The sequence below is a fragment of the Pelodiscus sinensis genome, chromosome 1 (genome assembly GCF_049634645.1).
Source record: "Pelodiscus sinensis isolate JC-2024 chromosome 1, ASM4963464v1, whole genome shotgun sequence".
In the NCBI taxonomy this organism is placed as follows: domain Eukaryota; kingdom Metazoa; phylum Chordata; order Testudines; family Trionychidae; genus Pelodiscus; species Pelodiscus sinensis.
The window spans coordinates 156,216,198-156,479,708 of NC_134711.1; the positions used below are offsets into that span (position 1 = coordinate 156,216,198).

The 263,511-nt window shown below is 42.5% G+C and overlaps 1 protein-coding gene across 2 annotated transcripts; it reads left to right on the top strand.

The window, feature by feature from the left end:
- Positions 1-5,974: 5,974 nt before the first annotated feature.
- On the top strand, positions 5,975-138,709 carry NECTIN3 (nectin cell adhesion molecule 3). Of its 2 annotated transcripts, XM_075908478.1 has the most exons (9): positions 5,975-6,233; positions 44,130-44,468; positions 65,231-65,527; positions 67,771-67,888; positions 78,301-78,452; positions 99,849-99,987; positions 102,335-102,419; positions 131,822-131,884; positions 132,397-138,709. In XM_075908478.1, the coding sequence occupies exons 1-9, from the start codon at positions 6,077-6,079 to the stop codon at positions 132,571-132,573; spliced, it is 1,527 nt and encodes a 508-aa protein (XP_075764593.1). In that variant the 5' UTR covers positions 5,975-6,076; the 3' UTR covers positions 132,574-138,709. The 2 variants fall into 2 exon arrangements, with proteins under 2 accessions (XP_075764593.1, XP_075764587.1); XM_075908472.1 differs by lacking the exons at positions 99,849-99,987; positions 102,335-102,419; positions 131,822-131,884; positions 132,397-138,709 and adding an exon at positions 92,776-95,711 and having other exon boundaries at positions 5,979-6,233.
- The last annotated feature ends 124,802 nt before the right edge of the window (positions 138,710-263,511 follow it).

A 263,511-nucleotide genomic window follows, 5' to 3' on the forward strand; every position in this document is an offset into this window, starting at 1 on the left:
CAATCGGCTTTCCCCCATCTCTCAGTTTAAAAACTGCTCTACGGCCTTTTTAATGTTTAGTGCCAGCAGTCTGGTTCCATCCTGGTTTAGGTGGAGCCCATCCTTCCTGTATAGGCTCCCCCTCTCCCAAAAGTGTTCCCAGTTCCTAATAAAGCCAAACCCCTCTTCCCTATACCATCATCTCATCCACGCATGGAGTATTGTGTCCAGTTCTGGGCACTGCATTTCAAGAAAGATATGGAGAGGGTCCAGAGAAGAACAACAAGAATGATTAAAGGTCTAGAGAACATGATCTATGAAGGAAGGCTGAAAAAATTGGGTTTGTTTAGTTTAGAAAAGAGAAGATTGAGGGGGGACATGATAGCTGTTTTCAGGTATCTAAAAGGGTGTCATAAGGAGGAGGGAGAAAACGTGTTCATCTTGGCCTCTGGGGATAGAACAAGAAGCAATGGGCTTAAACTGCAGCAAGGGAGGTTTAGGTTGGACATTAGGAAAAAGTTCCTAACTGTCAGAGTAGTCAAACACTGGAATAAATTGCCCAGGGAGGTTGTGGAATCCCCATCTGTGGAGATATTTAAGAGTAGGTTAGATAAATGTCTATCAGGGATGGTCTAGACAGTATTTGGTCCTGCCATGAGGGCAGGGGACTGGACTCGATGATCTCTCAAGGTCCCTTCCAGTCCTAGTATTCTATGATCCTATGATTCATAGCTAGTAAGTATGGAAAACATTCATATACAAATAATAGTGCTGTCCTGTATAACAAATTAGTACTTCTTTAATGTGAATTATATATTAACATCAATAATGACTGATGTTTATAACACATCTTTTATTCAAATATTCCAAAGTGTACCAAAAAAAATGCTATACCACAAACGGACACAGTTTCATTCCCTGTGGTGAGTGGCCTAATCTCTCCTAAACAGGCTCATGGATGAGCTGACAGTAGGGACCAGTGCTATGTCAGAAGACATATGCATATAAATCTACAGACCGTGTTATTTAATCTTTGGCCTAGCTGGAATTGTTGTCCACTACTCGTGTCAGAGAAAGCCCACATGTAGTCTTTTCTGTGGGTTTCCTTTCCTAGAAAAGATTTTGGGCAGAATTTTTTACATCATGCAGTACAGAAAATGTTTAGCTATCTGTGCAGTTTGCCAGGTGCATGTATGTGTACGGATAGCCTGCTATTGGCTCTAGAAATAAAATAGTGATTAGTTCACCCATCACAAAAATGAAACTAATTGTTTACAAAGCACAGAAACGTTATACAACAGAAAGCAAAGAATATGTTCTCCATTTGAAACTATATGGAAAGCATTTTGTTGCTTTTTTAAAAAGACTGTTTTATGATGATGCATGAACATTGCCAAGGTGCTACCCTCACATCCATTAGAATGGGAGCTAGAATTTTCAAAAAAGCACATTGTGTTGTCACAAATCTGTTTACAAATTCCCCTTGAAGTGAATAGCTCTTCATTCCAACTGGAATTTGTACTGTCACATCAATGTTATGCATATAAGCTAATTTCACACTGTTTCAGACTATGTTTTCAAATAACCAAAAGGGTTAAAGTCTAAGGACAAAACACCTGCCAGAAACCCTCAATCCTAATCAAGGTTTTTTTAAAAGAAAATATAGGAGGGAAGATGGGGGGTGGGGGTGGGGGGGAAGAAAGAGACGAGAAACAGTGAAAGAGACGAGAAACAGTAAATAAATATTGTACTGTAAATTATTTTTGAAATAAAGTACAGTATTCTGAATAGTTAGAGCTCAAAGAAAGTTTTAAACTGGAAAACCTGTAACTTTCTTTAAACAATATATTTTAACAATATGTCAAGATCAACCCAAGTACACAGATGGAGACAGTAGACCTTACAGATATAATCAACTACTGTGTAAAAGGAATTATTCTGGACAATTTTCACCGTTAATGATGTTCTAAAAATGTAAGGACTAAGTTAAGTCCTGTGGTATTTGATTACAACAGAGATTAATTTGGCACTAGAAAATATGGTTAGCTCCATTTCTATTTAAAAGTACAACAACATTTATCTGTTTCCTTGGACAGTACAGACACATTGACATGACCTTAAAATGGGTGTAAATGTAATCACTAAATGTACTTAAAATCCCTTTTACACTGACTAAAGTGTATGAGTAAATATAGTAGAGTGGAAAATAACATTATAAAATTATACAAGAATAAATTGTAAAATGGGAAATGCCAGTGTTAGCCTATTGGGATCCTTAAGCAAGAATATTTTTCCCTTCCCACCACACATACTAATAATTAATAGGGGCCACTACAGCCACTTGGAGCCCTAAGCAATTGCTTAATCTGCTTACGCCTAGTGCCAGCTCTGAAAATGTGGAGTTATACAAAGTTATAGCAGTACAATAATTCTTCTGTAGCTATTCCAGTCAATTTCCTCGTGTAGAAGAGCCCTTAGTGTAAATAAGAATCAGACCATGTGTGCCTAATTCACAACTGGCATTACTCCAATTTTACTACAGTAATAGATTACACTGATTTCAGTTAAATTACAGTAGCAAAAGCCTCCAGTAACACAATGAAGAATCAGCCACTAAAGTTTAGAATAAAGCTAGGCTAACTGATTTTTTTTTAAATATTCATTTTATGTTTAATGAAATAGACTTCAATCTTGTTTGCACGTGTTTGGGCTAGATTCTTCCACTGTGCCTGAGCTCTCCTGATTTCCATCCTTTCAGTTTTGGAGTAAAATAAAACAATATGGGTACAGTTTTACATCAGCTGATGATCCATCCTAGAGAAGTAAAATGATGTAGCAAAACTTTTAAAGATTAACAATGACCCCCGTAAGTTATGTAAATTTACACACAAAAATATAGTTGAATGTAGAACGTCCATTGCTGCTAATAATTTGCTACTAGCAACTCTTTGCCTGATCTTTGTTCTATTTTTTTCAGTTACAAATTAGGGAGGCTTGTTAATTAGTGAGCATTCAATGTAGCTGAAGACTGGATGAACACAGTTTTCTAGAGTGTGCGATGAACTTAACCCATGAGTACGTTTTAGAGAAACACGAGGGGGCATTTCCACTATTTGACTAATGTTACACTGTATTGTACATGATGTAGAGAGCCTATATCTAACCTATACTAGAAAATTAAATGATAGACATATTTTCACCAGAATTCTCAACTGTGTAGGTGCTTATATGTTTATGATAATCATGTTGTATTTTCCATGGAGCGTTTTAATGGCAATCCACCAGAAACAGTTGAAAAAAAACAAATGCAGACCTCACAGAAACTGGACTTTCAAGCTGTGTGTCATAAATGCATGTATTTTTGTTTGAACCTTACCTGTATACATAAGTTACATTCAGATCAATGGGACAATTCTGTACCAAGGCATAGAAGGTGCAGCCTTTGCACTACCACCTTTGCACAGTCTGGATTCTAGGTTGCATGGCAGACTGCTCTAATTTATGACAGTCTTAGTCAGATAACCTATGAGCTATGCCATTACCAAGAATCTGAGCAGTGCTTAGTGCTACAGATATTCTGGTTCCTGCCCCTAGCACCTTCCTTCTTGCCCCTTGCCCCAAAGTGGATTCTACCTGAGGGCTATGAGGAGTTGCAGGGGGTTGCATTGTGGTCTGGACTGACTTCTGTGCAGGGAATTTTTCCGCAAGTGGTTACAGTCCCTATGACTCCTGTGCATTGCCAGAATCAGTCCCAATGTGTTCTGTGTGTATTGCTTGCAGGCTTAAGACCACAACTATATTTTTTCTCTGTTTGTGCCTGTTTCTAAAGTTTTTGAGGCAAACACATGTATGGGATAGCAGCACAGCAAACATGTGTAGGTATAACAGATATAGATATAGTAAAATGTATACCTGATGCTCAAATATATATATAATATATAACATTCAACAATTGGGAAAGCTATATTATTTAAGTCTGAAGAGAAAATTGGTGATTAACTTACAGTTAGTAAAAATAACTAGCCGAATAAGAAGTTGTTGACAGGATATATATACTTTCATTAAACTAATCATTGAATATTACTTTGACACCATACAGATGTCTGAAGAAGGGACCTTAATGATCTGCAATATAATCATTATTTAGCTTTGTGAACTTTTACTTACATGTTATAATAAATACATGCAGAAAAGTTGCATATGGTGCTCCTCTAATGCTTGAATCATCAATCATTAAGTTCATTCTTAAACTATTCTGTACCTCATATGTAAAGACTATGATAATTCTCTATTGTTAGTACTTTTTCTCAAAGGGTCCAAATATAAGAGGCAATGAGCCCTTTAGATTCCACTGAAGTCAACAGAACTACTAGCAGGAGGTAACCAAAAACATAGCAGGATCATGCTCCTGAAAGCAAATAATATGGCCAAAATTTTAAAAGTAGTTATAGTATCCATATGAGGAACATAAGAGTTCTTTATATATTATACTTTATAAATATCATTACTTCATCTTTAAGCCACAGGCATCTCTGCAAAGGCATTATTTGTTAAGTGAGCTGGATGGCTAAGGGGATTGGAAACATGATACAATGCCTTTCACTGATGCCAGTTCTAATCTGTTTCCCCAGACAAGCAATGAATGAAACTTGTTATCATTTGATGTCTTTGATGGACTGTGTGAAATGAGTTTAGTCTCAGACCACTTTGTGGAGGACAGGTGCATCACAAAACAACACTTACAGCTGGCACAAATTTGTACCCTAGTTGGTATTCCCAGCAGAGATGCCAACTAAAGAATGGAGAAGGAGAATAAATTATCTTCACCTCTACAAGCGTTGCCCCCCATAAAAGTTTAGACACATTGAAGAAGATGCATATGAAAAGCTTGCACTGCTGCCAGCCATTGTGAATCTTTGTGTAAATAGACCATAAAGCAGTAAAAAAAAAAAAGGCATCATAATACAGTGATATCCCTCAAAAATAAGTATTTGGTGATCTGGTAAGAATCTATCACCTGACTTTATTATACTGACTGCATCCTTTTGTTCTTTGCTCTTTATCTTTCCTCCCCCAAAATAATTGAAAACACTGTATTTCCATAGTTTTGTTATGCCAGCTTCTAGCAGCATTTCCAAGGAGAAAACACATTTATTAGCAGTAATGGTCACTTGCTGGCTGCATGGTTGTGCTGCTGCTGACCTCAGGTGGATTACTTAGAGCCATGTCACGACTTGGGAATAACGAAGAGCCGTGGTCACACAGCTGATCCGTGGAAGAAGCGCTGTACAGTACACTTTTTCTCTCTTGCCGTGTTTCTGGATGTACGCGCGTGTCTGTCAGCGCCTCACCTAGGGAATCCCCTCGCTCTCCCAGGGGACACACGGCCGTCACTCAGCTGGCCCAAGAGTCCTCCTGAGTGTGTGTGTGTGGGGGGGGGGGGGGGTTTAGCAAGGAGTGATCGCCCTCCTACCCCCTAACGTGAGAGGCTCACCAAGCCGCAGAATAAGTTGGGGGAAGTAAAGGGACCAAGTAGGAGGAAAGAGGAGGCGACCCGGGGGCAGCAGGGGTCGGAGGAGCACAGAGAGAGGGGCAGCGGGGGCCGGGCGGGCGGGCGGGCAGGAGCGAAGCACAGGGAGGGACAGCTCTAGCCCGCGGGCGAGTGAGCCGCACTGATTTCCCCCAGCCCTCCTCCAGCGGCTGCAAGTGGGGAGGGGGAGGAGTGGGGAGGGGCGGGACGTACCAATAAGCCCCGGGGAGGGAGGACACCGCGACACCCCTCCCCTGCTCCCGGGGCTAGTCCATTGGCCGGCGGGGGCTGCGCCGCCACTGGTGAGGGCGAGCGCATTGCAGGGCGGGCTGGGGGGTGGGCGAGGCGGTTTGCCCAGGGGGGGAGAAGAGGGCGGTGGGAGCGAGCAGCTGCCTTCCCCCCCCCCCCCGGCGAGGTGGTGCGGCCCGTTCCGAGGAGGGCGCAGCGCCTCCCCGCTCAGTGACACACAGACCCGGCGCGGGGAGGCGGCGGCGGCGGCGGCGGCTGGTCGGGAGAGCGGGGCGGGCTGGGATCGTAGCGGCGGCGGCCGGGAGCCGAGTCCGGAGCATGGCGGGGACCGCGGCGGCCGCTCCCCCGCCGGCTCCTCCCGCCCGCGGGGAACTTTCCGCTGCCGCGGGCGGCGCCTCCTCCCCTGGCCGGCGGCGGCCCCCGACTCTGCCCGGCCCGGGGCGGCTGCTGGGGCTGGGGCTGCTCCTCTGCTGCGGTGAGTGAAACTTTTCCGCGGGCGGCGGGGCAGGGCCGGGCCGGGCGGCGGTTGCCGGAGTTCGACGAAAAGTTTGTGCAGCGGGGCCCGCGGCGGGTGGGGGCTCGTGGCCGGGAGGGGAGGGGAGGTGACGGGCACGGTCCGGCCAGGAAACCGCCCCCGGGCGCGCTGGGGGAGGGAGACACCCGGCTCTGTGGGGCGGGGAGTGACCCTGCCCCGCGCCCTGCTGGGCTTGGGGGGGGGGGGGGGGCGGTTGCCGGGCGCGGGGTTTGTGTTTGGATTCCACTTGTCGCGGCGGCGGCGGGACCGTTACTGCGGGCGGGCGGGGCGCAGCCGAGGTGGCTCCCTGGGGCTGGAACCCGGCGCGGCGGCAGCTGCCGAGAGGCCAGTCTCGCCCCCCCCCCCCCCAGTGGGGAGCAGCTGGTCACTGGAGCCGAGTGGACTCTGTGGGGCGCGGGGTAACTGCAGTCGCCTGCCTCAGCACGTGGGGCTGTAAATCATAGCTTCCCCCCCCCCCTCCGTTCCTCCAGGGCTGGGCGCTATTTTGGAGCCGCCCCCCCCCTTTTTCCCTCGGCTTTGCGAGTTACTAGTGACCAGCTTGTGTGGAGGCGGGACCCTGGTCTCTTCCCGATCCTCTCTCCACTTACAGCCTGGTGCGTTGGGGGTGGGTCTGCACGTGTGTGTGTCCGTGTCCCTTCCGAGGTGTAGAGATGTTGCTTGGTTTCCGATGCTCTCGCTAAACGTTTCCTCCCCCCCCCCTTTACCTTTTTGCTAGCTGTGTGTGTTTCTGGGGGGGGGGTGGACTCGTTCAACTCTCCTCCGTCTTGGGGGAAGCGCTTTTTTGCTCCCTCCAAAGCAGTCACACGCACTCTTCGCATCAATCTCCGTCCCAGCAGCAGCAGCAGAGTTGGGGTTTAAAGCACCGAGTCCCACCTGTGGTTTGATGTGACCCTGTGTGGAAGATTGATAGTCTTTTCCCCATTGCCGACTCTGCTCTTGCGGAGAGTAGCCGAGTCGGCGGCAGCTTGGTTGTCTTGTTGGAAAAGAAAGAGTACGGCCTGTTTTCATTTGGGAGTTATGCGGGGATACAGGAGGAAAGCGGACATGATATCGGTGAGTCGCAAGAAAGAAATGAACGCAGCAGTAGTTACGTTACTTTCCAGCGCAGGACCAAGTACCTAACGAAGCCTCTGCTGCTAATCCGCGCTTGCTGTGCACCCTCTTGGAATTGGGCTTGGTGCACAGACCGGGAGTAGAGTGCCGCGAGAGTGCTTTGCGGCAGCCTTTCTGTATTCAGCGAGATGCCCTTGCAGGGAGGGAAGGAGAGCGCTGCTGCTGGAAGTGCGAACTGCTGCATCATTGCCTGAGGGGGCAGACTATCACAAAGCGTGCTTCACAAGGGTGGGGTAAAAACAATTGGAATCGCAGAGAACGTGGACGCTCTCAGGCGAGCTCTGGATAATCTTACACCCGGTAACTGCTTTCTGTGCTTTGCAAGATGAGGTTTTATTGGGCTTGGTCACGCTGATTGTGAGCAGAGTTTTGTTTTGCTTCCAGTTGGGAGGAGAGAGCCTTTCTCACACGCATGTCTTCTTGCCCTAGCGGACTTAACTTCATCTATTCAAGGGGAAAGTTATTTTTGTAGTTTAGTGCAGAAGTTAAATGAGCAGCATAGGATTGCACAACTTGGGTTGTGCAAAATTAAGTAACTTGGGTTAAGTCCCCCTGATATGTGATCTTGTTGGCATAGATATTAAGTACTAGTGCAGAATTAAAGGAGTTACAAGTGGTTAAGCAGAGTCTTCACTTGTGTATTGTGTGGCATGTACAAATCATTTCTGTAGTGCAGCATCAACTCTTTGTGGACTTTTTTTCTACCCTTTTGAGTTGGTGGTGGTTATACAACTAAAATTCAGTTGACCTACTGTAATTACTACCCTGAATAGATTTACAAAGTAGATGTCAAAACAACAGTTAAGTACATACAAGCAGTTTTACAGATATGTCTTTCTTAAAATTAGTAAATAGGTACTGATTATCAGGCAAACTAGCTCTACTGTTACCATGTTCTATACTTGGCTGAAGGGGCTCTCAAGGCAACTATATTTTACTAATTTATTAAAAGATGTGTATTAAAAATATAAAACTTTATTCTCTGTGTGCTGTATGCTGACAACCTGTTTTTCTCTAGGTTGAAACAAAGGAATAAGTAAGTATCTAAGGCACCGTAGGGTGGGGTTGGGGAAGCATGTAAGTTTCTTCCAAATTCGTGTTTAAATAAAAAATAACTAGCGTATAACCTGTTCTTGAAACCATGTTTGTTCCAGGATATTAGGAAAACAAGATGGATGAGTCTAGGGATGTAAGTGAGTATTCCAGTGGTCAACAGCCTGCGCTTATTGGTTAGTTGAGTCAACTACTTGCACTCTCCTCCCCCTTGCTGCCTCTGTCTCTACAGTGTTACCTGCCCATTAGAGGCAGCAGTGCAGCAGGAAGGGAAGCTGCTCCACATTCTGCAGAGCAGCCTCTGTCTGCAGTGACCCTGGACATCAAAGCAGCCTTTGCGTGGGCAGAGGCTGCTCCAATAGCAGTCCCTGTCCACGGGTGAGGAGGCAGCTCCTCACTGGGACCCCCGGCGGACAGGGGCTGTTGGACCTGTTGCAAGCCTGGCTCAGTCCGGGCTTATTGGCTAGTCAAGTAGTGACTTGACTAATTGTTTCCCCCCACTTGCTGCCTCTATCAGAGAAAGGCAGCATGGGTGGGGGGGAGGGGAGCAGGAGCCAGTGCTGGGGGGGAGCTGGCTGAAAAGCTGGTACCCCAGCACCCTCTTGATGGGGGGCAGGGAAGGCAGAAGCACAGCGGGGGAATGGTGTGAGAGCTCTTGTACGTTTCAAAGATTGCAGCAGCAGCAGCAGGAAAGGGAATGGGGAGGCAAGATGACTGCTTGAGTCCCCCATTTGCCCCTGCTCCCTGCTGCACTTCTGTTTTTGAAATGTAATGAGCTCCATGCGGTTCTTGCTATGTTTCAAAGGCTGAAGCGCTGCAGTTCCCCCTCTGTTCTACATTTAGTTCCCCTCTTATTACATTTAGTAGACTGAGGCATGGCTCGCCCTTACCAACTAATGGAGTAGTTGATAATCATTCCATTGACTACTTAATTAGCTGATTAATCGAAATTGAACATCCCTAGCGCTGCATCCGGGAGCTGCACCTGCTACAGCACTGCATTTAAAAAATTGTAGGAGCTGGGCAGCCTGCCTGCTTGGCTCTTACTACATTTAAACTGCAGAGCCACAGCGAGTGAGTGCCTTCCCTTACTAATTGTTTAGTCGATAAAAATTCTGTAGACTACATGATTGGTGAAATAGTACCATGTCTAGGGATGTTAAAAAGTGTCTATCTTTTTATGGAACCCAGAAAGGATTTCTTGTGCTGCCAAAAGCAGGTAGTTGGGAAGTCTCACCCCAGAAAGTGTCACAGAAGTGTGTCTTATAAAAGATATTACTTAAGCCATGTTGTGTCTCTAATATCAACCTTGCAGAATTGTTTCCCTGAAACTGATGAGTTGAATCAAATGGGATTTGGAGTTTAACAGCACTACTTAGATATGAGAGGCAGCTCTAAATACTGCTGTTTATAATGAATGCATGTTAGAGTAAAAGGAATGCAAAACCTATGGAGAGTGAGTGAGTGAGTGTGTGTGTGTGTGTGTGTGTGTGTGTTTGATGAATTAAAAAGTTAATTGGGGGTGTGTGTGGAGGGACAGTTCAAGAAGTGGCGTCTCCATTGCTCCATGTCAGAAGGGGCTTCTGAAGAGGAAACTAATAGACTTGTGGAAGATGTGGAAATGTTCATAGAATCATAAAATACTAGAACTGGAAAGGGCCTCCTTAGGTCATCAAGTCCAGTCCCCTGCCCTCAAGGCAGGACCAAGCACCCCATCTCCCAGATAGGTGTCTATGTGACCTGCTTTTAAATATCCCCAGTGATGGAGATTCCACAGCCTCCCTAGACAATTTATTCCAGTGTTTAACCACTGTGACAGTTACGAAGTTTTTCCTAGTGTCCAACCTAAACCTCCCTTGCTGAAACTTAAGCTCATTGCTTCTCATTCTATCAGAGGCCAAAGAACAATTTTTCTCCCTCCTTCTTGTAACCTTTTAGATAGCAGATTTCAACTATCATTTACCAATATGATAAATGATTAGTACCAAGTTGACACAATAGCGGACAGAATCAATGTTAAACTGATGATCCAGCTTCTAATGATCAAGACTAGCAATGCATTTGTTGGCTATAGCTACAATTTTCATATTGCATGTGATAAAAAGCATGCTTTACGAGCCTTGACAAACTGGATGGCTAAAATCTTGATGTTACTGGTTTTGTATCACATTTGATCTACGTAAATTACACTGAATTTCATTATTCACTCAAAAGCGACGAGGAGTCCTGTGGTACCTTATAGACTAACTGAAGTGTAGGAGCATAAGCTTTCATGGGCAAAGACCCACTTCGTCAGATGCATGTCAAGTGGGTCTTTGCCCACGAAAGCTTATGCTCCTACTCTTCGGTTAGTCTATAAGATGCCACAGGACTCCTCGTCGCTTTTGCAGATTCAGACTAACACGGCTACCCCTCTGATTATTCACTCAAGTACACTTAGATTACACAAGGCTTGTCAGAAAGTAGGAATGCCTGCTTTATGTAGTATGTTTTCAGCCTGATAAAAATTTGTATTAGTTACCCAAGTGTCTTGTACAGAGGCAAGTAGAAGCCTGAAGTACAAGACAAATACTTAGTGATTCTTCAACATCATTTTTCTCTCTCTCTCTCAGACCATTCTAAAACTGTACTAAGCCTTTTACTAAAATTGCCCACTTGTATAATTCCTTTTCTTCCTCCAGTGTTACCACCACAATGTTTAGGTGCTGCTGGACACTAGTTTGATACTCTCTGGGTGAAAGAGTTTTGTGCCCACCAAAGGTATTCTTTCCCTAGTACTGGTTACTGGCAATGCAAGTGTACTACTTTGGGGTCTACAACCCTTATATTTTTTTCTCAGTGCAGGCTAGCAATTTACATCTCCATCCCCTCACTTTGGTACACTTGAGTGCCCACTCGTTTGTGCTGCAGAGGTCCAGAATTGCTGTCTCGGAGAAGGCAGTACATGCCAGCTCATGCTTTCCTCAGCACAAGGAGCTTAGATGTTTTTACAGGCAGTCCCCGGGTTACGTACAAGATAGGGACTGTAGGTTTGTTCTTAAGTTGAATTTGTATGTAAGTCGGAACTGGTACATATTGTAGGGGAAACTCTAGCCAAAGATTTCTCCAGAGCTCAGTTTTATTCTCTCACACCTCACTTCCCTCAGTCCTTTATTCTCAAGCTCAGGTGTCTGCTGAGAAAAGCCTCTCTGTGTCTCCCAGGTCTGCTGGGGGGGAGGGGGGGACTAGCTTCGTGTCTCCCTGGTCTGCTGGGGGGAAGCAGCTAGTGCGGGGTTGCCTCACCCCGTTTGTAAGTAGGGATCCGATGTAAGTCGGATTCATGTAACCCGGGGACTGCCTGTATAATAAACAGGAAAGCTTATCGGAGAGAGAGTGATAAAAAGCAAGTATTTGTAAACATGAGGCTAAGGTAATGGGAGAATATAACATACAATCTATAGTTTATACTTACTTTTTGGTCTTACAAGATAACTTGCTAGTATCTCGCCCACAAGTCATTCCTTGTAGCACTTGTCTGTTTCTAAAAACCAGGATTCAGTTTTCATGAGACCCGTGCTGGCAGAGGGTCTTTTCTCGTGTAATGGATCATCACTTGTGTCCTTTCATTTTCATTTTTTTAAATATGGTAACAGATAACTTTCCTTTGCTCCAAGAAATCCCAAATTCTGACAACTATTTTAGGTATGCTTGTCTGAGTGTGTTCAAGATTTCATTTTCAGACTGTAAACAAAACTGTGTTCAGTTGAAGGATAGCTCTTGCTCTTATGTGCATCAGGTCTTATCTTTTGATAGAAATCACATGACCCTCTAAATGGGGCACTATGCCAACATAATAGTTCCAACTCCATATGAGGAGTAGGGCTTGTCAATGTAGTCAGGGTGGCAGTGTCCCTGTAGACACTGTGGATTACTTGGATCTGCTCTTGGCTGTCATATTTGTCAGTTTCATGGTTACATTTATTTAATGCTGCTTTTCTAGCTATATAGTAGAACCTAAGTAATTGATGCTTATTGATTCATAATTTGCCTGAACATGCAAAGCTGTTGCACCACTTACTAACTTCAGTAGCAGTAGTGTGGTGAAATTCTGAAGACACTTTTCCACTACGGGAGCTACAGCTGTACTTGTAACCCTGAAGTTCCCATATTGTAAAGCAGTGATACTCATATTGAGGCTTCTGGCTCTTTGCCCCCACATACTTAAAACACTAGTTTAATTATTATCCAGTCAGGTTACTTTTGCTATGTTAACTAGGGATGTTAACAGTTAACAGTAGCCTAGCTGGGCTGGAGCAGTTGCCCTCCCAACCCTGCCTGAGGTTCTAGAGTCACAGTCTAAGGCCACATCTACACTACAAAATAATGTGGAATTTATTGGGTTGATGTCTGGTCACCCAGTTTAGTACAGCTGAAGGTCCGTGAACCCCTGCTGTACTCAAGAATTCACTGTAGTTAGAAGTAGCATGATCCCATGAGGGAGACTGATGTTGACTTTGACAGCGATGCACTGTGGGTAGCTATCAGTTAATTTCCTTTACTGGTCTCTATCTGATAGACAGCAAAGGGGGAGGAGGGAAGTGACTAGATGACTTGACTAGTCCTTAACATTCTTAGCGGGAACCTTTTTCCTCAACCAGACTATCTGAGAGGTGGATGTGATGCAACCTACCCCTTGCTCCTGTGGCTCATGAAGCCCTTCACAGATAACCTGGACCTGGCCCTCAGGAAGGAGGAATGTGCATTTAGACATTTAAAAGGGGTTTTTTAGAAGTCTCCTGATCCGCTTAGACTTTAGCAAATGCAATATGCTCTTTGTGTGGTGGCCTGTTGTGAGCTCCATAACCTGTGCAAGAGCAAGGGAGAAACTTAGGATGGGGGGCTGAGGCAGCATGCCTGGCCCCAGAGTTTTATATTACATAGATACTCAACCCCTGATTATCCAAAGGCTTCACATGATTTGGAAGGAGTGAGATCTTAAGTGGCTACAACATGTGACAATACTGAGTAAAAATACCTAGTGCAGTTGATGAAGGACCAACTATAGCCTATTTTAAGGCATGATTGGGGAGTGTGTGTTGGAAATTGACCTTTGGCTTCTTAGTAAGAGTTGCCCATAACTTCTCTGAGAAGCACAGTGCAACCTTTAATCACAAATGAGGCAGTTCATCTGATTGTGGATTAGGAGCACAGATGCCCATCTTCAGATTTTTCTGCAGTTTTCCCAATTTTTACACACAATTATGGGATTATCTTTAAAGCTATGAATTTTGAGAGCACACTTCATCACTCATCACTACTTTGGTGGAATGAAAACATCAGTTAGCACTTTGGCCATGAAGGGCATTTGTAACACATGGCTGGAAAGAGTTAAGCGTTCCTCAGGATGAAAGACCCAGATTCACCCTTTGGGGGCCAATTGGTAGGTGTTAATGTTTTTGTGTTGGGTCAGCAGTGTGTGTGTGTGTGTGTGTGTGTGTGTGTGTGTGTGTGTGTGTTGACCAATGTTCTATGCCATCCAATGCCAGCAATGCCTTTTCTGCCATATATATTGGCCAAACTGGACAGTCTCTATGACAAAGGAGTAATGAACACAGATCAGATATTTGTAAAGGTAAAAACAGAAACCTGTTGGGGGAAACATTTTAACTTGCCCAGTCACTCAGTGGATCTGAAAGTCTGTATTATTACAAACCAGTTTCAAATACCAGCTTGAAAGGGAAGCTGCAGAACTTAATTTCATTTAAAAGTTAGATTGTTTAAGCCTTAACTGGATTACCCCCTACATTCTGCAACCTAATGACATAAAAAGCCAAACACGAGATACTTAGAGTACTTAGAACCTACTCCATTACTCCTTTACTTTCCTTCCCCGACACCTCTTTCTCTGCTATTTATCTGGAACCTGGACCCCTTAAACTCCATTCATCTGAAGAAGTGGGTTGTTCCTATGAAAACTCATGATACCATCTACATTTTGTTAGTCTAAGTTGCTTCAGGACTATTCATTAAGTTCTTATGTACATATTGTGAGTTTAACGGTATAACCAAATGGTTCCTGTCTGTGCTGTATCATTAATTCAGAGATCAGAAGGAAATATTAACATTTAAATGAACTGCAAATATAGCGGTAAGTGTCTTGATCTTTAAATGTATAACAATTATCTGCTAATGGTGGAAAATGGGCATTTGCCTTATGTTAACCCTTATGTGATACTTAGGAAATAGGTCTGCTAAGTCTTCATGATTACCTATTGTTCACCTAAGGATTCTGTTCTGTCAAGAGAAGGCCTGGAACTGTCTAAAAAAACCCCCATGAATCCTGATCCTTTTTATTGCAAATCTGCTTGATGCTTTATTTATGCATGCACACGTGCATGCAGAGGATGCTTGAGTCACAAGACTGAGATTTCCAGTCCTAGTTGGATCACACTGAATTTGAACACTGTAATGTAACCTTTGGATTGAATCTGAAAATGATTTGAAGGGGTTGGGGTTCTGCTGGATTGACTGTTGAAACCACAGGCTGCATGTTGTGTATTAAGTGTCCTGTATGGATCCTGTGGGACTACAGTTAGGTTCTTAGAGTGCTCCTGTAAGGTTTGCAAAGGGCAGTTAGTGTGCAACATGTGGCTTATGGCTTTGGCAGTTAATCCCACTGACAATCAGTGTAGCTGTCTCATACTCAGATCCTCGCTGCACAGTCAGAGGAAGGGAGGGGAGAAGTAGCTGAAGGGGAGGGAGGAGGATAATCCTGGGAAACAGGCCTGTCTTGAGACGATCACATGTAATTAAGGGCCCTTCGCAGCATAGACAGGCATTTTTCCTAGGGCTAGTCCTTTGCCTTGCTCTTTTGGGGATGGGTTTCTGGGGTACAATGCTGGGTAGGGATGTGAAGGACCCCTTGCTGTCTATCAGATGCAGCAAGAGGGAAGAAAGGGAGGGTTACTTTAAAGTGGCAGCGCTGCACATAGCCCGGGGTCAGCTACTCCGTGTGATGCTGCAGCTTGGAATGCTACAGGGAGCCGGGCATCAGGCGCCTCACGGCATTTCAAAATGGCAGCGCTGTGTGGAGCCTGGGATCAGCTGGGGACTCGCCCACTGACCCTGGGCTCCATGCAGTGCTGCTGTTTAGAATGCCTCAGGGAGCCTGGTGCTGGGCTGCTGATGGCATTTCAAAGCAGCATCACCGGGTGGAGCCCTGGATCCACTGGCAACTCCCCAGCTGACCCCAGGTTCTGCGTGGTGCTGTCTCTTCGAAATGCTGGGTGGAGCCCAGGATCAGCTGTGGATTCCCCAGCTGACTCTGGGCTCCAGGCTGCATGCCAGCTTTGAAATGTACAAGAGTCCCCAGCGGAGGCTCTTGTGAATTTCAAAGAGGAAGCGCAACATGGTGCCTTTGGTCAGTGGGACTTGTCAATGGCTTTGGGCTCCATGCTGCATTCTAACTTTGAAATGCACAAGAGTCCCTATTGGGGCTCTTGTACATTTCAAAGGCGGAAGTGCTTATTCCATCAACTAGTCTGACGTAGTGAGGATTCTGTCCGCTCTTGTGGCCCTGGATCCACTCTGGTTTTGCATTCTCTGGTTGCTTTATTGTGCTGGGCGTAATCCCTACTTCCTTATGCTGGTCTGCAGTGACTGTGTGTGTGCAGTGACCAGCGAACGATGGGTCGCTGAGGGAGGACTACTATGAATGTAGGCAATGGCCCAGCTGGCCTGACGTGGGCTAGGTGGAGGAATCTGAATGGTGTGGGAGGCAGGGCTTCCTGGGGACTGAGTGACCAGTTGCTAGGAGTGTGAGTTAGTCTGGGCTGGGGGAAGATGAGAGGAGATTTAGAGCAGGAAAGGGGGGTGTAAGGCCTGTGATCCACTTCCCTCAAAGAGGAATAAGGCTCTCTGCTCTTGGAGCTTATGCTAACATCAATCCTATCCTACGCTGTGTCCCTGAAAACCACCTACTCTGCTGGCTGAGAGTTACATATGTCTGCAGTTGGGGACCCCCTGATGCGCCATCACAACTAGTCGACTAGAAAATAAATCACTACTGAACATCCTTAATATGGAGGTGTTAGTGGAAGGGATAGTAGAAAGCGGTTAGGTCCGTGGTGTCCAGCATGCTAGCTGCTAGCCACATGTGGCTATTTAGCTGGTTGAGTGTGGCTAGGTTGCTGTAGCAGTAGCTACAATAGCGGCTACTGCTTCAGAACTGTTGTCCGCTACAAGTTAGGTGAATGTGAGTACTATTGTAGCCTAAGATGGATAGCCTTAGGGAAGGTGGAATGTACGCTTCAGAATTTGTGCCTCTTGGAGCTGAGGATAATTGTGTTGGAGGGATTAACTGTGTCAGCGGAGGGGTCTTGGAGGCTTACTTGGTGGCAATAAGCAAGCTGTCGGTCAAGTCAGTTCTCAGATGTCTTCAAGCATAAATCTCAGGTCTGGGTTTCCTTTTCTGGTGAGTCTTGGCTGATGTTGCTTTATGAAGAAACGAGGGTTTATAATTTTTGCTTATGTTGCCTAATTAAGGGAGTGTGGCTTCTTAACTTTATTCTCTGAGATGCAGCTACTTCTGAGAGATGTAAAGTCATAATATTTCCTTCCTGATTTACATCTGATTAAGTTCTGGCAGCTAAAATATGACACTGCTAGTAGCCTTGCAGATTTACTCTAAAATGTAGCTGAACAAATCCAAGTAAGCAAAACACCAGAATAAATCAAATATGGGGCTGGGTTCTGTGACAGTGAATAAAAATGCAGAGCCTTACCATGTGAGTTGTTGTCTTTGATCAACTGCAGGAGTGAATAAATTTGGCCTAAAAAAACCCCACACTAATAGAAAGGGAAACAAGTGAAAAGATAAAGCAAAAATGAGACTAAGAGTATTGCAAATCTGATGCTAACCTTTTATTGGAAAAATCACAGGAATGTGTGTTTGGATGTGCTGAGGTAAGAATATAGTGGGGATGTCCACTAGGTACAATACTTCAACATAGATGTGTTCCTTCTATCAAATGTCAGCCTCATGGCCACTTAAAAATGACAATGAACTTGAAGGAGATGCCTAATCTATAGTGCTGCAGCATCTAGTCCAGAGTCTGGCTCTGTACCAGCTTTTTTTCAGAGAGATAAAGAACCAGTCATGGAATAAACGGACTATGAAGGATAAGCTGCTTTGTAACCCCAATTAGAGGGCCAGCACATGCATGGAGGAACGCAAGTATGGAGCCCTGTTGATGCTCAGTTACAGCATTTATTACATCTCAGTTGATTTATGTAGTTAGTCTTGCTATTGAAACATCAGTCATTCTAGTCATTGTATAAATATTAACTGCTGACTTGGCTCTGAAATAACTTGTCTCAGTGTTTTGGGGCAATGAGTTGAACAAGTGAGTTTATTTGTACCAGTTATAAATGTATTGATTAAAAACACCATGAAAGTCCACTATCCATAATATGCATAATAGCATTAAGTGTACCTGGCATACTTTGTATATTACTGTAAATATTTAATGTTTCTCATATTTCTGCTATCACCTCACAGATTAAAAAAAATTTAACAAACCCTGTACTGTATATGGAAGTGGTTTCATGCCTTTAATTTTCATAACAATTTCTGAATCATTTGGATTTCTGCTACCTTCTGCCTTAGAGGGTAATCAGGAATTACTTGAGTGCATGTGATCACATATTCCATATCTTTGCATCTTAACACTTGAGATTTTTAGACTGGGGCTGCACATTAACAGAGATTGATTGAGCTAATGACAAAGACTCTTGACTGAAATGAATTGAACTGCTTTTAGTACAGAACATGGCAAGGCACATAAAAAGCTTTAATATGCTTTTTCATTTGTCAGAGGAGAAGTTTATTTGTGATAAGTTCAGTCACTCTTTTGAGTTCTTTGGTCATCACCGTGTCAACTTTGTTTAGTATATAGTTAATAAATATACTAACCACTGACCCTAGTGAAGAATCTTGCAATTTCCTGTTGATAGCTTTTTGCTATAACAAAAATTGACTCTTTTCTGATGGTTAACAATAGTTCATGCTTCTCCTGTAATGCCTTTGTTTACTGTTTTTTTGAGGGGCTTTTTCAGATGCTTGAGTCAAGTCTTTTCTTTATCTACTACTTGAAAAAATAAGTTAGGCCTAAAAGAAGGCAAGTCAAGTTTAAAAGGGGAATGAATACAAAGAGTAAGAGTAATAAAACTCAATTTATGCAGTGTTTATCACTAATTCAGTATAGGTAAACCATGGAGGCATAGCACAGAAGAGGAAAACAAGGAAAATATATCCTCAAATATACTTTTTTGAAATGATTTGAACACAGAAGACTTAGAAAAAATGAGATGTGAAATACATGCATCTTTTTCAGCTGAAATTGCCTCTGAAACTATTCAAGAAATAAGTAGTGACAAAAAATGTGCACTGTAGTTGGTGAAAAGGTAGAAGTCAAGTATGAGTCTCCATCTCAATAAATATCCTTCAACATATCAGAATGACACTTAAAAAACCCAAGAACGTTAAAAACATGGACAAACTATAGTCTTCTGTCTTTTATTTGGACAACTAGATAAGTGGTAGTAGGCTAAATCATCTGATAGAGGTACTTCAGTTGGCCTCCAACCCATATGTTTAGGTATTTAAGGTAGATGTGAATTAAGATTTCCATATAGCCTGACAAGATAATACGTCAGTTGTTGTTCGCTGAGTTGTATATCCTATGATTTCATAATTACACTTGTTAAAACACAATTCAAGACTTGGATGAATTATATTAAACTTCTTGTGGGATGAGTGTAGAGAAGTAGAGCTCATTTGTCTCATTTTCTTAAAGCAAGAAAGCCAAATGAAAAAATAACCAATGTCCTTTTCCCCTACTGATGACAAAAGTTACTTTTTAAAAATATATCTAAAGGTATACATCTTCGTCTTCATTAGTTTTTAGTTCAGAGGTCTGTATGTATTGAGCAGGAAGAGAGGCCAGGGAGGGACTCTGTGTCTAACTCCTGTTCATGGGCGTTGAAGCAAGATGGAGGCTGGGGAGAAAGATAAAATAGTGAGAGGGTCCTCACTAAGAAGTTGGGCAACAAAATGGCAAACAGATTTTAATGCTGATGAATGCAAAATGGGAGAAAAAAATCCCAACTATACGTTCAAAATTATGGGGACTAAATAGCTATTAGGACACTAGAGAGAACTAGAAATCATTGTGGATTGTTCTTTGAAAACATCCACTCAATGTGCAGCAGCAGTCAAAAAAGCAAACCATGTTAGGAATAGGGATGTTAAATTGTGTTTAATCAGATAATCGAGTAGTCAATACAGTTAGTTGATAATGGGGGAGGGGAACTGCAGAGCAGCAATGGGGTTAGCTCCTGTCCCTGGGAGCTAACCCTGCTACGCCTCTGCTTTCCCTACCCCTCTGTGGAGACAATAAGCATATGCTTATCAGCAGGGCTTGCCAAGACCCGCTCACCAGCTGCGCAGTTCAGCACACTGCGCTGCAGCGCAGTGCCGGGCTATAATCTACTCACCTATGGCGAGTAGATTACTTAAATTGTCGAGCCGTGCTTATCAGGTAGTTGACTAGTGGCTTAAATGCCTAGTTAGGAATCATTAAAAAGGGATAGACAATAAGACACAGAATGACTTATTGCCTTTGTATAAATCCATGGTATGCCCACATCTTGAATACTGCATACAGATGTATTCGCCTCATCTCAAAAAAGGTACTGTAGCTTGGGAAAAAGTTCAGAAAAGGGCAACAAAAATGATTAGGGGTTTGGAACAGCTGCCATATGAAGAGGGGGGGAAAAGACTGAGACTTCTCAGCTTAGAAAAGAGGAGACTAAGGGAGGTTAAGAGAGTCTATAAAATCGTGACTAGTGTGGAGAAAGTGAATGAGTTATTTACTCATGCACATAACATAAGAACTGGGGGTCACCAAATGAAATAGGTAACTGGTATAAAACAAAAGGAAGTACTACTTCATGCAACACAGTCTACTTGTGGAATTCCTTACCAGAGGATTTTGTGAAGGCCAGGACTTCAACTGGGTTCAAAAGAGAAATTCATGGAGGTTAGGTACATTAATGGCTATTAGCCAGGATAGGTAGAAATGGTGTCCCTAGCCTCTGTCGACAGCTGGGAATGGGCAACAGGAGTGGGATCACTTGATTAACTGTTCTGTTGGTTCCCTCTGTTGGGGCACCTAATACAGTAAACTTCCGATCATCTGGCACCTTTAGGACCCAGGGGATGCCGGATTATCAGATATGCTGGACTATCAGAAGGGGGGGCTATGAGGAGTCTGGGGTGGGGTGGGGGGATGCCACCCCAGACACCTCATAGCCCCCCCCCCCCTTCCGATAGTCCGGCTCTGCCCCAGGCGTCCCTGACTGAGCTGCTGCTGGTCAGTTTCAGCAGCGGCTGAATCGGGGACGCCTGGGGCAGAGCAGCTGGAGTGCTGCCAGCTTGGTCGGGTAGCGCCGACCCTTGGTGCGGCGAGACCAACCCAGCAGCACCCAGCTGCTCTTGGGGATGCCTAGGGCAGAGCAGCTGGGTGCTGCTGGGTTGGTCCCGCAGCACCGCTCCTCGGCACTACTGGACCAACCCTGCAGCCCCCCAGCTGCTCTGCCCCAGGTGTCCCCAAGTCAGCCGCAGCTGATACTGATCAGCAGCTGACTCCAGGAAGCCTGAGGCAGAGCTGCTCTGCCTCGGGCTTCCTGGAGTCAGCTGCTGGTCAGTTTCAGCAGGGAGTGAATCAGGGACAGCTGGGATTCTGCCGGGTTGGTCCTGCAGCCCCAAGGGGCAGTTTTAGTAGCAGCTGAATCGGGGAAGCTGGGGGCAGAGCAGCTCTAATGGTCCAGATGCGTGGAGCACTTCCGGGTTCCTGATGGTGCCAGACCATCAGATGCTGGACCATCGGAGTTTTACTGTATTGGCTACTGTTGGAAGACAGCATACTGAGCTAGATGAAGTTTTGGTCTGACCCAATATGGCTGTAATTATGTAGTGTCCAGCCAGGGAAAACAATAGAGAATAATAGAGTAGGAATTACAAGAAAATAATAGAAAACAGGTATATTAGCTGCAGGTTAAACAAGTCTGGTTAAGACACCTGGAGGCAATCTAGAACCTGCTAGAGCCAGTTGAAAGAGGTTTTATTGGGACACCTGTAGCCATCTGGAAATGGTTAAAAGCCTGCCCTGTAATGGGAGGAGGACATGCTGCAGGAGAGCAAGAGCTATAGAGATGCTGTCAGGTATTAAGAGGGAACTTTGCAAGTAGAGGTGAGGAGTAGGGAGATGTCCTGGGAACATGCCCTTTGGCCCCACAAATCCTAAGAAGGCGCAAACCCCTGCTAGAAGGGGAGAAACTAACTTAAGCAATGTAGTCTGTTGCCTCCATATCCAGAAAGACCACTACAGACTAAGATTTCCACACCTCCCCCCTTTCTCCTTTGCTATACCGATGATGAGTGACTAAATCAGACTACATCTAGCCCCTGAAATAAAGGAATTAGAGTGAGAGCTGTAGAGAGCCACTGAGATAAGCAATATGACTGGAAGTTGACATTGTCCCCAGATGGGCAGAGAACACTCAGTCTACTTAGAAGTGAGAGACTCACACTGTGTGAAATTAGGAGCATCACAATAGTTACTTGAGTAACAAGACTGCAAAGTTAATCAAGCCTCACTGAATAAGCCAATCTGTAGCCTACTCTGTGCTACGTTGGAGGATTTATTTAAGTTAAACAACTTCAGTTGCGTGAATAACGTAGCTAAAGTTGACATACTTAGAACCACTTACTGCAATACGTCAAGATAGCTGATGCTCTCCCATTGACTCCCCTGTGCTGCTTGTTCTAATGGAGTACCGGAATTGATGGGAGAGCATTCAGCAGTCGACTTACACAACTATACTAGATGGTATAAATCAACCCCCTCTGGATTGATTGCTGTCTAATGAAGCCAAGTTCTGTAAGTTCTGTTGAGTGTGATAAGATGTAATATAAGGGATTGATTATTCTGTGTCTGACTTCTGTGTGGTGGTTCCATTTTTTTTGTCTATAATGCCAGTGTCAGAAATGAGATACTAAAAAAAGATGATCATCTGGTCTGATTCAGAATGGTAACTGACTTGTTTTTCTTAAGTCACACTTGGACCAAGAGGCAGGTATTATGCCCTTATATTAAGAACCTGTAAACTGAATGCTTTATGTGACTATTTAATTTTAAAAACGGGGGACAGAGAGGGAGTCCCAGCTACCCGTTACCCAGCTCTGCTGCGAGCCTGCTGATCCCCTATGGGAAATGTGCTTCATCTTTCTGTGCCTTCATTTCCTCATCTCTGAAATAGGAGACAGTGATACTGATCTCACATAAAATGCTTTGAGACTTACTGATATATGCTATGCAGGATCTAGGTATTGAATGCCTATATATATATATATATATATATATATATATATATATATATATATATATATATATATATATATATGTTAAGGCGCAGAAAACAAAGACTTTAGTCTGTATTGAGTAACTCTTTACTATTATAAAGTAGCCTTCTATCTAGTTTGGGAGGAACCTTCATTTACATTTGTCAGAAAACTAGTTGCCTTGACATGTCAGACATTTCTTATGTGAAATGGAGTTATATAAATATTAAAAATGCTAAGGGTGTTGCAAAGTGAGGTGCTTACAGGTTGAATACTGAATTAAGGCTGCCTTTTGAACATAACTTGGACAACTTTTGTATGTTGATTATAGTAGTGTACAGTTAGATTACGTTTTTCCGCGGGATCCCTGTGTCTTTCAATTGCAGAATGAACAACTGTTGAATATTCATTTTATGTTTGTGCGACTTCTGCCTTATTTTACTGTATATTACTCAAGCGTATTCTGAATAAAGAATCTTCTCATAAGCTCGTCTGTGGGCTCATCACTGAATCTGAGTGCTTGACAAGCATCAATGAAATTCTTCACATAAGGTGATGTGAAATTACTCTTGAAGATCTGAAGCACAAATCAAGGCAAAAATTGTCATAAGTTTCCACTTGCTATCCGTGTCCAATTCGAGGTGTGTAATACCTGTTATTTGTGTGTCATGTTGAATTTTATAGCACATTTTGTGTCCAGTTTGTAATTGTGATTGCTAAGCCCTTCTAAAAATCAGTACCTAGGATCTTGTGTTAAGGCACTTAGAAATGAGATGCTCACCATTAGTGACCATGCAAAAAATTGGTGAAAATGACTTGTCTGGCATCACTTAGGAACTTGGTAGCACACTAAGAGACTTCTCTAGGGCTGTGTAAAACTGCCCAAATCATGACAGGCCATTACATTCCTGTAGTTCCCTGCCCTGCAGTGCCTCCAGTTTTGGTAGCAAATGAAGAATGGGCACTCCAAACAATACTGTCAGTACACAGCTCTGTCTTCCTCTTCTAGTGATTGTCCCTATTCAGGAAATTCTTCAAACTGTGTCCATTGGTCTGTGCATATGTGGTAGCTCTCCTTATGCTCAAGATTAAGGATATATGAGGTGGATGTTTTTCTGATTATTTACCACCATATGACCTGTGTTGGAATTTATTATCCTTCACTTCATTATATAGCCTGATTTCTTAGGAGTTAATACTTTTTACGGTATTTCTTTTCAGGGTGGATTTATTTAAATACCTTCCTCCCCTCCCCCCCCCCAATCATGGATTTAAATGGTTACCAAAAAAGCTAAGACTGACTGTGCTTAGAGTGCACTTAATTTTGGAGAAAAGCTCTCTGTTCTGTTTTTTTGAGAAAACAGATGTAGAATGGGGTTCCCTTGGAAAAGCTGAATTACACTGAAGTAAAATAGGAAATAGACTTAATGCATCACCATTATGGTCTGTGGCCGTGATGCCCCACAATAAGTGGCATGTATTACGTAATATAAGAAACATTGCCAGTTGCCACTGAATATCTTTCTCTTATTGCAGCTTTCTATATTATATACTTGTGATAGATTCAAAACCTAGTTAACTAATAAAACAAGCCATAAGGATTAGCTAAACGAAATGTTTTTTTTTCTAGCAACTTCCAACACAGCAAACAGCTTGGGAATTTACTTGTGAAATCACACTTGTACTAAAGGGCATAGAGAGAGTCTTGAAGAATGAGGCGTTGCGGAGTGAATTATTTAAGTTGATCCACTCGGCCGTATTGATAACTTCATCTACATCGGGGCGGGCAAGATCAGCCTACCAAGCTTGTCCTTGCAGCACGGAGCAGCAGTACCAGGGCAGCTAGCTACTCTCTCTACTGTGCATGGGTGGGGGGAAAGCTTCGTGTGCTGCTCCAGTAAAATCTCTCAGCTTCTATTGGCTGGAAACCAACGGGAGCTGAGAGAGTATGCTGAGTGCGGGGACAAGGAAGTAGGGATGTTAGATAGCGATTAATTGAATAGTTGTGTAACTGCGCAAAATATTATTGGTTACATAATTATTTGATAGTCCCCAGAGGTGGGGCTGGCAGCCAGTGTGCTTGTGGCCTCACTCCTGGGGAGTCCCCTGCCACCTGCACTTCTGCCTCTGATACAAAGCTAGCAGTGCAAGGCGGCTGCAGCCCCTGTCTGCAGGGGGCCTGAGCTCCCTGTGGACAGAAGCTGAGCTGGCATTCCATGGAGCAACCTCCATTCCCCTCCCACCCCGCTGCTTCTGATAGAGGCAGTAGTGTGGGGGTAAGTTGCTCTGTGTGAACCTATACACATGAGGAGCCAGCTTGAAAACCAGCTTCCTGCAAGTACCAGCTACCACGTGCCCCCCTCACCCTCCTCATTGCTGCACCTCTATCAGGAGCAGCAGCGGTAGGGTGAGAGGGGCAGGTGGCTCTGTGGATCCAGTGTTTATGGGGAATTGGCTCCCTGCTGGCTCTTGGTCCCTACCCCTTTTGCTGCTTCTGAATCAAAGGCAGCAAGGGGGGAGGAATGTGTGAAGTTAAGATTAACTGTTAAGCCCAGGCTTATTGGTTAATTGTGTACTTGACTACATGTTGACATCTATAGTGTAACCTTAGGCTATGATAGGGCACATGAGAGGCTGGTGATACCACTTATGGGGCAGCATTTTCCTTCTTCCTGATCTAATTGCTCCCAATGAGGTGGTCTTGAGATACAGGAGGCCACGGAATAAAAAGGGCCCATTAAACCTTTTAAGAACCTCATTAACATCCCCAGGGCTCGACAAACAATGCAGTCTACTCGCCCATGGTGAGTAGATTGCAATCTGGAAGAGCCAGGTTCGGTCAAGCCCTGAACCATCCTCACAGGTTTCCTGAATGAAACCTTCAAAGCTGTTCAAGAATTTATGGGGAAACGGAGAAGTAAGACTTTAACTGTGAGAGGGAAGTACTGTAGATAAATCATTGAAGTTGAAGAGGACATGCAGAGTATGAAATGTCATGGTGAAACTGTATTAACCATGGAATCAAAGTTTTCTAATACCTTTCCTTATTTATGCATAGAGAATTGTTTTGTTTAACATTTTTAATACTTAACCAGCTCAATATATATTGTTAGAGAAGCCAAAGACAGGCTTCTCTAAACCAGAGCAACTACATTGACCAGGGATCTGTTTGTTCTATCTTCTGGACTGTAAACAGTGATGGTCATTGCATTTCTTTGAAGAGGAAAATCTCTTCTTGAGACTACCTGGCTACGTCTACACTGGCCCCTTTTCTGGAAGGGGCATGTTAATTTCACGAGTCGCAATAGGGAAATGCGCGGGGGATTTAAATATCCCCTATGGCATTTAAATAAAAATGTCCGCCGCTTTTTTCCGGCTTTTAGAAAAGCCGGAAAAGAGCATCTACACTGGCCCCGATCCTCTGGAAAAAGCGCCCTTTTCCAGAGGATCTTATTCCTACTTCAAAGTCAAGTCAAGTTGCATGGAAATTCAAAGTAGGAATAAGATCCTCTGGAAAAAGGCGCTTTTTCTGGAGGATCGGGGCCACTGTAGATGCTCTTTTCCGGCTTTTCTAAAAGCCGGAAAAAAGCGGCGGACATTTTTATTTAAATGCCGCGGGGGATATTTAAATCCCCCGCGCATTTCCCTATTGCGACTCGTGAAATTAACATGCTCCTTCCGGAAAAGGGGCCAGTGTAGATGTAGCCTCTCAGTCTAACTCAGCTACCCCTCTGAAGCTTCAGGAAAGAAAGGTAGTTGGTTCACCTCTGTCTCCAGAAAGAATGGGTGCTGTGAATCAGCCCTGTTTTTTTTCAATTTTGGCAGGTGGCAGCTTAGAAGCTTGATGACTATCTTCAATAAAAGAGAGCAGTGCTGCAAGTGCCAGTCTGCTGCTAGCACCTCTGCTCTTGGCATTGGGTCAGTTCTCTTAGCTGCCTGCTTCATTAGCTTGATCTGTAGTAGGTCAGTTACAGCCCTCTACAGGGCTGAATTGCTCAGTGCAGGGATTAGAAAAGCTGCTGTTCTGTGCCTATATCTGGAGCCTGCTGGTGCTTGTAATGTATCAGCTCTGGCTCTTCCAGTTCTAGTGCTGCTAGTGCCAGTATTAATATTGATAGCTTATGGAGCGGCACCACTTGATGCTGATATGAACAGCATAGTCATTTGACAATTTCCATGCAACTCCACTGGCTTTGTTACGAGTTCATCAGGAAATGCTTTTTGGATCACCTGTTGTTGTTGTAGTGAGCCTCGTTCAGTGGATTATTCAAGCCTTCAAAAAACCACTTTAGAAAGGAGAGTTATATTTCTCTTAAACCTCCTTTGATAGTTGGAATGTTTCACTGTCTTACCCTTCAGCATGTCTTTCTATGACCCTAGATGAGTTCAGACAGGAGTGAAAACATGTTACCGTAAAATCTCTAGTATAATGCGCATCTGCCTTTTAAAGGTCAAAATTCTTGAATAAACTAAGCTCTTTATCTATAATGCGCACCCCCATTATACTCGATTTTAAGGTATGCATAGGAAGGAAGAGCCCAGCTGAGCTTACGCCTGCCGCGGGGTCCCTCTGCCCAGCTGAGCTCATGCATGCTGAGCTCTCGCCTGCCAGTGGGAGGGGGAAGCCTCCCCTGCTCAGCTGTCTGCGCGCTGAGCTCATGCCTGCCAGGGGAGCCTTCCCCGCTCAGCTGTCCGCGCCCCAAGCTCGCGCCTGCTGGCCCCCTCGCCCCAGCCTATCCAGTGCCTGACCCCCTCCCCACCCAGCTTGTGCCTGCTGAGGGCGAATTTAAAACTTTTTAAAAAACCTCCTATGGATAATGCGCACCCCGACTTTTGATGTTGAAAAAAAGTGTGTACTATACTCGCAACTTTACGGTAGTTCAGAAATGTTGCACCTCCCCGCCCACCCTTCAAGCCACACATCTTTTTTTTTTTTTCTATCAGTGGTTCTCAAAGTTCACCAACTATGTTGCCTTCTCCTCTGTCCTTTCGTCTTCCCCTCCCCCCGCCCCCACTGGCTTTCTGCTGCAGGTGGGAAGCCCTGAGTCTCTAAGGCCAGATCTAGCTCTCAGCTTCATGGGTGGCTCGCTGGTGGTACGCAGAAAGGTTTGCTTTGAGCAGAGTGGGGCGCTGACCTAAAAGGCTGAGAACCATTGATCTATAATGAACAAACTGACCTTTACTCATTCCTAAATCAAAACTCCCATCAGCTTTGGTTTCTAGGGTTAGATCTATGTGACAGGAATAGGGATGTAAGCGAGTAGTTGACTACCCGATAAGCAAATGCTTATCAGATAGTCTTGTACGAACTGGACTAGTCACTTCCTCCCCCTCCATCATCCTTGCTGACTGTCAGAAAGGGGCAGCGAGAGGAGCTGGAGCTGGAGGGAGCCAGCTTAAAAGTCAGTTTCTCCCAGAACCGTCGGGGGGGAGGGCAGGAGAGAGAGGCCCACCAGGAAAACAGCATGAATGGGGATTGAAACAGTCTGGCGTGCACTGGTCCAACTGTTGCTCCTCTCCCTTTGAAATGTGTAAGAGTGGTCGGCAGCTTTCTGATTCAGCCGCCCTATGCAGGGAAGGGACAGAGAAGCTGGCCCTGCTGTGGCCTCCCCTTCCTCCTAAAGAGTGTCCCATGCAGGGGAGGGACTTGGGAGCTACCCTTCCCTCCCACTTAGGGGTTGGGTTTCCCCCTCTTCCTTCCTTCTCTCCCAGTCCCGCACACCACCTCACTGGCAGGAGTTGTCGCTGGCAGTGTCTACAGCCACCTGAGGTTGGGAAGCTGCTCCAGCCTCTTCTTTGCTGCTGCCTGGCCACCCAGTGAGGGCAAGGGTGGCAAGCACAGAAAAGACAGAGGCTCCAGCACATTGAGCTTCCCGTCCCCCTCGACAAGTCTCCTGAGTGAACCTCTCCTATGTGCAGAAGAAGAGCCAGCACACACTGCAGGGGAAGTTGGGGAGAAAAGCAGCACCCAGGACCCCTCCCTCTCCCCTGCAGGATTTCATGGCCACTGGACTCCCCCATTCCCATCATCCCCCCCCCCCCCCCCCCCCCCCCGGGAGCCAGACGAAAATGTTTGGCGGGCTGGATTGGGCCTGCAGGCCAGGGCCTGCGGTCCAGTGTTTCTCTCTGCTCTGCGCCTTTCTATGAGCCTTATCAAAGAACATCAGATCTCTATAAGAGGAAACAAAATATACATGGAGTTCTGCATCAAGTACAGATGCTGTTAAGGCTGGCTCAAAATCATTTTGATGTGTATGTTTTAAGCTGCTGGCCAACTTTTGATGAGCTTTATCTTCTTTTACTGTTCTGGGGGATACTTGAATTATTTCCAGGAAGTGAACAGCAGTATCCTGAGTGATCAATGGGGGTCACATTCAATTCAGAAAGTTACTCTGATCTACTTGATTAAACTTTTGTTGGTGACCCTATTGAACTTTAAAAACAACAACAACAAAACACACCCCATGAACTCCCTGTTATAAAATTGCAAAGCTACTTTATTTTCTGCCCCCCATCTTGGGGCCTGGAACCCTGGGCTTCAGCCCTTTTCAGAACACAGGGCTCAAAGTTTCAGCTTTCTGCCCTGGCAACTCCACTGAAATGGACTGTGACCCACTGTTAGGACTCAGTTTGAGAACCAGTACTCCAATCAATTCCAAGGCATGTATCTTTTCAGGAAAATGTCTTGATAGTCTGTTTTAACAAGATATTGTGTTCCCAAACCTATTTCTTTCTATTGGCAAAAGATTCAAGGGTCATCCAGTTTTGACTCAGATCTTTCTAAGGGATGTGGTGTTGTACAAAGTGTGGTAGAGGAAACCAATTTAGAACTCCCAGGTTATATTTAGAGCTAATTCTGCCAGGACACAGCTGTGTGCAGCCTTTTGGGGAATCATCCATTAGTGATCTATGTAGGGCTTGTATTTAGAGTAGTATTTTCACTAACCATTGCTCTTGGTTTTAGCATCATATTTAGATATCTGATTGGGGAAGGGGCAGTGTTGCCATCTTAAATTCTGTAGACCTCTCAGTACCTTTCTCCATTTATTATATACTGCATAGTTATCACCAGAAGAGAAACATATGTAAAGGACTCAAAGAAAAATAAAGACTAGTATCTAGATCAGGGCTACTCCACTTGAGAAGCCCTGGGGGTCACAGTGATACTCTCAGCACATGCCAAGGGCTACAACGTGTGTGTGTGTGTGTGTGTGTGTGTGTGTGTATATATATATATAATATATATATGCACAAATAGCTTATTGACTGTCATGAATACAAAGATTAAGCCTTAGGCAGCGGCACTGGACCCAAATGTGATGAGTATGAGCCAGTCAGCGCCTCTCAGGGTCTGCCCACAAGGCTAAGCAGCCAGCACTTCCCCTAATGCCCCAGCGCTCCTGCCACCACCTCCCTGAGGGCTAGAAACACTGACATCCTGTACCCATCTGTTCCAGCCCATCCATTCTCTTGTGTCTTTCAGTGCTCACCCAGCCAGGGAGATGCCTTGATGTGAAGCATGTTCCCAGTGGAGGCTATGTTCAAAGGGTCCCACCCGCAGGCCACATGTTGAGCCCTGCGTGAACCCAAACTGCACTGCAGGCGGCAAACAAATGGGCAGCAGGCCGCATGCAGCCCATGAACCATGTGTTGAGTAGCCCTGATCTAGAGGTTTTTTGCTATGGGGCATTTCCATGTGTTCCGTGATTCACCCTCCTTGCCTTTGTACTAGTAAGTTTAGCAGCGGTACAGGAACTGAGGGGTCAGTTGATCACTCAACTCTCTTTATGCTCTTGAAGTGAGAAGGGATTGAGGTCATCAGGAGAGCAGGTGTAATTAATGGACTGTGCTGACTAAGTGTGGGATCCCAATGGATGGGATGCAAGAACATTAGTATGGGTAAAACAACATCAATTAGAAGAAAATACAGTGCAACGCTGACCCAAAAAATCTTTTAATACTTTGTACTTAATTTCTTAAACTTTACTACAGTAGTACTTTCATGTTACTTGAACTCAAAAGTCCTAGTCCAGTGGTCCCCAACGTGGCGCCTGTGGGCGCCATGGCGCCCGCCGGGGCATTTGTGTGCGCCCGCTGACAACCTGGGCCGCCCCGGCGTGTGGCACAATGGAGGTGCTGGCCCCAGGTGTGTGACACACACCGGCGCCTAGTGCGCGGCGCTCAGGCGGCCCCAGTCCCGGGACACGTGGGCGCGCGGCGCCGGCCCCAGGTGCGCGGCTCGGGTGGTGGCCCTGGCCCCACCCCTCGGGCGCCCGGCGCGTGAGTGGCCCCACCCCTCGGGCGCCTGGGAGCCTCTAAAGGTTGGGGACCACTGTCCTAGTCAGTGTGGTTATAGTGAGACATCTTCTACTGTCAAGAACATCTACTTTCACAGAGCTACATCTGCATTACCCTAAAGTTGACCATGCAAGATTGAATTTACTGTTAATCCTTGTGAAAAGCAGGGATACCAAAATTTATTTTAATAGCCCTTAAAGTCAACAGAATGGGTTTGGTGGTTTGGACTTGTTCAAAAACTTGATCAAATGAAGTACAATTTGATCTAAACTCCTAGTGTAGATCAGGCCGAAGTGCTTAGACACAAGAAAACTATCTCCAGTGCACATTGAGGCTCCTTTAAAGGTGGATCTATGGAATACATATTTTTGTAAAAGCATTTTGTTTCGTCTGTCACATAAATGAATTTATTCTGGAGAACAACATTTGTCTTAAGCTACTAGAAGAAACCACCAGAGATGTCTGCTGGCGGTACAGCATTTGACATGATAAATAATCCTGAGGCACCAGGAATTGTAATAAAAGGCTTGATTATATTTTTCAATCAAAGAATACAGTGTCATACTGGAACAAAACTGCTGACTACATGCAGTGATGTACTGTCTCAGTATGTTCAGTGGTGAGAAGATTATGTGCTATAGAAATAATTGCTAATCAGGGCTTGGTATACATTTAGTATACATTACTGGAGTCAACTGAAGCCAGTCGGTGTACATTAGGTTTTGTATTTCTATGGTCTGCATTACAGCACCATGTAAATAAGCCCATCAGTATTTGGTTTGGTTTGAGGGGACATAGCTGAATCGTAGGAATAAACTTTGTGTTAATAGGTGTGTAAACTTTAACTCCAATACTAATTTCTTATTCAGGATAAGATTTCCTGCAGGATTATCTGACACTTTTTTGAAAAATTTAAAGTTAGTGATTCAGACATGTCATCTATATAAAAAGATATTGATGCTCTAGACTCGTGTAGGCTAGCTTTATTAGTTATGCAGCTTTTTTTCTTTCACAGAGTCAGAGTTTTTAAACACCTTAATATCTGCAGGAAAATGTTTTTACTTGGCTATTTAACTTTTAATAGCACTGTTCTAGACAATGAAGTATGAAGCTGAATTTTTCAGAAGCAGCTGACAAATATTACTCTGCACTGTCCAAGCGATTGGCATCTTAAATACAGCAGGCCCTTCAGGGTAGGGATTCTCTGTCCCACTTCAGTGCAGCCTCCACCACAGTGACCCCAACACTGATAGAACATTACAAATAAGTCCATGAAAACACCTTTCATCCAAAAGACGACCACTTCCAGCTGCTTTAACAGCAGGAGCAAAGCCAAATTAGACTTAAGGAATTTAAGGGTCTGGTATAACTGTTAAGGATAACATCAGGAATCTTTTTTTTTTTTTTTTTTTTTTTTTTTTTTTTAGTATAAGCTGAGGTTTATAACTACTGTCGAGCATTAAAGGTAATTATTACTTCGTATCACTACAGAGCAGAAAATCGATTAAAATACCTTATCTTAATATTTGATACTTGGACGTTAAACCATGACTGTGGATGTTCTCAGTTTGTAACAACTGGTTTCATTGCAGTTAGAAATTCACTTGACCTAAGTTACTGATGGGTGTTGAGGATTCTAACTCCATTTCAGTGTAGTTTATTGTCTGGAAATGTACAAATATCCTGACTTGAGAGATGTTAAGGACTGTTTTTACCAAAGTTGGGAGGCTCACACTTTGAAATCCTGTTCAGCTTAGCTGTCAAATGTCTCATGTAAAGGGCAAAATTAGTCTTTTAGTTATGGACACTGACAAATGCATTGCTATAGTCTCCTCAGTAGTGAAAGAAACAGATAAGCCCCCCGTCATGTCAGCAGAAGGCTTTCACATACTATGCATCAAGGCACTATTTTCTGCCCAGAAAAGGTAAGTCTTAAGCTCTTATTGCCTTAGTATAGCATTCAGCATCACTTCATGGGGGAAAATATACTGTTGTTCAGGACCACTCGTGGTGTGTGTGTGTGTGTGTGTGTGTGTGTGTGTTGTGTTGTTTTTTCCATTTCCCCATTCTTTGTCTTGCAAGAACTCTCATTCCTACCCTTTTTTATTTATTCCATTCGCTAAAATGATCAGTTAAATAATTGAGACTCTGCAGTGATTTGATCCTGAGAGTTGGGGCTGAAACTCAATCCAATAAATGTAACCTAGATTTATGCTATGTACAACAATAGTGTTGTGTGATCTACAGACTTAAGACACCACTACATCCATGCTAATAGAAATCATATTTGTAATGCTATTTTCAGTACCGGAAAGGCTAGTAATTTATCACAGACAGGGCCAGCCTTAGGGAAAACGGCACCCGGAGCGAACTTGTATTTTGGCACCCCTGACTCCCTCACCACCTGGGAATGGTGCTCCCTATTTCCCTTGGCTATCATGGGCTCCCTCACCCCCGAACCTCCATCTTGTGCCCCATTGTAGGAGCGGCAGAGTTGATGGCACTGTGCCCCTAATGCCAACATTTTTCCTCCTTCACCCAGCCTCTGCACAGTACCATCTTCACCCTGACCCCTCTACTTCCTTCTCACCTGAACCCCCAACCCCAGCCCTGCCTTGCTAGCGTGCCTACCCTACTGCCTCCTTGCCCAGTAGTGACCTCACTCAGATCACCACAAATCCCTATGTCCAGTGTCCTCCCATTCACAGACCCTCTACACTGCATGGCACCCCACATTCCTGAGGTCATTTGGCACCAAAAATACATAGTCTGTGTACAATGTTTTAAAGTTATGCACATTTTATTTTCAGTAAGTAAATGTGAGGTTCCAGCATGGGAATGGCAAGTATAGGCCACTGGCTGCATAAAGGTAAGAAACAACACTGCATTCCCCCCCCCCCCCCCCTTAGGATAGGTACATGGCAGTGAGATACCTCTGGGTGCCTGGCAAAAGGCCATAGGGAAGCATTTTACATGATGGTTGAGAGATCCGTGACCCAAAATCCATTTGAATTACAAAAAAGAAATAGCTAATAGTAATGAGTGAACCCAGCCCTCAATCTAGGCCCTTGCCTGCCATGGCTCTGGGCCATCATCTCCCAAATGGCCTTTTCATTTCCTTCTGAGCCTGAAATGCAAAGAGGTGTTTGGATTGTGCAGTGTACTTAAAGGGAATTCTACTCAGGCATCATCCACAAGGAAAAGAGATGTCTCTTTTCCCTAAATAAAAGTTTTCAAAAGTAAGTCCATCCTCCATGCCTAGATTGATACCCTCCCTTGAATTCTGCAATACTGATGGCTGCTTTTCTGCTCCAGGTACACAACCTCCCTTTTAGTGTCTCTTTCTTGTTGACACAGGCATATTGTTAACCACCGGCAGGAGCAGTCACCCTTTTTTCCCCCCCCTTTAATTTGCACACTCCGCCTAGGTACTGAGGAGAGTACCTCCCACCCCCACCTCAAGTCTGCTGCTGATTCGTGCTGGGGAAGGGAGGAAAGGGGATGCTTGGCATTTGAGCTTACATTTCAGAACACAGTGACAGTGAAAAGGGGAGAAAAAAAAAGTGTTGCCGGCACAAAGTGCTCGAGGGAGGCAACAGCTGGGTTTGGTGCCTGGTGTGCGCGCGCTCCAATAAACACACCGGTGTGGAGAAGCAAAAGTTTATTTGAACACTCAAATAGGTGCCAGGAGACTAGGCATCTCAGATCAAGCACATCAACGTAAGCAGTTTTCCCTCCTTACTTACAGGAAAATAGTGAACTGTAGCAAGATTCCCACGCTGGGACATGTTGCCAGCCCTATCCTCCTTCTCCCCTCTACAGAGAGGCATCTGAATTCTTCTTCTGTACCACTGATAGTAACTAGGCAACCTCAAGATCTGTCTTGCCGTTCCCAGCTATTAGCGAGCCAGAGAAAAGTTATGTCTGGGGAGGGGGGGGGAAGAGGCGGAAGGGGGGGTGCTTTTAGGGTGCTTGGGCCTAGAGTGGGGGTGCTTCATCTATTCTTTTGATCTTCCACTCCTCCAAGTTACCTAGGATCATGCTCAGTGACCCAACAGCTCCCTCCTTTGAGAATACTCAACAAACTTTTGTCTGAGTCTTCTCATATTCTGAGGACAAGCTGATTAAGTGCTAAGGAACTGGGGTCATTTATGAGAGGGTATAGTGGGGTTTCCAGGGAACGGGAAGTACAGATTTTATGTAGGAGCGCTTTACAGCAAGTGATCAAGAGGGGAGTGATGAGACATAATACAAGACCTGTAAGCAGGAGGTGAACAATGCCTCCCCCCAGTCCTCCCAGGCTAGATAGCCAGTTCCAGAGGGAATCAAAAATTGTAGGGTCTTGCTCCTGGGCTTTCCACTGATTAAAAGCCTGTTCAGCCGACAGGATGTGTTTGTTAATATCCTGCGAATTTTCTGAGATATAGGTACAGCATTCATTGCCTATGATGGCACACACCCCACCCTGTGAAGCCAGAACATAATCTAAGGCTTGGCGGTTCTGGAGGGACAGTAACCGCAGTTGGTAAAGCTCCGAGTTAAGGCTTTTCTCTGTGGCCAAGGTGTCATTGGCGAACTTAGTGAGGAACACAGAGAGTTGCCGATAAAGCTGGGCCAGTCGTGCCACCCCATAGGATGGGAGCAGGATCATTCCAAGCCTGTCCCCTTCACCAATGGGCTCAGGAGTGGCGTGTAGAGACCTGGTACGCCTGGGGCAACCAGGCGGAAGTTGGGCTAAAACACGAAGAGGAGGGGTAAGGTATCCTATATAGCAGCTTCTGTACCATCGATGGGGCAGCCACTTATAAGCATAAGTTCCACATATATAAAAGGACTGGCCATTTGCCCCCATGCCATTATAGCCCTGTAAGTCACGCAGAGCAGTGCGGCGTGAGTAAAATTTCAAGCCCTCACCGGAATCTTGACCTGACGCATTGAACAAAGGGATAGAGGTGTTAGCTATAGGGGACAAATAATACTGGAAAGTGCTATTACCAGAAAACCAGGTGTGTGTTTCTGTGGCAGATTGCTGGCAACAGAGGAGCCCTGGGGGAAGGGAGTGTAGTCTAATGGGCGATGGGAGATGTGTGCTGTTCCAATAGGGATGCCAGGACTCATTACTTAAAACATATTTTTGCTCCTGGGTACAATTTCGGGTTAAGGGAGGGACAGGTTAGCAAGGTCACTTCAGGGTTCTCTAAAAGCTTAGCCTGATACCGAGCTACCCGAGCCTGGGTGAGCCAAAGACCTCAAGGTCTGTTTTGCTGTTCCCAGCTATTAGCGAGCCAGAGAAAAGTTATGCCGGGGGGGAGGGGGGGGCGGAAGGGAGGGGTGCTTTTAGGGTGCTTGGGCCTAGGGCGGGTGCGCTTCATCAATTCTTTTGATCTTCCACTCCTCCAAGTTACCTAGGATCATGCCCAGTGACCCCAACAACAGGACTGTGTAGCACTTTAAAAACTAACAAGATGGTTTAATAGGTGATGAGCTATTAAATAGCTGAAAAGGAGATTGGTGAGAGTTGCAGGCAGGGAAGGGGCAAGGCATGTGGGCAGAAGGGAGAGGGGCAGATGCAGTGCATGGAGCAAGTTGGAACAGCTGGTGTCCCTCGGGAGAACTAGACTACTGAGCCAGGCAATGCCCCTCCTCTTCCCCTTCCCAGTCCCACTCCTGTTGCAGCCATCCCCAGCCTAGTTCTCCCTTCTCCAGACACACTGTTCCCTGAAGTCTGTTGCCTGGCTCTATTCCCTGAGCTCTGCTCCCCCTCTCCCAAGCCTTGCCCAGTCCCCACAGGCTCCCTCACATGCTGCAACTTTTTCTCCTTGCAGAGCGGGACCCTGTGCCACTCTGGGCTTTCCAGAAGGGGAGGGTCTGCATGCAATTGAAGCCCTTAGCAAACCAGAAGGGAGGGGCAGAGAAGCCTGCTGACCATCATGGAAAAGGGGCGGGAAGAGAGATGGCTGAGACGCTTGCTAGCCAGGATGAAGGGACCCGAGCGGGAGGTTGCTGGATGGTAGGGGGCAGAGAAAAGCCTGTCAGGTAAGAGGAAGCAGAGGGGAGGGTAAGAGAAAAGCCTGCCAGCTGGCAGGAAAAAAAGGCCAAAGGAGAGGGGTCCTAGCCGTTTGCAGCGCCCTGGGCCCGGGCCCAGATTGTCCAAAACTTGCCTGATTAGACATGGGCAGAATCTAGCATCTCAAACTGTTTGGACACAATCTCAAACAAGCTAGGGGCTAAAAATACAATACAATGAAAACTTACTCATCAGTGTTTGTGAAACTAGCCATGCAGTCATAATTAGTTAGGATATTTAGTTTAGGATATGGTAGTCAAGGCAGTGACTGTTCCAGCCCCAGTTCTTGGCAGTCTTGTCTGGTGAACAGGCCCTGAGAACGTTGGGGCAGAAGGGCCATTCTGAGCCCTCCCCACTCCATTGCACTGGTATTGATTGCATTGGATCTGGGCTGGGGCTCCCATATTGGCTGTCTCTGAACCAAGGGTACTTGGTCCATGCAGGAGGTGCATCTCCACATAAATGTCCAGGAGTTATGGACGGTTTGAAGGTAGTTCCTCCTTCACCTATCTGCCCGAGTGGTCTGGATTTTCATAGAGAACACTGCCACAATGTTCTCCGTAAATCACTGATGGAGGCTCGCTCCAGCACAGTGTCAGGAAGCTGTCCATCTTTTGGACTTCTGCATCTAGCACACCATTCACTTGGAGGCTTGTCAGTTCACAGGAATGGGGACTGTTAGCTGACCAGCTGAGCAGGAAGTTCTCTCACTGTGAGTGGGCTCTCCATCTTCAGGTTGCTGCCATGCTCTTCTAGAAGTATGGCACTTACCAGGTTGACCTCTTCACCACAGTGAAGAACATACAATGCTAAACCTTCTATTCCACATAATGTGGGAGCCGGGGGTGCCATTTCAAATTTTGGCAGGGGAGGGGTAATCTGCATGTTGTGATGAGAGGCAGAAGGGGGGGGGGGGGAGAGAGACTGAGGACAGTGGGTCCAGCAGTGTTACTGAGCATGCTCAGTACAAGCCAAGCAGTAAATTGGGGTGGGTGATGTGATTAGCTCTTCTTCCCCCCCCCACACATCAACTCTTACCAGGGCTACGACGGCACTAGAAAACCTGGAGCATGGTATCTAATTCATATATAAAAGAATGAAAATTAAATATTAAACCCACTCAGTTCTAATATTAACATAGCTGACATCTTGTGGCAAGTGACTTAAGGGACACTGAGTCTTAAAATTTTACATATATATTCTTACTTTTGTACTAGTTTTGCAGAGACACTATCAGAACTCTTGGGTTCTGTCTGAGCTCTGGAAGGGTAATAGAGTCTAGTGGGTTACAACAAGGGGCAGATAAACTTGGGCTCTATATAAGAGCATCAGAATGGCCATACTGGGTCAGAGCAATGGTCTATCTATTACAAAAGTATCTTGTCTTCAACAGTGGCCAATGCCAAGTGCTTCAGAAGGCATGAACAGAAGAGGCAATCATCAAATGATCCACCTTCTGTTGCCTATTTCCAGCTTCTGCCAAAGAGAAGCTAGGTACACCATCCCTGCCCATTCTGGCTTGTAGCCATTGATGGACCTATCTTCCTTTATCGGGGTTGGCAACCATTTCAAACCAAAGAGCCAAACTAAATCAAAATTCAGAACAAGTGGTCAACAGAGAGCCAGTATAAGAATGCCAATTTGCATGAATAAACATATATAATTTGATAATTGACATGATTAATAATAGCATAAATGAAACATTGTACTCAGACTTTATTCAATGGGACTTAAGCTGCTGCTGGGGGTGCAGGAGTCAGGATAGGGGTGCATGAAGGGCTCAGGGCCGGGGATTGAGGGGTGTGGGAGATGCAGAAGGCAGGACCGGGTGCTGGTGGTGAAAAGTAGAATCTGTTGAGGGTGGGGGGGTGGAGTCCTGGGGCTAGATTACCTTATGTGTCCAGGACTGGGCTGTTGCATCCAGGAAGCAGTAGCTGGCCAAGGGGCTGGGCCAGGATCACAGCAGCTGGATCGTGGCCTCCCCTCCTACCTGTGCCACAGCAGGAGGGGGTGCTCTGCCAGCTCTTCCTGCAGCTAGATGGGGGCCAGGCTACAGGGCCTGCATGAGGATTGGGGCCAGGGCCAGGACACTGCAGCCAGAGGGGGGCTGATCCCAGATTTGGGCCTTGTTGGCCAGGGCTGTTGGAAAAGTCATGGAATCTGCGGGGTCTGCCCCAGGAACACAGTGGGTGGGGACCGACCACGTCAGTCAGATGGAGGCTGAAGCCAGACAGAGGTATCTGCTGCTGCCAGCCCCCCTCACTATCTCGGCTGGGAGTACACACTCATCCCCTACAGCGTGCCCTCAACTGACCCTTTAAATGAGTGGAGTGCTTCAGCCAGCTCTTGTTAGAGCACAGCCGGCTCTTACCAGGGTGTACCGCTTTACTTTTGCCTTTGGTTAAATGTGAAATAGACCAAAAAAGGCCCTCTGAACATGAGTAATTACATGGTTTTTAAAATTCTGAATTAATTTTTCATTTTAATTTTAAAAAGTTGCATGTCTCTGGGAATGACAAAAGAGCTATATTTGGTTCCGTATTGAGCCGTAGGTTGCTGACCCCTGTTTTGTCACAGTTTGAGCCTTTTAACTATCTCCTGGCAGAGTTCCACAGGTTGATCGTGAAGAAATTGTTTGTTTTTTTATGTGCTGCTTATAAATGTCATTGATTGAGCTTCTTGTGGTGTTGATGAATGAATATCTGTTTGCATACCATTCATTATTTTCTAGCTCTCTAACATATCCTCCTACCTTTTTAAATCATTTATTTTCAAAGCTAAAAAGTCCCAGGCTTGTTAATCTTCCCCTATATGGAAGCTGTTTCTTACCCCTAATTATTTGTTGCCCTTTAGGTACCTTTTCCAAATCCAATGTATCTTTTTCAGATGGGGTGATTAGATCTGCATGCAGTATTCAAGCTGTGGGCATACCATGACTTTATATAGAGGCAATATTATATTTTCTGTCTTATCTATTCTTTTCCTAGTGATTCCCAATATTTTATTAGCTTTTTAGACTGTCGCTGTATATGGAGCAGATGCTTTCAGAGAACTATCCACAATGATTCCAAGATCTCTCTTGAGTGGAATAGCTATTTTAGACCCCATTATTTTTTTTATATGTAGTTGGAATTAAATTTTTCCATGTTCATTAGTTTGCATTATCAACAATGAATTCCACCTACCCTTGTTACCCAATCACCCAGTTCTGTGATAACATTGCTCATATTTGGACTTAACTATTTTGAGTAATTTTGTATATCTGTACCAGCCCACTTAACCTCATTAGCACCAGGACTGGATCATGAAAACTCATGATATTCTGTGTGTGTCAGAGAGATTTAAATGTTAGTCTTTAAGGGTACGTCTACACAGCAGTGTTATTTCTGAATAAATGACTTTATTCTGAAATAACATAGTTTGTGTTTACACTACAAACAGTTATTTCAACCTAATGTCGAGCTGGAGGACTTGTTACTGACTCCTGTAACCCTCATTTACAAGGAGGGAAGTGGGAAGAAGAGTGCTCTTTCTCAGACTTCTTGCTGTGTAGACAGTGCCAAAAGGCAAAATAAACTATTTCAACTTAAGCTATGCAATTGACGTATCTTAAGTTGTGTAGCTTATATCAGCGTTCGCCCTGCTATGTAGACGTGCCCTAAGGTGCCATAGGACTACTTGTTGTTTTTAAATTACAGATTAACAAGGCTGCCTCTCTGAGGGTACGTCTAGACTACATGCCTCTGGCGACAGAGGCATGTAGATTAGACTACCTGGCATAGGAAAATGAAGCGGCAATTTAAATAATCACCGCTTCATTTAAATTTAAATGGCGATCAGTTGTTTGTCGGCTCAGCACAGTAGTCTTGACACAGTAGTCTGGAGGTTCCGCAGTCAACATTAAAGGCATTTGTCAACCTCCTAGGTAAGCCTCCTGGGATGAGGCGTACCTGGGAGGTCGACAAATGCTTTTGATGTCGACCACGGAGTGTCCAGACTACCGTGCTGAGCTGACAAACAGCTGATCGGCTCAGCGCAGAGCCATTTAAATGAAGCGGCGATTATTTAAATCGCTGCTTCATTTTCCTATGCCGGGTAGTCTAATCTACATGCCTCTGTCGCCAGAGGCATGTAGTCTAGATGTACCCCGAGACTTTGGTATCATCTGCAAATTTTGCCATCTCACTGCTTAACCCTTTTTTCAAGAACATTTATGGGACATGTAACTGCACTGGTCCAAATGCAGGGATCTTTTTCCTGTGTTATATGTGGATTAACTGACAATGTTTTCGTGGTGCCCTTGGGATCCTTCATTACTTGAATAGTGCCTTTTGTTATCTTAATCACCCTGCCTCTTTCAAAGGCAAAACTGGGAGCAGCACGAACTCCATTGCAGTAAAGAACTACCTCTGCAGTTAAGGGATAGGTTTTAAGCAGACCTCAAATATGAAATCCAGGGATTCAAACTTCAAGGGGGCTACTGAGCCCTCCAACCTCCCACAAGTGGCGGCATTGACATGAGCACGTGGTCTCTGGCAAATGCCTTCTTCAGCCCATGTCATGCCTGTTAGATGCGTTTCAGCAGATTCCCCGCATTGTCAGAGTGGTAGTGAAGGCCCAAGAGGACAAGGACAAGGTTATTCTAGTTGATTCTACATTATTCTGTCAGTTAGTCTACAGGTGTGGCCCCGCCAACACCCACACTATGTATGCTCTTGTATCTGGGGGGGGGGAGGAACCCCATTGGTGGCTCCATTTTCTTGCCACTGTTTCACAATTTAGCATGGCCCTTAAGGATAAACTACACCTAATTTCTAAAAGAACAAATAGACTCGGTCTTGAACACTTGATAAAGTTGTAAGTATTGTAGATTTTCTTTTTTTTTAAAGCAGTAAGCTTTCTGGCCCACCCAAAGAAGCTAATTTGTAAAACAGTGTTTTGGGACTAACTGCTTATGGGAATGGTAGAGTCAAAACTAAGAGTGTAGAACAGTGGTCCCCAACCATTTGGGGTTGCCGGGCGCCAGGGGCCGTGCCCGTTCGCCCGTTGGGCGCCCGCGGGGCGGGGCTCCTGAGCGGGGGGGGCCCCCCATAGCCGCATTCCCGGGGCCGGTGTTCTCTCCCCCCCCCTCCCCCTTCCCCAAGCGCCGCGGGGCCGCCGCTGGCGCTCTCTTCCCCCCCCTCCCCTATGCGCCGCGGGGGGTCAATCCGCGGCGCCCCCAGGGCCGGCGCTCACCGTGCGCCACGCGCCCAGGGCCGGCTCCAGCACCGCGCATGCGCCACGTGCCCGGGGCCAGGCCAGCCCTGAGCACTTGGCGGGCGCAGACAAATGCCCCCGCGGGCGCCATGGCGCCCGCGGGCACCGTGTTGGGGACCACGGGTGTAGAAGAATATTAAGCAGAAGAAAGAAAAGGAGGAAAAGCAGGACAGACTTGAGCTGAGATAAGACATGAATAGTTCTTACTGGCTATAGCCTGTTGAGCATCCCTAAACTAGGGATATTAAATATCGGTTAATTGAACACTTGAGTAACCTCATGAATACTTATTGGTTAGGCGGCTATTCTATAGTCCCTCTGTTGGCTGGGCCAGCAGCCACTGTATCAGAGGCAGCAGCATGGGGCGCTAGGCGGGAACTGGTCCGCAGCAGCCCCTGGCTGGGATTGTGGGGTGTGTCAGCTCCCAGACACAGCACAAGCCAGAACAGAGCTGGGCTGCCTGCCTGCCTGACTCCTAATACACTTTAAATGCAGAGCTGCAATAGGGATAGGTTCTGGACCTGATGTGAGCCAGGACTGAGCTGGGTTGCTGGTCAGCCTGCTTAAAAAATGTACTGGCAAGGGAGTGGGGAGGGAAATGCGTGAAGTCTATAGCATTAACCTATAAGCTTTTGCTTTCAGTTAATCAACTACACTATTACATCTTTACCCTAAACACCAAGACAACATAGGAGTTGGAGGGAAGAGTCTTGTGGCTGAAGACAAAGGTTCAGTGCCTGGCTTGTTCAGACTTCATGGCGTGGCATTAAGTGTTTCACTTAAACTTAATCAGCAAACGTTGGTCAACATTGATTTCGCTATACATTTATAAGCTGGCAAAAATATGCCTATTGATGGTCAAAATGTATGGATTGGTAAAGTAAGCAAAATGCTGCTTAAGAACTTACTAGAGTTTGATTTAAGGACATTTACTGTTTATTCTGACAAGTGAATTTACTAGTGTCTATATAATGGTTACAAAGCATCAACTGTTTGAATTTCAACATCTGTTCCATTATATCATTGCCTGACACCTCTATAATTTTATGCAAATCATAAAATTGCTCTTGAATATTTTAAAAACATCATTATTCAATAATAAACCCCCCCACAAAAATCAGTGTCTTCCAAAGGAAGTTACTTGTATTAGTACTGAATTGCATTCCTTAGATTGGGAAACCAAGAACTGGTTTTACTCTTCTGTGCACTAGTCCCAAAATGCTGCCTCTAGGGAATTACACTGCAATAGAGCAGGGGTGGGCAAATACTAGTTCACGTGCTGGATCTGGTCCACCAGGGTTAGCCTTTGGCAAGCCCTACACAGCCATATTTACCTGCCCCTCTGTAGGTATGGGGGACTTGCAGCACCTTGGCTGCAGATAGCTGTTCCCAGCCAATGGGAGCTGCAATTGCTTGTGCCTGTGGAGGTGCAGGTAAAGATAGCAGCGGCCCACTAGCTAACCCTGGTTGAACTGCTGCTGTTTTATTGCTCGTCCTTGCAGTAGAGTAGTAAACTGAAGTTTTAAATGAAATGCAAAAACTACAGTCTCTATTTGATTCATATATTTGATTAAATTGAATTAACACAGAATTTTTTTTTTTTTAGGTGTCTTGGCTGGACCAGTTGTTGATCCACATGTAACAGCAGTTTGGGGGAAGAATGTCACACTGAAATGCATAATTGAAATAAATGAAACAATAACACAAATCTCATGGGAGAAGATACATGGTAAAAGTACACGGACCATTGCTGTTCATCATCCTGAATATGGGTTTTCTGTTCAAGGAGAATACCAAGGAAGAGTGTCATTTAAGAACTACTCACTTACTGATGCAACTATCATCCTAAACAATATAAGCTTCTCTGATTCCGGAGAATATGTATGCAAAGCAGTTACATTCCCACTAGGAAATGCTCAGTCATCAACAACTGTAACAGTATTAGGTATGTTTATGTCTTAATTTTATTTTTCATCCTCCCCCCCCCCCCCCCCCCCCCCAGGAAAAAAAAGGAAAACAAATTTTATAGGACTTGGCAATAGGCATACTTAACGTGCTGTAGATTCACACCCAAGTTTGCCACACACTATCTTGCCACATACGGCTTGGCTGTGTTTACCTTCCTATAGTACTTTGAAAATTCAGTAGTGGGGTTTGACAGATGGCTGTTTGAAATATTGGTAGTAGGTTCCAGCTTCTTAAGCAAGTGTTGAAGCATCTTAGAGCCTTTTGTGAATATTAACTTAGTCTGCAAACTCAAGTTTATTTGATGAATCCTTTTGGCTGACATGGAATTAATCTACACTATGCAGCTTCTAGCGACACATGGGTATCACATAGCCTTGTTGCTGAAAGCCAGGCAGCATATCCACTGTTTGCTGGCTCTTTTGCTGACAAAATACACCCCCTCTTCTTCTACCCATCCCAACAAGCAGTGTTTGCTTTTATTGGCAGAAGAGGGCTCCTGCCAACAAAGCACTATTTATGGTGGCACTTTCTGAGGCAAAACAATTTTTTAAATAGGTGGAAAGGAATTGGCATAGCTGATTGTTAAAAATAGTCATTCTGTTGACTGTGTGGATGTATCCTTAGAAGACCACACCACGCAGCAGTATTCGTTAATCCATTAGAAGCTGCTTGCTTGCCCTCCCCCTCCTTTTTTTTCCCCTAGAAGTAGCCATATCGTCGAGGACTACAAGCTTTTTATTTCCTAGTCTTTCTTAGTGATTTGGGGTGGATTTATGTATTTTAAATAAAATCAAATTTCTGTCCACTACTCAAACGTAAAAAGGGTATTTGGACTTCAAAAAATTAAAACCAAAAAGGTAATATAGTTTGGCTTAAGGTGCAAGATGGAGAAAGTAGACATTGACTGACTGAATTAATATATTGGGCATTGCTTACTGAATGAAGAGATTCTCTGATGGCTTATGATATGCTAACATGAAATTGCTGTACTTCAGATGTATGAGAAATATGTACTAAAATAGTGCAATTTAATTAAACTTTCACATACTAGTACAGTTTGAACCTCTGTAATCCGGGACTCCCTGGTCCGGCAACGTGTGTCTGGCAGGACCATAAATACTCCAGGACTAGCAAATCCCATCGGAGGGCTGGCGGCTGGTCTCGCTTCTGCTGGGCTGCCTGGTGTGCTACAACTAGGCAGACAGGCAAAACCATTGAAGATGACCAGCATGGCCAGGGGCCCATTGTGCTGGAAGTGGGGCTGCCCAGTGGGGCCAGGAAGAAGGTGGGGGGGATGGGCAGGGCAGTGAATCTGGCAGCAAGGGAAAGATGGCCAGGAGGCTGGTGGCTGGTCCAGAGCTGGGGTGAGCTGGTACCAGGGGAGCCAGATATGACCTCCCCTGGTCTGACAAAATTCCTCATTTGGGACATGTCAGATCCTGAGTGTGCCAGACCAGCAGTGTCCAACCTGTCTGTTTAAAATGAACTGTTTCCACTGGATGGGAGAAATGTCATTTATACGCTTGAAGTTTCAGAAATTCAGAATTAAGCTAAAGGAAGACAACAATTTAACAAAGATTGTCCTGAAATATTGAATAAATATTATACATAGCTGTTGATTTCAACAGAAAAATCAGTATGCAATTTAAAGGAATGCTGTTAAGGATATTTAGGTGTCTTGATATGATGAGATACCAAATGTCTGTCTAAGAATGTTTTGATGGATAAATAAGTAAATTGCTGTCTGCTATTTTTTTTTAAAAGATCCTTAATGGTTCATTAAAGGATTAGGGAGGGAAGTCTAACAACTATGAAGTAATTATTTGTTTTCAAAAAATGACTGCAGGTTGAACTTTTCTAGTTCAGCAGCCTTGGGAGCTAACCAGTGCCGAACCAGATGATTTGCTGAACCATAGGAGGTCAATGTTGTCTAGCAGCATGACCAATACTTGAACTGCTTACTGGGCTCTTGGAATACATTTAGGAGTAAATTAGAACTAAACAGCACAGAACACTGAGAGCCAGGACTAGTAGCTGTATACAAACTTTATGGTACCGTGGGAAAATGCGGCCATACCTATGGTAAGTGAATATCTGGCTCACTAAAATCATGCTGGACCATAGATGTTGCTGGACTAGAGTGCTGGGTTAGAGAGGTTCAATCTATATTGATACTTGTACTAAAAACTTAATTGGGCCTTTGTATTACTAATTAATACTTATGTTTTCCTACTTGTTGGATGTTAATGACATCCAAAATGGTTAAAATGAGCGTAGTTGACAAATTACTAACTTTAACTAAAATGCTGACTAGAGATACCTTAATGGGGGAAAAATAAGGATAGAAAACTGTCACCGTCTGAAGTGAGGCAATTCATTGTTTCCATTCTGTAATAAATTTTGCCTTCGCCTATAGCAGTGGTCTCCAACCTTTTTACACCCAAGATCACTTTTTAAATGACACAACAAGCCAAGATCTACTGCCCCATCCTTCCCCCAAGACCCCACCCCTTCCTTGAAGCCCCGCCCTCTCTATTCTCCTCTCCATTACTTGCTATCCCCAACCCTTACACTGTTGCCTCCCCCCCCCCCCCCATTCTTCTGTAGGAAGAGGTTTTTCCAACATTTGGCCTGTCTAGACTGAACCAAATGTCAGAAAAAAACCCTTCTTTTGGAAGCCCCCTTATTCCTCGTGGAAAGATGAATACAGGGGTTACTAAAGGAACATGTTTGCTCTTCTGCTAAAAAAAAAAAAAAAGCGGAAGAACGAACACATCCCTGAATGCAGAAGAGTTTTTCTGGGATATCTCTGGAATTGATAACCTGGGTTGAGACAGGATGTGTAGGCTCTGGGGTGGGAATGAGGGATTTGGGTGTGGGTAGGGGTGAGAGGTGCAAGCTCTGGGAGGAAATCAGGATGCAGGAAGAGGTGGAGACGGGGACGCTGGCTCGGGGGAGAGGGCTCCAGGCCGGGCAGTGTTGAGGTCAGATGGAGGGTTGGGGTACTAAGCAAGCCACACACTTGTGGATGTGATGGTGTAGGAATTTGGGTTGGGGTATGTGAGGGGCTCAGGGCAAGGGGTTCCAGTGTATGATAGGCTCAGATCTAAAGTCTGGGAGAAAAGGGGGTGCGGAGTGTTATGCTGTGGCTAGATGGGGGCTTGTTGGCTAGGCTTCGTTTTTAAATAAAATACTGTGTCAAACACAAAGTTTCTGCATTGTCTTTCTTTATGAGAAAAGTGGGGAACCTGTTTTGAGTCAGGGGTCACTAACCCACAGAAAAGTCAGTTGGGGGCCGCACAAGTGAGATGCAAAAAAAAACCTCCTCCAACCCCCCCCAAGCCTCCGTAATGTGTCCCCAACTGAGCAGGGGACACGGTACTGGGGAAGGGTGCTAGTGGGTGCTGGGGCAAGGGACAGGGTGCCAGTGGGGGGCAGGGTTCTATGGCTTGGGGCAGGGGAGAGGGAACAGGGTGCCTGGAGAGCAGGGGACAGGGTTCTGCAACAGGATGCAGGGGACAGAGTGCCACCCCCTGGCCCCAGGATCTCCTTCCCCGCCCCCCCTGTGGAAGAGGGAAGCCCTGTCGTGACCCCCCTCCACCCCCCCGGACCTAACTTCCCCCTCCTCCCTCCGGCCTGACTCACGGGGAGCAGGGAAGCCTGTGCATGTGCCCCCTCTGGGTGGGGTTTGACCCCCTTCCTCCCCTTGCGGAGGATGGGAGTCCCGTTCCGTGCTTCCTCCAGGGCTGGCGTGAGCCTCGTGCGGAGCAGGGAAGCCACTGTGCATGCCCCCTCCAGGGCCGACTCCCCCGTCCCGCGGAGCAGGAAGCCTGCGTATGCTCCCCTCCTCCCACAGAGAAGGCAAGTCCCAGCGCATGCCTCTGTGGACTCCCCTGGTAAGCTCCTGACATGCCACAGACCTGGGGCAAGGAAGCAGCCAGTGCATTTCCAGAACCCCTGGAAATGATGCACAGCTCAGGACTTTGGTCCACCCACTGGGAAGCCGCCACTACCTCCATTATCGCTGGAGGTAGGTAGTGGGGCTTCTTGGGGCTGGGGGGAAATTGGGAGCCCGGAACTCCTCACGATCGACTGGTTGAGGCCTCGCAATCGACGGGTTGGTGACCATGGGCCTATAGCAACTTAAAAAAAAAAAACCTTCAGCTGTACTTAAGCAAAACAAAACTATTTGAAACCTCTATTGAGAAGTTCTTGAAAATAGCTGGCTCATTTCTTTAAACGTTTTAAGCAATGGTGTGTTTCATTACCCACAGATATATCATAACAATGACTGTAACACTGCTCATGAATTAAATTTGAGTTGGTATTTGTCTGCTAGCTACTCCACAAGCACGGAAAGTCCTAGAACTGCTTCTGTGAAATATGAACTATTGTGTTGTCTTTTAAGCATGAAAGTTCAAATCCAAGCTGGAGAAAATAGCAACATGTGGGGTTTTTTTAAGTTAAAGAATTACTTTAAAAGTGTGAATGGGTAAAGTATTTCACTGTAAGGCATGACAGAGGTGCTTGTCGGCTGCAGATACCTATAAAATGAGGAATGAGACTCGCTTGAAAAAATGGTTGGATATGAATTAACTGTTGGTAGTGAGGGCAATCAGGAGGGCCTTGGCCTTCAAACTGTCACTGTAAGGACCAGACAAGTAGTTTATAGATGGTTGTGTGGCTGGAATAGAAAATTTCCAGGGCTACAATATCAGGAAGAATGATGCATCTTTTGAGTTTAGACCTGACACAGGCCATGCTACATTTGGACTATAACCTGTGGGCAGCTTTGAGAGGCGTGTGTACGTGGAATAATATATTGTGTAAACCTTAAATTACAGTGCTTTGTTGCTATTTGTTAGGTGAGTTAGTTACATTGCACTGTAAGCACCTCAAGCCTGTCTCTCAGTTATGATCTAGTTGGTATCAGAGACCTGGTGGGATAATACACGATTGAAATATTGGCATTGCAGGGTACAACCTACTCAGGAGGGATAGGCGGGGGAAAAAGTGGGAAGGTGTTGCCGTATCTATTAAAAATGTATACACTTGGACAGAGGTTGAGATGGACATAGGAGACAGACAGGTTGAGCATCTCGTGGGTAGGTTAAAAGGGGTAAAAACCCAAGGGTGACGTCCTGCTAGGGGTCTACTACAGACCATGTACTGAGGTAGAAGACATAAGTTGGGAAACTAACACAGCATAGCACATAAGATCGAATAAGTTCTTGAACTGCATTAGAGACCATTTTTTTTGACAGTTGAGAAATCTACGAGGGGGGAAGCTGTTCTAGATTAGATTTTAACAAATAGGGAGGAACTGGTTGGAAATTGGAAGGCAACTTGGGTGAAAGTGATCACTAATTCATAGAGTTCATTGTAATAAGGAATGGTAGATGGAAGAAGAGCAAAATAGACAATAGATTTCAGGAGGGCGGACTTCAGTAAACTCAGAGCTGGTAGGTAAGGTCCCATGGGAAGCAAAACTAAAAGGAAAAACAACTGAAGAGTTGGCAGTTTTTCAGAGGGACACTATTAAAGGCCCAAAAGCAAACTATTCCACTGCGGAGGAAGGATAGAGAAAATATGGCAAAAGACCACCTTGCTTAACCAGGAGAACTTGCATGATCTAAGAATAGAGAAGGAGTCATAAAAAGTGGAAACTAGGTCAAATTCCAAAGGATGAATGTAAGCAAACACAAGTATGTAGGGGCAAGATTAGAAAGGCAAAGGCACAAAAAGAGCTCAGTCTAGCTAGAGACACAAAGGGTAACAAGACACTCTACAAATACATGAGAAGCAAGAGGAAGACCAAGGACAGGGCAGGCCCGGTGCTCAGTGAGAAGGGAGAAACAATAACAGGAAACTTGGAAATGGCAGAGATGCTTAACGACTTCTTTGTTTCGGTCTTCACCAAGAAGTTTGGTTAAGGGATGCTTAACATAATGAATGCTAGTGGAAGTGTGGTAGGTCTAGAAGTTTAAAATAAAGAATGAGTTAAAAATTACTTAGAAAAGTTAGATGTCTGCAAGTCACCAGGTCCTGATTAAATGCTTCCTAAAATATTCAAGGAGCTGATTGTGGAGGTATCTGTGCCTTTAGCTATATTTGAAAAATCATGGAAGTCGGAGAGTTGCCAGAAGACTGGAAAAGGGCAAATGTAGTGCCCGTCTCTAAAAAGGGAAACAAGAAGAACCCAGGAAACTACAGACGACTCAGTTTAACTTCTATGTCAGAAAAGATAACGGAACAGGTAATTAAGAAATTCATCTGGAAGAAAATAAGGTGATAAGTAAAAGCCAGCATGGATGTGTAAAGAACAAATCATGCCAAACCAATCTGATAGCTTTCTTTGGTAGTGTGAAAGGGTGGGGTAACATTTCACTCTGCCGAGGCCAAGCTCAGACCCCTGACTTTCCCCTGCTTGGGGGTCTCCAGTTTATTCTTCCCCCTCAAGCAGTTCGTGCAACCCTTGGGTTGTCCAATAGTCTTTTCTGCTCGTACCCACTCTCGGCAGGAGGGGTAGGGGGACCCGGATCTGCTGTCTCTCACTGGTCGCAGCCCAGGGAGACAGGTTTAATCGGGTTCCTGTCTGGGTGACTGGGACTCCTGCTGTAACTCGTCAGCCCACGGGCCCTGACAGGGGAACCCCACCCTGAGCTACTTCCTACCCTGGCTCCACCCAGAGAATGCTGAGCATCCTCCCAGTAGTCGTCTCTGCATGCGTTGGCTGTACGTGGAGGTCACCAAAACCCCTCCCGATTGGAGGATCCAACCTCCCCGTTTGCCCGCTCATTTCTCTTTTGTATCTCCCACTCTGCTCCTGCTGCCTGCTCCTTCCTGTGACACCCCATCGGTGTGCTCCTAGGCTCTGCCTCCCCCTCCATTATGTCATCCGTGTCGGGGCTATATCATGGCTGCTGTGCCCTGCCCTGGGGGCTGTGGTGCCATGCCGCGCTGCTCAGCTGAGCCATGGCCTTTGAGCAAGCAGCGCAAGTGGTGGGCTATGCCCCACACTCCCCGTACAGTGTGGGCGCCAGGGCGTCCTGAGTGCAGGGTGGCAGTGCCCCATCCTAGGTAGGACAAGGGATAAGGGAGGAGCGGTGGACGTGGTATACCTAGACTTTAGTAAGGCATTTGATATGGTTTTGCATGACCTTTTTATCAATAAACTAGGCAAATAGAACTTAGATGGGGCTATTATAAGGTGGTTATCCAGCCAGTTATGAACCCATTCTCAGAGTAGTTATTAATGGTTCAGAGTCATGCTGGAAGGACATAACAAGTGGGGTTCCGCAGAGGTCTGTTTTGGGACCAGTTCTGTTCAGTAGCTTCCTCAATTATTTAGATGATGGCATAGAGGGTGCAATTATTAAGTTGGAAGATGGTGCTAAGCCGGGAGAGGTTGCAAGAGTGGAGGATAGTCAAAATGATCTGGATAAACTGGAGGAATGGCCTGAGGCAAATAGAATGAAGCTTAATAAGGACAAGCAAAGTATTACACTTAGAAAGGAACAATCCGTTTCACACGTACAGAATGGAAGTGTCTGTCTAGGAAGGCATACTGCAGAAAGGGATCTAGGGATTATAGTGGAGCACAAGCTAAATATGAGTCAAGTGTGACACTGTTGCAAGAAAAGCAAACATGGTTCTGGGATGCATTAACAGGTGTGTTGTGAGCAAGACACAAGAAGTCATTCTTCTGCTCTACTCTGTGTGGATTAGGCCTCAGTCGGAGTATTGTGTCGAGTTCTGGGTACCACATTTCAAGAAAGATGTGGAAAAATTGGAGGTGGTCCAGAGAAGAACAAAAAATGTGATTAAAGGTCTAGAAAACATGAGCTGTGAGGCAAGGCTGAAGGAACTGGGCTTGTTTAGTTTGCAAAAGAGAAGACTGAGCGGGGACAGGATAGCATTTTTCAGGTATTTAAAAGGATGTCACAGGGCGGAAGGGGGGAAATTGTTTTCCTTGGCCTCTGATCGGACAAGAAGCAATGGGCTTAACCTGCAGTAAGGGAGGTTTAGTTTGGACATAAGGAAAAACTTCCTGTCAGGGTGGTGAAACACTGAAATTGCATAGGGAGTTTGTGGTATTTCCCTCACTGGAGAGATTCAAGAGCCGGTTAGACAGACATCTATCAGGGATGATCTAGACAGTGCTGGGTCCTGCAGTGAAGGCAGGGGACGACTTGATTTCTCGAGTTCCCTTCCAGTTCTGTGATTCAAGAATAAGTGCCACTTAAGTCTTGCTTATGTTTCCTTTTCTTCCTTGCGTTTCCTGTAGACTTCATATTGAGAAGGGTAGTTCCTAGCTTTAATCTTGATGGTTTCCTTGAGGATGAATGTTTTGCCTACCTGAAATGTTAGAAGGGTCTTCACACTTGGTAATATCCAGTTCATTTTAATTTCCGCTGTTTAGTTAAGAAAAAATCTCACTCAACTATCAGTAGTAGACAGATGAGAAAGTTTAGGAAGATGCTAAAAATATAAGTGATTTTTTTTAGAAAATAAGTGATAAGTATAAAAGGGAATAGTTTGTTCTTGGGCTGGCTATGCCTCTATGAAGATACATGCACTCCTACACCCACATATATAAATGGTCGTTGTCTGATCTCAATGAACAACAAATTCCAAATAAATTTTGTGTATATTTACTGCTTCAAGGGTTGTGTTGTCTTGTAGCATTTCTTCACCTCTTAAATGTGTATTATGGAAAGTACGGCTGTTAAGATTGAAGCAGACAGAAGCTGGGGAAACATATTAGCACATGGCCAAATAAGAACACCTTTGATATTTCAGATCTAGGAAGCAATAGTTATTTGAGTGGTATTCCACATGTGGGTTCACATGCAAGCTATATACAACATGTTCCTGAGTCTGCAATTTTTTCCCCTGCTGTATTAGACCTTCAAACCAATGGTAAAAGGGGTGGTGCAGGTCAAGACTACTCCACTTCCTCCTTATCTCCACAAGACCTCAGCCATATTCCTCCTTTGTTTCCCGAATTTATTTGTGTGTGTGTGTATATGTATATGTATATGTATATGTATATGTATATGTATATGTATTCATAGTTTAATGTAGTGTAGTGTGTCCCCTGACCAGGGAGGACACTAATCCCTTGTCACCTGGGAGCTATACCAAGGATCCCAGGCTTCAAGAACTGTCTCCTGTTCTTATTCCTTTTGAGTCAGTGACAAGCATCAGTAGTATCTCTATTGTCTGGGTGAGGTGCACGTTTTGATGAAATGCGGCATCTGTAAGGCCTTTCTACTCCAGGGCTAGAGAAGACTGAACTTCATCTCTGCAAGTTCCTGATGGAAGTAATGAACCCTCTAATGCACTTATTTCCTGGCTAAGAATACTGACCTGTTCAGTGGCCACCACTTACTTGTATTGTCCCTCTAAGTGCAAACTATTTGTCTGGAGCTGCCTGCACTGAAACCAGAGGACAATCGTCACCAAGAGAATAAGAAATACTCTCAAGGGTATAAGAGCAGACCAAGGTCCCTTCGGAATCTCAGTGGGCAACCTGCGGACTCTGGGACATACAGGAGATATTCCTATTGTGTACACTCCTCATAGGCCCATCCGTTCTTTTAGATGTTCCCATACCTGAGGATGAACTGCCTCCTGATTCAGGAGAAATCCCTTTCCCAACCATTGGACTGGGGCACTCTGGTACTGACAATTCTGGCGTTAGAACTGACATCTGACTCAGGTCATAGCCCCATCAACATCTTTATGGCTATGTACCAGCCTCGACATACAGCTGAGACACCCTTGGCTATGGAAACCCCTCCTGTCAAGAAGCTTGGTACTGTTTCCTTATGGGCCTTCCCAGACATATGGTCTCCTGTAGGGCCATGGGACCTCTACCAGAGCCAGCTGGTGCTGTAGCAAGGATCTTATTGCTTTTCAGCTTGCCAACAACCTCTGTTTGGTATACAGGGAAGAAGACCCAGAATTAGTACCACCAGTTGCAATTGAAGCCACCTCTTCACCAGATGAGGTGTTTATCCCTATACATTCCACTGGAGGAATTCCAGGACCCCCAACACAGTCTCTTAGACATCCTTCAACCACAGGGGGAGAGTCCATGTGGTCCTTCCTATAAATGATGTCTTGCTAGAATGGGCTCACATGGTTTGGCACACACTAGTGTATACCCCTATCATGAGAAGAGCCAAGATACACTACTTCATGAAGACCGGACGGATCAATTTTCCATTCACGCCCCTAGCCTTGAATGAATTGGTCATTCAGGTGGCTGTGGAATGGGTGCATCAGCCCTTGCAGAAGAATACCCCACACCAGATACGGGATCAAAAATTAGATTTCCTTGATACAAAGGTCATTTTCTAGACTCTTCTAGGGCTAAAATTCCACTTAGTCAGCAGAATCTGGTAATTAGCCAAGTACAATTTCATCCTGTTCAGTGGATTGGCAGAATTTAAGGACAAGTAGCCTGCAGATGACCAGCCTTGGTTCTAGGCCTTGGTGGATGAAGGGAAATGTGGCCCTCTAGGACATATTGGATACAGCTGACATTGCATCCAGTTCCTTGGCCACTGGACTCATGATGCACAGGGACTTGTGGCTACAGTCTCCTGGCTTTCCGAGGAAGGTCCAAAACACCATGAAGGATCTCCCTTGCAAAAAAGCCCGTCTTTTCAGTGATTAAATAACTGTATTTGCATTCTCTGGGATCCCTGTCAACCAACAATTTTCAAGAACTCCTTGCCTTTCCCATAGGGATCACCCTATATGCTTTCCCATTCCATCCTTTTTGCTTCAAGCACAGGAAGTGCCTTTCAAGGGCAAAAGCAGACAGAGGTCACCCTACTTAACTAATGAGCTCCTTTATTGTCACCAGATGAAGCTGTGATGCCTTTTCAACTTCTGGCAGTCTATGCCAAACAGTTTGAAGAGCTAATTAAACAAATTACCAACCAAGTCATTCAGGATGCATTTAGAATAGGTTGAGGAGTCCCCTCATAAGCTGTTAGACTTTATACCTGTAACATGACAGTCTTCTGTCAAGTGACATTGCCAGTAAATGAGACACACGGCACAGAGAAAATGGTGTGTCCAGTACTCGTCTCAACATCAACTTCCTGGATTGAAAAGCAGTGAGGAATGCTTGTACACACCTTATTCCCTTCCTCAGGGACCAGTCTGTCATGGTTATGAGACACAGTGCAGTCTTGGTGTTCCTACATAAATAGTGAACTGCAGGGTGAGGGCTGACATGGTGTGCTGAGCAGCCCTCTGTGATGAATCAGTAAAGTTATGTAATTGGTATAGAACCGTGGTGTCGAACATGCTAGCCACGTATGGCTATTTGGCTAGCTCTCTTGAGGACCTATAGTGGCTTCTGCTTCAGAACTGGTTGGACGCCATGGGTGTAGAATTAATCACGTTTCTTTTTTACATTCCAGGGAATGCATTTCTCACATGTTGGACAAATGTCTTCTGTATCTGTATAGACACCACTGCCCCTGAAGTTGCTGAAATGAGATCATACAGGTTAAAGTGTGGGTTCTTTGAGTAGTGTCCCCGAGGGTGCGCAACTCGAGGTGCTGGGCTCGTCCCGGCACTGCAAACTGAGAATCTACCATAGCAGTAGCCCTGTCAGCCTGTGCATGCGCTCCTGCTGTCTTGCGCTATTACAGCTGAGTGCGGGCTGGCTTGTCAGTTTCCTTCAACCATCCGTGACTGCTGACAGAGCTTAGGCACCCTCCCACTCCTAGCTGAGGAGAAAGGGAGATTAGTATTAGCAAATACTTGTTTTATAGTTCATTAGTGTTAGTGTAGTAGTTCTTAGAAGTTATAGTTGCGTTTATTTTAAAATAAACACCTTTTCTTTCTTGTATCTAGTTCAGTAGCCTTAACAAGCAGTTATGCCGGGATCTCCCGGTTTTAAGAAATGTGCTGAGTGCCAAGATGCCATGCCAGCTTTGGAGGGGCACTCATGTTGCATTAAATGTCTCTGGGATGGACATGTCCCCTTGAAGTGCGTCCACTGCACAAAGTTGACTGCGTACACCAGGCGCAACCGAGAGCTGAGGCTGAGGGTCTGATTATTTTACAAAGCCCTCCAGATCTCCGACATGTCTGCGCCGCTCTCTGGATTTCTTGTTTACTCACCCTCTTCCCAATTCCCTTGTCATGGACGCAGCACAACAGGTCCAAAACAGCATAGTCTAAGAATACCACAAATGACAAGGAGGCCAAACACCTAGATATTCTAGGCAGGAAAGGGTACTCTTCCACCACTTCAGCTTTAAAAATGTGTAATTATGCGGCTCTCCTGGCAAATCACGGTTTTGATAATTATTCAAAATTAATACCGCTTTTGGAACATTGACTGGACTCTAAATGCCAAATTCTAAAGGTGGTAATACAGGAGGGCTATACAACAGCCCGAACAGCATTGCAGATTGCTTTGGACACTGCCGATGCAGCGGCTTCTGCCACGGTGAATGCTGTAGTAATGCGTTGTGCGTCCTGGTTACATCAGCCTGCTGCCCCGAAGGATTTACTGAATAAAGTAGAGGACTTACCCTTCGATAGTCAGTTGTTCTTCTCTCAATCCACCAATCAGGTGTTCCACTCAGGTAAAGACTCCCATAAGATGTTGAGAACGGTGGGGATGTACATGCCTCCCTATAATAAGCAGAGACCTTTCTCTTACACCACATTCTGTACCAAACCATACGAGCAGCAGAGACCAAGGCAATGCCAACAGAAACTAAGACGACAACCTAACAAGGCACCTGGCCACCAGCAGGGGCGGCAGCAAGTTTGATGTGTCAATTGAGGGACTGCGTATCACCCCTTTGACAGGCTCTACACAGTCCGCAAGCTTTATTCCATCATTGGCTGAGGCCTTATTAACACCGTTGGTCTCTGATTTCCACTGAACGCTGGGTCAACAACATAGTTGCTACAGGATATTCCATCCCTTTCAACTCAATCCCTCCCCACTCTTCCTGTCCCTCTTCAGGGACTCCTCTCACAAGACTGTTCTACAGCAAGAGGTTTCTCGGCTACTTACCATAGGGGCAGTGGAGAGGGTACCCATTCAGTTCCGGGGGAAAGGTTTTTCCTCTTGGTACTTCCTCACCCAGAAGAAGTCAGGTTGGAGACCTATCCTGGACCTGTCAACTCAATCGTCACCTGCGGAAACCAATTCAAAATAGTTACATTAGCCTTTATAATCCCAGTTCTTGACAAAGGGGATTGGTTCGCATCTCTTGACTTGTAGGATGCCTATTTCCATATAACAATTCATCCGGCCCACAGGTGATTGCTTTGTTTTGTAGTAGGCGCGGAACATTACCAGTATTAGGTGTTACCCTTTGGTCTTTCATTGGTGCCAGGAGTGTTTACCTTCGACGTCTTTATCTCGATCTTCCTGTATCTCGACTACTGCCTATTAAAGGCCCCTACTTTCGATGAGGCTGCATGGGCAGTTGCTGCCACCACAGCGGTGTTTGAGGCTTTGGGGCTCATAATCAACTTCGACAAGTCGTCCCTGACGCCGAGTCACGATCTGGAATTTATTGGCGTGAGACTTGATGCATTGGGCGCAAGGGTATACCTGCCCACAGAGATTCGAGCTGATTCGAGATTTGGTCCAGAGTGTGTCAACTGCTCCCAAATCCCTCATTCTTACCTGCCTACAGCTGCTCAGGCATATGGCCGCCCTCACATATGTAGTGTCACATGCAAGTCTCCACCTATGCAGCCTCCAGCATTGGCTTTTCACTGTTTAGACACCAGGTGTACACAGCACGAACAGAACAGTCTATTCCCCCACATGTCAGGGCTTCGCTAACATGGTATGTCAAAAATTTATCAGGGGTCCCCTTTCACAGACAGCGACTTGTGACTTGCACATGCTCATGATGAAGATGTCATTCCTGCTGGCAATCACTTGAGCACACCGAATTAGTGAATTAGCAGCTCTAGCTGTCGACCCACCGTACACATTATTCTGAGCATGGGGCAGTGCTCAGTGTCCTCCCCCCACCCTTCCTTCCAAAGGTGAATTCTCCTTTTCATATAAACGTGCCCATAAACCTGCCAACATTTTACCCAAAACCACATTCTTCACCAGAAGACTCACTTCTACATATGCTCAAAGTCAGACAAGTGCTTGCCTTCTACCTGGACAGAATGCGTGCTTCCAGGAAGTCTCGGCGTCTTTTTATAGCCACCGCTGAGCGTTCGAAAGGCCAACAGCTCTCTGCACAGTGTATTTCCATCTTAATCGTCTCTTGCATCACAAGTTGTTACGCCCTATGGCATGAACCTTTACCAAGACGGCCTCTCATCCACTCCACCAGAGGCATGGCTGCATCCATTGCTTACTTTAGAGGTGTACCCTTGCAGGACGTACGCCATGCAGCAACTTGGTCATCTGCTCTTACCTTCGCCAGACACTTTGCTCTCGTGAAAATATTGAACGATTCAGTGGTGGCGCAAGCGGTTCTGGCCACAGTGCAGAGGCCATAAGTCCGAAGCACAAAGATAGCATTGGATCACTCCTGTGTACTCACCTCGAGTGGAGCATCCTCGGGGACACTACTCGACGAAGAGAGTTACTCAGCTTGTGCAGTAACATCTGTTCTTCAAGATGTCTCCCCCCGCCTCCCTCTCATGGGTGTTACACAACCCATCCTGCTCCCTGCTTCGGAGTTGTTTTATCTTTCAGACACTTCCAGTTGGGAAGAAACTGACAAGCCAGCCCGCGCTCAGCTGTAATGGCGCAAGACAGCAGGAGCGCATGCGCAGGCCGGCAGGGCTACTGCTATGGAAGATTCTCCATTTGTGGCGCCGGGACAAGCCCAGCACCTCTAGTGGAGCACCTACGGGGGGACACATCTTGAAGAACAGATGTTACAGTACAAGGTGAGTAACTCTCTGTTGTCCTAATTTCACCAACTTGGCCAAGGCCTTCCTTAAATTTTTTGTTTCACTTCTTGTCAGCTGTCATGCCTCCCCATCATTTCCCACTTGTTACCGCACAGTTCTGGGGACTCTTCCTCTTTGAGGTTGGCTCCTTGATGGTTCTTGGGGGAATAGGTGTTTATTACTGAACAGAGGTACAACAGCTCCTGTTAAACAAAGAAAGATATATCTAGCCGAGCTACCTTAAAGATAGAGGAAACTTAATCACTTTTGTTTGAACAGGTAGTTTTTATACCAATTCCCCTTTCTGCTGTTCTTGGAATTAATGAAGTCAGACCTTCTTTTGAGTTCTGTCAGAGTGCTGGTTGCAATTACAACTTTCCATTTACCAGTGGAGGGCTTTTCAGTACTTGACTACCCAAAAGTGGCAGGATTCATTTTAAAGAACTGATTGATTTATTTTCACAATTAAGAGCACCTACTCTAGTGTGAGGCTTGAACTTGGTACTTAACTGCTTCATGAAACTTGCATTTCATCCTCTAGCTAGTTTTCTGCTCCACTTACCTATTTAAATGGCATTACTTTTGCTCATGAATCAGATGGGGCAATAATGGTGGACCCCCTCCCTTCACAGTACTAAGGAAGAAGTTTCATTATAGCCTCATTCCAAATATTAGCCTAAAATGTTCGTTGATTTCTATGCTAATTACCGTACCCTCCTCTGTACATGTTGCTCCCTCTACCCATTCCCACTTCGTCCCCAAATTTCCCAGTAACACGAGTATAAGGAACAATCTGCGTTCCATACTATAAATGCTAGAAGGTTGTTAGCTTTGTACCAGGACAGAACCACATCATTTAGAAACCCCCTTTTTTTTTTTTTTTGGTGGATTGATCAGAATGATCTACATTTTTGCATCTAAAGACTTCAAGATCCTTTCTTGGGTATAGTCTAACCTGTTGGGACCAGAACATTAATGATCTCCTTTCTAGAGTAATTGTACACTCAGCTAGATTTCAGTCCGTTTCTATGGCACACTTGTCACCTAAATTTGCAAAGTCACAACTTGACCAACAGGCCAGTTTTTCCCAGGCATGCCTTGGTACATGCTTCCAGGTCAGATGGTGCTGTTTTTATCAGCACTCTTAGATCTGACTCTGAAATAGCTCCTTCGTCCTATGTGTACTGGTTGGCAATCACTTGAAGTGGAGTACCTATCAGGACACTGCTTCAGAGAGGAGAGGTTATTTTACTTTTACAGGAGTTCTTAGAGATGTCTTTATGTGCTCCACTGCTTGCCCTCTTTTCCCTCAGCTTTACAGTCTTGTCGTTTGGGACTTCGTGATAGGGAAGGAACTCAGAGCCATTTGCCTGTGCTGTTTGATGTATCCTTGGTACAGGACACGAGAGAGTCTGAAGCACATAAATGTCTTGAGCAGGTCCTATTACTGAAAATACCGAAGGCCGTAGACTTGTTTTCACTTTAGAAAAGATATGCAAATTTGGGTCAAATTTGCATATCTTCCAATTGCTTTTTTCGAAACTTACGTTTGAAAAAGTAGTTTAGACGCGGTTCTTTCGAGGGAAAAAAAACTCTTTTTCGAAAGAACCGTGTAAACCTGAATGGTTCTAAAGAAAAAGGGTCTTTTTCTCGAAAGAACCATGTCTAGACTTTCTTTTTTGAACTGAAGGTTTCAAAAAAAGCAATTGGAAGAAGATATGAAAATTCGAGATGTGCCTTAAGATGAACCTGAAGTGGAGTGCACGTAGTTGGATGCATTATTTAAGATACAGACAAAACTTTGGTTGTGGGTGACTTTATTCGCTAGGCAGATGTGTAACTGCACCTTACTTATATTACTAATATTTTAGATGTGTGCATCTGTCTGAGTCTTTGTTGAAGAACTTGTAAATGGGAAGAAGTAGGACCACCACACTTGGGATGCAGCTTCCTCTTATAACTCAAATCAAGGTCAGGATTTGGTTGTGCCAGGATAATGTGATGTGCCTGGAATTCGGTTGTTGCTCATTAAGAGGGATCTGGTAGGAGAGAGTTATACTCCAGAATGACCACAGGGGAGCAGCAAGAGGCTAGAGATGGGGACCAAGACAGCTATAATAATCCCATTGGGCAGCTATTCTACTCTATATGTTTCAAAGTTGATCTCTGTCTCTGTCCCTGCATCTGGATGAAATGAACCCTTCCCTCTGCTGTGTCTACTGTTGTTGCAGAGGCCATGGACGGGTGCATCTCATGTGGCCCCAAGCTGTTGCAGTGAGAGAGGGCAGAGGTTGTCTTCTCTCCCTGGGGCAGCCTGCATAATGAACCCCTCATCCCCAACCCCACCTCAGAACAACGATTTAAACTAAGGAAAACAAAACTTATTTAAGGATTCAAATGGTGTTGGGTAAATTTTCCAGTAAATAAAATAAATTGTGATACTTAAAAATTATCACTTTAAAATTAATACTAATTACAGTAAGATTTATTTTCTTTTAAATATACACTATGCAATAGAGATGCAATAGAGATGCTTCTGGACACCCAAGTTCGCAAAGTTGTGGGCTGTTGGATACTCTTCATTAATACCTTGCAGCATGGGAGTGAATTCAATCTCTTAATTGTAACTGGCTTAACATTCATAAGTCGTAATTTCCTTTTACTTTAAAAGTCTGATACATTGAAGAGAAGCCACTGAAGGTATGTGAGTTCAGCCTTCCTGAATGTCTTTGATTCGTAGGCATCTCTCAGGTCTTTCCTGATGATGTTTTTGCATGTTGATTCTTTGATAGCTATATTTAAAAGAGAGAGCTTAGTTCTGACTAGTAAAAATAATCTTTTAATGACTGGAGTATAATGTTGGAAGCCACACTGTTAACTAACAAAGAAAGCTGACTAAAGGACTTGTGTTCTGATTTAATAGCTTGTGGAGCAAGAATCTTCTTTAAATTCTTTGCTGTTTGAACGAAAAAAAACCCCAAAAACAAATAAAGCTAACCCCAAAAATCCTCCTGTGTACCTATGAAACGAGCTAGGTGACAGCACTTCAGGTACAGAACAGAGATCTTCGTTCTAAAAAGACACTGGTGCAGGAGACAGGTAGTTGTTCTCAGAGTCTATATGAATTGAAAATGAATAGCATGGGTGGGAAAACTGTGCAGCTGCTAGCCATACATGGCAATTGACAGGTACTATATATGCTGCTCCTGTTCATCTAAACTGGGTTTAACCCACCAAAGCTCGTGTTCCTGTATATTTACGTTAGTCTCTAGGGGTGTGTCTAGACCAGTGTTTCTCAATCTTCTTTTGCTCATGGCTCCCTTCTGAGCCTCATTTATCATATACCTAGCAGTTAAGTTTGGGTGGCCCCCTCAAACGTACTGTGCCCCCATATGTTCTGTCTTTTCTATGTGGCCCCCTTGAAGTAAGGCATGGCCCCCTGCGGAGCCATATGCCCCATGTTGAGAACCACTTCTAGATTACAGGGTTTTTTCAAAAAGTGGCCTTTTTTCGAAAAAACTTCACCTGCATCTAGACTGCTGGCCACGTTCTTTCGAAAGTAAATCGAAATAATGCAGCAGTTTTTTTTTCGACCGCAGAAAACCTCATTTTATGAGGAAGAATGCCTTTTTTTGAAAGTGCTCTTTTGAAAAAAGGTGCTATGTTAATGCAAACTGTTCTTTTGGAAGTACTGGTTGTAGTCTAGACACTTTTTCAGTGTCTCTTTTTGAAAGAGGCTTGCAGTCTAGATGTAGCCTAGGGGTACATCTAGACTACATCCTTTTTTCGAAAGGAGAGACAAAAATTACTACTGAATTTGCATATCTTCCGATTGCTTTTTCGAAAGCTCTTTTTTCCAAAAAGAAAGCAGTTTAGATACAGTTCTTCTTTTAAACAAAAACCCTTTTTCGAAAGAACCCTGCACACCACATTTTTTGAGGAAGCAAGGTTCTTTCGAGAGGTTTTTTTTTTTTTTTTTTTTTTTTCCAAAAGAACCACATCTAAACACCTTTCTTTTTTTGGAAAAAAGCTTTCGAAAAAGCAATGGGAAGATATGCAAACTAGCACCAAATTTGCATGTCTCCTTTCAAAAAAAGAATGTAGTCTAGATGTATCCTAGGGTGCCACAGGATCACTTGTTGGTTGGTTTGTCACTCTTTCCTTCAGAGACTTAAGATAACAATTGCAGTATTTGGGCAGTGCAGAACCCTTGACTTTTAAAAAATAAGCTGTACTAAATTCAAGGTTGCTTGAGTCCCTCATCGTATTCTGTACTGTTTGTGGACCCCTCTCCACCCACACCCATAAGTCCATGGTACATAATATGTACCTTGTGCCAGCTAGAAATTGTTGACACATCTGCACCAGATGGAGTCCTCTGTCAGGACAGACATGCCTAAAGTTGTAAAGATTGTTTTAGGGGGAACAAAAGGGAAAATGTACTCTTTCCAAGTAGATTAAGGCTGAAATACAAGCTCTGAAACTACAACCTGGAATTCGCCTAACTAGGTGCTTGAATTCACTTGTTGAGAAATGTTAAACTTGGGCTGACTTCAGAAGGTCTTGTAAACTGAACATCGCTGAAAATACATCCATGGAAGACGAAAGCTTAGAATAGTATGGTTTTCGTACGAGAAGGGCAATTGAAATGCTGAAGAAGTCAGGCCTTTACACTACACGATTGGAACTTTAAACATGAAGATAGGCATTGATTTTTTTTTTTTTGTTATCTTGGAGTACATTAATGCTATCCTATATTACCGTCATGGACTAGTCTGATATATTAAAGGAAGCGCTAAAATTGTCTATACACAAATGCCATTGTATGCAAAGCTTAAAAATTATTTCCTAAAGCTTATCAATTCAAATATTTTAGCTTTAGTACAACAGGGAGGACAATCAAACTTCGATTTGAAGTTGAGCGAATTGGTGAAAGTGCAAATGGCCAAGGTTTATGTTCAATTGATTTTTAGCAATAAAGGAAGACTGTGGTCTAGGGGACAGGCCAAATATTGGAAAAACCTCTTCCTAAAGAAGAATTGAAAAAGAAGCAGCAGTGTAGCCATACTCTGAGACTGTATATAGGCTGGGGATAGCAAGTGATGGAGAGGAGGAGAGAACAGAGGGTGGGGCTTCAAGGAAGGGGTGGGGTCTTGAGGAAAGGATGGGGGAGTAGATCTTGGCTTGTTCTGACATTTAAAAAGTAAAATGCTTTTAAAAGCTGCAGTAGAGCTTTACACAAATCACACTTACATTCAGTTTTGTATCGTACTTTATGGTTAAAGTATTTTAAAAATCTGAATAATATGAACTACAGAATTAAGTAAACGTGTTTAAAAAAATATAGAATATTCTTCCAGTTCAAAAAAAATCACACCCAATGTAAACCCACTAAATGTAGTGTAAAGGTAAATATTTAGTTGAAGTTCACATGTATTTAATGGCTAGCAACCAATGAACATCAGCCTTTCCTTTAGGGGAAAATAGCATATACTAATGCAAAGTAATATGAAAACAAATTATTTAAACTAAGGTTTCCTGCCTGTGGATTAAAATTCAAATTGTATCACTTGATTTTTTTTTTTTTTAATAAATCCATATCGGCAGTGTGCAGGACTGGGATACCAGAGATTTCAATTGTCTAAATTAGTTTTAGGTATCTGTTGTTGTCAACTTTACCTGATGACTAACATATTGCCTTTGAGAATGTGTTAGTAGATGTAAACTATTGAGATAGAATGTAGAAAATGAGGTTAAATGAAACTTTCCTGTCTTGACTGAAAACTTACTTACTTCAACTTTTTGTTTCAATAGTTGAACCCATTGTGAGCCTAACAAAGGGACCAAACTCTTTAATAGATGGTGAAAATCAGACAGTAGCAGCCATTTGTACAGCAGCCACTGGAAAACCTGCTGCAGTTATTGATTGGGAAGGAGATCTTGGAGAAATGGAATCCAGTTCTACTTCATTTCTAAATGAAACTGTAACAGTTGTCAGTCAGTACAAACTGAAACCCACCAAATTTGCCAGAGGAAGACGCATAACCTGTGTTGTGAGGCATCCAGCTTTGGAAAAGGAGATGAGATATCCTTACTTGTTGGACATACAATGTAAGTATATAGCAAGTTAGCTACTGCTTTCACAACTGTTCTGTCATATTACAACTAGTCCATGAAGAGTTGAAGTGAGTTGACCAAGGACACTCAGCAGGCCATTGGCCAACCAGGGAGTAGGCCCCAAAGTTTGTAGCTTGCAGCTATTGATACATTCTTTTGTTCTCTCACACTGAATATTAGGCCTCATGCAGTAATCGGTTCTATCAAAAATATTTACCATCAGTTAGTAGATCATGACATAAACACTTAACCTAAATAGAATTTTCAGTAAATGTAAAGAACTGCTTCTTTTAATGCTTTCCCACTTTTAATCAATTTGGTGTATTTTGGGCTTGCAGGAAGTAACATTTAAACTTAATTACTGATTTTGCCATCAGCCATCTTGAGAAATACTTGAATAAATAAGCTTAAGGTCTGAGAGAACAATATTACTGTCAATGGCAAACTTGGAATCAGGACATTTTTGAAATATTAAAGGACTAAATTTATGATCAACTACTCTAATCAATACACAATTTCCCATCAGATAAACCCTCTCTTTAAAGAACTCTTAAAAATCTTGTTTACAAATACCTTCTATTGAATTGATGAACTTTTAACAATTTCAGAGCAGTCTATATTAGAGGATTGGCTGATTAGCATGTGTTTAATTGTATTGGGGAAAAATAGAATGTTAAATCTTTTCACTAATACTAGTTAGAAATAAGTTAACTTTGACGTCTTCCAGAAAAAATTTATAAAAAAGGTATGGACTTCATACTCATGACCAACTTGCTTAGTATTCTTATAAAATTGTTCAGAGTATGAATAGAAAAGCAGTTTTGCTTAGTTCTTTGTTTTTAATAACCATCTTAAACTGAGTCCTAGATTTCTACACTTGAATCTGATTAGATTATTTTAATGGATTATTCATAAATACAAGAAAAAGAAGCAAGTTGTGAGAACTGTAAATACTCCATCCAGACCCTGTGCCCCGATATACAAATAATGATCTAAACTATCATGACTTTAAAAAAAAAAAATTACAAATAGTATTCAGTTCATCTTGACTTTATAAGGCAATCCTGTTGAGAGAAACCACAAGTTTTTTTACACTGCTGCTACCTATATATCATTTGCACTAGTGCACAGTCTGGAGAGGGGTGAAAAAAGGTTCATCCTAACAATTGATAGTGCTGAAGAGAGATGGGCATAACAAGAAAATTGCCAGTCTCTCTGTTGCATAACCTTTTTGGGCTAGCCCAGTAGCAATAATAAATATCCATTATATGACTCAAATAAATTAACACTAAATTATGTAAGAGTGGGAAAGATTTGGCTTCTGTGAGAAGAGGGATGTATTTAAAGTTTTGCTCTTGTTTCCTCCCCCCTCCCTTCCCCCCCCCCCCCCCCCCCTTGCTTCCCAACTTTTGCTGCCTGTTTGGAGGAAGTAGTTGAACCTGATGTCCTGGACTCAGTAACTGTCCTACTTTGATTTTGACTCTGCTAGACATTTACTTTTTACTGTAGGAGACCTTTTTCTATTGGTGTGTCGTTTATATTTCAGCATTCACATTTTGTAATATACTGTGAATTTGCCCCTAACACATCCGTAGAAGAATTATAATTGTATTTTTAAAACTCGAAGACTTTCTGCAGCTGGCTAAAATGAGATTCTGGGGGTAAGAATACTGAAGGGTTGAAAAGTTGGGAAGATGGGATTCCAATTGGTACCATTATCATTAATTCTTTTGGGTCCTTTGAAAAGAAATTAAAAACAAATAAGAAGAAACTTAAGTTTCTTGTTTAAAAGTATTACATAAGCACAGTGCATATACTCACTACAGCATAAATCATTAGCCAAAAGTTTCTCATATCATACGTGCAATTCATCCCTTACACTGTATAATGATTTTTTGAATTTACTGAATTTAATATATTTGGACAACTGAAGTTAAAATTGCATTGTACTAAAAACTGGCATTTTTGGTGCCAAGGCTATATAATTATCTCAGTTTGTATCAGTTAAGAAACTAAAAATTAATGGAGCCTACTGATTTGCATTGTTAAAACTCTGACACCAGTGTACATGTCATTTACTAAGCTTTCCAGGTAGAATTACCACTACTCGTTGGATATTAAGTAGTGCTATACTATTAGTTAAATACAGCATATAAACGTATCATTCTAAACAATGCACATCTCTTTTTAAAGACTGTACGTGAGTATCTGCATGTGAAATTGCACATATTTTGTAGATGCCCCTGAAGTTTCAGTAACCGGGTATGATGGAAATTGGTTTATTGGAAGAGAGCATGTTCAGCTCCGCTGCAATGCTGATGCAAATCCGCTGCCCATGGAATTTACGTGGACCAGGTAAGTGTATATGAAAACTGAAGATGAATTGTTCCGGTTAGGTACACAATTATTTCAGTAATGCAGAGCTTTGAAGAGTGTTACAGGGTTAAGACAAAGTTGAAACAAAGCCCTTGTATTTCTGTTAGCTTTTCTGGTTTCAACACGTGACTAGTGATCACTAGATGTGGTTAGAAATGATTGCTATTGATATGTCCCAAGTTAATGAATCAGACACATGGATTTATATTTCTGGAAGTTTAAAAGAAAAATATTGGCCTTCTATGATTTTTCCTCCTAAGGAAAGGGGAACCAGTAGCAAGTGGAGTAGGAAAGTACAAATAATTTTTACTCTTGAAGTCTGAACAATTGCCAGCTCTTTAGGATAAATCCGTTTTCATAAATGGAACAATTTCTTTGGCAAGTGATTGTGATATTTGAATTTCTTGAGCTTAGTGTAAGACATTGGAAGCATCTATTGTCTGTCCTTCCTCCTCTCTCTGAGTTGGGAGTATATTTAAAGTAAAGATGCAAAAAGACTGGATATTTGTTGAATAAAATATGAAGTATCATTTCAGTAATCAAATTTACCATGCCCTAAAGATAAGGCACTGGGACATCTGGTATTGGCCATTGTCAAAAGACAGGATACTGGGCTAAATGGACATTTGGTCTGATGCAGTATGGTCATTGTTATGTTTTTACGTTAGGCACTGTATTTACTTGGAAATAAGAGGCATAAGATGACATGTCATGACTCAGTTTGTCAGTCTGTATTGCAATCTGGTATTTTGTATAGCATTCTGTTGTGTGGTTAAAACTTGCATTTTGTGAATGCCATATGAAATGGGTGGCTTTACTGAGTCCTGCCTTCCTGCCATGTGCAGTCTTGCATGTTAAGTATGTTCCCTCGAAGGAGATACCTGAAGCAAATATATGGCCCAATGCATAACTTGCCTTTTTTCCTCTTAAAGAAAAACTTAGACTGGCCATGTGAAGTTACTTTATTTGAAACAAAGAAAATAACTATATTAAAGTGTTTAATCATCTACAATAAACCATAATAGTGTTGTGAAAATCATTGGCATACAAGGTGGTAATCATTACAGATCAGTTTTAGTATCCTCAAGTTGCTTCTTGGATCACTAGGAAGGGGAAAAAAAAAAAGGCCAGTAGTTCAATCTTTAAAATTGTTTGTTTGAAATGTATGGTGGTTAATGACAAAATAAATAAGAACTCCAAAATTTCTTCAGTGGGATCTTCTAAACTCAAAATAAAATATGCTACACAATTATTAAATTTGATTTGTTTCTTAATTTTAAGTAGGCTGAATTTAATCAACCTGGCTTATGTGATATCTCCCACCCCCCCACTCCCACACACAGCCCCCCACACACCCACACCCCATATTGTAACATCTAATGGAGTGACTATCAGTTAATCCCCAGTTAAATTTCATTAAATCCATTACATTCACTTTTAGCTTGACTAAACTGCTCAACATGGTAACGATATAAAAGCATAATTACAAAGAAAATGCAAGCTGCTTTTCAAAATTATACATATAAGGTGGCTCATTGTCTCTTCTTCAGTATGTTATGTTGCAGATTAAAAATGACAAGTAATTTAATGATCTAATTTCAAAAGTATCTTAACTTCAGTAGTAGGTGGCTTTTGGTAATCCTTGACCAATTCCCAGATTTAATTTAATCCCTTATGTGGTACATACAAGTCTGATACTTTGTAGAAGGAGAGAACTTAATTTCAAGAAATTGTAGAGGAATTTGTATACACATTTCTTGCGGTTAACTCTTTGGCAGAAATGTAATCCGTTATAAGAATGCCAATTTGTAAGAAGTTGAGGTAGTGGTTTATTGGCAGAATACTGTACTGGGCTATAATGCAGAGGGTCAGACCACTATTATGAGACTGAAAACTGCAAGGCTGGGATAGCTGGATAATGGGTGGGGTATTTACTTGTAGCTAAGGATGCTAGATGGCAGTAGGTGGGGGAGGCAGATGTTTCTGTGAGAGCGGTCTTAAAAGCTGGATCACCGTGCCTGTCGGCTCCCCTCTCCCATCCTGCTGCCTCTGGTACAGATAAGCAAGGGGAGGAGTGCATGTAGTTGTGTGGATTAATTGATAAGCCTGGGCTGCTAGTTATACCTGACTGTTTTTTGATCATTTAAGGTATTTTTGTTCATTTAAGGTTCTTTCAGTAATAGTATAGCACAGGGCTACTGCACATGCAGCCCACAGTGTGGGTTGGGTTTAGGCGGGGCTCCACACACAGTCCACGGGTGGGGTCCTTTGAGCATGGCCTCCATTAGGCACACTCTCCACAATGGCAAGACAATATAATGGTCTTCTGTTAATATGCATTTTAGTAGTTAAATCCTGGACTGTCATTGCTCATTAAAAGTGCTGTCATATGGGTAGAAATCAATAAAAATGTGATAGTCCTGCTGATATTGCATAAATAACTTAAAAGGGGCCTGGGTGTTGTGTAGTCTTGCCTTAATCTTTGTATTCATGCCCATCAGTGTGAAAAACTATTTGCATGTATATGCAACCCCACTTAAGTTGTGGCCCCCAGCATGTGCTGTGAGTACATTGTGGCCCCTGGGGCTTCAGAAGTCGAGTAGCCCTGGAATATAGCACATGCTGAGCAACCTTAATAACCTGGAAATGGACAAATCTGTATACACTAAAGTTAATATTGAATCCTTATTTGGCTGAGGAGATGAACAAACAAGTCCTTATTGCAGCAGTGTATAATATTCATGCAATGAGCACATGCATTCACAGTACAGGTACTCCCCAAGTTACAAACATTGACTTGAGAATGTCTGCTTGTAGAAACAAAAGTTCACCTACATCATCAGGCAGTGACATCCTTAGGATTTATGGGGCACTGCATAGCACTATTAAACTGGTGCCTTTGTGCCCAGTCATTCAGGGGACTTGATTTTTTTTGGATGTTTTTTTATAATCTTTAGAAATACACCAATAAAAGAATTTTAAAGCAAATTTTAAACTAAAGTCTTGTGGACTAACAGTAAATGAAAAAACTGACAATATATATCTGGGGTTGGCAAATGGCTTTATTACCACTTGAATGGCTCTTTCATGGGTTCAATATTCTGCTAATAGGTCTAGGAGATGTTTTCACTTGTGAGGCTTTCTCTATACGGTCACATTTTTGTTGCCAAAAACTGTGATGGTGACAACTGTGAGCGTGTTTACACTACAATGCAACTTTGGTCAAGAGAAACACCCAGTTTTTATGACACACAAATTTGAGCCCTGCAAAAGATTTGTCTTTTCTCCTCCCTTTATTGTTAACAATAGAGCCAGTGTGGACTCTGCTACCTTGTTGAGAGAACTGGCTTCTTGCAGAATCCCACAATGCCTGTCCTGATGGTGCTACTCATTGTTTTATGATCTCTGCTGCCCTGCAGTCATGCATCTCTCCTCTTTCAAAGCTCCTGGATGTACCTGACAACTGAGTGGGTTGCTCCATTTGGGGAACAAAGGAAGAGCAAATAATTGGAATGCTCCCATTCTGCCCTGCTAGAAGAGGGAGGGTTGGAGAGACAGCTGTGCTTCTTTGACATTCCTCAGCACAGAGAGCTCACAGAGCTATTTGTGATGCCACTCCCAGCAGCTAAGTGCGCCATGGGAGAATTGAGGGAATCCCAAGAAATGCAGGGATCAGCTCTGCCTGCCCACAACACTGCACTGTGGGATGCTTACCCAAATGGCTTTGATCTGTTTGTCAAGGGAGCTAGCAATGTGGCCATGAAATGTTGACCATGAGAGACCAAAAAACAGTTTGACTGGTTTTCACTTTTTTCAAACTTTTGCACATCAACAGCATTTTTGTTGCCAAACCTTCCCAGTATAGAGATAGCTCTAAATTAACTAGATCCTCTTTGGAGAAAGCACAGCCACATTGATTGGAAGAGATGGGTAAAAATTAAGACCCATTAGTGTCCCAAATTTTCCAGATTACCTATGTATTCTGTGTAAGGGTGGCCCTGGTGTCGGAGACCTCAGTGGGAGGGGGTGATGGCTGCAGGATGCCTGGAAGTGTCTTTCAAAATTCCCTACCTCCTCCTCCTCCAATTAACCTCTCCTCAAGCACCAGTAGTCAAGATTAAATAAAAAAAGTTTCTCCTATTTTTCGTTGCAAATGTACAGTATTTCATCCACACTGTGGGTTAGGTAGATTCTCAGATTAGCCCACAAAAGCTTAATTGCCATTTATAATATTTCTATGCGAAAATGCATTCTGAGTTCTAAACAGCTGACCTACGAATGAACACTTGGAACACAACCCCTTTGTGAGGAGAATTGGGAGGCAGTGCTCCCCCATCTCCACTTCCTACAAACACACGTGTGTGCGCACCAAGACCTCAGCCAGCTCTTGCACAACCTCTTTGTAACTTGGGGACTTCCTGTACATGTTGAATTTTAGGGTATTGATTAAAAATAGACACAATGTATGACATTGCATGGCATACTATGTGGAAGCTTATAGAAATAAAACATACACACATTCTTCTAAGTAGTTTCCCTGCGGTTACTCTGCATCAAAATATGTTGACTACCCTTGCACTCTTGATCATATATTTTTGCCATCAGTGTCTGCAGGTTGTACTTAGATCTTGAAAAGATATATAGGCAAGGAAGGACCCTCTGCCATTGCATTTTTCTGAACCACCTGTGGCTTGCAAATTGCACGATCAGCATCTTCTACCAGAATTGTTCAGTTCTCTATACCTTGTTTTTATACCATTTATTCAATTTAGTATTTTGAGGGTTTTTTTTCCCTGAGAGCACAAGTTCACAAAGAGAGAGTCCACTCTTCTCTCCATAGGGATTTTTTTTCTTCTAGCCTCACCCACAGCCCCAAGTGTGAGTTGTGCTCAAAACCTTAGGCTTCAAAACTTTCTAGATGTGCCACAACTCCTTTTCCTGCAGTGATGAGCATTAAAGCTGCTTAGCTACTGCTTGGGAGAAATCCTCATTCCCTCTAAATGTAAAGTATAATTCAGATTTAAAAACATTTAAAAATGAACTGGGAAAAATTTGAATTCCTAGTTATGGAGTATTCTGAGAACCTATGCAATGAGTGCCCTCTCCCCAATACATTGATTCCACTGACCAGCTTTGCTTCCATGGTAACGAGAGGCCCCAGACTTTCCAAGATAAGATCCCATTCTCCAGAATGAGATAAAGGGAAAATCACCTCCCAGGAGACCTCATGTTCCAAAATAGGTATTGCTGCTGATCTTTCTTGCAGCACTGTGACCATGATAGCATACTTAGAAGCCACCTAGACAGATTTCTGATATTGGCACTTGACTCAGTGCCTTTGAATGTCAAAATGAGAGTAAGTCCTTATTGATACAGTTTTCCATAGCTAGAAGTGAAAAGTGTACCAGCCAGTCTGGTGTGGTGTCTGGTACCACCCAATGTGCTTGCTCCTGGGAGAACACATCCAGGGGTTCTGGTACTGTCCGGGTCCCTATTTCACAAAGACATCCGAATCCCCAAAGAGCACCAGTCACCATTTTTGAAAGGTACTGAGAGGCACTTCTCATTTCTCTGAGCCTGCTTACCCTCCCTTCTTTTCTTTGATGGCGACTCAGCCTCTGCTGCTGACAGTCCCCATGCATGTTCTTTCGAGACACTCTTCCAGCTGGTACTGTTACATTCTCTGGAACTGCCTCACCAGCCTCTTTCTAACTAAGGAATTTATACAAATGCAGGTCTTTTTCTGGGGCCCAGTACTAGTCTGACCAATGGTATCTCCACCATTTCCCTCCATTGCATAACGTCCTCTGGCTCAAGTGTCTGTATGAGGTTCCTCCACCTTGCAACCCTTCTTTAGAGATGAACATTGAAGGAGGAGTTCATAGCAAAAATATATGGGTTGTTATAGGAAGGATGACAAAGGAATAGTGCAAGATTCCAAAGTTATGTCACAATGAGCTTTCTAAAACCTGTGGGCTTCTTATGGCACATACTGCTGTGTAGGGTGCTATCTCAAGAATTCTCTGAAAGTACATGAACCAGAACACACAGGTTGCACTCTACAGACACATCCTCTAGAGCAGGAGCCAGTGGAAAAGAAAAACTTCACCTTCCTGTAAATTGTTGTCATCAGATGGTGTCATGCCTACTTCCATATCCTATTCTAATGACTGGAACACTTGTCAGAAATCCTTAATCAAACATTCATTGTTGGTTATCCTACATTCACTTCGGGACTAGATTGTCTTGCGCATATGTAAAGCTTTGCTTTTTCTAACTGCATGATGTATCGAATTCCATCTGCTGTTGCACCTTTGTTTAGATGAGTCCACGAAAAATATTATATCCCTAATAGAGGCTCATTTAATACTGTCTGCTTTCTGGAGCTCGAAACTGCTTAAGAATGGAATAAACAACCTTAGCACTGTTCAGCACAATCCGGCAAGGAGCTAAAATGACTGGATCTGCTGGGTCGTTAGATCTGATGCTTGGCCTTCTAACAGTTTAGCAGCTATTTATCAAGCCCTGTTGGTTAAATGTGACTTAATTCTATTCTAGAATTTCATTTCACTCAATATTTCTCTCATTACAGAGGGCCAGACAGTTGAATTGGTAAGGCATCTCTCTAGGCCAAGCTTCCTGGCTCTGGTTCAGACTTCCCCTACAAAATATTAGAGGACCTTCATTTTGAAGGTCTCCCAAGTTAAATGACAACCTGGATGGGCCCCTCAATTATCAAGATTTCCTGAGTGCCACTAAGCTTTTCTATATATCTGTATACCTGCAAATAAAGAAAATACAGTAGTTTATATACAGCTCAATTTTGACGAGTCCACTACTAGCCCATGAGAAGGACTGAACCCAAATTTCCTAATGAAGGGGCAGCTGCTTCTTCAGCAACTTCCCAGCCAGTGACTTCTTTAAAATGCCTGTCTTGACTCATTGGTTGAAGGTGGTAAAATACTTTTTCCTTTGTTCCTGGGAACTAAGTGGGGACAGATTGTCCTAAAAGCATCTTCCATAAGTTTCTCCATCATGCCATCTCCTTAACACTGCTGTTGTTTTTTAGGGACTTTCACAGGGTAGACTCCCCACTGCACTGCTTCCTGCCATTAGCCCTGGGAATTAGCTTGTGTCTCTCCATGTCAGTTCTGGACCCACATTGCTCCTGGACCATGGCATCCTATTCAGGACACTGCCCTCAAGCAGTGCCCACTCTAAGGATTCTTGGCTGCCCCTTTGGGGGGTGGTTTATCAATCTCTGCTCTCTGGGGTCCTCCCCTCCCAGGGAATCCCAATTGCCTTATACCCACCTTGTCTCAGTGGCCCACTGCTAGTCTGCATTTAGCCCCTTACCTAGGGGCCAACGGCAGTCTGAAATGGCCACTCATCATTGGCAAGGAGTGTGGTGTGGGCCTGCTGCCTTTTCCTGTCGGAGCTGCCCCCCTGCAACCTTAGTACTCTCAGGCCTTGCTTCAGGCCCTGCAGCCTGGGAGTGAAGCCAGGCCAGAACTCCCCAGCCCTGCTTGCCTGCTTTTTCCCAGCACTGCCCTGTCCCAGGAAGCCCCCCCAGCTTCCTTAGCAGCCAGGTCCCTCCTGCTCCCCAGCCAGAACAAGAGGCTCCCTCCTGTAGTCTTTATTTATACAGTCCACAGCTGGGCCCTAATTGACTACAGTACTATCTGCCACAGCTGTCAGCTTTGCACTCAGCCCTCTCCCAAGGCCGGGTTTTACCCTTACAGGGTCAGTGTGGGCCAGGTGCCTCATCGCAGGGATCCTTCTCATGAAGGCTTCTTAGAGCAACCCATCCCATTGGACATTTATTGAGAAAAGGTTCTGTTTCATAGGGAAGTAATTCTGTTCCTGGCTGCTTTCTTGTCCAACAAAAATGGTGGGTGGATTGGTGGGGGAAGACAAATTCTGAAACTCAGGATTTAAAACATCTGTCTGGTCCATCTGATGGTTCAAAATATGATCCTAGGAGGAAGAATTCCCTTTATCAGAGAGACTATTCCTTTAACCTTCAGGATTCTTGTTTCCATGTCACTGTTCATCCCTCTAACAAGCAATTTCTATGCTTTGTGGTAGTCAAAGATCACCATCCCACACAAAGGTTCTGCAGTGAAAATTGATCAAGAACCTATTCATCCTACTTCCCTCTTTCTCTCCCCCGCCTCCCACCCCCCCCCCCCAATCTAGGAACAAACTGTGGCTTGGGACCTCACTTTAGTTCTCATTGCTTTGAAAAAACTTCCACTTTGAGCCTACAGGGATTTGTTCCTTCTTTCATTTTGCTATTAAGATTTTGTAACCATTGCTTTGGCAAGGACAGTAAGAGCTTGCATACTTGATAGTTGACCCACCAGATAGTGTTCTACTGAGATAAGCATGTGGATATACCAAAAAAAAATCATCTTGGTTTTCTTCCTCGGTCTCTTTTGAATTCCTTATCGAGCAGGATATTCCTGCCAGTATTTTATCCCAAGCCTCATTCTTCTATAGAATAAGTGAGCTACTAGACACGGGATGTTAAGAGAACTTGGCTTGACAGCAGTGGGCTCTTATTTTAATTTCTCATAGGCTTTTCATCTCGGCAAGAGTGAAAGGGGACCCAGATCTGCACCCAGAGTCTGTCAAATTGGGTTGCAGGTTACATTTCTCATGTTGTAAAGTCTTTTTTTTTTTTTTTTTTTTTTTTTTTAAATCACGTCATCCCTTTGTGAGTTACTGGTCCCATTCTGTCAGGATTCAATTCAGCGCCTTTCAAAAATACACACATTTGAGACATTTGCAGGGTAGCCACCTGGTCTTTGTCACCCATGTTTTTACCAGCATTACACTCTTTCATGCCTGCCTCCAGGACTGACATGGCCTTTGATGTTGTCTTGCGATGCATACTGAATCCACTTCTTCATCACCCTGTTTCATGATGGGAGCCTGCTGACATGGAGCACCCATAGGGACACTATTCAGGTAATCTCTCTGTTCACCTTATACAACTTCCAGAGGTATGCCCCTTAAGGCGTGCTAGCATTCACCCTCCTTCCCTTCTGCCTCAGAGCCTTATTTGAAACACGAGTAGTTGAGGAAAAGTTGCCCTGGCATTGGGTCTGCCCCTTCCTGCATATTTTTAAATCAAGGCACAAGAGTGTTCAGGGTTCAGATGCGTATTCAAAGACACTGCCAACTGAAATCTGTTATCAAGACAGCAGGTGCATATATCGCTGTCAACCACCCACTGGGCGTGGGTAGGTAGGATGTAGGTGTTTTAACTCCATTGACTATATGAGAGAGGAAATCTCTCCTATTGATTAGTAGTTGGAGTCTCTCTATGCCCTGAAACATCTGCTTTCTTAACAATAAAGGGTCATTGTAAAGGTTTCCCTAAATGAGTCATTCAGCATATTAACAAAAAACAGCTAACAAAGGCAATATATATATGTGAAATCTTATAGATACAAATGAATGTAAGTGTTAGGCACAGAATTAAATGCTAGAAATATACAGGCCCTTAGTAATATTCTCTGTCTCTTCCTTTATAAACTTAATAAACAAATAGTCTAGCAGCACCTTGAAGATGAACAAAATACTCAGATGGTATCATGAGCTTTCATGGATACAACCCACTTCTTCAGATAACACAAGACAGGCATTTCCACTTGCATCAACCTGGCATGTACTAACAAAATAAGGCACTTTAGGTGATCCTTTGGGAATTGTATCTTTGTTTTTACAGTCATCTTTTAAAAAAAAAAAAAAAAAAAAAAATTGCTCCGTAGTTTAAACTTTTCAGATAAATTGAGAGGCAAATACAAGTCTTTTAAAGCCCGAATATGTTGTCCTGACTGTCCCTCTCAGACATCCAGTAACAGTGAATTGAAGGATTAAATTAGTTAAATAGTGCTATTACCAGTAAAACTGCGATATTAGATTTAAAATCTTATTACAAATTTGACAGAACTGTGCTGTAGTTTCAGGCCACATTATTCTTTAACTTAATCCCAATGACATGATTTGGAGCTAAACTAGTGATTACGTTGGTCTGTTTTAAGATTGCTCATTCTTCTAATAGTTTTGGGGCTTTTAGAAAACATGTCCATTAATCCTTACTTCAGAAGGGTGAAGATTTACTTGTAGCCTATAAACCTGCTGAAGAGCACAAGACTCAATATGCCAACATTCTTGTAGAAGAACCCAACAAATTGACTTACATTGATATTGCTGCTTATCTGAAAGAGCTTTAATCATATAACATAACAGCTGCATTCAGCAAAGTAAGTTATTGTAAATATAAGATAATTTAACTTTTTTCAGGTAATATAGTTTGCATTTAAATCTTAATATGTAAATTCTGAGTGCTTAAACTGCCTCAAAATATTGTCTTAATTTAGGTTGGATGGGCAATGGCCTGAAGGTTTAATGTCTTTAAACAATACTCTGCATTTCAACAGTCCACTGACTTACAATTATACTGGGACTTACATGTGTAAGGTGACCAATTCCCTTGGACAAAAAAGTGATCAAAAGACGATCTACATATTGGGTGAGTTGTTTCGCCCTACCTCTCAAGAATGCTTTGTTAAAATACTGTATCAGAAATTGTACTAGGTGTCTAATTGAATGTTGCTTTTTTTAGCCATGGTATAGAATGGGTTATTTAAAACCCAGTCTTTGATTAAATTTAACATAAAACTTGGAAGGACAAATGGAAGTAAACATTACCTTAATAGTACTGATGCCATTTCAAAGAGCTAGTGTCAATCATAGTACTTAAAAGACCACAGTGTCAGATTTTATACCAGCTCTATGTGATCATAATAAAGATGAAGTAAACAGTACCATCAGAGCAAGTGTTTGCCTTCCTCTGTGCTGAAGACAGCAGTATTGACAACTTCATGCTACCTAATTTGACATCAGTTGACAAACAGAAGATATTTTCGCTGGTAAAGAGTACAATAAAATTGCTGAGTTTGGGGAGTTCCGGTTGTGTGGTGGTCTCTTGTGGATGGGGTATTGCCACAACTGTTGGTAGACTTTCAGTTAGTAATTAAATCAGAAAAGCACTTACTGTTATAGTTCTTGCTGTGGTAAAGAATCTAAGTAGCAAAGGAAGTGCCATGTAATCATAGTACATTTGCCTTTGAATATTGCAGCAAAGTGGAAGGGTACCATGGTTTAATGACTATCACATGTAGCAGCATTCACAGTAGAGCTGAGACCTAACATATTGCCGTATTGTTGGGTGTAGGCCAAATGGAGTTTACATATTTCTTCAATACATGCAAATGTCTCAGTTAATGTGTAGGAACAGTATTCAGAACAATAACCGTAAATTCATTATATTCTTCCTACATTTTTGAGGGCCAGCCTTCATGGTAAGGTCTGAATTCTCTCTCGTTTCAGCGGTTACCATGCTGATGCCATTGTAGCTAGAGTAAGCTACCGATTGAGCCTGTGGGCCTCTGATAGTAATGAAGTGTCTCTTGGGCTATTGGGGCAGAAAAATTGTTCCCTTTTTTTTGAGGCTGTGAATGCATAGTGAATTTGACTAAGATTGCACAAAACAATGTACATATAAAACATCTGAAGTCACAGCTTCTAAATGCTAATTAATACTTGAGCAGGTTTAACTACTTCATAACCACAGGTTTCTGGTGGTAATCTCAGAGCAGGTTTACTATAATCCAGTGGGGAGAGGAAAGGTGAGCAATATTGGACTCAATATACACAAGTCTAGTCTGTCTTGGGGAGAACTGAAACAATGCTGTCAGAGATGGAATTTTAATACTTCATACATTTTAATAAATGCTATTTAAAATATTGAAATGGAAAAAATCCATATAAATAACATGGAAAGAAGGTAAGAATACATTCACAATAAACATAATACATTTATCCTAAGTAGCAATATCGTCATACAGATATGACCTATACATTGCTCTAGGACACAGCTTTTTTGTCTATTTATTTGAACTGTTATTCAACACAGCTAATACTTAATGTTTAATTAGAAATATGGACTAAGAAGCTCTGGAAAAACTGTACAAGGCCTATTTAGGTTTTTGAAGATTATGTTTTTAAAATGAGATAAACCATTTCAACAGCAGAATTTATTAAAATGGTAGTTCAGAACTATTTTAGTCCTGCAGTAGTTGACCAGAAAACCTAACACACATGAACGGGAACTGTAACTTTTAAAACTCTTCAGTTGCTTGTTAACATCTACTGCCGAAGAAACCAGCTGAAATTAGCTATTGAAGGTATATATGAGATTTTTAACGTAATTAAAAGCATTAATGTTTTAGTTAGGTGCTTTCTGTTCACAATTTTCACAGTAACATACTTTAAGCTTTTCTGTTAACCTACCTTAATGACATAAAGAACATTTTTAAAATGTATTTGTAGCACTAAGTTTCTGAAGATGAAAACTTCTGAATTGAAAAACTGAAATGGTTTTGTACTAAGGTGAATCTTTGTGCATGATCAATAACACAAACAGAAGTAGTTCGGATACTGGTTTCTCCTCCTCCCCCCCCCCCCCCCCCCCATTGGCAGCATTGCAGAAAAGTAATAAAGTTCACATTTTAAAACAATATTAAAATAAGCTTGTTGCAATATCTTCAACAGCTCAATAATCTCCATTTAAATGTGAGTCAATTTGATTCCTACATAGAATTGCACAAAACTCTCATGACAAGATATGTGCAATGACGCTTGAAATAAAACCATTTCAGCAGTATCTCTTGGCTAGATAAGCTGTTTTAAACTTAACCAGTGTTGCCTTTTTGAGCTCAGATATCACCAGATAACAATGGATATCATAGGAAAGAAGCCATATGTGAACTACCTTTTTAATCTAGTTGTCAGTTGTATAGTAAAAGTTTAAAACCAAAACTTTATAATAGACCATTAACCGTCTCTTGGCATACATATTGGAAGAGTAGCTAAATTCAGATAGAATAAATGGATTCAGAAGTGCAACATAAAAACAAATTAATCCCAACCTGAAAGCATGGCTTGATTTACCATTCTTAAAACAAGACACAAAATATCCTTTTGGTCTCTGAATTTACTGGCTCTTGTAAACATAACACAGAAGGCTCAAGAGTAAATCTTGCAGTAGATTTTCTGGTTTGATGTAAGCAAGAAACAACCAGAAGTGTCCATTTAAACTGTGCTGTTATAAAGGGGGGGGAAAACATAGATACCTACTGTTTCATAATACAGGCAGTCCCCGGGTTATGTACAAGATAGGGACTGTAGGTTTGTTCTTAAGTTGAATTTGTTTGTAAGTCGGAACTGGTACATATTGTAGGGGAAACTCTAGCCAAACATTTCTCCAGAGCTCAGTTTTATTCTCCCACACCTCACTTCCCTCAGTTCTTTATTCTCAGCTGAGGTGTCTGCTGAGAAAAGCCGCTCCGCGTCTCCTTGGTCTGCTGGGGGGGGGGCGCTAGCTTCGCGTCTCCCTGGTCTGCTGGGGGGAAGCAGCTAGTGCGGGGTTGCCTCACCCCGTTTGTAAGTAGGGATCCGATGTAAGTCAGATCCATGTAACCCGGGGACTGCCTGTATCTGTAAATTCTAAAGAGATTGTATTTGCTGTTAGAAATTATAATACAATTTGAATATTTAAATATAGTTGAGCTTGAAAAACTCTTAGTAGTGGCTTTTACTGGATAGATTGCATCTGTATACAAAGACTGCAGCAACATTAACATCTCTAAAGTGAAATAACCACAAAATTATAAAATTGTTGCTCCTTCCCCTCTGCCCCTTTTTTGTTTCCCAAGAGAATAAGAGTTCTTAAATTTCCAAATGCAATTGTTTCCAGTAAAAGTCAAAAGGTATTTATATCTAAAACTATTTCAGTCATCTTAACACATCTGTTCAAATTTTCCAACTGATGATTTAAAAAAAAAACAACCCTTGAAACCTTAACATACCAGTCTGGAAGAACGGTCAGAAAAACTTGCTAGCCAGTCATTAATCTTTACTTAAACATTGATAATGGTAGTGACTAAGGAAAAGCACACCTTACTCACTAGTGAAGGGGCGGGGGAAGTAGCCATATATAAACTGAAATTTGTACGGCTATTGCGCTATACAGTGAGTACAAAAGAAGTTGGGTGTTAATGTATATGATTGCAAATATGCATTCTAATATTATTGACAATTGTATCTCCCTTAATTTATATTATGAAGTCTTACTTGTCAACTTCCGTAGGCTAAGAATTTCATTTAAAAATAAACTTCATAAACAAGAAAAGTAAAAACCAGACTGAACACACAGTTAATATGTTTCTCGTCACTTTCCTAAATTGAAAGATAAAAAGTATTTGGAACTGAGCTTAAACTTGATGAGGATTCTTGCCTGATCATATATCTGACATTAAAATGCCAAAATATTTTTGTGTGTTTGGTGTGGGGGTTTTTGCCTTTTGTATACAACCACCCAAAAAAAAAAAATAGAGGTCATAGCAGAAACAATGTTTATTACAGCACAACTCCTCCTTCACAAGAAATGAGTAATGTCTTTCAGCTGGAATTCAGAAGCAGTCCGCTGTTGCTGAAGACTCCAGAACTTAGAACCCAGGCTCCCAGGAGTTATGGAACTCATTTTCTCCCATCCACTTGGTTGACATTTTTACTCGTATTTATCTTGACTTTGTCAATCTCTTGGAGTGTTCTGCCTCTCCTCAGATCAGAGATGACTAGAGCACCAAGAGTGTAGCTTTCTAGTACAGGAAACCCCTGACATACGACCGTCCGAGTTCCGACCCCCATACTTAAAAATATTTTTATAAGTGCAGAAAGGGCTGCAAATCCCCGACTTACGTCCTTGGTCCACATTTACGGTGGCACAGAGCGCCTATCATAAATGGGGGTTCAAGTTATGATGCCCCCGTCTTGTGATGCTTCCCCAGGAACCAATCGTGTCACAAGTCGGGGGCCGTCTGTACCTCCGGCATAGCACCTTTCTAGCAAGTTGCCTCTGTTCCCACTACACTTACAGGAATAGCTCTTCAAGTCTGGAAAAAATTCAGAGGTGCAGCTTTTCTGAAACATAAGAGGGCTGCTGAAAGACACCAACACTCTTACTAGTAGGCCATGAAGCTTGGAATTAGCCACTCATACTAGTAGGCTATGGCGGGGAGGGGGGGACTTAACTCCTGCCTGAAGCCACAGCTCTGCCACAGCAAGGTTTTCTCAGGGGCTTTAAGTGTCTCAGCCTGCTCACAGAGGTGTCATGCAAATCTGAGTGGCTGTGGTTTGCAAAAATACAGAAGTACAAGGCAGTAAATGGAAAACTTTGAACATGCAGATAGGAAATAGCAGGTGTAGGCAACAGGATGAGAGTGATGTTTCCAGTGCCTGGGCTTGAGGTCCAAGTTGCCCAGGAAATACAGAATAAACTTGGCCGACGATCCAAGAATAGGATTCTAAGAAACTAATTTATCAGAAAAAGTATATTCCTCAGCGTCTCTAATGTCAACTTGTTAGCTACTGTGTACTCCTGGAAAAGTGTAAGTCCATTATGGGATTAACAGACTAAGACTCCAATGAATATCAGGAGCAGCAGAAATCCTCCACTACTGAAGGGCAGCTCACTGCTACAGTGGTGCTCTAGGCAGCATTATATGCAATGGACTTGCCAGCTAGGACCATCTGTAGTGACAATGAGACGATGGTGCTGGCTACAGATGGTAGACATCCTTTCTGAAGACTGAGTGACCATAGAGGAACTGTCATTTCAAGGAAATAAGCTGTCAAGCATGATCAGATGAGGCAATGCACTATAAAAGATTGGAGAGAGACTGGGGCTATATGTATGTCCCAGCTTCTATACACAAGCCTTGAATGCCTCAGTCCTCTTTCAGAAAATAGTCCCTGACTGTGGCCTATATTCCCTACAGAGCCATTTTGGAAGCCCCAGTAACTTAATCTGAGATGCTCATTTACCATCATTTTGACAGACGTGCAGGTGGTACAAGTGATCAGGAAACTGTTTTGATAGCACAGTTAAGATCCTGGCTGGACTACTTGTTCATCCATGCCCTTTTCTGTTTGGTGGTTTTTTCTGTTAGTTTAAAGAAACTTGGACTGGGGTAACATTGAAATAGTAGGACCTCAAGATAGCAAATGAATATCATAGCTACTTGAATTTCACTCTGACCCCTACCACCTTATCCCCATCTTTCTTCGAGGATTCTTCATGAAATGGTTCTAGAATAGGAAGTAGCCTCCTTTTCAAAATTGGTAGTGGTAGAGAAGGTTACTCAGAGGGGAAAGCATCTTCTCCAGTTACTAATGGTTTCCAAACAAAAGGTGGGTAGACAAATATCCTAGGCGTATGGTGCTTAAATAACTTAATTTGTCATTCCATGGTCTGAATGGCTATCCTATATTTCTCCCTCCTCTCACTGGATCCTAAGGATTGGTTTATGGTGTTCTACCTGCAGTACACTTTTATATCTAAACTTTCATCCTCCCATCACTTTTTCTCTGATTGCAGGGAGTTTCAGTATCAGTACAAGGTTCTACCATTCAATCTGTCTTTGGCCCCCACAAGCACCAGTGTGTAGTGGTACCTAGGGTGTCTGTACTTTGAAACTCGCTGACATAGGGTGCTTTTCCACAGTTTATCAAACACTCAAAAGACTTTAAACCTCTTAGCCTGCCTTGACTTCCAAGTCAACCAACACAAATGCATGCTGACTGACACACAGTATCAAAAGGTGTGTTGTGAGCAAGACATGAGAAGTCATTCTTCTGCTCTACTCTGTGCTGGTTAGGCCTCAGTTGGAGTATTGTGTCCAGTTCTGGGCACCGCATTTCAAGAAAGATGTGGAGAGAGTCCAGAGAAGAGCAACGAGAATGATTAAAGGTCTAGAGAACACGAACTGTGAGGGAAGACTGAAGGAATTGGGTTTGTTTAGTTTAGAAAAGAGAAGATTGAGGGGGGACATGATAGCAGTTTTCAGATACCTAAAAGGGTGTCATAAGGAGGAGGGAGAAAACTTGTTCATCTTGGCCTCTGAGGGTAGAACAAGAAGCAATGGGTTTAAACTGCAGCAAGGGAGGTTTAGGTTGGACATTAGGAAAAAGTTCCTAACTGTCAGGGTAGTCAAACACTGGAATAAATTGCCCAGGGAGGTTGTGGAATCTCCATCTCTGGAGATATTTAAGAGTAGGTTAGATAAATGTCTATCAGGGATGATCTAGACAGTATTTGGTCTTGCCATGGGGGCAGGGGACTAGACTCGATCTCTCGATGTCCCTTCCACTCCTAATTTTCTATGAAACTCCAAGGAACTGTTAGATTCCAAGTTACTGAAGACATGTCTGCTGAAGTTAAGGAGTTCTTATTGACAAAGGAGCTGTGAGCAGTAGAAATTGCATGGGGAAGACGGTCACAAGGGCTCCTATGGTTCTGCATCGGCCACAACAGAACAGTGCTATCAATAATAAAACTTCTCATGTGGGACATGTGTACCAGGAGCAGAAATAGTGAGCAATATAGCTAGGAGAATTAAGGTTACTATTGGTTGAGTAACCATACTACTTTTGGGATGTTAATATCCATGTGGGTCCCATGATACATTCTTCACCCATTTCTTAAAGCCTGTTATCGTTGGCTTAGAATAATATGGGACCTGAGGGAAGATCATGCTGATTCCACTCCTTATGCCCTTGCAGAAGAGTATAAGGGAAGCACAAGGTACACGTTGAGCCCTCATGGATGTTGTTACTAAAAAGAAAAGTGCATTCACAGTGGTACCTATACTGACCTGTTCCCCTTCACCCTCCAAAAATGTAACCGTTATTGCAGGAGAAGTAAGTTACTTACTTTCAGAAATTTTTCTGTCAAAGGCAGATGTTTCCAACAGATTCTGCTAAATGGCTTTCCTATTTTGTCCCAGTCTTGAAAAGTAGTGCTTAAGAGGCAGCCGCATAGGCATTCTTAGAACTCTAAAGATCTCAAGCATACATACCATAATTGTACAGTAGACTTCCGATAATCCGGCACCTTTGGGACCCAGGTGGTGCCGGATTATCAGAAATGCTGGACTATCAGGAGGTACTCTGGCAGGGGTGGGTCTCGTCGGAGGGGAACAGCGCCGCAAGGGCCGAACCCTCCGCCATTTCAGAAGAAGGCAAAGCCTGCGAGCCACGGAAGCAGAGAGGAGGAGAGAGTCAGGCAGCTGCTTCAAGAAGTTCTAGTCAATTACACTGCCGCTGCTGGATCAACAGGCTCTCAATCTACCTTTCCCCTCTACTGCCTGGGGCAGAGGGGAGGGGGTAGGTAGGCGGGTGGGGGGGGGGGGGGTGCTGAACCCTCCCTCCTGTTGCAGGGAGGCAAAGCATGCGAGCGGAGGAAGGGGAGAGGTGGCGAGAGGCAGTCAGCTGCATTCAGGAAGTTCTAGTCAGTTGCACTTACTCCGGCTGGATCCACAGCCGACAGGCTCTCAGTCTACCTTTCCTCTCTACTGCCAGGAGGGGGGGCCAGGAGAGGGTAGGGGTTGGCGGGGGGGGGGGGGCGGTGCTGAACCCTCCCTCCTCTTGCAGGGAGGCAAAGCCTGCAAGGGGCAGAACCGGAGAGTGGGCAAGAGGCAGGCAGCCGTATTCGGGAAGTTCTAGTCAATTTCACTGCCCCAGGCTAGATCCACAGCTGACAGGCTCTCGATCTACCTTTCTTCTCTACTGCCTGGAGGAGGGGGGGTAGAGGTCGGCGGGGGAGGCGGTGGCCGTGTGCCAAACCCTCCCTCCTGCTGCAGGGAGGCAAAGCCTGCAAGCGGCAGAACCAGAGAGGGAGGGAGAGGCAGGCAGCTGTTTCAAGAAGTTCTAATCAATTACACTGCCCCGGCAACAGGCTCGCAATCTACCTTTCCTCTCTACTGCCTAAGGGGGAGGGGGACGGTGGGAACGGGTAGATCCGCAGGTGACAGGCTGCTGCTGAAACTCACAAGAGATCATCTCCCCTCCCTTGTGGATCTACCCGTTCCCACCGCCCCCTCCCCCTTAGGCAGTAGAGAGGAAAGGTAGATTGAGCCTGTTGCCGGGCAGTGTAATTGATTCGAACTTCTTGAAACAGCTACCTGCCTCTCCCTCCCTCTCTGGTTCTGCCGCTTGCAGGCTTTGCCTCCCTGCAGCAGGAGGGAGGGTTTGGCACACGGCCACCCCCTCCCCCGCCGACCTCTACCTTCCTCTGCCCCCCCCTCCTCGAGGCAGTAGAGAAGAAAGGTAGATAGAGAGCCTGTCAGCTGTGGATCTAGCCTGGGGCAGTGAAATTGACTAGAACTTCCCGAATGCAGCTGCCTGCCTCTTGCCCACTCTCCGGTTCTGCCGCTTGCAGGCTTTGCCTCCCTGCAGCAGGAGGGAGGGTTTGGCACACCGCTGACCCCTCCCCCGCCGACCCCTACCTTCCTCTGCCCCCCCCCCCCCCCCCCCCAGACTGAGAGCCTGTTGGATGTGGATCCAGCCCCGGGGCAGTGTAATTGACTAGAAATTCCTGAAGCAGCTGCCTGCCTCTTGCCCCCTCTCGACCACCCTGCAACATGACGGAGAGTTTGGCGCCCCTGCCCCTGCCGCTGTCCCTTTCCCTTCCCTCTCCCCTTCCCCTCCCGCCCCCCAGAGGCAATAGATAGAGCAAAGATAAATTGCAAGCCTGTCGCCTGCAGATCCAGCCGCAGTTAGTGTAATTGACTAACAACTTGAAGCAGCTGCCGGAGCACTTCCGGGTTGCAGTTGGTGCCGGACCATCAGACGTACTGGACCACTGGATGCCGGACCACCGCAGTTTTACTGTACTGTGAAGCTGGAAGACCCTAGTATTTTGATTTGAAGAGTTGCTTTAGGAAAAAATGATAAAAATGTGCATGTCGGGTGTCTGGGAAATGATTCATGGAATGAAACCAGACTTTCTGTACAAAGGACCCAGGTGACATTTTGTGAAGTGACTGTCAGCTTTAGATGTGGAACATCTATAAAGTAGATGACTACTTTAGACACGTCCTTTGATAGGAAAATACTATTGGATTGGCTCCTAGATAATTCCTTAAAATATAACGTAAGTGCTTAATATCATGAGTAGGAGGGACTTATGGTTCTTCCTATTCTACTGTAATTTAAAATTGTTTTGCTTCTCACCTGCCACCCCATTTCTTTAAATGACTTACTACCCTTCTTTTTGCTATGAGGAGAAAAGTTATGCAGCAGAATGCAGAAATGAGTGTTTCATGATTTTCATTCTGTTAGCAGCTTGTCTCCTTATTCAGCCCACCCTGATAGTGTAGTAAGAAGTGGATATTTTTTTCCTGAGAGACTTAACCTTAACTGCCTTAAGGTTACCATCTGATTGCTGTTAACTGGTTGCTGGAGTGTTCCTACAACTCTAGAAGAAATCTTCTAGTTAGTGGCTTGAGTTGAATGGTCAGCTTAATCACGAAGTCTAAAGCAACAACTCGGGATCATTTCAGAATTCCAAAGGTGAGAGCCATTACCTGTTTGTTCGACGAGGTCAGAAGCTGCTAACAGAAAATTACCAGGTCAGAAATTTCTCACTCTTGAAAGACAAAATACATATTGAACAGAAAAGATAATAAAAAGCAGCCAGTTGAAGGTGCTTGGGGTTTTAGACTAAACAAAGGAAAGCACAAGTAAGTGGATTGAAGCATATCATTAATTTTTATACAAACCTAACCATATTTAATTAATTAGCTTGTGCTGAAACAAATATGAGTTCTTAGGCCAAGGGTTTTCTCAGTTAGGGGTACCTATATACCCCAGGGTACATGGAGGCCTTGCGAGGGGAAATCAACTAAACTAGACATTACCCTAATACTATAATAGGTTACGTAAAAAGCATAATGAAGTCAGTATGGACTAAAATTTCATACATACGGTGAGTTGTTTATGCTGCTCTAGCTACCATATATTTTAAAGAGTCTCTTTGTTTAAGAACTCTTAAACATTAAGAGGTAGGATCACCAAATGTGCTATATAGTTTACTTTACTGTAAGCTATGATAAGAGTAAAGGTTTGGTTATGACAGGATTACTTGTTCTGTTGCCTCCCTCTGGGGCATCTGGTATTGGCCACAGTCAGCAGACAAAATACTGGGCTAGATGGAACTTTGATCTGACCCAATATGGCTGTTCTTATGTTCTTAGGACAATGGGATGTTCCTGGAATGGGATAGCTTCTCATGAAATCATACAGAAAAGAGACAGTCACCAGGCAAGTGAAAGGGGCTGGCTAAAGGCATTTGTCCCCCTCGTTCACCTTCCCAGGCACCTTTTTTGGAGGAGGTGCTGAATGTTCCTCCCCTTCCCCTGATTGATAGAGACATTTCAGTCTGTTCCCCTTCATCAGGAAGCAAGGGGAAAGTGTACAGTTTGTGCCATTCCTCACTCTGGCTGGGAAGCACAAGGGGTAAGACAAACCTGGACCTGCCCCAGCTAGGCAACATGCACCCATCACCCAGCTGTGACAGCTGATGATGTAGCAGCCATGGGAAGGTGCTTCTCTCCTTGTTCCAAGTTGCTGTTAGTCAGTTTTCTCCCAGGGAAGCCTGCATACTGAACCCTTCATCTCCAGCCCCAACCCAAAGCAACAATTCAATTGAAGCATGTACATTTTAATTGCATTTTCCAAAAATAAAAACTGAGTGAAGCACGTGAGTAACTCTGGGTAAATCTTATAGTATACACTGAAATGTAAGTATAATATTTGTATTCAAACTGTCTCTTTTGTAATTAATGGTAAAAGTGAGGAATTCATTGTGTTCTCTGTAATAGGGTGCTATGGCACTTAAAAACAAAGATACGAGTAATTTTCAGTTGTGATGAAATTTGGGGTATGCAAGACAAATCAACCCCCTGAAAGGCCTACGGTAGTCTGGAAAGAGTGAGAGTCACTGTCTTAAACCAAATTTGTCAAAACGATGAATTATTTTGTGTGCCTCTATTTTCAGGTGTCCAATGTGAAACACTATTTCAGTGGGTTTGCTTTGAGATGTCTGAAGCTTGCTAAAATATAATATACACGCGCGCACGCACACTCACTCACACACTTATTTCTGGAAGTTTGGGTCTTGAACTGTTACTACAGCAATAGTGGAAATTCTGACTGAAATTTGGTAGTTGAGGGAAGAGGATGGGGGACACTGTACTTGACTTTATTTTAGAAAAAGTTAAATTAAAAAACATTTAAGACATTAGTTTAGTTCTGGAAAATACTAGAGAAGCATTTAAGAGCTGTTGCTTGTTAGGAGTATGAATTGTCAGGTCTCCAAATAAATGACTTAGGTGAAAGTAGGCACAAAGTAAGTGTCGTTGGTTATATTTTCTACAGATGTGAACATATGATACTGGGGCAATAATCCTACTTCAGTTTATTGATACTTTAAGATAGCTTCTACTTGCAATCTTTTTAGTTATTCTGGTTGTAGAGTATAACAAACTTTTCTACCATATTACGTTTTCAAGTTCATTTTCAACTATGAAGATTTTATAGAACCCTTAACACTGTATACATTAAGAGAAATCTATATTGACGTAGGTTTTACTTCATAGTAATTAGAACATGCTTTCAAGGAAGCAAGCATTGCTTACTTTTTAACACAAACAGAAGAAGTTAAAGGATGAAACTTCATTAAACGGTTCTCACTAGTGATGAGAAATAAAGGATGATAGCACTGACTTGGATTTCTTAAATATTTGAATTTTCCCACATTACCTAGTTCTGACGCCATCTGAATAGCTGTAGCTATGCATTATACCTTTATTTATTAATAGAACAAACAATTGTGAGCCTTGATTTTGGCAAAAAAAAATTGATTTCAGTCTCTGCCCTTAAATCTGAGAGAGGATAATTCTGGTAAATGGAGGTTGTTAAAACCTCTATCCTTTTTCTTTTATAGGCAGAAGCAAGGGGTGTTCTTTTTGTTTTTGTTTTTTTTAAACTTCAGGCTGGACTTTGGGACCACTAAAATCATAATCTGTACTCACTTTTTTCATTACTTAAGTGTATCTTTTCTTCTTTCTTACCTTAAATTCACTTAGTGTGTGTGTGTGTGTGTGTGTATTATGTAGATATAGTTGTGTTAACAAATCCTCATGGAACTTAGTGGGCCACGGTTTGTTGCTTTCCAAAGCTTTTTACAAAACTAGGAGTAAATACATTGAACGGAACTTGGCTACACAAGTAAATTGTTACATTACACAATACATGAAAAACAGAAGAAGAATCCATTGCAGTAAGTCATGTGCATTGAAAAGAGATTCTTCAGTGTAGTAAAGTAATTTTATAACGGATTCTACACAATTATTAGAATAACCTATTTTTTAAAAACTGAAAAACATTGCTCAGGATGAGCCTGAAAATACTGCTTCTGTAAGAGGCACTGAAGTTTTTTTGGATCTTTCTTCTAGTTTTGTTTTGTTTGGTTACTACCATTTCAGGCTATTTAGCTTAAATGCTACTTTAACCATTCCCATCAGTTTCACTATTGGAGTTTGGTTGCCTTATTAGTAACAAACTGTTAAAAATGAGTTAAAGGTAGATGGATACTTGGGTATCTATTGTGTACGCAGTTTTTTTAATATTCTCTCTAAAATATAAACCAATGTCAGAGTCAATTGATACAAGAGTTCTTACAACTGAAAATTTTTAAGTTAAGAGTGCAGCTGGTAAGAAGCTACTAATTAATGCAGCACTTAAGAAAACATACTTAGTGTATTGTTTGTAATTTTGCCATTTGAGATCAGGAAATCACTTCATTTTAAACCATTTGCAGATATTAGACAGTCTTATGACCTCAGATGTGTCTCTTTCTATATTTAACTGCATATATTGCCAGTTGACTTAAAAAAATCAGAAGGGAAAAAAAGGTCTAATATGACCCAAGCAGCAGATTACATGTTATGCTTCTGTGCATACCTTTCAGAGAGCAAGATAAAACTCATTATATATTGCATTAGGAAGGGGAGAAGGAACTTAAACTTTTTTTAAAACCACTTAAACAGAGGAAAATCAAATTGCTTTCTGAAAATTCAGTATTTATGACATTCTGTAGAAAATGATTTTTAGTTACTATGTGTTCCATTGTTTTTCTAAAGTAGTGGTTTAAAATTTAAAGTCGCATTATTACACTGACATCATTGTCTTGAAAATTCATAACTAGAGAACTGCATAACATGATTTGAGTTCCTTCATTGTTCCCCACTTAGGCTTTTGAGATTCTGTTGAAGTAGCCAACATTTGAGGGAGAATAGTTAAAATCAGTAGTTTAACTTTCTGTTAACTTAGCACACAATGTTTTTCATTCTTGAAGAGTTTTTGGCATGTTGAACAACTTCAAAATTTAATGTTTAATATAAGTTAAAATATAAGTTAAGTTAAAATCAAGGATGCTATTTGTCCTTTCGCCAGTATTAATTTTTCAACCAGAATTTCTTTGCTCTAGATATCTTCCATGGGTGAGAGAAAACTGGTTGTAGATAGTGAAAATCTACATGAACTGAAAAAACTTCTCCATTCTTTCATGAGAATTAATGGTTATTTTAAAATTTTGACAGTGATTGCTTTTGTGCTATAAAAGCATTTACCTATACCGGTTATCCCAAAGCCTAACATAAATAGAAACCAGTTCAGAATTATTGAAAAACTATTATGTATTTTTTAAAAAAAACTTTAATTGCTCAAACTTCTTAGATTATTAAGAATGAAAAACTATTGTCTGTTAGTAGAAAACATATTTACATATTCATCAACTTGGCTTTCTTATAAACCCTCTACTGATTTAGCTTGCATTGACATTCTTTGCCTTTTCTGTGTCTTGTCTACCCCATTTCTCTTTCCGTTAGATCCTCCTACTACTACTACACGACCACCTACGGTTCCATGGCATCCTTCAACTGATGGCATCACAGGTTTAGCAACAGAACCAAAACTAATGCATTTTCCAACATCAACTTTGCCAGCAATGCAGGAAGAAAACTGGGGTACCATCATCGGTAGTGCAGTGGGTGGGGCTCTCTTTCTGATACTTGTAAGTGTTTTGGTTGGAATTATCTGCTATAGGAGAAGACGGACGTTCCGTGGTGACTACTTTGCTAAGAACTACATTCCACCATCAGATATGCAAAAAGAGTCTCAAATAGATGTTCTCCAATCAGATGATGTGGATTCTTACCCTGACAGTATAAAAAAAGAAATAAAACATCCAGTGAACAGTTTAATATCAAAAGATTATTTAGAAGACCCAGACAAACCACAATGGAACAATGCAGACAATATTAACAGATACCAAGAACGGTATGAAAGACCAATGGATTATTATGAAGGTGGAACACTGGGAATGAAGTACATGAGTGGTGAATGTTATGATGACAATGAAGAAGACTTTGTGTCACATATAGATGGCTCAGTAATATCCCGGAGGGAGTGGTATGTGTAGCAATCACTGATACCTTAACTTGGTATATACAGTTCCATTCATTAGTTGATCACTTTCAGGTTGTTTATATTTTTACTTGAGGAGCAACAAGCTTTTTGAAGTTGATTTTCAAGCTTTTGATATTGTAAAATCTGGGTTAAATGTATCTGAGCTGCTTTATGATGTTTTCAATGCTGTACTACTGTATTTGACAATATTGGAATTTTAATGCATAATGCTTTATCCATGGCACATGTAAGAACCAAGTGCTAAATTAAAGTTACCATGAAAAAATGTTGCAGTTAAAAACAACTGTCTTGGCTTTGTGATTTTTAAAAAAAAAGTTTACCAGAGACTACGATGAAGTTTCTTTGTTAAGCGTACATTTTTGTATACAAATTTTAAGACCAAAACAAGTGAAATAATTTCAAAGCTGAAATTTATCTGAGGTAAACTCAATTCTTCAAAGTAATTTTTACTCTGCAAAAACAGGGATTTACTTAAAGCTTTGTTTTCAAAGATTTATTTTTCTTTTCTAGGCAAAAATGAATACTTTTTTTTTTAAATGAGCCTTTCTCCAATAAGATGTGTATAGTTAGTGGTTTTTTTTAAAGGAAAGATTGAAAGTTAGAATTCTCAGCAAACAAATTTTAGAGGAATAACCGAACAAATACATGGAAGTTTGTCTTGTAGCTGATTTTGAGAACCACTTTTTGAGAACCACTTTTACACTAAGATTATTTCCCAAAAGTACTGTTACAGTCTGTGTACAGTGTTATAGTCCTGTACTTCACATGAGATCAGAACTGGTTAGCTAAATTAAAAGAGAAAGAAATGTAAACTAGATAGAATAAGATGCCTGGAAAGTTTTATTAGGAATGGGAAATACGCTTGAGATACAAATTGTAAGTGTATGGGAGAAAAAGAGTTGTTAATATAGCTAAAGTATATTTAAGATTCTAGCCAAGTACAACATAATATGGCATGTAGAACATAAAAGGTAAAGGGCAACATTTTTAGAATGGTTATGATTACTTCATTGCTTTAAAGAGTTGAGCATGCTTCAAAGAGAATATCATTCATACTTTTCAAAAGGAGTAAACATAACAAAATGTTGCTATTTAAAAAGAAGCAACTAGGGAAATATTGCTTTTTAGTGGTGTTGAAAAATAATTTGTAAAAGCACACTGTAGAATCCCCAAAATAGCAGTTGTATGTATTACTCAGTTGAGTTTGTTTGTATTACATTAGTTTGCTTTGTTGCAAATAAACAAGTGGAATGGTTGACTAAAATAGTAAGCAGTCTTGTAGCTAGGAGAAGCAGATGGTTACTAAAAATGCAGTTGCATGCTTGGAAGTCTTATTTCAACAGTTCAAACAATCTTGCCTTTCCTTCTGCAATAGTAGGTTCACTACCTCAGCTTTGCAACTTAATAAAATGGAATCTGAATGAAGTTAAGATAATCTAGTTTGATAGCTGTTAAATTCTAAAAATTAGAGGGGATGAACAGTTTTGTGACCTATTTTAAAATTTTACAATTCATGAATTCAGAAACATTCATTCATGAATTAAAAAACTTACTGGGGAAAACTTGCCTTACTGTTGAAGTCCAAAAATGGGGTACAGGAGGATGGAGATTACCACACAATTAAAAAATTAAAATTCTTAGCCAAGCTTCTTAATGATGCTTAATGGCTGCTTGTTTGGATTTTTTTCTGCAAAATTAGAATATTAAGAGGTATACAACAATGTGGGAGCTGTACTAGACTTTTGTCAGTAGTCTGACTCCAAATGACTGTGTATCTTCAAAAAATGAAAGGAAAACTAGAAGATTCATGTGAAGGTCAGAACAGTTGCTTAAGGCTAGTTATGCTTATAATTGAGAGGTATGTAATGTATACTAAGCTAATTGACCAAAGTCTCAAATTAGAGCTATAGTAAGGGGGCCTGGGGTCAGGTGTAAATTCATGCAAACAAATTATTTTATATAAGTCTTCTCTAAATCCTACTGAAGAAACTGGATCGGATTTTATGTATGTAACTTGTTGTGTCTGAGAACTTGACTTGAAGAGAACCTTAACTATAAACTCAGCAGCCATGTCAAATGGTTCATTGGGGCCTTGAGTAGGTTTTGCCTTTTGTAACACAAGTTGAGATAAAGAAATGAGTATTTTATATTACCTTAATTTAAAATGGTGATGAACACACTTATCAAACAAAAATTTTAAACAGAAGAGGTTGGTAACAGGGTTAAGACCCCAACAGAGTTGCAGTTTTTCCTGATTGATGTATGTTTGTAAATAGAGAATTGATTGTAAGTATGAATAGCTGTTGTGTGAAATAAACATCTGCTGTTAAATTGAGTTCTTGAATACAAGTACTATGCAAAACTAATTGAAAGACAAGAAATGAGAGCCAAAACTTGCATCCCAAATACATATTAAGTTTAAAAAAATTGGAAAGGGGGCTCATTACAATTAAGAGAATACTTAATGTTAAGTGTTGGGACACATGACCTTCTCATTGGATGAGTTAACTCTGACAAGTTGACTCAATAAAATTTCTCAGTTTGGAGTTTAAGTTCCCCCTCTATTTGCCTCTGAGACTTGTCTTACTGCCTTATCTGCTAAACTAACCAGACAGCTCCTGCCATAGATAGTCCTCTTCCGCACACTGATACCAGCTATCCTCTAGGAAATCGGTTGTTTTATTTGTTTTTTTTTCCCCCTGGGACTTTGTCTCTAGAATGAAGCAAAGATCTAGGTGCAAACTTTGTCAACACAGATGACCCTGTGATTATTGCCTTCCTAATTATGTATATTCAGTGATTCCTTGCCTGCTGCTCTAACTGATGAATGGTCTCCCACTTTGTTGTGAGAGATTGAGATTCCTCACCAGCAAGTTGAGTGTGGTAATAGTAACAATGAAGCAAAATTTGCACTCTTTACCAGGATCACCTTGATTCCATGACAAGCCACTCCACATAGCTTGCAAATAGGAAAAGTAGGATCAGTTCATGAACCAATAATGCTAAAATATCCCCTCACATTCTGTAAGATGAAACACAGCCTGTAAATTCTGATGTAGGCAAATACTCCCTCAGTGAATTCATATTCACACATCTCTGACAGTTACTTTTACTCCAAGGGACTAAAATGCAACATCTCTCCCTTCCAGCCCCCATTCCACCTGCAGCATTTCAGGCCCAGTAGTTATGACCTTTGCTAGACAACTTTAAAGTATTGAGGAAAAAGAAAATTCCTTCGTGAAAGGCCAATACCAGGAGAAGATCGTTTCTCAGTCGTAGGCATGTACAGCATAATATGTTTGGGACATAAGGTGTGGCTTTGGAAGTTTTCCCGTCCAATAGCTTTCAATCAAAAAAACAAACAAACTGGAAGACTCATTGCTTGTGAAGTTGACACACTGTACTGTACATCTCTTAGATACTCTCTGGAATGGGTTCAATTGCAGTCAGTTTGGTAGGGTTCATCTACAGATTTTTTTTTTTAATTTTTGCCAGACATAAAAAAACGAAACACAAAAAAAGCTCACCAGCAATCAAACAAAAAATCATTCATGGTTATGCTTTTATCCTCTCTTGATCAAGAATACCTTATTCTCGCCAGTTCTGCATAGGTGTCAAACATCAAACTTTGAATTTCAGGTAGTGAGGTTCACTGATCATAGCTCTGGTGTTTTTAAAGTCAAGTGTATGAAGCTGGAATCATAGCAGGACTTGGACCCTTTGGCTTTTCAGAGCTGGCAGTTAGATACAGAATTTTAGCTATAAATAAAATATTGCTTTGGATTTTGCAGATAATCCACTCGTATGGGTGAATGAAGCACCCGAACCCTTAGACAAGTATCTTACCACTGGCATTTGGGTTGGAGGAGTAACTGTTGAAACTAATTACAGTCTTGATGGTTAAGATAAACCTTGATGTAAAAATGATCCTTTTGTGGGATGAAGGAATATTTGTTCCTATCAGTCACTGAGCTACATGTAGACTTTACAGATAAAGGCCAGAGAAGGGAACAGAATTGAGATTAAAAATAGGTATGGAATGAATAGCTAAGAGGTGAGGAAAATAAGAATGAAGCAAAGATTAACAGAAAGAGTGTCTCAGTGTGGGTTCGAGCTGCAGTTTAAAAGTACTGGACATGGATGCTACACTCCAGGCAACACAGGAAGTTGGACACAGGTAGACATGAAGCAGTAGACCTTACTTACAGCTAAATAGGGAATCTGATGAACTGGTATGGAAGCTTGCATATCATAGTCTGCCTAAGTCTGTACAAAGACATGGGATAAAGGATGTCCAAACTCTGAAATGCCAGATTATCAAGTCAAAATAATTCATGGGGCATTGATAGCTTTAGAGTTTGTACCTGCATGTGAGTTGCCTGCTGCTTGGCTCTGTGCACGAAAACAAAATCCAGCTGGTAAGCTGTGTTTCTGAAGTACTGTTTCCTTGCGTTCTAAATATACTGCCATTTAAACTCGGCTGTTAATTTATTGTGAAAATGCCCAGTTTACTTGTGGTTAAAAGTAGCAGAGGCATCCTCAGGCTTGAAATGGAGAATTGAATCCTCATACTTTGGAAGAAAAAGAATCCAGTTTGTGCAGTTGTCACTTTCAATATGCCATTTCTTATAATGTGTGTGGAGAGAGACTAAAAAGAGGTGACATTAATTGTAGAAAGGTGATCATCAGTCTCTTTGAGAGAGGAGACAAACTTAAGACGACGATCTGTACAATACAGCGGTATCAGACATTGTTTTATAGCCTTAGCTACTATGTAGTGACCCAAATGGTGCTGAAAAAAGACCAACACTTTACGGTTTGGAATTTCAACTGGAAGGACTTTCCTATGAGGAGTGCTGTCTGAGGGTATCTCTAGACTACAGAGTTTTGTCGGGAAAAACAGCCGTTTTTCCAATAAAACTTGTTATGTCCACACTTCTAGTGTGTTCTTTCGACAATAAATAGAAAGAACAGAGGGCTTTTTGTGCAATTGGTAATAATCATTCTACGAGGAAGAAGCCTTTTCGCGAAAGAGCTCTTTCACAAAAAGGCATGTGTTGATGGGAAGAGGGAGTTTTTTCACAAGAGTGAAGAAGAAAAAGCACAGATGCCCTGTGGTCATCCTGTCTATAGCAATCACTGCTTACATGTGAGAGAGCATCCAGGCAGTCTGGACGCTATCTTTCGAAAAAGCACATCACTTTTTCCAATGTGCTTTTGCAGTGTGGACTCTTTCGCAATACATTTTTTTTTTTTTTTTTTGGAAGATCTTTCTCCAAAAAAAGCTTCCTGTGCAAGAAGCCTGTAGTCTAGATGTAGCCTGAGGGATTAAAATTAATCCAAAGTGGTAAAAGTGTGTGTGTTTCCTGATTAAAAAGCAACCAATCCTTACCTGACAATTTTATAGCCCAAGATACAAAGCCTTCTTAACTTTAGCTCGCTATTACAGACTTGTTTGCTTAAACTAATACCAATTATGCCAAATTTCAAAGCTTACGTTTTGGTATATTTTACTGTTAAATTTTTAATACTTATCCATTCCCTTTAAAGTCAATGGAAGTTTTTTCCAACTCTGTGATACCTTTGATATACTTACTGTGATAATAATGAATAGTTATTGAACTTGTGCAAAATCTCCACTTTGCTCATGGCAAAATTTTGCAATAGAAGGTACTCAATTTGAAGCTTCCAGCCACATCTAGAATTCCTGGGGGATATGAGAACAACAAGAGCAGTTATGACTCGAACCTATTGGTAAATGGGTGAAATCTTTTAAGTCTGATAGAAACATGGGTTAGAAATTTAGGTCAGCGGTGATACAGTTGTGGGCAGTTGTGACATAAAGCATTTATTTTTAATGTTGTAGAAGATCACTGAAATGTAAAAATCTCAAACTTTCTAGAAGCCTGTGTTGAGTAGCAATTTCATTAAAACTTTGGTTAAAAATAGAACATTCACTGAAAATTCTTAATGCTTTCTAAAAATGTTCGGTCCTGGAGATGACATATTACACGTGGTTTTGGTAAGTGCTAACTTAGTATTTCTGCATGTTAATTGCTCCCAGAAGTCTGTTTCATTTTTTCTTCAAAACTAATTTGCTTGGTCCCTGTTTTTGCAACTCCCAGTGGTTTAAAAAAATAGTTGCTACTTGAGTATATTGCACTGTTCTTTCTGTTTGAAATATGAAAAGCATGCTGTTACTGTATTCACTCAAAGGCTTAAAGTAGCTTGCTTATTCATAAATTGCCTTTTCTTTAAAAAAAAAAACTGTCTTAAGTTGTGTTTTAATGAGAGCTAGACACCTGGCATTGCTAAGATTTTGAAAGAGCATCTTGGACTATAAAAATGACTTTTGCATGATGGTCTAAGTAGGTATGATAGTTTCCAAAATCTTGCTTAAATGACTAGGTTCATGAGGATGGAAAACACAGTAATACCTGAAAAGGATAATTTGTGGTGCGTTCCATTACAGATGTGCCATTTAAGCAGACATCTTCTGTAGCTGTAGCGGGGGCTGTAATTGGAGCAGTTCTTGCTCTCTTTATCATTACCATCTTTGTGACAGTGCTATTGACTCCAAGGAAAAAAAGGCCATCCTATCTTGACAAAGTGTAAGTATCTCAGTTTCTTAAACTAGAAGCAATAACCATTAATTATTTGGCTGCTTATAGTTACCTATATGCTATAGTTAGGCTTGGGGCTTCTCCCTCCCCCCCACAATAGGGAGCCTGCACTGACACTCTGTCCATGTGGCCCTCTACAAAGTTGGAGTGCCAGCACCAGCTTCATGCTTGGGATGGGGAGTGGATCTGGTTTGTGGGAGAAGGAAGCAGCTTGGTGCTGCTGTTTTCCTTCCCCCTGGCTGGGAGAATTGCAGTGCAGGGAAGTGCTGCCTGGAGGCTTTCCCCACTGCTTCTATTGGCTGGAATCACAGCCACTGGGAGCAGTGGGAAGCCTTGCCTGGGTGCAGCGAGAGGCATGGAGTCAAGCAAGCACCCCCCATCCTCCTCATGGTCAGATGCTACACTCCCATTCCCCTCCCACGAACTCCCTCCTGCTGAAATCCCGAACCCTCACTCCTCTCCTACTCTCCCCCCCCCCCAGATCCCACATCCCTCCTAGAGCCCACTCCTGTACTCAATTTCCCACCCAGACTGCTACCCTCAGCTCAATCCTATACCCTCTCCCAGCCAGACCCCATGGCCCTACCCACTCCTGCACCTATTTTGTGATTGGGGTGATTGTCTGATAGTCTGTGGAAAGGCTTGCTTTGAGTGGGGTGGGCCACATGCCAAAAAGTGTGAGACCCTCTATAATAGTGGATAAAGGCAAAATTGTCTGCAGAATGGCAGTAAGAAATCTCCCCACCTCTAAGAGGCACTTGTATGTCCTCTGAAATAATAGCACTGAGGGATCAGTGTCGTAGTTAAGATTAAAAGTACATAAGGGAAAAAAGGGGGGAGAGCTTTAGGCAGACATTTCCATCTTTCTTAAAAGGAAACTTCAGTACACAATTGAAAATGTGGTCAAAATGACTTGTTAGAGCTTGTATAAATAAATATACACCTGGGAGCTTTGCTTATTTGATGGTGAAACAGTTGTCCTCGGAAAAATTCACTTTAACAAGGGTAGGAATAACAACACCTTAATTTAATTGCATGTATTGTTTTACATTAAGTACTTTTAAAGATAGATCAGTAATGGATTAAAAAATGCTCCAGGACATTGTCTTACTAAATTGAAGTAAATGGCATAAGCATGCTACCTTAATATTTAAAGAAACATATATTAATCTATATTTTTCAATAGTTTAAAAAAATTATGCTAATTATCAGTTAATGAAACAATTGATATATCAGAAATCATAATAAAGATAGCTTCCATTCAAGAGTTGATAGAAATCTAGCAAAACCTAAAGGAAGGGACATAGTTGTCTTTGAAGTAAGAGTAATAAGAAAACCGTTGTAGATCTTAAGTTATAAAAATGTGGGGCAACATGTTTTACATTTACCATGTCAAACAAACGTAGCCTTATAAACATCCAAATGACTGACATGATAGTGAAATCTATAGTTTGTTCCAAATGAGACTAAATGTGTAGATCTAATAACAGGTAAGCTGATGGTTAGGAATGAGCCTGAAGTCAAAAGATGGTGGTTTTTTGTTTGTTTTGAGGGCATTTAAGAAGGAAATTAGGTACTCAATTCCCGTTGAAGTTATTTGGGTGAATGTCTCATTTGAAAATAGCATCTTTTATAACTTAAAAGCTACATGTTGATCAGTATCACTTGACTCTATTTCCCCTTTTCTTCAAAATAGTATCTTAATGGCTTTGGATTTTTAAGAAAGGAAGTTTTAGGGGGTGATGGACAGGTCAACTCCAAATGAGTCAGGTCCACACAGTGATAAATATGATTATCTCACTGAAGTATCCCCATATGTGAGAAGTTTTTAAAAGAAGGTAAGTTTTAGACAAAATAAACATAATTTAAGCAAACTTAAACTAAAGACTTTCTAAAAAAAAAAAAAAAACCCATACATATATGTATGGCTTGGTTACATAAGAGAATAACAACTAAAAAGTAAGTGTAAGGCCTTTTAATTTGGACATATAAAAAAAGTCTATTGTCTTGATTAGAACTTTTTTCTGTACTGAAAATAGTTATCCCACGCAAATACCTCATATGCAAGCCTGATTACAAAGAACACATAGCTTGTGAAGAATAACTAGAGTTAAAAATATGAAGATCATATAATTTGTGGTTGCCAATTGGTTTACAGAATTCAGTTTTATTGTAGATCTGTTAGTGGTGAAAAATATTCTACAGCTTTTCTGTAAATGCATGGCATTTTTTAGTTTAATATTTTTGTGAAGGTGTTACTGTGGAGAACATTGTTTTTATGTTCATTTGATCTTCACAAAAATGGCAAGTCAAATTGTGATATCTTTTTATGCAGGATTGATCTTCCACCCACACACAAACCACCACCTTCATATGAGGAAAGATCCCTATCTGTGTCTCAGAAAGAAGTCATTCCTCAGGTAAGTGAGACATAGTAATTTGATCATTCCAACGCAGAGAATAAGCATGTGCTTATGAACATATTTCAGAGAATTGAGCATTTATTCTATTTTAGCAAAACACAAGGAATTTGGAGGCACCTTAGGTTGCCATTCTCAAGTAAAAAAAATTCAACAGACTGCAGTGTGAGCTGGGAATCGTATGCAAATTTGACAACGCCAACAATGGCTGGTATAGGGACTGGGAATGTCTCATTACAATAAGTAATTTTCCACTATAGGTATTCTTATCCACTTCCATTGTGATTAAATTAGCTCTGTTACACTCCCGTCTCGGTATCCATACCATTTGATTTTTTCTTTCACTTCATGTATCTGACTAAGTGAGTTGCAACTCTTCAAAGGTTATGCTATAACGTATTGCACACCAAAATGCTTCAATGATAGGTGTACAGTTCCTTGTGACAACAGTTGGATTTCTGTAAACATAAAGTTGATGTAAACTTCAGTAAAATGTTTTATTCTTTAACTTCAGGTGTAGTGTAGGGCTGGGCAAATAGCATGCATGGGCTGAATCTGGCCTATGAAGCCACCGGATCCAGCCTATGGACAAAGCAGGGAGCCTCAGGCAGGCTCCCTGCTTGCCCCGCACATGGCTAAGAAAAGCAGCTGCTAGACAGCTTGTGTTTCTCAGCTACAGGGCTTGGGGGAGACTGGTGCTTTATGCATTGCTCCTCCCACCCCAAGCACAATCTCACTACTCTTCCCCCCCCCCCCCCAAAACATAACCCCACCCAGGCTCTTATTCGTAGACACACATGTCCCCTGCAACCTGTAGGACGGCAGGCTGCCTGAGAAATGTGCTGGGCTGCTGGCCAGAATTCCCCCAACCCACTGCCCTACTCCTGCCCCCCTACCCACATGAGTGAAACCCTCTGCACCCCTCCTGAGCCCATACCCCCTCCCAGACCCTGCAGCTCAATCCCCTTCTGTCCTAGATGACAACCCAAACCCCCGCACCTCTTCCTGAACCCCAGTTCCCTGCCCTAGGTCACAACCCCTTTCTGTCCTAGATCATAATCCAAACCCCTGCACCTCTGTCCCAAGCCCCAGGTCACGGCTTCCTCCACCCAAAGTCCCTCCAAGACCCCAATCGCTTACCCAAGCTCTCTTTTGCACCCAAACCCTGACCTCTTTCATTAATATCATGGAAAAATGTGTCCTTTGACCACTTCTCTTCCCCCCCCCCCCCCCCCCATCAAAAATTACTGCCCACTCCCGGTGTGAAGTATTAAAAGGACTTCATTTTAGCTAGCTACTGGTTTAATTTTGTATGGAAATGCCATAATTTGCTCAAATTGGCATGTATTAAACACACCTGCCATAACTGCTCTAAAGCAAAATAACTTTAAATGTAAATTTTGATTGGTTATTTTATGCTCCAGAATACTTTAGTGCACCCAAAAAGATGACAACTTCACAGTTAGAAGTATTAATGGTTTGTCATTGTATGCTTCCTTACACGGATGAATTATTAATGCTCCCTGTCTTGGAAAAAACAATAGCAGCTGCCATCCTGTTAACCTAGTGTATGGTTGCTGTGCTAAGTCTTTCAGTAAAGGAGATGCCTTACAATGATGGCATCTGTGATGAGGAAAAGGCATAGGCCACTGAGTACCTGTTGAATAGACACTCCTTTTGTAATAATTCAACAATAGGTTGAACCTCTCTGGCTGGGACTCTGTTCTGGACCATGGCTCTTGATAGACCAGAGCCCCACAGGTTGCTAGTGGCTGGGAGTGTAGCTGGTCGTCTTGGCCAGCAGCCCCAGTGGAGCTAGCCCGAGAAGGGACAGCAGCCTGGGAGCCTGACCTCCACTGGTCTGGAAATCTCCCTTGTTGGAGGTGGCCAGAACAGGGAGGTCCAACCTTTAGTCAACTCTGCTGTCACTCAGATTTGGTTGACTTCATTTATTAGAAAGGTTTGTTCTGTGTTAAGCAACATACATGCAGTCATAGGCAGATAGTGTCTGTGGGGGAGGTGGTGCAGGGAGGAGGCATGAGGGGGCATCCCATTTCGCAATTGACATTTTAGTGAGGGTGGTATTTCATTTTATGCAATGAATTAAGCCCAACAAATTGAAGTGTTCTGATTGTCAAAACTGAGGCTGGATGTAGCTTTTGAACCTCAAAGTTCAAGAGTGTAATTCTGGTCTCACTGAAGTCTATGACAGAAAATCAATTTTTTTCATTAAAAAGAACAAGTAGTCCTGTGGCACCTTAGACTAAGGGAAATATATAGTATCATGAGCTTTCACGGGCAAAACCCACTTCATTGTACGTTGAGTTGGATTCTGAGAGTATTCTAATCTGGACTTCAGTTTAGTACTTCAATAACCATAATATTTAATCAAGTTCATCTTAAAGCTTTACCATATCAAACATCGTTGTAATATAAGCTTGTAAAATATTTCACAGATTCATTCTATTTGTTGAAATTTCTTTGTAATTCCTTCCTTTTAACTGACTAACTGTAAAAATCAAGACAACTTTGATATGCAGGATACTACCATTCTAATTTTGACTGTTCCACCTTACCACAGTGGGTTAGAGAGAAGCAGCAGTAGGGACAGTCTAAAATAAGCTCTAGTTTGGTGTTTTAGGAGGAGAGACCAGCATGACTATATTGTACCTCAAATAGGGAGTGAGGCGTTTGTTTAGATCTTTTTTTCTTTCATGCAGAATCATTGAGATGAAATGTGTATAAAAGCAACGAGACTTAAGATGACATGGGAAGAAAAGGGTGCTGGAGATCTGAGACGAGAAGTTGTTAGCAGTAGTTCTATTACTGGCTGCATTGGGGTGGGCGATAATTTTAGAAGGGGGGGAACACTTCACAGACCCTGCCCACAGACCCTGATTAGCCTGGAAGTGGGGATACATGTGAAGTCTTTCCCCCTACCTTCCCCAGAGAGAATCACCAGCCAGAGAACCTGATTGGCCTGGGGGCAGGAGAGCCACAGTGTGTCCTTGGGCCAGATCAACTTGCTTGGCAGGCCGGATCTGGCCAACAGAGGCTTTCTTGCTCACCTCTGGGCTACACTCTTCCTTGAAACAATACCAAAATCTGGCTAGAACTGTAACTAGACTTGTTCATCTTGGTTTTGTATGAGTGCCACTGTCTCCTGGTGCCAGAAAAATTTCCACCGTGGAATGAAGTTAAATCTTCACAGTTAACACAAATTTGCCACTTGGTTCACGCATTCCACAGTTCTTGTTCAAGAATTGCCTGAAGGAAATTTTCTGCAAAAACCTAGCATTTCCTGCACGAATTAGTTATGGACTCCATTGTTAGCTGTAAGATATTGTAAACTCAAGTAAAACTTTTGTCGTCATCTTTCCCCCTCCTCTCCCAATTGGATCTCACTGTGATATCTAAGGGCATGTCTACGCAGCAGGGCTAAACTTGAAATAAGCTACGCAACTTGGGCTATGCTAATTGCATAGCTTCAGTCAAAATAGCTTATTTTGACTTTTGGTGCTGTCTACAATGTAGTTAATTTAAGAGAAAGCACTGTTCCTCTGATTTTCCTTACTACTCATATAACGAGGATTACAGGAGTCAGAGTAAGCAGTACTTGAGCTAGACATTATTTCCACATAATGTTGAAATACCTGTTTCCTATGTAGACGTGGACTATGCTATTTTAGAATAACATCCGTTATTGCAAAATAATGCTGCTGTGTAGACATAGCCTCATAGAGATTGCTTTAAACATTGAGGCTTACTGTTTTAGATAATTAACACATTTTCCAAGCTGATAGTCTTATTGATGTAAATATCCAGCCCCTTGTTAAAATGTGAACATTCTTGGCCTCAACTTCTTGAGGCAGTTATACCAATCTAATCACTTAATATGTTAAAAGGTATTACAGAAATTTTGAATTAGCTATCTGATAGTGTCACTGCGTGTCATCTTATTCTTGGGTGATAAGACAGGCAACATCTGTCTTTCCTATTTACCTTATTTAGTCCTTTTTGGAGGGTGTGGTGGTCAGTATTTCACCCAATATTTCTGGTGAGGTTACACAAGTTGTGTATAATAGCTTCATATTAGTTGCCATCCTATTCATTAGGCATTCTGACATTTTGCTTTTTTGTAAACCATATACCTAGTCTTCCTTGAGTGGTCTACAGTGACATCCATATCCCTTTCATGAGTAGATTAAGTCTGTCTATATCCTTGAGAATTTTACAAGTGTTCTTGATTTTACCCTCCACCCCCATACTATGTGCCTTACCTGGAATCTGACACTGCATTCATCTGCCTTAATGTTGACAAATCTAGCTTATTTATTTCCATCTGAAATTCCGCAGCCCTCTGATCCTCAGTAACCTAAATCATTTTGTGTCAACTGTAAATTTTGTTTCCCCATTATTTACCCCTCTCCCTCTTTCAGGTGACTAATAAATATATTAAATACCTGGTCCTGGTATAGAACTTTGGTGCACTCTAATGTTAATCTTTTGCTATGAGAAAAATCAGCCATTTAATTCTGTTTGTCTTTTGATTTCCTTGTCAGTTACTGATCCATGACAAAATTTTTCACTATGTGACTGTTTGGACTTTTTCTGGTAACTTGTGAGGGATATTGTCAGAGTATTTTTGGAAGCTGAAATGGAGTATCGTTTATTTATTAGTTGATTGACACATTGGAAACATTTTTAAGATGCAAATTTTCTTGGCAGAAGAGGTTGGCACTGAAGGTGTGAAAACTTTAAGACAACAGTGTCTTAGTTAAAGGTCCTAATTGAGAGAACTGTCATTCTTCAACTGATGGTCCTTATTTGTTTTGCGCTCTGGGATATGCAGCATGCATTCAGAACTGGAGAATTTGAGAGTAGCATCCATTGGTCTGCGCATATGTTCTGTCTTCCTTCATGCCTCTGAGGGTATGTCTACACAGCACAGTTACTTGGAAATAACTTTCCTAGCGGCTACACAGCCAAACCGCTATTTTGAAATAAATTTGAAATAAGTGGAGCACTTATTTTGTATTTGGTAAACTTCATTCCACGAGGAATAATGCCAAATTCGAAATAGCTATTTCAAAATAAGTTATGTGTAGACACTTATTTTGAAATAGGGGGCCTCCAGCCTCCCCAGGGTGCCCCGGTGGCCACTCCAGCATCAACCAAGAACACTTCTCTCCCTCCCCAATCCCCAGAGCCCTTAAAGGGGTAGACTTTGGCCACAGTGCCTGTGTCAGCTCCAAGCCTGCCAGCCCAGATCCAGCAGTCACTGCCCCTGACCCAGTGGTCCCAAAACATGAGCCAACAAGGCACTGGCAGCCAGCCCTCCTTCGCTCCCCAGGAGCTGTCTGCCAGCTCCCAGGAGCCTGACAGGGCCCGGAGAAGGCGGGCACCTTCCTGGTCCAGGGTGGAAATTATGGACCTTATTCAGGTTTTGGGGGGGGGGGGGGGAATGCCTCCAACGTCCATGATCTCCGCACTAGACGGAGGAACGCGGCCATCTATGGCAGGATAGCTGCCAGCCTGGCCACCAAAGGCCACATGCGAATCCAGGAGTAGGTTCGCATTACGATCAAGTTGGACTGGCGAGACCCCCAACCCTGAACCCTGAGCTTCCCTTCCCCTCTTCCAGCTCCCTCCTCCCAGGTTTCCCCCTCCACTCTCCCACCCTCTTTTCTCCCCTCCTCCTCCTCTCCCCGGTCACACCAGAGTTTCATTCCCTCCCCTCAGTTTTGTTAAATAAAGAGAGTTTGTGTTCATGAAAATACGTGTATTTTATTTGACATCAGGAAGGGGGGGGAAGGGAGGGATAAGAGGAAGGACGTGAGGGAGGAATGAGGCACAAGCCCCCAGTGGGGCAGACCAGGGAGGCTCTTAGTGCTCCTCAGGGTGGAAGCTCTCAAGCAGGGCCTCCTGGATACTGACAGCCCCCGATGGATCCACCGGGTGGCATCCTGCAGAAAGTGCAGCCAGGCTCACAGCAACGCGTCCAAGAGAAGCAGCAGAGTGCCCGGGGGCAGCTCTGGCTCCATGTTGCAGAGTACTGTGGTGTCCCTAGTGTGGGCAACCAGAGTATGTAGACAAAATGCTTTGCTGTCCCTCGAGGTAGACAAGCAGGGAAATCTGAGAACTGGCTGTCCGGGGGGTCCCTTTAAGCATAGACCTCAGATAGCCTCAGGCAGCAGCCCCACACAGTAAGTCTTGACCTGGTGCCCTGCCAGAACTGGTTCCGGCTACCCTTAAATGTGATTCATAGTCCACTCAGTGTGGACACGCTATTTCGAAATAGCAAAATGCTATTTCGAAATGCATTTTGTGTGTAGACGCATTATTTCAAAATAACACTGTAGTGTAGACATACTGAGTGAATAAAGGGGAGGTTGTACTGACTGCCTCTCCAGTTCCTTCCCACCATCACATAGTCCTGGTTTTAGATAGGACTAAATAGATAATGGCTTTGGCTTCTTTCTACAAGATAAGAATCACGTTGCCTGTAAATAGTGTCAAGTTTTAAGCATTTCACAGTTTACAAAAATGTTAGTGTTGGATTAGTCTCCAGAGGGGACTGCCGTACTCTTTGATGCCAGGATTTCAGGCATCAAACTTTGCTTCCTGCTGTAATTCTTCTAGGTCAATGGCTACTTTGAGGAAATGTACATCACGTTGAAATGCAGTAATTGCCATTTATTCCCCAGCCATACCTGAGAAGGGCAGGAACTTTGTCTCCAAAGATACCTCATGGAGAAGACGACAAGTCCTCAACTGGATTCAGAATGGGAACCCTCCTCATCCCACAGTCTCTGGACTTGATTGGGACAACTTCAAATTCTACCACTGCGAAAGCACAGGGACAGATTCTGGGCCATGAAAACTATATCATTTGTATCCCAAACAGTCTTCTAGTACTGGTATAGTCATGTCTGTCTCTAGGTCAATAACTTCATGCACTGTAGTCACCTCATTTAGAAGATGCCATTTGGTTACTCTCAAACACAGCTATAGTCAGTATATTCTCAAAATTGCCATTCTATGAACCTCCTGGTGACATTTCCAGTTAATGTAGTATTTTTCTCTGCCATCATGGACAAATCTTCAGCTGGTATGCGTCAGAATCCCTTTTTCTTCGAGGACTGTTCCTGTGGGTGCTCTGATTTAGGTGTCTGTGCACCTTGCATCTGTAATCACACAGACATCTAAAATGGAGCATCCACAAGGACAACCATGTTGAAGAACCTCAGTTACTGCACAAGGTGAGTAAACTTCTCTTTTCTCGCTTTCACTCTGGATAGGACCATAATTACAGATGCATTCCTACAAGGTTGGAGATCCCACATGAACAGCTACACAGCACAAGATACCTGGACATCTCGAGAATCCAGGATGCACATGAATATCTTGGAGTTGTGAGTGAGCAGTCTGGAAAGCATGACAGTCCTTTCTTCCATTCATCCATGCTCACCATGTCTTCATGTCAGACAATGTTACGTCTGTCTACAAGCAGGGAAGAGTGAGAACTGTCTCCATGTATGCCAAAACACACTATCTTTAAAACTACTGTATTAGATGTCAGATCACACTCAATAGCCTACTTTCTGAGAAAGCAAAATGTGATTTTGGATTGTCTCGGTAGACATTTTGCAGTCAACCATTAATGGGAGCGCCACTATTGGGCACTGTGCAATATTTTTGCTGTGTGGGGAGTCCCAGCCAGAGTTGACCATGAGAACTTTTTTGAAAAAATAAATGGTCCTTTTTAAATGGCTTAGATCTGCAGAAAGTAAATTGGCTAGCTACAGGCAGAGGTCCCTTTGTGACAGAGAACAGAAGGGCTTTGCTTGACCTTTGGCAGCAATACATGCTTCACTGAATATATTCCACAGCATCATTCACCAGAGTGTTCAGAGTAGGAAGTTGTCTGGGGGCATGAAAAAAAAATGGCATTGTGATTAAAATAGTGAACTACATATACTCAAAGTCTAGTTTGCCGCCTCATCTTTTTAAACCGGTTTAATACAGGACCTATTGCAGCACTATGATGTTCTCTGGTTATATAGAGCAAGTGTTTGGCTTGTGAACTCCAAAAGGAAATATAATTTATTTCAAATCACAAATAACAGGCTTGCAAGTTACTTAATTTTATGAACAATGTCCCCCTTGATGTCACAAGTAAATTTTTGGGCTATATTGCTGGTCACTTGAATGTGGTTAACTTTCTGCTCAAAGGCTTTGCAAGCAGATGTCAGGGATCTGTTTGGGAAAGTATGTGTCTTTCAGAGGAATCCTGAAATCTTTTAGACAGACAACAGGAAAGATACTGCACTTTCCCACATTGCATATAATAGCTACACAAAAAGTCAGTGAAACTAGTGCAAGAATTCCTAAACTGATCTTTTTTTTAAATGAGACAAACATTTTGAAGTTCCAAAGCATTTGCTTTTATTTATTTGTGATCCATTTTGGTGTCCAATGGACCTTGTTGTTCTGAAGCAAAGCATGTTATTGATTCAGTGGATGAAGGTATCTTTCCATTATAAATTATGAGGCTCCCAGAGCTCTTTGGCTTCAAGGCAAATTAGTTGGACTTTATGATTTCAGGACTCAATATCCTGACCAGGTTTCAAAATAGCCAGAATCTAGTCTTCTGTCTAGTCTAGTGATGTTCAGATGAACATACCACTGAATATCTGGGTTTTCAACTACATGTATGATGGGGGAAAAAACAACACTGCAATTGCCTGATGATCTTCACCAGTGTACTCACCTTGCCCAGCCTCCTACAAATCACTCTTCACAAATCTTGTCAGAGATGGTGGATGTCACTTTCCCATTAGATAGTACCAGAAACATATGTGGTAATATTGATTGATGAACTTAGGAAGAAGATGAACAGTATTTGAGTTGCAATTCTAGTCTTTATTGGCATCTGAAGTTGTTTTATTTTGTCAACCTTCTGCACAAATGACTTGCCTCTTGTCATAAAATTCTCATTTGGCCTACAGGTAGATACAATTGAGTATCGCTGATTTAATAAGCGCCATGTTAATTTGCTATCATTCTATTTTTTATTCAAAATATGTGGTACCAAGTCAAATTTTTTACAGAAGTCTTAAATATATTCCATCAAAACTACTACCTTTATCAGCCAAACTTATAATCTCGTCATAAAAAGATACCAAGCTAGTTTTCCAGGATCTGTTTGCCATAAACCCATGTTGATTAATTACATGGTGTACTTTTAGTTCTTGGAGTTCTATATCAGCCTTTTCATTATTTTCATGCTGAATTGATGTCAGGCTGACATATCTATAATAAGTATAGTCTGGTTGGTCCTAAGATGCCATATTCAGGAAATGTCTTTCTGCACTTGAGTAATCATGGTATGATTTGACCTACAAATCTGGTGAATTAATTATATTGAGCCTGTACTTAAAATAATATAATAGAATTGAGTAAAATTTTCAGATAATGCAAAGTTGGGTGGTATTGCCCATACAGAGGAGAATCAGAATATATCATACCCTAAAATCTGGATGACCCTATGAATTGAAGTAGTGAAAATGAGATGAAATTTAATAGTGAAAAATGCAAGGTCATTCATTCAGGGACTAAAAACAAAAATGTTTGGTATAAGCTAGAGATTTATCAGTTGAAAGTGGCAGAGGAGAAGGATGTATGTCTGTTAATTGATACCAAGATGACTGAGCCATCAATGTGATGTGGCCATGCTAAAGGCTAATGGAATCTTAGTATGCATCAGGTGAGGTATTGCCAGTAGAGAAGGGAAATGTTAGTACCATTATAGAAGGCACTGGTGGAACATCATTTGGAATACTCAACCTATCTGGCTAACTACCTTACTGTCACTTACAAAGAACTGGATGTTCTTACCAAACAGTTGAGAAATATTTCTCAGTATATATGGCACTTCAGTAGCTAGGAAGAAGATGTTTCTGCGAGTGGATTCTACTATATAAGATACATAAATTAAATCAAAGCCCAAGTACCTCCAGAGGGAATGCCGGGGAGGGGAGGAGGCACGTGCGGAATGTGTGTTGGGATATCTTCACCAATGCGAATTAGAGTAAATAAAGATGCGAGGTATACATCAAATGGAACCACTGCAAAAAAAGTTTGCATGTAAGAGCAAAGCAGAAAGTGAGACTGACATGGGAGGGAAAAGTAAGGGATGTATATGGAATAAGAGGAAATACAAAAACAAATAACTGTGTGCAATTAAAAAGAACCTTGCAGTTTGGGATGGTTGAAATCAAAATACAAACTTTTGACAACATCCCCTCTGAGACCCAATGTGTGAGAAGAAAATTTTTGTAAACATATTGAAATTGATACGGTGGCAACTCATAGTCTATTTTTTATCTGAAATGAAAGATGAACCAGGCTTTACTGGTAGAGGAAAAGAGCCTGTTTTTTTTTTCTTTTCTAGTCTTGGATAAAATGTGATTTAAGAAGAATTTTCTTCTTAGTTGAGGTTGTCTAGTATTTCTACAGGTGTGCTATAGCGCCCAGCCTCAAGCTTCTTCGCTTCTTTGAAAAATTGTCGTTGGGGGGGAGGGTGTCCAAGAGATCTTGTGATGGTTAAACCACTTCACTCTATAAAAGGCACTGCAGACCCCCAACTACCTTCTTTTTTTTTTTAAACTGCTCTTTTTTTAAAAAAAAAACTGCTACTTTAGAGAGCAACCTGAGTTCATTCTTGCCCTCAGGCCAGGTATTTCACAAATATAACTTACTATTTCCTTGTTAAGTGCCAAATAGATGCATCTTGTCTTGAGCCCAGAACAGCTATAAGAGATGTGCATCCTGTTCACTATGATTGGAGAGGACCACCCATGACCACATGCTTGTGCCTTTTTATGTCTGTGCAGGACTCTCCTGATAATCCAGTCAGAGATTTTAATCTTTCTCTTTTGAGTATTAGCTACTTCTAAAAGGCAAAGTATATCCCTGACCATTGTTTCGTATTGTGATAAGTTGTTGAAAATGCCAGGTATCTTAAAAAGTTAGTGAAAAATTCCTGTCCATCTCATAACTGTGCCCTTTGACTTTACCTTATGCCATTCTTAGGAATTTATCACTTCAGATGTTGCAGCAAAATTTGAGTTGGGCTAATAAGCCTGGAGGCTAATTGAGTTGTATTTAAAGCAACTTTTATGACATAGTATTTGTATTGGTATGAACTATGAAGTTTGACAGGTGCCACAGGATGAATAATAAAATTCATTGCTAATACACTACCAGTAGTAAGGTTTTTCTTGGGGGAAAAAAAAACTCATAAATGTAAATATTCATTTATAACACTAGGCAATCCCATAACTACTTAGTTAATTGAATGGAATTGCTCTATTGAGTAATTTCTAAAGCTAATTCACTAAATAATCATTAATTGGCTCAAGTTGTATTGCTTGCGTTTAAATAATGAAATTGACTATTCATATCTGAGAATTTATCAGTACTTTAACTTTTAAGACTCAAACATGAAGAGTTTTAATTCTTACATAAAGATTGCTATGACTATAAATATAAAGCTATATTTTAACTTAAATGTTTCCCAAAGACCATGGAAGTATCATTACATGTTATACAATCTACTATGTATGTTTAAAATAACTTTCACACAATTTTAAAAATGCAAAACATTAATGTTTCAGATTTGCTGTGTTGCATATGTTACAATTCATCAGGCAATAGCTTGACGAAGGGAACAGTAATAGTTTTATTTCAGTCCTGTGGTCTTAAATGTTGTTTACTTGTTTTCCCTGAGTAAATATTTTAGTTGAACTGGAGGTATGCTGTGCTATCTGTTGAACAAGTCTGTCCATAGTGAAATGGGGAAAGGCTTTTTGACCAGAAAAATGGAGTAGAACCTAGTCATTACAAAGACATTATTTTAAAATGTTGAGAAAAATCTCTTCCTCTGTTAGTCACCTTCAATTATTCGGTAAACTTCCGATAATCTGGCACCTTTGGGACCCAGGGGGTGCTGGACTGTTGGATAGGCCGGAGTATCAGGAGGTGCTCCAGAAGGGGGGCTATGAAGGGTCTGGGGAGGAGAGTGGGGTGGGGGAAGCCCCGCGCAGCCGCTGGCAACAGGCCAGCTGGGGCTGCAAGCGGCAGTGGAGACATGGGGAAGCGGCAGGGCAGAGCAGCTGGGGTGCTGCCAGGTTGGTCCCACAGCGCTGCCCCTCACCTGAGCAGTGCTGTGGGACCAACCCGGCAGGACCCCAGCTGCTCTGCCCCCCGCTTCCCTAAGTCTGCTGCTTGTCAGTTTCAGCAGCGGCGGACTTAGGGAAGCCGGGGGCAGAGCAGCTGCTGGGTTGGTCCCAGTTTCAGCAGTGGACTTGGGGAAGTGGCGTGGAGCAGCTCCAATTGTCCGGCTGGCCGGAGTACTTCCGGGTTCCAGTTGGTGCTGGACTATTGGGAGTGCTGGACCACTGGATGCTGGACAATTGGATTTTTACTGTATTGTCTTCCATAGGAGGAGAATTAAGTCAAGAGTGAGTGCCTGGTAAATTGCTGTCAGAAATGTCTTAACTATAATACTCTCCCTTCTCTCTCCCTCTCCTCCCCCCCCCCCCCCAATTCATTTTTCCAGAGGTAATGTACTAAATAATTTTTTGCTACCATAGACAAAGAAATTAATAGATGTGTTTGAGACATTGGCCAGTAATTTTTACTTGGACCATTTCAGATGCATCAAAAAGTGTTATTTGCTTTCCTTTGTTTCAGAAATGAACATGTAAGAGTATTGTTTCTTCTACAGTTGGTATGTAAATGCTCTCTAGCTACTAGTTAATATTGAAAATAGTGATATTTTGACGTAAATTTAGCTTCATTCTGGATTGTTTCTTTGCCGAAGAAATGGACTGCTAAGAAGGGTGCTGAAAAATATGCTTCTCCTTCTAGATGTTGCTCATGGCCCTTGAGCTTAATATAGATAACTAATTAAATCTCATAGCTAACTGGCTTGATTTATGGGTATTGTAAATGTAGAGCTTGACTCAAATGAAGATGCTACAACTGCAAAAAGCGTAGTATTTATTAGCTGAGACTCAAGTTAATAGCAGGACTTGTAGGCTAAATTAAAGGAAAGGTTTCACAATATGCTTCACATAGAAATAGTTTAAGGATATGGATTATGGACTGACAGTCTGAAGAAGCTGTAACCTTTCATTCACTTTTTTAATTAGCACCAACTTTTCATCACATTATTGTTACATTACTAACTAAAGCAAATACCTCAGGTAACTGAATTCTGATTTTAATTGTGATTTTTTTTAAAATAATAAGTCACCATTGATTATAATTACAGGTGAGGGTCAGAGCTGCGAAGATGAAACTGATTGCAAGGTCCCTAAATTTTGAACATTTTGTCTTCTCTAGTACTTATAGTGGGCCCATCTGCTGCTGTTACAGAAACTTATTTCAGAGAAGTACCCACTATAAACCTGAAAAACATTGAATTTTTTTTAAACAGAATACTAAATTGAAACTTGTCAATACATAAAGAATAACAGTAAATTATAAAATTGAACTGAGTAGCTTAATGGTAGAGTGAAATGTTGATTGTAAATTAAAAATGAATTGAAGTCTTAGACTTCACATTTATTCCTTCAGCTACTGTTGTTTTTTTTTTAATCGACAGTTGAACATTGAAGTTCAGCTACACCTGACGTGGAAGGTAGTATTCAAACATGTCTCTTCAAGCAAACGTGCCAGTACTGCATAGCTATAATGGGGAAGAATTTGGCCCCCAGGCATAAGGTGAAAAGCCTATTTATTAATAAACTAAATAGGATTGTCACTGTTCACAAAGTGCACACAGTCTCTGAATTTAATATTTTCTGTTAACATCCCAGGCATAGCAGATTGATTTCTGTAGCTTTGGTTTTACAGCCTCTCTCTGAGTTACGAACGAGTTACGGACCAAACACTTGGCCGTAACTCGGACCCTACTGAGTTACACGCGACCGTGCTGTTCGTAAGCGCGTGTTGCATTCATAACTCGGGGACCACCTTTACGACCGCTCCATGGGAGCTTTGGTCGTAAGTGCGAATGGTCGTAACTCGACCATTCACAACTCAGGGAGCGGCTGTATATTAAAAATTATTGCTGGTTAGTTCTGATTTGTGATGTTTCCAGTTAGTTGAGATTCCCGTTAAATGGTGATGGTTCACATAAGATAAAAGTGTGTTTACCTTTTCTGTAAGTTGGTGATATTTAAGGTCTGTGTTCCCTGTAAGCTGAGTGCTTGGGAGTCCATCCTGGGGTGCACCTACACAGCCGGGCTTAACTCGAAATAAGCTATACAAATTGAGCTATGTCAATTGTGTAGCTTATTTTGAAATAGTTGATTTCAAAATTCGGAGCATCTACACAGCACTTACTTTGAACTAAAGCACTCTCCTCCGACATTCCTTACTCCTCATACAATGAGCTTTACAGAAGTTGGGAGTAAGTATTTTTGACATTATTTTAAAGTAACTGCCTATTGTACAAACGCAGACTACGTTATTTTGAAATAACGCTACTTATTTAAAATAATGTGACTGTGTAAACATACCCCTGGAGAGATTCATGTGCTGCTCAGCTGATTAACAGACATGCTGCTGGCTGTGGGTGCTCGATTGGTGGTACTCATCTACACATGCAGTGGTTCACATGAAAATTACTCTGCACATGAATGGAAAAAAATTAGAGGGAACATTGTTTAGGTTGTGTCGACACTGAAAAGCAAAAACCAGAGCAATCAAGTCTCAGAGGCCCAAGTTGGTTGATTGAGGTGTGAACTGTCAGGCTGAAAATAGACGTGCAGATGTTTGGGCTCAGGCTGTAGCCTGGGCTCTGAATCCTGGCAAAGCAGGAGGCTCCAACTTGAGTTCATATGCCAACAAAGCTATTTTTAGCCCATCGGGCCTAGCCTTGCTGGTTTTGATTTGTGATGCGGAAATACCCTAGATGCCTGGGGAAAAAGCTGTCCTTATACAGACATTTCATGGCACAGGTAGTTTGCTGTTGCTTAGCCATCTTGTACTCAAGTAATACATAGCTAGTATTGAATTAAGATGTCAGTCTTCTGATTAGTCTTGCACTGTTTTACTGGTAATTTTTGTCACCCTGACCAAACTAACCAGTCCTTTTCATCCCTAATCTGAGTGTACTTGGAGATATCAACCTTTTGTCATCTTTGCTCACAGGAAGAAACATGCTCCTCCCTCCCCGCCCCCCACTCTTCGCCTGGGACTTGGACTGTGGTCCCCTGGTACTAGCTGGGTTAACCACAGCAGAGCCACATGTCTGTAATAACTTACCACTGGGCTCTGACCACACGTATCCAGAGATGATGAGAGGTATCTTGAAGCAAAATATTGTTTAGAACCAAAACATTTCAGGAAAAAGAAATCTTTAAAAGAATGAATAGACTACATGCATGTTTTGCTTAGCAGGCGTCTATCTGTATTTCAAAAGGGAAATTTGATAAATGTGGGCTTCCCACTGGCTATACTTCTTATCACCTTCCCTGTCCCCAGGCACCAAGTTACTTTAAAACTATATATAGGCCTTGGTCGTGTTCAGTATATTCATCAGTAATATAAATAATAGTATATCAAGTACACTTACAAATTTTGCAGATGATACCAACCTGGGAAGGGTTGCAAGTGCTTTGGAAGATAGGATTCAAATTTGAAATGATCTGGGCAAACTGGAGAAATGCTCTGAAGTAAATGAGATGAAATCCAGTAAGGACAAATGCAATTTCCATTTAATAAGGAACAATCAGTTAAGCACATAAAAATGGAAAATGACTGCTTAGGAAAGAGTACTATGAAAAGGATGTGGGGGTCATAGTGGAGCACAAACTAAATATGAGTCAATAATATGACACTGTTGCAAAAAAGCAACATCATTCTGGGATGTATTGGCAAGAATGTTGTGAGACTTGAGAAGTAATGATTTCACTCTACTTCTCACTGATTAGGCCTCAACTGGAGTATTGTGTCCAGTTCTGGGCCCCCCTGTTTCTAGAAAAATATGGACAAATTGGAGAAAGTCCAGAGAAGAGGGGCGAAAATTATTAAAGATCTAAAAAACTGGATCTGAGGGAAGATTGAAAAACTTCATTTAATATGTAAAGAGGAGACAGGGAGGACATTCCTTTGTGTAACAACCTTTTATATACCTGAAAAGGTAAGAGAAGAATTGTTCCAGTTAACCACTGAGGATAGAATAAGTTATGGGCTTAAACTTCAGCAAGGGAGGCTTAGGTTGGACTTTAGGGAAAACCTTCTAATGGTCAGGGTGGTGAAACACTGGAATAAATTGCCTAGGGAGGTTGTGGGATGTCCATCTTTGGAGATTCTTTTTAAGAGCTGGTTAGACAAATACCTGTCAGGCATGGTCTAGATGGTGCTTGGTCTTGCCATGAGTGCAGGGGACTGGACTATATGACCTCTCGAAGTGCCTTCCAGTCCTGTTTGGATTCTATGAGAAAAATACCTTGGAGCTAGTCAGGACCCTCAGTAGCTTTCCTATCTTTCAAATGTATTGGGATGTTATTTGAGAGCTATTGTTTTCCCATTAACAGCCCCCATGGAATTAAATCAATGCAGGTATATAAAAGTCTGTAAGGATTGTTTTAGTAAAATCTCTCAGGGATTAGATAACATATGGTATTCATAACAGTGGTATGCAGCTCCTCGATGATGATGATTTTGGTTCATCAAAAAGAATGCAAAAGCACCTAAGTACCATTGAGTGGGTGCTGTTAAAATCTCACAACTTAACATGTGGGCTTCAATTTACCTGGGGAGGAGCTATCACTTCTGGGGGGAAGCTAGCACAAAATCCTGTACGTTGTAATTGAAACTGAATCGCTGTGTTTAAATCTTGTTTTATTTCCTCTGTAACATCTAGCAAGCAATATGCTTTACATATTTTGGTTTTTTAATAAAATCACCTTTTTAAGTCTATAGTAAAATGCCTGTGTCCTAGAAGGCAGGAGGTTCTGTGTACATGTGCCTGAACTGAAGGTCAGCTATTGAGAGATGACAGTTTGTTTCCAAGTTCTCTTTTCAGGGAGGGTTAAAGAGCTTAGGGGTACCCCACAAGGAGAATTTCCTAAGTGCTTCTTCCTGGCTTCCTGGAGTTTTTGCATTTGGATACTGCAGTGTACCACCCGATGTCAAGGAGTCTGTGACCTTGGAGAGTCTTTCAGCAGAAGCATATAGGTAGGGTATTTTTAAGGTCTCTTTCAGGCCCCCTCCTTCTGCACTTCAGGTACCAGAGTTGGGAACAGCCTTGACAGCGTTTCTTGTATTGAACCAAAAACGTAGAAGGATATAAAGCTTCTGTGTCAAATCTTTCTGCAAGCCTATCCGGGTTTTGTTTTGTTTTTTGCCTAGAGTGAAAATGCTTACTTTGCCTCACTTAAAAATGTTTCTTTTGCCCAATCTGAGTTTTTTGTGGGGGTTTACATGGGCTTGCAAGTTTGCATATTTTCCCACACCAACAAGGTAATTCTTAAGTGTCTAAAAATATGTAAAATGTATAAGGTTCTCTTTATTACCTAGCTCCAGTATGCTAATGTAAATTGTTGATTTAAGTCTATCAGGTCTTTCTGGCTTCCAGTTACAGGTGTGTGATGTCCTAAAATAAGACTTAACCACTTTATTCGTCCAACTACTATGGTTCATGTAAACCCAGTCTTCAACATGTGTATAATATACATTTCATTAACCTATTTACTTAATGACTATTTAGATATAAGGTTGTCTACACTGCAAAGTTAATTTGAAATAACAACTGTTATTCTGAATTAACTTTAATAGCGTTTATACATGCTATTTCAAAATTAATTGGAAATTGCGGTGTGCTTAAGTCGAATTTGGTAAGTCTTCTCTACGAGGAGTAACTCCAAATTCGAAATAGCTATTTCGAATTAAGTGCTGTGTAGACGCTTAATTCGAAATAGGGGGCCTCCAGCCCTTCCCAGGGAGCCCTGGTGGCCACTCTGGGCACAACCAGGAAAACTTACTCTCCCCTCCCCCAGCCCCGGAGCCATTAAAGGGGTAAACACTGGCCACAGTGCCTGTCCCAGCTCCAAGCCTGCCAGCCCAGAGCCAGCAGTGGCCACCGGGGCCCCTGATCCTGGCCCCAAAACATAAGCCAGCAGCCACTGGCAGCCTGCCCTCGACCACTTCCCAGGAGCAGTCTGCCAACTCCCAAGAGCCTGCCAGGGGCTGGAGAAGGCGGGCACCTTCCTGGTCCAGGGTGGAGATCATGGACCTTATTCAGGTTTGGGGGCGGATGCCTCTAACGTCCATGATCTCCGCACTAGATGGAGGAACGCCGCCATCTATGGCAGGATAGCTGCCAGCCTGGCCACCAAAGGCCACATGTGAACCAAGGAGCAGGTTTGCATGAAAATCAAGTTGGTCCAGCAAGACCCTCAACTCTGGGCCCTGAGCTTCCCCTCCTGCTTCTTCCCCTTGCTTCCCCCTTCCGGTTTCCCCCTCCTCTCTCCCACCTCCTTTTCCCAGTCTCCCCAGAGGTTCATCTTCCTCCAATAAACCCAGTTTCTATTTTTGAACATACACGTTTTTTGTTTCACATCAGGAAGGGAGGCTAGGGAGGATGTGAGGGAGGAATGGGGCACGAGACCCCAGGGGGGAGGACCAGGGTGGATGCTCTCCCGCAGGGCCTCATGAATCCTGACAGTCCCCGGATGAACTCCCCGGATGGCAGCCTGCAGCAAGTGTAGCCGAGCTGATGGCAACGACCCCACGAGATGCACCGGTGTGCCCAGGGGCAGCTCTGGCTCCATGTGGCCGAGTGCTGTGGTGTCCCGAGTGCAGGCACTCAGAGCACTCCAAGACAGGACTGCTTTGCTGTCCCTCATCGAGGTAGACAAGTGAGCGGGGAACCCTAAGAACTGTCTGTCCTGGGTGGGGAGCAGGGTCCCTGTAAGCACGGAGCTCAGTTAGCCTCAGGCAGCAGCCCCATACACCAAGTCCTAACCTGATGCCCTGCCGTCACTGGTTCTGGCCAGCCTTAACTTCAGTTCAGGGTCCACTTAGTGTGGACGCGCTATTTTGAAATAGCACAACGCTATTTCAAAATAGGTTTTGTGTGTAGATATGTTAATTTGAATTAACTTAATTGGAAATAGTTAATTTAAATTAACTAACTTGAATTAACGATGTAGTGTAGACATACCCTAACAGATCTATAATTTCTTAAAGATTTGTATTATGTATTTGTACTGCTAAAGAAGTGAGAGATGGTGTCATGTAGCAATGTAGGGGGAAAAATAGGTAATATAAACTGCTTTGGGGCTGTACCTTTCCAGACCTGGGCTTTGGTGGCTGACTCTGTATGTCTTGGCTTTATGCATACCTTCTTGTAATCAGGTACTGAAGCTGGTTACTGTTAAGATTACAATAATTTTTAAATCCTTAGCAGTTGTTTTGTAAGCAGCTATTGAACATCAGTAGCCAACATGGAATCCTTGCTTGCTTTTTAGTTAGCTCTTCCCCAGGATTTTTTACCCTTATATAGCACAGAATATGGAAATAGAGGAAAAGGTAAAAGATTTATACAATCTAATACTTAATCTCTTCCAAATGTAACGAACCTTCTTGAGCACAATATATTCCTTCTCTGTCATCCTTAACATGCTATTCCTGTTCATGCAGCTGCTCTTTTTCATGCCTTGCAGTCTTCCCCCTCTCCTTTCAGACACTTAATCTTTCCAGTGTTTATATGGGCACCACATGTGAGTCCACACATGGTCATCTTCTTTGCACTTTGTCATGTAATCCTCCTTCCATTAACATTGGAGATCTTACACTTGTAATAAAGCCTCATTCATATGATATCATTTTTCCATTTCATAATCTCAGTTACTTGATGAATTTCCTTTCCTTTCTCAAAATGTAGTGTCGATCCAGCTAGCCATATGTGATGCACTTATTCATGTTCAGTTGCATAACTCTGCCTTTTTTTAGGTAATTACCTGTTAGGTTTTCACCTGGATGTATAATAAAATTCTATATTATTGGTCAGAAAAGTCCTTTTCTTACTAACCTGCTGGATTGCACACCATATGAGTGCTAATTACACTCTTTTTTTTTTTAAGCATTCAAATGATCTCATCCTTTTACATGACCTATAATGCTTGAGTAGGAAATAACTTTCTTCTGTTCGTTGCCATCCTTTGCTCTGGTAAACAGCTGACTACATTTTTCATGTAATTCTTCATGTGCTACAGATGTCAACATTATTGAACTTTGTGCACCGACCTGTGAACATGACCATGAACAGATTTTCTTTCTGTGAACTGGATAATTGTTCATGTTCTGCATAACACATTACATATTTCTATGTTTTTCTTAGCCTTGAGTTTTTTATTGCCTCGTAGAGCATAAGGTTTCCCCCCATATAATGCTTTTGATTCCAAATCCCGGTGGCTTCTCTCAACGTGTACAGCCATAATTACAGAGAAATGCCTGTTGGAAACAATCGAAGACAAAGGCAATAATAGAAAAATGATCATAATGGTGCATACTGCTCACCTCACAAAAGATGTGTGTTGGAGAAAAGTTAAAGCATGTTCCTCCTTGTATGGACTCAAGTAGAGACATAGTTAGATGGTAAAGCAAGGCCCTCTGAACAAATCATTTGCTCAGAAGATGGATATCTCCCTTTTACAGTGCATACAGCTCTTTAACATTTGAAAATCTGAGTTGGCAGCATTATTGACTCTCCTGTAGCAGTACTATGATCTGTTCAGGAGCAAAGCAAGAATTATTTTTGTTACAACCCTTTATATTATTTTTTTAATTTCTCTGTAAAGAGTGCAACACCCCACCAAACAGTCAGCTTCTGTACTACTTCATGGCAGACTGATTCTCTTCTCAAAACAGCATTTTTTTTCTTTAACTCTTCCTTTGCATTCCTTGGGCTTGATAGTGCTTTTCTTTTCCTTTTTTGGGGCCTGGCCTCACTACTGTTGGCTTGTCTGGTTGCTTAGTTCTCTTCCAGTTTATTCAACACCCTTTTCCATTGTCAGTGTTAGTGAATCTCCTCTGCTGCTTTCTTGTCACTGTGCACTTCAGCTTTTTTTACCTATGTTCTCCTACAGATAATTCATCCTTCTCCATGCACTTGCAGCATGACAGACTTCTAGCTGGCGTACATTGATTTAGCTGCATACATGAAAACAAGGCTGCCCTGACTTAGCCCAGATGGATTTTGGATTTTCCTATATAGTCATTCATGTATTCATATTCTTCATGAACGCTGTATTCATGAACATAGTCTTCTAAACTGTGAGATGAAAGTAATGCATCGGTCTTCACACAGAGCAGTTGGTTGGACAGAAATGTTAGCTTCCATCAGTTATGATGGTCCTGATTATATTCTTTCCCTTTTGTGCTGAAAAAGAGAAACTATAGCCGCAGTAGTGGTTGATAACAAGTGCTATAGAAGCACAATGTACAGGCAGTCCCCGGGTTACGTACAAGATAGGGACTGTAGGTTTGTTCTTAAGTTGAATCTGTATGTAAGTCGGAACTAGCGTCCAGATTCAGCCGCTGCTGAAACTGACCAGCGGCTGACTACAGGAAGCCCGAGGCAGAGTTGCTCTGCCCCGGGCTTCCTGGAATCAGCCTCTGATCAGTTTGAACAGGCTGAATCTGGACGCCAGTTCCGACTTGCATACAGATTCAACTTAAGAACCCCAGGCGTCCCCAAGTCAGCTGCTGCTGAAACTCATCAGCGGCTGATTCCAGGAAGCCCGGGGCAGAGCATCTCTGCCTCGGGCTTCCTGTAGTCAGCCGCTGATCAGTTTCAGCAGCGGCTGACTTGGGGACGCCTGGGGCAGAGCAGCTGCGGTGCTGCCGGGTTGGTCAAGTAGCGCCCAGAGCGGCACTGCGGGACCAACCGGCAGCGCCCCAGCTGCTCTACCACAGGCATCCGGAGAAAAGCCTGGTCTGCTGGGGGGGGGGGGGCGTACTAGCTGTGCCTCGCCCCCCCCCCCCCCCCCAGCAGACCAGGGAGACACGGGCGGCGGACCGAGACGCACCGCGGTCCTGCTGCCCGGGTCCTCCGCGACTTTGCTCTGCGTCTCCCTGGTCTGCTGGAGACCAGCAGACCAGGGAGACGGGGAGCAAAGCCTCTGAGGACGCCGGCAGCGGGACAGCCGCGGCGTGTCTGGGCTGTCCGCTGCCCGCGTGCTCTGTGGCTTTGCTCCCCGTCTCTCTGGTCTGCTGGTCTCCAGCAGACCAGGGAGACGTGGAGCAAACCCCGTTTGTAACTGCGGATCCGACATAAGTCGGATCCGCGTAACTCGGGAACTGCCTGTACTGTAAACAAATGCAATTAACTATCCATATCCTTTTCATGTAGTAGTAATTACTTGAATTTGCAATTCCAGATGGTACTTCTCAACGTGCCTCAATGAAGGATACATATGTAAAATGTTCGGATCATGGTAGAGATGGAAAGGGACAAATGTATTTGACCACAAATATATGCCAACTGTGGAAAGGGGTAATTGGGTTGAGATGCAAGGACACATGAGGATGGGGACAGCTAAAACAAAGGGTTTAGGAGTTTGAGGTCCCTAAAAATCCTTCCTCTCCCCCCCGCCCCTTAAAAAAATCCCTTGTTTGATTCTTGTTCCATATCCAACAACCCTCCAAATTCATGCCCAAGCATCTGCTCAGCTATTAATTCCCTCTCCCTCAACTCCTCCTCCCTGATTCCTAAACCTCTGTATTGCATCTGAGAGGTGCAAGAAATAAATTTCTGTATCAGTTTAAATGAAATATTACTAAGAGTTCTCTCTTAAGTTGCCTAGTAAGAAATCAACTTATTTGTCAAACATTTACTGAATCTTTTTTGTTGTCTTGGTTAGACATACTTGCAGAGTGGTATTGTGAAATTTTTTTTAAGCTTCTTCAACCAAGCAGTTTATTTCTTTGACCTTTTTAAATCAATCAGCAGCAGCTCAGGTCCCAATAGCACCACACTAGAGCATGGCTCAGCTGTGCTAGAAAAGAAGCAGTGTCACTTCCTGAATCCCAGTGTCGCTACACCAGCTACTTGCCTCCATGTAAATACTCCGTTTTAGTAGTAAATCAATGGTTCAGGGAGTGACCAGTGTCATGTGGTGGTATGGCTTTTGAGGCCTTGACCAGTTTTCACCAAGAAAAACTATATAAACTAGAATCATGGCAAACATTTTTCTAGCGGATCCACTGAAGTCTGAGTAGCTGCTGAGCTGCCCCCCAAACGCATTCACACTCACACATACTTGCATTTGGTATGATAGTATTTTCTTTATTGATGTAAAGAACCATGTATCTGTTTTCATATCCATATAAATAAACCCATAACAATGTTAGTGGTAGTAAGCGACAGCTAGGGAAACATGTCAGATAACTTTGTGGGGAAGTTAAAATGATTTAGATGCTTGTTCTTGTCACATACAACCCTTTATTCTCAAACCTTTCCTCAATTTCAGGCATCTTTTCCACAGGGTGGAACAGCTGTTAGAGTAACCCTTATCGATTTTTTTTCTTTTTCTTTCTCAATGAATTAAATATCAGTAGTCACTAAAGCTGAGTTTGCCTTCAAACACGTGAAATGCTGTCAAAGTGTAAAACAAATGCATCGTGTAAAGGAAGGCAGTGGCATGAGGCAAGGCTGCTGTTTTGTGATTCTAAAACTGCATGGGGAACAAAATTAAGACATTTTTGTAAAACTTATTGCTAATGCTCATCTAAGAAACTGTTTTTCTGACACTCTACTAGTCAAATTTCAGCAAAGAAAAGATTAGATTGATTGCTAGACAGCATTGTGTTTCTTAGAACAGATATCTAGTTGCTCCAATCACTTAATGGGGAGGAAAGAAGGAAGAAATATATTAAAACAGGAAGATTAACTTGTCCAAGACAAATTGCTCATAAACTGGAAGGGATGGTTCTACGGACATTTAAGCTTGTCCTTCCTCAAACACACCATGTATTATCTAGCACTAGAATATGATTTGTGTTATATCCAAATCCATAGTTTATGGATTCATGAACAGTGGCCTGGTTAATTTTACCCTTAACAGGCTTTTTTACACTGTGTGAAGATCAGAAACAATGTCAGATGGGCCATTGCGCAAAAACAGTTGCTCATGAGCTTATCAAAAAGTACCATGATTAGCTCACCTAATTTAGTGATAGAAGCAAATTGTGCTCAACTTCTGTGAACAAGTAGTCAAATCTTATATATGAGTTTTCATTATTACATAATGTAGTCCTGTATTAATTGGTATTTTTAAACAGATTTCTCTCCTTTAAAAACATGAAGGGGGAAAAAAAAGAAAAAAATATACTTACTGAAATGGCACAATGAAGTTTTTCCATGGATATTTTTATACCACCTGACCCTGCAGTTTGGATGGATTGTACATGGCTTACACAGAGGCAAAACACAATTATGCAGAGATTGGAGTTATTCTATTTCCCTGCCTCTGCACCCCTTCTACAGTGTTGATTTAAAAGAAAAGATGGATATGACATTGACACTAGACTGTCACATAGAACTTAATTGTCTCTAAAAAGTCCATGTTCACTCTTAAATCAGTTAGGAGGGGTGGCCCAGTGGTTAGATGTACTAGTTTAGGATATTGGGAAACTCAGATTTAATTGTTTCCTTTACCACAGGCTTCATGTGACCTTCAACAAGCTCAGTTTTGATTTTGGTTCCCCATATATAAAATGGGGAGTATGCTTGCTAATCTAACAAGTGTTGAGTACAAATATATTAAAGATGATGAGGTAGATGGATTCTCAAGTAATTGGGGCTTGCAATACAGGGAAGATAATGGAGCCAGTCAGGGAAGATAATGGAGCAAGTAATTAAGCAATTCATCTGCAAACAACTGGAAGATAAGGTAATAGGTAACAGCCAGCATGGATTTGTAAAGAACAAATCGCGTCAAGCTGATCTGATAGCTTTCTTTGATAGGATAACAAGCTTTGTGGATAAGGGAGAAGTGGTGGACGTGATATACCTAGACTTGAACAAGGCATTTGACACGATCTCGCCTTATCAATAAACTAGGCAAATACCACCTAGATGGGGCTATTATAAGGAAGATTCATAACTGGCTGGATAACCATTCTCAGAGTAGTGATTAATGGTTCACAATTATGCTTAAAGGGCATAACAAGTGGGGTTCTGCAGGGGTCTGTTTTGGGACTGATTCTGTTTAATAGCTTCATCAATGATTTAGATGACAGAGTATGATTATTAAGTTTGCAGATGATACTAAGCTGGAATGGGTTGCAACTGCTTTAAAACAAAACTGGAGAAATCGTTGAAGGTAAATAGGATGAAGTTTAATAAGGACAAATGCAAAGTACTCCACTTAGGAAGGAACAATTCGTTTCACACATACAGAATGGGAAGAGATTGTTGCTGTAGGGGATCTAGTGGACCACAAGCTAAAGATGAGTCAACAGTGTGACACTGTTGCAAAAAAAGCAAATATGATTCTGGGATGCATTAGCAGAAGTATTGTGAGCAAGACATGAGAAGTCATTCTTCTGCTCTATTCTGTGTGGATTAGGCCTCAGTTGGAGTATTGTGTCCAGTTTTGGGCACCACATTTCAAGAAAGATGTGGAGAAGGTCCAAAGAAGAGAAACAAAAATGATTAAAGGTCTAGAGAATGTGATGTACGAGGGAAGACTGAAAGAATTGAACTTGTTTAGTTTAGAAAAGAGAAGGCTGAAAGGGGATATGATAGTTTTTGAGTATATAAATCGGTGTTACAAGGAGGATGGCGAAAAATTGTTCTTCTTAGCCTCTGAGGATAGGACAAGGAGCAATGAGCTTAAACTGCAGCAAGGGAGGTTTATGTTGGACAGTGGGGGAAAAACTTCCTGTCGGGGTAGTTAAACACTAGAATAAATTGCCTAGGGAGGTTGTGGAATCTTCCTCACTGGACATATTTAAGAGCTGGTTGGATAAAAATTTATCAGGGATGATCTGCAGTGCTTGGTCCTGCCGTGAGGACAGGGCACTAGACTCCATGACTTCTCAAGGTTCCTTCCAGTTCCAGTATTCTATGATTGGATCTTGGCACAGCCAATAGTTTTATCTAAGATTAAGGTTTTATCTAAGATTAAGGTATATATGTACTTTTTGCTAAGGAAGAGTGGGAGTCCCAGTTTGAGGAGGCATGTTTCACTAATTAGCTGAGCTAACTTGCTAAATATAGAGAATAGCCAAGATGGATCAGAGAGAAGGGCTAACTTCCCTGAGAACATACCTACCCAAGATGCTAGGAATATAATTGGGAGCATAGAACCCAACACTGTTATGTTTACACTCTAATTTCAGTGTGCTAGTTTGATCATAGCTATTCTGGGTATGTATTTTCAGTGTCGAAATCACATCTCTCACTAAAAGCACAGACACAACCTCAGACAAGCCTATGCCCAACTTTCTCAAAACTCATGTTTGAAAGATGAATAGATGAATTAGTTTATGAACACTATTAGGACTATGAAGCTTCTGTGGGCTAGAGGATTGCTAAGTGAAGCATAGTGACTGTCTCAGTAGTCACAGGACCTGTATAAGAGGAAAAGAAATAGAATAAAGTGAGCCAGCAGTGTGTGTTGGTATTGTACAAAACACATTAGAACACATAATCCCCTCTGAAACAACTTGCTGTCCAAAGTTAGCAAAGTAATTGATACACAGAATGCACTGCATGGCAGATTTATCACAGAAAAGTACTGGGGTTTCATGCATTATTTCTTAATTTGATGGATTTCATGAGACTAAGCTGTCTGGAAAGATTTTTTTTAATTTGCATGAGAAAGATGTAAGCTTTTGTAATGGCAAAAATAGATATGGCACAGGATGGTGTCCATTTATGCAGCAATATGGGTGATGTTAATCTTTGGTTATGTAATGTAAAATAGTTACTTGGTACAAAACCTGCAAAGAGCTGTTTCCATTTGAATTAAAAAAAGAGGGGGAATGAGACCTCATGCAGGTTCAGACTGAAATGATTACCATTATAACTTAAATGTGAGATGTTAATTGGAATTGGCAAAAGCCTTTGAATGGAGTGCTCATATACTCAGTTAAGCTTTTTTTTTTTTTTTTTTTTTTTTGTAGGATTAGAAAGGGAGGCATTTTTAAATACAAAAGATGAAACTTCAATAACAGGAATTTTGCCACAGACTCAAATAGGCTCAAAATGAACTGTCAAGCTAATGATCTAACACAGCAATCATTTGAATGACGGTGTCTTAACACAAGTGTGTCATCCAATAATTGCGTCTTGCCTTGGGTAACTTATTTGTCCCCCTCCCCATTTCTAGAAGAAAAATCATGTCATCCTACAGGCTGTGCCTTTTCAATACTTTGGGCTTTAGGCCAAAATATCATGATCTCTAGTAAGTGATCGGGTGCTACCTTAGCAAATTTGAGAAACAAGCTGAAGAGTGCTTAGGCAGCTTCTCAACTGCTAGTTTTTTTTGCTGATATTAGTTGTAGGGATTTTAATCTACCCCAGTAACCAGTGGAAAACTAAGCACAAGGACCTTGAAGTAGAAGGCCTTCGCATGAGCGGGACATCTACACAAGGGTTACTGCAAAAGGGCCTGTGATACAATACTGGTAGTGGGTTACTCAGACATGGTCACCTGTGAGAAGACTCATGGAATGCAGATGAGACCTCTCTGATCCGGCACTCTCACAACCTGATAGGACCCAAATGAGAGATTTTGGTCTCTCTCTCTCTCTCTCTCACTCACTCACTCTCTCTCTCTCTCTCTCTCTCTCTCTCACTCACTCACTCACTCACTCACTCCTACCTACCTACCTACCTACCTACCTACCTGCTGGCCTCCCAGCCACGCCTCCCCTCCAGCTAGCCCCGCTGGGCAGCCATGGCTCCAGGACCCACCAGGTAGCTGTACTGGAGCTCCAGGACTTGCTAGGCAGGCATGTGCGTGTGTCTCAACACCACTGGGTGGCAGATCTGCTGCCACCTATTGGATGGCCCTGCCATCAGCTCACTGCACGCAGCCTATTGCTCTTCCGGCCCAGCAGACGTACTTGCCCCTGGGACTCTGTTCCTGCAACATTGTACTGGACCATGGATGCCGCTGGGCCAAAGAATCCTGGTTAAGAGAGTTTCAACATGTACACTCTGACTACTTCATGCCTACTATCCCAGACAATCCTTGCAACACCTGGCAATGTGTTAGCATGCTGTACATGATGATAGGTACATCTCTTTACGGTCTGGGTGCATCAGGCTGAGAGTAAACAAATGAGCTTTTTACAGTTCTAATCTGTCTCCTCGGAAAAGAACTTGGTGTAGTTAAGATGAGAGATGCTGTATTGCACTGAAAATTCTTAAGACTTTTCACCTAATTAGAAAGTTGTTAATCTAGCTTCAGTTTCAAGCTAAGGTCCTCATCAGATGGACACGTGGCAATTCAGTAGTCTATTGTATATAGTGTGGAAATAGTGCTGTTTTCCTATAAACAAGTTTTGACTATGTTAAATTTTGCACATGGATAAATGGTTGAGAAATGTAATTTCGTGTGGGAATACTGGTTTACCAACAAACATCTACTATGGGCTATATAACTTTGTGTAATTGTAAGAAAGTGGGATGATAGAGCATCACAATGTATCTTGATTTGAACTAATATAGTTCTAATTTAAGCATCAATGTATAATAGTAATTGTAATATAGTTGGTAAAAATTAATATCATTCTAGTATGCTAGATAAATGAATACCTGCTTAAACTCTTATGGTCTCAGATGTGTTGTGCTTGTTCAGTTCCTATTCTTGCTATAGAGGCTCTCTCTATTTTTCTGTTATGTCTGTTTTGTTCTTTACTCTTTGTTCCTCTACTTGTCTTTATTGTTGTCTACCAATACTCTATCCCTATTATAGTGTGTGCAAATTTTGTATGACTTGGCTTCCAGAATTGGCCATGAATAAGATTCCTCTGTGTTGACTTGCCTCCACAGAAGTCCAGTGACCTACAAAACTGAGACTGGGATGTTGTTTGTTGCATTAAGAAACTTCAGTTACCCTTTTGTGAGTTTTAGACTTATGAGAGTTTCACTGCAATAGTTAGCTTGAGTTAATAGGCTCGAGCTACTGGAACTTGTTTTGAGCAAGCCTTGTCAAACTTTTCCTCCTGAAAGATGCTTATTTCAGACAGTTGCCAAGGCAGAATGCTTCCTCTCATTTTATTGCTTTGAACAAAGCCGTTGTCAAACTTTCCTCCGATAATTCGATGTAAACTTTTACTATAACTTTTCTTCCCTGCAGAGAGAGTGCTTCCCTTTGCAAAGCCAATACAGGGAGAGAGAAGCAGGAAATTTGCAGAACATAGTAAGTAATACAACTATATTTGAGCCTGAGCCTTGATTAAGATTAAAGACACACCCACACCCTGCCCCCCTAAGATTACTTGTCTATCCTATGCAGTAATGATTTAACAAGTAAACTGGATGTCCATGTGCCATCTGAATTTCAAACAGTGCCAACTGAACATTAGTAATTGGGAAGTAAGAGATCAAAGCCAAAAACCAGTCATGTCATTTTGTAGTTGGCTTAATGTATGCACTTGTTCATAGTCTTTTTTTATGCTAACTTTAGTCATAATGTATCTAACTTCTTGGTAGTTAATATTTTCCATGCGTCCTTTCTGTAATGTAACACATTTCAATGAGTGACTAGTAACTAAGGAACATACATTAAACTATTATAAGGGGTGTATGGCAGAATAAAAGGTGAGTGCTAATGGTAGTAATTACAGTCTTAATGCGATGTATTGTGGAAGCAATATTTGAAGAATGAAAGTGCTGATGCTTTTAATGTACATGAATATTTGTGTTTTTTAGAAAGCGGTAAATGGCAGGCAACTTATTTGTGAAGACGAAAATCAATTGGGCCAAGACAGCCTTCAGCAGATGTACCCAGTTCACAAGCAGATGTGTTACAAGAATTGGAGTAGCAAGCACCATCAAAATTCAGGAACTGGAAGAATCTACATTAATCCTAGAGAACACTATGTGTGATCACTTTCCCTGCTGTGTATTTTTATACAAAGTAAATTGGTGTTAGGTAACTTTTGAAAAATCTATAAGTTAACACTTGTTGATTATAGGGCAAGTACTTATCCTCTTGTGTTTTAACAGTTTCTAAAGAAGTAGGTACAGATCCAATTAATATTTTTTTATGTGTGTGGTAAGAGCTGATGAGAAATAAGTAGGTAGAAAAGGTAGATATTTCTGGAGAAACTATTGCATTTGTGTCTTTGATTGCTAATTTACTTTTTGAGTAGCACAGAGCTCATCAGTATCGTACTGTTAAAATTCTAGTGTGTGTGGATAGCTAAAGGGATCCTCCACAAGCAGAGCCTGAGCTGCCTGTGTTAAGCTCACCAGATTTCAGACATGTCAGCCTATTCATCTGTAATTCAAATCTGCATACAATGAATTTAGAATCCATTTCCTTAATTTTTGGGGAATTCTCTCTTCTCCCCACCCCTGAAGTAGATGTGCTTAATAAAATTACACTTCCCGTGTACAAAAAGATAGGGTCAAAGCTGGAGAGAAAAGGTACATCCTTGTGTAAAGTGAGAAATTTCTGCCTGTGAATGAGGATTTGCTTAGTCCTTTAAGATACGTTAGAAGCATTACCACTGGTAAAAAATAATTTTACTGAGGTACTGACAGTACCTGACTCCAGCTGGTGATCTTCACCTCTGTTTCCCCACTACCTCGATTTCCCATTCAAATACACAGACAGGCACTGATCTGCTACCGTGCTTTCTGAACGAATACTGCCTGCCTCATAACTGCTGGTTGAATTCTTTACTGCTGTAAGTCTCAGGTCAATGTTTAAGTCCATTAGCTTCCAGTTCATGTCACCCTTCATTTTACACCCAGTCTGAGTCTTGGAACTAACTTTTAGCTGCAAGAATATGTTCATACCTGTTTATCTGGTTTAAAACATTCCCACAAGTGCCACACATGCATCTCCATCTTGCCCGCTTGGATACCAATCAAGTAAACAGGAACTGGGTGCTCAGTAGAAAAGAAAAGCAGGATACTTGTTTGCTAGGGCCATAGTTGGCTGACAAATTAAATTTCCTCTGTGAAAATGCAAACAGCTTTGCCAATGGTATCAATGGAGAGTTGGGGGCAAGGTTATCACTGTATTCTAACCCTGGCCAGAGCCGATGGAAACACTAGTGTTGTGAAATAGCTGGTGAATGGTTTGCCAAAGGAAATACCAATACAGGTGGAACTCTGCTGGTGTTGGTACCGCTGGAATACTGTATGAAAATAAAATTGTGTTGAAAAGGCACCGTGTTTTTTATGAGTGCAAATAAGTTTCCTATCTGTTAAAGAACCTGCATAGGTAAACCTGTGATACCAAATTTTTCTTGTTTAATGTCACTGGACAACAAATGGGACAAGCTCATACAGGTGATTTTAAAGCCGTGTTTCTTAAACTTTTTCAGACTAAGGAACACCAAACAATTTTCTTAATGCGGAACACTGAGGATTTTTTGTTGAGCAAAAAAAGTTGGGGGGAAAGTTATTGGGGGTGGGCGCGGAAAAGGTTGGGGGAAGTTATTGAGCCAAAAAAAAGTCGCCTACCCCTTTAAGGACATCCATTTGGTATTCTATTGTTCTGAGGCATACCTCCGATTGCCTTGCAGCACACCAGTGTGCCGCGGAACACAGTTTAAGAAACGCTTTAAAGACTTGAATGCTAGGACTTACAAGAGAGTGAGCATTCTAGAGTACAAAGAAGGGGTCTCAATAGACACTAGACAATTTGTTCCATATTAGGACATGAAAAAGAGTAAATGAAAATCCCCCTCCACATTTACCCATGCAAGCTAATTTTCATTTGAAGTGTGCATGCTTGTCTCAGGCAATTGATTTATTGGTGGTTTTAAGGGCAGCCAAAGATATTGGAATATTTTTAGTTGACTGGTTAATCATCTAAAACATGAACTGGATTTATTTTATAAGTATCAAACTAATTAATGCTGAAGTTGATGGTGTGGTAACTTATTTGATAGTAGTATCTTTAGCCTTTCATAAAATGAATGTCTAAACAGTGGCAATTGCATATTGGGAGTAAGTAAAAATATTGTTTCCACTGCGAGTGTTCCTTCATGCGGTAATCTACCAGTTGGATAAAGTTGTTTGCTTTATCTCTCCTAACTTTTTTGATTCAAAATACACCAATTTCCCAGCTCAACAACTATCACATTAATATTCTTTTTTTCTATAGATACCATTGTAACAACTTGCTTAATAACACAGCAAAATGTACAGGTCTTAAATTGTAAGATGTCCTAGAGCTGCTCCCCAAAAACCACACCATTCAGGGGTCTGGGGCTTTGGGCTTCCTCCCTCAGTAGAGCGCGGCAGGGCTTGATGCTTTAGACACTTGAGAGGGGGCCACTAGGGCTCATCTCCAGTGGGCTTCAGCAGAATTTAAGCATTGAGAATGTAGCTACTGGGCACTTCATTGATTAGTGCAGCAGAATGAAAGCTGAGATTGAGAACAATGAAACAATGTCTCACTGGAGTGAAAATTCTCTCTCAAAAATGATTTCCAGTGTGTTTATCTCAAATTGATTAACAGTTAGTCTTCACAATTTGGTTCCATGACACCATCTCAGGCAGCAAAATCAGTTCCAAAATCTATTTTCAGCTCTTGTCTATAGCCTGTCAGAGATGGAAGTAGGGGACTCTGACTTCAAGCATTGATGTAAGATGCCTGAAGTGCAGAAATTTTGTGTTGAACACCTGTTTCTTGTGTGTTCGTACATCCTGTGGCAATTGGAGGAAAATAGATAAGACGAACAGTGGAAAAACGGGAGAAAGCAGCAGTTCTTCTATCATTGTATACACATGACGGTGCAAAACAGGAGTGGGGAGAAGACACAGAAGCTTGCAGTTGACAAAATAGTCTCTGTGCAAGTGTTTCTCTTGTTTCTCTACAGTGATCCCAGGTCCTTGCGTGTTGGCAGATGAAATCGCTTGCATTGTTGCTTCATTTCTCACAGATTAAAATTTCAGTTCACAAGGGCCCAAGAGACGGTAGAACAAGGAAGAAATGAGCAAGCATGAATTGGACAGGGAGAGAATGTCTTAACCTCTTTTTGTTTTGAGAACATAAAAGGATGTTGCTATCTTTTCATCGGTTTCCCCTTCAGCCATCTTTTAAGGGTCAGAATAGAAATAATTTGCATTTAATAAGCAGTCTTTATCTGTAGACCTCAAAGCTAGTGAGTGAGGACAATAAATACAGAAGTGGCTGAGTACTTACTGACTTCATTGCTGATGTAGGAGGAAATGTCTATCACCAGAGACTAGATATTGATAAGGTCTCTAAAGAAAACATTGTCATGACGATGTTTAACCCTTCAGAAGTTGGGATAATGTCAGAGAGAATTTTAAACATCGTAGAAGCGGGAGGAAAATAATGAAATAAAACAAAATTCAGAAAAATGTACTGCAACACCTATTGTTATAGTACTACCTGTCGCAGCAGGTCCAGTGTTGCTGTGGCAAATGCTGCCCAACAATTCAGTAGTGCAGATTCAAATGGAATTGTAGCCATTGATGCTGTGACTCCTGCATGCCTGCTAACAACCTGTTAAATCTTAGTGTAGGTAAGGAGAGGAAGACAACCAGTGGATTATGAACCAAAGCAGACCTGAGTAGTGAAGCAGAGTACTACAGCAGTTGAGGAGAAGGAGGTTATGCTGCTGTTCTTAAAGTTTCTCGTTGCTCTATGTATCTAAAGTATTTGCATTTGGATAAAATAATTTATATGGTAAGAATAAGGAATTACCTTTCTCAGAGGGTTATCTGTGTTGGTCTCTATCTGTAAAAACGAGGAGTCCTGTGGCTCCTTAAAGATGAACAGATTGATTTGGGCATAAGCTTTTGTGGGTAAAAAAAACCTTGCATCTGAAGTGATTTATTCACGAAAGCTTATGCCCAAATAAATTGTTTAGTCTTTAAGGTAACACACGACTCCTCATTAAATGACCTTTGTTATTGATAGCACTTAGGAATTTAATTAAAGGATCCGGATACTAGTGTGCCAGGCATTGTACAAATGATGGAGAGAGCAATCCCTGTTGCAGATGGTTCCCAATGCTACTTGTCAGAGAACACAACAGATGGATGTACTAACTAATGTAATGGGGGGTGGGGAAGATAGAGGGATTATGCAACAAGAGAACAAATAAATTGGCAGACAAGCAGAAGTCACAGCTCATCACTTGCCTAATATTTAAGAGGCAAGGGGACAATAGAATACTGAAGATAACTACATTAAACAGTGGTATGGCTCACATGCAATAATATGTGAGATGATTCTCTGATCCTTCCAGGTCAAGCCCAACAGTCCTGGTAAAAATTGTCAGAGATGCATCAAATAAGGATTTTTCACTTGATTGTATCTGAATGGTAGAATGTCTTTAAGTATTTCTGAATCACATTGCATCTGGGGAGTACAGGCAACTTCTACCTGCTCACTTGTTTTCTGCATCTCAAGTTGATGCTATGCAAGTCTCCCATGTTTGCTTAATTTAGGAGTTGTTAGTCAGTAAGCTGGAGTGCATGGATGTATGTGGTTGATCTGAAGCTCATTTTTTACCAACTTAGACTCTCCTTCTACTAACCACCTAATTCTCCCAACAAAATGTTTCCATCTGCAAATGGTTTTGGACTCCATATGACAATTTAATGTGTAGGATCCTTGGAGATGTCTATTAACAGTTCTCTGAGAATTATCCACTATCAAACAAGTATTAGTGGTCTTCCCTGCCAATTCTCCCCATATCTCTAATGCACTTGGACACCAATCTGGTAGCATTATACAAACTAACTATAATTCTCAGTGAAAATTGTGTACATAGTGGAATGGTTGCTGGCCTTGAAAGTATTGCCCATGAGAGAGGTAACTTCCAGATCAAGCCTTTTGTGCTTTGCACTATTGTTGCACTTGAGAGCCAGCATATCTCAGTACAACTCACAGGAGCTGGAACCATATAGCCAGCAACTTTATGGAGGCCAGCAATGCTCCATGGGCCACGCTTTGGGAACCTTAGTTATGAAGCATCAAGCAGGTCCATCTTTATCACAAACTTTTCACTTACTATTTCCTTTTGATGTAAAATAGAAAAAGGAAGATCTTGTCTAGAAAATGTGTGGTTTAGAGTTAACAAATGCTAAACGTTAAAAGATCATTTCTGTTTAAGTACACAACAAGGCACCAAAAGTACACAATAAAATACCATGTGCAACAGGTGAAATACAATGGCTTTGAATATTATTTTGAAACAAGCTTCTGTTTTATCTATTGGTTAGAAGAAGGTTTGAATGGATAGTACAAAGAGTTTCAAAGTTGTTGCTGTACTTGCCATGTACTGAAACTGGTTTGGATCAATCATGTGAAATTGAATACTTGTGATTTTTTTTTAACCCTACGCCTTTACGTTTTGCTTTGCAATATTCAGAAAAAAAATTCTTTACCCTTCTGTCTTCTGATGTGGCTTAATCTTTGATATTTTTTATTTCAGTTGTCAAATTAGGGTTCTATCAAAGTGCCAGCCAGGACTTTTTCAGGGAGATTTTAACCAACAAGGCTATGTTAGCTTTTGCCATTAAATTGCATAATGTTCCATTGTTAGTCTGGTTCATAGAAATGCAAATAAGTCTCTGAAAAATATTGGAGTTCAAGTAGGTTGCTCAAGGTATGCAGACATACAAATTGCAAAAAAAAACTTTGTAATGCAAATTGTGTATTAATGTGGAGTTTACAAGTATAGTGATTAGATAGCTGCATTATTAAGGACTTCACCTGAACCAAGCTAAAAGGATTTCAGTAATGCATGCAGTGAGGCTTAGAATGTTGAGTTGTGAAATATTGCCTACATTATATGATTTAGTATAAGCATACAACTCAGAAATGTGGGTGGGCAGGGAGGGGGAGCAATTCAAAATACCTGGAGAGAACAGAAAAAAGTGTAGATGTATTTTGAGATCAATAGAAAGGATAATATTGTTGAATTTGTGGCTATCCTAAGCTGTTAGAAACGGTCCTTTACTTTGCACATTTTTAAAGTGTACGTGTTGAGACATTTTTAAAATAAAAATATCCAGAACAAAAGTTTCCATCTTATGCGTCACTGTAGGGCAAAACTAACAATTGGCAGAGTTTTTATATTTTACAGGAAGTGTGATAAAGTCAGGTCAGAAGGTTACAAAAAAGAATAGAAAAAAGGTATGTTAGCCTCAGACTGAGGAGATCTCTGTTCCCTGGGTAATAGGGAGGGGCTGGTCTAGAACCAGCAGAGGCAAGGCAATCAGGGCAGTTAAACATGGGGGGGGGGGGGCTAATTGGCCAGGCTTAGAGTCATGGGAGCCTAGGCTGATTAGGACACCTGAAGGTAATTAGGGAAACTAATTGAGATTGGCTATAAAAGGAGCTTGCCAGCAGTTTGTGGTGGGCATGTGTAGCTGAGAGGATGGAGGAAAGTGCTCCTGGGAGTAGGAGGAAAACAAATAGCAGGTAGACACTAGGAGGATGAATTGGAGAAAAGGAAGCTGCTGGGGAAGACGTGGGGAAGTAGCCCAGGGTTCTTGGAGCTGTCTTGTAGCAGGGGTCAGAGACTCACATAGACAGCTGCTATTACAGGGCCCTGAGCTGGAACCTGGAGTAGAGGGTGGGCCCGGGTCTCCCTCTTTCTCCCCCCAACACGCACTTCTCCATTTTCTACTCGGGAAAAGACTGTGGGGTTGATTCTCCCTGTGACAGTGCCTCTGCCCCACACTGGCCCTTTAAGGGTAAAACCCAGCCCTGTGAGAGGGCTGAGAGCAGAGTCCCCAGCTGAGGCAGATAGAACCAATTAGGGCCCAACTGGGGGCTGTATGTATAAGGGCTCCTGAAGGGGAGAGAGACTTGCTCCAGCTGGAGAGCAGGTGGAACCTGGCTGCTAAGGAAGCTTCCCAAGACAGAACAGTGCTGGAGAAAGGCAGGCAGGGAGGGAGAGGTCTGGCCTGACCTCACTCCTAGGCTGGAAGGCCTGACACACCTAGAACTGGGGGGGGGGGGGGGGGCAGAGAGGAGCAGCCAGGATAGGAAAAGGTTAGTTTGCAGTTTGCCCCTGTGACAGAGGTTGGATGAAGACTGGCAGTGGGTCACTGAGGCAAGGTGGGTACAGGGGGATTGGGGATTCCCTAGGAGGGGAGGACCCCAGTGTGCAAAGACTGATAAATACCCCCCACCCCCGCCCTCAAATGGGGCTGAGACACACTGGAGTGGGCACCGCCAGAGGGCAATGGCCTGAAGATAGGGTTGCTAGGTGTCCAGTATTCACCTGGAGAGTCAGGTATTTGCGAGCTCTGTCCGGTATTTCCATGTGCAATGTCTGGTATTTCCTGTTTCCCTGGGACGGAAATCTGGCGGGGACAATTTTCCCCTGCTGCGTCTGGCAGGGGAGTGAGGAGCGTCGCAGAGTCTAGCAAAGGGGAGGAAGGAGGGAGCGCTTGCTGGACGCCACGCTGGGGGGCACCAGGCTGGAGTGGGAATGGAGCGCACACTGCCCTGGACCACATGACTAGCAGAGACTGGGAGCCGGCCACGTGATGCCTCCCTCTACACAATGTGAGCCAAGGCAGCCGGGCCAGGCGGCAGGAGCAGCCACTTGAAAACTCAGATGGTTCCTCGGTGCCTGGCTCTGCAGGGGGAGGGGGAGATTTGATTGGAGCGGCAGCTCCAGACTCTGGGGATGCCTACCTCGGGGGGAGGAAGGAGTGCACTGGGATGGGGGGACGCTAGAGGGGGCCTGGCTCTGAGGCAGGGGGTGAGTGCATTGGGATGGGGGGGCCCTAGTGTGGCCTGGGAGTGGTGCAGCTTTTGCTTAACAACTTTGGTCTCCCCATTTTTTTTCCTCGACAGGATTTTTTCCTGGTGGTGAGGTTGGTGTGTGTGGTGTGTGGGGTTTTTTTTTGGTATTGTTTTGTTTTGTTTTGTTCTTTTTGTCCGGGAGGAGAGAGGGGTGTTTGGTATTTTTTGTTAAACCATCTGGAAACCCTACCTGAAGAGGACATTGCTGTCTGGCAGCGAAGCAGGTCTGACAGTGGAGAACAGGATAGGGAGACTCCAGCCAGAGGGAGGCATCCTGTGAGCTAATGAGAGAATTCCCAAGCTACCAGCAGGAGGCACTGTGGTGGTGAGTCCACCCTGTGATACTCACCTTATATCATACGCTGATCCATGATAAAAAGAGCTCAACAAACAGCAAACTAATGCCCGACGGGTGGTGCCTAAAATTGAGGGCCAAGCAAATCTGCCTGAAAGCACAGGACCCACGGAGTCTTAAGGAGGAGCGTTGTCCCAGAAGGTAGTGACTTAACCCTGCACTTGCTAAACATGTGCATATTAAATTTACCCAGCATTGCTTGGGTCCTTAACTCAAATGAGTTTTGTTTTTCTTCATTTAAATCTATTGTTCTGGAGTGGGGCTGAGGATGAGAGGTTTTAGTCTTGTGAGGTATCCACTCACTTTAATATTTTATTAATAGGTCCTGGATCTGAATTAAATGCCTAATATATTTTACATTGTCAGCTGGGGTATCAAAGCCAACAACAGAGGTGGTGTTTCCCTGGTCCAGTGCCAGTCTATTACGAAGATGAAAATTCCTTATTTCATAATTAAAAAGATATAACCCTTACCAAGGGGAAGCTATCTCTTACCAGGGGGAATCACCCATGCCTGTCAGGAGGCTACCCTTACTAGGGGAGCAGGAGTTTCTCGGGACTGCTCACCCACCCCACCACTACTATAAAAGGGGAGAAGCACCTTTTGAATGCCAACTGGCAATCCAAGCCAGTTACTGACTCTTACTACAAGGAGGTAGTGGTCGGACTTGCTGTCCAGTGGCTTTCCTCACAGAGCTTAATGTTGAGCCAAAATTGGGAGTGTGAAGGAGGCTTGGCTCTTGCCAGAGATTTCTCCACATAGTAGGGTTCACAGCTCTTTCAACCTCACTAATTACCCAATTCGCCACCAGTCCTTGCGTATTAAAACCCTTGACAGCTAATCAGGGTCTGGAAATGCTTAAATGGTGTATAAGTATACTCTCTATCATTGATCATATCATCAAACAGAACTGGTCCCAGAACAGATCCCTGTGGGGCCTCACTCATTATGCCCTTCCATTATGCTGTAACTATTCCCTGGGAGTGGCTAAACTTCATTACATCTCATTGAAATAGGTATTCAGTAATCATCCTTATTTACAGAGAGGGATGTGATTTGAAAGCCAAAAAATTAGGCAGTGGCAAAGCTCAAAGCAAAAGTAAGGTGATCTCACAATATACTGTGTGAAATGTAAAGTAATTATGGTACAGTAAACTTCCGATAATCCAGCACCTTTAGGACCCAGGGGGTGCCGGATTATCAGATTTGCCAGACTATTGGAAGGGGGGGGGGCTAAGAGGGGTCTGGGATGGGAAGGGATACCACCCCAGACTCCTCATAGCCCCCCCTTCCGATAGTCCGGCTCTGCCCCAGGCGTCCCTGATTAAGCCGCTGCTGGTCAGTTTCAGCAGTGGCTGAATAGGGGACGCCTGCAGCAGAGCAGCTGGAGTGCTGCCGGGTTGGTCCGGTAGCGCCGACCCTTGGTGTGGCGAGACCAACCCGGCAGCACCCCAGCTGCTCTTGGGGACACCTAGAGCAGAGCAGCTGGGGTGCTGCCGGGTTGGTCCCACAGTGCCGCTCCTCAGCGCTACTGGACCAACCCTGCAGCCCCCCAGCTGCTCTGCCCCAAGCGTCATGATTCAACTGATACTGATCAGCGGCTGACTCCAGGAAGCCCGAGGCAGAGTTGCTCTGCCCCGGGCTTCCTGGAGTCAGCCGCTGGTCAGTTTCAACAGCAGCTAAATCCAGATGCCTGGGACAGAGCAGCTGGGGCGCTGCCGGGTTGGTATGGTAGCGCCAACCCTTGGCACTGAGAGACCAACCCAGCAGCACCCTAGCTGCTCTGCCCCAGGCATCATGATTCAGCTGCTGCTGAAACTGACCAGCGGCTGACTCCAAGAAGCCCGGGGCAGAGCAGCTCTGCCTCGGGCTTCCTGGAGTCAGCTGCTGGTCAGTTTCAGCAGCGGCTGAATCAGGGACAGTTGGGGTGCTGCCGGGTTGGTCCCGCAGCCCCAAGGGGCAGCACTATGGGACCTACCCGGCAGCACCCCAGCTGCTCTGCCCCTGGCTTCCCAGATTCAGCCGCTGGTCAGTTTTAGCAGCTGCTGAATCGGGGAAGCTGGGGGCAGAGCAGCTCCAATGGTCCAGCTGGCTGGAGCACTTCCGGATTCCTGATGATTCCGGACCATCAGGAGTACCGGACCATCAGATGCTGGACCATCGGAGTTTTACTGACTGTTGTATCATATACTATAAATGCATTAATTCTTGGATTGTGAAAAATCTGTTAAAAATTGAACGTTGCACCAGTTACAAACCATGGGACTGTCCAAAAAATAATACTTCACAACCAATGAGCATTAGGGATATAAATTTTAGGTTAAGACTCAGCTCAATGGAGCTATTCTAGCTCCAATAATTGAGTAATATGCTAAGGGAGATGGTGACAAGATCAGTGAAAAGAAAGGGATTGAAAGGTGTCTGGATCACAGCTCAGTATTATATAACTGAGGCTTGTGTTCCCTGTCTGAATGGCTTATGTAGCCCAATGAATTAAAAATGGCATTCTCAAGTGTAAACTTGTCAGTTTAATTTGCTTGATTATGCACATAAAATGGCTTATTTATAAGATAGCTAGAATATTGCTAAAATATAAACAGACTGCAATGTAATGGAAGTGAAGTGGTTGCAAAAATTGAACAAATACTTGGAGACTTTATTTATTGCTTCCTCCCAGCTGTAGAGCATATTTTCCCATCAATTTTATGAGAGTCCTATAATGATTTAATGTGAGGGCATTTCTAGCCTTTTGAATTTTGCTTTTAAGAGAAATGTGGACTGAATACATTCTGAAACGAAAAAAACACACAACCTGACTCTTAATTTAGATTTGTGAGGCAAACTTTCAAACTACAATTTAACATCCTTATTTGGTAATCTGGCTAATCATGTGGTCGATAGAATTTGTATTGACTACGTGATTAGCTGATAAAGACCACACTGCAAAGTTGCAGTGGGGTGTCTCCAGGAGTTGGCTTGAGCTAGGACTGAGCAGTCCCAGCTCCTGCTGGCTCCGGGAGCCGCCCGTGCTGCAGCTCTGCATTTTAAATGTAATAAGAGCTGCTGGGCTCTTAATACATATACAATGCAGAGCTACAGCGTCCCGGACCAGCAAGAGCCAGGACTGCTTGGTCCCTGCTCACGCTAAGTCCAGCAGCCCCTGTTCATGGCAGTCAGCTCTGTCCACCACAAATGGTCTGGTGCTACAGCAACCTCTGTTCATGGTGGCCACGGCTGTCTACGAACAGAGGCTGCTTGGAAAGCAGCTCTGGCCCATGGCCAGCCCTGTCTGCCACAAACAGGACTGCTTGGTGGCAGCAGCCCCTGTCCATGAGGGGCACCAGCTTCCTCTGGGACCCCTGCAGACAGAGGCTGCTTCACAGCAGTGTCTCCTATTCCCTGCCCTCGTCCTGCTGCCTCTGATAGAGGCAGTGGGAGAGGAGGAAGGCAGCACTGCGGAAACAGAACTGAGGACCAACTTTTAAGCCGGCTTCCCCGCAGCACCAGCTTCCCTCCCTTGCTGCCTCTCATAGAGGCAGCAAGTTGGGGGGGGAGGGGCATTAGTAGTCGATACTCCAGTTGACGACTCACTAACATCCTTCTACCAAAAAGATTTTTAGTTAATAGATCTTAAATCTGAGCAGTGACTAAAATTGAGTCTGATGCCTATAGATTGGTCTTAAGACACCTACTTCTGATCTTGGTTCACAGAAAAGTTTCTGATTACAAAATAGGCGCCTTGGTTAGCAGACATCATGGTTTGGAATGGATATAGGCTATATGCAAGAGGAACCTGTTTATCATACAGGGTTAGGCCAAGTTGGATGAAGCCCTCATTGTAATGCTTGTCTTGACAGTTGTAATTTTCATTCATCTCAGCAAAACCACGGTGTGAGTTTTGCTGTTCTTGCCACAACAAACAGCCTGTCTCTTAATCATGATCTACTTAACATGACACTGTCACAGTCTGGTGTCCTGCTCTTAAGAGTTTGCACATAAGCAGTAGATCAATTACCATGTCTACCATTATCCCAGAAAACTCAGGAGCTCAGAGAGCCTTCTATAAAATGGTGATTTTTTTTTCATACAGCTATAGTCTGAAAAATGTAAAAATTGATTTTCTCTCTTTAATCTTGTTTGCTCCAGATGACTTCTGTGCTATATCCAAGTCAAAAGATATTTTAATTACCAGCCCAACAAACTCCACCTAGGAGCCTAGGACACAAGCTGTTTTCCTTCTGCCACCTACGCATGACCGGTAATAAAGAATGTGCAGTTGGAACTTAGTTCACTGTTCTGATTTTGAGGCAGAGCAGACGCCAACTCCTCACCCTTGGATGAGTTGACTGTGCAGAGAAACACCCGGGGAATAGCTAAAGTATGCTAAGTAAATAAAAAAATTAACGTGTTTCAATATAGCCACAACCTAATTATATTCTACTTGGAAACACTATTCCACTAGCATGGCTTAAGGACTACAGACTACCATATGGCAGGGGTAGAGAACCTTTTTTTCTGGGGGCTGTTTCCTCACAGAAAAATTAGTTGGGGGCTGCACACAAATGAGAAGTAAAGTGAGACTCCCCTGACGGAGGAGAGACACACTCCCCATATTCCCTCGCACACCTCAGCCGGTGGGAGGGGCGGGTCCAGGCTAGAAGAGTTAATGTACTCTAGCCCTGTGGGTGGGTGGCTGGAACACCAGCACGGACTTGCCAATGCTGAGCCTCGGGGGCCAGATTCAGACAAGCTGGGGATCACATCTGGCCCCTGGGCTTGAGACTCCCCATCCCTGCCACATGGAAATGAGAATCAAAACTTCTTGTGATCCTGGTGTCCAAGAGAAAATAGCGTGTCGGGATTGCTGGATCAGAATCTCTTTCCTCATTGAACTTTGGAATCAATTTTAATAGCAGCAAATACAAGTTGGACCTCCCCAATCCGGCACCCTCAGGACCTGACGGGTCCTGGATGAGGGATATTGCCGGACCAAGGAACATCATTTATGCTCCTCCTCTTGTTCCCCCAGCCATGGCCTTGTTACCAATCTCCCCCTACCTTCCTCCTATTGCCAGCCCCTCAGCACAGGGCTCTCTGTGCTGTGGGGCAGCCAAGCCCGCCTGCTGGGGTTGCACCACCAGGTGGCAGCCCCACTGCCTCCCAGCCTCACTGAGCAGCAGTAGGGCTGTCAGGCTTTTTGCTGTGTCACCAGGCAGCCCCACTCCCAGATTCCTGTCCGGGCAGCCCCGTGGTCAGGTTCCCAGCCCCACAGGGCAGCCCAGCTGCCTCCTAGTCCCACTGCACTGCTCTGCTCCTGGGCAGCAGCAGGGCTGCCAGCCTCCTGGTTGTGCTGCCAGGTTCTCAGCCCTACCACTGGGTAACCCCACTGCCTCCTAGTCTCCAGCCCTGCCAGGCAGCCCTGCTGCCTCCTGACCCCCCCCCCCACCCAGTGTCACCTGACCCCCCCCCCCCCCCACCCAGTGTCACCACCAGGAGGCAGCCCTGCTATTGGGTTTCAGCCCCGCTACAGGGCTCCCAGCCACCAGCCCTCCATGGGCCTCTCTTGTCCTGAAACATCCCTGGTCCTGAATCAGCGATGTTGCCAGACTAGAGAGTCCTGGTTAAGAGAGGTTCAACCTCTATATCACATGAAACACTGAGTGGACCGACACATGGTAAATAAATTTACTTCCATATTACTTTGGTATCTGCTGTAGTCAATTTATTCTGAGCTGGTTCAAAAAGAGGTGATCTCTAAAACACTCAGGCTACGTCTACACTGGCCCCTTTTCCGGAAGGGGCATGTAAATTTCAGCAGTCGTCGTAGGGAAATCCGCGGGGGATTTAAATATCCCCCGCGGCATTTAAATAAAAATGTCCGCCGCATTTTTCCGGCTTTTAAAAAAGCCGGAAAAGAGCGTCTAGACTGGCCCCGATCCTCCGGAAAAGGGCACTTTTTCCGGAGGATCGGGGCCAGTCTAGACGCTCTTTTCCGGCTTTTTTAAAAGCCGGAAAAAAGCGGCGGACATTTTTATTTAAATGCCGCGGGGGATATTTAAATCCCCCGCGGATTTCCCTACGACGACTGCTGAAATTTACATGCCCCTTCCGGAAAAGGGGCCAGTGTAGACGTAGCCAAAGTAATACATGCATGCAATATCAAAATGGCAAATAAAAAAGCAGTAGTAATGGTGGTAATTTGGATGCTTACATATTTGTTGGCTGTGCTTTACTAGTTGAGGTTATTAGTATCTGTGTTGGGTGGTAAATATTTATTAACCTAAACTCATTAACTATTTGTATTTTTTGGCTAGTTCTCAGAGAAAATATTCTATACTCAAAGTTCACTAAGTGTAACAAGGATGCACCATTTTTCTTGCAGAAGAACTGACATTCTTGCTTGGAGTGTAAAATGGAACTCCATTTTATACAAAGTTGCTATTGGAGCCTCTCAAGCACTTGATAGTGGAAAAGCAAAAAAATGTGGGTGTGTCCTAAATAAGACTTATATTTTCTTGGCTGTCAAACCTACAGTTACCATGGCTAGTACTTTCCGGACAGCCTTTTGAGTTGCCTTTCTGTAAAAAGAGTATAGATTATTGTCCACTGTACATTCTGCTGTACTGATTATTAAGTGTGTTTGCGTCCTCAGAGTAAAATGCTTGGAATGCTGGTTCTCTCCATCAGTTGTCCTATTTGGATGATTGTCAAATTACAGCTACCCGGTATAACAATATTTCCCACCGGTCAACTAAACTTTTCATTTGTTTGTTGTGTTGCGACATGAAATAATGACCCATTTTTAAACCTTGCAGACTGTGTGTGTGTGTGTGTGTGTGTGTTAAGCCCGACTTCACAATTACATGTTAAAAATAACTAAACCACCTGTTGTGTGACTGGGACACCCAAATAAGTCCAGAAAGGCCACAGGTTAAGTGTTACCCTGAAAAGTTTACTATTGCAGAGGACTCAGTCCAAAGGCCCCAAGTTTTAGACCAAAAGTGATGTGTTTACAATTATGTTGTTGAAATGAGCACATGTTGCTATGATGTACCACCCAAGCTCAACCATCTGTTTGTTTGGAAAGAGAATTTCTTTACTCAAATCCAATAGATACATTAGCTATGCTCTGGCATACTAGAAAGTTCATGTGGAAAGCCAAAGACCATAATTCAGTTTCTGGTGTCACTGGTCAAACAGTTTTAATCATAATGAAATTAAAATACAGTTTTAGTAGAACTAAGAATGTCTTGCCAGAAAGGCCATTCAAGCATAGGCACAGAGGCTTATTTGATACTCTTTATACGCTGTTTTTAATGAGGATCGCTAAAGATCTCTATATTGGGAAGATCTCTATTGTTTACTGAGATTTCCCTTTATAAAGCCAACTGATTTAACTTTGTTTTTAAAAAATACTCCTCTGAATCCAGAACAGTAACAATAGCACATTAAGATTACAAAAAAAATGATTAAATCAAAATTGGGCAAGCAAATAACACTTAGTATCTAACGTGGGTTCTTCTTCCACTTTTATCTGGCATGAAGATTCAAGATAAAAATCTATTTCCTCACTAAAATAGATTACTCCAGAATCATGGTAGGAGGAATTCTGAAAACCTGTGGCAGGTGCTTGATAAAGACTGTAAGGAGACTTAAAAGGTCCCAGAAGCTGAAGACCACATTCTGAGAGTTGCAGGTATGGTGCAATGTTGACTGTAGTCAAAGAACGATGCAGGAGCTCAGTGCATGTCAAGCTTTGTGTGTTAGTTTGCTGCCAGGATGTTCTCTCCAGTCAGACAACAAAGATGCTTGCTGTACAAACTCAAAATTATTTATGCAGACTCTACAGTTTGTATTAGATCAAGTGTTTCAGCTGAAAGAATCAGACTCTGCTCTTGGCAGGTAAGTGAAAGACAACTAATTTTTTCTACTCTAGACATTCTTTCAAAATGTAAATGTTCTTGTCACTGACATCAGCTATTACATATTTGCCGTGTTATAGCCATGTTGGGTCCTAGGATATTAGAGACACAAGGTGGGTGAGGTTATCTCTCTGATTTGACCAACTTGGGATGGTCAAAGACCAGCTTTCAATCTACACAGAATTTTTGTGTGTCTGAGAAAGACAGAATGTCACCGCTAAATACAAGGTAGAATAGATAGTTTAGAATAAATAATTAATACCTATTTTAAGGGCCTATTAAAGGGGAGTTGTCCTGTTAACATCCTGCAGTCATAAGAGAAAAAAGGAGAGGGCATTAGGTTGATGGGTTTCAGATTAATAAGCCATCAGTATAGTGTCTTAATTAAGACCGTGCTTATTTTTTTAAGCATCTAGCTAAGTTATAAAAATGTGACTTCCAGGCTCATTTTTTGAAACCACTGTACGGCCTTTCCTTTGAGAAGGAGGAATGAGGGAATATGGAGTGATTGTTGGGTGAAAAGAATTTGTCCCTGTAGGTGATATGGTGTTCTCTTTTATCGTTTTTCTGGGTGAGTTCACTCAATGATTGTCTGTCTTGTTTGACCCGCACAGTTGTTTGGTCAAAGAAGAAAACTTCTCACCTTCAGGTAAGAAACGGAGAGCTATATAAGATACAAAGTTCAGTCTAAAGATAAGACTGCTGAAGAGACCTTTGACTTCATGGGGATATTCATCAATGATTAAACTACTAGTGTCTTCTCAAACATATCTTCTTTGCAGTATAACAATAAAATGAGATCTAGCCTAGCACACAATTTCCCTATGTATACATATCAAAGAAATCTCTAAAGGAAGGTGAGAAACAACCTTTTTCCAATTCACAGATATGGAGAGACACAGAAAGATCAAGCGATGAGGAGTCCTGTGGCACCTTATAGACTAACAGATTTATTGGAGCATAAGCTTTCGTGGGCAAAGACGCACTTCGTCAGATGGAAGATTAGTGACTTGCCCAAAGTGTCACAACCAGGACAGCTCTTTTCTATACTCTTAGAAAATCTTTTCATCAGGGGTCTTGTACGTATGCCATTTCTCCTCTAGCAAACAATTTATGAAAGAATTTCTCAAAATTGCCCTGCACTAAATCAAATCAGTGATGGAGCTAGACACAGAATCAAACCCTAGATAATGGTACCTGTTGCTTTGGTCTGATAATATTGGCAACAACGGACCATGAACTGACAAGTTTTCCAAAACTCAGTGTCTTAATCTTAAAAAGTACATTGTATGTTTCCTATACAGAATTCTGCTGTGTAGCTCTTTAAAATGTGGCATTTAAATAACATTTATCAAGAATATTCATGGCACAAACTTCATAACTTGACTGCTGTTAATGAAAGAGATTTTCCCTATGAAATACATAAAATCAAGGAAAAAATTAAATGACAGCCATCAAAGTTGTTGTAACTTCAGGTCAATACAAGCAAAATAAAAAATAATCTAGACTAAATTGCTGAGGTATTTCTCATGGGTAATGTACAAAGAAATGGTGGCAGTTTGCTCAAAGTGAATGGTAAGGCCATAACACAAAGTTACCAAGTCCCTATTCAGCCAGTAGTTCTCTGACTTATCTATTGATCATTTTACAAAAAAGTTGTGTAGTTCTCGTGAACATGCAAATAGTGGGAAATTATTTGGGATATAATGTTTTGTCAGCTGGGTTTTGTTTCGCCATTGTGTTTCTCACCATTGACAAATTTACAGTTTCAGACTTGACAGTGGTATTCATTTTATAGTTAAGCAATAAGTGAGAAGCTAGATATTCATGTCGGAATACTGGTAACATCATAGCAGAATTTTCAATAGCCTTTTCAATGCTTGACACACTTTGAGTAGCTGATTTCCTATTGACATGTTGCACACCATCTATCCATTTTCACACTAGTCATGCCCTGCTACAATATCCCATCATCTTCACTTCCATGAAATCTTTCTCAGTTATTTGCGTCTAATATGATTGCTGTGTCGGAAAGATAGACAATATGGCAAAAGACCGCCTTGGCTTAACCACGAGATCTTGGTTAAATATAAAAATAAAAAGGAGTTATATAAAAAAATGGAAACTAGGACAAATTACAAAGGATGAATATAGGCAAACAATACAGGAATGCAGGGGCAAGATTAGAAAGGCAAAGGCACAAAATGAGCTCAAACTAGCTATGGGAATAAAGGGAAACAAGAAGACTTTTTATAAATACATTAGAAGCAAGAGGAAGATGGACAGGGTAGGCCCACTGGTCAGTGAGGAGGGAGAAACAATAACAGGAAACTTGGAAGTGGCAGAGATGCTTAATGACTTCTTTGTTTTGGTCTTCACCGAGAAGTCTGAAGGAATGCCTAACATAGTGAATGCTAGTGGGAAGGGGGTAGGATTAGAAGATAAAATTTAAAAAAAAAAAAAGAACAAGTTAAAAATCACTTAGAAAAGTTAGATGCCTGCAGGTCACATGGGCCTGATGAAATGCATCCTAGAATACTAAAGGAGCTGATAGAGGAGATATCTGAGCCTCTAGCTATCATCTTCGGAAAATCATGAAAGACTGGAGAGATTTCAGAGGACTGGGAAAGGGCAAATATAGTGCCCATCTATGAAAAGGGAAATAAGAACAACCCAGGAAACTACAGACCAGTTAGTTTAACGTCTGTGCCCGGGAAGATAATGGAGCAAGTAATTAAGGAAATCATCTGGAAACACTTGGAAGGTGGCAAGGTGATAGGGAACAGCCAGCATGGATATGTAAAGGACAAATCGTGTCAAACCAATCTGACAGCTTTCTTTGATAGGATAACGAGTCTTGTGGATAAGAGAGATGTGGTGGATGTGACTAGACTTTAGTACGGTGTACGGTATACCTAGACTTTAGTAAGGTGTTTGATATGGTCTCGCATGATATTCTTATCAAACTAGACAAATACAACTTAGATGGGGCTACTATAAGGTGGGTGCATAACTGGTTGGATAACCGTACTCAGAGTAGTTATTAATGGTTCACAATCCTGTTGGAAAGGTACAAGTGGGGTTCCACAGGGGTCTGTTTTGTTCAATATCTTCATCAACTATTTAGATATTGGCATAGAAAGTACGCTTATTAAGTTTGCAGATGATACCAAGCTGGGAGGGGTTGTGACTGCTCTGGAAGATAGGGTCATAATTCAAAATGATCTGGACAAATTAGAGAAATGGTCTGAGGTAAACAGGATGAAGTTTAATGAAGACAAATGCAAAGTGCTCCACTTAGGAAGGAATAATCAGTTTCACACATACAGAATGGGAAGCGACTGCCTGGGAAGGAGTACGGCAGAAAGGGATCTAGGGGTTATAGTGGACCATGAGCTGAATATGAGTCAAAAGTGTGACACTGTTGCAAAAAAAGCAAACATGATTCTGGGATGCATTAACAGGTGTGTTGTGAGCAAGACGCGAAAAGACATTCTTCCGCTCTACCCTGCACTGGTTAGGCCTCAGTTGGAGTATTGTGTCCAGTTCTGGGCATCGCATTTCAACAGAGATGTGGAGAAATCGGAGAGGGTCCAGAGACGATCAACAAGAATTATTAAAGGTCTAGAGAATATGACCTATGAAGGAAGGCTGAAAAAATTGGGTTTGTTTAGTTTAGAAAAGAGAAGATTGGAGAGGGACATGATAGCAGTTTTCAGGTATCTAAAAGGGTGTCATAAGGAAGAGGGAGAAAACTTGTTCCTCTTGGCGTCTGAGGATAGAACAAGAAGCAATGGGCTTAAACTGCAGCAAGGGAGGTTTACGTTGGACATCAGGAAAAACTTCCTAACTGTCAGGGTAGACAAACACTGGAATAAATTGCCCAGGGAGGTTGTGGAATCTCCATCTCTGGAGATATTTAAGAGTAGGTTAGATAAATGTCTATCAGGGATGGTCTGGACAGTATTTGGTCCTGCCCTGAGGGCAGGGGACTGGACTCGATGACCACTCAAGGTCCCTTCCAGTTCTATTATTCTATGAAGTCCATAACTTTGTGTATGTAAAAACATTGTGATTAGTGATCAAATTGTTGAGGTGGTAGATGAATTCAGTTATCTGAGACTATATGTATCCAACCATATAGGGGTTCCAAAGACATAGGGGCTACGTCTAGACTGGCCCCTTCTTCGGAAGAGGCATGCTAATTTCTAACTTTGGAATAGGGAAATCCGCGGGGGATTTAAATATCCCCCGCGGGATTTAAATAAACATGGCCGCCGCTTTTTTCTGGCTTGGGGAAAAGCTGGAAAAGAGCATCCAGACTGGCACGATCCTCCGGAATAAAGCCCTTTTCCAGAGGATCTCTTATTCCTACTTTCAAGGAATAAGGATCGCACCAGTAGGATCGCGCCAGTCTGGACGCTCTTTTCCGGCTTTTCCCCAAGCCGGAAAAAAAGCGGCGGCCATGTTTATTTAAATCCCGTGGGGGATATTTAAATCCCCTGCGGATTTCCCTATTCCAAAGTTAGAAATTAGCATGCCTCTTCCGAAGAAGGGGCCAGTGTAGACGTAGCCAGGAAGAACTCTGGGCATGACTTTTTTCTGCCATAGGTTTCCTTTTAAAAAAAAAAGTTTGAAAAAAATCTTGAAATGTATGTAGGTTAGATTGGTGAAATTAAGCTTTTCACCAAAGTGACTTAAGGATGTGATCTGTGGGAAACTAATGCTACTGATTAAAAAGAAAATTGAAGCTTTTCTTTCTTTCTGGGATGGAAAATAAGATAAATGGTAATGGTAGGAATATTATTATTGGAGAGCAACAAACCCCACTGTTGGACTTGAGTATATTTTTAAGGGGCTGTTGTGCTGTACTCTGAGTTACACAACAGCATGAAATGATTTCTAAGAGAGAAAATCCCAAACTTGTGCTGAACGCACTAAGTGTTCAGTTGGAAATGCTAATGTCCTTTTCTAGAATCTAATTTAAGCTTCATGTTCACAACTGTTTGAGTGAATCTGGGCTGATGCATGTTCTTGTAAGAGGTACAATTTCAGTATCATGCAAAATGCAGCTGCATTTCAAGATCCTGGCTTTTCTCAAACCCCTGCCTGTTGTAACTGAAAAAAGCTATGTGCAAGCTCCTACAAGGGAATAATTGACTCGGTTCTATTTCTATACTGTATCAAGTACTATGCTCTTTCTGTATCCCAGTTTAGTCGTATTTCTCTGTAATATTTGTATGTGTGATCTGTGTTTAGCCCTGACAACTGATTTTTTTTTCGAAAGGTCAATTTTTTTCTCAAGGGGTTGTCCTGTACTTTAACTACATGATTTACTTAATAACGGAACAGCCTGACTGTGATCTGTTCTGCTACACTTCTCTTTTTTGCAGGTTGTTTCTTCTTATGTAGTGGTCTGTAAAACACAAACTAGAAACAATCTCTTTCAAGCATAATGTACATGGACATTGGGATATTTTGACAAACTAATTAAACGGTTTCTTCTCTGTCTATAGCTTCACTACTGTTCTCCTCAGTTCAGCTCCCAAAACTTGTACTTAGCTGTCATTCATCTCCACAGGGTGCTTTGGTACCCATATCAGTGAGCTCAAATTAAAATTGTTGCCTTAGCTTTTCAAAGTAGAGTGGGCAAATCTGCACTGTTAGTCCAGAATTCTGTGTTTGCTGGGAGCTTTGCAGTGAGGCGTTGGCCCTTCAGTGGCTACACTGCCATTCAACAGAGTAGAAGTCAATGGCTTGTTACGGACTCTGAAGGAGGAGCTCACTAATTGGTCACTGCACAGCATTGTCCTATCACACTACCATTTTGCATGAAGTACTTGTGTGCCAACGGTCAGCTCCTGGAGTAGTTCTGTGTGCAACGTTGGGCACGAGGAGATGGTTAGGAAGGATAGAGGACTACCAAAGGTGGACAAGCCATGGCAGGGTTTTATGGTATCTGAGAGAGGGTGAGAGAGAGTCCAATGGTGCAGATAGAAGCCTGTCCTCTGAAGATTTAAGAGCATTGGAAGTGTCTGACCGAGAGACATCTTACCCTATTTGTATTCACCAGAGTCATCACTGGAGGATCCTATGGCATCTTTTCAAAGTGTGAAAGAGGTCAGCATAGAATCTAGCCAAATTGTTATACTTTATTTCCCTCTGCCACTTTATTTCCCTCTGTCCGATAGATGACTTTCCCTGGTAATCTGGCAGCAGTCGTGATCAACTTTGAAGCCATGAGTGTCACTACTGACATAGCTACTAGAAAGGGATTCTTCCCTTCACTGTGCTGCTTGCTTGTAATAACATAGCAGAGGTTTCCTGGTACCCAAGAACCTTTCTTGATTAAATTCTGGACTGGACAAGGCCTAGTGAATGGGGAACTGAAAGGAAGCTGAAAGCTGGGATTCTTTCAGTACAGTAAATCACTCGCTCTGCATCTTGGAAATGTGAATGGTTTAACAAGATGGAGGGTATGTCATAGCCAGGGCTTATACCTACAATCTTCTGACTTTAAAGTCAAGTCTATAACACCCCTGGGGAATATCTCAGATCACTGAGAGGGAAAACAAGTATTGACAGCCCCTGGAAGTGCTGAGTGAGAAATGCAGCTTTCTGGACATGTTGGGCGGCACATGACTGTGACAAGAAGAGAGTCATATAGCTATTCTAATTCACTGCATCCTGCATAATAGTGTCACCCAAAAGAAACTGGCGCTTTGAAAAGGGCAGGGCATGCATGTGTCTGATCATGAGGATGCTGAAACCAGTGTGCCAGAAAGATTATGGGAGGTTGATGGAGTGATACGTAATCGATTGGTAAATATTATAGAACAACCAAGTCTCTCATTGCTATAAAATGGGCTTTGTAAGAAGAATCAATGGGAGGGAGTGATCAGGATTGACCCACAGGTCCTGCTCATTGTAACTAGAAGTAAATAGGCCCTTCACACCAGCAACCCCAGTTCATGGCATCCCAATGGGTGGGACTCAAAGGGATCATGACCTCCTGCCTGGTACTATAGGTAGCATACAGGTAAAGTATAAGTGAACTAGGCTTAATTATTATATTATACTAGATCTTACATTAATTGCTTTTGCATTGCTTTGTGCTATATTAATTGCTTTAGAATTTATAGTATTTAAGGTTTAAATTGTGTAGTAGTAGTTTTTAAGGCTTATGAAATTTAAACTATGTTAACTGCTTAAAGCTTGTAATAAATAAGAAAGTGGTTAAGTCTCTCTAGAGTGTCCTGGTTTCCCTTGGATCTAAAATAAATCAAGCCACACAACACAGGATAACAGCTACTTCTACCTCAGTATGATCAGGCAGACTTGCACTTGAAATACTCAGGCGCCTTAGGTGGCACCAGATAGCTAACATGTTAGAATTTGGAGCACAGTTCAAGTTCACACCAGACCTCATGGACACTGTTGTTCCTGCAGCCTCGTGATCCACAGTTATAAGCAACCAGAACCTTGTACCCAATTCTGACTGATCTCTCTGGATGTCTTAAGATAGGAGATGTGGCTTCTAAAGTGGTGTGCCATAATGTCTTATACCTTTTGCAGTTGCTGGTATAACTCTGGATATCCTGAATGCTAATGGACTCCCACAGAGGGAATGAGGATGATAATGGTGCTGCTGATGTGAAGAGCTGAGATGATACTATTGTGCTGAAAAAGAAAAGATTGACTAAATGTCTCACTCAGCTAGCAGACCAAATTCATTTCATATACTGACTTAATGGCCATGAAGTGGATCTCCAAATATGTCTGCAGTTACCCACCTAAGGCTGTGTCTTTACTAAATAGAAGATTGACACTGTTGTGATGGATTTTCTGAGTTTGATTTAGCAAGTGTAGCTAAGACTCACTAAATCCAACTCAGGGAGCACTCTGGTCAGTGGCTGGTACTCCTACTTCTGTGAGGACATTAGCCTCCCGCTGTGGGATAGTGGACAAACCTCAAGGTACATTGACTCAAGCTACATAATTTAATGTAGCTGGAGTTGCATATCTTGATTCAACCTTCCCTTTTAGTTTACACCTGGCCTTTGGTTGGCTTCACCTGGACTTCTACAGGGCAGGCTAATTTCTTCTTGAGATTTGTGACACAGTATGAGAGGTGCTTGAGAGATGTCTTGGGAGGATGATAACCAGGATGATTGGATTTCTAATATGTACACACTTAATGTACACCAAAACGCTGTCAAATCTATTCTCCACCTTGCCTATCTAATAGCTCTGGACCTGTCAATAATGCAGAGGTCCTGGGAAGGTGTATACTTCCACATGACCTAGCTTCTTATCTTTTCAGTACTCCTATGGTGAAACAGACCCCAGGATTATCACTCAGTTCAGACACTCAGCAAAGAGTGCGTGTCTGCCTTGTGTGGTTCAGTATTATTGGACATTTGCTACTGACCCATTTTTGTCAGGAACAAATTGTTTCCTGCTTAACTAGTAAGGAAGACTAATGAATCAAGAGCACAGGTAAAAGAGGTGACTGTTTAAACTCATCATGCTTGGATTTTTTCTTGATAATGTTTCACATTGTTGTCATGGGGAGAACAGCTTTCCGTTGCTTTAACAGAGTGCTTCCTTACAACATAGCTGTACTTGTCTGTTAATGGACTGAGGGAACCAGACACAGCAGCAGATAATTGTCAGACTTCAAATGCTAATTTTTATTAATGTGCTCATTGTGTCCCCTGAATGGACACCTCTCCTTATTGTCATAGTCTTCATTTCCTTACTATACCAATTTATTTTCTACCATTGTCATTTTTCATTGCATCCTGTCTAAATTTGGCTTATGAATGCTTCAAAGTGAGAGGAAAAAGTCAAAATGGATCAGATGGGGCCAAAATGCAATAAGAACTCTGGCTCTTAGTGGATTTCCATTTGTACTTGAGGTTTCCCAGATCCTGTAACATGAGTGATTTTAATGCTCTCTCATGCACTAGTCCTGCACCTCAAAAACTTCATATTTTGGGGCTAACAGACTTGACCATCTTTTGTATAGAGAGGACAGGAAACCTTGATCTCATTTTCTAAGGTTGTTGGTTGGGTGTTGATTGTCCACAACTAGGATAAAGACTGTCCCTTTTATGTCCTGTGTGTACACCACAAAGCTCAGAGGATGATTGAAAAAAAACCTAATGCTACTAAAACTGACCATGTATTAAGGTCAGATGACTCTTCCCTCAAACGTTTAACAGATACACTATCCCATCTAGTGCTCAAGGGGATAAAACTAGATTTGGACTTACTGATTCTTTTTTCAGCAATACATTCTATACAGCAATACTTGGGTCACCATTACGGATTTTGAATGGAACATGTGAAACTCTTCACACTCAAATGCCTTAGATGTGAAACCACACAAAACAGAGCTTTTGTTATTTCATTCCCATAGGACTTCTCCATTTTCTGTTTGAAAACCTATGAAGTGCAAAGGTACCATCCTCAATCAGATATAGAAACAATACTCATGCAGATGTCTTTGGTTTCAAATAGCCACATTCTGGAGAGCTGTCAGTCAGTTTAAAAGAAAATATTCTTGAGCCAAGCAGGGTAAGAATCTAATTTTGAAATAAAAACAAATATCACTCTTAAAGCAGTTTTCCTAAGAGGATTTTAAAATCTAGAAAAATGTATTTAATTTTTCACTTCTCTTCTGTCTAATCAGTAAAATGGGGAGAGTAATCACTAATGTGGAAAACAGACAAATGAGAGAATCCGCACTTTAAAGAGCAGTAGAGTTCAGTATACTTACATAAGTACTTGCCATTTTAATTGTCCACTTGCTTTATGAAAAGTGGAAACTTGAGAGAACCTACAACTTAAACATGTTATTTAAAAAAGTGGTTCCAAAATAATCTCACCCTTAAAAAGAAACTAGAGAGATGGAGAACACCTGAATCAGCATCCTAATTAACCGTCCCTATTCATATTTTTGGACTCCACATTGGTTTCCATAGTCAGATAAAGATTTTTTTAATCTGAAATATGTGTAAATAACAATGCTTGATTCTATTGGGCTGTGTATCTTTCTTGGTGTAGTGAGGTGACTGCCCTGCTCTAGGGAAATGAGGGTTAAATCCACCCCTAGGTCGGAGTTGGGACTGTGAGCCAATCAGAAGAAGACTACCGAAAGCCAATAAGGGCCTGACTAGGCATTATAAGAAGGGCTACTGGAGAGAAGGAACGCACATGCTCTTGCTCTAGGTGTGGAGCAGGAAGGACCTGACTGCTTGGGAAGCTAGACAGGGTGCCTGAGACAGAGCAGTTTGGGGGAAGGGCAGGCAGAGATGGGGAGCCCTGGCCAGGCAAACTGTCCAGTGAAGGTCTTGTTTTCAAGGCCTGAGAGGCATTAAGGCTGCAGGGAGGCAGCCATGGCAGGAGAAGGCAATATTTCCACACACCCCTTGCCAATAATGAGTGGCCATTTCAGACTGCAGTCTGCCCCTGAAGCAGAGGCTAGCTGATGACTGGCAGTGGGTCACTGAGCTGGGGTTCACTGAGAGGGAAGGACCCTAGAGTGTGGGGGCAGTGCCCTGAGAGAAAGGGGCACCATGGGCTAGGAGGGACTCGGGGCCTCGGAGTGGTGGAGATGCTAACACAAAACCGGTAACTCAGGGCGAGACACCCGCCAACACTGAATGCTCCAGGGCTTGAAAGAGCTAATTCCCAGCTAGACCAGCAGGAGGTGCTGCACTGGTGAGTGCTTGGACTATTACACGTGGGCTGACGGATACTCTTTTTCTGCTGTCTCAGTTCTATGTGCAATGATCATTTTCAGTCTCTAACCAGACCTTACTGGGGTGTGAGAGAAGGAGGAGGTTACTAATGGGACAGACACACACTCACACACGTACGTCACTCACTGTGGATATGTTTGAGAAGCCACTGAATGATGGATAGTAGATGGTGCTAATTTAACTTTGAGCCTGGAAAACAGATGGATTCTTTATTAAACTGAGAACTGGTTGGGTCTTTAGTCGCAGATAGGCTTTGTAGCTCTATTAGCAGTTGTTCTGTCGTAGTGCAGATGCACTGTACATCCCTCACTGCCTCAGTAATGAATCAAAGTTTCTGTAGACCTGACAATTATTGTAGGTGCAATCCAGTTCAGCTCACTGGAGGGCAGTTAATACTGCTTTTCCCTTGAGCAGCTCCAAAAATGAAAGTTGAAATGGAAACAAGAGTTTGTTAACTTTATTTTTTTTTAAACTAATTATTTGAGGGTTAAATAGTGTTATTGAAACTGACAGGGTTTAAATTTGTTGCCAATTTCGGGGGGGGAGGGGGAGAGATGCAAGGCCATCATCTGGATGGAACATACCACTTTCTCTGTTTACACGAGCATGCTCTCACACAAATGTGCACTGCTTATTTACAGCTCAAGTTTCTCAATTCTTTTTTCCAAGATTTTGTTGGTGGAAATTCGTTGTTCCTTAGCAATTCCTTTGACAGAACTGGTGTATAAAATAGTGATGTCGGAGCTTAACCGATAAATGGGTTAACCAATAAGCTGATGTTTATCTGTTAATATTATTGCTTAAACTCTGCCCGCCTGAGGAGTCAGCTGCCCCCCACTGAGGGCTCTGCAGTTGAGGAGTTGGAAAGAGATACCCTGGCATGTGGAGCCTGCAGTGAAGCCTTCTCAGTAGAAGGGCTAACAGCCCCTACCAGCCAGGCTCCCGGGAAGCGGCTTCATGGAGGGCTTTTCAGTGTAAAGCTTAAATACTGCAGCTTTATATTGCAGAGCCCACAGCATGTGTAACTGCTAAGACTGTTAGTGGTTACACAATTGCCTTTTTAACCAACATTCTACATCCCTAGTATAAAGGCTGTGGGAGACAAGCCCTACTGATGTAATTGTCATGAGGAGACAACCCATTCTGCAGAGCTATAGCTGTAAGCCTGGTTTTGATCCCTCTCAGACACATTCTGAATTTCTGGAACAATTTTTCATCATGGGGGCTCTGGGAGCCACTGAACCTAACTGTAAATCCTGTATGCGATGGGAACCCCTTCAAGTCAGGCCTGTGCTCCTAATTCCCGCACCTATGCCCAGATTGGACCTGAAAGGGGGTAGATTGGTAGGCAAAGTAGCCTGACAAGCAGAAGGCTGTACCTCAACTATGGAAGAGGCACCTTCTCCATGTAGACAGTTCCATATAGTGCAGGGGTCTCCAAACTATGGCCCGCGGGCCGAGGCCCTCTCATCCGGCCCGTGGAGACCTTTTTGTCTACGGAAAAAAAATTACGGAAATTTACATGTATCCTGCCAAGATCAGCCGCCGCTTACGTGGACGTTATGTTTTTACCGAATTAAAATAGAGGCACGCAGTAGTGCGTTATGTTTTCCAACCGATCATTACATTGCAAAACCTTATTCGCTGCTTACTTTTTCTACTTCCGTTCACAGTCAATGAGATGATATAACGCCATCTAGTGGCGGAGTTTTTAAATGGTTTGCTGCTGGTTCAAGACTTGATTATTTTGATCACAGTTTGCCAGTTGCGGTTGACTGTTGCGATGAGGAGGTGTTGGTGTCAATTAGCGTCTGATTTCGAAACATGTTGCACTCTATTTTATTTAGTGATAATTTCCTAATGTCAAAACTTTTGCATCAAGGTACCTTTCAATCTTTGGAACAACATACCTGTGTGAACAAACATTTTCAAGAATGAAATACGTGAAGAACAATTTGAGAACAAACTTGTCCGATGATAATCTCAGGTCACTGTTGATGTTAGGGACAACAAATCTAAAGCCAGAAATGTCTGCTATTTTGGCATCCAGGAAACAATTTCACCATTCACACTAATACAGGTGTTCATGTGTAGTGTATCAATGTGTTATTAAATAATAACTGAATAAAATAATATTAAATAAATAATTAAAAACAACATCCATGTTTTGATTGTTTTTTATTTGGACCTCAAGTGTGTAGTCGGCCCCCGAACTGCTGTTTGATAGTTAATGCGGCCCTCGGGCTGAAAAGTTTGGAGACCCCTGATATAGTGTCCACTGAAAAGCCATAGTTGAGACGCACTTACTGGATCTGCCACTGTACTGAGCTATATGATATTGGTCAAGTTGTGCAGGGAGGCAAAAAGAGATTTCAGGTTAGGGCAAGGCTGGGGTAGCCAGTAAAAAGGGTATGCCTATGTCTGAGAATGAGGTTCAAACTAGACATTGCATGAACTTTCCGCTTTACTTTCTGAAAAATAAATGGATATCCGATTTCTTCTTTGTGCTATTTATATTTTTAATTAATCTATATACAGTCTGAAAGTATGTTTACAAGGGGGCATATTTTTCAAGTGTCAGTCTGAGAGAGTAATGAAAAGGCAAATGGTCTAAAGTTCAGAAATGGCTCCTTTTAAACTGAGCTTTGAGTTATTTTTTTTCCTTAATGTAGAGTCAATCTACTTAACAGTGTCTTAGAAAACTGAATTTTGGGGGTGAAGGAAGATGCTGATTATGGTTGAATGTGAAAAGTGCAAGAGGGTTGTACTTGTCAGTCTAAAGCTCAACGTCACTCAAAACACAAAGTCACTACTATGGTCTGCAAAATATTCAGGATAGCATTTATTGCTCTCCTCACTGTCTACAAAAGCTGCTTCCAATTCTCAGTGCGAACATGCTTAGAGACATGTTTCTGTCAAAAATGAAGGTGTAGGCTAACTTACATTTCTGGTTAAACATCTTGCTAGTTACAACCTAGATCATTAATCAATATTCTTCAAAGTCCATTTGTCTGAGGTGCATGCACCCAAGCAAAATCAGTCTGAATTCACAGGAGCAAATTAAAGCATGTCTGCTGAAATGCCCATGTGGTAAAAGATATCATGTGAGAGAATTTGGGTGGCTTATTACTTGAGGGTGGTTTTAAACAGATTTTCATGCTTTATACTTGAAGTAAATATTATACGCTTCTCACAAGTTCAAGGCAAAAGTAGTCACTCCCCCCACCTTCTGCTTTTCATCCATTGTTGCATTTCTCAGTATTTTATCTGTGAAAGAGAACATTAGAAGGTAGCAGTCGTGTTTCCCATTGGGCATGATTGCTTTCATCTTGAGTTTTTAGAAAACAAGATAAATCAAGAGCATACCAACAATTATTCTCCAGTTCTAACAGCGGTGACAGAAACATCAGTCATGGGAAGTCATCTCCACAGAAAGTCACATGAAATTTTCTGTCAGTGAGCATGGACTACTTCTCCCCGCTCTCCCATTTTACATTGCTTAAAAACCAAAAGACGACAGCAGCCTAATATCCTGAATGTTTGAGGATATCTTGATTCTATTGTAATGCTTGCTCCAGTTCCATCCATAATTACCTTCACACTCACAAGGTACATGCGTGGGACACAAGACAAAGTCAGGGTTCAATTCCTGGCTCTCCCACTGATTTCCTCAGTGACTTCTCCAGTCACTTGATTTTTTTGTGCCTCAGTTTCCCTTTTATAAAACAGGGATACTTTGTGTGTCTACTTGGCCATTTACAATTTAAATTCTTCAAAGCAGCAACTGTGTCTTAGTACAAAGTTGTTCTAATCTCAGATGATACCTCTACATGCTCCTATAATAAGTTATCACTTCTAATAATGTTTAAAAATTGCTGTAGATATATTTAGAAATTCCCTGTACTCGGAGCTTGTCACATTCCTAGCTGCTAATTCCATCTTAAATGCCCCTTTTCCAAAGTGCATTATTTTTATTTGTTCTTTAATTAAATGGTGTCTGAACACTTCGTACATGAACACAGCACCTTCATCTGTATTAGGAATTGCTTTCAAACTGGAAATCTTCCTTTGCATCCCCTAGAAATGTTTCCTTTTCCCGTGAGAATAAACCCTGAATCCTAACACCTGTGCATAGTTTTGTTGCCCAACTACACTCCCAGCCCAATGATTATTTTTTCTGGCTTGCTGTAGTTACAGGATTTTAGTTGGGAGGCTGTAGAATTGTCTTACACTCACAGTAATAGGTGCCCTTCCTGGACTGACAACTATGGTGCTCTGCAAATCTTACTATTCATGGCCTCCCTAATCATGCCTAAGACTGAATTTGATAGTGGTGAAAGGAACCAAACTGAGAATCCTCGATAAAACTGTATTCCTCTCCCCATGCAACCTGGGCAGCAACATAACATGTATTTGTTCCCAGTATCCTCCTTTTCAAGATTTTTGCCTGGTTGCCTCCATTGCTCAGTGAGAGTAGACATTGGTCCCCATATCTGTTTCATCCTAGGCATCTCTGCTGAGACTAACTGGGGAAAATTAGTCCGTTGTGATGCTGTTTGGATATGCATGCTTGTCCACTAAGAACTGGATTGAGACCAATCAGTACAACTAAGATTACTCAGCAGCCAAGATGGCAACAACTTTTGATCACGTGCACCCTGAGTAGAGAGAGAACAACTGACACATACAGGCTTTCGTTTAAAGAGTCCTCATCTTTGAGTAAAGGGTCCTGAGACACACCCAGTTCTTTGAACCACAGTCCAGTTATGCAGTAAGTTTCTAGAACACTGTGTTCTCCTTACTTCTCTTATAGCAATACTAACTTGAATATTTTAACCACTTGCTATGAAAACATAGATGAATATTCTCCTTTCAAAACACATGGGAGACAGCATGTGATGCTCTCACCACATGTGGCTATGGTGTACGTTTTCCCAGTGGTCAGCACCATAATGAACCTAGTTTTAACTACATGAAATACTATTTGTGGAAGGAAGTTATATAATTGGAACACTTAGGCATTAGTATACAATGAACTCCAGGATATCCCAAAGGGAAAGTCTCATAGTTCACTAGCCTTCATACTAATTTGGGTCATGAACCCATCAAACATCACAAGCGTAGCAGGGTCAGACTAGGTCAGTACTTGCATGGGTATATCTTAACCTAAACTAAAACCTTGGCACCACTGAGTTGGTGATTCAGTAAGTGGCATTCTTCCTCAAGCAGTAATTCACGTTGTTCCATAGCAAGTAGTTACAGTACATTGGACTTCTGAAGATCCAGCTCATAAGTAATTTAAGTACCCACCCTGATTATTTTAGTTCACACCATCCCTTTATTGCACCTCCTCACAAAAATAGGGATGTTAACTTCAGATGTGGGGGTCAAACTCTGCTTTGGTCAATGATACTCTTTTTTTCTATTATCACTTACCTGTGGGGTTGGATTTTCCCCCCCTTCCTCTTGTATTGTTATGCCACATTCCACCCCAGAGGGGTCGAATTTCTGTGGTGAGAGAGTAATTAGACGCCCAGCATGTATTCTGTAAAATATGTGAAATGCCTTGGAGATTCTCTAGGATGCAAACACAATATAAAGGTCAGTTGCTATTTATTATTACTACTGCAAAGAAGTAGATGTCAGGAGGGTGACTCAACCAAGCAATGTTAAAAAATGCAGCCTACCACAACTTGTTCAAAAAGGAAAAAAACTTCTCTTCAGTAGACCACATCTATGTAGATAAGATTTCTGTCACTCTTTTAGGCTGCTGCTCCAGCATGTCTGTAATAATGAGTTGGTCGGTCAATGCATGACTAAATGGTTTACAAGTAATATAGCTGAGTGCCGGCAAAATACCAGTCAGTACTAAACAAACCTCCTAGCCCCAGAAAGACACCAAAAATTAAGATTAATGGCAATGCTATTTTAGATTCTCACCATAGCCATCCCTTTGCAGACTAAGTTTGACAGAATTATTGCCAAGATAATTTAAACTTTAGATTTTCTCTTTATAAATCTATTCAGTGTTGCCATGGAGAAGCACAGTATTACCATGAAGTACAGACAATAAGCTCTTTAACTGTGGAAATTCTACTGTAACAGTGATGAGACACTTGGGACAGCACAGTGTTTACCATTAAAAAATCTCTAATCTGCAATTAACATATGATAGCTATTTCCCATAATTACTATCAGGAGAGCATGCCTTTTAAGTGTTAAAGGAATCCCCTGCCTTCTACACAATGCTAACTAATAGAATAGTGTAATCGTAAGTTTATGGAGTATAATATATATGTAATTGACAAGGGTGCAAGAAACTAGGTAAAGGGCAAGTTCATTTTTTTCCTTTAATATTCGTTAGTGTCTTGGAGACATAAGAATTCCTTTCACAAGGTCAGAATCCATGCTTGGTCATAGACCTGTGTGTTTAAATGCTACACTGGAGAAGTTTCTGCTCATTGTGGGCTTTTTTGGATATGCCTTAAATCTTGAGAGAAAGCACTTGCTGACCACAATTTTTTTTTTCTGACAAGTTACTCTGGGTTACACAGTTCTCCTGGAGAGTAATTTAATTCTTCCAGCAGTCATGCACATAACCTGGTATAAGAGCAGAATCAGATAATTCATGTTCATTCTTGATGGTTTAATTAATCTGAATTGAATTTAGTCAGACGAATAGCGTTTGTTTTATCCTAGACTGGCACCCTATTGTGCTGGGTGCTGTATAAATACAGAACAGAAAGACTGTCCTTGCAAAGCTTACAATCTAAATTGTCCTTTGTGTGCTGAAAAACATATCATCCGTGTGTGTGTGTGTGTGTGTGTGTGTGTGTGTGTGTGTGTGTGTGTGTGTGTGTGTTTATATATATATAATTAAATAAAAATTGGTCTAACATATCTTTCCTTGCAGAATGAAAGAACACCCTTCCTCATTGCCAATGCTGAACTTTTACTGCGATGTACTGTTAAAGGGTTGCCGTATTTCAGCCCCGTATGTAGATGGGTTTCATTGCTGACAGAAGTGATCACTCTTTGAAGGTAGCAAAGTATATGAAGAATGTGAGGCTCTCTCTGGGCAAAAGAGATGGCATGCAAAATACTATTCTTGTATTTTAGATCCTGGTGCCAGAAAGATATGGTTCTTGATGGGTCTTGCTCTCAAGAAATTGCAATAAGAAACCTGAAAAGGTTTGAAAAGGGGAAATATAAAGAGGTGTCAAAGCTTAGGAAATGGTCTTGTATACAACACAAAGAAATAGATAGGAAAAGGACCCATTAGGACCCGACTGAGAATACAAAGAACAGAGGCAAATGGGAGAAGGCAAGTACAGTGATTGTATAGTCAGTCCCTCCAGATGTAAGGACATTCCAACTCCCAAAAGGCTCTGTATGACTGAAATTATGTAACTGCATCAGTCCTCGCAGAAAAGGGCCATGTGAAACTAGAGGAAAAATGCTTATTTAGGCAATGCCCAGATCTGTCTTTGTAGTTGAGACCCGGGCTTTTCAAATGGCTGCAGGGAAGTGCCATTTCTGAGCAAATCAGAAGTGGCATCTGTCACGCTAACCCAAGCCAGGCTGAATCCCATGTATGTACAGGTCTGTGCTTCAGCAGAGAAGGGCAATGTGCCATTCCGTTTGAGCCTAGCCTCGCAACTTGACAAAAGCTGGGATGTGTATGTCAAGACCTAGAAACGTATTACAATGCAGCATGAAGGGCTGCAGGAAGTACATGAGGATTCTGTCAGAGACCCCACAGAATGAAGCATAAAGCTTTCCAAAGGTGCTGCAGAAATGAGAAATACGATTTTGGTTTCATCAAGTAGACTCCTGCAGCAGCTTCAGTTTGAGCTAAATTTTCAGTTGAAAAAGTAGCATATAAAATGTCTAAAAATCTGTCCGGCTCCAGTCTGCATTTCCCCGTTTTTCCAATGGCTTATGGGCACCAGTTCCTTTTGAGAAGCAGAACAAAATGTGAGGTTGAATGTATTTGGCAGGGATTGTTAGTTGTTCTGCTGTGGAAACCTCAGGTTACCTTAGGCCCAACATGCTGATCATTGCAGAGTTCTGCTGGGAGTTATCCTTCCCATTCCTGCTGTGTGCAACAGTGGGGTGCTATCTGAGCACCCCAGCTGAGACTTGAACTCATGGGCAGTTCAGTTGCTGGGGCCCATCTTTAATATGTGACACGTGCTAGTTGAATAGCGATAGGTTGGTCGCTAGTGACTGTCACTGGCAACTAAAGAATTCAGCTCAGATGACTGGGGGCAGTAGGCCAGGTTCAAAGTGCACTGAATGTAGCATTGGCAAAGCACGTTGTGGGCTTGCCTTCCTCTGAGGAATGAGGAACTGGGCCTTGTGTCAGGAAAATTACTGGGTGGACCAGTGGAGACTTGGAGACAAATTCTACATTTTCAAAGATGTGGTTTCTCCACAGTGTTTCACAAACTAGAGTGGGGAAGTAGAGATCTCTGGAGTAAAGTTGAGGAGAGAAGAGAATTGCCAATCTCCTCTCAAAGCTCTCCTGCTGCGAGTGAGCTGCTTTGTGGGTGTTGCCTTGATTTTGTGGTGACCCCTAATGTGTTCCCCTCCCCTCTTTTGTACACAGCTTATGAATACAGGGCTACAGTCCAAGGTTCTTCTGTAGAAGTGAGCTTGCCTATCAGTGTCACCAATGGATACCTGTCCTCCCTTGTTCCGAGGACTGGACATGAAGGGAAGGGGTTACAGGGAAAATACTCAGATGTTGCAACAGGAGGATGCTGTGTAGCGAAGTCAATGAATAAATAAATGATGGTGGAAAAATCAGGAAGGTGAAGTGTATATGAAAAAGCAGACTATACCAGGATGAGTGGATGGAGAAAACAAGGAGAACTAACACACAATAAAAAAAAACAAAAGTGGAGGAGAAGAGGAACGAATAGCAACTGTGTGAAGATATGGCATTAGGGGGTACAGAAGTAGGGTACACCCATTCAGCTATCCATCTGTGCTGGGAACTTGAGTTATATGCACAGATGACATTACTTGTAAATTGCTGGTAAGAGTTACCGCAGCTTACAAAAAAAGCTCATTAGATTCAAAATTGGAAACCAACTGGCACAGTCAAGCTCCCTAGCGGTGGTAGCAGCAGAAAATCTGTGCTGACAAAACCATGTGCCATCTGATGCAAAGGTCAGACAAACACATCATTATAAAACCTGGGTAACCTTGTAGCTAGCATAGAGCACAATTACCATAGCTCGGTTTTCAGATGAGCCTTTGATAGAGGTAGCTTGTCCCACTGGAAACAAGAGAGTGGAGGCCCTCGAGCTTTATGTGATTCCTAGGGTTACGCTAATCAGTCTATGTTCACCTGGAGGAAAAGCAAAATATGGTAAATTGGAGGTAATTAGAATGCAGCTCAGCCTACGCACTGGACAAAGTTTCCAGGCAAGAACTGGCATCGAAACAGAACTGACCAAAGTTAAGAACATAAGAATGGCCATACTGGGTCAGACACAAGGTCTGTCTAGACCAGTGTCCTGTTTGCCGACAGTGGCCAATGCCAGATGCCCCAGCAGGAGTGATCACAACAGGTAATCCTCACTTGATCCCTTCCCTGTCTCCCACTTCGAGAAAAACAAGAGGCTAGGGACACCATTCCTACCCATCCTGGCTAATTGCTATGGATAGACCTAACCTCCATGAATCTATCTAACTCTTTTTTTGAACCCTGTCAAAGTTCTAGCCTTGACCGCATCCTCTAGCAAGTCGTTCCACAAGTTGATTGTGCGCTGTGCAAAGTCGACACACATTTGAACCATTTTAATATGTAGATATTCTCTCCTCAAATTGAATGTTGTTGATGTCTGGGGGATAGAATTGCTAGGCACCTGAGAAGATGGGGGGGGGAGGCTGGCTCTGCCCACCTGGAAGGAGCAGGGCCTCAGGCAGAAGGGGTGTGGCTGGGGGCTCCAGCAGTGATTTAAAGGAGCTGTGTTTCCTACTGCCATAGCTATGGCAGTGGCTGGGAGTGTCAGGTCCTTTTGAATTTCTGGGCCCTGCAGTAACTGCCCTCGTCCCCCTCCCGCTGCTGGCCGCAGGGTTTGGCACCTCCATTCACTGGTGGCAGAAAGCAAAGCAACCTGGTGAGTGCGGAGGCAGGTTCTCCCTCTTTCCCCCACCTCCCCCGCTCCTCCCAGAGCAGCTGGGAGCTGAGGGAATGGAACAGGCAGGGGCTAGATGGCTCTGCCTCCCGCTGCCACTGAGTGCAGGAGCAGGCCTGCTCCCTGCTGCTTCCCTGCCCTGCTCCTGTGGCCGGGACCCTGAACACAGCCCTTCAGGACCACCCCTTACACAGGACTCCCCAATGACAGAGGGACTGCATAGGGCCCCAAAACTTCTAGGGATGACCCTGGTTGGAAGCAGCTCGGCTGCATGGACAGAGCCCAGCCCGGGGTTTTAGACACTTCCATGGGCTGAGCTTCCCCTGTGTTCAGCTTCAGTCCTTGTAGCAAATGAAACATGGTGGCAGAGTCTGAGCAGAGCAGCAGCTGGCATGGAACTCAGTCTGACATTCCCAGGCCTCTGAAGTTTACAGACCCAAATCTAGCCCCGCGATGGGCCATCTGAGAGGAGTTAAAGCAGCATGCAGAACTGACCAAGCAGGACCACAGCAGTGGGAGAGAATTTTACAGGGCTGGGGAGCAAGATACAGTGGGAAGCACTCTGCTCCAGGAGAGAGTTCACACGTTACACACCGGGCTTGCAGCAGAAGCCCTGAGAGACGACGAAGGTCCCCGAAGGCACAATACACTCAGAGTAAGACAACAGCGAAGAAGAGCTGGTAGCCAAGGTTCCATACCCAAAATGAAATGTATGTATTGTGGGAGCAGCATGCTCAGACGAAGACCTGCCCTGTGCTATGAGAGCCGTGAAAGGGCTGTGGCAAACTGAATTATTTTAGCAGTGTGCGCAAATGCAGAGGAAGGTGTCAGACTGACGGTTAGACATCCCTCTCGTCTTCATCCAGCACCAGCGTGATGACCTTATTTATGTCTCTTTCCTTGAATCTGAAAGTCTACCAGGTTCAGGCTGTTGGACTGGGTTGTTGTCCTTGTCTCATTGCATAAGGATGTCCTGCAAAAACTATATTCCTCATATCTTGCCTTTGACTGCTGTCTTAAACAGGCTTGTGGGTTTGTTTACTGGCCACAAATGAATACACAACTCCACTCCCTGAGGGAAAGTGTGTGATATTGTACAGACAGTAAAAAGAGAGCCTGAGATACAGCTCCTTGTATTAGAGACCTGGTATGAAGCAGAAGCTGTTCACAGAATTTAACTAGTTACAGAACCCTCACACAAATGCATTCTGACATTAAAGGTGGCACATTTTTAAGGGTAACGGGACCACATTAAGCTTTTCTAAGAGATCAGGTTGACATGATGCAATAAAAATGTTTTAATTGAACCATGTGTGCAAAGTGATGTCAGGCTGGTTCTTTTGTTGTATTGGGGTATTAAGAAAGATGTGCCTCAGAGGGAATATTTTGACCAATCCTCCTGCTTACTGAGATGTATCCATTGTCACATGTCTATTAGATCCTTGTGGGTCTATCTGGTGCTATTACCTTGCTTTGTCAACAATAATCCTGGCTGGGTGCCTTGGTTCCTGAATGGATTTTGTAGTTACTGGGCAGTTTGCTTGTGGTCTGCAGTTCTAGCTGTTTCCACAAGGTTGGGGTCAGTCTGTCTGTGTGTCTCTGTCTGTGCGCGCGTGCGCGCGCGCACACACACACACACACACACACACCCCTACCCCTGTCAACATCTCGCTTCACAAGTCACACAGAGACCGTAGTGCTAAATGTGCAGCACGCTCTGTGAGCAGATCTCTTCCAGAAGAACATTGCAGCGGCCCTTTTGGGATGTCCATGTCTTGCCTGATATAAGAAGCAAGTCAGTGATTTGCAAACTGAGGGTCCATTTAAGAAGGTACAGCTTTCCAGGCACAGTATTGACTGACAGCAGACCCCAATTTGCCGTGGAGTAACTCAAGGAGCTTGCATTGCAAGGGGAGTCTGACCATCTCACCTACTCCCTAGCATACCCACAGAGCAATGGTAAGGTGGAATGAGCTGTCAAAACAGGTAAGAGATGGTTAGACATGTCTGCAGCTTCTTGTTGACCCTTGTTAGCATTTTTGGCACACAAATGCCCTATTACAGGTGTGGTCAAACAGTCATGCAAGCACTGATGGCATGAAGGATCAAAACTCTGCTACCAAAGCCCTGTGGCCAGAAGAACCGTGACACTGCTGTGAGGAGATGGCCAACAACCAGAGAGAGCAGGCAGTAGAGTCTGATAGGACAGCCGAGAACCTATTACCCCTAGAGGCAAGTACTTTTGTGACAATATGGCAATGGGACGCACCAGAAAGAGTAAAGTAAAGGAGTCATGAGGGCTGCAGTGGCACCCAGTTTATGCAAGGTGACTATTCAAGGACAAGTCATCTGAAAGAACAGAAAGCCAGCAGATGCAACGCCTAGAGAGAGCCTACAGTGTTGTTCTGTGTCTCTGTTCTGTGATGATCTGGAGGCCAATCCTACAAGGAAGGAGGAGGCTCCATAGAGAGACAGTTGGCTAGACTTTGTGATAAGTAGATTGAGATGGGTCATTCCTGACGCAATTGACAATGTCACCAGCTGAGCCTGTGATAAATATGCTAGCAGCCTCTGGCCGAAGGGATTTAGGGCTGGGATCTGAGAATCCATTATTCGTAATGTTTATATTAAACTGTTTATAAAATAGGGCAGATGTATCATGATGTGGAGTGAGAAGACCCATGTTCCCTGGTGAGGATACCAGAGGAATGGGTAGAGGTAGATTGGAAGCAACTCTGAACAGAGCAGTGCAGAGTGAACAATCACGTTCCACATGTCCATCTTAACCTTCACTCAGCTTCACTCTTCTCTAATGAAACCACTCTCTACTGAAAACACAAGGACAATATTCCTCCTATGTTTGGAGGAAGACTTGCGTGTAATTTCTAGCCTAAAGACATACAATAGATCCTGCAGATGGTGTTGACAATAGTACAATTGCTAATTTTGGGTGGTCATCATGCCTGAAATTAATATAGAACTGCCAAGGGTTGTCCCAGCACAATGAATCTCGTGGTGGCACAACTGTCCTCCGAAGGGTTTTTTAGTAAGCTCTTTGCTGTTCGTTCACAGGAAATCATAGCCAAAAAAGCATATTCTGGAATTAGTTTTTCTTCCAGACTGCGTGGTAAAGCAGAAATTATGAACAAAATAGGAGCAAGTGACTCATGGAGGAGGAGTTGGGATAAGAAAATGCTGCTGTTATGGTTGTGCTTTGTAGCAATTAGAGTTTTAGATCCTGTGAGATGCTGAGACACAAAGTACTTAATTTATTGTGAGCTCAGGGTGCTTAGCATCTTAGTTGCTATCACTATGGCATGAAAGGGTCATTCAGAGTGCATCTAAGCACCAATTTGGCATGTGCTCCATCTTATTTTTATAACGGTAATTAAGATTTGGGGATCATTGACTGTTATTCCTGGGCCATGGTTCTTTGTGCATGAGGGTGCAGTTACAGGTTTCACTGAATCCACTGATGGGAGCTCTTTGTTACCACAAGGCTGGTCCAGGGGTTGTATTAAACTAGGCTATTCCTCTTTCAGTCCATATTTTAACTTTGCATCTCTCCAAGACTTTGAGTTGTGCCCAGTGTTTCCTGTAAGCTGTGTGCTTGTGTGGCCACTCGAGAGATTCAAGTGCCACCCAGGTGAATAGCAGGGCACCCACAGCTAGTGTGTTTTTTACTGGTGGTGCACATGCCTTGGTACACAAAAAATATTCTGCATGTGGATGAAAAAATTAATGCCCAGAGCGATAGCTTTTTAATCCACAACAAGAAACTCTAAAATGTCAGATTCTGTCCAATGGATTGTCCCTTAAAGTCCACCATATCTGCTGTGATCCTCTAAAGTTGTGATTCTCAAAACTATTTGAACATGCCCCCCTCCCTTTGTGTTGATAGTAGTTTGTCCTCCACATTCAGAGCTGGTTGGCTGGTGAGCAGCAGCTGCTGGTCAGGTGTACAACGCTACAGGAAGCATCACTGCCGGCAGCAGTTCAGAAGTAGGGTGGCATTACTGTACCATTCTCCACTGCTGCTGGTGGTATTGTCTTCAGAGCTAGATGCAGTAATTTTCCACCTAAAACATCTTACATCCCCCACAACACAACACGTGGGGGGTGAGCCCCCCCAGTTTGAGTACCCCTGCCCTAATGGAAGGCTGCACTTGGCAGGGAGAGGTAAAGATCTAGTCATACATCAAGAAGTCACTGAGGACATTGATCCTCTTGTGGCAGGATGCTCAGCATCTCCCATCATTGAGCTCTAGTACACGGGCATGAAGGCCTTATTTCAAGTCATATTGGGGTAGATGGTCTTGTGAAACAACGTGGGATATCCAAGGTCTCTGTAAAGCACGGGTGGGCAAAAAAATGTTTGAAGTAGCCCTGAGCCACCCTGGAATAATTTTTGCCCAGGGACCACTTCAAATTGGGGGACTCACCCCCCATGTGTTCTGTTGTGGGGGGATGTAAGATGTTTGAGGTGGAAAATTACTGCACCTAATTGGCCTGGGTGTGGGGGAGTGTGCCAAACCTCTTCCAGGTAATGGGTGCCTAGAAGGAAGGGGGGGGCAAAGGGGCTTCCCCACCCCTTCCGCGGTGGCCCAGGGTTACTTCAAAAATGCCATGCTGCTCGCAGGGCGGGGACAGAGCGGAGGAGCCTTCGGGAAGTTTTGACACTGAGTAGTGATGCTCCTAATTGGCCTGGCGGTGGAGGAGCATCAGGGCCTCCACGGGCAGGATCCATCTGTTTGGCAGGCCGAATCTGGCCAATGGAGGTCTTTTTGCTCACCTCTGCTGTAAAGACAAGGCGTCCTGTGCCACCTTAAAGACGACCCACTTTATTTAAGGATAAGCTTTTGTGGGCAAAAAAACCTGCCATAAACCTGCTAGTCTTTGATGCCACAGCACTCCTCATTGTTTTTGCAGATACAGAGTAATGTGGCTACCCCTCTGAGATAATCTCTCTGTGTACGTTACAGCCAAGTAGACATGAACTGTACAACACGATCCACTGTTTGTGCAGTGTCGAGGAGCTGAATTCTGTAGCAACTTTATGTGTTTCCTTGAAATTGGACTTTTTGCTGAATTTAATATGCAAAGGAAAATCCTCTATGTGCTGCCTCTGGAAATACTTTCCTTATTTTATGCTGATACGTAATTTAGCATGACAGCTGTATGATACTGAAACAAAAGTGCACCCAGTATTACCATGGGGGGAAGGTGAGCTATAAGTTTTGATACTGAGTAGTGACAAGCTGAGTTCTTCACAGAACTTGTCTACAAAAGTAAGTTTTACCATGGACTCCAGAACTGCCCTATACATGACTGTTCTTATTCTAAGTTGCTCTTTTGGTGTAGCTTAAACCTTTCCCCAAGATACATAAGACACTAAAAAAATTGCACTTTATGCTACTAAACTATATCAGTTTGATTTTAAACTTTTGGTTGTACAACAACCAAAAAGCCCCACACTTTGTCAGTACCAAGACAGTACCCAAAAGCTCAACTCTTGGAACAGAATTGAGCAAATAGCTTGAAATGGATGTGTTCGTTCATACCTGTGTTAAAGGTTTGTTGCTTGCTCAAGCACTGACAAAAGTTCCAGGCTGGGAAATTGAAAAAAGGGGCTTCATTTCTTTACAGTTGGTGTAAATAATTATATGCAAATTTTAATAAGCCATTCTAAAGTTCAGGCACACATTGAGAGGGATGAGTCACCCTGCCTAGCTTGGTAAAACTAATATTATCAGTGCCAACAGAAATATTGAGTTAAACATGGTTGCCGACCTTTCTGCGGATTATCATGTGAATGTTGAGATCAACAGCACAATATTAGAGTCCTGTTGCTTTTTTTTCCCCTTTAGCGGAAGCAGAGGATGGCCAAAAAGAAGCCATTGTCCTCATAATGTGAGAGGCTCATTAGTCATCTGTGTTGACGGTGATGACTGCTGATGAGTCATAACAGTTAAAAGAAGAGATGTGGACAACAGATCCTAATTTTGAAAGTGCAGACGCTTGGAGAGTCTTAAGCCAGTTAACAAGGGCATTGTGAATGGAGCTGCTAGAATAGAAAGGAAAATATTAACATTTATTGGAAGAATCACGTCCAGACCAACTGGTGGTTACCACCTTCAAATGGCTTTGAAAATGTTTATGGTTAATTCACCAAGTTCCTCCATTAGTGTATGTGTTTGTATATGCAGTACATATTAATGCTAGGGTTTGTCTGGCCATACTCCACATGTTCTATTCTTGTAGCTTTCTAACTCTGGGACTCAAGTATTAAAATCTTGGGAGAAGAGGACTGTTGTAAAGAAACCTGTCAAACCTTCTGCAGCAGTGAGAAGGGCAGGGCCTTTACCTGAGACATTATGAAGGCATTTCAACTTTAGGTGGCTGACAAATAAAACTGAAATATGGCCAGAAATGGGAGTGCAGAGCATCAGTTTCTGGGACCCTGAGTAACATGTCATTGCACTGCACGGGTATCTGTAGTCCTGCAGCCAGATGGTTGCTTTCCAGCATGCCACTAAAGGGTCGCTGACTGGGAGGACTATTCATCTGTAGTGCATCAATTAGACCAGCATATATGGTCGTGCCAGAAAATGTCACAATGGGCCAGGACAGAGTAGGTGTTAATGGTCTGGCTGGCCATTGGGAATATAGTGGGCTACATCTCACATCACCAGCAAGAGAGGAGCTATCAGGAGCAGGAGAAAAATGATGTGCTGGCTGCAACAATGGGGAAGGAAGTGTGCAAGATGCAGGATCCCAGGAGCTTTAGAAAGCAGTTTGCGTGGTGAAAGTCAAGTATTATAGTAGCACTATCCTGCCAAAGGAGATGTCCCTTCTGAAAGTCAGAAGAACTTGGATTGGGATCTTGAGGATGACCACTAGCTAGTGGAAGAGAAGACTTCCCAAGGAAGTGAGTGCTCCAATGTAAGGAACGGGCAAAAGGTTAGTAGAGTGCTGGCAAAAATAGTGAACTGGTATAGCAAATACTAGACACTTGATAATCTGGCCAAACCATGCTTAGGTAAGTACAAAATGCTATACATGTATCCAGTGCTTTTTTTTGTTTAAAAAAAAAAAAAAAAAAAGGTGCTGGTACTCCAGGGGAAAAGTTGTTGAGCTCTGACTGGAGGTGCTGGTACTGAGTACCGGGCAATACGTCACAAAAAAGCACGGCATGTTTCTATTCTGACTACAAGCACTTGTTCCTCCAGGTGGTATAAACACTCTGATTTTTGTCCTGCTTTGGGGGATTTTCCTTTCTTCAAATGCCAGTCCTCTGCAGAAGGATAGGCCTGTCCTGTGCTAGGACAGGAGTGCCACTTGCGTGGCAGTGCAGGAAGGAGACCTTCTGGCAAGCTTAAGGAAGGAAGAGGCAGGCTCTGATGAGGCTGTATTAGAAACAGACGTTTCAGGATGTCTGTGTGCCTGAGAATGGAGCTCTCACAATTACAGGGGAAGGTGTATCCCTTTTTTTCCTCTGCAAAGTGTTCTAGGGAGGCAGGCCCCAATTGCTGCATTCTATCTCCAAATTCAGGACCTTTATGCCATGGATTCTTTTCTCTTGCCCTTTAGATCTTTTTCCCCCCTTCTCCCCTCAGCACTTCAGCCCTTCAGCCTTCCTGAGTGCTGCCTTCTCCTGCTCTGCCCCTCGGGAATGAGCTGGGCCTTGCATGGTTAGACCCAGACCCTTCCCTCCCAGAAACCTTGGAGCGGAGGTTAACTGGAACTAGCTGCTGTGGAATTTGTGGTTTCCCCCACACATGACAGTTCGCTGTGCCACAACCGTATTCTATGTGGAGTCTGAGATGAGCTTATCTTTGGAGATGTAGGTGCATGGGCTGCTGAGTGAGAGTCTTGCATACAGCAGGGTGAGCGTTGTAGCACTGGATGGAATGAGGTGCGGTAGCTGTCTCATGTAATTTACATAGATAAGTTAGAGATGTATCTTCCCAGTGGAAGGTTGCAACATAGTACTACTTCACTTCTTAGCATTCAGAATAATGCAGAACCACCCCCAAACCCAGGAAATGGCTCCCTAACCTGGAGAGGCTGGCAGAGTCCCTGAGCCTGCAAACAGGACCCCTGAAACGGCTTACAAATTCAAGTGATAGCTTACAATTCCAGTGCATGTTTTCAAATGCACCACTGTCTGGGTGCCTACATGGAAGGAGAGGTTTCCTCTGCTGAATGCTGTTATGTGTTTCCGAAGCCCCTTGGACTCCTGAATAGGGTAAGGACTACTGTTTTATTGAAAAAATGTTTTCAGAACTGAATAGCTGGTTAGGTAGAGTGCTGGGCACTTAGCCAATGAGGGTTCCCCTTGCTTATCCCATTAATGCCACGAGGGTGAGGTTTTGTTGTGCATGTTTCATAGTGCCTTATGCAGACCACTGGGGCATTGGAGTGGCAGGAGGAATGTATTTAAAAGTTGAGAAAATTGTTTCAGCACATAGTTGGATAAATGCCTTTGGGTGTCCATGCTAGGCTAAACTTAATGAGGGGGGTGTGTGTGAGAGAGAGAAAGAGAGAGAGATGGAAACTAAAGCAATACAGTACTTTGAAAAGTTTTGGTATAGCCCTAGTGAAGGGAACTCATTGGTGAGTAGGCACATGTATGTTTGGTATCCTAGGGTGTGTCTAGACTACATGCCTCTGTCATCAGAGGCATGTAGATTAGACACATAGGCAAAGGCAAATGAAGCCGCGATTTAAATGATCGCAGCTTCATTTACATTTACATGGCTGCTGCGCTGAGCCGACAAACAGCTGATCAGCTGTTTGTCCGCTCAGCGCGCTAGTCTGGACGCTCCCCTGCCGACATCAAAGCCCTTTGTCGGCAGTCCCGTTATTCCTCGTGGGATGAGGTTTACCGGGGCTGCTGACAAAGGGCTTTGATGTCGGCAGGGGAGTGTCCAGACTAGTGCGCTGAGCGGACAAACAGCTGATCAGCTGTTTGTCGGCTCAGCGCGGCAGCCATGTAAATGTAAATAAAGCCGCGATCATTTAAATGGCGGCTTCATTTGCCTTCGCCTATGTGTCTAATCTACATGCCTCTGACGACAGAGGCATGTAGTCTAGACACACCCCAAATGTTTTAGATATCATAGGAGCAGTGTAAATGGATTTCTATGTGCAGGAGGTGAAAGTTGTAGCTAGAGCAAGGAAAATTTAATACCTTTTTTTTCCAAAGATTAATTTGAATACACATCTCTCTTATATAAAGAGATAGTAAGGCAATAAGTTACAAATATTGATCATTGTATTCCTTTTTGGATCATTAGTAGTCAATTGTCATACTCATATCAGGGAATTAGTTACAATGTGCCTCTGTTCTCTGACAACCTGGTATGGAATGTATTGTTTGTTTACTGAATGTAAGGGGAGGTCATGAAGCACAAAATCTAGACTTTGGAATTAGAAATTGTTTGAAGAGTTGGTTTGTATCAGTATCAAGAGTTCGGATCATGCCACTAAAGGAGTTTGCAGTAGTCTGGAAATGTCACAATATCAAGCTTTGTTTAAAAAAAAAATGCTCATTCACTCCTGGGAGTGGCTATGAAGGCTTCCAGGGGGAGTATCTGTATAAATAAATATGCAGAGAAATAAAAATATTCAAGTATTGTGCCCACTGATGCTTTTAAAAAACAAATTGTGGCCAAGTTCCTATGCATTTCAGCCACAAATAAAGCTCACAATCGTTGTTAAATGTGGCAGTTCAAGTTGTATAAATGGGGCTTACACAAGATTTTTGTCTTTTTCAACTAAAACCTCCATAGACAAAATGACCTCTTATAAAGAAGAATGCCAACAATAAGAGCTCATGGAACCTCCACCATACGCAGTCCAGAATACGTGGTTGATTGGCTGACAAATAACCAGTAGAGGCGCCAGTAGAAAGTACTTACACTTGCTATTTCCAGAACATGAACTTGTAAGGCGCTGCACAGCTTCAATAATTCACTCATGTAAGGTGTAAAATCTGAGGTGCATATGTAGAAACAAACACTTTGTGCTTCTTGGAATAAAATGGTGATAATTGAAGCACCTGATATAACATGTCTATTTACAGCTCTGTCTATATTTTCTCTACATAAAACACTTTAATTAGCCCTCCTGCTTTCACTTTGTCCAACAAAGGAATTGTAGGGAACACAAAGAAAATTATAAACATATTCCCACACTGCGTTTCAATGGCTGCAAGCATGAACAGGAAAGAAGGGGGTAGGAACAAATGTACTGATGTGTACTTATAGCGGTTTTTGTCCCAGGATATGAGACAAAGTGGGCGAAGTAATATCTTTTATTTGACCAACTCTATTGGTGTGACAATTTTTTGAGTCTCTCACAACTTCTTCAGCTCTTGGAAAGGTATTTCCAGAATCATAGCAAAATGCAAGCTAGAACAGTTTATTTAGCGTAAGTTAATACACTTGGAACGGACAATTCAAAATAGACTCTAAAAATCATTACTCTTCATTAATTCATTACTCTGCTACACATGGAAATCATGGACAAAACAGAGACACTGAATGTATGGATTATTTCAACAATCTGTAACCCACTAATCCCTTTTTATCCTATAACTGCAGAGGTGTTAATCCTACCTTTAAAGGTCCCAGTCCCTTACAATATGTGCTAGTTATGCTAGGCAATCTGTTCTATCTTGGATTCTGTTGGGATGTTCAGAGACCTATACACACAAAGTCCATGGTTTTTGTACTGAAATTAGTCCTGGAAAAATCGTAGACAAACTCAGAATAAGCTGGGTGCTTCTGGTAAAATACCATTTTCCCATTATTTCATATGCTTGATTCCTTCTATATATTTTAAAAATAATTCTAATTGATTTCCAGTTGGCAGGTGCATGTATTTCTCAGTGTCCAGGATGGAAGGATGGATAGATTTAAAAAAAAAAAAAAAAAGCCCAGAAAAAATACTGAGAAATGTTTGTAAGCGTTTTTCTATTCCACACAGTGTCTGATGGAGGTGTTATGGTATGGCAGGTTTGGTTAGTGCAGATGTACAATGATTTATATAATGCCAGTCATCTGAAGAAGTGGGCTGTGCCCATGAAAGCTCATAATACTATCTGCATGTTTTGTTAGTCTTTAAAGTGCTACCAGACTATTTGGCTGTGTCTAGACTGGCCAGTTCTTCCGGAAAATCAGCCGCTTTTCCGGAAAAACTTGCCAGCTGTCTACACTGGCCGCTTGACTTTCTGCAAAAGCACTGACTTACTACTGTAAGAAAAGAGTGCTTTTTGCGGAAATACTATGCTGCTCCCGTTTGGGCAAAAGTCCCTTTTGCGCAAAACTTTTGCACAAAAGGGCCAGTGTAGACAGCTGAGACTTGTTTTGCGCAAAAAAGCCCTGATCGCAAAAATGGCAATCGGGGCTTTTTTGCGCAAAAGCGCGTCTAGATTGGCCACGGACGCTCTTCCGCCAAAAGTGCTTTTGCAGAAAAGCGTCCGTGCCAATCTAGACGCTCTTTTCCAAAAATGCTTTTAACAGAAAACTTTTCCATTAAAAGCATTTGTGGAAAATCATGCCAATCTAGACATAGCCTTTGTGGTTTCAGTTTTTCCTGTTACAGACTAACTCGGCTACCCTCTGAAGCTTGTATAATGCAGTCATGGTTTCACTGTTTGGAATTACAAGATCATCCTGTGCTGGTAATGGCTTATATTAAACACCTTCATATGCTCCTTGTATATATGTTTTGGAAACCTTATCCAGTTCAGTATTGTTTACTGGTTGCTGATTGTGATCGGCTTGCCTTCAGTGATGCCAGCCCCTGACTTCACTTGAACTCACAATGAACGTACTGTCTTATCAGTTGTTGAAATGGGAAGCATGAAAAAGGTAATCCAGATTGAGCCTTGAAAGTTTCCTACTGTGTTTTGGTGGACTTTGATGATGTGGTTTAATCTATTTGAATTGGGAAGTGTCAAGGATTCATGAAGGAAAAGGCAGCGTCATTGTACTCAGCCCTTACTGCTATCCAAAACACCAGAGAGAGAGAGAGAATGAATGTGGTGATGTAATAAGAAACAATATAGTTGATGTGTGTAGGTAACCTGAACTAATGCAGGCCATGCTGTAGCACTGTCAAGCATCTATCTTGAAAGCTGATGGTGTAAGCACCGAAGCAGTTCAATTATTATGTGTCACGCTGCAGCATCACATGTCCAAAAGATTGAACTCTTGAGTGACAGTCCTTGCCCAAGATAATGTAAATACCGAGTGTCAGGCCAGATGAAACTGACTTGCTACTAGGTTCTTGTGGCCTACTATGCTTTCCTCTTCACTCTTAGCTTTTTTCTCACACCTACCTCTTCAGCCTCTTAGATTTCCTGCTGCGGCACAGCCCCCTCAAGTTGCTGTAATCGTTTGCAAGCTGGGAAGATGCAGCATGTAGTGCTGATAAGTTTTCAAGTCCCTCTTGTAAATGTCCTTGAACCTGAGGCTGAGTAACCAGAGGACTTAGAGATTACTATACAGGAGATCCTTTTGAACAGTTCATCACCCCTCTGTGCAGGTGATCGAGCCAATGGACACATCTGAGAATGGTGAGAACAAAATTGCCAAGTTTCATCAGGTATGTTGCATTTCAGAAACTCAGGTTTCCCTATTGATACTTCAATGACAGCAAAGGCGCAGTGACTCTTGAATTATTCAGTTAGGTCTCACCACCATACAGCAGCATGCTCAGAGTGTCCAACTAGCAGACCTGTATCTTGGTGTGGAATGTTAGTAGCCTGTTACCCCACACTTGTTTGATCAGTGGGCTGAGTGTGGTGGCGACCAGTCTGAAGTGAGAACTTACTGGGTCAGCCAGAGAGAATTATCTGATACACTAGATCTTAGTGGAACTTGAGCATTACATCTAGCCTGGCGCTAGCTATTAAAACTTCTGGAGCAGTCTATGCACCTTGTACCCGTTGGTCATTGTTAGCTATTACGAAGTCACTGAGCACTGCATTTTCCATGAAGTAGCTCTCTTGCCATCAGGTATGTTACTAGCTGTTTTCCTCTCGACCATGCATTGCTGAAGTGTTCCCTATCTGATTTCATGGAGATGGACATCCTCGGTACTAGCTGAGAAAACATGACAAAGGAACAGAACAGAAATGAGGAGGAACAGAGCAGAGAGATATCTACCACTGTAGATATCAAAGCTTTCAGCTTGCTCACCATCTTCCTAGACTGTAGACTTGGGGCTATTGTGGATGGATTGAATCAAACTGAGAAGACTGCAGAGCAACCAATTCTGTAGCAATAAACAAGTCTAATTGATTAAATTGAGTCTAATTTACTAATTCTGAATTTTCTCTCAACAGAATTGCAATACAGTGGTATAGTTAATATTCTTTTACAGAAACTTGTGTCATAGAAGACTTATTTTGATATTTGTAATTGGAAGTTAGCATCAGCTATAATTCTAGTCATGTTTTGTGACTGTTTTTAAGTTATAATCAGAGGTTGTTGGAGTAAAGTAGACAAAGCTCTTCAATGGGACTATGTGATGGGGTCGACCTGCCCTGCCAGCACGGGACGGACTCTCCCTGCACCCTACACACCCCATTCCCCGGATGTGATGGGACAGATTCGACCCGTGAAGACGGGATGAACTTCCCCCGCACCCAGCATGTCCCGATCCCTGTATTTCAGGGGGACCATGGTACACAGACCAGCACATGTGCGGCATGTTCCCACACCACGTGAGGGCTGAATGGCACCGCAGCAAGGGTGCACATGCTGCAGCCACATCAAGAGCGCGCAGAGAGTGACGTAGGGAGATGGGGCCTTAGGGGATGTGCCAGCCGTGCATGGCAGGGAGGGAGACGGCACCGGAAGGCCAGCGGGAAATACAAAAGTGGACAGCAAGAAGGGGAAGGAAAACGGGGGGAGCGGAGGGAGGTGGTGCTGGGAGCAGAAGAAGAGGGAACAGAGGCAAAGGAAGGAGGGGGAGCAAGATAGCGAGAAGGAAGCAGCTGAGTACGGGCAGCCCGTTGACGGTCAGGTCAAATACGGGGGTTGTATGGGAATAATAATCCCCACTCTGTCATGTAAGTACACTGGGATAGAAAGTAGCCCAGGGTGGGGCTTTCTTTCTAAGAGCCTGTGGGCTGGTATGTTATGGTTGGAAGCCCCACCAGCAGGACAGGAGCTTAACTGAACCTGTCCTTAAGGCCCTGGTCTGAGACCTGTGAGAGAGGGCGGATCCAGGTCCCCCTACCCCGACTGCTATTGGTAGGAATGAAGTACATAGCACTGAGACTGAATTGAACCTTGCTAGGTCAGCGAGCCTTAAAGTGAAAGGAAAAGCAATCTAAGAGGACAGCTGGGAGGCTGTGTGGCCCAGTGGGGCTGCGAGAGATGAGGGAGCAGGACTTAGCTCCTTCACAGACTAGTTAGGGCTTCCTGGCTCAGTGCTTAGTAAAGATGCTACCTATACCAAAGGGAGAGCTTCTCCCAACAGGCAGTGGTTATGTTGACAGGAGACGGTCTCCCATTGACAGTGCTGTCTACACTGTGGGGTAGGTCCATTAAACTATGGTGCTCAGGAATGAGGAATTTTTAACATCCCGGGGACATGTAGATATACTGACATAGATTGGTAGTATAGATCAAGGTTAGCACTTGATAACCTTGCTGGTTCTCATTGCTGCCTTCACCTATAAATGATTGTTTGCTAAGGAGTCAAGGATGGAGCTATTGGTTTTTACTGTAAGCTACTTAAAAGAAAACGATACACAGTGTTTCTAATCTGACATTTTTAGTGCCTTGCATCCAAAGTATCTTGTCACATTTAACAAATTGAAACAGACAAGCTTTAAAAATAAGTGTACTAGCATCTGGAATGCAGCCATTGTTAAGTGAAACACATAAGCTGTTAAATGACACTCCAGCGATGTTACTCAACAGTTGAAAACAGGAACAAAAAAATTTCCTTGGAACTTCAGGGTGCAGTAAAAGAAGCAGAAAGCTCATAGTAGCATTGGCACATGGGCTTGGATCGAGGACTAGCTCTCAAGAGAAAGTCTATTAACTCAACTTGGTTACAAATCATAATGAGTGAGGCTCATATTCTCCCCCTCCCCCCCCCAAAAAAAAAAATTCTGCATCATGTTGTTCATTAGCACCAGGCTGGATGTTAGGTCGATACTGATTTGGAAAGCTTAGTGAGTAAACCAACATCATACTGTACGTCTAGACTGCGGCTTTCTTTCAGGATACTGGAAGTATCCCGAAAAAGCAATGCTGTCTCTTTAAACACACTGGCTATTTCTCAAAATAGCAGGCACGCTATTCTGGAGTCGTCGTAACCCTTGTTCCACAAGGATTGAGGGATTTGTTGGAATAATGTCTTATTTTGAAATTTGGTGCTGTCTACACAGGGCCAAATTTCAAAATAAGCTCTTTTGACCTAGACTTGGAATAAGTTACGCAATTTGCATAGTGCAAATTGCGTACCTTACTCCGACAGAAGGGTGCTGTGTTGACGCACCCATACTGTCCTTTCATTCTTAGGGTTCCCCCATCCAAATAAGAATAAGGACCTGTTTTTCCTTGGTTGTGACAGACATGCATACAAGATGGTATAGGCTGTGATTGATTCTAGCATTATAGCAGAGTCATTATCTGACAGCTTGTTTCTGTGGTTGTGCTAAATGTTTAAAGATTTGAAACTGATCATTGCCGCAGCATAGCACAGTACACCTTGGTTCAAGTAGGCACAGGATTCAGTTGCTATGAAGTGAAGCAGATTGGCCCACTGAGTCCTGGTTAGACCTAGCTCCTACCACACAGATAATATCAATAGGGATTTCTCATGGCTTCTGGGTTTTTTTTCAATCTGGAATCACCAGGGTAGGAGGAAAGAAGAAGAAAGCCAGGAGCAAAGCCAAGTACAGTGCTGAGTTTAGTACTTCCTGAAGACTGCAGGGATCTGGATTCAATCCACTGAGGATGTCATGGCTGCTTCCACTGTTCAGTGGGGAACTCTGAAGCAGGGGAGACAAGTAATATGGGTGAAGCAGGGGAGACAAGTAATATGGGTATGTGATGCCTGGGAACCTGGCTCCACCAAAGTTCAGGGACAGGACCTGCTTGGCATCCCTGAGCAATTTAAATGGGCCCAGAGACTCCTGCCACTACCACCAGCAGTTCAGCAGAGCTGAAGTGGCTTTCTGCCTGCTCTCACTCTGTTGCAGCTGCTGGCACATCCCTGTAGTCTCTGGACAGGTGAAGGGGCATCTTGACATGCTGCATCCACTCCGAGCACTGCTGAAGACAATGAGAGATGCCGGGATGGTGCCTGATGGCAGCAGTGCACGCCAGAGAGGAATGCCCTGGGTAAGCGCCACACCCAAATGCCCTCTCAGAGCACACTGCATCCCCTCCTGCATTCCAATCTGCCCAGCCCAAAGCTTGCACCCAAACTCTGTCCCAGAGCCTACGCCCCTGTGCCCAAACTCTCTTCCAAAGCTTGAAGCGGGTGGAGGAAGGCTTTGGATTCATTTTGGGCAGCACCAAACAATTTTTAAACCTTCCACCCCTGCTCTGAAGAGGAGAAGTATGTCTTGCTTTTCTTGAGTAAAGAAAAGAGATGACCTCCCATAATTGAGGTGTGGCCAGGCAGGAGTAATTTATACCTGACAAAGGGCTGAATTCTTGAATGAGAAAATTAAGGAGGTAAACAGATCATTAAGCTGAAAGTGAATGTTTGTGTTAGTTAATAGGCTAGTAGGCTACAAAAGATATGGTCTGAATCAGCTAAGGTAAAAGGGAGAACAGTAAGGAACCATTCAATAACACTGGACAACATAAGACTGGAATGTAAAGTTTGGTTCAACATGAATTGAACATGGACAGAACATGATGCTCAGGGGTTAGTTCCTGCAAAGTAACTGAGCCGGTCAGAAACATGCCAAATCATGTCATGTGCACATGTAAATGAAGCGGTTTCTGTTCAACTTTGAATGTATGGTGTGACACTATATGGAATATGAGGGACACTTCAGGATATTATGAATTGTAGTATTATAGAACGGCAGTGACCTATACCAGAAAATGCCATGTAAGGTGTCTGCAAAAAAGTTAGGATCTGCCAAAGATGATCTCCGTTTTTGCATCACCTTTGTTTTTTGTCTTATGGGTATGTATATAGGTTGATATTACAAATCTTGTGCTATGTTTCTCAGTGATGCCCACAGATAGTTGGGTAATGCACTGCCTAACCTTTTTGATGGCCTCCTGTTCCACTGACCCATTGAGAGAAGGCAAAGGATCCACTTTGACTCATCAAGGCATGTAGGAGGGTGCCTATGGGTGGAACTTTAAGGCTTCCCATGCCATGTGCTGGGCAGCTTGTGTGGGGGACAAATGAAGTGGAAGCCACAAGGCAAAAGGACTCTAAAAGGCAGCTACATCCTCCACCTCTTGTCTTCAGTCCTGCTTCTTACAATTGGAGGAACTCTGCTATGAATTGAAGCTCTAAACAAATGACCCATCCAAAAAACTCACCAGTACTGTTAGCAACCTGATGGACATTGAAATCTTTACGTATATGATTGTTCAACCATTTAACATCACTTTTCTTTTTTTCTTATAATAAACATTTCATTTTAGACACTACAGGATTGGCCTGCAGCATGGTACTTTTGGGTAAGATCCAAACCTGTACTGATCTGGTAATGTGGCTGACCATTTGGGGTCAGAAGAGCATGTTGTATAGTGAGTAGAGTTATTTAAATAAGTTCGGATAGTACTGGGCCTAGGTGCTGACTGGGAGCCTGAGAACTAGAATTCAATAAGGGGGCTGTGTGATGTTTTATTTTGCTTCTTGATGACCAGTGTGGGGGATCAGAAGCACAGTTTGACTGGTTGGGGAGTTTAACTTCAGTCTTACTTACTAGCCTTGGACATGGCTACTCGACCTTTTGCAGCCTGCCCTGACTTTGGCACCCTGGTCACACATAGTATGCCCTATACTATGGATGGGCAAATACCAGCCAATGAGATGGATCTGGCCTGCCAGGGTTAGCCACACCACTGTATTTCCCTGCACCTCTGCAGGTACAGGGGGATCACAACTCCCACTGGCTGCAGATCATCGTTCCCAGCCAATGGGAACTGCAATCGCACATGCCTATGGAAAGTGCAGGTTAATGTAGTGGCAGTGGCCCACCAGGGGCTAACTCTAGTGAACTGCCCATATTGTATTGCCCACCCCTGCCCTATACCCACCCACCGTGTTTGAATCTGATCAATTCAGTGTAGCTTTGCTCTATGCCATATAAAGGGAGCTGAGCAATAGAATTTGGAGTCAAACAGAGGTTTTGGAGTCCTGGAGAAATGGATCACAGAACTGGACAAGGTGTTCTAGATAAGCCAAGTGGGAAAAGGTCTGAGGGACTCCCCAGGTTAATGGCTTTGCAACTAACCCTTTTTCTATTCATCTGCAGTAAATACCACATAGTTTGTTATGCATGTATCTTTATTGTCAAAGATGACAACCAAACAGTTAAGCAGTGGCATTGAAGTGTTTAAATTTTAGGAGACTTCCTGGGCCCTGGAAGAGTCTATAGGAGGTGCCTATGGCCTGCCCACGGGAGTGATGGGGAAGACAGGAACTGAGCAGAAAAGAAATTCTAGCAGTGGCATTAGACAAGACATGCCAAAAAAAGACACAAAATTAAATAAATACTATGCAGACAGGCCCACTGATGGAGCGGTAAAGGGAGGCGATTACCCCGGAACCCAGAGAGTCAAAGCAACCTGCAGCTCCCATCCGCTGCTGATGCTACTATGATAGCAGTGGTGGCCAAAGTCCTGGACTGCTTTGAATTGCTGCAGGAGCATCAGTGCACCATTCCACATGGCTCTGAAGGCTGGGGCGGTGGCACACCGTGGTCCCGGAGGCACTTAAGGCTGACTGCCTGAAGCCCTGTCACTACTGCTAGAAGCCCCACCCTTCCAGAGCGCAGATCTGGGCCCCCCACATCTTGCTCTGCAGGGCACACGGTGCTCTGTCAGCCCCACTGTATACAGGATGTGACCTAAAGGAATGTACTATGTAAAAGAATGCTTGGCAGAGACTAGGAAAGGTCTGCCAGGTGCCACTGAAACACTGAAGTGTAAGACCCATGGGTGACCATGGAGTTCACAGTAATTGTAGCCAAAGAACGAATGCAGAAACCAGAAAGATAAGCTCAGAGCTGGGGAGAGAACTTGGCTGCGAAATGTCACTTCGTGTGAGAAGTGATTAAAGGAAATAAAGCGAGGAGTTATGCAGATATTAACAACTTCAGGGTGAGTCTACACAGCAGGGCTTAACTTGAAATAAGCTACACAAATTGAGCTACGTCAATTGTATAGCTTATTTTGAAATAGCTTATTTTGAGTTTTGGTGCTGTCAACACAGCACTTACTTCGAAATCGAGCACTTTTTCTCTGGCTTCCCTTACTCCTCATACAATGAGGGTTACAGGAGTCAGAGTAAGAAGTCCTCCAGCTCGACAGTATTTCGACATTGTCAAAATAACTGCCAGCTGTGTAGATACAAACTGTTATTTTGAAATAAAGTTGCTGTACAGACATAGCCCTAGAGTGCTGAATGGATTACAGAGAGGGTAGTGAAAGGATTGGGTGCCCCATTAAATAAGAAGTGGGGGGGGGGGGGGAGAATGCTTGGTTTGATAATAAAAGTTGGCTATAGCACTACCACTTGGTGCAGTCTTACCCAGGGATCAAACAGTTATGCAAGCGGAGGTGACCCCTGCCACACTTTTGCCCTCCTGTCCTTACAGCCATTCTTAGGGAAAATGGCCTGTTTCCCAAAGAAATGGTCTGTAAATAATTGATTATAAATGACTGCTAAAGACACAGAGATAATCTGAGTAGAATGATTTGACTATGGGTGATTTAGTTAAAATCACCAAAAAGGAAATAAGGGTTCCCATTTGAACTTGGCTGCCTCTGAATGTACAAGTACGGAACGTAATTTGGATAAAAAAGAATTAGCCGAACAGACAGGCACAATATTTAAAAGCAATGCAAATACATTTGTGTTACTGGGCAAAGTTTTAAGGGCCTAAACAATCCTGCCTCGTGTAAACTGCTTTTTGTATGTCTAAATTAATTTACTTTGAAAATATTTCACTTAAAAATCCATTTGAATCTTTCAATCAAAGTAGCAAAAACTGTGACACATACTTTTTGAGCGACTACCAACATTTCCTGATAGTCTTTTAATGAATTACTTTCCACCTTCTCAAGCCAAACATGAGTAGCAGGGGGAATAAAATCAGGGGTAGGATGAGGTGCGATTCGGGGGAGAAAAAGAGGAGGCAGGCAGGTTGTTTCCAAACAATAGCCACTAACAGTTGTTTTCTTTTGCAGATGGCTGTGCGCTTTGGAAAACGAAGTTTAATCATTAACGTACTAAAACTATGGCTTAACTGTAGTGTAAAGTAATGTTATTAAAAACTAAAAGACCTATATGATAGTATTTGGTAAATGGAAAAAGAATATTCTATTAAAACAAAGCAACTATATAAAGGATTGAGATTCCCCGTTTAGAAACAAATACAACTAATGGCTTGGGGTTAAATCTGTTATAGAAATGTTTAATAATGTTTAATTTATTAAAGTGTCAAGCGTTATTGAATTTCACCAATGAACAGTCACTGGACTTAGGGGGAAGTATGCTAAATGAATTAAGAGACTAACTGACATTAAAAAAAAGATCACTGCTCTCCTTTATCACCACAGGAAAGATTTTAAAACATGGGAGAAGGGAATCCATTCTTGGGTCTATAGTAAGATGAAGGCCTAAAACATAAGCCAATGCAGCACAGGCCTGGTCTGAGGTCTAGCTCACAATGGACAAAAGGTGGCTAACATAAAGCAAAGCTAAGCTGTGAGCAAGAGGCAGGCCCCTGCTCACAGAACTTGGCATGAACAGGGCTGAGAGTGTAAAACACTAATTGGTGCTAGGTATCGACTGCAGAACAATAATTGGCACTGGTCATAAGAGGAAAGCACATGGAACCACTAGCTCATTAAAAGAGACCTTGGTGTACCCGCTCCTCACAGATACAGACCTAGGTTCAAGAAAGGGTCTAAAACGACAGCATGCTGGATAGAGATGATCTAATCAAACCACAAGGTACAGGGTGATGAGTGGTACCTAAGTAACATCAGAGGGTGGCAACCCGATACGTCAGCAGTGAGGTGTGATTTGCTGTACTAGTATATAATCTTGGGGGATGGTTTTTGTATGACCTAGGAGGCAGGGGAAATTTCCCACTGACTGAGTCATTTCATTGTGGCAAGTACGTATGTGTAGTGGTTCAGTAAAGTCTACTGACAACTATTACTGTATTTCACTTAACAATAAACCTGGCCTGGCACCTTCGATCCTTATCAGGTTTGTGGTCTTTGGGGGCTCTTTTGGGGTCTGCTGTGAAGACTAAATGCACAAGTTGACACAGCACACAGGATCATACTTGTTGCACCTAATATTAGTGGTGGTTCAAATAATTACAGTTACAGTAGTCTTAGACATTGGTTGAGAAAGTGAGCACAGAGGAGAGGAACATGAGGCAGATTAAATAAAAGTGAATCTAGACCAGAAAAATGGAAGCAGGAGACTGTAACTGAGACCCGACATGACATGAATAATTGACATTGGGAGGGAGACCTTATTTCTTGGAGGATAAAATTAGGAAGGCAAGAAAATCATTAAGATAAACACACAGTATTTGTGCTAATAACTAAATAGGTCAGTAGATTAAAAAGGTAATGTAAGAGCCAGCTAAGATAAAAGAAAGACCACCCAGGAACAATGTTCCCTCTAATCTTTTCCATCCGTGTGTGGATTTTTTCCATAACGGGCAGAATAAATTGTGTACTGAGGCATGTGCAAATGTGCACCATGAGTACAAACAGAAAACCTTCCTGTAGGTGCTCTGCTCATCAGCTGGGTGGCATTTGAATCTCTCCTGAATGGCTGTACAAACATACAGATTACAGGGAACACTGCCCAGGGAAAAATTAACGAACAATGGATAAGATAAATCTGGAATGTAAAGATCAAGTTATACCTGGACAGAGCATACTTGGACTTGTGGAAAAGGTCTTGGAGGAAATCCGAGCAGGTAATAAGTCTACTTTTTGGGAAAGATGAGTTCCAGAGTTGTGATTCTAAAAATTAAGTCTGAAGATGTGTATACTTTTTATTGCAGTTCCAGACAGGAATAATGCTATTCAATGGAACAACCTAAGGAACGTGGCTGCACTCTGATTTAATTTTGGACATTCTGGCATCCATGGTTATCATTTAGCTGAATGTTTGGGACTTCATAGAAACAGTGGAACTAGGGTCCTCCTGATCCAAAAGCATGGTTCTTTACCTCTTTCTTATCAGTCAGCATAAACCCTGCACAACACTCTGGAGCTGCTGTCATTGGTAGAGTAGAATGACGTGTTGCATTCTAGCACTACACTTCAGGCTCTTCGTTCAGCAAACACAGCATAGGAACTGACCATTCCATGTTCCTTGCCGATACCAGAGCAGAAGTCAGCCAGCTGGCAGATTACTCGCCCATTGATGGCCAGGCTCTGTGACAAGCATTTTCTGCTTGCAACAATAGAAACCAGCAATGAGATTGTCATGGCTTCTAAGTAGCAGGCCAAAAGGATGAAGAAATGTATGGTCTCCTCCTGTCAGTAGGGAAATATAGAACACCGATTCCAAAGCTTGGAAAGTAAGTGGAGCACAGCAAAAATTCTCAATTCAAAGCTTTACAAATTTAATGTAACTTGTTACTTTTGGGTATGACCTCCTATCTCACTTACTGAAGCAAACTGCAAGTACCTAGTATACGTGCTATTTAGATACTTAAGTGCTGGGTTTTATAGCTAACGTAAAATACAGGGCAAATGAGAACCACTGTCTTGAAGTCCACACACACACACTTTCTAACTTGGGATTTTAAATTACTTGATATATTCATATGCTTGCAAGAGCTTACTGGTTACTATACAGCTAACTGATTCTTGAACATCCTACCATATAAGGTTGAAATGAAACCACTGATGAAAACTAAAAATGTGTGATCTTCCTACCGTGTGGAAGTCTCACAAAGATCTCTCTGTTGTATCCAGGTCAACCATACATGATGATACTTAGGGAGCAATAGTGCAATTCATCTTGTTAAGAGACTTCTATGGAGAATGGAACTGTGGTTTGGCTAAAGCAAGCATGAGATTTTTTTTTCAAGGGTGGAGATAAATTTGCTTGGGCAATGAAATGATTTTTAGGGGTGGATGACTAGAGCATAAAAATCATGAAAGAATTAACTTTCACAATGAAGGCTTTTTTCTTGGTGTATTCAGAGTTCGTGATTGGATGTAATCTAATGAAGTTGCTGTAGATTGGAGTTTGATAAGCGCTATATGCCACTATTTAAGTGCTATTTGCTTTCTTTAACTCCTTCAAGCCAAATTTATGTAGGTCATGGCTGAGAGGTCATGAATATGAACAAGTTATATTACCTCTGTGAAACAATGGCATTCATTTTCAGTTCTGTAATTAGCTCTTCAAGAAACAAGAGAAGGTTGTGACTGATATACATAAATGAGTAAAACTAAGTGCATTTAGTATCATTAGCTATTGCAATAACCTTGAGTTGTTTGCTGAAATCTTCCAGGATTCTTGCCTAGATGTGGATTGAATAAGGTATCTGTTCTGATGGCATCTGTATTTGTTCCAAGGAGAGAGGCTTAGTGGGAGCCATTTCTCCTCTGCTTTGATACACTGACATCATCATTATCCAGGATTCAATTGTTCCTCTTTTTGCTATTACTTAGTGCGATATTATAATAGAATCCACTTAACCTGATGTCCTGTAGCTGCTTCCACCCTGCTCCTTCCGGTGAGAAAAACATCGTGTCAAATAAGCCATTGCCCTGATCCCATGAATATATTGGGCCAGGAGGTACTGAAGAATTAATGAATTACTTCCAAAATAGGAACTGTACAAAAGCATTACAAATTTAAATACATATTCCACAACTGTAACGTAACAAGATGACAGCCTGAACTGATCAGTGTGGGAAGTAGAGTGGGCACTGTGCTACTGTCAAAGAAAAATACACACAGTAGTACTTGGGAAACAATGTACAGTAAAACTCCGATGGTCCGGCATCTGACGGTCCGGCACTCCTGATGGTCCGGCACCATCAGGAACCCAGAAGTGCTCCAGGCAGCAGGACCATTGGAGCTGCTCTGCCCCCAGCTTTCCCGATTCAGCTGCTGCTAAAACTGACCAGCGCTGAATCCGGGAAGCAGGGGGCAGAACAGCTGGAGTGCTGCCGGGTAGGTCCAGTAGCGTGCCCCTCAGGGCTGCAGGACCAACCCAGCAGCACCCCAGCTGTCCCGGATTCAGCCGCTGCTGAAATTGACTAGAGGTTGACTCCAGAAAGCCAGAGGCAGAGCCGCTCTGCCCCGGGCTTCCTGGAGTCAGCCCTGGTCAGTTTCAGCAGCGGCTGAATCAGAACGCCTGGGACAGAGCAGCTGGGGTGCTGCTGGGTTGGTCCCCGCAGCGCCGAGGTTTGGCGCTACCAGACCAACCCAGCAGCGCCCCAGCTGCTCTGTCCCAGGAGTCTGGATTCAGCCGCTGCTGAAACTGACCAGGGCTGACTCCAGGAAGCCTGGGGCAGAGCAGCTCTGCCTCTGGCTTTCTGGAGTCAGCCGCTGATAAGTATCAGCAGCGGCTGACTTGGGGACACCTGGGGCAGAGCAGCTGGGGTGCTGCTGGGTTGGTCCAGTAGCGCTGGGGAGCAGCGCTGCGGGACCAACCCGTCAGCACCACAGCTGCTCTGCCCCAGGCATCCCCAAGAGCAGCTGGGGTGCTGACGGATTGGTCTCGCAGCACCAAGAGTCGGCGCTACCGGACCAATCCAGCAGCACCCCAGCTGCTCTGCTGCAGGCGCCCCCGATTCAGCCGCTGCTGAAACTGACCAGCAGCGGCTGAATCGGGGACTCCTGGGGCAGAGCCGGACTATCGGAAGGGAGGGCTATGAGGGGGTCTGGGGTAGCATCCCCCCACCCCACCCAAGACCCCTCATAGCCCCCCCTTCTGATAGTCCAGCATATCTGATAATCCGGCATTCCCTGGGTCCTAAAGGTGCTGGATTATCGGAAGTTTACTGTACTCAGAATGAGTGCTGACATATTCCAGCACACTGGATTGCCTGGATCTCTGTTACTTATGAAAGATTTGGACCTCTTTGATGCTCCTCTAAAAGAGAAACTTATTCAACAGTATGAAAAACTGGAATTGTTCTCAGTTCAAAATACTTGGTTAGTTGCTTTCTTAGTGCGTACAGATTCCCTCTGATCTCAGCAAACAGATACATTCCTTGTAGATCTGATAGATTGATGCAGTTTGACTTGCTCTGCACTTAGCCCATTGAGGTTTCATATGCCGTGACAGCTGTTTTCAGATTGTATAATATTTATAACCCTTGGGGGGTGTTGGCAGCAAGAAGAATCAGGTTAAGTGTCTAGAAAAAATAAGTATCTTCCCTGGGTGCCCTTAGCAGGCAGTATTTCCCTTTTCAAGCACTGAGTGTCCGTGTGAGGCATGAAAACATTGATTTGGGGATGAATGAATGCAGCATCAACTTGGGAAAGTGCTGCAATAACAAATCAATATACCTATGTGAATAATAAACAAACAAAACTCTCCTTTCCCTGCACCCCTCTCTTCAATGTCTTTGGCAGTAGTTCTTGAACTCCACTTTTCCAATGTCAGTTTCAGAGAAACCAAAGTCCCTCTAACACATCAGTTCTCTCCTTGCCCCACTGCTACACCCAGTCATTTTAAGAACAGGTTGAACAAACACCTGCTAGGGAATAGTCTAGGTTTACTTGGACCTAATTCAGTGCAAGGGAATGGATTTGGTAACATCTTGAAATTCCTTTCAGTCCTAAATTTCTAATAATTCTATAGCACCAAGTGTGCTGCCAGCCTTATGCGGTGCTATATTCATGGGAAAGCCTCATTTCAGATCCTCTGTGTTAAGGGGATACTTTAAATGTGTGTTTGAAAAAATAAAGCAAATTTGAGTACAGCAAAGTTGTAATGTACATTTTTTTCTTCAGGGTTTTTCTGAAACACCAATCCAAAATGAAAAAAAAAATCTTATTTTTAATGCAGTCAGTAAATCTGTATGATCTCAGAAATTCTTCATTTCTAGTAATTAATGCACAGTTAAGCCTTGAAGCCAATACAGTTTTCTTTCTACAACTCCCCAGTCACCCAGGAAAAAAAAAATCCGAAAAGCTTTTTTAGAAGTCAGAGTTGCCTTAAAGATATTTTCTTCAGTTCTCAGAAGGGTACTAATTAATTGGGAGTTGACAGATCCAAGGTATTTTCATTTGTGCACTCTCACTTGAAGTATCTGACCCTCTGTTGAAAAAATAATTATTTAATTCTTATTACTTCGGCAGGACCTAATGACCCCAATCAGGCTTGAGATCCCTTTGTAATAGATGAAGCAAAAATGGATAGGAAGACCATTCTTAAACCCAGAAACTAAAGATGGAAAGAAGAGATACAAAAAGCAAATGGTCATAGTGAAATTTGGTAGATGAATTGCTTCTCCTGGACTTGATCCGAGAGTTGGGAAACAGGGTTCAAAGTAGGATGGCTACCATTGACTTTGAGAACAATGCACTGTGGGTAGCTATCCGGATTGAAAGGAAAGGCAGAAGTCTCTTTGCACCCTTTTTCCCTCTTGATTATCCACACTGATGTCATAGGCGCACAAATATGGATCACTGAGCATCAAAGCATTATGATAATGATATTAATCATGGTGCGCCTAATGCTGGAGTATGTCCAGAGTGTATCCAGCATCTGTTGGAATGAGGATGAATCTTGCGATGCTGTGAACATACATTTCGGCCAAATGTTGAGTGACTGGCAAATACTGCCGGCGTTTGACCTCTGGACACAGTGGAACACCAGTTCTGGTACCATCAGGCAAGCACAGACCGGTGAGACCCCATTGTGATGCAGCTATGGGACAATAAGCAGTAGCTGCAAAACTCCCATATGCTTAAGGCCATTCTTCATGGAAGTTTGCAAGTTGCTTTCTCCTGCCCTGAAGCACAAGAATACGATAAGGAGACCCACTCTTACAGTGGAGAAGCATGTTGCAATTGCCCTGTGGAAGCTTGCAAGGCCGGACAGCTGGGAATCAATTAAGAGTGGGTAAATCTACAGCGGGGGCTTTTGTGATCCAAGTAACCAAGGCAATCATTTTCCTTCTGCTGCAGAGGAAAGTGACTCTGTAAAAACATGCAGGACATAGTGGAGGGCTTTCCCATGTTAGGGTTCCCTAACTGGGGTGGGATGACGAATGGAACACACATCCCCATTGTGGAACTCGACCGCCTCACCAGCAACTGCAAAAACCACAAGGGGTACATCTCAATGGTGCAACAGTGGCTGGACGTGTGCATCTTTAGGAACTCCTGACTCTTCGGCAAACTGCAAGCTGCAACTTTTTTTCAGACCAGAAAATTACCCTACGAGACATTAAAATGTCAATAGTGATCCTTCGTGACCCAGCCTAAACCTTGCGCCTATGGCTCATGAAGCCATGTGCAGGCAGCCTGGACTGTAATAAGGAGCAGCTAAACAAAGGATAAAAAGATGGGAGTGTGACAACGGATATCAGTCTTTCTTTTGCTGTTTTGTAGGTTTGCAAGAACAGATTCCTCTCCCCACACAGCAGTGAAGTCCGGGATCTCCTGCATGCTCCATGCTGGTGTTGATCTGTGACCCTGGAAACTCACAGAGCTCATGGAACTTGAATTCATGGAACTCATTGTCAGGTGTGCTGCCTGCTCTGAGGTCTACTCATCATGCTGCCCACACAAGAAATGAAATTCAAATTTTTCCAGGGTCTTTTTCTGCTCTGGAGAGCAGTAGAGTTCAAAGTCATGGCCAGAGCAGTCATGCAGGGTACTATGGGATACCTCCCAGAGGACAAGAATGTCAATTTTCACAACACTGCATCTACACTACCATAAAGTCGACCATTCAAAGTTGAATTTAGGATTGCTCCTTGTGAAAGTAGGAGTACTGAAATCAACTTTAATGGCCCTAAAATTTGACAGAATGGACTTGGTGGTATGGACTCGCTGATGAGAAAAATCTACCTAATGTGGCTAAGTTCAAACTAAACTCCCAGTGTAGACCAGGCCTAAGACTCACATTTGCTGTCTCCTCCTCTCATTTCCATTTGTTGACTTGAGTCTGTTGGCCAAAGCTCAGCTCAGACACAGTATGTGGGAAGTCTGGCACGGAGAACTGGGAGACCACTAAAAGATTTCCTGGGCTGAAAGAATGGAGGGTGAAAGTCAGATAGGCGTTGGCATTGGAGGGTAGCATGGAGATGGTCTGTCTTTCTGACGGTGGCTTCACAGAGTTAGACTTTCTAAATTCCGAAATGGTTACTGGCCACTTAATCCTCCCTCTGTATCTGACTACAATTAAGGCTTTTCCATGTTTATATCTCATGTTGTTGAACACAGAAATATTAGTATTGATTCTTTTAAAGAGCTCTGAGATATATATTGCTGGACAGCACCGTGACAGTTATTTTATTACCTATTGACCCTACAAAAGGGGGCTTTTGTTTTGCTTTCTGCAGCCCTAGCATCTTTGTTCTAGCCAGAAGAAAAACCCTGCTTCTAAACTTATAAAACAGCTGATTAATTTGGATAGGCTGGCTCAGATTTAGCAGATGGGACTGCCTAGAATGGCTTGAAAATCATCATAAGACAGAAATAGGAAGTTTACAGTGTTTCTGTAACCATCTGGTCCCAGGCTATTAGAGACACTAGACAGGTGAGGTAATATTTTTTTTTATTGGACCAACTTCTGTTGGTGAAAGAGCTGACCTTTAGAGTTACACAGAGCTTTTCTTCAGACCAGATCTGAAGGAATGTTCTGGGTCGCTAGAAAGCATCTCTTTCACTCAGTAAAGCTGGTCCAATAAAGCTTATTACCTCACCTATCTTGTTTCAAAAATAGTGTCTTTTTTCAATTGATCAGTGGGACCGAAACAAGTTGCCAGAAACAGCAGTTTCTCTTCTGGTATTGTAGTTAAGTTGACATTTTAAAACAATCTTTGGTGTCTCAAACATATTAATTAAAGCCTTGCCGATTCCCAGCTGTTTCATTCCCTGTGATGTCACTCACTCATTGGACCTTAGGCAACTTAATCTCTGTGCCCATCAGCAAAAAGTTCAGAATATACAGTATGTTGGGGATGTTGAGGTCTCAGCTTGTTTTGAGGCAGAGCTTTGCATTTCTAGATCATATTTTTGTTAGAGAAATTTCAAGTATTTTAGTGATATATCCTCCAGATGTAAATCCTCTAGATGTAAACTCTTCTCCCTTTCATTGCTTTTTCTCTCTTTAGGCAGTGAAAGCGTCTCTGTATATTTTACTGAGATTGTATTGCCATCCTTTGAAGCTGTGACCTTCAAGATCTAAACAAAAGTCATCCTGGCTTAAAGGGAACCACAATAAGCTGAATGAATACCAAGTCTACTCAAATGCATAGAGAGAGTTGGTGGAAAAGATTCACAAGCTGTTAAATGCCCATTAATATCCCAAAATTGTCTCGTTTTGCTGTAGGGTTGCTATCATGCTAAATGTTTATTTCCTTTGTTTGTAACTAACTATGCAAGGCATGTTGCATATCTAATGAAAGTGCACAGCTTTGCCTGGACCCTTGGTATTTAGGGAAGTAAACAAGCATTAACCACTTCTGTTAATGTAACATTCTAACTCCCAGATAAATACTGGAAATTTGTGCTTAAACATTTGTAATCTAGTTCTGCAAGCTTTCCCCTTCTGTTTAATACTCAAGTATCTTTTTACCAAGAGAGCCATACATGGAAACAAAAAACTGGACAGCTCAAGCATGATTCCCCAGAGTGGGAAATGGAAGGCAACAGGGAGAGTTGATAATTATACAGATCATTGCTTTGACCTAACCCAAAGTCAACCCATGTCCAATGAATTTGCAGTGAGCAAGCAGCTTCACGCGGCTCTTGTTGTAATGGAAGCCCCATAATAATACTTCTTTAACCTGTCTACTGGAGATCCATGCCTCATAAAATAAATATATATAGTATGAATATTAATATCCTCATCACAAGTATATTTCTAACCAGTATCTACCATGAAATTATTTAAACACAGAAGCATCTTCTCTTAATGGAGTGGAATTTTCTATCCCAAACATCTTACAAAGATGTACTTTGTGCATCTTGATGTAGACTTTCAAATAGCACTTTTATGTTTCCCTTTGAAGTGATTTTTACCCTTTCAGTCTACCTGAACAGGCAATCTGTGTGAAGTTTGGGGATGGGGAGAGAGGAGGGATTTTTAAAATTTGGAAGCCAATGTTTGAAGCAAAACAGAGGAAATAAATGCAATACTCTCAACTGAACTTGTCAGCCACATGAATGGAATTCAGATTCTCATATTTTTTAATGGATTTTTTTAAAGTGGTGGATCTTCATTAGATTACATTGGAAATCACCTAGCACTCTGGAAGATAAATAGAGGAGAAGGATGATGGCAGATAGTCGCCTCATGGAAAAGTTAGAAAGCAAGAAAGACCATGAGATGTTCAGATGCTGGGATGATACAAGCCATAAAAATACCCGAGGAAATTCAACAGATTTGTTCAGAGTCCTTCATGTTTGCCAGGCTCTTCAGTCTAAGGAGAAATGTAATAAAGATCTAGGTGAGGAGGTGGTCTCAAGGGGGAGACTACCAAGCAACACAGGAAAGAGCGACACAGGTGTTTCGCTTAGTGCAAGTTAATTAAAATAGAACACAGAATGATTGGTGGGTGGGACATTTGTCATTTCTTTTTTTACTTGGTTTTAGTTTGAGACAAACGTTACACTTGGAGAGGAAAGTGTCACAGCTAGGTCAGTGGTTCAAGGCTGGCTCAAGTCAGAAGATGATGGAAATAGATCATCAGTAGATTTCTATGCCATGAGTCACTGGACCCAGTCCATCTCCTAAGGGGTAGTTTTCAACATGATGAAAATCCCTTGACATTTGGCATTTAAGTGGCTTGCTTGTTGGCAATCCAAGCAGAGAAACCAAGGACTGAAAGGGCAGTAGAAAAGGCATTACCTTGTTGACCCCATAGCTTGTTATTCCAGGGTGGAGCTTCTAGGAGAAGCCCCGGGTGATGCTACTTGTTGCTGACTGCTCTCCAAGGCCAGAAAATGCTCAGCATTCTGCAAGTTCAGGCCACATATTTATTTTAAAAGAGAGGAAAATATAATATTCTCATGGAAGCAGGAGACCTCTCTTCACGTAATCAGAAAGAGTTAATCTCGACTGTTTAAAACCCTTGAAAGCCTCTTGATTAAAAGAACTGTCACCCACAACTCCTTTGAATTAGAAATAACGTGAACAGCATAAACTGCTGCTTCGTTTCATTTGGAATTCACTTAGTCCTTCAGAAATGTGATTTCCTTTTGCTTTTGCACAGAAAGGCAATAACTTCATTTCCCCCCAATGTTTTAACTAACGTTTCCCCATCTGTGCTTTGCCTACGCAGTCTCTTTGTTGGGAAACTCAAAGTCACAATCCAAACTCTTGGCAACTGAAATAATAGGCTTGATATTTATAGTATTATTGCAACATAGGGACATCTGTTCTCCGTACCATTAAAAGGAAATTGGTTTCTTAGTCTAATATTTGGCATTTCCAGTTTATGGCTGTTGCTGTCCAAATTTTTCCAGCTATTAAAAGTAGGAATGGGGAGCGGGTGCCACAGTGTAGTTCTCAAGTGTATCCTGGGCATAGGTCCTGAGTAAGGACACTATTAATGACATTTACTTGTCATTGATGTCTGCTTCTGGGGCATGTCTCTGAGGTTTCATTCCTAGCACAGAATGAGTCCCAAAAGGGAAATTCAGAGTTGAGCTCCAGTATAGATGTGTGCTTCCGTAACTATGGGCTCAATGATGTGGATGTGTCATAACTTTTCACCTTAACATCCCAAATCCTATGAAGACTTCTAGCCAAAGATGGGTGGTGGGAAAGGTTCCCCAGAGTCGCTCACAGGTGGAAGTGGAGAGAGTGGGTGGCACTGACTCTCAGCCACCACCTTTTATCAGGTCCCATCCCCCAAGATAAAAATGCATCTGATTGAGGCATTTCTGCTCCCAGAACTAGCAGGGACAATTCGCATTCCTGCCTGAGTAATAGTGTGATACCTTTGTAACTGCAGGCTAAGAAGCCAAGGGATGAGATGAAGCTGAGAAGGGATGGCGTGTAGAGCATGTGATATCATTAGAAAGGTAAGATGTGTTCTAACGGGATTAGTCTCTTGTTTCTGTGGTTACCATTACTGTTGTGCTATTGGGAACATATGCTGTGCTCTTGTATCTCACTCTGATTTGGCTTCTTAAAATGTGTTCAGTGCATCTTAGCCAGGGGGCTAGACTCTTAAGCCTCTTCAAAAGCAATGATTTAGGGGTGTCAGTGGGGGGAGCTGGATATATTTTCCCCGGCATCTCGCCTGGTTTGTTGAGATATTGCTGAATCTCTTTCTGCTGTCCCACAAAGTCTTGAAGGGCAGGGGGGTGATAATTCGTGGCCAGTAACACACAGGTTTCTCCATGCTGCCTGTATCTGTTTCTTCCTGCTCTTGCTCAACACCGTATGTTTCCGTTTACCATGCCAGTCCTTGTCCAGCAGCAGGAAATGTTAATTGTGTATCTGTGCATTAATTTAGTGTATTAGGAAACTGAAAAAGAGCAACTGCCTTCTGTGACCTGCTCAAAGTAGTGAATTGAGAGAGCTCCTACATTGTAATAATGTCTGCCTGTCATGCCTAAGCAACAAGACACAGAGCAGCCTGGAGAGCTGCATGCAGTGTGAAATATAAAATGCCTCTCCCCTTACTCAAGCTTCAGTGATAACCATAAGTCTGCCCATGTCATAGCAATCTATGGCTTGAAAATTGCTAAGGGAGAGACTTGGAAAGGCACAGCTGGTAATTATGGGCTTGTGATGGGGTTTCACAAACACCACAACAGTTAACAGGAGCCTGAGCCCAGTTATGCCATGAGGTGATACCTGGTGGGCATAAATGATGAACAAACCCAGAGCAGGAGGAACTGGGCCTTCAGAAAGGAAGGAGCATAAGGAATCAGGGGGAAAGTAATGGCTAAGACCCATAAGAGTGGGGGGTAGCAGCTGAAAATTTGCTTTTGGGTTAAAGGCAGAAGGGAAGCCAGCAGCAGGAATCAGAGGGTCCTGAGCCAGGAGGAAGCGAGAGGGACTGTGGGGAGTAAACCTGAGGGAAGAGGTGGGTTGTTCAGAGCTATCCAGATATTGGGGGAATTTGGGCTGGGGCTGAAGGGGCTACAGGGAGAAAAGGAAGATGTCTCCGGGGAGTGGAGAGACCTATTGGGAATGGGAAGCTCGTGCAGAGTAAGGAGAGCACTAAGTACTGGGGAGGGAGGAAAGGCGGCTGGGAGAAACAGGATTATTGGAACAAGCTCCTTCAGCTGGCCATGATACAAGGGCAGGAAGTGGTTCTCTGGTAGAAGCACTGGAAGATACTGTTTCTTGCAACAAATTGAGAAAAGAGCCAGGTAACACTACTGGCAAAAGCCTGATGCTAGGAAGGAGTCCAAGGAGGCAGAGGCAAAGTGCCTGGCAGAGCAGACCTCACTGTAGTGTGGAGAGTGGGACTGGGTTGTTTTAGAAGGTAAAATAAAAAAAGAACAAGTTAAAAATCACCTAGAAAGGTTAGATGCCTGCCAGCCACCAGGGCCTGATGAAACGCATCTTAGAATACTCAAGGAGCTGATAGAGGAGGTATCTGAGCCTCTAGCTATCATCTTTGGAAAATCATGGGAGACAGTGGAGATTCCAGAGGACTGGAAAAGGGCAAATATAGTGCCCAGCTATAAAAAGGGAAATGAGAACAACCCAGGAAACCACAGACCAGTTAGTTTAACTTCTGTGCCAGGGAAGATGATGGAGCAAGTAATTAAAGAAATCATCTGGAAACGCTTGGAAAGTGGTAAGGTGATAGGGAACAGCCAGCATGGATGTGTAAAGAACAAATCATGTCAAACCAATCTGATAGCTTTCTTTAATAGGATAACAAGTCTTGTGGATAAGGGAGAAGCGGTGGATGTGGTATACTTAGACTTTAGTAAGGCGTTTGATATGGTCTTGCATGATACTTATCAATAAACTAGGTAAATACAACTTAGATGGGGCTACTATAAGGCGGGTGCATAACTGGCTGGATAACCATACTCAGAGAGTAGTTATTAATGGTTCACAATCCTGCTGGAAATGCATAACAAGTGGGATTCTGCAGGGGTCTGTTTTGGGACCGTCTCTGTTCAATATCTTCATCAACGATTTAGATATTGGCATAGAAAGTACGCTTATTAAGTTTGCAGATGATACCAAGCTGGGAGGAGTTGCGACTAATCTGGAGGATAGAGTCACAATTCAAAATGACCTGGACAAATTGGAGAAATGGTCTGAGGTAAATAGGATGAAGTTTAATAAAGACAAATGCAAAGTGCTCCACTTAGGAAGGAACAATCAGTTTCATACATACAGAATGGGAAGCGACTGCCTGGGAAGGAGTATGGCAAAAATAGATCTAGGGGTCATAGTGGACCTCAAGCTGAATGAGTCAGCATCGTGATGCTGTTGTAAAAAAAGCAGACATGATTCTGGGATGCATTAACAGGTGTGTTGTGGGCAAGACACAATAAATCATTCTTCCGCTCTACTCTGCGCTCAGTTTGAGTACTGTGTTTAGTTTTGGGCACTGCCTTTCAAGAAAGATGTGGAGAAATTGGAGAGGGTCCAGAGAAGAGCAACAAGAATGATTAAAGGTCTAGAGAACATGACCTATGAGGGAAGGCTAAAGGAATTGGGTTTGTTTAGTTTGGAAAAGAGAAGACTGAGGGGGGACACAATAGCCGTTTTCAGATATCTAAAAGGGTGTCATAAGGAGGAGGGAGAAAACTTGTTCATCTTGGCCTCTGGGGATAGAACAAGAAGCAATGGGCTTAAACTTCAGGAAGGGAGGTGTAGGTTGGACATTAGGAAAAAGTTCCTAACTGTCAGGGTAGTCAAACACTGGAATAAATTGCCCAGGGAGGTTGTGGAATCTCCATCTCTGGAGATATTTAAGAGTAGGTTAGATAAATGTCTATCAGGGATGGTCTAGACAGGATTTGGTCCTGCCATGAGGGCAGGGGACTAGACTTGATGACCTCTTGAGGTCCCTTCCAGTTCTAGGATTCTATGATACCAGTCAAGGGAAAGTGGTATGAAGTCCTCTGACCTAACGGGCAAGGACAAATAAAAGGCTGGAGAGCAGTGTGGAAGGACCCCGGAGCTGAGAATTGAGGTCAAGGCCCAGATGTAAGAATGTTGGATTGTTTGCTGGACTTCTGTTCCACCCCTTCCAGGGAAACAAAAATATGACCTGGCTGGAGGGCTGAACTGTGAAGAAGCAGGCCATCACAGGCCTAGAGTGACCTGAAGAGGAAAGAGCTGCTATACCACATCCTTACATTCCATCTCACATCAGAAAATCCCCTATTTACACACTTAACAAAATGACTCAGGGTATGTCATGTTCTGCTGTGTCACGTGAGACTAAGTGTATATCACACCAGTGACAGTTTATATTGGGGGAGGGGAGCACCCTTTTCCCCCAAATTCCTCATTTGTATGTATTTGTGAGCTTGCAGATAAAGCCTGGGGAAAGTTTATGATTTGCTGAAAATCACTGTGCTATCTAAATATCTTGAATATATATGAAGTTATGAGATGGTGTTGTATGGTTGTCACTAAAAATGCTGGAAATTGGAGAATCAGCCAGATGTTAGCTCCCTAGACACAACAGCAAGGAAAGTAGCCAACACCAGTGGTGCATGGGGGTGGGAGTGTCAAATAACCATCACAGCCGCTGTCCAGCAAGGGAGCTACAATTCAATGACTCACCTGCATGAGATCACACCACGGGAATTGCTCAGCTTATCTGGGGATTCAGTAGTGCCCACCAGACATTCCCAATCTTACATTCTCCAAGCACGTGAGACTGAGGGTATAAAAGAGACAACAGGGGCCCATGTTGCATGGTCTTGCTCCTGCCCACACCAATGCTGCAAGCAACAAGGACACTGAAGAAAACACTACAACAGAGGGGACTGGACCGGGTTTCAAGAGTGAAATATGTATACTATGCATTGCAATATCCAGTGGGGTGGGAGAAACTACTTAATCTAGTTGTTGTGCAGAGTAAGAGGATTGAAGAGTTTAGAGTGCTTGCTTATATTTTATTTCTTTTGGTAACTGACTTTTACCTATTATGCACAGTTACTTAAAATCTATCTTTTGTTGTCAATAAACTTGTTTTACTGTTTATCCCATCGCAATGTCAACAGATAAAATTATACAAAACCAATAGATAAAGACGTAGATTCTGTTGTGTTAGAAACATCTGTTGTTTTAAGTAACAAAACAGGCCTCATACAGCCTATTCACTGCTTCATGAGCATTAGGGTTTTTTTCCGTACCTTTTTATCACCTATTGGAATCTAACTCATAAAAGGTGGGATTTACAAATGCATTTGTGTGTTTGGCCCAATTTCCAACTGTAATTGACTGAAGTACTTTTGAAAATCTTACCCATAGCCTAGTGGCTAGGGCACAGACCTGAGAGCTAGGAAATGGTTTTGAATCCTGTCTCTCATTGTAAGGACTGGAATCATTCATTGTGATTCAGTTCATCTTTGCATAAAATAGGGGTAATAATAATCTACCCCCACAGGGCATTAGTACAGATGATTTGTAAGATGATTTGAAGAGAAAGTACCTTTAGAATGCTGTTTCTGCTCAATTCCTTCATTGTCTTGCACTGCCCTTACATAAGTTGTTGGTTCTGAATCTCTTGGATATACTGTCTGGCAAATGTGTGTATTGAGAAGATTGAGAAAACTATAAGTCTAGTTAGTCTGGTTGCAAGTAGTGAAATAAGTGTGTAAGTATGCATAGGCAACAGCATGCTATATAAAAGTATAGTAAGTAATTTCCCCTAATATTTATGGAATATCTTGGGAATATTGTTACTGGGTATGTAATGAATATAGATTCTTACTGCTTGACCTCAAGGAAAGTTTTCCTAGCTTCTCTAAACAGTAGACCTGATAGCCTTTTAGCAGGCCCACAACTATAAGATACCACACCTATCAAGCACAGAAAGATGGGATTACATTTTTCTCCTGCCACTCTTGCCCACTTGCTCTTCCTGTAATTAGAGAAGAGATTTCTTGTTCACTAAACAAAAGGACCACAGCTAAGAATTATTAGTAATCACTATGAATCTATGAGCTTGTTGCTATTAGCGATCAGACGTACATTGACTGAAATATTTCCTTTAAAACATTATTGCACATGGTTCTTGATGTCAATAGCTGGTGTAACTGTTATTCTAGTGAATCACTTTGCTAAATTTTCTAAGTACAATTGCAACCTAGCTAATACAAGGTATTGTTTAGAGGTCACCTCCCTGCACTTGGCAACTGCAGCTTAAAAGCAGCCACCTGCCATGATGCATAAAATACATCTTAGTTCATTAAGATCAAAGGAACTAGATGCTTGTTCATAGGGGCAATGTCTGGAGCCAAAAGTATTTATACTGATTAACTGCTTTTTAGAGCCCTCTGCTTGAATTGTTAACCTTCAAACAAACAATCTCTTGGGAAATCACTGATGACACGGACGCTTGTCTCAAAATTCAGCTGAACTAGCCGTGCAAACATTTAAATGATAATTGAAACACTAATTAAATGCTGTGTCTGAACACTCGGTTAAAGCTTTCAGTGATGGCCTAAATTATTGGACAGCAGTATTTGTTGCTGTAAGACCAGGTCTTGTGCAGGTTTGTGAGAAGTGGAACTGTTACAGCCATTTATATTACTCCTTGTTACCATCTGACTGATCTCTGAATATCTCAGTCACGGAGCAAACACAGCCAAGAAGCCACAGGGATTTCACTTGTCGAGAGAAGCAGAGAATCTGTTATAGAGCAAGAATCATACCTTAAGTTTTACAGAGAGGGGAATTTAACACAGATGTGGGTGACAGTTACATTTGGTGAACAGGGAACAAGACCGGGAGCTACGAGACCAAGTTTTGTTGCATCTTTGCCCAGGATACGCTGACAGCCAAAGGTCGTTTCAGGTTATTTTGATTTTCCAGCTTCACTCGAATTGGTGACGTGGCCTAGAAGCTACAAATGAAAATCTCTAACTGCTAATTCTTGTTGGAGTCACTGATACTTAGCCTCATTCATTTTCAGTGTTATTTCATGTGTTTTCTACCCTTCATGTAATACTACTTAGATTTCCTAGTTTATCGTTGCTCATGTTTTTCCCTGAATTGTCAGTTTCAGGAATTGTCAGTTTCAGGGATTTTCTTACAATCACAGTTACAGCCGCTCCCCGAGTTACGATCACCTCCACTTACAACCATCTGCACTCACGACCAAAGCGGTTGTAAATGCAGATCCGAGTTACAAACGGCGATCCGCGCTTATGAACAGCGCGGTCGCCATGTAACTCTATGGGATCCGAGTTAGGAACACTTCGAGTTACGGACCAAGTGTTGGTCCGTAACTTGTTCGTAACTCAGGGAGCATTTGTACTTCTGTCTGCATTAGCAGACCTCAATTTTTTTAAATGTATTCTTTATTGACACTGTTCTCAAAAATACAAAATAATCAGTGGAAGGGGACAGAGAGAACATAAGAAGATAACAATGGTCATACTGGGTCAGACCAAAGGTCCATCCAGCCCAGTATCCTGTCTGCCAACAGTGACTAACACCAGGTGCCCCTGATGAGGTGAAAGGCCTCTAATGATTAATCAAAAATTGTATATAAAGTTAGGTAAAATTAGTTTCAATTTTGTTTGACATCTCTCTTCTCTTGATTGTTTTCTTCTCTAAAACTCTGGTCTTACCAAATGACAGTAAACCAAATTGTTCTTCACAACAAGTGCCTAAATCTCTATCCTGGTTTTCCCACATTGTTCCCAGCTGAGTAAAAATGCTTGACATTGCTACAGCTCCTAGTATTTGAGGCTCACAAAGGACATGAAAATTAAAAATAACTCGTGCTTTCTGAAAACTCTGATTGCAGCAGGTTGTTAAATGCTTTACTGGATCATTAGCAAGTTTGGTTTGGCTTCCTTTTGCAGAGGTGCATAGGTGCTCAGGGCAAGATAAATGAACAAGTGTTTGAGATGGAAGATCAGCTTACTTCCCCAGGAGAGAGACAGGAAACAAGGTAAGTGTAGATGCTTTGGGAACAGTGGGGTGGAGGTGGCAGTTAGTTTGGAAAATGACAACTCCATTGCTTGTCAATACAGAGCTCCCATGATAACTTCTCCTGTGTACTCGATAAGAGAAAGCAAATCTAAGTACAAGGTAGGTGCTGTTAAGCTAACAGAACTGAAAATAGATCAGGCTCTAAACCTTTGAGATGGCCTCTATTTCTGCCATATCTGAGCCGCTCAGGTAAAACAAACAGAAAAGCTCTTGTTACAGGCTCCCTGCTTGGAGCTGAAGCCCTTGGGCATTGGCTTCCCAAGTACGGCAGTGGGGCTGAGGCTTAGGATTTGGTCTCTGTGTGAAGCAGCAGGGATGGAGTGGACTCGGTCTTTGGTTCTTACTCTGAATAACAATGTCTTGCTGTCAGAAGGAAGGGGCCGTGCAGTGTTTGCGAACCCCTCTTCTATTTCAATCTTTGAAGGTGCTCAGATAATTTGGGGATGGAAAACTTTTCAAATACTTACTTGAAAGATTTTAATGCTGCTGAAGAGAAAATGTTACCTACCTGTACAGTTAGGCTACGTCTATATTGCAGGCTTCTTGCGCAAGAACTGTTTTGCACAAGAGTTCTTGTGGAAAAGGTCTTCCACAAGAGCGCGTCCACACTGCCATGTGCTTTTGTGCAAGAGATGTGCTTTTGCGCAAGAGCGTCCATGGCAGTGCAGACATTTTCTTGCACAAGAAAACTCTGATGGCCATTTTAGCCATAGGGGTTTCTTGCACAAGAAATTCATGTTGCCTGTCTACACTGCCTTCTTGTGGAAGAGCTCTTGCGCAAGAGGGCTTATTCCTCGTGGGGAGAGGAATAACCCTTCCAGAAGAAGCCCTGTTTTCTGACGCTGTACTGTAAATTTACTTGCGCAAAACGTGTATGCAGTGTAGACACCCAGCAGCTGTTCTTGCACAAAAAGCCTGCAGTGTAGACGTAGTGTATACATAGAAGGTTCTCCCAGAGGGTTTGTGTATTAGTAAGTCCCTATCATTGTAGAAATATATTAAAATAGCAAGAACAGACGAATTCATAAGGCAATTCACAACTTTTTATATTTCTCATTCAAGCAAGCTTCTCTCTTGAGGTTCCAAAGAAAGTGAATGATAATTCAGTGTCTCCAACAGATTTTGCTTGTTTCTTGCATTCTTTTCTTTCTAGTTTTATTGATATTTTCACACATGTTTCAGACAAAATACACGAATTTGAATTAAATCTGGGAGTTCAATGACCCAAACCATTTATCTTGCTAGGTATTCAAAAAGAAAAACAGAAAACCTTCCACCACATGTTCCAGTAAATGTTTTAAAGTGGCACAATGTAAGTGGTTCAATTTAGACAACAAAATCTTGCCTTCTGACACAGTAAATGTATGGTACTTATAGTATTCATTCTCCATATACGAAGCTTCAGCTGCTAATGAGAGTTGAGAGCACAAAATGGATATAGAATATGCATTGGTTTATCTGGTAGGTGTATCTTGGTTTGTTTAAACAAAATTAAAAATACAAATTAGGGTAAAGCTGGCCCCACTGGGTCATAGAGAAGCAACAGCCCTGCCAAAAAAGGTAGCTGCAACATTGATCGATGGTGCTTATTTTAGTTTAAAAGCCTAGCTGTTTACAAATGACCTTAAGTAAAGGGAATCTTGTAGTTGATCACCATTCTGATGGGCAAGGTTAGGAAAAGCAGAGTACCATAGTCAGGGTCCAAGGACTGAGCCGTTTTCCTAGTGAATCCCAAAGTAATCATGAGGTGAGAACAGCGGGGAGAAGCATGAAAGCTGTACTGTGAATATCTGAAGAGATGTTTTGCTTGCCTTTATCACAGGATGCCTATCGATAGTTCTACAGGTTAAAATACCATTTAATCTGTTGCCTGAGGCCCAGGTTCACTGCTGATAGATCTGATGGTTTTATTCTAAGAGGCACAACTGTATCTGAAAAGGTTATTGAGGAGCTGGAATGGATAAGCAGTCGCCTGTATGGTGAAGAAATATTCAAAGGTCACAACTTGAAGATACTTTCTTGGATGTCGAAAACCCTAGCAGACAAAGACAAGCAACTCCTGAGAGACTTGGAACAGACTCTGCAAGGGAAACAGTTCTTTACACTCAGCTGAGTGAAAACTAAATTGCCAGGAGAAGATGATCCAACGGGTGGTCCCATTGTGTCACTACCTCATTTTTTCTTAACTTGTTCTTTTTGATACTCATTGGTAAGTTACCATTCTAGATTTTTCCCTAAAGCCTTCCTGATCCTTCGAGTTTAACTTGAAGCCATGATAAACCTGTAGTGTGGTCTGGAAGTTTCTGGGAATTCCCTTGTCCCCCTCTCCTCCCGAATATGTTCTTTGGTGGAGATGTTTGGCAAGTTAAACATGTTGATGAGTTCTTATAGGCCACAGGTGAAGAATGTCAGGATCTAACTCATTAAAGTACCATTTTGGTGCTTCATTTTGGTCATAAGCAAGCTGAAGCCACTAGCACCTATTTGCTTGGCAATTCTCTTAATAAAGAAGAGAACTGTTTGCTAAACCATTTGATTAGGTAGAACTGTCTATTGCATGGAAGGTTAATGGGGCCACTGCCCAATTCAATGTGTAGCCCTTTAAATGGCATTATATGTGGCCCTAGGGATATGACCACATGGAATTCTTTCACACACCGTACATATCTCCAGGGTCTCTTTGTGCATAATTGGCACATAGCTGAAGGTATTGTGTTGTGGGAGCGTGAATCAAAAGTTACGACAGGGAAATGTGTAATGGTTAAATGTATTCCCACAACTGAGATGTTAAAGGTGATGCTGTGTTACAGCTCTTTTGGAAACAGTTCAGTAGCTCTCAATCTGTTCACTCCAATGAAAAATACAAGCAAAGGCTGCTAGCTGTCAGGCAGGCGGGGGAAAGCAGGTCACATGGCAGTTTCATCTTAAAAGTAAGCTTGCTGCTTCTTAAATTGTCAGGGGAATGGCAGAAATGTCTTTCCATGCTCCCCTAGGTCTCATGAGGGAGCAGGTCTCCAGTGGTGTGCCCGAGGACTACTCATAAGGGGTAGAGATGTGCCTGCATTGTAAGTGTTGAGCTGTATCATTGTTGACTTGTCATGACACATTTAAGGCCCACGTCGGCTATTTGTGCAACACTGTACAGCTTCAACAAAAGAGCTCTTGCTTGACAGTTGTGCTGTGTCCGCCTTGTTTAGTGCTACTGAAAACACTGCCCGTCATACAGAAACCAATTGCTTGGATAAAGGTGGAAAGGCTGTGAATCGTGTTTTATGGTACTCATTGATTCCCTTTGCCAGTTGATCCCTCTGGACCGCAGTGACCATACAGCTAAGTGCACATGAAAGCAGAGTAAAACTTAGATTAATCCCAATTCTGTGTTCCATTGATGAGGATTAATTACATGGGGCTCCCCAGCCATGACAGAAGTCCTACAATGAACAGCCTGACAGAGCACTGAGGGGGCTCTTAGAAAATAGACTTTAATTAATAAATATATATGCTGCTAAGGAAAATCACAGGACCCCATCCCACCTAAAGCTGACCACTGGCTGCCAGAAATTAAATAAACCAGCTGCAACAGTGCTCACCAGTGCTGTGCTCTGTGTGTTGTGAAATCCTCTTGAGCTAATGAGATTGTAAAACCCCCAAGTGCAGGAGTAGGAGCCACTGGGAACAAGGAAGAAGCAGTAGTTGTAGGGGAGGGACAGACTCAGGAAAGGAAGAGAACCACTGTCCTCCCTGAAGTCTTGGTGGTGGTAGAATAAAGGAGGCTATAGGAGGAGCTGGAGTAGTGTATGTGGCAGGGTTTCTCTGGGAACTGAAGGTAATGGGAAGTTGGCTCAAGTTATAAAGATCCATGTGGTGAGTTCATATAAAGCCATTATGGGCCCTAATTTCATCAGAACATCTTAATGGAATCCTAGTTCCATCTGCAGCATCCGTAGCTAGCTCTCTGCTTGCAGGATCTCACTGCCACTTGTGTGCATAGAGATTATGTTCAGCCTGGTCAGGTGGACCTGAAACCACACTGCTGTACTGCTTTAGCTACAGTTGTTCTTCCACAGCTGTCATACCAAAACAAAGAATGAATTGTAAAATACACAATTATGCCTAAATAATATTTTATCTCTGAACTACTAGAGAATAGGAGGGCAGCAAAATAGTTAGTTAGACAATTAAAATACTCAGATTTAACTTTCTGGGAAATAAACTTTTTCTGTTACTTTAGGATATTAAAAAATGACAAAAATAACACACGAGGAGCAATCAAAACATCCTCTGTGTTACCTTGGCATTTAATGATCAAAGCACGCTAGCTGAGGCTCCACTTCTACTCTATTCTGAGATCAAATTAATACAAATTTCTCAAGTTATTCCAATACTCTCTTCATAATTAGAAAGATGTCCCCTCTTCCCCCACTGCACATTTGCTTCTTGGATAAGGTTCCCTTCTTCAGAGATAGAGGATATTGAGCTTTTTGCTCATGGTTTATCCCAGTATGAACTGTGTTCAAGGCAGATTAAATTACCTTTTTGAGAGCTATTAAAGATAAACAAGGCTTATCCATGCTTTGGAGAACATCTATGCTTCTCCAGGCTAATGGTGAGGTGATGAAGCTGTACTTTTCCACAAGGGACTATCATAGCTTAGTTTGAGATGTGGTTCATTAATGAACCTCATAGCTAACATAATCCTTGGTTTCTTTTTCATGGTTGAAGGCTGAGGGAATGAGCAGAACAGGTAATCACCAGGTGATCCCACACTCCGTTGCCCATCTCCTGCTTCTGGCAAACAGAGGCTAGGGACATCACATCCCTATTTTGGCACCCGACCACCTGGCCAAAGGCTACTTCTAGACTGCAGCCTTTTGTCAGCAGAGTATGCTAATGAAGTGCTCATTAGCATTTGTCGTGCTGTCATTTGCATAGTCTCTGCCGGGGCTTTTTGCACAAGAGGTTTTTGTGCAAAAACAAGCAGTGTAGATGGGTCCATTTTGTGGGGGGAAAAAAACCCCTTTGTGCAATATCCTTATGCCCAGGGCTTGCCAAGCAGCGGCGAGCCCCACTCGCCAGTCACGCGGTTTCACATGGTTCTGCGTTCTGCCCATGCGCAGATTGCTTTGCGCCGGCTCTTCTGGGTTGCAATCTATTCGCCATGGGTGAGTAGGTTACTTTATTTGTCGAGCCCTGCTTATGCCTCAAAAAAATGAGGTTTATGGGTTCTTGTGACAGCCTCCTGTGTGCTCAATAATATTTGTGAGTAACAGGAAAAGTTATATGAAAGGGTGGGACTGGGGGCCCAAGGCACAGCACCTAGCAAGTGATTATGAGCAGCCAGACACCAGGGCAATAAGGAGAGGACAGCCAGGGGCAGTGCAAATCAGAGAGGCTTTGAAAGACAGCTTTATGAATGGCCAGATTTGAGAGTCATGTATATTTCTCTTAATGAGGCGTTCCTGCATTCAGTGTGCTTGACTGTAAACCCCTCCCGACGCCTTCAATGCAAGCAATAAAGAGACATAAAAGGACCCCAGCGAAGGAGCTTTTGGGGGGGAAAATGATCACAATTGTGAGAAGGACAGCCTTTTGCTTCAGGATACATCCCTGGGGGTTGAGTGCGAGGCTGCCCTTGACTCACCCCCTTCTCCCACATTCTAGGGCACCTGGGAGAGGAGGCTATGAAACTTAATGAGGAGGGAATGTTGGTTCGCGAGCTGCTGGGGGGTGCTTGTGCAAATAGCTGTCCTGGAATACCATCCTGCAGGTCATCACATCCTCCATGAACAACAAGACTCTCTCCTGGCTCCTCACTTCTGGTTCCCTGCATGCTCTCCTGTCCTTACGCTCTGCATGCATCTCTGCATGCGTCTCCTGCAGCAGCACATTCCTCCACTTGCTTAAGCGCTCTTTGAGCAAGTGCACTGATTGCATTTGCTGCTTGAACATTTCATCCCTGGTCCATTTTCACCTGCAGGATTCTGTCAGCCAGCCAGATGGCAGGACTAGAGGAGCGTGCAGCAGGCTTACTGCTGTAATAAAGTGAAAGGCAGACATTAGAGGAGATATATTGTCCTGGCCAGAGCAGTCACTATGGGGCACTGTGGAACACCTCCAACAGACAAGAACTTAAGACTTTCACAGAGCTGCATCTGCACTGTTATAAAGTCGACCAGGCAAGGTCAAATTTAGCATTACTCCTTATGAGCAGGTAGGGTACTGAAATCAACTTAACAGCCCTTAAAGTCAATGGAATGGGCTTGATGGTGTGAACTCATTGTTTAGAAAATCAACCTAATGCAGCTAAATTTGACTCAACTTGTAGTAAAGATCTGGGTTAAGAAAATATAGAATTTTTTCACTGTGTAGTTATTACTGTGTTCACTGAATGCATGTAAAAAAGGAGAGGGAAAAGTTTGGTACAGTAAGGAATAAACTAATTTCAAGTAAAAAGTCCATAGTAAAAGATGATGATAGTCCTGAAACTAATTGTGGAAAGCTCCCATTAGTATGAAGTGTGTCTTGTATGAAAAATATACTTCATACCACATGTATATATGTGTTAAGAATTCATGCCCTGAGAACCTTAGTCTAGTAAGGATGTCAGAAAGAATTGTGTGGAGTAATTATTATCCAAGATGAGGGAGTAATTGTGGTACTGATGATAGACTTTTCCAAAGTCCTATAGAAAGTTTGAGGCAAACCGGCAAACCAGAAACTAAATGCTAGTCTCCTGAGTACTCACTCAGGGCTTTAACTAGCAGATTGTCCTGTCTTTGATCACAATTAAATTCAGTGGCAAGAAGTTTCCAGTGTGAAAATCCATTCAATACCTCTTAGATATCTTGCACACAATCTGTGCAGAACACAGACTAAATGCCATTATGGAACAGAAGTATACTCTGAAAGCTCAGTCCATGGGGTTTTCTGGATACACGGTACCTGGTTATAAGCTCCTCGCTCAGGCCAAACTGCTATTGACTCAATGTTGGCCCAACCTCAGCAACAAGTCAGGATAGTCTACTGTAAATTGTCTTATAATTGAACTTGAGGCTCTAAAACAAGCAAGAGCAACTTAAAGTCCAATGGAGTTGGACATGGATGCAGCAAAACTGAAATTTTCACTGTTTAATGCATTAGAAATCTAAATCCCTGAAATATGGAATTGCTCCTCTTAATGCAGTTTTAATTGGCTGAGAGGGAGCTCCCAGTAGGTTTAGTATTCGTACAAGTGGCTGAAAAATAACAATAGGACAGTAATTAAGGTTTGTTTGTTTGTTTTTGCAATTGACTCTTTCCCCATATAGCCTGGTGTTTAGGAAGAATTTAATTTTCTTTTCTTCAAAAATTCAATCAGTTCAGTTGCCAGGTATGTGTAGGATGTTTTAGTTACATCTAGAGGCCATATATTTTTCTAGATGCCAACTGTTCGGTCAAATTATAAGTTTAAACCTTATAGCTGTGTCTAGACTGGCAAGTTTTTCTGCAAAAGCACTTGTTTTTGAGGAAAAACTTGCCAGCTGTCTACACTGGCCACTTGAATTTCCACAAGAACATTGACGATCTCATGTAAGAAATCAGTGCTTCTTGCGGAAATACTATGCTGCTCCCGTTTGGGCAAAAGTCCTTTTGCTCAAAAGCTTTTGTGCAAAAGGGCAGTGTAGACAGCTCAGATTTGTTTTGCGCAAAAAAGCCCCGATCGCGAAAATGGCGATCGGGGCTTTTTTGCGCAAAAGCGCGTCTAGATTGGCACGGACGCTTTTCTGCAAAAAGTGCTTTTGCGGAAAAGCATCCGTGCCAATCTAGATGCACTTTTCCGCAAATGCTTTTAATGGAAAACTTTTCCGTTAAAGCATTTGCAGAAAATCATGCCAGTCTAGACATAGCCTATCAGTTTGGTACTTTCTCTCATGTTTTACTTTGTCTATTCATTGGCATGATTATCCTCTTAGTCTCAGGTAGGAATTGTCCTTACTGTTGGAGTTGGTCATTAAATGCTTTAGGACATGAACTGGAAACTGCTAGATTTCCTTCAGTTCCATTCTTGGTCCTTTGTGTGAAAATGTTAATAGGGATCAAGAAAGATTGTGCTCAAGAAGTTGCATTATCTGCTTTCCCATGCAACCCTGTAGCTGTATGAGTGACTTTCTCTGGGTGTAATCAGGAACTGATACTTTCTACCATTCACTTAGTCCCAAGTTTTTCTGAGGAGAGAGAATTTTCATTTGCAAAGACCACAATAGTGATGATTAACAAATGTTTGTGGGGCTAATGTTTAGGTTTCGACATATTTGGGAAAAAAAGCAGTTCATTGTACATTGTGAAGTCAAGTAACTGCATACAGTCAAGTTATTGATGTAACCAAGGCTCATCTAGTCCAGGGTCTTGTAATTTTACTACACTTTATGTAATTTAAATATAACCTTTAGTCATCATTTGGTTACATCTTTAAGTCACTATTTGTGATATCTAACTCCCAAGTTGTTAGTCATAGCAGAGGTAAACAAATAGAAACGCATCCAGCCTGGCCAGGAATCTCAAAATGTTAGTTGACACACATTGAGCAATGACCAAATGTCTAAGGTACCTAGCAATAAGTACTGCTAATAAAGAGCTAGTATAAAACAACAGCAATAGTAATTACACAGCAGAATGATTGAGCAGCATGCAGCAATAACATTTCTAATCTGGTTTATAAGATGAAATCAAATTTTGAACAATAAAAATCAATTAGCGAGCAAGGGAGCTGAAAAAAAATCAATTTAAACCAAATCCTCACAACCAAATAATAAATCAATCACAAGTAATTGTGGAAATCATGGCAACATGTCTTGTTTTGATGACACACTTTATAAATACAGGAGCAATGTCTCTATTACTTTATATCTGTAGGATTTGACTAGAAAACCAAGGGGGAAAACTGAAGGATCTTTGTCCCAGTCTGGAAAATTTAAGCTAATATTTTAGACAATCTCTCTGGCACAACTACAACATTACAATAAAATCTATCTTCCTGTAGTTAATCAACTTAAGTGATAAATGGAAGTTCTAAAGATCTGAGATTTTTACCCAAGGAAACCTAAGGAAGGAAACAGTGTAAAACACTTCTGACCTAACTGGGAATGGAGTCCTGATTTTAAGGCAATCTGCCTAGTGGACTTACCTCAAAGCCTTAAGGTCCCCAGCCCCGGTGACCATCTGTCCAGAAGGCAGGTTTCTTCAGGTGGAGTTCTGTCAGGTCTTAAGTGAAATCCAACAGTCACAATTGGCAGAATAGGTGAATTCTAACAAAGCATGTTTTTGTTGGGATTTCTGTGAGCTGAGCTACTGGAGACATCCTTTATTGTTTCTATTATGGTAATGCCAAAGAGGCAACCAAAAACTCATCTCCAATCATGCTAGCCACTGTACCAAGATGAGTAAAGGACAACGAATAGAAGGGTGATATGTGAAAGAAGGCGGGGAGGAAGAGAGGACTGGAGCCTAGAGGGTTTGCAGACTGAAGCTGAGGTGAAACAACTTGATGAAAGAGAGGGGGAGGGGGCTGGAGCAAAGAGCCAGTCAACTGAAGAAAAAGAATCTCAGGGTACGTCTACACTGCAAAGCTTATTTCAGAAAAAGCTGTTCCAGAAGATATCTTCTGGAATAGCTTATTTTGAAATAGAGTGTCCACACTACAGGGAACCCTCAAAATTAGTCTGAGGCAGGCTCCCCTAATGTGGATGCATGCTATCTCGATTTAGAGCCCCAGGAGGCCTGAGGAGGAACAACTTATAAAGGACTTATAAGGAGCTCTTTCGACATGACAGCAGCAATGGAGCATCTACACAGACACTCTTCCAAAAGAGCTTTTTCAGAAGAGGCATTATTCCTCATGGAGTGGGGTTTGCCAATGTTGAAAAAAGCCGTCTGTTATTTTGATTTTTTCAAAATAACGCAATTGCTGTGTGAACACTAGTGTTGTTTTTCTGGAATAACGACAGTTATTCTGGAAAAATGGTGCAGGGTAGACGCACCCTCAGAGGGATTGCTATGCTAGTCTGTAACTTAAAAAATGAATGGTCCTGTGTCACCTTTGGGGCTAACCAAAATACATAGAATCATGAGCTTTCCTGGGCAAAACTCACTTCATCAGATGAATTTCATGAATGCTCATGAGTCTCTATATTTTTGGTTAGTCTCTAAGGTGGCACCGGATTACTCATTGTTTTCTAAGAAAGAGAATGTCAGAATCAAAACTGCAGATGCTAGCCTGGTGACATATTGGGAGCCCTGGCTTAAACTGCTTCTGCAGCTGCTCCTATCAGCTCAAGTCTCCCATTACTGCCTCTTGGTAGTGTTTTTTCCCCAAAGCTAAAGGATGGGTAGAGGAGGAACATTGTGCCACCATAGTAAGAGGCTCTTCCCTGTGTGGCTCCAGGTCTGGGGGATGCTGTGGAGAGGGGTACTGAATCTGGATGCCAGTTCCGACTTACATACAGATTCAACTTAAGAACAAACCTACAGTCCCTATCTTGTACGTAACCCGGGGACTGCCTGTAGTTGCCTGTGTATGTATAGTCTTCCCCTGAATCTGTGGTTACTTTCTAAAAATCTAAACAAATTTGTATTTTGCTATTCCTAATGGACTTTATATCTTGCCCAAAACCACATGATTGGGATTGGTGCCAAATAGACATAGGTGCCCTCTTTAAGTCACCAGAAGTTGCTCAACTTCCATTCTGCCTCAGGCCCTACCCCACTCTGCCCTGTCCCACCCCCATTCCACTCTGTCCCCCCCTTCAGGCCCCTGCTCCACCCTCTATCCTGATGATCTTCACTTCATACCCTTCACTCCTTTCCTCCCAACACCTTCTGAACAGCTCAACACGGTGGGCAGGAGGCACTGGGAGGGAGAGGAAGGAGTTGATAGGGGCTACTGGTAGATGCTGAGCACCCACTAGTTTTTTCCCATGGGTGCTCCAGCCCTAAAGCATCCACAGAGGTAGCACCTAGGCACATGGAACCTTCTGACCTTGCCTTAGGAAGGAAGGGGAAAGGGTCTCCCCTGCTGGGTTTTGGGTCCCTGAGGTGGTAGGTAGCAGGATCTTTCCAGCAGTTTCTCCACCCTGCTTGTACCAGTCTATGAGCTCCATTTCAAGCACTGCAGACTGGGACGTGCATTCTTTGTAGCCTGTGGAATCCTTGAACTGCAGCTGATAACCCCTACTGAAAACGGGGGGAGGGGTGTTCATGTGAAGACTTGTAATAGCTGCCATGAGCCAATGCTGGTGAATCAAACAGAATCAGGGGTGGGGAGATCCTTCAGCATTCAACAGGGGGGTAATATTTGAGCCCTGTCTAATCTAATTGTTACAGTTTTTAAAGGGAAATTGAAAACCACCCGGGAATGATAAATACTTGAACTCCACCTGACCTCATCCAATTCATCCTCTTCAGAAGAGGGTGGTCTCCAGAAAATGGTTTTCTGACATTCAACAGAGGTGGTGAGGGTTAGGTTCTCTTTGTACAAATAAATAACTTCAAGTTTAATATCGCCAGAAATGTAAACATTGACAGTAGGGTCTTTTTTTTGGAAACCACTTACTTGCTTAAAGAGGTAGGACCTGTAAGTAAATAGTTGGTTTCAGTAAAACTTTCTTGAATTGTCTATAACGTATTTTTGTGGTGAGCCTGGAGTTGGTGGTTGCTGATTCACTACATAATTATGAGAGTTGCTTTTTCCTTTGAGAACTCTTACAATACCCCAGGGATAGCTAACTTGTCAATATATTTCAGTGTTTTATGGGGTTTTTTCTTTTCATTTGTTTTTATGCACGATTTGTTTTGTCCCTATACTGTACTTCTAGTCACTTGAATAGTTATGGGAGGAAAAAAATCCCACCTATAATTGTAACTGAATATCTGATGATCCGATTTTTATTTAAAACAGTGTCCTTTCTTGATAAAATTGTACCTCCGCTTTGTTCCTGATCAAGCCTCATCTGTCTGTAACTCCTGCTTGATAGTAGAAATTATTAATTTTGTTGTATGTGTTGATCTCTATTATGTTTTGGGGGAACTTCCTTACCATGGAATGGCAGTAGAAAAGCTGAAGACTTGAGTGGATGAACAGTTAAGTTCTCTCGTATGACAATAGACTACAATGAAGTATGTGACTGGAATAATTTTTAAATATTGGTTAATATTCTTCCAGGAGAAACAATGGACAAATTACTCTAGAAAGGGTGGCAATATTTTGGTTACTAGTCAGACCAGATAGGTGGCCTCAATCATTCAAAGCAAAGGGATATGGTCAGAATCTATGGCACTGTATTGAATAAATTTGTTTAAGTAAAGCACTGTTCATTTCAATAATGTATTTTTGAGGTAAATTGAACATTGCAGGTCCTGAAATGGGAAACTACCATTTGACATCTGAGAGTCAGGCAAATAGCAAAAGGTGCCTGCTTGATCAAGGTGGCACTAAGCAGGGAGTCTCAGATTTGGGCTGTTATCACAAAGGGTGAGTGTAGATCAGTGTAAATGGTATGTTCTACATATATAGAGATATATATATAGATATATAATACCTGCGTAGAGATGTGACGGATGTCAATTATAAAGACTGTGATAGAAGGATGGTTTATGATGTAGATATATTAAACTAATCCCTGCCCACTTCATTTCATGTACCATAGGCAGCCTTCAGATGTTGTTGTCAGTCAGCCACTGTGCCAGCAAGACAGAAGTTGAAATGGAGACCTAAAGCTCACAGGCTACAAGATATGCTGTTACTTATCACTTGAAACATTTACTCCATTATAGGGCAAGTCACTTATGACATTTTCTGATTGAGCATTTATTTCAAGTCAAGTTCTTGAACTAAGGGAAAAGATATGATAAACATTAGAGCTGGTTTACAGAAAACAAAAATCCTGTCCCATAAGAATTTTTAATTTCATTTTGTGCCGAATCAAGATGAAAAATTGCAGACTTGGAATTTCTCATGAAACGAAAATTTCCAGAATATTGCCTTTCAGCTTTACCAATACATTTAATCTGGGTTATAAAACACAAAACTATATCATAGAAAATTTGAATTGTTTTGATTTTTCCCTTTGAAAATGTTAATGAAATCAGTACATTACCATAAAACATATGAATTAGTCAAATTGGCACAAACACTTTTTTAGAAAAATTTTGACAGCTCCATAAAAAAAAAAAAGGCTACCTCACTGCTAAATTAATGATCTCTGCGTGGGATTTCAGAATTACTTTAATAACTTGTTTGTTACTTTTAATTTAACACTGTACAGGCAACATGCTTTACAGAGGAGAAGCTGGATTATTTATTAGTTCATAGTTAATAATTCTGTATATGATGCAAGTACCAAGTGTAGAGTCTATCAAGAGTGAGGATGAGCAGGAAAACACAGCTGGATTGTAAGATTCCATTTTGATTTTTTAGTCATTCACTTACCAATGAATTGAGTGTATTTGACTTACAAGTCTCTCAAATGAAATAAACACGCATCCCCAGGATGCCACTTCAGCGAGTCAGTTCTCAGAGAAGAATTATGATTAATGCTGCAGAATTCCACTGATTTACATGGATTTTCTTGTCACATGCTTTGGCAAAATGTATCAGCGTGCAGTTCTTAGCATCAACAAATACCACTTTACGTGCAAATGAGCCGCTTGAGAGTTTTGCTCTGAGTAAGAACACATTTAAATGTTACTGATCATGAGCTGGCACTGTCCCTACTTTGAGCAATGCATTTTCTCACTCTGGTCCCTGGTCTAGTTATTTTAGCTTTGCACATTGGAGCTGGCCAGTGTGTTAGCTTTTACAAAATGCCAATCAATGGAAATGTAACATTTTTGCAATTCCTGTATAAATGTCTGAAAGGGTCCTCAAACACATCTACACTTCTAGGCATAAGAGACTAATCTTTTCAACAATGTAATACTGGACAATGTTCCATTACTGCAGGCGCCATATAATGATCACCCTTTAAAAAAATTGAACATTGTATTTTTCCAATGCAGTCATCTTATTCATAATGACTTTAAATAGAAGCAGCATAAACCCATCTGGTAATAAAATTATGCACTGAGTTCACTAAAAAAGGTAATTACATTATAATCAAGCTGTCAGTTTCTGAGATAGTGAGGGATGAAATACACCATAAGCTGACAAGAGAAAGGGATGGTTTGTTCTCACAAATATCATCCATAGAACAATGCCATCAATAATCTCTGTGATAAAAAACTGTGGAACAGGGAAATCTCTAGAAGCAGTCATGGGGGGTAGGTGTCAGACAAAGCAATTCATTCATCTACTCCAGTCTTCATGGTCACACAAAGAGCAACTATTAGATTGACTGACAGTCTCATCTCATCTGAAGTGGGTTTTGCCCACGAAAGCTCAGGTTTCCACACACATAATTTGTTAGTCTCTAATGCACTACAGGACTACTTGTTTTTAAAGTTACAGACTAACACTGCTAACCCTCTGTGACAGCCCAAAGGTAGTTGAGCAAGGGATAAAGTATGTCAGAAAAAATAGGAAATTAAAAAGTTTGTGTGTCAAGTTACACAACAGGAAATGTGATGAGAGATTCCCCAGCTGTTCCACCTATCAGTCAGTCCTGGGGCTCCATTCATCATCATCATCTCCTTGCTTCCCTCGCGTCCAAGCAATTCCTTGTTCTAACAAGCCACCACTCTTTCCCTGGCAATGTTTTTCTACAGGCTCTTATATGATGCCCACAAGAGGTGAGCCAAAAAATCACAGTAAAAAGAAACTGCAATGTGGGCTTTTTTCCTTTGCTGTGGCCCTTTCAGCAAATCTCATCTCTTGTCTTAGTGGAAGTTCTTTGGGGGCAGGGGCCAATTCTCCCTTCTCATAGTCGTCCACTGCCTGCTAGTGAGAGGACTTGCTGAGCAAGTCTCCGGTCTGAGTCTGTCTGGTACATCACATGCGAGTGCCTTAGCAATAGGGCTGTTTGGTATTTGACATAAAGGTGCCAGCATCACCACTGCCGTCTTCTCCTCCAGTGGCTTTGTGAATGTCACCTATGTGCCCTTTTGAATTTATGCTGAAAAATTGCAACCTTTCCTTTGGATGATGTAGAAATGAACTATTATGACATTCCTGATTTTTTTTCCTTTTTATGACCAAAATAATACACCAGACTTAGCACATATTTGCAAAACCTGGTTGATCCAAATCTGCTCTTTTTACTGAAAAAAGGTTTGGCCAAGAAAATTCCATCTATTTCTAGTCAGATCTTCCCTTTCATAGAGCTCACTGCATCCTTAAATATTTCAAATGCCCACATGCCTGGTAGGACTAACCTTTCTCCTCCCCCCGCCCTCCTTTAAATGAAAGAATCTTTTCTTTCAATGGTCCGTGTAAAGAATGGTCAGGTAGCATTTTGTGTCTTACCTGCTATGTTTAAGACAATTGAACAAAGCGGGTATGGCTGGTCAAGCATAATATTAAATGATCATTTGCAATGAATGATGCAGCTGTTGAGGTGCCTTGGGTAGGCTCGTTGACCACATCATTATCCCTTCTCCAAGGATGAATTCAGATTTTCTTTCTGAATTATAGTTTGGTTGTATGTAGGGAGAGTTGTTTTAGAAAGCATAGAATAGTGCAATGTCTTAGCTGTGCAGTGTTTGGGAGGAGGGGTTGTGCTCTTGAATGGATTTGAATGCTTCAGATAGGAGGATTACTACAGCTTGTGTATTCTCACGGGAGTCCTAGCTTTTTCTGCCTCTTATGGCTATCCTCAAGTTGACCTCCTGTTTCAACAGCTGCTGTGGCAAAGGCTTTTAAGTCTGGCAGGTGGCGCTCTCTCTTTAAAGTCCCTAAGCAGCTGGGACTTGTATAAAGTTATAGAAGCCTGATGTGGTTGTAGCATGCCTAAGCTTCATTAGTAAATGGCTCCACATAGACAATTTAATTTAGAAAAGGAGTGTACCATCCATTTTTTAAACTTCGCTCTGGAACTGCTACACCTCAGACAGAAAAAAGGGATTGAAAGCCATAGCTAAGTGCTGATGTGTGTGTTGTTTTTTTTAAAGCCACCATAGAGCTATCCTATTTGGAAGAAACCAAAGTACAGACATCTCTCCTAATGTTTACTTTTCCTTATATATAGAGGCATTTTTTCTTTCTCTTTCTGCCACAGTCATGCAATTACTTAGGTCTTGATACTTGGCACAGCAGGGCTAAATAACAGCATTTATCTACCTGCTTGCTGTAGCATACATCTAGTTGGCTACATATCTGATCGTGATTAACGATGAACAAGACAGAAAATGTTAAACAGATTTTTTTTAAGCAATCTCTGTAAGTGACATCAATGTTTATTTTTAAATTGAATCATAAAAATATGTAATTGCCCAGCCTGACTAAAACAATGCACTGGTGGGTGTCTGAATGAGATGTTAAGTAGGAGACCCATTTTAGGAAAAAATGAAAGTAGCAGCTGTTTGAAATATGTTCTTAAAGTGAATAATTACTGGTGGGATATGGCAGAGCTGAGCAGAGCTTGCTAGCTGTTCCTTCAGGTCTCTGTACATTTCTTGGAGGCCTTATCAGAGGGAAGCAGAGCATGGTGCGGGTTGAGACCCTGTGTCTGGGCAGACTGGCTGTATAGAAATCAGCAGGCTTGGTTTTGCAGGAGTGTTATATGCAGGAGTAATTAAGATAACAAAAGGATTGTGATAAAAGTAAACTAAGGATCATTAGATGATCCTGAAAGCATTGTCAGTCACCCCAGTTTCAAGAGAGGAAACAAAGGTTGGGAATACCTGTGGAGAATGGAGAGAAGTAAACAGTGGTGTCCCTCAGGAGTCTATACTGGGACCAGTGTCCTTGAACCTATTTGGGAAGGGTCTTGAGTAAAGGGTAAACAGTGAGTTGGCAAAATATGTTGATGATAATAAATGTATTCAAGATAAATCCCAAGCAGACTGCAAAAAGTTACAAAAGCATTTTACAATGGCAGATGAAATTCAATGTTGAAAAATTCAAAGTATTGCACATGGCAAAATATAAACCCAAATATACATGGGGTTTAAATTAGCTGAACACAACAAAAAAGAAATTTTGGAGTTGTGAATAGATGTCCGAACATATTTTCTTCATATCTAGTAGCAATACAAAAAACCCTAACACAATATTGGGACTCAGAAAAAAGGATAGATAATTAGACAGAAAATATCATATTACCTCAAAATATTAATCCATGGTGTACCTACTTATTTAATACTATGTAGATTTGGTCACCCTCATCTCAAAAAATTATCAGATTAGGAAAAGGAAGAAAGCAGAAATTTTTAGGAGTACTGAACTTTTCATATAAGGAGAGATTTAAAAGACTGGGTTTTTTTTTTTTAGTTGGAAAAGTGATGATTAAGAGGGAGATAAGACAGTTCTATAAAACCATAAATGGTGTGGAAAAATTGAATACGGAAGTATTATTTAGCCCTTCAAATAATTCAAGAACTAGGAGTTATGTCTTCACAACTAACCTGTTCAACTCTTTACCAGAGGATGTCGCGAAGGCCAAGATTTATAATAAGGTGTGAAAAAGATCTAGATATGTTGATGGAGAATAGGTCCTTCTAATTAGGCCAGGAGTGGCCAGCCCATTACAGATAGCCAAAACAGCAGTGGATACAGCACAAAGGACTGAGGGGAAAAATTTGTTGAGCAAAAAGGAAAAAAAGGGCCCCAGCCACGGTCCTTTTTATGAGCAGAGCAGGCATTGTCCTTTTAAGGCAGACGTTTTGAACTCCGCAGGGGATGCCCTGACTCTGGCTCTGTCACTTTCAGAGAGAAACACGCTGCCCCTTTCAGAGCTGCAAGCCGCGGGTGAGGGAACCACAGTTTTTTCTTTGAAAAGCTGCATGCGGCTTGCGAGCCATGGGCTGGCCACCCCTGAAGTAGGCTAAGGTATTATCCAATGTAGGCAAGGATCCAGGTTCTACATGTCTCTCACATCTGTTTGCCAGGAGCTAGGAATAGGTGAATCTCACTATAGTGTTAACCACCAGGTTTTGGAGAATCTGATCTCCCTTTTGCAGCCTGACATTTTTATTGTGGGCTCCCCTAGACAACTTGAGTCACAGGCGTAAGGAGCCATCCTAGGCCAAAAAGTGCTCAGAATCCCCAAGGGGTGCTCATGGTGATGGAGATGTGCTGCATCAGTGCTTCTGTGCAGCTGCCTTTACTAATGTGGCTACTAAAGATACACTAGCAGCAGTCAAGGATCTACATTTTAAAAATGTTGAGTGTCCAGGCTGGAGTAACCTTAAAGACGTCAGATTTTCACTAAGTGCCGATTACCTGCCTTCTGAAAATCGGGCGCCTTTTAAAGTATGTCAAACTGAGCATGCCCCTCTCTCCTTCTCCTCCCCCCCCCCAAAAGGAAGCATAATTGGTTAGATTAGAAAATTTAGATCTAAAGCTGTTAAAGCCTGCATCTTGCTGGCCACAACCCCCAAGGAAGGTGGTGGTGATAATTCTAGCTTCAAGCTTTGCCACAAATGTCTGAAGGGAAGTTAATATTGAATCTTTCTGTACAGGATGAGTAAACGTAGCACTGTGGTTGATGTGACATAGTCTAAAAACGTCTCAAAAGAAAACACATCAAAACATGCTTAAACTAAAAGTGCAGGGGACACTGCATGAGAAGTCCAAAAAGAAGTGTCAGCTGTTGTTAATTCCTGACTTGGAAATGGAACATAAGCTGTAAGTGTGTATAATGCATTTTGACAGACAAAAGAATTCAAAAAAGCAAAGATGGTGGGTTAAAGAAACAATCTCTGATAGAAGAACCCTTCTTTCTGTTCATGGCTATTTTTGTAGTGGTTGAAGTATTAATTCCTTCACGTGAATCCTTCTCTTTGCAGGGGGCAGAAAGGTTCATTTGCACATGTGAAATAAATCACTGTAAGAACAGCACCGGAAAGAAATGAGCTTTGAAACCTCCCCCAGTGCAACAATTTGCTTCTAACTATCAGCCATTTTTGCTTGTAAAAATGAAAGGCTGGTTGTTTGCTTATTTTTCTATAGCAATTACCTCTTTAAAGGCTGTTTCTCTGTTTATGGCTTGCAGACTGAAATCTGAATTGCTAATAACCATGATTTTTGCTGCCTCGTAGTGAAATGCTTACAGCATTATTAGAAGCAATCCAAGCTATGATGAATGATTACCTAAGCCTTGAAGTAGATCTGAGTATAAAAGCCTGTATGACAGGAAGTGCTATTCCTTTCTCATTTAGTGTACTTGATTGAGATGGAAAAAGAGCTAATATCCAATAGGTCCAATTGCATTACAACTGAGAAACTGAAAATGAAGTACAAGGCCAACTTGCTCTTAGTTTCAGCTCTCCCTTTATTCAATCTTATATTAGTCAGCTTGGATACTATTACGTTTACACTGATGTAAACATACATCACAACAATTAAGATCCATATTTGGAGGGATGAGAGGCAGGCAGTAGGGGTATATGTTTCATTTACTATGTGATCCAATGGCCTAATATCTTAATTATTGATGTTTATTATGTTCATCTTGAAAGGAAGAGTGAGCTTCACCTCAGCGTGTTGCTTGTGACTGTCATTTTATTTTCTCGCTCGTTATTTTGTGTGGTGTGCCTCATGTCATCAGGGCTAATCAGTGCTGACGTAAGTGAGGGGTGTGCTCTTGTGACATAAAGAGAAGTTGTGACTGTCTCTGAAAAATTTTGAGCAAGATTTTCAGAAAGATAGAAACTATCTCATAATGCAATAAATGGAGGAACTTAGAAAAATGCCAGCATTTTATAGGGAGGAAAAATGGAGACTAGGACTTGATGCACAAACAGAACAAGGACGCTTACCTCGCACTCATGGATCATAAAAATAAAAAGCCATAGCCCCAAGCATTCTGTGTCTATATGTATGACTCGGAAAGGGAGATTTGCCAGAATGTCAGTAATCTAGGCCGGCTATACAATTGAAGATATTGGTCTGGTCTGTGAAAGTTTTACACATCAACATGATAATCTTGACATCAATTCTTTACTTGTAGCAGGTGTGAGGATATAGAAATTGGTATAATATGGCTTGCTCTTCTTTCCACGTCAAAGCACCTCAGTAGCCAAATTTTGAATATACTGACAAAGATTATTGATCATTTTATGTGCATTATGTGGACAGTTCTGGAGTCTTTCGTCAGCAAAAATGAAAGTGATTGGGTTTCATCGAACTTATTAATTGCAGACCTGGTGAACTAAAATCTACCCAATGACAACAAAATCCTCTGCCCACTCTGCCTAATAACATGCTACATTCAAATCAGCTGGAAATGAAAACCCACAAAGAGATGATCTTTGCTCTGGTTTCAGGAGTTACTTGATATGTCTGAAAATGAACTGAAAACTGTTATGGACTGAGGCTAATAATGGGATCCAGTCGTAAGCATCTCCAGCTCATTAACACACTTTTCAGTGAAGAAATCTTAGACTCACTCAGGATTTATATATCCCAGAGACAATTAGAATTATCCATACTTGATTAAAATAGGTTGGCTTTGCAGCAGAGAAACAGACCTGAGATTTACTGTTGAAGAAGTGGAAAATTAAGGTTATGACAAAAGAATTTGCCCTAAAGTAAGGATCTCCATACTAAATTGTGGCTGGAGAGGGGTCTGTAATAAGGTAATCAGCAGGGCTTGTTGTTAATCTTAGGGGGCTTCATGTTAAGTTCAGAAGGGTCAATATTTTAGGTTATTGAACCATTAAATATTTTTATTAAATTAAGATGACAGCAGACAATCACCCTTGTCTTTTGTTCCTGGCTTCTGCCAATCATAAATTCAGGGCTGCCCCATGCATGAGGTTAATGGCTATTGATGATTCTATCCTGCATCTACATATCTAGTTCTTTTTTGACTGCAGTTATACCTTTACCATCCTATTACCCCTTGGCAATGAGTTCCACAGGTTACTTGTGCATTCTGTGAAAAAGTGCTTCCTCTTGTTTGTAGCAAACCTGCTGCTTTTTAATTACATTGGGTTGACCTCTCGTATAATGCAAAAACCAAAAGTCACTACAAATTTATCAATGTCCAAAAGTTAATTGTACTTTGCTTAATTTGTCCTTTATATTAATACATTGATTCGCTGTACAGGCAGTCCCCGGGTTACGTACAAGATAGGGACTATAGGTTTGTTCTTAAGTTGAATTTGTATGTAAGTCGGAACTGGCTCCAGATTCAGCTGCTGCCACTGAAACTGACCAGGGGTTGACTACAGGAAGCCGGAGGCACAGTTGCTCTGCCCCCAGCTTCCTGGAATCAGCCTGATCAGTTTCAACAGCTGCTGAATCTGGAGCCTGGGACAGAACAGCTGGGGCGCTGCCCGGTAGGTTCCCACAGGACCAACCCGGCAGCACCCCAGCTGCTCTACCCGAGGCGTCCCGCAACAAAAGCCTGGTCTGCTGGGGGGGGGGGGGCGCACTAGCTGCGCCTTCTCCCCCCCAGCAAACCAGGGAGACCCGAGCAAAGCCGCCCAGGCGGCGGGACCCCCGCCGCCTGGGCGGCTTTGCTCCTGTCCCCCTGGTCTGCTGCGGGGGTCCAGCAAAGCTGCTGGACCCCCCCCCAGCAGACCAGGGACACCCGAGCAAAGCCGCCGCCTGGGCAGCTTTGCTCGGGTGTTCCTGGTCTGCTGGGGGGGTCCAGTGGCTTTTCTGGACCCCCCCAGCAGACCAGGGGAACAGGAGCAAAGCTGCCCAGGCGGCGGGACCCCCGCCGCCTGGGCGGCTTTGCTCCCGGACAAATGAGCAAAGCTGCCCATGCGGCGGTTTTGCTCGGGTGTCCCTGGTCTGCTGGGGGGGGGGGGGTCCAACGGCTTTGCTGGACCCCCCCAGCAGACCAGGGAGACCGGGAGAAGCATTTCTCGCCCCGGAGGACACGGGTGGTGACCCGCCGCCCGTGAGCTCCGGGGCGAGAAAAGCCTCGTTCGTAAGAGCAGATCCGACATAAGTCGGATCCGCGTAAGTTGGGGACTGCCTGTATTCCAATTTGCATTTCATTCAAGTTGAAATTCAAAGTTTCAAAAATGATATTTGGATTTAATCAAGCTCCTGGTTTTGGGGTATTGTTGAGAACACCTTGTTTGATGGGAAAGTGGAACCGCTTGACCCTTTTTTACAGTCCTCCCAATGGGTCCCACTTTCTTACAGCCATAAGCTTTGCAATTCCTCCCACATCCTTTATTTCCCCAAGCCCCATTCCCTTCCAAACAACCCCGCATTTTCCAATAACTACTTTGTTCTCTGCTTGAAAGAGGTTAGTATGTCGTCTTTAAAACATGAAGGCACCTCTTTTAAATGGCAGGTGGATTATGGCTTCCTTCCAGTCTCTTCACTTCCATCACACAGTGTACTCATTCAGCACTGTAGAATCATGACTGTTCAACTTGGTTCCTCACCTTTCAATCTAGAAATGACCAGGAGTTAAACCATAGTCCAATGTGAGCCCTTATAATTTTAGCAGAATACACCTGGGTTGGGAATCATTATCCTACAGTATTACCAATAGGTTGCATGTAACAAAAGTCATTGGAGAAAGCTGTGACTCTTATGTTCCCTGCTCTGGAGAGAATGGGGCTTTGGAACTAGGAAGATGATTGCTTTCTCTAGACTAAAAGAAATATACAATCTCCTGTGCTTAAATCTCCATATCCCTTGCCCCCAAGTTGTTAACCTTCTTGAGTTTAGTCTCCTCCCTCAACAGCCAAATAAATTCCTGCAGCCAGGTATGTGTGCAGTTAACAAACCATGCATGCATGTTCACTGCATCCATCCTTAATTGTGCAGTGTCACAGAAATTTCTGTTGCACATGCCAATTTCTACATTCTCAAGTCCGCTTACCTTAAGTTAAAAGCATTTTTTTCTATCCAAACAAAGCATGTCCATGGCCTACGCCTGTAGGATCTTACTCACAAGAAGAAATACTTGGTCTTCAAAGGGACTGTCCTCATGAGTAAAACAGGAGGATGGGAGCCCAGGTTTGAAGTGGGGAATTCAGCCATAACTGAGTTGTCAGTAGAAGAGGTAAATAGTAATACCAAATAATTGACCCCTCCAACTGCAAAACCACTCATTTTGCTCTCATGCCCCTATCAATAAAAAGCAGGAGAAGATTATCTTTGGGCTGCTGGGAAGAAAAAAAAATACAAATTCAAAAGTGAATATTGTGGGACATTGTACCTGTAAGGGAAGAGAAATTAGAATGGGAACTGTGCACCACTTCAACTAGAAGGAAAGGAAGTGTAGTCACAATGCTAGTGCTGTAGTTCTCGTGGAGGCTGAAGCTGGGACGCACACTTAGCAAAGATGATGGTTTTTTCAAAACCTTAGTTAAGCAGAATTGCCATTGACAGGTATGGGGGTGATGCGCTGTAAAGGGGTAGAATGAACAACTGTGATGAGCTAGTACAGGAGTGGGCAATAATTTTTGATGGCACTCCAAGATTTTGGTTAAGTGCCCCACTTTTCCGTGGAGGGGTGGCAGATCTGGGACGGAGGCTGGGTGCAGGATAGAGCTCGGGGTTAGGGGATTGGAGTGCAGGAAGGGACAAGCAGTCTGAGAAGGAGTTTGGGTGAAGGGAGGGGGCTGTGATCTGGGGCAGGAGCTTGGGGGGCAGGGTCCAAGAGGGAGACTGGGTGCAGGAGAGCATTATGGCTTGGGGGGAGAGGGGTAGAAGAGGGTGCAGGATCTAGGAGGGAGTTGTGACCTGGAGCAGAGGAAGAGAGAGGCATGCAGAGGATTTGGGTGATGACTTGATGCAGGAAGAGGGGGTGACTCAGGGCAGTGAGTTGGAGCTAGGTGCCAGAGGCCAGACTCTGGCTGGGAGGTGCTTACCGAGGTGGCTCTCAGACAGCAGCCCAGTGGGACCCTCAGGCAGGCTCCCTGACTGCTATAACCCCAAGCAGCCAGCTGCTGGGTCAACGTGCTATAGAATACCAGCCAGTGGGAGCTGCAGTGATTGTGCTGGGAGTGGAGGCAACATGTGAAGTTTCATCCCCCTGCCGTGCCCCACCCCACCCCCAAGAGGGGCACACATGGTCCCAGCAGCTGGCTGCTTGGATCAGCTTGGGAGTCTGCCTGAGAGTCCCAGCAGCCTGGATCTTGCCTGCCTCTGTGCTAATGGGTGGAGGCAGTGGTCATCTTTGCAAAGGGCAACCTGTGGCTTCAGCTCTCTCTCTGACGGTAGGAAATGCTGACCATTTTGAAAGAGCCATGCTTCATCCATGTCTCTAAAGGAGAAACATACTCTTCAATCTCATAAGCCTCAAATTATTTTTCAAAAACTACCCATTGCACTGCATATGCTCATGATTCAATTCTCGGCTAGTCTTTTAGATAGACAAACCCTGAGTGGAAATCATTTGGGAGCACGAACAATCACAAAAAAAAGTCAGATGTAGAGTGCTCAATTTCTCTGAGGATTTATTCAATCAGACTGACTTGAAAATTCATTCTTTACTCAAGGTGCTGTCATTTTGGGAGTGTACAATAGACTTCAGCCATGATGAAGAAGCTGTATCTATGGAACTTTCCCTGGAAACTCCAGAAATATTGATTTGAGTTGCAATCCACAGACTTTTTACCCGGAGTCCCTTGGTTTGGTTCAGATTATAGTTGCTGGCAGGGAATTATCCTGAGATCCTCTGTACTTTGGAACATACTCGCTACCAACATCAGTTAGCTAAGCTCTGTATGTTGCCTGAAGAAATTACAGCCTATCTGGACAAGATGAGTAAAAGCTGAAGGCGAGTAAATATCATCCTAGTTTTCCAGACAGGGAGCAGAGGTGCAAAGAAATGATCAGGACAAGCAGATGAATGAATGACAGACAGGTGGGATGGTTTAAATGTTAGGCCACGACTTTGTGACTTATGTTGAGTAGGGCACTATGCTGCCACCTGACCTCCCTCCCCACTTTCACATACCAGGCATTTAAGTGGTTTCCATTCAGATAACAAACCAAACAGTGACTCAGGGTGCACCTTCCCTGGTCTATCCCACAGACTCAGGTCTATTGTGAAACCTCTACCCATCCCTCTGCTCTGTGTAAGAAGGGTGGTGTGACTGACTCCAGTGCTGGGCAGGGTTGGTGGGGAATCTTATTTAGCAAAGACTTCAGGTTTCCTCTCACCCAGGAGTCCAATTATGAAATCCTAGGTCATCTTTACTTCTGGAAACTCTCCTCTTTAGCCATTATTCACATTGGACATCAGCGGGCAACTTGGTAACCTTGGTTAACAGCATTATATAAACCTTGAATCTTATCATTTCCAACCCAGCGATCTCTCTGGGAGGCCATGAGGAAGGTGAAAAAACCCACTGGCCTATAAGCCAGTGTGGCCCATGGTCTCTTAAAAAAACCTGGAGATCACTCAAACAGCATCATTGTCAGCACAGTTCCTATTCTTGAATTAATGGGAGGAAGGGTCAGGTAAATAATTGGAGTGCAGGAGACTTTTGAAAAAGCTGAGACTAGCTTAAAATTGCAAAGCGGGGGGAGCACTTGGCCGTCAGTTAGTTGGTTTTATACCCGCTTTGGCAGAGAAATGCTGCATGTATTTCTGTAATTCCCTGCTGTTCAGTCAAAGGTCTTACAGACACTGATGGGGTGTTCACCCAAGTTCATGTGAAGGATGTCAGAGGTGGGATCTAAAACCCCAGTGTTAGGAGCCCCAGTCAAATGTCTTAACCACTAGACGTGCAATGTATTCAGGATGAGGGCAGCTTAATCCGTGTAAATATTTTGGCGGGGCTTGTCCCGGGTTTTTTTCCTGAGTGTGAGGATAAGCTAATTTTCTTAATGCTTATGTAGTGATTGTGGTCGAAAGTTTGTTAAACCTCCTGCTTGGGATAGACACTTAGAAGGAACTAAATTCTTGTGATCCAAAAACAGTGCCTGTTTTATCCCTGGGGAGCATGAGCTGTGCATGAGTTTAAATCTGGCACTGCATGCAAGGGTTAAACAATGCACATACAGATAAAAACTGCATCGATATGACTAACAAAACCCTGTCGCCCACTGTGAGGTTTGTAATTTCCTCTACGTGCCTCCTATTTGCACTTGTATTTCTTGCTGCCAAAGCTGGATGTTTGCCAGAGTGACCTGCTTTTGGGTCATGTGTTGCGATCATCTATACCTTGAGGTGGGGACAACACGAGCAGTGCACTATTTGTTTGCAGCCAGCTCCATGAACTGGCAAGCTCTGATGTAGACTCTGTAATTTACTTTAGTCTTCTTCCAAGGAACCAGTTGAGATGGCCAGGCAAAATAAGAACCTTCACGTCTCCAGACCCCTACCAGTGATGTCACAGTCATGTATGTGTTTGCTCCAAGAATGAGCAGAACCATACCATGTTGCTTAAATTGAGCAAATGAAGAGAGAAATTTCATACTGAAGCAAGGTGGAGGGGGTTGATCTTGTGAGTAGGATACTAGACTGAGATGCAAGTGATCTGGGTTCAACTTTCAGTTCTGTCACAGATTTTCCATGCATACTTTGATAGTTCAATTCATCTGTCATAGATCCATCAATACTTAACGTTCCCGCCAAAGTCGAATGTGTAATAATATCAATGACGAACTTAGCTTCTGTGGTAAGAGTCAGAAAAGTAACTGGGCAGAAGCAGAAGGGCCTAAATTTCACTTGATTTGGTTTTCAGAATGAATGCTCAGCCATTGCTTTTATTTTTATTGATTTGGTATTTTATTTTACTTTGATTTCAGTGTTATGTATGTATGTTGTAATCATGCCTTCAGTGAACATGCCTGGGCAACAGATAACTTGGATAAAACTTCAGAAATGATCTGTCTTGCTGACCTTTTTAATCAGGTGATGTCAGACAGGTCAAGATGATTTTTTGGAGTCCCAGCATTTACAATGGCCTTGCTCCCTGACCCTTTGCCATTTCCTTTTATCATTGCAAAGAAGAACTGCCTGAGTATTGGATAGTTGACCAGCCAACTTAAAATAGGTTTAAAAAAGGTTTGTAACAGGAGTGAGACTCCACAGAGGGTGTACTGTTGCAGTAGTAGTCTCATTCTGTAGCTGTGAAGCCAGCTTCAGATGTGAGAGATGCTTGGAGAAGGAGACTAGAGACTCATGCAATTCTTCTTGAACCCCCTCGTAATGTAAGTCTGCAAAGGCAGAATCACCAGGTGCCAGTCTTGGATTTAATCATACACATTTTTTGTTTCTATTTGTTTTTTGTAGGGGGTCCCAGTTCACCTCAGAAGACATGCATTATTGCTAGTAATGCACATGTGTTTCTCAGGGAGCTGTGGCAAGCAGCAGAAAAGTTGGCTCTCGTCTTAATCCCCCCCAATCTGAAAGTTCTTGAGGCAGGGGAGCTCTCTGGGAACCCGGCCTTGAGTCTCACTGAAATACACAACTGGCTGTAGATGTCTCTACATAGCTGCACAGTTTGGGCTAGAGGGGTGTATGCACTAGTATGCTATGCTATCACTACTTTGTATAGACCCTGCATTGTGACCTAAAAGTGACTAATTCAGGTTACTGGTGCTTCATTTGAAACAGGGTGATGTTGATGCAAACTAGGTAACTTTTAGTTTGTGTTCAGAGGGGCTACGTGGGGCAGCTACAGCGCAGCATGCAATTCATACCTCACTATAGACAGAACTATGGGATCCTCATAGATATACCGTATAGAGGATAGCTACCACCTCTGTTCAAATTATTTGAACCAAGGGATTGTCTACACTTGAAAAGTTATCGGATAAAATAATCCACAATAAAAACGCAAGACTGGGCATGCTTATTCTGGAATAAGAGTGTCTTTTCTTTTTTCACTTAATCCACTTCTATTTACAGAGAAATGGCATGATACAAAGGTTTCACTTCCATGAGTTTGTGGTGATCACATTTTTCATGTGTGCTGCAGCTGAGTGAGTTTAGGCCAGTCATCCTGAATGTGGTGGTGTGTGGGGAAGGGGCAGTTATTGCTCAGTAAGTCTCTATAGGCCTTTATCAGATTAGGCTCCACTGTACAGCCATAAATAATAGAAACATATATAATAAATTATACACAAAAATTAAGTTGAAACAACATTTAGTTACCAAAGTCAAGCACTCAAACATTAAAAAAGTTAGAATTCAAGTAACACATGCAACTTTATATAGTGCCCCCCTAGTGTATGTACATTGATACAATCTATAATCATGTTATTTTTGGGAGGATTTTTGTCTCATTCAGTGCATAAAATGGCCTTGCTCTGGAGATGCATGGTGAAACAGGCTATTGACTTGGCAGCCTTAACCTTCTTTTTATAGTTTGCTTTGTGTAATTTCCTAGGTTCTTAAAAATACTGAAAAAAACAATTCCGGCATGTGGCATCATATTGACACACTCATGGGTCACTGGCTGTGATAGAACCTTTAAATCCACCACATAAACTTCTGCCATTTGAGCTAATGGAGGAACTTCTATGAGTAATAGACTGTGATCTTCTATTTGGACCAGCACCATGTTATGGCTGGGTTCCACAATTAATTTATAGCAGAGGAATGGTGAAACTTGATAATCTTGCATTCCACTCCAGGCTGTGGGGAAGAGTTCTATTCATGGACACAGACCTTTCTGTTTGATCCATTCAAGCTTGATGCTTTCTTCCCCATCCCTGTTTCATTGTCCCAGTCCCATCTTCATTGTGTACTCAGCATTCCCCAGGTCTCTCATCCTAGTTCCAACCAAAATTTCTCCACCCCATTCCAACTCCATATCTGATATATTTTCCTATTCCTCCAACCCCCATTCACTTTTCCTCCACCTTCCCCTAGCTCCTATTCTCCTTCACCTAATCTAAGACTGTCTACACCACATACCTTATAGTAGCACAGCTATGCCACTGTAAGGCCTCCTATGTAGCCACTTCTTGCCTGTGAGAGAGCGCTCTTGTGCTAGCATAATTAAACTACCCCCATCGAGCAGCTGTAGGTATTTTGGCAGGAGGTGCTCTCCTGCAGACCCAGCGCTGTCCACATAGGCACTTTTGTGAAACTTATATTGATCAGGGTATGGTTTTTTGGGTTTTTTTTCTTCGCTGCCCACAAAAGTTTTCCCAACTGAAGTGCTAGTGACAAAACCAAAGTCTGTCACAGCCCGGCTCCTCATCAGCCCTCTCTGTCCTTTCTATCTTCCCCATTCTCCTCCAATTGGTTGCCAGTCCCAGCCTCTTTGCAATTCCTAGTTCTGTCTGTTTGCTCTCCCTCCTTGTCCAACCATTATTAGCCTCTTTTTCCCCTTCTTGTCTTCCCAGCCAGCCTGTCCCAGCCTCCCTTCATCACCTTCCAACTCCCTCCATATCCCAACCGGGTATATGCCTTTCATGTCAATGGCAAAAGGCATATCTCTGACACAATGATTCTTCCCCCCCTCCCCATTCCAAATCTCAATTCCTTGCTCCAAAGCATGAGGCTATGACAGCTTCTCCAAGAAAAAGTTAATTTTTATTGAACATCGTGAAACAATGTATTTTTCCCTTAACCTTGCCCACGACTTTATCAGAGCCATTCTGGCTGAAACTTCCGAACATCGGCAATGGACAATGCCAGCCTAAATGGTTAAATTTGGCCAACCTATAAGCAACTAAAAACATGGTCTTACAGTGGGAAGTGTCAGGCTGCCTTTAGAGATAGTGTTGCCAGCCTCACCACCAATGACAGTTGCTGCCCCTAAGAGTTTAAATCCAAAAGAAAATGAGTCAAACAAATGGGTGGGAGATGTTGTTCAAAGACCATGGGATGTGCAATGGAAACAAATTCCATTAAAATCCAAATACTATTCCCAGCTATCATTTATTCTGTATAATACTTCATATGTTAAAATATTTCTTGAAAGGTCTGTATAAAAAATGCATTTCACCTACTTGTTATAGCTCTCAATCTGTAAAGCCAGCTGGCTAATGTACTATAAGTAGAACTGTACTGGGATCAGTATGAACCATGAAAATGTATGAAAACACTAGACAAACAGCACATAAAAATAGCTGGGTTTGCCAGAACATCAGCAACCCCCAATACTTTTTATTATATTAGTAAACCTATGTTAACTCAATCTTGCTTAAATTTTTTAGGTTTGGTGATTTGGGATTATAGTAAAGTAACCAGATGGATGTGTCTTGTTTTAGCTTTGGCTACTTTAATGTTAGATTACAGATATGGTCTGTGTTTGTGAGAACTATTGGGTGTTTGTTTTGTTGTAAGTTCCAGCTTTTGTCTTGTTTTAATAATGTTAGTGACACTTCAGGTTAGAAGTCATAGTCCTCCATGAAAGGGGTTATACTCTTCTAGGTATTCTGCAACTGAGTAAGTGTTGCAGAACGTGGGCCAAAACTCAAACTAAGCCCCTTTTTTGATTAATGAAATAGGTGTGCATGCATGTGTACCAACACATTAATATTATGTGCATCTCTTTAGCTTGTAAACAGATGACTATGTACTATGTGTGACTTTGAGACTGTGGAGTAGCATAAAGAGGTGATTCTAGATCTTAGAAATACTCTGCTATGCTTGGGAACAATTATGGTAGCATTCTGTACATGATTTAAAGTTACGGGATGGAGGATAAGGAAGATCATTTAATAAGAATGTAACAGCCATACCAGGTCAGAACAAAGGTCCATCTAGCCCAATATACTGTCTTCCAACAGTAGCCAATGCCAACTACCCCAGAGGTGACTGGGAAGACCAGATACAGTAGATTCTGGATTATCCTACCTTCGGTAATCCGACATTCCATTTTATCCGACATAGCTTCGGCCCATTGTCAGTCAAGCGCTGCGCGAATATGCGGCCCCCAAGGCCAGCTGCCCTGCGCTGCTATGCCGCATGCAGCCTCCCCGGCTGAAGAGGCTCCAGCAGTCTCCCGGGGGTCGGAGCCTCCTGCCAGTGCCGCTTCATCCCCATCCTTGCCTGGCCCCTTCCTTCCCTGCAGCTCCCAGGTGCGGGCCGGAAGAATGGCCCCGCTCACTGCCCCGTCGCTCTCCTGGCACCGCTAATGCTGCTCCTGGCGGCACCACTTGGTCCCCATCCCTGCCTGGCCCCGGCCCCTTTCCTCTCTGCAGCTCCCGGGCGCGGGGCCGTTCTCCTGGCCTGCGCCCGGGAGCTGCAGGGAGGGAAGGGGCCGGGGCCAGGAAGGGATGGGGACCAAGGGGCGCTGGCAGCTCTCCCTCCCTCCCTGTACTCCCTATTATCTGACATTTTCGTTAATCCAACCGCCTGTCTGTCCCGTTTAGGTCAGATAATCGGGACTCTGCTGTAATCATCAAGTGATCTATCCTCTGTCTCCCATTTTCCAGCTTCTGACAGAGACTAGGGACACCATTCCTGCCCATCCTGGCTAATGGACATTGATGGACCTAGCCTCCATTAATTTATCTAGTTTATATTTTGAACCCTGTTATGGCCTTGGACTTCACAAGGTGTTCCACAGGTTGACTCTGCATTTGGTTTTTGTTTTAAACCTGCTACCTATTAATTTCATCTGGTGACCTCTAGTTCTTGTGTTCTGGGAAGGAGCAACTAACTCTTCTTTTATTCACTTTTTCCACACAAGTCATGATTGTATAGACCTGTATCATATTCTCCCTTGGTCTCCTCTTTTCCAAGATGAAAAGTCCAAATCTTATTAATGTTTCCTCATATGGCAGCTGTTCTATATCCCTCATCATTTTTTGTTGCCCTTTTCTGAACTTTTTCCAATGCAAAGATAACTTTTTGTGAATAGGTGAACACATCTGCACACAGTATTCAAGATGCGAGTGTACCATGGATTGATACAGAGGCAATAAGATATTCTGTCTTATTCTCTATCCTTTTCTTAAGGATTCCTAACATTGTTTGTTTTTCTGACTGCAGCTACACACTGAGTGGATGGTTACATGAAGTCACCAAGAAACCATGGAGGAATAGCTCAGTGGTTTGAGCATTGGCCTGCTAAACCCAGGGTTGTGAGTTAATCTTTGAGGGGGCTGTTTATGGATCTGGGGCAAATCTGTCAGGGATAGTACTTAGTCCTGCTGTGAAGGCGAGGGACTGGACTCGATGACCTTTCAATGTCCCTTCCAGTTCTATGAGATAGGTATATCTCCATATATTTGTTGTACCTATAGATGTTAACTGTCTGGCAGGGTAATCTTTGTCAGCCTCTGGATATTCTTAACCTTACTAATATAGGAGTTAATTAATATGGTTTTGTATTAGCTTTCATCAACCCTTTTTAGGATTATATCACAGCACAGAACATTAAGAACGTATCAAGAAAATCAATAAACCAATCTGCAAAATAATAAGAGACTTATACAAGTATCCCAGATATTGGACTAATATCATTAAGCTTACTTTAAGACAAAATCCCAAGAAAATCAATGTGTTGGGCTTAACTACAAACAATCATCAAACAACTCTGTGCATTCAGTGTTTTAAAATATTATTTGGCTTGCTGGGTTTAACAGTTATGGACAACAAATTGTTGCATTAATTAAACAAATAGGGGCATAACCTTGCTAATTATTAACTCTGTACAGTATCCACCATGGAAACCTAGTCATTATCAGGAGCAAGGTGATCACCCTTGTGTTATAAAATATAAAAATAATAATGTGTACACTGGTTACTATTTAATGATTGATTGCCCTTAAACTTATCTGGAATATGTGGATATAGCTATAGAAGAAGTGATATGAGCTATCATAGTATAATCTGCAACAATAAAGTTAAAGAAAATGTGGTTAAGTGTGATGTACTTAACTCAATAAGGCCTGATGAAATATAATCTAGAATACTCACAGAACCTAAGTAAAGTAATCTCAAAACCATCAACTATTATTTTTGAGGCCTCACACAGAGGATGAGGTCCTAGAGGAATAAGGTAGAGTGTTTGCCATTCTTTTTTTTTTTTAAAGGGAAAAACAAGGACCTGGGAAATGATAGACCAGTGAGCCTAACTTCAATAACTGGGAAGATCCTGGATGAAATACATATTAAACAATCAATGTGATCAAACCTGGAATATAATACAATAGTAAGTAATAGCCCGCAGGGATTTGTCAAAAACAAATCATGCCAAATAAATCTATTTTCCTTTTTTGACAGGGTGATGGTCCTCAAGAACAGGGGAAAGCAGTAAAGATGCTGTATATGGTCTAGGTGGAATTTCTATAAGATAGATGCACAACTGATTGACAAAACATACTCAGAAAGTAGTCATCAATGGTTCACTGTCAATCTGGGATAATCTGTCTAGTGAGATCCCAAAACATCTGTACTGGGTCTGGCACTATTCAATATTTCCATTAAAGATTTGGATGGGGAAGGGAAAGTCTACTTATGATATTTGCAGATGACCTCAAACTGAGGGGAGTTGCAAGCACTTGGGAGGATCAGATCGGAGCTCAGAATGATCTTGCTCCATTGGGGAACCATTCTGAAATCAACAATGTGATACTCAGTGATTAAAAGTGCAAAGTTCTTCACTTAGGAAGGAAAAATCGAAGCAAGAGTAGGAGGAAAAATAACTGAAGAGAGTTGGCAGTTGTTTAAAGGGACATTATTAAGGGTCCAAAAGCAAACTATTCCACTTAAAAGTATGGCAGGAGATGACCTTAAATCAATCAGGAGATCTTACATGATCTAAAAATAAAAAAGGAGTCTTATAAAAAGCGGAAACTAGGTCAAATTACAAATGGTGAATATATGCAAATAACACAGGTATGCAGGGGCAAGATTAGAAAGGCAAAGGCACAAAACAAGCTCAATCTAGCTAGAGGCATAAAGGGTAACAAGAAGATGTTCTACAAGTATATTAGGAGCAAGAGGAAGACCAAGGACAGGGCAGGCCCTTTGCTCAGTGAGGAGGGAGAAACAATAACAGGAAACTTGGAAATGGCAGATGTGCTTAATGACTTCGTTGTTTCGGTTTTCGTCAAGAAGATGGATAGTGATGGGATGCCTATCATAGTGAATGCTAGTGGAAATGGGGTAGGTTAATAAGTTAAAATAAAAAAATAAGTTAAAAATTACTTTGAAAAGTTAGATGTCTGCAAGTCATCAAGACCTGGTGAAATACATCCTAGAATACTGAAGGGGCTGATAGTGGAGGTTTCTGAGCCTCTAGCTATCATATTTGAAAAATCATGGAAGTCCAGAGAGATTCCAGAAGACTGGAAAAGGGCAAACATAATGCCCATCTATAAAACGGGAAATAAGAACAACCCAGGAAGCTACTGAACAGTCAGTTTAACTTTGTGCCAGGGAAGATAATGGAACAAGTAATTAAGGAAATCATCTGCTAATGTCTGGAAGAAAATAAGGTAAATGGTAACTTCCAGCATGGATTTGCAAAGATTAAATCCATGTCAAACCAATCTGATAGCTTTCTTTGATAGGATAACAAGTCTTGTGATAAGGGAGAAGCAGTGGATGTGGTATACTTTTACCTGAGTAAGACATTTGACATGGTCTCTCGTGACCTTCTTACCAATAAGCTAGGGAAATGCAACCTAGATGGGACTACTGTAAGGTGCATGCATAACTGGCTGGATAATGGTTCTCAGAGGAGTTATTAATGGTTCAGAGTCATGCTGGAAGGGCATAAGAAGTGGGGTTCCACAGGGGTCTGTTTTGGGGCTGATTCTGTTAAATTTCTTCATCAATGATGGCACAGTGAGTGCAATTATTAAATTTGCAGATGATACCAAGCTGGGAGGGGTTGCAAATGCTTTAAGGATAGGGTCAAAATTCAAGATGAACTGGACAAACTAGAGAAATGCTCTGAGGTAAACGGGATGAAGTTTAATAAGGAAAAATGCAAAGTGCTCTACTTAGAAAGGAACTATCAGTTTCACACATACAGACTGGGAAGTGACTGTCTAGGAAGGAGTACTGCAGAAAGGGATCTAGGGGTTATGGTGGACCACAAGCTAAGTATGAGTCAACAGTGTGACACTGTTGCAAACATGATTCTGGGATACATTAACAGGAGTGTTGTGAACAAGACATGAGAAATCATTCTTCCAGTCTATTCTGTACTAATAAAATTTCAGTTGGAGTATTGTGTCCAGTTCTGGGCACCACATTTCAAGAAAGATGTGGAAAAATTGGAGAAGGTCCAGAGAAGAGCAACAAAAATGATTAAAGGTCTAGAAAACAGGACCTATAAGGGAAGACTGAAATAATTGAGGATTTTTTAGTCTGCAAAAGAGAAGACTGAGAGGGGACATGATAGCAGTTTTCAATTACCTAAAAGAGTGTTACGAGAAGAATGGAGAAAAATTATTCTCCTTAACCTCCAATGATAGGACAAGAAGCAATGGGCTTAAATTGCTGCAAGAGAACTTTAGGTTAGACATCAGGAAAAGCTTTCCTGCTTTAACTCCCACCACTGTACCTCTCCCCCCTCCACACACACACTTTTCTCATGGCTAGCCCCCCACACCTACATTCCTATCCTGTACTCTTCTCCTACCCAGATCTCCCATCTCCATCTGCTCCTGCAACCTCCCACCATTCTAGACACCCCACCCTCAGCCTGCTCCTGCACTGTCCTCTCAGCCAGACCCTCCCCCTGCACACTTACCGTAAAATCTCGAGTATACTGCGCACCTATGCATAAGGCGCACCTACCTTTTAAATGTCAGAATCCCAGCATAAATTGAACTCTTATCTATAGTGCACACCCCCATTATACTCACAATTTTACAGTGTGTAGATATTTAAAGGAAGGGGCCGCTCCCACCTGCAGGCTTGCCTGGGAAACACGGCGCAGCACTGGGGAGCTGCACCTGCCACGGGGCCCCTTGACGCCCCTCCCCCCCACCCAGCTGTCCGTGCGGAGACGGGGCAGGCAGTGAGCCAGGGCACTCCTCACCTTGTCTGGGAGCCTGGCTGAGCTTGCGCCTGCCACAGGGGCCCCCTGCCCAGCTGAGCTCACACCTGCTGTGGGGCCTCTTGCTTCCCTGCCCCCCAGCTGCCCCACCCGCCAGCTCCTCATCTTGTCCGGGAGCTTGGCTGACCTTGCGCCTGCCGCGGGGGGCCCCTGCATAGCTGCCCGCACACCGCGCCTTGTCCAGGAGCCTGGTGGGGAGGGTGAGTTAAAAACTTTACAGATGACCTCCTATGTATAATGCGCACCCTGGCTTTAACCCTTAAAACCGGGGGAAAAAGTGCAAATTATACTCGCGATTTTACAGTAACCCCTCATTTTGGCCTCACCCCAGACCCTGGTGGGATACTCTACTAACCACAAAACTGTTAATCTGGCCTATGGAAAACCCTGAAGCTTCATTCTCTCTGCCGCCTGTCCTCTCCCAGTCCCCTAGTTTTTACTTCTGGTTACTTGATTACAATTAAGATGTGATACTTTGTACTTTTACTCAAGTATCTTTCCAGGAAGATACTTTGACTTTTACTTAATTACATTTTTTTTCAAAGTAGCAGTACTTTTACTCAAGTAACTTTTTTGGATACTTTGTCCACCACTGCTAGAAGGAGAGTACTACTGAAAAGCTTGTACCATGAGAATTAAGTGGCACCCTTCACCCTCTGAGGGCATGTCTCCCCTTCAGAGACGTTTGACGCTCCAAAAGTCGATATTCTAGCATTCAATTTAGTGGGTCTAACGTAGACCCCTCAATCAAATGCTGAGGGCAGCCCTCGCTGGTGTCTGGTACTCCTCATTCTGTGAGGCATAAGGGAAGCTGGAGGGAACGTGAGCTCCCACCGGCCTCCCACAATGTGGACACCACAGCAGCTTGACTTGAGATAAGCCAAATCCAGGTAGGCATTTTGCTTAACAGGATGGCTACCTTAAATCAACCTGCATGGTCTAGTACAGACCAGGCCTGAGGGAGAACCTGAACTGAATATTGAATTATTCTCTGACCAGTGCCATGTATGTGCTAGGTTGCAGGACTGCTACAAGCAAGTGAGGCTCCTTTATCAGATATGGACTGGGTTTAGCGCTTCCATCCCGGTTAGACACCAGATATGTTCAGTACAGTATCCATGGCTGAGGTTTGCTTAAATCTGGTATGTTACACAAAGCGCCACCTAGTAGCTGATTCATATAATACACTTTAGCATTCGGTTGCTGCATGTCTCCAAAAGAGGTCAGGATAAAAATATGCTCAGGAGAGGAGCAATGACTGCATTTCTGCTTCTCGGTTGGATTTGTTTTGTGGACAAAAAGCTGGTTTTTGACAGCAGGATTATCAATCTAATTACTTTTTCTGGAATACGTTTGCTTTTAAAAAATGATGCCGTGAAAGGAGCAAGAGAGGCAAGATAATCCTTGTGTTTTAAAGAGGATTTTTTTTATGGCTATGCATGTTAAGTGTGTTACCTAAGAGAACAGGGGAAAAACAGGAGAAATAACTGGATTTCTTTTGACAGCAGAATTAGTATAGACGTCTAATACAGCCAGGACAAAGGGTTTTTCTGAATAGCTGGCCCTTTGTTTGACTGAATTTAATGATGATAACAAGGTTTTCATCAATCAGAAGGCTATTAATAGACATGGTACAAAGACTCTCTTGCAAGTGGAACCTTCTTAAAGTGACCTAACTGGACTAACTCCCCCATGCCGTCCCCCAAGTGAAAACTTAAACGGCTCGATTGAACAGCAATGAGATTTTCACACTGCAATAGCCTTGAAGCAACTTGGTACTTGCGCTCTATTTTATTTCAGAGTTCACTTTTACACCTGAGATTATTACTACAGGTTGAACCTCTAAAATCTGGGACTCTCTGGTCCAGCAACATCTGTAGTCCAGCAGGGCCACGAATATGGTTGGACCAGAGAGTCCCAGGTGGACAGGTTCAGAAGCGCAGCCTGAGATGGTCTGGGCTGGTGGTGAGGAGTACAGCCATAGCCAGCACTGGAGGTAGCAGGGTTGGCAGCCAGGAGCACAACCTAGGTTGGGCTGGCATGGTGCAGGAAGCGCAGTCCTGACAGGGGCTGGAGTCAGCTCAGTGTGCAGTCTAGACCGGCACTACGGGGATGCAGCCCCGGCTGGGGCTGGAGGCAACAATGATGGCCTCTGTTCAGGGCTGGCACAATGCGGGGACACAGCCCTGGCCAGGCCTAGCACAGTGGAGGTCTTAAGGCAGCAGTAGGGAGTGCAGCCCCAGCTGGAAGCAGAGCCTACATCCATGTAGGGAACCTTGACCTCCCCTCCTCCGGCAAACTCCATTGTTCAGGACGACTCAGGTCCCAAGGGTACTGGACAAGGGAGGCCCGACCTGTACCTGAATTGCATTCCAAGTACTTAGCTTTGCATTGCAACCTCTTGCCATTGTTAGTTCATTTTTATGTGAATTGCATAAGTTTTCCACTGTCTGAGGCTGTTCTTAACTGTTTGAAGCAGAAGGTAGAATTAAGTCACAAAGTTGTGTACACCACCAAAATAATGATCCTGTTTCCAAGGAACACAGAAACAGCTGCAGATAAAACACTTTTCTCTTGACTAAACTATTGCAAATAAAATAATTGTTTGTTCATAAATACACAATGTACTATAATACTGTCTATAGCAAGTGCGAATGACTTTGTTAGGCAAACTGCTGATGCTGTGCCATCCATTAGATTAATCAAAGCTAGGCCTCAGACAGCAATCTTTTGCTGCTTCACTGATTTTTATTGCTGTGCTAAATGATAATATGAAACTTTATAGAACAAGGCAATTTAAGAACTTATGGGGGGGGAATGCAATTGGAAAAGCACTTTCCTCTTCAAGTTACATTCACAAAGCAAAATGCTTTATAAGCTTTTAAACTGCACAGTGTGGTGATATAACTGTGTGCAAATATGGCTGAATTAATTTTTCCTTACTCCTCCCCTGCCTGCCCTAATAGCTGGACAAAATAGATTAGACCTGCATAATATGCTAACTCATATTTTATTTAGAAAGGGTGTGTGGGAAAATGCTTCCATGCTGAAAAGATTCGTATAGAGCAAAAAAGGTCAAACAGCATGTTTTGAGTTAAAGCAAAAGGGTACTAAATACGGAGAGGGAATATGTAGCTTTTTCTGTAGCAAAAAGAATGAAATCATCTCTAATTTCATGACAAGAAAATGATTTTAGCCAATTTCAGCCCAGAAAAATCAGACACTATTTTTTAATAGTTGTCATGAAAATCCTTATTGATCCTGTGGGCGTACACTCTTCTCGCTACATTCCAGCAAAGGATTGTTCACTTCTGGGAGTCAACCAAAAGGTGCTGAGCTTCTTTGGGGGCAGTTAGTACTTTGTAGAATTGGAGCTAGCAAGATCTTTCTAATAGCCACCTAACCAGTACTGAGAGAACAATGGGTTTTTGTTTGGTGGTGTGTGGGTTTTGTTTTGTTTTTTGTTTTTTTTGTTTTTTTGGTTTGCTGGCAGTTTTTATAACTTGTGTGGGGAAAGAAGGGAAGATCATTTTGCATCAAAGAAAATGTTTCATTCTTTCAGAAACCAAACATTTAATATTGATTGTGGACATATTTCAATCCGTCTGATTTTAAGTGGTAAAAGAAATTTCATAAATTTTCATGAAGAGTTATTTGGAACCAAAAAGTAAAGACTGTGTTTTGACTATGTAGAAATATTTCAGTTGGGGTGGGATGGGCAGGGGACAATGGTTTTCTTTCAAAATGAACAATTTAAAATTGATACAAATTCACGATGTCACCAAATCTCTGGTTTTCATGGGGCAGAAATTGCAGTCAAAAAATGTCACCCAGCTCTATTCCCCACTGACCTGCCTGATTCTGGGAAAAAAGACCTCTCAAATTATTGCACATTAAGACTGATCTGTGTGTTTTTTTTGTCAGCTCTCATAACTTCTGTGCAAGTCTCATCATATCTGGAGTTCATAAATCTGCAGTTCTTGGAGTCGAATGACTTTGTAAGCATCTGAGCTATTATAAAGTTTCTAGTACTCAGGTGTTCAGAAACCTGAAAGCAAACAAAAAGAATGCCAAATCTCTGTAAAAAATATGTTTTTAAGCGGTTTTCTTTTTTTGGAGGCAGGAATTTTTTGGTGTGCTCAACCATGAAAATGCTGTAAGTGTGCATTTCGCCATGTTCAATGCAAACAGCACTAGGAGCAACTGAAATATTTATAGAACAGGTAAATGTACGTGGCATAAAACATCCTACTGGTGAAGAATGATTCTTTGAAACAGTGGCTTCCATCCAAGGTATTCCACACTAGTAAATCCTGCCAATAATATTCACATGAAAAGCTCTAGATGTGTAATACTATTTCCCAGACCTGTTGGTTGATAGGCTAAAAATCTTAATTGTTTGCTTTTTCATAGGTCAGCACTGAGATCTGGAGCGATACTATTCAATGTAACTCACATGAACTGGTTGAAACCCTTTTCTTAAACCTGTTACATTAGGTCTCATTAGGATACAAGTTTTAAAGGAAACTTTTATATTTTGGAGATAGCTGCATAGCTTTAAGTTCTTTCTGATGACAACTTCTTTAGGAAGGTATGTAATAGTACTTGTAGTGCCTCTGAAATAGGTTTGAGTTTTGTTGAATTATAAACAGCTAATTTTACATTCACAATCAAGGGAAATTAATCTTCACATCTGAGCTTTTTTTGCTAAGTTGTGTGGCTGCTTAGTTTTCTCTGTCACATGTGGTGTCCATAATAAAAATTATTCGAGTTGCATTGATGCTCAATTAACTTGAAAATAGGGTCCATTACTGTTTTTAGTGCCTTGTGGACCTTGTGCATTTTCCATGACTAGGTCTTTCATTCACTTAACTCCTACTTGATAGAAGTCTGCTATTTTCAGATTCAGTCAAATCATTCACTCCAAGATGGACACAACAGTTCTTGTGCATTCAAGAGTCATCATGATTTGAGGGAAGTTCTGAGTGCTCACGGGATGCTGAAGATGATCTAGGTTCTTAGCGATAATTAAAAAGCAGATTTTAACTATTCATTTTTGCAGTTAATTTTAATTTCTTTCCCTTCTGAGTTGCCCCCCAAATGGCTCTCCTGCTTTATCTGTAGCTTAGTATACCTTATGAAGCACTGTGGGACTTGAGTCCTCACTCAGGATACATAAATAAGGTGCATGAAAAAACAGAATGATTCTTATAAATATCCAAATGGGACTCTCTTATGTAAGAGAGTTGAAAATGTGTACTCATGTGCCTCTGCCATTGTAGGGCTGATAAGGTTTGTTGCTGAAAATTGATAATTTAAATATTGAGGCTTATAAACATTAAGTATCAATGTTGCACAATTTGAAGAGACTGAAGAAATAGGAAAGAGGACTTCAAGGACACAACACTTACTGTGTGAATGTTGAGTTAATCACGCCAAAGAAAATAAGAAGAAAAATCCAGGGTATAGTATGCTATTTTCCCACAGGAGGAGGATTGGGTGAGGGGAGCGGGGGTTAAGCTCTCTTGGATAGAACTGTTACAGACTGTCTGAGGAAATGAAAAGCCATTAAAAAAAGGGATAATAGAATAAAACGTGCAGTGAGATGTTCAGGGAACCCATCAATAAAAGGAGGGTGCACAATGGCTATCGACAGCCCACTCTAAATGTAGCTCTTTTGCTGGAGGAAAGAAAATGGAGAGAGAATCTGCAAACAATTGAATTTATGGTAATTGAATGTAACCATATCCCAATACCAGTCAAAGTACTGACTGAAGAAACACTGGCAGAAACAAGTACACAAGTGCCCCTTGGAAACACATTTTTTCTTATTAACTCTTAGAATTGGGAATTGTCATTGTCTGATACTAATGTCTAATGCACTGCAAAATATATTAGCACTCCGTGCCAGCAGCAACAGATCTGCCTGCTGCTGCCATGAGGTTAAGGATGAGACCAAAGTATACTTCAGAGGTGAGCAGCTGGGCTTATGCTCCTGTGTGTGTGTATTCAAGCAAACTTTTTATGACAATTGGATTTGATGGTGCCTGCAAAATCATATCTAGACTTTCCATGGTGGGTAAAGGGTTAACTTAAACCCAGGTAATTAATTAAAACACCAGGTACAGCCTTTGTTCCAGTTAAGTAGAAATACTTAAATAAATGTGCAATATGATACACTGTTGCAGTATGTGGTCTAACTTCCTTTGTGTCAGGAGACGATTGCTCTTTTCTGAATGGATGCTGCTGCTGTCTTGATCATTTACTATTTGGTATGCCACTTGTCTTTAAAGTTTTCCATTACAGATATTAGAATATGTACTTTTGACATTTTTATATAATATACAACACTGAGAGAATACTTAGTCACAACCGAAATTAATTATCCAGCTGGCTTGCACTACAAATTTTTATTTCTTGAAGTTGCAAAAAGAGCTTCTGAAATGTGTGTTGAAATAAATATTTTGGAGTAACTGTTTGTTGCTGTTCATGTTTGTTGTTGAGAGAATAGTGTGTTTTCATTTTCAAGATCTTGGTGGTAAAAAATAACAAGCAGTTCTAGATAAGAAAACTTACTGGAGAAACCTAATAATTTTATTGAGAGAGATGATTCTAAAACTGTTGCTAAAACTGGTAGAATGGAATTGCTCTTTGGGTTTGGAAAAGGGCAAAATATAAAGGTAAAAAACATGCCAAAAAGATACAGGAAAGAGGATTTAAGGAACAAAACAGTTTGCTACAGATTACCAGGATTAGAAAATATCTTAGGGTGTGTCTAGACTACCTAGTTTTGTCAACAAAAGTCCACTTTTGTCGACAAAACTATACCAGCATCTACACTACCGCTGAGTTCTGTCGACATAACGTCGACAGAACTCAGCAGTTTTGTCGATGCTGGTATACCTCATTTTACGAGGCATAACACCTTCTGTCGACAGAGTTCTGTCGACAGAAGGTGTTATTGCCTGTAACATTGCGTCCAGACTACGGAGTTCTGTCGACAAAGCAGCTTGCTTTGTCGACAGAACTCAATGTGTCTGGACGCTCTTTGTCGACGGAAGTTTTGTCGACAGTATCTGTCGACAAAACTTCTGTCGACAAAATTTCTGTCGACAAAACACGGTAGTCTAGACGTACCCTTACATCTTGAAAAAGTAGTGTCTGGGAATCTGAACGTTAGACATTGGCACACATTACTCTCAGAAAGTTGCAGTGCCCTTGTATGGATCACAACTGAAGACTTCAGTCATGAAATAACTCGGTGCTATATTAAAGTAGAAGGTATTAGCCTGGCAGAGAACTGTAGGCAGCCAGTGGGAAGAAAATACTTCATCTATATTGTCTGAAAGGAAAAGGAACAAAAATTTTAAGACTGACAGACAAAGAATAGAAATCACTAAAGAAGTATATGTTTCCCTTCATACTAACACCAAGAAAAAATAAATCTCAGGACTCTGTTCAAAATCTATCTTAAAATAAAGGTCAGCAGTGCCAGAATACTCGAATGAAGCAGAGCCCAAAACCAGAAAATGTCAGGTCCATAGTACAGGTCTGTGCCTATAGTAAGCAAGAAGGTGCTATATTTAGCATGGGCCAGAGTAAAGTATTCAGAATATAAGAAGGGCCATACTGAGTCAGTCCAAAGGTCCATCTAGCCCAGTTTCCTATCTGCTGATAATGGCCAATGTCAGATGCCCCAGTGGGACTGAACACAACAGGTAATCATTGTGATCCCTCTCCTGGAATACATTTCCAGACAAACAGAGGCTAGGAACACCATTCCTAACCATCCTGGCTAATAGCCATTGATGGACCAAACCTCCATGAATTTATTTAGCTCTAGCTTGAAGCCTGTTAAAGTTCTAGCCTTCAACATCCTCTGGCAGGAGTTCCAGAGGCTGACTCTGTGCTGAGTGAAGAAAAACTTGCCTGTTTGTTTTAAACCTGCTGCCTATTAATTTCATTTAGTGACCCCATGTTCTTTATACTATGGGAACAAATAAGTAACTTGTCCTTATTCAATGTTTCCACACCAGTCGTGATTTTATAGAACTCTATCATATCCTGCCTTAGCCTCCTCTTTTTTAAATCTGAGTCTCTTAAATCTCTCTTCATATGGAACCCGTTCCAAACCCCTACTCACTTTTATTTCCCTTTTCTGAACCTTTTCCCATGCCAATATATCGATTTGAGATAAGGCGACCACATCTGTGCACAGTATTCATGATAAGGCTGTACCATGGTTTTATATAGAGGCAATAAGATATCCTCAGTCTTATTTTCTATCCCATTTTTAATTATTCCTGACATTCTTTTTTTTTTATTGTTGCTGCACACTGAGTGGATGATTTTGGAGAACTATCCACAATGACTCCAAGATCTCTCTTGAGTAGTTGTAGCTAAATTCCCCATCATATTGTATATATATTTGGGATTATTTTTTTCCAGTGTACATTACTTCACATTTATCTACCTTAAATTTTATTTGCCATTTTGTTGCCCAATCCCTTAATTTAGTGAGATGTTTTTCAAGCTCTTCACTATTTGCTTTGGTCTTAACTATCTTGAGCAGTTTAGTGGTATTTGCAATTTTTGTCACCGCACTGCTTACCCCTGTCTATAGATAATTTATAAATAAGTTGAATAGGATGGGTCCCAGGACAGATCCTTGGGGGACCCCACTAGTTACCTCTCTCCACTCTGAAAAATTACCATTTATTCCTACCCTTTTGCTACCTTGTTGTTCAGGTATATTGGACCACTATGGAGACTTTTGGAAAAGATTTGTTATAATATTAAAAGTCAAATATTTAAATGTTTCTCCAATATATAAAAAAGCACTCTTGCTAGATATATGGAACAAAAGTATACTTTTGTCCAAGATACTAGTGGTAGCCCTCTGAATAGCCTTTAATGTTGCCGACCAGGGCCAATGCAAGTGAAATGCTTTGGGATCCAGAAGTCACATTCAGGTTCTTTAAGCAATTGACTGTGTGAGTTATCTTACAGGATATGCTTTCTATCATGAGAACCCTCATGATAAAGTCCATTTTTGTCACCTCCCTCCTGAATGTGAGAAAGAGGCCATTGGGGAAGAAGATGAGGTACTTAGGCCAGGAGTGCCTTCATTATGTAGATGAGTTTTGTTTTATTTTCAAGTTTTGTCACTTCCAAGAAATAACCCTTTTCTTTGTTGTTCAGGTTGTTCAACATAAGGTTAGGAACCAGTTGAGCTGGTTGAGCATCATTATAATCAGAATTCCAGAATGTGGTGTTCCTCTATATAGACCAGAACATGACAGTCCTGCATTTAGCATCCTGAGAGGCAAGGCCATGCAGTTGTGTGTAGTTATGCTAATCCAATGGGAGGTGGGGACAGGGAAGTACTGTTCAATAGAAGCAAATGTACTGTGAAAATAAAAGGCAGGTTTGGACAGTTGACCTTGACATGTAAGTTTTGTTGTTTTGTTTTGTTTATAAGGAGAATAATGGTTACAAAGTGTGCTTAGGAGCTGCCCAAGGAAACTTTTCTTTCAGCAAGAATTTAACACCTATGTCTCCAGAAGCTTGGCTGTTGATTCCTTAAAACCATTTCTGCCCTTTGGATAACCATAAATATTTAGAATACTCTGAATCTACTGCTACGGTGTGTGTCTGTGTGTCTGTGTGTGTGTGTGTGTGTGTGTGTGTTTCACATCTAATTAATAAAAAAGTGGTTTTAGGGAAGCGATCTCTGGTGTCTATCAATCATTGACCAAAAGGCAGAGATGCTGTACCCACATAAACATATTCCTGACACTGCCTGGAAAGAAAGCAGTTAAGTTACCACTGCTTTGGGCTCTAAAAACCCTGGATAAGAGAGGCTGTGATGGCTGATATGGGATTAGCAGCTGGTGAATATCACTCACAGAATTGAGGCTTGGGAGATTCTATCCCAAGTACTGGAGGGGGTGGGGTTTGTTTGGTCAGTCATGGTGGAAATATTTCTAACTTGACTTATCCTCTGTGATTTCACTTTGAAAAGGATGGCTGAAAATTAACAATGAAAATGGAAAGTTGTAGTTGAGTAAATGTCACTTATCAGGAGTTTGGAGAGCCTGTTCTGTATCTCCTGAGGAGGCAAAACAAATTTCCAGAGTTGGTTTTCTTAGATGAATATATAATAATCTATGAAGACCAACAGTAGATAGACACTTCCTGTTTATAAAACGAGCAAGGAGGCCTGTGACAAAGTGGGTCTTTGCCCACGAAAGCTTATGCTCCAGCACTTCGGTTAGTCTATAAGGTGCCACAGGACTTCTCACCGCTTTTGCAGATTCAGATTAACACGGCTACCCCTCTGATACTTGACTTCCTGCTTATAAAAAGACCTAGCTTTAAGGCACTGAGAAACAAAAGAACTTCCAAAAACAAGGAGGAAGAAAAAAAAAACACCCACCCAGTTTTTATGTAATATGCATCAGGCTGCAATAATGTAAGGAAAAAAAGAAGACCAAAAATGGTGAGTTTTGATTCACTACCCAACCTGGCTGGGTTACGTAGAGGTACTGGGGTCTGGGAGTAAGGCCAACCTCATTCATCAGCATTCAAATAAAGTGTTGAGCAGGTGAGAGAGATGCCTTAAGAAATTAGCTGAAAATTATAACTAATGGTTATAATGGATTCCCAACTAGTGGAGACTTACCTGTGCTAGCTCTGATTGTCCTGGAGTGACAAAAATATAGTGCAGCTGTGGCAGTGGGAGAGCCATTCGAAGTACATGCCTAGTATTTCTGGTAGGTACATTTTTGCGCAGCATGCCTTGTTGTGCCACAGCAGTTAGGCTCTGTTTTTAGCAAACTAGCTTGATTAGAGCTAATGTAGTTGTCACCCGGCGCTAGGAATCACATCTCTAGCTCAAAATGTAAATATGCCCTGTGCTTTCTTTCCCTAGTCACAGACCCTACAGAGAACTTAGCCACAGCCTGAAGACTGAGCTTAGTTTCCACAAAATACAAGCAATAGCGGCAAATTACTCTCATTACTAATCTTTCCCTTGGTCAAGGTGCAACTTGCGACCTGTAAGCCAAGTGGCTGTGCCTATGTGTTAAAGATACAGCCTCTGGTCTACATTAGGCTGTGAGCTTAAACTTGTGTCTTTTCCCCTCTAAACATGAATTATGTAATTAGTGCTCACTATTGTGTTGCCACTGCATTAACTACTTGCTTTGCAAAGCGAGTGCTTTAAGCTTGAAGGCTTTCCATTTCAGATTTGTTTCTCAAGCATAGCAATTCATCAATCTTTGAAAGGCTGGTAAATGAAAGAGGCCCGACACAAGAGTCTCAAACTAGGAAATGTGGTAGTGTTTGGCAGCATTCAAGTGCTCTTGAGATATGTCACTTTAATTGTGAGGAAGTGTTAGGTAATGTCTTTCAAAAAATGTTTAATCTTATGCTTGTCTCACCTGTTGGCATTTCAGTAAGGTACTGGCTACAAGCAACATTCAAGAAATGTTGTCTTTAAAGAGTTGCTACCTTGGGTGCATTGGCAAAACTCAGTTGGTCAGTTATTGATAGAGCGCAAGCCCGGGAGTGGTTTGGATTGTGGTTATACTTTTTTCAAATCACCAAAATGGGGAGTGATTTCATAGAATCATAGAACACTAGGACTGGAAGGGACCTCGAGAGGTCATCAAGTCCAGTCCCCTGCCCTCATGGCAGGACCAAGTATTGTCTAGACCATCCCTGATAGACATTTATCTAACCTACTCTTAAATATCTCCAGAGATGGGGATTTCACAGCCTCCTTGGGCAATTTATTCCAGTGTTTAACCACTCTGACAGTTAGGAACTTTTTCCTAATGTCCAACCTAAACCTCCCTTGCTGCAGTTTAAGCCCATTGCTTCTTGTTCTATCCCCAGAGGCCAAGATGAACAAGTTTTCTCCCTCGTCCTTATGACACCCTTTTAGATACCTGAAAACTGCTATCATGTCCCTTCTCAGTCTTCTCTTTTCTAAACTAGACAAACCCAGTTCTTTCAGTCTTCCTTCATAGGTCATGTTCTTTAGACCTTTAATCATTTTTGTTGCTCTTCTCTGGATCCTCTCCAATTTCTCCACATCTTTCTTGAAATGCGATGCCCAGAACTGGACACAATACTCCAACTGAGGCCTAACCAGCGCAGAGTAGAGCAGAAGAATGACTTATCATGTCTTGTTCACAACACACCTGTTAATACATCCCAGAATCATGTTTGCTTTTTTTGTAACAGCATCACGTTGTTGACTCATATTTAGCTTGTGGTCCTCTATAACCCCTAGATCCCTTTCTGCCGTACTCCTTCCGAGACAGTCGCATCCCATTCTGTATGTGTGAAACTGATTGTTCCTTCCTAAGTGGAGCACTTTGCATTTGTCTTTATTAAACTTCATACTTAGACCATTTCTCCAATTTGTCCAGATTATTTTGAATTATGACCCTATCCTCCAGAGCAGTCGCAACCCCTCATCTGCAAATGTAATAAGTGTACTTTCAATGCCAATATCGAAATCGTTGATGAAGATATTGAACAGAGCCGGTCCCGAACAGACCCCTGCGGAAACCCACTTGTTATACCTTTCCAGCAGGATTATGACCCATTAATAACTACTCTCTAAGTACGGTTATCCAGCCAGTTATGCACCCATCTTATAGTAGCCCCATCTAAGTTGTATTTGCCTAGTTTATTGATAAGAATATCATGTGAGACCGTATCAAACGCCTTACTAAAGTCTAGGTATACCACATCCACCGCTTCTCCCTTATCCACAAGGCTCATTATCCTATCAAAGCTATCAGATTGGTTTGACATGATTTGTTCTTTACAAATCCATGCTGGCTATTGCCTATCACCTTACCACCTTCCATGTGTTTGCAGATGATTTCCTTAATTACTTGATCCATTATCTTCCCTGGCACAGAAGTTAAACTAACTGGTCTGTAGTTTCCTGGGTTATTTCCTTTTTTATAGATGGGCACTATATTTGCCCTTTTCCAGTCTTCTGGAATCTCTCCTGTCTCCCATGATTTTCCAAAGATGATAGCTAGAGGCTCAGGTACCTCCTGTATCAGCTCCTTGAGTATTCTAGGATGCTTTTCATCATGCCCTGATGACTTGCAGGCATCTAACTTTTCTAAGTGATTTTTAACTTATTTTTTTATTTTATCTTCTAAACCTACGTTCTTCCCACTAGCGTTCACTGTTAGGCATTCCTTCATCAGACTTCTCGGTGAAGACCGAAACAAATAAGTCATTAAGTATCTCTGCCATTTCCAAGTTTCCTGTTACTCTTTCTCCCTCCTCACTGAGCAGTGGGCCTATCCTGTCCTTGGTCTTCCTCTTGCTTCTAATGTATTTATAAAAAGTCGTCTTCTTTCCCTTTATTCTTGTAGCTAGTTTGAGCTCATTTTGTGCCTTTTGCCTTTCTGATCTTGCCCCTGCATTCCTGTGTAGTTTGCCTAGATTCATCCTTTGTAATTTTTCCTAGTTTCCATTTTTTAATAGGAGTCCTTTTTTATTTTTAGATCATGCAAGATCTCATGGTTAAGCCAAGGTGTCTTTTGCCATATTTTCTATCTTTCCTATGCAGCGGAATAGCTTGCTTTTGGGCCCTTAACAATGTCCCTTTGAAAAACTGCCAATTCTCCTCAGTTGTTTTTCCGCTCAGTCTTGATTCTCATGGGACCTTACCTATCAGCTCTCTGAGCTTACCAAAATCTGCCTTCCTGAAATCCATTGTCTCTATTTTGCTGTTTTCCCTTCTACCCTTCCTTAGAATTGTGAACTCTGTGATTTCACGATCACTTTCACCCAAGCTATCTTCCACTTTCAAATTCTCAACCAGTTCCTCCCTTTTTGTTAATATTAAATCTAGAACAGCTTCCCCCCTTGTAGCTTTTTCAACCTTCTGAAATAAAAAGTTGTCACCAATGCATTCCAAAACTTATTGGATAGACTGTGCCCTGCTGTGTTATTTTCCCAACATATATCTGGATAGTTCAAGTCCCCCATCACCACCAAATTTTGGGCCTTGAATTATTTTGTTAGTTGTTTAAAAAAAGCCTCATCCACCTGGGTAGGTGGTCTGTAATAGACTCCTAGCATGACATTACGCTTGTTTTTTCCCCTTTTAGCCTAACCCAGAGACTCTCAACACTTCTGTTTCCTACGTCCATCTCCACCTCAGTCCAAGTGTATACATTTTTAATATATAAGGCAACACAACCTCAATTTTTTCCCTGTCTATCCTTCCTGAGCAAGCTGTACCCTTCCATCCCAGCATTCCAATCATGTGTATTATCCCACCAAGTTTCTGTGATGCCAACAATGTCATAGTGAACTGTTTGAGTGAACTGTTGTGGTTTTATGACATCTCTAATAGCTTGCATTTCCGCTCTTGCTGTTAATCCAAGAGTCTTCTAAATGCTACTATATGGAGGAAGTGATCAACAATACAAAGATGACGTATGGTTTATGCATAGTCAATATATACAGCTGCATAGCGTTTCATATCCAAGCGATCTCTGAGTGAACAGGAAAGACGAAATTGGTGTTGAACCTAGATGAGTTTATAGTCAGAAGAGGTCTTTGCTATTTAGATCAATTGCATTCAGTTGTGCTCCTTCATCTTAAATCTTGAGGCCTCTACAAAGGATTCTAAGGATTGTAAGGAAGAATTTTATACTCAAAAGTTTTATAGAGAGTCATGAAGAGTGGGAGTGTTGACCAGCACCCAGTGACTAAGGGGTTAACTCAGGTACCTAGCAAAGGTGTCAGACAGGGTACCGGGAAAGCCAATCAAGATAGAGGGTCGAAATGTGAACTGGATACAGGTTCCCTGCCTGCTTTCTGTGTGTGGAAGAGTTAAACCAGGAGTTGAGAGAGACAGAATAATTTAAACCCAGGCAGGACTACCACCTGACCTCATCCCTGAAATTCAGGGCATGAGAGTGGACTAATCAAAGAGAAAATTAGAAGTGAGTACCAAGGAAATGTGAATCCAGTCGTGTTCAGGGTAATTTTTCTTTATCTTGTGGTTTGGTTTGATCTGCTCTGTGTGATTCTATGCCTCCCCTCTCCCCTTACCATCTAAGCTTTGTACCAGAGGTTTTTTTCTCTGTTTTAATTTGATTTTCTCAGTTGCTCTGTAACATTTAACAACCAAGTGTGCTTTATCTAGTTTATCTTTTGTTTTATAATCAAAATCGCTTATTTTAAGGTGATAATTTGATTCTTGTGTCCCGGAAGATCTGTCTGTGTGTATCTGCATGTCTCTGACTGGGGGGGTCAGCTACCAGAGACTGCAGCTTGTTTTACTCTTTTCTTTTTCAAGCTCTTTTGGGACAAAAGAGCTTGGGGTACCCCTGGGGGTGGTTTCAAATGTTCACCCCTGGTTTTTTAGGGATCAAAAACATTTGATGGTGGCAGCAAATTCCCCAAAATCTGTGTATTAGAATTCGGGGGGAAGGGGAGAGTTTTTGTAACCAGCACCTATAGAGGCAATGTTTTGAAGCTCTCTTGTGAGCCCCCAGCTTCTGCATTTGAAGTTCCAGAGTGGGGAACAGCCTTGACACAGAGCCAGTTGGTATTTATAGATATAAACAGTTGAGGGAGGATTACAAATGCATTTTCATTAGTTGGATACTGAATCAAATTGAGAAGAAGGTGACTCACTATTTGCTTGAGTAAATTAAGCCAATAACACTAGAATCTACAAGAATGGACCTGCTCTTGGATTTTGGGTGGAGATCTCAATATTTGAGCCTACAAGTATCATTCTGGGGTATGGGGCATGAACAATATGAATGGGTCTGCAATTCATTTTGAGGATAAAAAAAAATGAGGTGCAGATTTTACAAGTGCTGTTGGTTCCCTGAAAAAGATGACCTAACTTCAGATGTTCCGATGTTTACTAGGAGATGGCAAACTTAAAATGTTCCATTTGTGTGTTTCCACTGGCTAGCACTGATTATTTGCAACTTTATTTATCCAGATGGATGAGTACAGGAATAAGTTTTAGCTTTAAGCTGCCATCAGTCACGTATGTCACTGGGCAGGTCTCCCTGACATTTTCTTTAGCTGATGCATCACTATTACTTGAGCTGATCTTGTATTTTTCCTTTTGCCCATTGTGTTTATTACAGCCATTCATCAGGTAATATATCAAAGATCTATTCCACCAAGATGCAAGATAGGAATCCAGTCCATCATTTACTTTTTGTCAATGCAATATTTTGAAGCTTTCTGAGGTCAGTAATATTTTGTATATAATGCGATTGGGTACAGCCAATGTACAACCTTAGCAAAAGGTAAAATAAACAGATAGTCTGGCATGATTTACAGGGTGTGATAGTGTAAGGTACTGATTGCCATTATTGCTACTCCTCATTCGGTCACACTTAACTGTCATTGACTGGGGGAAGTAGGTTCTTTCATAAAAGGTTGCCATTTACTGAGAAGTATCCATTTAATTCTGCATCAGGGAATATGATAGCATTGTAAGATACATTCCAATCTCTTCAGGTGAGAGTTCAGCTTGTTTGCTCTAAAATCCTGTAGGGGAATTCAATCTGCGTTCAGTGTTAATTGTGTCTTCCTTTGGCAATGCTGCATATGTCTTCATTTTTCAAATAGACAGGGTGATGCTTTAGACATACAAAGACTCTGTTTGAAAGACTTGCAGCACAGGAAATAGGTCCTGTGTTCTGGGGCTCAGATCTGGTCACAGATGCTACAGGTCCTCAGCCTTTCCCTTGGTTTTACTCGCTGTCTTGCTAGTAGTAGTAGTAAAGTTTGTCATACAAATGCACATTGAACATCTGTGTTAATGACTTAATGAGGATGTAATAGCCTTTAGCAGATTCTGAGTAAGTTAATTGAGGGAATTGTGTTTATAATCTGCCTTCAGAGTCCTGATCTTCTGTAACAGTGCCACCAAGCAAGGAATGATTGATTTTGGTTCCTTGAAAGGAAATAGCTGCATCCTTTCCCCTGGCAAGACAGAACTTGGCTGCATCCCAAAGATAGCAGGTCACAAGGGGCTGACATTTGTATCCAGACAAAACTCCTTGTGTTTGAATGTGGGATGCTAAATCCTGCTTGCTAAAATTCTACCAAATACATGGCCAGACTTGTCCACACTCGCTTGGAAATCACTAGGGACAGCCATATCTTAATATGATTACCATGGCATTAACAAGATTCCCCTTGCTCTGGTTAGATAAAGCTTTTAGGAGAACGCCATGTTAAGAGAGATATTTAAGGTCTTGTCCCGATTAGGATTTAAAGGTATGGCTATAACATGTGTGAATCTGCCCTGACTATGGGCCATTTTAGCACAGCCAAAACTTCAAAGGGGAGTTGCTCAATTGAATAGCCCCACTGCTTCAACTCACATATAAACAATAGATAAGGTTGAACCTCTAATATCCCATACTCTCTGGTCTGGCAACATCCATGGTCCAGAAGGCTGTGGCTGGCCAGGTTCAGGTGCTGGACTGGTGGTGGGGAGCACAGCTCCAGCTGTAGCGGGGCTGGCATGGCGAGGAGCACAGCCCTGCCAAGGCCGGAGGCAGCAGGGCCAGTGGGGGCTGGCAGGATAGCTGCAGATGGGCTGGCATAGTGGGGAACATTGCCCTACCCAGGCCAGAGGCAGAGAGGCTGGCACCTGGAAGCGCAGCCCAAATTGGAGCCTAGAAGTGGAACCCAGGCCGGTGGCAAAAAGCACATGGGGGCAAGTCGACCCACCAGGGCTAGGGGCAGCAGGACTGTGGCAGGGAGCAGGGCCAACAGCCAGGATGGGAGCCTTGACTTTCCCTGATCCAGCAAACTGTGGTTCGGGACTGCTTAGCTCCCAAGAGTGCCGGACCAGGGAGGTCCCACCTGTAATGGTAAAGTCTTACGAGAGGTGAATTTCCCCAAACTTTTTGGGCTAGCTAACCACTCACCTAAAAGAGGAGTCCAGAAGTTTGTCTTTATATTCAGGTTACAGTTTGCAAATCATATTAGTCATGGAATACTTAGCCAGACAACTCTTATTATTTATTGTTCGCAAACTACTTTGGCATTTCTTTTCCTCACAAGGCCCTTATTACTTTCAGGAAGTGGCATACTATGGAGACATGAGTCACACCTGCATAGTTGGGTTGAATTTTCCAATTTAAGCAGAGATTCAACTTTTTGCTGCATCTGAAGAATGCAACATAATCACCCTTAATTAGAAAAACTAATGAAATCAATGAAGGTTAGTAGTGGTGGTTTCAAATTAGATTCAACTGATTTTCCTTTTCATAAAGATATGTTACTTTTATTGCCCTCTGGTGTCATTACTTAAGT

What these genes read in the sequence shown, in the direction of transcription:
- NECTIN3 (XM_075908472.1), top strand. Translation starts at nt 6,077, where the DNA reads ATGGCGGGGACCGCGGCGGCCGCTCCCCCGCCGGCTCCTCCCGCCCGC. An exon ending in GGGGCTGCTCCTCTGCTGCG is followed by an intron (nt 6,234 to 44,129) that starts GTGAGTGAAACT and finishes TTTTTTTTTTAG; the next exon opens with GTGTCTTGGCTGGACCAGTT. An exon ending in AAAGACGATCTACATATTGG is followed by an intron (nt 78,453 to 92,775) that starts GTGAGTTGTTTC and finishes TCTTTCCGTTAG; the next exon opens with ATCCTCCTACTACTACTACA.